At 38.0% G+C, this 288,358-nt stretch overlaps 11 protein-coding genes across 27 annotated transcripts in view; 6 read left to right on the top strand and 5 right to left on the bottom strand.

The window, feature by feature from the left end:
* The first annotated feature begins 11,869 nt into the window (after window positions 1–11,869).
* LOC128602653 (high choriolytic enzyme 1) lies at window positions 11,870–16,929 on the top strand. The gene is made up of 8 exons (XM_053616574.1): window positions 11,870–12,057; window positions 12,231–12,261; window positions 12,388–12,453; window positions 13,192–13,344; window positions 13,429–13,546; window positions 13,659–13,837; window positions 15,895–15,976; window positions 16,085–16,929. The coding sequence occupies exons 1-8, from the start codon at window positions 11,989–11,991 to the stop codon at window positions 16,209–16,211; spliced, it is 825 nt and encodes a 274-aa protein (XP_053472549.1). The 5' UTR covers window positions 11,870–11,988; the 3' UTR covers window positions 16,212–16,929.
* Window positions 16,930–19,161: 2,232 nt separating this feature from the next.
* LOC128602613 (low choriolytic enzyme) lies at window positions 19,162–24,976 on the bottom strand. Its single transcript, XM_053616503.1, has 10 exons — window positions 24,882–24,976; window positions 24,514–24,631; window positions 22,608–22,611; window positions 22,472–22,516; window positions 22,198–22,350; window positions 21,768–21,885; window positions 21,395–21,573; window positions 21,176–21,257; window positions 19,544–19,668; window positions 19,162–19,337 (listed from the first exon to the last, which is right to left on the bottom strand). Coding segments are annotated over exons 1-10 (906 nt in total). The 5' UTR covers window positions 24,962–24,976; the 3' UTR covers window positions 19,162–19,335.
* Window positions 24,977–29,818: 4,842 nt separating this feature from the next.
* Window positions 29,819–37,760, top strand: LOC128602656 (low choriolytic enzyme). The gene is made up of 10 exons (XM_053616578.1): window positions 29,819–29,877; window positions 31,954–32,038; window positions 32,190–32,193; window positions 32,321–32,386; window positions 32,934–33,089; window positions 33,390–33,507; window positions 34,070–34,248; window positions 35,801–35,882; window positions 36,141–36,265; window positions 37,385–37,760. Coding segments are annotated over exons 2-10 (804 nt in total). The 5' UTR covers window positions 29,819–29,877; window positions 31,954–31,966; the 3' UTR covers window positions 37,387–37,760.
* Window positions 37,761–61,073: 23,313 nt separating this feature from the next.
* Window positions 61,074–76,953, top strand: c1qtnf4 (C1q and TNF related 4). Its single transcript, XM_053616572.1, has 2 exons — window positions 61,074–61,248; window positions 75,121–76,953. Exon 2 carries the CDS (start codon window positions 75,126–75,128, stop codon window positions 76,239–76,241), a length of 1,116 nt encoding a protein of 371 aa, XP_053472547.1. The 5' UTR covers window positions 61,074–61,248; window positions 75,121–75,125; the 3' UTR covers window positions 76,242–76,953.
* Window positions 76,954–85,446: 8,493 nt separating this feature from the next.
* On the bottom strand, window positions 85,447–94,842 carry ndufs3 (NADH:ubiquinone oxidoreductase core subunit S3). The gene is made up of 7 exons (XM_053616575.1): window positions 94,744–94,842; window positions 89,711–89,773; window positions 89,374–89,471; window positions 89,024–89,173; window positions 87,653–87,778; window positions 87,409–87,528; window positions 85,447–85,759 (listed from the first exon to the last, which is right to left on the bottom strand). Exons 1-7 carry the CDS (start codon window positions 94,796–94,798, stop codon window positions 85,598–85,600), a joined length of 774 nt encoding a protein of 257 aa, XP_053472550.1. The 5' UTR covers window positions 94,799–94,842; the 3' UTR covers window positions 85,447–85,597.
* Window positions 94,843–95,100: 258 nt separating this feature from the next.
* ptpmt1 (protein tyrosine phosphatase mitochondrial 1) lies at window positions 95,101–104,855 on the bottom strand. 2 transcript variants are annotated; one of them, XM_053616577.1, is made up of 5 exons: window positions 104,754–104,855; window positions 102,934–103,220; window positions 102,639–102,719; window positions 99,722–99,913; window positions 95,101–95,444 (listed from the first exon to the last, which is right to left on the bottom strand). In XM_053616577.1, exons 2-5 carry the CDS (start codon window positions 103,078–103,080, stop codon window positions 95,307–95,309), a joined length of 558 nt encoding a protein of 185 aa, XP_053472552.1. In that variant the 5' UTR covers window positions 103,081–103,220; window positions 104,754–104,855; the 3' UTR covers window positions 95,101–95,306. The 2 variants fall into 2 exon arrangements, with proteins under 2 accessions (XP_053472552.1, XP_053472551.1); XM_053616576.1 differs by lacking the exons at window positions 102,639–102,719; window positions 102,934–103,220; window positions 104,754–104,855 and adding an exon at window positions 100,993–101,487.
* Window positions 104,374–145,413, top strand: celf1 (cugbp, Elav-like family member 1). Of its 7 annotated transcripts, XM_053616558.1 has the most exons (16): window positions 104,374–104,545; window positions 105,031–105,217; window positions 111,982–112,022; window positions 126,783–126,970; window positions 127,246–127,328; window positions 127,432–127,480; window positions 129,314–129,448; window positions 129,919–129,998; window positions 130,135–130,296; window positions 134,105–134,174; window positions 135,795–135,965; window positions 136,628–136,744; window positions 137,130–137,318; window positions 138,643–138,786; window positions 139,769–139,940; window positions 143,380–145,413. In XM_053616558.1, the coding sequence occupies exons 4-15, from the start codon at window positions 126,793–126,795 to the stop codon at window positions 139,894–139,896; spliced, it is 1,506 nt and encodes a 501-aa protein (XP_053472533.1). In that variant the 5' UTR covers window positions 104,374–104,545; window positions 105,031–105,217; window positions 111,982–112,022; window positions 126,783–126,792; the 3' UTR covers window positions 139,897–139,940; window positions 143,380–145,413. The 7 variants fall into 7 exon arrangements, with proteins under 7 accessions (XP_053472533.1, XP_053472532.1, XP_053472536.1 ...); XM_053616557.1 differs by lacking the exon at window positions 105,031–105,217; XM_053616561.1 differs by lacking the exon at window positions 105,031–105,217 and having other exon boundaries at window positions 135,795–135,917.
* Window positions 144,098–153,681, bottom strand: nudt19 (nudix (nucleoside diphosphate linked moiety X)-type motif 19). The gene is made up of 4 exons (XM_053616571.1): window positions 152,416–153,681; window positions 149,433–149,640; window positions 147,768–148,017; window positions 144,098–144,138 (listed from the first exon to the last, which is right to left on the bottom strand). The coding sequence occupies exons 1-3, from the start codon at window positions 153,181–153,183 to the stop codon at window positions 147,815–147,817; spliced, it is 1,179 nt and encodes a 392-aa protein (XP_053472546.1). The 5' UTR covers window positions 153,184–153,681; the 3' UTR covers window positions 144,098–144,138; window positions 147,768–147,814.
* Window positions 153,682–155,297: 1,616 nt separating this feature from the next.
* slc7a9 (solute carrier family 7 member 9) lies at window positions 155,298–170,952 on the top strand. Of its 6 annotated transcripts, XM_053616565.1 has the most exons (14): window positions 155,298–160,175; window positions 160,448–160,527; window positions 161,268–161,368; window positions 161,733–161,880; window positions 163,049–163,291; window positions 163,772–163,897; window positions 164,082–164,181; window positions 164,717–164,761; window positions 165,117–165,240; window positions 165,475–165,578; window positions 166,892–166,988; window positions 167,365–167,514; window positions 168,101–168,275; window positions 169,885–170,952. In XM_053616565.1, the coding sequence occupies exons 3-14, from the start codon at window positions 161,276–161,278 to the stop codon at window positions 169,944–169,946; spliced, it is 1,467 nt and encodes a 488-aa protein (XP_053472540.1). In that variant the 5' UTR covers window positions 155,298–160,175; window positions 160,448–160,527; window positions 161,268–161,275; the 3' UTR covers window positions 169,947–170,952. The 6 variants fall into 6 exon arrangements, with proteins under 6 accessions (XP_053472540.1, XP_053472541.1, XP_053472542.1 ...); XM_053616566.1 differs by lacking the exon at window positions 160,448–160,527 and having other exon boundaries at window positions 160,147–160,175; window positions 161,271–161,368; XM_053616567.1 differs by lacking the exon at window positions 155,298–160,175 and having other exon boundaries at window positions 160,516–160,527; window positions 161,271–161,368.
* A 10,741-nt stretch (window positions 170,953–181,693) lies between these two features.
* cep89 (centrosomal protein 89) overlaps window positions 181,694–288,358 on the bottom strand; it is a 111,254-nt gene continuing 4,589 nt past the window's right edge. For 2 of the 5 annotated variants that reach the window (XM_053616554.1, XM_053616553.1), the window contains 18 exons: window positions 287,419–287,574; window positions 286,420–286,606; window positions 285,930–286,005; window positions 285,731–285,765; window positions 283,485–283,542; window positions 278,430–278,537; window positions 273,276–273,473; window positions 271,644–271,786; window positions 263,595–263,645; window positions 261,691–261,774; window positions 257,522–257,625; window positions 253,274–253,389; window positions 251,358–251,538; window positions 250,245–250,412; window positions 249,802–249,943; window positions 246,530–246,619; window positions 209,823–209,992; window positions 181,694–182,324 (listed from right to left, as the gene is read on the bottom strand). In XM_053616554.1, the coding sequence (XP_053472529.1) occupies window positions 182,027–182,324; window positions 209,823–209,992; window positions 246,530–246,619; window positions 249,802–249,943; window positions 250,245–250,412; window positions 251,358–251,538; window positions 253,274–253,389; window positions 257,522–257,625; window positions 261,691–261,774; window positions 263,595–263,645; window positions 271,644–271,786; window positions 273,276–273,473; window positions 278,430–278,537; window positions 283,485–283,542; window positions 285,731–285,765; window positions 285,930–286,005; window positions 286,420–286,587 (2,190 nt within the window). In that variant the 5' untranslated portion in view covers window positions 286,588–286,606; window positions 287,419–287,574 and the 3' untranslated portion in view covers window positions 181,694–182,026. Of the gene's footprint in view, window positions 182,325–209,822; window positions 209,993–238,243; window positions 241,170–246,529; window positions 246,620–249,801; window positions 249,944–250,244; window positions 250,413–251,357; window positions 251,539–253,273; window positions 253,390–257,521; window positions 257,626–261,690; window positions 261,775–263,594; window positions 263,646–271,643; window positions 271,787–273,275; window positions 273,474–278,429; window positions 278,538–283,484; window positions 283,543–285,730; window positions 285,766–285,929; window positions 286,006–286,419; window positions 286,607–287,418; window positions 287,575–288,358 lie in introns of those variants that run through there. The other 3 variants (XR_008384864.1, XR_008384863.1, XM_053616555.1) reach the window with 3 other exon arrangements.
* On the top strand, window positions 233,167–234,366 carry zgc:165481 (uncharacterized protein LOC100073327 homolog). Its single transcript, XM_053616573.1, has one exon. It carries the CDS (start codon window positions 233,241–233,243, stop codon window positions 234,111–234,113), a length of 873 nt encoding a protein of 290 aa, XP_053472548.1. The 5' UTR covers window positions 233,167–233,240; the 3' UTR covers window positions 234,114–234,366.

The raw sequence follows: 288,358 nt of genomic DNA on the forward strand, positions 1-288,358 counted from the left end.
TCTTATGTAGATGTGCTTTGTGGAACTGTGCATAGGAATCGGCATCTTATTCCTATGGATGGAGCAGAGAATAGTGGTGACACTCATGGTGAGCCTCATCTGCCTGTGAGAACACACACGTCACTGACACCTCAGACACCCTGTGTTGGCACACAAGAAAAGGTGTTCAGAACCAGATCTGGGAGGCCAGATTTTATAGTTATCTCTATACCCATCATTTCGTCTTACCTAATGCACCTTCAACTCTAAGTTGAAGGCAGGTTAAGCCATAAGCCATCTTTTACTATTAACATATGCTCCAGATATCTTTTTTATAGGCTAAATAAAATCACAAAACATTTGATTTAGAATATAATCAGATCCAGCAGAAGTTCCTGACTATAGATTTTGGTAGGGCAGGCCAACATTAATAATAATATAGCCTCAAACAAAATTATGTCCAGAGGCTATCACATTTGGATATCACATAGGAACCTCGTAATAGTCATCCAGCGTACAGTCTAGCAGCTCACTTTGAAAGGTTTTAGTCGTACTTTCAGCTGTGTTCGAAGTAATATTGTTAACCAGGGTTGACCAGTTTCAGCAAAATTTGCAAAACTACATCTCAAAAAACAGACAAAATGCATGAAACTAGACCAAAAAAATGTGACCTTTGGAAAATCAAGGAATGTTTATTCTTTTCCTCAGACTTTGGATCAAGTATGTCACATTTGTCAAGTATGACATTATTCACTCCATACATTTACATTTATGGCATTTGACCGATGCCCTTATCCAGTGTGCATTACCGAAGTGCTTTGATTTCTCAATCAATAAATACACTTGATAATGGTTCACTAGGTCACGGGCTAAGAGTCTATGAAAGCGGGGGCGTGTTCGAGCAGAGAAAATCTGAGTGGTAGAATTAAATCGCTGAAAAGTGAAGAGAACAGTGAAACAAAATAAAGAGCCCCTTTTGAGTTGTCCCAAGCCTGCCTACTGTCTCCTCATTTCTGGTCCAACCGGTAAGGGTGTCACCTGGGGGAACTCGCAATTACAACTCTTGAAACATATGTAGAAGTAATTTATTTTGTAACATTATTGGTGTTCTGAATCGATTGATAGTTTATAATAATAAATTAGATTAAAATACTAAAAGCCCCTCTCCTTTGTGCAAGTTTGTATCGCCCTAACTTGAACAGAATGCTTGATTACTGCCGTTTGACTGGGAAAGCACAGGTAGCTTTGAAGGTGAAGAGAAGTGCTGCCCTGCAGATTATTTTGCATTGCTGGTCAGAGAGGGACAGTAAAAAATATAAAAGGTACTCAGAAGGAGGTAGGACTAGACATGGCAACATGAAAACAAAAGCTGCAAATACAACACCATAACAATACAACATAATACTCAGCAACTAAGGAGGGAAAAAAAAACACAGAACTTAAATAGAGTAAATAATTAAGGGAACAAAAAACAGGTTTGCATGAACAGTTAGGCAAAGAGCAAAGGAAGAAAAAAATATGAGCAATGGTGCCCTCTGGTGGTCTGGGAGGAATTGAGCATGGTGAAGGTGACAGGTACACTTGAGTCTCATAACTTTATTTCTTTTTTTTTTATTTCTATATTTCTTTTTTTCTTATTTTTTTAAAGCCCAAGCAGGAATATAAATCAAACAGAGACAGTTCTGCTGTCGCTCAAATCCAGTCCAAATCACAAATAATGCTAGCTAGCAGCATTAGCGAGCCATGTTAATTGTTTCTGAAAACCACCCCATCTTGTCAGCATAGCAGTACTGCCAAGCAGTGTCATAGCCACCAAGTGATATTACTATTATATCTATAAGTGGGACATGCTTGTCTATTTTGGGTGGAAGCCATACAGCAGTAGGAGCAGTAATGGCATAAATTTGTTATTTTAATCATTTAAGGCATGATCTTAATACCAACCAATCACAAACAAATTATATATATATAATGTTACTATTAAATAACTTTTGAAAGTGCTACTGAAAATAATTAAAATATGATGCTATTAATAGGGGAACATGACATCTCATAAAATAAATAAATAAATAAATACATTTTAAAAACAGATGTACACTATATTTTCTCCTCCAGCAGTAAACCTTTGGTTCTTCATCACCCATCATCAATATCCCTGAGCTCAGAGTGTAGTGAGCTGGCTTTCAAACAGAAAATGTGGGAAATGCTTGATTCTGATTGGTTAATCATGTTTCTAACCAGCTGGTGGCAATGTAGTTGTATACAAAAGTTTGGGCACCCCTCACCAAATTACCAGAGGTGGTAGAGTAGCCAAAAAATTTTACTCAAGTACAAGCAAAGCTACTTATAACAATAATTACTCAAATAACAGTAAAAGTAATAATGTTAATAATTACTTGAGTACAAGTAATAAACTATCCAATGAGAAGACTATTCAAGTAGCAAGTTACTAGTTACTTCTGAAATTTTTTTTAATGAATGGAAAATCATGAATGTTAGGGCGTTTTTAAACCTGTTCAGTTTGCCAAGATTAACTAGTTTGTTTAATGCAGATGCATGCTTCAGTGAACCACTGTGCTATATCTTTATAACAGCGCATAAACACAACACTTTAAATGCTATAATTCGTACACTGCTGTTCAGCTTTATGTGACTTAAAAAAGTAATATGTACTTTCTGAACTACTCCTCAACTTACTTGTATGTCAAAATTATATTGTAGTGATTCCTAACCACTTCACCGCTGAATGGATGATCATAAGAGAAAGCACGCGCACACGTAGCTTACTGTTACTATAGTAAAAGACGTAACTTCCATGCACGAGACTTATGTGGTCTAATTTACATTTTTGAGGTTGTAAATTATTTGTTCAAATTCAGAGTCGTACACTATTTTAATTAACATTATTTTATCAGCTCGCTTCATTCACACTCAAGACTTAAAGTGACCTCGAGATAATAGGTAAACTTCATTGTAATCATTTCACCATAAGCATTTCATTTTGATGAACTGTGCAGGAAATTTATGCTTGAGATACAACTACATTTAGATTATGACATTTCTTTTCCAAGAAAAAGTGTCTTTTGAACATTTTGTACATATCTCCATTACATTCGGTGACTGAGTGTACGACTGCGTGGTATTTCATACATTCAGTCTACAGTGTGTGCTCATGCATTGAAAATAGTATGACCCATTTTAGGGGTTGTCAAATTTATGTTGACATTTTCTTTTCAGATAGACTGAACCCCCCACCCAATCCCCATAAATGCGAATCCTGACAGTAACGGTGATTGAAAATGAACTTGAGTAAGAGTATAAATGTGAGCAGTTAAACCTGCTCTTAAAAGTTTTTTTTTTCTTCAAAAAGTTACTCAAGTAAATGTATTGAAGTAAATGTAGTGCGTTACTGTCCACCTCTGAAATTCAGACAAAATTAGTTTTACAAGGGTGGGGGGGGGGGGGGGGGCGTGGTTAATGTACTAATGTAATGTACAGGGATAAATAATTTAATATCCATCGGCTTGGAGGAATTTTAGCCTATTACAGAACAGTACAGAACAGCTTCAACTCTGGGATGTTGGTGGGTGAACTGCTTGCTTCAGGTCCTTCCACAAAATTTTTATTTTGACTTTCCATTCCAAAAACATTACCTTTATTCTTCTTTAACCATTCTTGTTTAATCAAATTAGTCGACTGTAAATAACTGTTAAAACAAACTGTATAATACAAAATTCAATTATTGTGATGTGGTCACAGGTGTGTGAGGATTTTAAAATAGCTTTACACAGGGCTCAGTCAATCAGATTTTAGAGCTCATGTCCTTTAACATCCTGTGTTCTTTTTCCTTTCAATGAATTCATATTTCCATCGGGCAAATTTTATTTCTGTTTAGTTTGACCACTGATTTTGACAGCTAAAAGAAGTGGTGCACTTGTTAAGGGCACAGGGACAGGGGGACCCAAAAGCAGAACACACACACACAGGGATCCAAGATGAAACGGGTTTTATTAACGAGCGGAAGGGGGTGAGAGTGTGAGGGAAAGGTGAGTTGAATGGAGTTGTCGACAAATATCAAAAAGCTAAAAGGTGTGCATCATACCTGACACCTACATAAACACTTTATATTTGCTTTTGTGACTGTATTTTCTTAAAATGCTATTGAGCTTTAAATTATGGTATATTTTGTGTATGAGCCCATTCAGTAGTGAAATATATGGCAATATTTACATATGATTTCATAGTTTATTTGATTAAATATCAAGAATCTGAAAGGTGTGCATCATACCTGACACCTACATGAACACTGTACAGTTGGTTTTGTGACTGTATTTTCTTCGAATGCTATTGAGCTTTGCCATGTTCTAAATTATGGTATATTTTAAAAATCACAATGTTTAGATATGATTTGACAGTTTATTTTAATAAATATAAAAAATAGTAAAAGGTGTGCATCATAGCTGACACCTTCATGAACACTTTACAGTTGCTTTTGTGACTTCAAATGCTATTAAAGTTAGAAACGTGTATAGCAATGTTGTATGTAACTTTAGACACAGTCCCTTAATTTGCAAAGATCGAACATCCAACGGCATGCGAACTTTATGCCAGTTCCAACAGAAGTGGAGCGCCACGCCACACACACACACACACACACACACACACAGAAACACAAGGGAGAGAAAACATGGGTAAGGGGAAAACAGGGAAACACAGGAAAATGTTATGTTATTTGTCATTTGTTAAATATGGTATCTAATAATACTTTCTTATTCTTCTTTTTAGGATTGTGAATGTGGCAGTGTAAAGAATGCAAATTGCAACTAACCAGCAGGAATTTGTTGCGGCAGCATTTTAGGCAGTGTTTTTAGGGGCAGTTATTGCTATCCATGGCCATACAGAGATTGCCTATGCACATTTAATACATGGAGTAAGTCTGTTTCGAGTTAGACAAGTAATTAGGCCATACATGTACAGTGTTGCTCGAATTTTCTACAATTTTGCATAAATATGACCTAAAACATAAAAAAAACCCATCATGTTGAAAAAGATAATTGATGTAGCAGTTATATGATTTAATTTTGTCGTAAGGTGAAAGAAGTATAATTTTCTGATAAATATTTTTTTTGAATGTACACTGATGCTTGATAGTTTGTGAAACTTTCAGATTTTTGTATATTTCTGCATAAATATGACCTGAAAAAGATCAGATATTGACACAAGTCCTAAAAGTAGATAAAGAGAACCCAATTTAAACAAATGAGACGAAAATTTTATACTTGTCTATTTATTTATTGAGGAAACTGATCCAATAATACATATCTGTGAGTGGCAAAAGTATGTGAACCTTTTCTTTCAGTATCTGGTGTGACCCCCTTGTGCAGAGACAAAAATATTATACTTGGTAAGTTATTTATTGAGGAAAATGATCGAATATTATATTCAGGAATAATTCAGAATTCATTGTTCCATCAATGATGGCGAGTCCTCCAGGCCCAGATGCAGCAAAACAGGCCCAAACCATGATACTACAACCACCATGTTTCACATGTTTCACTTGAAATACAACAGAGCGCTCACTCGCACCTTATTGTCATTGCATTGATTGAAATCACCTGACTCTACTTTCACCCTAAAATTAGCTGCTAATCCTAGAGGTTCACATACCTTTGCCACTCAGATATCTAATACTGGATCATTCAGCACATCACAGCACATCAAAAATTAGCACAGTTTCACCTCTTTGAAGCCTCTTTCCTCACCAGACGAACTGTTTGGACCCCTGCTATACATGCAGTTCTCATGTCTGTGCATACTGCTTTGGATATTATCCTGCAGCACAGCAGACACATCACCTGAGGCCAATAGTTTTCATAAAAAATTCCTCAAGTAGAACACTGTGCTTGTTCTGATGGCTGAAAACATAATGGGGGAGTTGGAGTGTGAAAACAAAAACCTGCAGCTTCAACAACAGTGTTGGGATGTTGGATGCTGTGGCTCATACTGTATGAAAAAAAGAATGGAAGAGAAGACAATAAATGAATACTTCTAACACTTGTTTACCAAAGCCTCTGATATGGCACCAAAGATAGACCTGCTGTAAGTTAGGATGCTTGTGTGCAAGCTTTAAAACCGTTAGGATTAGTCAACAATTACCTACCACACAGGAAAATACACACACATTACTGTAGCATTACAAAATGTGACCAGAGATTGCAGCATTTGCAGGAATTGCAGAAAAAAACAAACTGTTAAAATGAGTTTCAAAACTGTACAACTAAAGGGAATTGAGCAGCCTCAAAATTTAAATGGTTCATTTTTTGTAGATGTTTACAGACAATAATTATATCCAAGACAAGGTGTTTTAGAATAATCTTCTTCACCCAATTTGTAGGCGAGCAAAAATACTGATCAGATAGCTGTTTATGGGAGAAAAGCAAGCTGTTGTAAAGCTGAGAAAAGAGGGAAAATCAATCAGAGGCATTAGACAAGTATGAGGCATAGCCAATACAACAGTTTGCCTGTCACATGCTTGCAAAAATGTTTGCATGCCTAAAAAATTGGGTGGTCTGATACAAAAGGTGCCATGTTCTAAGTTGTTTAACACATATAAATATGATGAACTTAAAGCTGAAATTCTGAAATACTGTCTCATATTCATCTTTTGATCTCAAACCCAAATGTCTGCAATGTATAGCAAAAACAATAGAATTGGCCTTGCTGTTCCAGTACTTTTGGAGGGGATTGTAAGCGCTTTTTTCTTGTCCGATATTAGCTTGAATGAAGAGCAGTATTAAGTTCAGCAATGCCGAACTCAGCGGTGTGGACTGCAGGCTGGGGATGTACACTTGTAAACTTTTTGATTAATTAATGATTAGCTAAATCTTGTGCATTTTATTAGCAATGCCTGGCTACTAATTACTCTCTTAATGATTGTGGAAATAAGAAGGGTGTACTTATTTTTCTTCATGTGGTTTCTAAATGTTGGTTAACTTTTGGAGGGAAAAGAAAACTACGTATTAAAATCTGTTTTTTTGTTGTTGTTGTCACCTGCGGTTATTTGCTTGTTTATAAAAGTTGGTGAGAGCCACACAATTGTTCTTTAGGCCCTGATAAATAAAACATAGAATTGAAGGAGGGTGTACTTTCTTTTTCCCATGACTGTATGTATTGGTCAACAACAAAAAATAATTTTCAAAATTGTAAAAGGCAATATTATTTAAAAGATGCTACAGAGATTGATATGGACTTTTATTGTGACTTCTCTTTAAATTAAACTCTAAGTCAGTGGTAAAATTGCAATGCAAAGGATAAATGACAATGTAAATGACAATATTACACATTTAATCTATAAAGGTAGATGGAGATGCACAACATTTGACATAATGTCATTGTCAAATTTATTATCTTCTACTATAATAGGTTTCCATGAGGAAAATCAGGTGTGGATTTTCCATGACCTAAAACTTATAGGCATATTTTGTACATCTTTGTATGATTTAAATGTATATGCACTGGCATAGCAAGCAAAGCATATAATTGTACTTAATATTGTAATAACCTTATCCTGTTATCACCAAAAATATTATAAAATTAACTACAATACAAAAGAATCTTGAAGAGCACTGCATGTTTAGAGACAGATAAATAATGTGTACCAAAAACCTCATTCTCGAATGGAAAGCATGGTGGATAGAATACAGCATGTGCTTTACTGAGCTAATTATCTGTGAATTAATGATCCAGAACAGAAAGATCTTTTAATAGCAAGAAATGATAAACCCCTACATCATTTCTATTGAAATGACTGTATATCATTTTATCTAGTTTTTGATACATAATTTCCTTTGGGGACCGTTTCTACTGAAATGCCCAGTTCAGCCATGAAACTCTGTCTGAGCACTGATTGGCTCCCTCGACGCTGCGCAACAGCCTATCAGCCACACTTCTCCAACCACATAACCCTTTATAATCCCGACCAACTTGCCAGCTATGGCCTGCGCATGCTATTAAATATTGTATCCTATGTATTGTTTACGGCTTGTAAATTCCCATAAATGCTGATTTAAAAAACTGATCACAGCTGGCAAATTCTTATATGGCTTACAATGCTAATAATGCCAGATAAATGCTGGCAATTGTCCATAAAAGCTAATACACATGATACTGGGCAGTAAAATGTATACAGTATAATGGATTATACTGGTAAACACTGTCTAAGGCCAATTGTTAAAGATCCCTACTGATATACGCTGATAATCGGTGATAACTTTGATCTTTGCTGGTAAGTGCTGATGGATGTCTATAATGGCTGATGAACACTGATCACAGCTGGCGAATAATGATAATGGCTGACAATAGCTGATAAACATTATGGCCTATAAATGCAAATGAATGCTGGTAAAGGCTGATAAATGCAGACCAAGCCTGGTAAATGCTTATAAATGCTCACGTTGGCTGATGAATGCTGATAAAGGCTATAAACACTGATCTTGGCTGGTGCATCCCGATACTTTCTTATCAAGGTTGATAACGGCGACATTCAATGTGTATATTCAGTCAGAAAACATGCCCTATAAATGCTGATAATGGTTGACAAATACTGATCACAACTGGTAAATGCGATAATAGCCGATAAATGACAATAAATGCTGATAATGGTGATAAAAGCTGATCATAGCTGACAATTGCTCATAATCACCGATAAACGCAGATGGATTCTGATGACTGCCGATAATTGCCAATAACTGCTAATAAATGCTGATAACTGCTGATAAAGTCTGAGTGCTGATAAATGTTGGTAACTCCTTCCTCCTTCCATACCCTTTACAGCAGCAGCGTGCCTCTATTCTTTTCTATATCTGTCTATGTCCATCAGAATAAGTATTCGTATTTGCTCAGCAGCAGCAGCGTAGCACATCTAGTCTGCCAAGACCAAACCCATTTACACTCCATCCCCATCAATAAAAGCTCACCATTTACTCTGAAAGTTGTCATGGCTGAAATGATGTGGTGTTATTTGCAGAAGGCCTTTTATTAAAACATCCCTAAAATGCACATCAACTAAAACAGTTTTATACACTGGTTAAAAATACTACCATCTACCCAAATCGGTCCTGTGGAAAATATATTCACATACAAATTATTTGCATCACCCTATCTATATACAATGGGTAACATTTTACAATACTGTACAACAACTCATAGATAACCATGAAGGAACTAAGCAAGAATGACTGAGCAGTTCTTTTTTTAACACCTATCTTATTAAATACTAAGATCTACTAGTTAATTACTCAGTAAATATGTTAGTAGGAGTTCACTATTAACTATGAAATAATTAACTGTGTCTCAAGCAGTAATTACTGATACATTTCTTCTGCAGAACTACTAGTTAATGATGGCTTTTTAAAAAAAATAAATAAATAAATAAAATGACTACTGATTAATTGATCATATCAAAATTATTCCCCAATAGCTAAGTCTTATATTCCTTCTGGAGTTCTAAAATCTAATATACCTCAACCTATTCCAACACCTCTGTGTCTAAAATGTAAGTTATTATAGGTCTTATTATAGTGTTGTTTTTATTTAGCCACTCAAGGTCTAAAGAGAGACTGGGCAAAAATAACCTACAAAAGTACAAAGCTGTAATGTAGCAATGAACAACAACAAAAAAAACTAAATGAACATACTTTCAATTTTTTTGTAAATAATTTTATTTTAAATAACAAAAATTAGTAATGGATTACCATTTGTAATAATATTTCACAGTATCATTAACTACTGAAGAACAACACAGTAACACTTCACTAATTACTAATGAGTTTCCATTACACTAATGTTCCACATCTTCATTTAGTCATTAGTCAACAACAACAACAACAACAACAACAACAACAACGAGCAATTTCATCACTTAAAAAATGTATATATTATTGTTTAGTGTAGTGTTTTCAATTCTCCTTATGTACCTATAGTAATGTTTTAGCCCAGTTACCATTTCCTTCTAGATTCTACCAACTACTACATTTAGATTAGATTATTATTATCCCTATTAAAAATTTGAAATAAAGATTGATTTACATGTAATATCTGCACTTGGGGTTGAGAAAAAGCACCAAGTTTGATAGCACCATTTATCTAAAGTGTTGCCTTTTTAGTAGACAGAACACAAGGTACACTACATGGCCAAAAGTATGTGGACACCCAAACATCCCATTACATAAGTGCTTGCGATCAGTGTTACAGTGCAGATACAGCTATACTATAACAAAATTGATCAGCACAAGTCAATATATACAAACTGCACATTTAAAAAAAACAAGGATACTGAGTATATGTGTATATGGCAGGGCTGTCCAAATTATAGCCCGCTACCATTTTTTAAATGCCCTGTGAGGACATTTAAGCAATAACACATGCGCGACTGCAATTGTGATATTGCTTTTATACAACAGTTCTATAAACAAGAAATTAATATTTGGTAACAGATTTCTTGCACAATATGGTTACATATTTTGTTTATTTTTGCTCTATCAACAAAAATAGTTCCCAAAGAAGCGGCAGTTGGACAGAGCATTGCATGTTGCCATGCCAACACACAGACTGACTGACAGACTATAGTAAGTATAGTAATGGTTTCACTGTAACAAACTATTGCTATCAGCACTCTTGGAACACTGCTTGTACAATTGGACTATTGGACCAGAACTAACAGTTGTATATTATGAAATTAAACGTTTTCAAGTCATGCACTGGTGCTGAATAAGGACAGAATGATCTTTGACCTTTGACCTTTACAATGAGCTTTGAATCTCCACAAGAAAATTTACACCCAACTTGATAGTAATTCTTCAGTCATCAGTGTTCTCATTAGATTTATTATCTGATATATTGTATCTATTTATACAATTGTCAACCTCTCATCAGAAAGTATTCAAAAACCTACTGAATTAATTACTTAAACAAAAAAAGGCAGTGTTAGTGGTGGTAGTTAATGATTTCCTTATTTTTATTATTATAGTCTAAAAGTTTGGACCTGGCGAATGGCCTTGGTCTAAACTTTGCTGCTCCACTATTCTGGGAAAACTTTCCAGATTACTGATGTTGGGCAGTAAGGCCTAGCTCAGAGATGCTTTCACTTCATCCTAAAGGTGTTGGAAGAAGTTGAGGTCAGGACTTTTTCCAGGACCAGTCAACAATTTTTTAGGGACCTTGCTTTATGCATGCTGGTAATGTCATGCTGAAACATGAAAGGGCCATCCCTAAAGTCTGAGCCACGTTTCTTTGATTTGTCCTTGTATCATGAATTTAAAGAGGTACCAACAAACCTTTGCCTATGTTGCATAGCTCACTGGCTCTGTTGGTTCACATGAATAAAACTTTCTTAAGAAAAGCAGTTCTCTGTCACTAACCAGACCTTTTTAATTAGACAGTTCTTGACTCAAACTAGACTTCAGAAAAGTCGCTAGCTTAGAGGCTTAATATTTTTTTTTAAACCTAAACTGTGAACTTCTAATCAAATGTGACCATTTGTGTTTTATTCAAGCAGAATGTGTTTGGCTGTTATTATGATTTGGATGAAGATTCACCTGTTATGAATAATTAATGTAGAGCTGCAGGGTGATCCTTGGGCTAGAGTTAGCATTTGCTTAGGTTCAGGGTAGGTAAATGGTTAACACTGAGCTAGAGTTAGGGTTTGCATAGGGTCTGGATTTGCCAGTGGTAGGGTTGGAATATGGTTTGGTTCTAACAGTTGGAAAATTTCAAGGAAGTTTCAAAAGTGTTTTTAAAAAAGTGGTGCATGTGAAATATCAAGAAGACAAAACCCACACTTTTATGTAAGATTTTCTAGTTCCGTTTTTTTTTTTGATTTGCCATAACCATTGAGAAGCAGAAGCTGAGTTCTGTGAGAGAGAAGTGGTAAACTCTTATGAGTGTATTTAAACTGTACTTCTGCATGAGCATTCTTCAGTCTCGGTGCTGCAACTGAATGTGACTCTCATCATGTACCTGATTCAAGGCATCATCCTGCTGCTGCTCAGCATCAGTCTAGTTCAGAGTCATTCCATAAAGGTGAGCTAACAGAAATTAACATAAAATAAATAACAACATAAAATACATTATGACTAAATTTGAGTAAATCTAAAAAAGACCTATTTCAAGTAACATATTGCTTTTTATTTGGCATCTGCATTAGTACTTAGTAAAATATCAGCTCACAGACATTTTAAATATTTCTCAACCAGGCATTGGCTGATGTGACCTCTGAAGAGACTGGTAAGATGCTACTTGCTTCAGATTTTTTATTAATTTATCTTTACAGTTTTGAAATTTTACAGCTATTTTTTGTTGTTTTTGTTTTGTTTTGTTTTGTTTAAACTAATTTCACCAAATTAATTTCAGATAACAGCATTGACCAGGATTATTTCTCTGTATCTGCCAGAATTGAAAGAGCCAACAAAAATGCTGGTAAGAGTGAAAAAAAACTGCACTTAACTTCTGGGCCCTGTTTAAAAAATAAGGCTGATAATTGAGGTATTACTTTATATATTGTAGGTACTTTTGTGACCATCTGTACAAGTGGTAACCAGAGAATGGTGTAGCTGTAACAGTGTAATTGGTTGTGTTAGAAAAAATACATTATGAAGAGGTTAGGTATATAATAAAATCAAATCTGTCCGCTTTCTATTAAAAACTGAGGGCACAGCACAGTACATTCTAAGCTGTAAGATATGACAGTGATAGATTTTTCACTTATAGATTAAGCATCAATATTTTATTTGTAGAAACAATTGTCTGACATACCTTACAACAAATGTCTATTCTGCTTTCCTGTGTGACTTTGTTAGTGTTTACTTACATGTGAAAGGACTATAAGAGATACTGTTTACGAATATCAACTTTTTCCAAATATTTGATTAAACATATGATGTCCACTGATGACTGTCTGATTCCCATCTAATAACTACTAGTTCTTTTTTCTGGAACGTGCATGCTCATTGGAAATAGTTTCATTGGTCATGGGACATGTTTTAAACTGATACATATTGAAAGTATAATTTATCATTGAAGGCAATATAAGAATTGAAGTGTTCAGTCTTCCTTTAGTTTAGTAAAATAGACTGTAGACGTTTTCTTAAAATATTTCTGAAAAAGTAATGCGTGTACTATGAATCCCAGTGTAGACAATTGTGTTTTACTGGACAGGAAAGCCAAAGGGTGAATTCACCATTACACATGGTGACATAGCAGAGTACACTGATCTCCAGAATGCAGATCCATGCACTTCTCGTGGGTGCAAATGGCGCAGGGACAGTGACGGGAAGGTTAAGGTGCCCTTCACCATTTCCAGGCAATATTGTGAGTATCACTTTTCACCTGGCTTCAAAGTAAGATGTGTCAGCGCTCCATTAGCTATCGTTAACAAGCTTCTCTTTCTGACAGCATCCTCTGAAATAAGTGTTATCCAGCGTGGGCTGGCCTCCTTCCAAAATTCAACTTGTATCCAATTCATACCTCGCACCAATGAAGAAGACTTCATTAATATAATCTCAGACTCTGGGTATGTCAACAGTTTTAATATTGGAGACCTTTTTCAGAAACATATCGATTTAACTCCCATCCAGTTCTCATGTAATGAAAGCAAGCTTGAGAATGTATTCTTTCCTGTACAGGTGCTACTCTTTCGTGGGTCGCAGGGGTAGAAGACAAGTTGTGTCCCTACAACGCAATGGCTGTATTTTCCATGAGATCATCCAACATGAGCTTCTCCATGCTCTGGGCTTTCATCATGAGCAGACTCGTAGTGACCGTGACAATCATGTCAGAATCCTCTTGGAAAATGTTATACCTGGTGAGTAGAGCAGAAATTAAACTTGTTATTTCTTAGTAATAAAGTAATAAAGTCAACTGTTTTGTGTGTGTGTGTGTGTGTGTGTGTGTGTGTGTGTGTGTGTGTGAATATATATATACACTGCATGAACAATTATTAGGCAAATGGTATTTCTCAACTTCATCTTATTGGTGAACAAAAGCAATTATTAGGCAACTAATTAAAAAATATAATCACTTACTTGTTTATTCTTCAGTCTTAAAGTATTATCTAACAAATAACTAATATTAAAAAAACATATAACAATTAACAACAAAAAAACGAAACAAATTTTGGCTCTGCAAAACAGTTCAGTAATGAATACAGCCACCTTTCTTTCCAATAACCGCCATGAGCCTTCCATTCACTGAATCTGTCCTTTTCTTGATCTGTTCACGATCAGTTTTAGCTGATGCAGCCACCACAGCCTCCCAAATTCTGTTCAAAGAGGCGAATTGTCTTCCCTTACTGCAAATGCCAAACTTGAGAATACCCAGAAGTTCTCAGTAGGATTTATGCCAGATGAGGAAGGGGGCCAGATCATCATTCTGTCATCTTTGATGCCTTTTTTGGCTAGCCAAGCAGTGGTGTAGCTTGATGTATGCAATGGAGCATAGTCCTGCATAAATATCATGGCCTTTCTCGAATGTTGCTGACTTCTTCCTGTACCACTGCTTAAAGAAAGTGTCTTCTAGAAACTGGCAGTGGGTTTGAGAGTTGACTTTCAGTCCATCTTCAACCTGAAATGGTCCAACTAGCTCATTATTAATGATACCATCCCACAGCAGTACACTCCCAGCACCTTGCTGGTGCTTCTCTCTAACTGGTACTCTGTGCCCATTAGTGAGCCACCCACAGGCCGAGATCTGCTCCATCTAGAGTCACTCTCATTTCATCTGTCCATAAAACATTTGAGAAGTCTTTAGGTATTTCTTGGCCCATTCATGACGCTTTAGTTTGTCTTATTTAGTGGTGGTCATGTTTTAGGCTTCCATACCTTCGCCATATGGTGGCACTGGAGGCTTACTGGTAACGTCACTTTTTTTTTCTTCTTAAGTCTTTAAAGTCAACTTTTGCCTTTTCTTCTCCACATTTCTGTGACCCTGTAGAGTATTCATAACAAAGTGTTTGATTGTCCGGTGGTCACACATTATTAGCTTTGCAATCTCTGATAGGCATGTTACAATTTTTGACTTTTCAGTCACCGTTAAATTTCCCTGTTGGCCCGTTTTCCTGAGTTATAGAAGCTGCCTAACAATTATGCACACTTTATATAGGGTGTTAATCACTTTAAGCCACAGCCTCCTTCATTAAACAATTAAACTTCACCTGAAAATAATCATACTTAGCTTTAATTTCTATATTGTTAAGACTTGGATAAATATGCATATAAATAATAATCAGATCATAATACTGACTTTACTAATGCCTAATAATTGTATATATTCTGTTTGATATTTTATTTTAAAACACTGAAACTCAAATAAATCAATTATTGTTAGGTGACATTGGATTTATGTTGGGAAATATTTTACAGAAATGATTAGAATTAGAAATATTTAATTTTTTACTTGCATTAGTAAAGTATTCAACCCCTGTGCTGTGGAAGGTCCCAGTTTACACCATAAAAAGAAACTGCCCTAACAAGGACACAACACTTGAATACTTCTGTAAGCAAGCAGTTTTTTTTATAAAAAAAAATATATATATATATTTCCCCAACATAAATCCAATGTCACCTTACAATAATTGATTGGGTTTCAGTATGAAATTTCAGTGTACCATTTGTAATTCAGTAGTGTGATAGAATTGGTCAGCGGTCTGAATATTTTCACAAGGCACTGTATACTCTCTCTCTCTCTCTCTCTCTCTCTCTCTCTCTCTCTCTCTCTCCCGCTATATATTCTTGAAATTGGATAGGGAAGAACATTTAAATATATGAATGTAAAAATGTGCTTTAGGTAATCTTAGAGGCCTTTGTCCTGACAGTCAAAGAAGACAAAAGAAACAACATAATTATGTGATAAATATATTCACAGGACAAGAGTCCAATTTTGACATAGTCAACACGAACAATTTGAACACTCCATATGACTACAATTCTGTCATGCACTATTCAAGGTAAAGTATTATTCTCTTAACCCCCCCGCCTCCTTCAGTCCCCCCCCCCTTTTATATAGCTAATTGTTTTGATGCCACATTGTAAGTTAACACACTGTGTTGGTCCAGGTTTGCTTTCTCCAGGAACAGGCGGCCGACCATCATCCCTATACCAGATAATAATGTTCCCATTGGACGTGCCACTGAGATGAGCCCCAATGACATTCTACGTGTCAACAGGCTCTACTGCAGTTAAATGAGTCATTCGTAACATCACCAGTGTATTTCAAACGCTTTTAAAATGCTTTTAAAAAAACTGTTTGCAATAAGATTGAAAAGGCTCTGCTCTTGATGTAGTCTGATACCCCCCCCCCCCCACCCCCCCACCCGTTTAAATTTCAGCATCCATCTCGGCACAATTTGCTTAGAGTTTATAGTAGCATTTGATGGATTCTGCTTTTCTACTTTTCAATTTTTACATGCAGTGCTTACTTTGAGATACATCTCACAACAACAATGATGATTACAAGCTGTTGTTTTTGTTTGGATGAAAATGTATTTGGAATCCCTTAGAAATTATGTCTCTCAAACATCTATGAATAAAGATAATGTGGCTGGTGAGTGTGGTTTTGGTCCAAGTGCATTTGACAGAACCAAGAGAAATTTGTACAATCCTTCTTATTCACTGAGATGTTAGGTGCTTGATTGTAGTCATGGTAAGTTAGCAGGTGAAAATGTAACTCTAAAGAGAAATCCAGGAAGTAGCTGCAATTTCTGCAATGTATCTGGCATTTTTATTTATTTGGGTCTCCTTTCAAGCAATGTTAGCTTCATTCTAGCTAGGTGTTTATTTACTTTTGATGTAATATTTTCCCTAATGCAGTTTTGTATCACCTATATCTAACTAACAAAGTAAGGCAATGACCTTAATAAATAAACAGCCTACTTCATCACTTGAATGTGATGATTTCACGTTTACTAGTCAATTAGTCAATTTACACAAATGACTAATAAGCCTATATGCAGTTATTATGGAACTGCATAATTTGATATGAAGTGCAACACATGAGAGCAGTGATTTGTGCATTTAGCTGTACAGCTCTACATATCCACAGGTCGTCGCTAATTCCCACTTTTTATAAAATATTGCAGATGGCTCTATGTATAGGGGTCTAAAATTCTGTAAATATTCGACCAATTCTCTGCCAAGCATTTCTTTTAAATCCCAGTTTCTGTGTGGGAGATTGCATACTCATATTTCAACATCATTTTTGTGCATTTTTAAATGAGGCCTCTGTAGTGGAGCACTACAGGCCATTCCATTATTATTTTTGGCTGGCCTTTTATATGCATGCATTTGCTGATCCTGCCCACATTGCACAGGATCTGTCAGTCAAACCACAGAGTTATGCTTGTGACTTACCCAGAAACCCTGGTTCCAGCTGTTACTTGGACTAGTGAGGGGAATGGCCTGGCAACTTTCTCACCAAGCCCATACAGGAAGTTGGTCTTTTGCAAATACTCAGCAAGAAGGGTAGAAGAGTTGTAGGCCTTGGCAATAAGGCCTTCCTGCATGCGTAGGTGGCCACATCATTCCAGAGTAACTTTAAGGCTTAACCCTGGGTTCCTACTTAAGGTAATGTAACCCAACTTTATGAACCAGGTGATTTGTACCATTCTATGGAGGCCAACCTATAAAAAAAAGTCCCTTGTGTGTCCAGCAGGCACTTTATTGTATTATTTGTACTACAAGGCAGCTCATCGGACTAGTTATACATCTGTCAAAATGTGACATGCTTGCACACTTTGACAGATGTATAACTAGTCCGATGAGCTGCCTTGACAGGGTGGTCCCCTGTTTAAGCAAAGACTGGGTGACGGAGTCATTATCACGGCCTATAAACGGGATGAGAGGTTCAGCCCCTATGGTGACATCAAGATACATACACAGTGCTCTCCACTAATATTGGCACCCTTGGTAAATATGAGCAAAGGAGGCTATGAAAAATTGTGTTTTGTTGTTTAACCTTTCGATATTTTGTTAAAAAAATTACAAACACAACACAGGTTTATAAAAAAAATCTTTGTTAAATATACGTGTGTCACAATTATTGGCACCCCTATGAAGTCATATGAGAAAAATATATTTGAAGTATATTCCCATTAATATTTTACTTTTTTTTGTACACCTGGGTGACTCCAAGGGCAATGGTAGCTCAATGTTTAAGGCTCTGGGTTACTGATCAAAAGGTTTGGAGTTCAAGCCCCAGCACAGCCAAGCAGCCACTGTTGGGCCCTTGAGCAAGGCCCTTAACCCTATCTGCTCCAGGTGTACAGTATCTTGGCTGACCCTGACCCCAACGTCCTAACAAGCTGGGATATGCCCAAAAAAAAAAAAAAAAAAAAAAAAAGAATTTCACTGTGCTGTAATGTATATGTATATGTATACGTATGTATATCTTCTATAGCTGTGATATAACGGCTTCACAAAATGTGACTTTAAAAAAATAGAAGTGGCTATAAGAATGTAGCAAAAGCAAGAAAATGCCCATTTCCACCATCGGGGCAATAATTAAGAAGTTCCAGTCAAGTGAACAATTTGATTCATTACATTTCATGTAGGATTTATATATATGAAGTAACATAGTTGTCCATGCCTACATTTCCACTAGTCTTTTTGTAATAAGATTCATATATAATAAATAGATTTACTTCATTTTTAAATGTGATGCACCTCTTTTAGAAATGTGGTGTGTAAATGTTTTGTAGGCCAAACCAACAAAAAAAAATCCTGCCAGATTTACAAAAGTTTGGGTAATGTCGATTTTCTTTGTACTCATGTGTGTAGGTTGAGAAATCACTGGTAAATTACCAAGTGTGTTCATGGCACAACTGATTCACATTTAGTGCATCAAAGGCAAGGATAACAGCTGAAAACAGCAATGACAAATAAATACTATTGACTTGCTTTCTTTCAAGTCATTAATATGACAACTGGGTTTCACAAAATGTTCATTAGTTTCATGTGTGCAACTGAAATAAATAAGCTATTTGTTCATTTAGATTCGAAAAAAAATGCATCTGCACTGAAGTGCATGAGATAAAATTATTAATAAAATGATTAAATAATTTAAAATGCAATTGGAGCCCTGTAAACTAGAAATACTGTCTGTATTCACATGTATATCTTTCAGAATGAGAAAGGCTTTAATATTAGTTCATTAGTTTATTTCAGTTGTTTACTTTTTACATTTTTTTTATGATTACATCAGCCATGAAGTAAAACAGAATATCAGACAGAGATCCTTTTGGTTTGAAAGTGACATATGTCCTTGGATATTTGCCACATCACAGACCACAAGTATTTAATGTTCCCATGTTCCTGAGGAATAAAAACAGACTTATGAACGATGTTTTATAGATATTTTATCCTCCATAAGCTAAATATGGGATAACAGTTTTACAGATACAGTATATAATTATTATTATTATTATTATTATTATTATTGAACGGTTCATATAAGTACAACTAATCTTGTGCAACTAACTAACAACTCAAGCAGAGTGTTTGTATACAGTAGTACTCACAGCACTCATAGACTCTGTTGATTCTAACAATGTCATTTTGGCTCATCTCTCTGGCCAGGCCAATTTCTACATTGCTGTTGGGGATGGGCTCCATGGTGGGTTTACCATTCTTAGAGAATCCAGTTCTGAAAAGAAATTAAAAAATAAATAAAATCAGTACATGTAGGATAACAATGAAAACACTAATATGTAGTGTGTCTTGCAGTAGTGTATAATGTGAGTATATAACTATAATTTAACAAGAATTACCTTTATAACCTGGAATATAAGCTAATTATCATTATTCATTGTTAGGGCATAGAGTAGTAGGCCACAGATCATTTTAAATGGACTGGATTATTAATAGTACTTGCTCTTTAAATTAAACAATATAAAGTACAGGCCAAACATTGGGAGGTTTTGTAAGAATATGTGCTGAAATTACATTTTTAAAGAGAATTAATGAACAATAATTAATCAAATATCTGCAAGAAAAGTAAACAATTAATTGATTCTTTTTTTCTCAAATTCTATATCTGGCATCTATATCCTGCAATTCTCGCCTGGTTTCCCACTGAAGTTAAGCAGTGTTGAGCCTGGCTAGTACCTGGATGTGAGACCACCTGGGGAAAACTAAGGTTGCTGCTGGAAGTGGTATTAGTGAGGCCAGCAGCAGGCGCTCACCCTGTGGTCTGTGTGGGGACTAATGCCCCAGTGTAGTGACGGTACTATACTGTAAAAACAGCACCGTCTTTCAGATAAGACGTTAAACCGAGGTCCTGATTCTCCGTGGTCATTAAAAATCCCAGGACACTTATCGTAAAACCCCAGTGTCCTGGCAAAATTCCACCATTGACCCTTCTCTATCATAGCCCCCTAATAATTTCCATCCCTGAATTGGCTACATCACTCTCCTCTCCTCTCCTCTCCTCTCCATTAATAGCTGGTGTGTGGTTGTTCTGGTGCACTATGGCTGCTGTCGCAACATCCAGGTGAATGCTACACATTGGTGGTGGTTGAGGATATCCCCCCCATACAGTGTAAAGTGCTTTGAGTGTCTAGAAAAGCACTGTATAAATCTATATAAATAATAAGGAATTATTATTATTATTATTATTATTATTTAAAATCCTTGCATGCATGTTCAAACATTAGTTGACTGCTGACAAAATGAATTAATAGTAAAATATGTTGGAAATTAAAAAAAATATTAATTGCAGGCTTCCACATATTGTATTTTGCCTGCAGTGTATGTAGCATACCAGTGATTTCGAGAGATACTTTTACTTAATATAATAATTTACATTAATTTACAAGAATTTACAATCTAATGAACTACAATAACTTTAAGAAATGCACTCCATTCAGATGTATGTACCCTGGGACATGGGAGATATATGTACCCAAGATGTACCCCGGGACAATATATACAGTGTGTGTGTGTGTGTGTGTGTGTGTGTGTGTGTATATATATATATATATATATATATATATATATATATATATATATATATATATATATATATATATATATATACCATATGTACTTGAGGGTTAAGTTACTGTAAATTGAAAGAAATTTGAAAGCAGTATGATATAATTGCACTCTTTCAGGGCCAGATTTAAACCTGGGCTAACTGGTTAGTGACTGACCTGTGATACTGCATCACAGAGTTGTAGTCATAGGGAGTTCCCTGGTTCAGAGTAGCAATCTTGTCAAAGTTATACTTCATGTCTGGTGAAGAAAACAAAATATTAACTGATATAATCATATGGCCATCAAAATGGTTTTACATTTTCCAGAAACTGTTTTTCTGACTTAAATTTACATTGCAACCGGCTGAGACAGAAAAAAAAAAATTTTAACTATACTTTCAATAATATTTTCCCAGAGGATACGGATGTGGTTGTCACGGTCACTGCGGGTCTGTTCATGGTTAAATCCCAGAGCATGAAGTAGCTCATGTTGGACAGTGTTGTGGTAGATACAGCCATTGCGGTCCAGAGACACAGTCTGACCATAACCAAGCCGTCCAACATAGGAGTAGCATCTGTAAAGTAGACAGATATTGAGTTAATAATGTATCCTAAATCAAATCACAGTTTTATTTAATGTACTGTATATTTCATGTTGGAATTACAATTTCAGTTCTGATCATAACTAAATTAGAATTTTGTTTATTGATTTAGATTTATTTTCTAATGTCAGCTCTATTCTATTTCTATTTTTGAATGTGATTTATACCCGCTGCGCGACTCAATGCTGAGATAATCCCTCTCATTGTAGCGTGGAACAAAACGAATGCAAGAAACAGATGCAAAAGAATCTAGACCTCGCTGGATGACCTGCAGCTCACGGGAGGCTGAGGAGGCAAATGGCAGATGTTACTCGGTCTACAACATTACAATGGAATCATCACTCACAAGCAGGAACAAGACAGATTTGAAGCTCATATCAGTCACAATAAGTCTAGTAATATAGGTCATTTCATGGCAGCTATTGTGAGGTGGTATAACAGAATTAGCTCTCAAAACAGAAGAAGAACATTTAAAGGGGTTAATTGAGATTCATACTTTAAAAACATACCCAGCTAGTACCAATACTAAGAGCTGAAATTATTTAATACATTTCTTGATATGTATGACAAGTTCAGTTACAGGTGTAAACGACTTACAGAAGTGGTTGGCAATGATGTAGGGTACGTACACCAGTCCATCACTGGACTTGGGCCACTTGCAGCCAGTAGATATGCAGGGATCAGCATTCCTTCCATTATCGTCTTCAACTGCAATGTCCCCAACAACTGTTGGTTCGTCAGCACCACGAACTACCAGATAGAACAGAGTGAATGGACTACGATTGGGCACATGCACAAAGAATTATGTCATACACTGTCAGGGTTATAAAGTAATATGTGTATATCTATGAGTGAAGGGGTTTGGGCATACCAATGTCTCGATTAGCCCTCTCCAGGAGCTCTCCCACAGACAACACTAACAATGAATTAAAGCAAGTTAGATAATGTATTATTTACGAGTTATATTATTATGCATATATTATCATAATTAAATTAAAATCACTTACCATGCTACATGAGAAGCATTTGTACAAGAAAGACAAATATAACAGAGACATAAAAGGCTAGTTAGAAAAGAGTAATGTTTACAGTATGTGTGCTTGCATGTGTAAGAATGTTTCATCGTATAATTGTGTGTGTGTGTGTGTGTGTGTGTGTGTGTGTTTGTGCGTGCTTTAAATGTAGTTTTTAGATTGTGTTATGTTCCACTTTGACATTCAGTTTACTTATAGCAATTTACTGTTGTTTTTTCTATATGCTGAAAAATTTGGGTTTCAGCACAAAACATGAATATGAGATGATCAGAATTTCAGCTTTCATTTCCTGATATTTACATTTACATTTATTCATTTAGCAGACGCTTTTATCAAAAGCGACTTACAGAAAATACAAGCAAACATCTAGATGTGTTAAACAACTAAGAACATAGCACCTTTTGTTTGAACCCATTCATTTTTCAAGTGATCACCAATATCCGAACATGTGACTGACAGGTATTTCTTGTCGCCCAGAAACACCTGTCAGAGCCACTGCACAAGCACTGGACATAACCAATACAACAATTTGGAATGTCCTGAAAAAGAAAGAAACCACTTATGTACTAACAACCAGACATGGAACAGGTCGGCCAAGGAAAATAACAGCAGTTGATGACAGAAACATTGTGAAGAACACAAAAACAACAGTTAGTGACCCCACAGGGCAGGGGTGAAGGTATCACAATCCACCAGTCGAACACTTTGAGAGCAGAAATATATCGGCCATACCACAAGATGCAGAATACTCATCAACAGTAAAAAATCAGATGGCCAGATTATAATTCGCAAAGAAATACAGAGATGAGCCACAAAAGTCCTGGAACCAAGATTAACCTTTACCAAAGTGATGCAAAAGCCAAAGTGTGGAGAAAGAAAGGCTTTGCTGATGATCCAAAAGATTTCAAGAGTTCATCAGTCAAGCATGGTATTAGTGTCATAGCTTGAGTTTGCATGGCTGCTTCTGGAACGGGCTCACTAATCTTTATTGATGAGGGAACTGATGGTAATTTCCAGGGTAATGCATCCAATCAAATTGGTTGGAACTTCATCATGCAGCAAGACAATGACCCAGAACACACTGATAACATAACAAAGGACTTCAGCAGGGAAAAAAGTAGAAGGATTTAGACTGGCCAAGTCAGTCACCATACCTTAACCCAATTGAGCAGCATCTCACCTTGTGAAGAGGAGACTGAAGGGAGAAACCCCCCAAAACAACCTATAATTGAAGAAGCTGCTGTAAAAGCCAGGAAAAGCATCACAATAAAAGAAACCAACAATTCGGTGATGTCTGTGGGTCGCTGACTTGATGCTGTTATTGCAAGCAAAAGATCTGCAACCAAATATTAAGTGTTATTTACTTTAATTTACTTTAAGATTATCTGTTCCAAGGTTTTGCCCATTTAAAAATTGGGTGGTCTCCCACCAAAAGTGCCATGTTCTAAGTTGTTTAACACATTTAGATGTAAATATCAGGAAATAAAAGCTGAAAGTCTGATTTATCATCTCATATTCATCTTTTGATCTCAAACCCAAATGTCTTCAGTTTATAGCTAAGACAAAAGAACTGGCCTTGCCGTTCGAATACTTTTGGTGTATATATATATATATATATATATATATATATATATATATATATATATATATACACACACACACACCAGTAGTCAGCATATCAGTAGTTTATTTGCAATGAGGAAAGAACCAAATGAAAAAACAGTTACACATTAATAGTGATACATAATACATAATACTTATTCACTACGAACACATACATATTTCATATCGTTACAGTTTTAATTACAATTCATATAGATTTTTTATTTGAATTGGTTATTTACACCAGTTTCTTAAAAAACAATTATATTGGTTTATATTTTTCTTTAATAATTTTGATTAACAGCAATAACCCTACCTCAGCTCTCACAGTGCTGACCAGTAGCAGGGCCACAAGACCCGCAGTCACCTTATACATTGTCAGCATGATCAGCAACCTGCATTGGAAATCAGCACACAACACCACTGTTGGCAAATGATTTGCATATTGCTTTTAAGATTCGGTCTCAATTATATTTCATGTCTGAACAGTGAAATTCAGTGATATATTGCAACAATAAAATTAATAATTTTATTGCATTAGAGAATCTACTTACAGCATTCACTTTATATAAACTAATATAGAAACAATATAAAGGCAATTATGATAAAATAATTATCCCCTTGTGCATATGGCATTCACCTTACCTCAAACATCCAGAAAGAAACAACTTTTTAAAGTAAAGGGTGTTTTTATATTCTTCTACATGCAGGGGCGTCCCAAGCATGGGGCGGGGCCCAGTGCGAGTTGGAGGATGCAGGGCCCTACTTAGCGCTCTTTTCTGTAATCTTAATATCAAATCTTGTATATGTTATTTAGTACTACTACAGTGAATCATTGATCAAATACACATAAATTGAATTTCAATGCGCAAAACCAATTCTGACCAGAGGTTAGACATTTTAAAGTAACCCAAAGTGCACAAAAAAAGAAAAACACAATTCACTGCAGATCTGAAAAAACAGAATAATAGAGGAAATTGTAACTAACTTTCAAGCCTGTGGCGTTACAGACGTCCACTAATCCCTTCATAAACCTGTCCAGTTCTCTGCTTGTCACCATTTTTAAACAATTAGGCAGGTGACCATTAGGCACTGTACTGTGCAAAGTAGTGTCACACACTTAAAAAAATTTTTAAAAAACAAAACAAAACAGTATGCCTTATATACAGTGCCTTCCACCAATATTGGCACCCTTGGTAAATATGAGCAAAGAAGGCAGTGAATCTTTATTGTTTAACCTTTTGATCTTTTATTCAAATAATTCACAAAAATACTTTGCTCTCATGGATTGCAGACACAGCACAGGTTTATTAAATACAACTTTATTAAATATAGGTGTGTAACAGTTATTGGCACCCCTATGAGTTCATATGAGAAAAATATATTTGTAGTATATTCCCACTGATATTGTACTTTTTTTTTTTAGCACACCTGGCTGTCTAGGAACAGGAAATTGTTCAACCATGGCTTCCTGTTTCACAGGGGTATAAATATGAGGTAACACATAGGCCAAATTCCCTTAGTCATTCATAACAGTGGGTAAGATCAAGGAATATAGCAATGCGGCAAAAGGTTGTTGAGCTTCACAAAATGGGAAGTGGCGATAAGAAAATAGCACAAGCATTGAAAATGCCAATTTCCACCATCCATCCATTCATTTTCTATACCGCTTATTCTACAGGGTCATGGGGAACCTGGAGCCTATCCCAGGGAGCACAAGGCAGAGCACACCCACCATCAGGGCAATATTTAAGACGTTACAGTCAACTGGAAATGTTATGAATCAACCTGGAATTGGACGTGTGTCTATATTGTTTCAACGCACTGTGAAGAGGATGGTTCAAGTGGCCAAAAAACTTCCAAGGATCACAGCTGGAGAATTGCAGAAGTTAGTTGTGTCTTGGGGTCAGAAAGTCTCCAAAACTACAATCCGAAGTCTCCTACATCACCACAAGTTGTTTGGAAGGGTTTCAAGAAAAAAACCTCCATGGTTAAATAGGGTGGTGGCTCTGTTTTTGGACTGTATTTCTGCCGAACGACCTGGACATCCATCCATCCATTTTCTATACAACTTATAGTACAGGGTTGCGGTGAACCTGGAGCCTATACCAGGGAGCATGGACATTCACACGACAATTCATACACTACAGACACTTTGGACATGCCAGTCAGCCTGGACCTGGACATTTTGTTAGGATACATCGCATCATGGACTCTATCAAATATCAATAAATATTAAATGAAAACTTGACTGCATCTGCCAGAAAGCTTAAAATGGGCCGTGGTTGGATCTTCCAGCAGGACAATGATCCAAAACATGGATCAAAATCAACACAAAAATGGTTTACTGACCACAAAATCAAGGTCCGGCCATGGCCATCCCAGTCCCCTGACTTGAAACCCATAGAAAACCTGTGGGGTGAACTGAAGAGATGAGTCAGCATGGACCTTGAAATGTGAAGTATCTGGAGAAATTCTGTATTGAGGAATGGTCTCAGATCCCTTGCCATGTATTCTCCAACCTCATCAGGCATTATAGGAGAAGACTCAGAACTGTTATCCTGTCAAAGGGAGGTAGCACAAAGTATTGACTAAAAGGGTGGAAAAAATTTTGCACACCGATATTTAACAAAGATTTATTTTTTAATAAACCTGTGTTTTGTTTTCAATTGTTTGATATCCATGAGAGCAGAGTATTTTTGTGAATTTATTTTAACAAAAGATCAAAAGCTTAAACCTTTTCTAATATTTACCAAATGTGCCAATATTAGTGGAGGGCACTGTAGCTCAGATAATGTTTTAGAATTAAGTTTTACTTCATAAAATCATGTACAACATTAAAATCAATCAGGATGTTTCATTTATGAAAACGTTTTTATTTATTTATTTGTTTGTTTGTTTGTATATTTATTTATCTATTATTTTTTATATTTCTGCTGGCCCCCTAAACGATGGCCCTGTCTACCTGTATCAAACTTGATAACCAGTATCAGTTGTTTTTTTAATGTTCTGGTCAAACAGCCAGGCAGTTTATTTTTAAGTTTGTGTCACCTTGTCAGAAAAAAAAACAGGTGCAGCTTTTCCATGGTCAATGTTTTTCCCTGATCCCCAATGCAGGCACAGTGTGCTGACAAAAGGCACATTCAATTTATTGACTCATCTGCATGTAGTGAGGGGCAGCAAAACCACTGTGAAAGCAAATTTATATACATGTCAGTTGTACAAACTGCCTAGAACCAAGTGCATGCCCAAGGGAGGGACCATTGCTTTATATATATATATATATATATATATATATATATATATATATATATATATATATACTCCAAACAACAAACTGTTCATTAGTCTCTGGTAGACACTGTAGACACTGCTGCTACGAATCCATTTAGTTGCTTCAGGACACGTAGATAGATCCACACAGAAATGTTTCTAGCTGACAGTGCAAGATAGTAGGAGGTTTATGCCAAGCATCTCATATCACATATCATTGCTTATAACTGGCACATAGACAGAGTAAAATAAAAATGTGTCTGCCCCTTGAAAACATGCCACATGCAGGGTTCACATCCATGGACCAGACCCATAAATTCAGGGTGTGGAATCTGCTGTGCCACAGTGACCCTTGTCTCTGGGATAGCAGGCCCATTTGATTGGTAGTGGGGATGGAATGGTGATGAGATGCAGCATTTTTAGTTTTATTAATAGGCGTGCTGCTCCCAACATCCTCACTAGATGCAGAAAATTTGCATATGAACCATTTGTGGGCATTTGCAGTTCCATCACTGCAAAACTCATAATGAGTTTAATTAACTTCAGAAATCAAATGACTTTTCTTTGTGATTTATTTTTAACCCTATATCTTCGACAAGTGTGTTGAACCCTGGTGTGGGTTTTCAACAGAAAACTCTCATAGCTATCGATCCGCCCGGTTCAAGTTCATGCTTCTTGGCATGTGTACATGTGTGTGTGCGTGTGTACATGTGTGTGTGTTTCACAAGCTCTGCCAAGCGGTCTCTCTCTTGCCCATGGGTTACAGGAGTCAACTGAAAGCACAAAGAAACACACATAAATCAACTTAGGCTAATAAAATACAGGGGAGAATCATCACACACCTGCTGGTTCGACCCACCTCTTCTCCATCCACAGCTAACCCTGCCTCCGCCACCACAATGTGATATCAGGAGCTCTGTCAGTTTCATTACTAAGGACTCTCACTGGTAATGCTCTATTCCATATGCTTAATTCATGTTTTAACCAAGGAGAGGCCAGCTCCTTTGCCTTGTGAATCTGTGCACCAAAGATCTTACCAAAGTTGTTACAACAAAATTGGTCAGATCCTTTGCATTAGGTGAAGGACCATAAGATGAACCAACAAAGTTTTTTGGAGCCAGTCCTAGTTTCTTACCAATTTAAGAATCGAGTTATTATATAATTCATCTGCAATTTTCCTAATGCATTACATGAAAATAATAATTGTGGAGGATTTGCAAATGTTACCTTTTGTTCTTAGAATATATTTCACAAACCAAAATTAGGGACACCATATTTCTTTAAGGGTGACATTTTATGTGGCCTGTTAATAATTATGATCAAATTATTACCCATTGTAAGCCTGCTGTAACCATAACAGATTATCTGATTGGACAGCATATTAAGCACTTTATCATTCAGCATAGATTTTTTAATGGCTTATTAGTAATAGTGGGTTACTAATAGTGGCTTAGTAGTTAGTACATTTGCCTCACACCTCCAGGGTCGGGGGTTCGATTCCCACCGTGGCCCTGTGTGTGCGGAGTTTGCATGTTCTCCCCGTGCTGCGGGGCTTTCCCCCGGGTCCTCCGGTTTCTTCCCCGAGTCCAAAGACATGCATGGTAGGCTGATTGGCATGTCCAAAGTGTCCGTAGTGTATGAATGGGTGTGTGAACGTGTGTGAGTGTGCCCTGTAATGGATTGGCACCCTGTCCAGGGTGTTCCCTGCCTTGTGCCAGATGCTCCCTGGGATAGACTCCAGGTTTTTCCGTGACCCTGAAAAGGATAAGAGGTATAGAAGATTTGTATGATGGATTTGTAATAGTTTAAAACAACACCTTTAGCATGCTAAATGTTTACAATTATAATCATGATAAATTTTAGATAACTGCAATTATGCGTAGTAATTACTCCTCAAAGCGTATGTTTTGAAATCAAGTCAGTCTATTATAACATTATAACATCATTCATCAGCTTTCACAGTAACTTCAGAATTATCTACAATTTTAGTCAGACACTTCTAAAAAGTCGTATTGTGTGAATAATAACTTGAAGACAGTTAACACTAATCATTTCTTTTTCAAGGAAAGAGAAAAATCTCCCCCTGAATTTATAAAGGATATCTAGCTACCTATCATAGATCAAACGAACTAAATAAATACAACCTAGTGTCCAGTTGAGAAGTAAGGAGTTAATCTTTAATTCAAGGCCATGTTTTTCACAGCTGGGTGTAACCTTGGTTCACATGAGACGACTCTACTGGGAAAATTGCACCTGCTTTCATTCCAGTGTACATTTAAACTTGATAAATTGGAGCATATAAACACAGGATATAAGTCCCACTTCTGTTTCAAGTTGGAGTCAGAGTCATTCCCCTCGGTGCTTTGAGGTATGACAACATTTTTCTGCACATTATGATTCTTTAGCTACTATTCTTTATACTATATTCCACTTGCATCTCTTATTGTATATCTTTTATTGTTAATAAAATTCGATTTGAAAGTATGTATTAGAGATGTAACAGTATGAAAATTTCATATCACAATTATCATTATCAAAGCTATCACAGTTATCAGTAAAAAGTCCTTGGTCCTTTTTAAATTGTTTTGGCACCGCCCCCACTGTCATTTTGCTTTATTATAGTAATAAAAATTATTTAGTTCAGTTAGAAAACATGTCGGAAGGCAGTGACAGCGCTTGGGAAAATTTATAACCTTCCAAGAGGACCAAATCTGAAGTGTGGTCTTTTTGGATTTTATAAATACGCTGAGGGAAACTTAATAGAAGATGTTTGCAGAGCTTTCCAGAAGAAAGTTGCTGTGAAATGGGGCTTTGGCACTTCGTTGGCACTTTTCCCTCTTTTCCCCCTCTCTCTTAAATCGCTTATGAATGCCCGTGCGGTGGCGCGCATTTCACTTCCACTTTCTAATTAGCGGAAATTGCTTGAATGGTGGGTTCATTATTATTCTTAATGAAAAACACAACAACAGCAAAAAAGTACAGTGACAAACTCACATATATTAAACCAAATCTTCCGCCATAGTCTTGTCAGTCAGCTCGCCTCACTCTTCCTGTCAGTCAGCTCGCCTCACTCTTCCTGTCAGTCCGCTCGCCTCACTCTTCCTGTCAGTCAGCTCTCCTCACTCTTCCTGTCAGTCCGCTCGCCTCACTCTTCCTGTCACTCAGCTCGCCTCACTCTTCCTGTCATTGAGCAGACACGTTCAGTTTTTAAGTGTAGGGTCTGTTTTCACGCTCAAAAAACAATGTTGCATGCTACGCCTGTGTCACACTCATGCTGGGAGTGTGTGGACAGCATCTAAAGCGGGTTTTACAAATTGCGATAATCACGCACGGTTTTAATGATAATGAACACGGTAATACTAACGTCAGGGAATTTTATCGTGGTTTATCGTGAAACCGGTAACCGGTATACATATACAAAATGGAAAACCTCAGAATATAAGGTCTTGATAGAGTATATAAAATCCAATTGGTGCTTTGCACCAGGATACCTTTTATAACTATAACTGAGGTAACCCCCATGCACTAAATAAAGCAACAGTTTACATTTGTGTGAACAGAGCATGGCCTTGTTAGATTTTCACATTATTTACACATAAATACACTCACTCTTCACTTTATTAAGAACATCTTTACACCTGCACATTCATGCAGTTACCCAATCAGCCAATCATGGGGCAGCAGCGCAATGCATAAAATCATGCAGATACTGGTCAAAAGCTACAGTTAATGCTCACATCAAACATCAGGGAAAAAGTGTGATCTCTGTGACTTTAACCATGGCATGGCTTCTAGTTTCAGATGGGCTGGTTTGAGTCTCTAGAGTTTACACAGAGTGGTACAAAAAAAAAAAACCTGTGTGCAGAGGGTCTGCAGGCAGAAAGACCGTGCTGATGAAAGAGATCAGAGGAGCATGACCAGACTAGTCTGAGTTAACAGGAAGTCTATAGTAACACAAAAAAGCACTCTTTACAACCATGGTGAGTGGAAAAGCATCTCAGAACGCACAACACGTCAACATGTCAGCCAAGAACATGAATCTGAGGCTAGCATGGGCGCAGACACACTCAAACTGTACAGCTGAAGACAGGAAAAAGACCAGGTTACCAGGTGATGCTTTTCTGCTCACCACTGTTGTAAAGAGAGCCATTTTCCTCTGACCTCTCTTATCTGTAAAGCATTTCCACCCACAGAACTGTCGATCAATCAGTGTTTTTTGGGTTTTTTCCCCCACACCATTTTGTGTAAACTGTAGAGGCTGGTGTGTGTCAAATTCCCAGGAGATCAGCAGTGTAGTGGTATAACATTTATTAAAATTATTAAGACACATCACAGAATAAGTTTAAATCATAAAATATTTTTGAAGGATTAAGTGGAAATTTATACCATGCTCTACCTTGCCACAATAGACAATGTGTAAAAGACAATGTGTCTACTCGCATAGGAGACTGGCCATCATGTTTGTCTGTAAGGTGACTCTGGGTCTGCTGGCCCTGCTGCTGGTTTGCTGTGTTCAAGCTGAGGAGGAGGTAATATACACAGAGAGAGAGAGAGAGAGAGAGAGAGAGAGAATGCGAGAGAGAGCGAGAGAGAGAGAATTCAAACACTGTTCTGTATCTAAAGTTTTTTGTTTTTTCACCTCGGTTTCTACGCCTTGGCCATTGGTAACTTCACTTCCAGCCTGGTAAGTGACATTTTTCACAAGTTAAAATAAATGTACATTTATTTTAGATAATGAATGTGATATCATACAATGTTTATGGGTTGATTCAATGTTCTGAATGAATGTGCTTATCTGTTTTGTGTGACAGCAGCTGGGGACACTTCTGCTGAACTATCTGTTGGGGAGCTGCTGGAGAGAGCTAACAGAAACATTGGTATGCTCTATCTCTCTCTCTCTCTCTCTCTCTCTCTCTCTCTCTCTCTCTCTCTCTATCTATCTTTCTCTCTCACACACACACACACACACACACGTGCAAAAACACATGCTGCGCACCACACCAGGGAAGAAGCTATTTAAGCAGAAATTTGTTTAATTTACTAACAAACATGGAAGGAGTTCAGTTTACTGTAACAATTTTAATGAAAGACTTCCATTATGAGATTCTAGATGTTTATTCATTAACGCTGTACACAAGAAAACAGAAATTTGTGGAAATTGAGTACAGCGATGTGTTGGAGATGGTGTGTTTGGGATCTGCAGGGAAGGAGTGGGGACTGTGCATACATGTACAGTCATGTACATACTATGGTGCTTTGCATCAATGACACTGTGTCTTTGTCTTCTAAATTTTCTTGAAATTATGTCATCATTACCAACACTGTTTTTAATTGTATTTTTTTTATATTGATATGTTTTGGTTTACTCCATTCTGAGTGCAGTATATATTGTTAACTGTGAAATCTGTCTATTGTGTGTGGCAGTTCGTGATGCTGATGAGCCGAAAGTTATAGGAGATATTGCTGTGGATGATGAAAGAGATGAGAGGAATGCTGATCCCTGCACCTCAAGCAGCTGCATGTGGCTAAAGTCCACTGATGGCAAAGTCTATGTGCCCTATGTCATTGCAAACCACTTCAGTATGTGAACCCCAGAAATACTCACTCACAGCACCTAACTAATTTTCAGTACTGGATACTGGATGAAAGATATACATGTAATTATTCTCTCTCACTCTCTCTCTCTCTCTCTTCTCTTGGCTGTTTTATTATGATGGATAAATAATAATCAGCAACAGACATTAATGCTGCTAGATCATCAGTATTTTATCTGCATTATTGGGTATAATGTGTGTTTACAATTCTTAATTCTATTGTTTTGGAACCAAAGATTTCATAAGGAAATCCATTTCTGGTCTGTTTTCTCCTTCGCCCCTTCAGCTTCCAGTGAGCTACAGATCATCCAGCGCGGTCTGGATTCCTTCTCTTCTGTCACATGCATTCGCTTTATTCCACGCTCTAACCAGAGAGATTACCTCAGCATTGAGTCTCGCAGTGGGTAAGAAAAATCATTATAAAAATTTTTAAAAGAATTAGGTAAACACTGATATCTAAATCATAGGTAAACACGAATATCTTAATTTTTCGTAAATATCTAAATTATAACATATAATTATATTACATTTAAGGGTTTGGGTTTGCTGTTGAGCGCTGATTGCTGTCTGTGTGGAGTTTTGTATGTTTTCCACTGTTTCCTCCAGGTTCTCTGGTTTCATCCAAACACATGAAATGTCAATAGGTGGATTTGTTATGTTAAATTGTCCCTAGTTGTGAATGAGTTTGTAAATGTGTGTGCATGTCACTCTGTGATAGACTTGGCATCTCATCCAGGGTGTATTCCTGCTTCATGCCCAGTGTACCCAGTATCCACATCAAGCCTGGCCAGGATAAAGCAGTTGCTTTGAAATTAAAGAATGTAGTGAATGAATTAATGATATTAGTGTTAGGACAGTAAAATATGATCAACAACAGAACAAATTCTAAACTAGAAATATTAAAGTAAAACGAGGAAAACATTGCAAATGCAACAACTGGATTACATAATTCTTTGTTATGCGCAGATGCTATTCCTATGTTGGACGTCGTGGGTATGCCCAAACTGTGTCTCTTGACAGAAATGGTTGTATTTATCATAACACAGTTCAACATGAGCTTCTCCATGCTCTGGGCTTCAACCATGAGCAGTGTCGCAGTGACCGTGACAATCACATACGTGTTGTGTGGGAGAACATCATTGATAGTAAGTCTCTGTATCCATTTAAATTTCAATAACTATTCTACAGTGGTAACAATTAAAGGAGTCATACCGTGATTTTTAACATTTTCCTTTTGTTTGGATGTGTAATGTATTTGTTCGTGCATGTATAAGATCTGCAAAGTCACAAAGCTCATAGTCTCCCCCAAACAGATTTATTTTATCTAACAGAGAAAACTGCTCTAGACATGCCCAAAACGCGTGATTTGAAGTCCAGATATTACTTCCGTAACACGCCTACATCACAGCTGCACTATTAGCATAATCCCTCCCAAAGGCAGGCACGAAGAAAGAAGGCGGGGCTTTTGTGATTTCAGGTGCCATGTCACGGAGACACTGTGTGTTTCGGTACGAAAGCAAAACCCCTTTGGTTAGCCTTCCGAAAAACGGACGAAATTAGGAATCAGTGGTTACTGTTTATTTATAACGCTGCTCCTCACCAGTACAACCTAAACGTTTGCTTGTGCACAGTGCATTTTACGAAGGACAGCTTCCTGAACCTGGGAGAGTACAAGGCAGTCTATACACAAAAGCTACTCCTGAAAAGTGGTCGATTCCCACTTTGCTTGGACAAGCTTATGCTTCTGAATTGGAACCTGTAAGTGTGTTTGATTATTTTATGATGTATCTGCTACTGGCTGTTCAAATGCGGAGTTTTGTGTTGTGGCCCAGAGCTCAGTTGTAGACCTGTGCTAACATGCTAGCTAAGGTTTGCTAAATTGCCTCAGTTTCGTAAATGTTTGTTTGTATGTTGGTGGTCTGGCAGAGATGTTGATTGTAGCTGCTGTTGTGATTGTATCTTTAAACGGTTGACATCAATTGAATCACAAGAATCTTAGCTTTCCAAAGATATATCACATGAGTACCTATGCAGCTGTGTACATAGCATAGTTTTGCACTTAACAACGCGATGCCATTGGGGCGTCGGAATTTACGTTGTATCTGAAAGGTAAGAGAGTTACAAAATAGAAACTTACCACTATGAAACGTTCTGTTCAAGTCGTGTTTGCAAAGTTGGTTCTGCATTTTCTGAATCTGACTCGGGCTCACACTGACGTGGTAAAACCGACGACATGTTGCTTAGGAGCGTAGAATTGCTTTAGAAGCCTTGGAGGCTGAAGCTAACCCAAGGGGCTTTACATTTCTGACACACACTTGAGGGTTTTGGCCAATCACAACGCAACATGGCAGCTCGTCAATCAGAGCACTCTGGGCTTTTCGGAAGGCGGCGCTTTGGAGAAATTGGAGCGTTTCAGGCAGCCTGGGAATAGAGGTACTACAGTAAAGTACAGTATGTGACAAATAATGCGTTTTTTGAATATTAAAACAAGTTAACCTATTCTATTACACCCAATAACCAAAATAAATAACGTTTAAAAATGTTTAAAAATCATGATATGGCCCGTTTAAAGGAAAATATTGTCATGAGTTTTTGGTTAATGTATACAGCTAATATGGTATAAGAGTTTATATGATTAAGCTTTTTGCAAAACTGTATGAGGCCACCACTTATAGTTAAGTTTGCCTTTTTCCCAAGGCTATAAATATGCCTTCGACAAGATAGCCACTCTGAACCAGGGAACTCCTTATGACTACAACTCCGTCATGCAGTACCACAGGTCAGAAAGTTTTCTTAATACATAACAATCCTAGTTAAATATTTTCAAATCATACATTTGTCTTTCACACATTTGTGGGCACTTGTATTTTTTAAATATTGGCTGCATGTACTGTATTAAATTACTTAACGTATAAGACATGTTGAGTAGCTGATGTAAAAGCGGAATCCTTTCCTTTTGTACTCTTTGGTAGTGGACAGTAGCACTGGACTAAAAAAAATTTTTTATTTTTTTTGTTTATTTTATTTGTTATTTCAGAACTGCTTTCTCTAAGAATGGCCAAGCCACCATGGTCCCCATCCCCAATAGCAATGTAGCCTTTGGCCAAAGCACTCAGATGAGCCAAAATGACATCATCCGAGTCAATAATCTCTACAGATGCTGTAGGTATCACACAAACATGGCATTGGAATAAAGCATTATTCTTATATTGCATTAATAAATGTAAATTGCACTAAATTAGATCTAAATGTTTAGCAAATACCTTCAATAAATCCCATCTGTATAAGAATGGATCTGGTGCTATATTTAAAACCATAATAAATTTATATATATATATATATATATATATATATATATATATATATATATATATATATATATATATATATATATATATATATATATTAGAGATGCACCGATGTAAAAGAAGGCAGGAAAACACATTGGTTTTGTGCTGTGTGTAAAGATGTCTCTTGTGTGGAATGATGATAAAACTGCAGTTTTTAATCTCTGCAATCTCTGCACTGCTAAAATGTTACACCGGACACTGCAGCAGTGAAGCGGGAGTTTCAGTGTTGAGTCAATTTTTTTTTGCCGCACTGCTTGCGCTGAATTAAAGCCCCAGTACACCGTTAAAAGATTTATGAGTTGAAAAAAAGGTATATATTGCACAGAAAAATATATTTGTAGAGTAGTATATTTCATATCCAGTTAATGTTAATATATATATAAAAAAAGTTGATATTATATATTACCAATTTGATGTTCAGTGATGAAGTAGAAATGCTTTTGTTTGTGGTGAGTGAATGCAAAGCCTAACAGGAGGTTTTTTAGAATTCAGACAATGTTAATATGAATAAATTAAGAATTCTTACTTTAATCTTCAGAATATAGTTCATGTGTTAATGTTAATTAGAGTAATGTGTTTTCTGTTTATGAGACCAGTTACTGTGAAACAATTTGTTGAAATGGAGAGAATAAAGTTTTTATTTGCATTTCTTTCAGAATTGTGGAATTAATTATTATTAATTTACAAGAAGGCATAAAAGGCAGAACCACCAAACTATCGGTATCGGCCAATATCACTCTGAATAATCGGTTATCGGTATCAGCTCATAAATTTAATATCAGTGCATCTCATATATATATATATATATATATATATATATATATATATATATATATATATATATATATATATATATATATATAATTTTATTTTATTATTTATTTTGTGGTTGTATGGTTTTCAGATTAATTTGAACTTTTTTGTCCCTCAGAAGAACTCCATTCAACCACAAGTCCATCTCCAGAGAGAAAGAAGACAGCAGTGGGATCTGTGTCTATGCCCTATATACAGATTGAGATCTGTTCCTGACACTGTTTTACTCATTTGTCTCCATAATTAACAGAATGTAAATACACAAGGGAATATTAAAAAACCTCACACACATAAACACATACACACACACACACACACACACACACACACACAGCATAATCATCTTTAGAATAATTGGGAACCTTGTTAAAGATGGGTAATGGTTTTTGTGGTTAAATAACTTAACTAAATATATGAGATAAATTATGTCAATTTATTTTAAGAAAATTTTAAATGGTCATATTCTCAAAAAATAAAAAGGCCAAATGTCAAAATTATTGGCACCTCTTGAAATGTTTATGATCGAACTGTAACTGCAGCATGTTTTACTTTTGTAACTTCACCTGTTTAGGAACTCTTAAGGGATCATCCATAACTTATTGTTTTACTGTGGTATAAATACAGTATGAGGTGATACAGAGGCCAAATCAACATGGGGAAGATTAGAGAATACACAGAAATAAGCCTTTCATAAATCAAGCAATGGCTATAAAAATATTTACATGCCTGACAATATCCATATCCACTGTTATGCAATAATTATGAATAATTATGAATTTTAGAACAATTGTGGCTATGAAAGTGAAAGAGGACTCAAGTGTATTTTGCCCCCACAGCAAACATTCTGGGTAGTGATGTCAAATTGTTGCCCCGGTCTTGATTCTCCAGTCATACAGAGATATAAACATGTCTTCAGCCTTTTCAATTTGAACCCAGCATAACATAAGCAAGAAGGCTAATATAGAAGACATTACTGAAAATGTACATCAAAATGAAGATGATCAGAGAGGTGAGCGGGCGAGAGTGGGGCAAAATCCATGGTGTCTGTGTGGCAACTGCACGTCCATGCCAACCAAGAGCGTTTGCTGTTCAAGGTAAGCATATGGATTAAACTATTGTTTTATGGTTAAACGTATTCTAATATAAATAATTTTAGAGATTATCAGCCATATCACCATCGTATACTTTATCCTGTTAACATTCCGTCAGCCAGCCAGCGCACTGTCACCATGTTATGAAAAAATCTATGATATCCACACAGCGTCTGTGTTATGAGCAAATCTATGCTATCTACACAGCTCTGTGTGTACGAGGATACTCATATCTTTGGAAAGCTGATTCTTGTGATTCAATTGATATAAACCGTTTTGAGATACAATCACAACAGCAGCTACATTCAACGTCTCTGTCAGACCTCCGATATACAAACAAACAAAGGTCCAAACAATCCATTCATGTAAAAATATTTAGTCCACCTGTCAAAAGAGACCAAAACCATGCATGTAATCCAAATGGTTCAAGAACAGCTTTACTTTTACTTTGGGTATGCCTTGGCTAGGTGTTTTAGGCTAATTTTACAGGAGCTTTATGTTATGAGAACAAATATACAGAAAAACGCAAGATGCTTACGCATAAATTATATTTACAGATATCCCCTGTATCACAGCATACAAGAACTAGAAAATTACAGCCAAAATCAGCACAGTGAATGTGGCATTCTTTTCCTGTTGTGAGGGCTAGTAGCTAATTCTTCTGAGTGCTCAAGTGTAACCATTTTACATCATTGACTCAAAGTCCATTGCACGTCACGTAATGACAGCCTCCATAGATTAAAATATGTATTCAATATTAAGGATTTTTAAAGTAATTAACATATTTAATGTGTTTCTAACAACGTATTTTATTAGGAGACGGCAATTACTGCATGTTAAGGTCTATAAATCTTCATAGTTGGGGTTCCTTTTAACAAACCAGACTCAGGAAGAAAGTGAGGTTCAGTGTGCAGAGGCAAGTTAATTCAAAATCCAGGTAGGGCTAATTAACTAACTAATTCAGATCTCAATCAGTCAAAGTAATCCAAAAGAACAGGAAAAGAGTATGCAGCATAGAAAGGAATGGCTGAGACATAACTCAAAAGGTAGGACTGTAAGACTTTGCAAAGCTATGCTAAACCACTCCATGCGAGATGTTGCACAAGAACTATGGAGATGGTGATGCAGGGATGTTGGGTAAGGGGGTGATGTGGGTAGGTGATGGGATGTTCTGCATCTGATATTCTGTGAAACATCAATATTTTATGGAAGGCAACAAGGATTTGTTTACTTGAGTGATTGTTCTTTGGATGATTGGGTGACCTAAAAGCTTAGTGATGTATGAGCCCAGCTTATGAGATGGTCCTGCAAAGGGTTGCATCAGTATACCAGTTTCCTGGTATACCAAGGTATGAAAATCGTACCATGTACAATTGCGGATCTACGGTATTGAAAAAAAGCAAGTGGATGGAGAATTTCACCTGCGAATGGGCATCACCTTTAATCCTTCAATGTCTGTCAGCCTTGTTAACTTGCTCCACCCACACAAATACAGAGAAAACGAGAAAATGTCAGAGAGAAGCAAGGCTGATATAACCAATCTCCATCCCCTGCCCAAAAAGAAAGTAAAATCAGCAGCTTGGGATTACTTTGGATAAGCGAACACAAAATAGGGGTTGTCCTCGAGGACAGATATTCAGCAGATCAAGGGATATGTCCCATTTATAATTTTAATCAAAGTGTTATACCCCTACCCTTTTACAAGACGTGTCCTGGGATTATTAATGTCCACAGAGAGTCAGGACCTCGGTTTAACACCTCATCCAAAAGTCTGTGCTGTTTTACAGTATAGTGTCCCTGTCACTATACTGGGGCATAAGGCCAAACAGACCACAGGGTGAGCACCTCCTGCTGGCCTCACTAATACCACTTCCAGCAGCAACCTTAGCTTTCCCCAGGAGGTCTCCCATCCAGGTACTAGCCAGGCTCAACACTACTCAACACTACTTCAGTGGGAAACCAGGCGAGATCTGCAGGGATATGACTCTGACATGTTGCTGTGAATTTCTGTGAATGTGATATGTGCTCAGCACAGTAATGGTCTTTTTCCCACATTACAGGCAGAGTCTCTCTCTTCTCTGGTATGTTTTTTCATGGAATGGGAAGAGGTTTTCAGGATAGGTGCATTCGAGCCACATTTTTCCAACAAGTGTGTGACAACTAAGTTTCAGGAGACAGCACTGCATGAGGAGCACTTAACATTCGCCTGAGGACGACTTTGTATTTCTCAGAAAAGGCTACATGAAGCTGTGGTGTATTTACTTATGGGTTACCGATTGTGATAGGTTTATGTTAAGCCCGTTGTCCTTTACACCAGAATAATGCTTCAGTCAAATGCAGGTAGATAATTTTATCTGCAGATGGAGAAATGTGGGAGTGTAATCAGAGTTCTGTTTTGTCTTTGTCATGCAATTTGTCTCCCATCCTGTTTACCTAAATGTGTGAAAGCCTATCTCATAATATAACAAGTTTTTAGGTGATTTATGCAATAACATCTTCAGAGAGGCTTAGCTCATTGTATGATTATGACACTCCCTTGTCTTCAGCACTAAAGGAGGAAACAGGAGGCAGGCTTGAGACATCTCAATGGTGCTCTTTATTTTATTCTTTTTATTTCTCTTGCTTTTCAGCACCTCCGTTCTCGCAAACGCATGCAAACATAAACAGTATCTGTGCAGCTCAGATCACTCGCTCGCTCTCTCCCATGGCTCTTGTCTCTCCCCCCTTTGTCCTCGCAACCAGTCACCGAAACACAGAACACTCACTAGGGGCTTCACCCACATGTGCAGCCACACTCCATTCACAAACTGCCGCTGCTTCCACAATGATAAAAGGGTCTTCGCATGACAATGTGTACATCTTATCTATCTCCTTGCATACTATCCACTTCTGGCGTGACATATCAAGTCAGAACACCCTGGTACATAAAACACTCACAAATAACAAGAATGAGCATAAAGAGAATAAAACTGACTTTATGCATAACCCACCCAGCAAAAACTCATTGAAAAGACAACTTTGCCAGACATCACGACAATGTTGAGGTTTGGTTGAAAACTAAAAGGTGAAAATCCATCTAGATGATGTTCTTCTAAGTCTAAATTAATCAAGCAGGGAAAAGAACAAACACATGGGTATGGTTACACAGGATTTGAGGGAGACAACAGAAGAAGAAGTTCTACATGGGGAATCAGGGTGCCCTCTAGTGGTCCGGAATGGAACTACCCCTGGGAGGCCATGACAATTACTTAATACTTACCCAGTGTGTCTCCGCTACTCTCGGCTTTGATCTACCGTATGTACTTCTGTCCACCTTTTTTTTTTCAACTGCCTTTCTCCTCCTCCACGCCCACCTGCAACTATTTTGACTCTTGAATTCTGAGTGACCACTCAGTCAAAACAAACCACTTTGGCATTCCGTACTGCTGTCACCCGAAATTCATATCCTGTTGTGTGTGTGTGTGTCACGTGTGTCATGAAGCAGCAGGAAAATACATTCTTATAGACAAATATTATATTAAGAGCAGTAACGTCAAGTTATTTGTATGGCATGTTTTAAACATATTTATATTTATATAAATATATGTATGTTTTTGAACAACAGTGATTATGTTCAAAAATGTTCAGAAAGACTAATTTGGGTGTACACAACACATGTTTTCATCGAGATATAATTCCCCACTTGCAGAAATGCGCTCTTATTTTCATGGCTGTATTAGGGCCGTATGTAGTCCGAAACAAATGTCCATCTTGGGATAAATTTGAACCAAATGAGGTGGACTAAGCAAAGCCCAATCAATAACAACGTCCATGGACGCCTGGTGCTTGTGGGAAGAGAACAGAATGGAAAATCAAATAATTCCACACTTATACAATAAAATGTAAGTTATTTGAGCACAAGCTCCGCATTTAAACTATGTGTTCACATCCATGTCTGGATCTCCCAAAGTTACAGACTACAACGTCTATGTTCTCAACCTGTGACTGCATCACATAACCACCAGTCAAGTGCCTACTGTCATAATAACCTGCTTACTACAATGACTCACCTGTTTGCAATCAGACTGCTTCCATTAAATAATCCAAACTACCATACACAATTTGTACAGTCTCACTCAGGTATTTAGTTTTTCTTTTGCTCAAAAATACCTATTTGATTCTATTAGTTATTTGATTTTATAAGCTCAAGCTTAAGTGCTAATTTTATGTTTTGCAGAGCAACAACTAGCAGCATTTGCATAACTGTAAAAAACATATGGTCATTATAAAATCTAAAAAATATCTTGTGGGCTCATTATTATGCATAACCCTGTTATAAAGAAAGTTCTGTGACCTATTGTATTGGGATGGTTAAGTTTGGACCCAACTGCAGAGTGAAACCCCTGCTTGCCTATAAATAAATGCAGTGTTTATAGCGGTGAAATAAACTTTGTGTAAGCAGCCTCAAATGGGGCTCAAACCAAGGATCACTGGCAGGGAAAAAGACTGGAAAAATCAAACAAAGAAGAAGCCAAATAAAGGGAGTCTTCTTATTTAATAAGGGCAAATAAAATATTGAAAGGGGAATAAGCTCCTTTGACTTAAAACTCTTCAGAGGGTAGTTTTCACTTTATATCAGAGATATTTCTTTATCTTTTAATTTTCTCTTATTTTCAATTCTGGCTTATCTTCAAATTAGACTCTTTCTTTTTCTTGGTCATGCCTTAATTTTCTCTTATCCCTTCTTTATCAGTTTATCCCTTTTCATCATGGATACCATTTACAAACAGATCCTATTTTGATTAACTTGACAGTAATCATGGTTACTGGCTTAAAAATATAGTGACAACCGGCACTGGAAAGAGCATTTTTGTTTTAGTTTGTTTTATTTTTTCCAAGAAGTGCTAAATACTTAAAGTAGCAAAATAATTTTAAAGACAGCTAAACAATTAGAAGTCCAACAGAACCATCTAGTGGAGAAATGTGAATGCCACCAGCTGTCTCTGTTCATCATAGATCTGGTTCCATAAACTCACAAAACAGAACCCAGTGTCCATTCCATTATTCCCAGCTCAGCTATTAAAGAGAAAATGTTCATGGTTGAAACCCAGAGAATGGAGCAGCTTATGCTGGATTGTGCTGAGGTAAATGCACCCATAACAGGCAAGAGAACTGTCTGACTCTCTTCCATCTGTCTTCCACCTTGTTTTCCAAGTGAAGAGTAGCGTCTGAGAAATGTTGATTTTCAACTATTGCTTTTGAAATGTGTGTGTTATTCGAAGCAATTAAATTATAAAGCATACCAATCAAGGGACTCAATGGGACATAGTACTTCTCATTCTAGGATGAGGTGCTCTGGAGGAGGTTTTCTTCAAGGAGGTTCCTGTATTTGGCTGCATTCATCAATCCCTCAATTGTTACCAATCTCCCTGTCCCTGCCACTGCAAAGCACCCCATAGCATGATACCGCCACCACCATGTTTCACCTTTGGAAGGTATTAGCCAGGTGATGTGCAGTGCCTGTTTTTCACCAGATATTGTGCTTATTGTTATGCCCAAAGATTCTCTGGTCATAAGACCACATGTTGCCAGAGACCTTTACATGCCATTTAGCAAACTTTTTTACTCAACAGTGGCTTCCATCTTGCCATTCTGCAATGAAGGCCTGATTTACGGAGTGCTGCAAAGATGGTTGTCTGTCCAACAGGTTCTCCCGTCTCTGCACAGGACTTTTGGAGCTCTTTTAAAGTTACTATTGGGGTCTTTCTTACCTCCCTGAAGCAGGCCCTTCTTTCTCGGATGTCCAACTCAAGGAAGGTTCACGGTTGCGCCTAGCTGCTTTGTTTCAAAATTGTTGAGCTCACTGTGGTCCTAGGAACACTCAAAGCCTTAGAAATTGTGTTAAATCCTTGCCCTGATCAATGCCTAGGCAAAATTTGATCACAGAGGTCTACAGACATTTCTTTGCACTTCATGACTTGATTTTTGTCCTGACAATGCTGTGTAAATTGTGGGCCCTTATAGACCTTGGTGTGTGCCTTTCCAAACTAAGCCCACTCAATTTAAATTGCAACAGATGGACACCAATTGAGTTCTAGATACATCTCAATAGTAATTAAAGCAAACACGATGCACCTGACCACAATTTTTTTGTGAGATTTCAGTTTTTGATTTTTTAATTGAGCTTCGAAAATCACATTTTCACTTCATCATTATGGGTGATTAAGTGTAGATTGATGGGTAAAAATGGCGATTAGATCTGTTCAAAATCAAATCCACAACACAATAAAGTGTGCAAGAAGTAAAGGGGTCTGAATACTTTCTGAATCCACTGTATAGTTCCATCTGGGTGACATGGGTGAAAAATTAATAACAGCCCTCTTCATTCTCTGATGCATGTTGCAGTGAATTTTGAGTAATCAATTTTTAGTAAGCAATTATAGATGAGTAATATTTAGGGTCTTTTTACAACCCCAATTCCAAAAAAGTTGGGCAGATGGGTAAAGTGTAAAAGAGACTTTAATTATGGACTTCAATGTTGTGAATTTTTTATATTCTAGGCTGAGGCTCCAAGCAAATGTGATCTCCCTGAAGATTTTGTTTGGGGAAAACTCTCTGATGGCTCAGGAGACTCTCTGCCAACTCTGTCCCTCTGTTTGATGTTCTGTGCTTCTTCTGTGATGTGATCTGACTGACTCCAGTGTCATAGGATTTTAACCCTTTCTGGCTAGTCCAACCCCAGAATGTTTTTTCCGATTGAACATTGTCTTAGGGCGGGGTGTAAGCCATATTCTCCACCTATGACATTAATCAGTCCATTGTCTTTGCACACGGGTGGTTCCACACATTTTATGATGTATGGATCAAAGTTCCTTCTGAAATATTAACATATACATATAACGACATTCTACCCAAATTTCCTATGAGTGAAGATTTATTGCTTTATGCTTCCTATGGCTAACTGAGTGAAGTTAGTTTGTAACGTTTGGTCCAGAGCTTTCTGTTGGGTTTTCTGGCTGAGAGGGAATTTTATGGTTCTATTTTGTGGGCAGTGAGGTCCTACATTTGGATCATTGCCTTGCTGCATGATAAAATTCTTCCCGATTAATATAGATGAATTCTCTGTAAAAAAAAAAATGTTCCTGTAAACATCTGAATTAATTCGGCTGCTACCATCATGAGTTGCATCATCAATAAAGATTAGTGAGCCTGTTCCAGAAGCAGCCATGCAAGCCCAAGCCATGACACTACCTCCACCATGTTTCACAGATGATGTTTTGGATCCTGAGCAGATTCTTTCTTTCTACACACTTTGGCTTTTCCATCACTTTGGTAGAGGTTAATCTTGGTTTCAGAACTTTTGTGGCTCATCTCTGTATGCCTCTTTTATCAGCTTCAAAATGGCTTACTTTTCTCCCATACACACCTCTCTGATCTTCATGTTGGCTTATCACTTTTAATAACAAATATAGTCTTCACAGGTGAAACCTAGGGCTCAAACCAAGAGTAGACATTCAGAGTTATTTATTATTTAAACAATGAATCTAACAGGACAGACCCGGTAACGAGAAACTCCTGTCAGTCCGTGTTCCAATATTTTTGCTTGCCTACAAATTGGGTGGTCTGATACAAATGTGCTATGTTCTATTTTGTTTAACACATCTACATATAAAGACCAGGAAATAAAAGCTGAAATTCGAAACTCTCTTCTCAAATTCATCTTTTGATCTCAAACCCAAATGTCTTCAATCTACAGCAAAATAAAATTAATTGGCCTTGCCGTTCCAATAGTTTCAGAGGGGACTGTAAATGGCAAGGCATAAACGCTTTCAAGTCAGATTAAGGGGAAGTTATCCCATCCTACCAAATTCTGTTACCTGTTGTGAATGAAGCATAAGGGTACATGTAACTTTCTTGTCACAAACACACATAATTATTCTAATGTAAATGTTTATTATTAGCCACGTTTTGGAATTTAACAGGTAACAGTTTTTAAGTAGGGAATAATTCACGGCCGGCCTTTGAATTATTCGAAAATAATGCTCACCCAGTGGTGGTAAGGCTGTTACACCTCGGGTGCACATTATTTTCTAATAATTCAATGGACCAAAGTCAATTATTTCGTTTATGTCACAGTTACCACATCTCAAGACATTGTTCAGATGTTTTATTTTAAGACATTTGTTAGGTTTTTGTCCTTAAAATGAGTGTGACCTCACTGCAGCCTGTAGTGTGATTAAGTATTGGATTAGATCCACTACGTACTGGATGAGGACCTCTTGCTTAAAACACTGTCGTGTGTGGAACTAATTTATTATGCATCCCATCTCATTGGAATTCCAAAATATAATTTTAGAGCTAATGGCAGAGGCTGGAGCCACTGATATGCAGTTATTGGAGAGAGAGAAAGAGAGAGATTTCATGCCTACTATATCGATAGACCTACATGTTCACAGGGTTTTTTTGTTTTTATTACTACAGAAAATACAACGAATAAATAAATAATTATTGAGACCTGTTCACCGGCTTTTCTGTCTCATTACTGCAGTCAAACATGCTCTCTCTCTCTCTCTCTCTCTCTCTCTCTCTCTCTCTCTCTCTCTCTCTCTCTTGCTCTCTCTCTCTCCAGTAACTGCATATCAATGGCTCAAGCCTCTGCTTCGCTTCCTGGCCGCATTACCACCTTGGGTGTACGTTATTTTTCTAATAATTCAACGGCCCGTCGTCAATTATTACTTACTTATTTCTGGAAAATCAAAATTTTCTGTCCTTTTGTTTGCTGTTAAATATGTGTGCTGTGCTGGACAGTAAGCTAATTTTTCCGTTACTTCAGTTAACTTGGAAAATTGATATGGAATTGTAATGCGGTCAAGACCTGACCGGAACTACTTTAGCCGTGCATTTACTGAAAAATAACACCTGGGGGAAAAAAAACACCTCAGAACGTCTGTCAGCCAATCAGAATCAAAAATTCAACAACACTGTGATATAACATTTAATAACTGTTTTTCTGTTGTTGTTGTTGTTGTTTGTGTGTGTGTGTGGGTGTGTGTGTGTGTGTGTGTGTTTAATCTAATATTATTTTAAAGAGAATACATGTGGGGAGTTTGGTCAGAAGGGAGGATGCAATTAAAGCATATACAGGTGCTTACTGGTTTAATTGCATTCGCTGTTTCTGCAACTACACATAGTTTTTATTAAATCAATTCCAAATCGCTGCTAGTTATCATGATGATGATGATCAGCATTGAGAAATCAGGTATTCAGTGATGTAGCCTAATTATGATGTGTTCTTTTATTTAAGCGATATCACATAAGCAAGAGTGCTTTTGTGGTGAAGACTGCCAAGTGCAGGTAATCACAGCTGTGCTGATATTCAGTGCAACAGCATGATTGCGAGTATGGTATTGCTTTTATATAATAGTTCCATAAACAAGAAATTAATATAGAGTAACTAACAGTTCAAACACAGTATGGCCAAACATTTTGTTTATTTTTGCTCAGTCAATGAAAAAAGTTCCCAAAAGGCCACAGCTGGATAGAGCGTTGTGTGTGTGTGCACTGCACAGACTGACTGACAGATCATAGTAAATGTAGTAATGGTTTCAATGTAACGACCTATTGCAACAATTTTAATTTTACGTAGCGAACACAGACAAGCTGGATGATATAAACTAGCCGAGCCTTTCATCTCAGTGGCTTCACTGTGTGACACACTTATTGCAGACTGCATGTACACATTGTATATTGGTGCCTAAATAATGTGGGCAAATTCTAATTTAATGCAAATTCTGGGTTGATTTTTATTCCCAGTCCAACCCAGTGTCATCCTTTATTTTTGCAATGAATATGAACAGGCCCTCTAGGGGGCAGAAAATGAAAAGCATAGTGAAATTCTTGTGTTTCAATGCAGATTGAATAGAATAGATGTGAAATAGTAGCTGTGATAATGCTGAGGATCTCTAAACTTTGGGGAAAATAGTAAATTGTTGCTTATTAAGGGCTATGCATAAGAATTCATGCTCCGCATTTGTAGTGTTACAACCTGGAATTGAAATGGACTTTATATAGAGTTAATACTTTTTAGCAAAACAGCTGCATGTCTTCTGGGATATGTCTCTCTTAGCTTTGCACATCTGGATCTTGATATTTTGAACCTATGGCCCAGTCTCAAGATCCCTTGCAAACTGGAACAGGTTGTTTTTTTTTTATTCTAGGATTGCCAACCTCCACCCTGATCAGTTTCCCAATCCCTGGTGACAAAAGAATCCACACCATCATGCTTCCCTGTGGAGACGGTGTTGTTAGTTGACTGTTGACTGTCAGATGAGCAGTGCTGTTTTTTTGCCAAATGTAACCCCTGAAAAGTTTTGGCCTCATCAGACCACATGTTTCCACATGTTTGTTGTCCACATAGTCTGCAACATGCATAGTAACTTCAAACAGGATTTCATATGGCTCACCACACTTCCATAAAGCCCAGTTTTGTTCAGTCTGTGTTGTTCCATGTTCCCCATGGCCTCTTGATTACTTCTCTGACTAATGTCCTCCTAACTCGTTCACTGACTTTTGGTGAGTGTCCTGTTCTAGGCATGTTTGTGCCAAATTCTTTCCATTTTTTTTTAAATAATGAATTTAACAGTGTTCTGTGGGATAGTCAATATTTGGTATACTTTTATAACCAATTCCCAGGACTGGTGTATGTAAAGTATCTCACAAAAGTGAGTACACCCCTCACATTTTTGTAAATATTTGATTATATCTTTTCATGTGACAACACTGAAGAAATGACACTTTGCTACAATGTAAAGTAGTGAGTGTACAGCTTGTGTAACAGTGTAAATTTGCTGTCCCCTCAAAATAACTCAACACACAGCCATTAATGTCTAAACCGCTGGCAACAAAAGAGAGTACACCCCTAAGTGAAAATGTCCAAATTGGGCCCATAGTGTCAATTTTTTGTGTGGCCACCATTATTTTCCAGCACTGCTTTAACCCTCTTGAGCATGGAGTTCACCAGAGCTTCACAGGTTGCCACTGGAGACCTCTTCCACTCTTCCATGATGACATCACGGAGCTGGTGGATGTTAGAGACCTTGTGCTCCTTCACCTTCCGTTTGAGGATGCCCCACAGATGCTCAATAGGCTTTAGGTCTGGAGACATGCTTGGACAGTCCATCACCTTCACCCTCAGCTTCTTTAGCAAGGCAGTGGTCATCTTGGAGGTGTGTTTGGGGTCATTATCATGCTGGAATACTGCCCTGCGGCCCAGTCTCTGCTTCAGTATGTCACAGTACATGTTGGCATTCATGGTTCCCTCAATGAACTGTAGCTCCCCAGTGCCGGCAGCACTCATGCAGCCCTAGACCATGACACTCCCACCACCATGCTTGACTGTAGGCAAGACACACTTGTCTTTGTACTCCTCACCTGGTTGTCACCACACACGCTTGACACCATCTGAACCAAATACGTTTATCTTGGTCTCATCAGACCACAGGACATGGTTCCAGTAATCCATGTCCTTAGTCTGCTTGTCTTCAGCAAACTGTTTGCAGGCTTTCTTGTGCATCATCTTTAGAAGAGGCTTCCTTCTCGGACGACAGCCATGCAGACCAATTTGATGCAGTGTGCGGCATATGGTCTGAGCACTGACAGGCTGACCCCCAACCCCTTCAACCTCTGCAGCAATGCTGACAGCACTCATACGTCTATTTCCCAAAGACAACCTCTGGATACGACGCTGAGCACGTGCACTCAACTTCTTTGGTCGACCATGGCGAGGCCTGTTCTGAGTGGAACCTGTCCTGTTAAACCGCTGTATGGTCTTGGCCAGCAACAATTCTTTTTTTCAGTTCCTGAGAGAGTTCTTTGCCATGAGGTGCCATGCTGAACTTCCAATGACCAGTATGAGGACGTGTGAGAGCGATGACACCAAATTTAACACACCTGCTCCCCATTCACGGCTGAGACCTTGTAACGCTAACAAGTCTCATGACTCATGACTAACAAGTGACATTTTCACTTAGGGGTGTACTCACTTTTGTTGCCAGCGGTTTAGACATTAATGGCTGTGTGTTGAGTTATTTTGAGGGGACAGCAAATTTACACTGTTACACAAGCTGTACACTCACTACTTTACATTGTAGCAAAGTGTCATTTCTTCAGTGTTGTAACATGAAAAGATATAATCAAATATTTACAAAAATGTGAGGGGTGTACTCACTTTTGTGAGATACTGTATATGTAATTTTTCTTTCCTTATTTGTAAATAGTTTTACAAAATGTATTGATCCCCAAACACTTTTGTTTTTGATATTTAATATACTTCCACTGCATATATCCTTATATTTACAGCATATCTGGGGATTGCCATGCACTTCTCTAGAGTTCCTTTAAAAAATAGTGGTACAGCAATCTTAAATGAATGCCCTTCCAGTCAGTCTTACAGTAACTTGGTTCCTTGTGACCTACTGTTACAGATTATCCAGGTGTTAAAACCCATGGCAAATAGGAGGGATGAAATAGTTATGTTATATATGTAACCCTGTTCTATGAACTCCTGAACACCAAAATGCAATAAGAAACTATGTATCCTCATTGTGAGGCTTGGAGAAAGAGGTCCATCTTGCTCTTATAGCTACAATTATACAGCTTCAATTGGAGTAGTATGTTTTGTAATTGATTTATTTATGTCTCTCTGTCAGTTTTGTGGTTTTGTTTCTTTTGTTTTGCTTGGTACAATGCATTGTATGCATTGAACGTGCATCTTTCCTTTTTTTCTTTACTATAATTTGTCCCTAGTTACCACTTGCCAAGTTTGATCAACCTCTTCCAGTGTATGAAGCTGAGTGCTTTAGTGCATAGGTTAATCTTTTTATGTACCGCCACTCCCCTGAATTCTCTGTGTTTATTGTGATCATTGTCACTGTCTTGCTGCATGTAAAAGAATGTGGTGTGGTTTGCCGCAAACAACCTGCATCTCAGTGAAAGGCCACACATATGCTAGCTTGGTAGTGTGTCTTGCATTTGGATTGTTCTTTTTTGTTTTGTTCTTTTGTGATTCCTTTCGCTTGGGTATGTGTTACATGTCTTCATTTGTATTCCACTGCTTGTGCTTGATCCTGTCTTAACCTGAGCAGTGTGTGTATATTGTTTCACATCTTTATTTGCCTGGTGGCTTACTTCTTTCTTTCTTTTTTCTTCAATAAATTACCTGCAATAGTGAAATTATTCATAATATTAAAATAACTTGTTTCTATGTTCTTTAGTAATAATATCACATAATGTCACATTTAATACAAATATGATATATATATATATATATATATATATATATATATATATATATATATATATATATATATATATATATAACTTTCTGTACATTTCACCTAACAAAGAAATTAAACACACCAACATGGGCATTTTAAATTCTTCCATGCATTTTTTGTCCCATGGTTTTTGAGGACAGCTTTTAAACCGGTGTGTTCTGTGGATGATCACAGAAGGCACAGTTTGCATGGTTAGACACATCCTTTTTATGTAAATGTGTTATGTGGACCCCTTTCCTACAAAGTGTTACCAATAATTTTCCAAGTTTAACTGTTTAACAGTAAATAACAGTAAATTTAACAGTAAATAATTTGGTAAATAATTTCCCTTCTATAACTGTAGACTACTGTATATAGTCAAAAAGTGCAATTGTGTGACCAGGAACTTGTGTTTTTATGAGTAGCTTGTAAGTATGAGCATCAGAGTTATTTCTGAATATTTTTGAAAGTCTATTTTGTTGTTATCAGCTGTTCTTGAGTGCAAAACTGTTCATAGCTACAGAAGCCCTAAGCAGCCATGCATTATGACTTTTTTTTCTGCTGTTTTCTCTTGATCTTGACTTAAGTTGGGAAGTTTGAGTTGCAAGTAAAAACACAACGAGGCTGTAGTAGATGAGTTTTCCTGTGCAGCGTAATGCCGTTTAATGTCCCCAACAACCTCTGTAGTCCTGTTCAGCCACTTGTTTACAACCGTCTTTTTCAAGACACGTAAAAGCTTTTTAAAAAATCCTGAGTGAGGTATTACTGATGTATTTTATGGCGTAGTATAAAACCTGAACATGTATTGAGCTTGTGTTAATCACAGACCTTATTTCAGGCATTTAACCAAAAAAAACCCATTCAAAAAGCCTATTGACTTCAGGATGATGGATGTCCAGTACACAGGAAAATTAAGTCGAGATCACGAGAAAACAACAGGAAAAAAAGTAATAATGCATGGCCTCTTAGGGCTTCCGTACATACCAATTGCTTTCCTAGGTCATCTGTATGCTTTCTAAGTGGTATCATCCACAGTAATCTCATTGATCTTTAGGCTGTCCATATAGGGCCATCCTTAGCAGCAGTGACTGGTTTTCAATTGATGAAAATTCCAACCAGAAGTAGGGCATCAGTAATGATAAATGATAATGATGAGAACATTAGAGATAGTTATGACACAAAAACACACAGCAATAACGTGTCAGAGATGTCAGAGATGACTGTAGTAGCAATATTCAGAGAGGCGTTTATAATCGATGTGAGAGTGAACAGAAAGCCAGTGTAAGGTATAAAGAATGTGAGTTATGTGTTGTTGTGGGGAGGTGTGCAACAATTTTGGATGCCTTGTAACAGTTGTGATGAATTATTTTTACAGTATTAGGCAGTGACAAATTGGTCTAATTTTAGCAAAATTACAGAGATGAAAAAAAGGAAGTCTTGGTTAGGTTGTGAATATGCAATTGCAATTAGAGCTGACTGTCAAACATGTCACCAAGGTTCCTGACACTGCAGGAGTTATAAATGGTAAATGGTGCACTTATATAGCACTTTTATCCAAAGCGCTTTACACTGTGTCTCATTCACCAATTCACACACACCACACACACACTCACACACCAGTGGTAGCAGAGCTGGCGCTAACTTGCCATTGGTAGCAACATGGGGTTCAGTGTCTTGCCCAAGGACTCTTTGGTATGTGGAGTCCAGGAGTCCAGGAATCGAGGAATCGAACCGCCAACCCTACGGTTAGTGGACAACCCACTCTACCACCTGAGCCACAGCTACCCGAGTTATATTAGAGGGGTCTATGGATAGGTTAAAATTGCATTACAAATGGATGAGACTGTCCCAATAAGAATGCTTTTGAACATAGTTTCAGAAAGTTCAGAAGCAAGCAGAAAAGATTAGGGTGGAGTCATGTTGCATTTGGTGAATATGTAAATCTGCATATCATCATGATTACAGTGAAATGCTCGCTCAAGAGGCAGCATGTAGATGCAAAATAAAAGAAGGCCCAGAACTGAGCCTTATGACATCTGAGCCAATTCAGTGCTGTTCTTGAAATACCCAGAATTTTATTTTGACCATAAAGTAAAAAAAACAAAAACACATCATGTCTTCTGTGTCACTCTCGATATATCAAAAATAAATAAATAAATAAATCTGTCCAGACACAACTCTCCTTATAATAGGGCAGAAAAGAAGCAGTTTCCGTATATCTCATACTGTGGAAAAATGCATCCCACATCATCTTCTGCATGACCTACTTCTACAGTGAGGGGAAAAAAACACAAACACTCTGTACAGCACTGTAAATGTTTTCTTATATACCTAAAAGACACACGCTTTCTGTCTTTTTATATTACTCAGTGTCTTGCCTAATTTTAGTTCTAGTGATTTTTAAAAGTAAAAAGAGACTGAACACATGCTCCAATACACATATTGCTAGAAATAAGGCATGTTGGATGATGTAAAAAATATCTGAGAAGGTGATCTATTTGTATTTAATGTGACCTAACTTATCAAATACCTTACACCAATGCAATGCAGATGACAGCTTTATTTACTATGAATGGTACCACATAGAAACCATAAAGATGGCTGCGGATGTTCTTTCTTGGATGACCTTAGAACTGCAATTGCTAAGAAGAGTTTTTCACTCAAATCTCCATCACTGAACAGCTCATAAGTTCTTGTTTACACTATTTAACTTTTTGCCTACATCATATACAGTTATAGAAGAGAAATTATTTATAATCACACCATCCAGTGTCACCCAGATGAGGATGGGTTCCCGTTCGAGTCTAGCTCCTCTCAAGGTTTCTTCCTCATGTTGTCTCAGAGAATATTATTTTCTTGCCACTGTCACTTCTGGTATGCTAAATTGGTCACTTCTGGTTTGCAAATCAAGGAAGTAGTATTTCTAATATATTTCTAAAAATTTGACTTAGTGTTTAGATATTTATTTGTGATTATTACCATAGCTATATTGCTAAAAGAGAATGTGTAATTCTGCATGTAGTGAGTTATGTAATATTTTAATTAGCTAATATGTAATTTTATGCAATTAATCTTATGCCAATAACATTCTGATAATAGAAAAACAATAAAAGGCACTAACAACTACATATATTGTACACTGAGTAGCTTTTTCTTTTGTTTGTATGAGGTTTGTATTGTGTTCTTCAGGGAGGACATCCTAAGATATAAGGGAATGTGCATATGGGTGTTTTTCTCCAGGAAGAAGGTGTGAAACTGGAGTGCACTGAGAACATGTGAGATTCTATGTGGTAGACAGTCAGTTTCTTAGCAACAGCCCACATACAGCCCACGAGGAAAAATAGGAAATAAGGAAGCAGAGAATCCTCTAGTCTGATTCTATCTTCAGGATGACATCCCCCTGCAAATGATGCACTGATACCATCATGATATATATCTGTAGCAAAAGCTGTAGTAAGGAAAAAAATCTTTTAACAATGACTTATACTCTTGAAATATACTCTGCAGCTATTGTGTGCTGGGACAAAGTCTCACTGCACTAACATTTTGCGCCATATCAAGAATGAAATTTCTTTTTGAACAACTGTGTGTTCAGTAGGACCGTCAAAAATCTCCTTAAAATCATTACTTTAATCTTACATTGTCATTGTGAGGACCAACAAAAAGTCATTTTCTTTTTTTTACGCCACACACACATATACTTCAGTTTGTGTGATGTAACCTATTTACACCTTTCGACTTTATAGCAGATATAGTCAGATCACACAGTCTTTCCTCACTTCTATTCAGCAAATGGTAATTCTGTCTTCCTCTTCACTGCCTCAATGGTCATTGCTTTCTGAACAACCCTGTTTGCCAGATTGTTGGATTCTGCTTCCTTTCCTCTCCCCCATCTGTCTCCATGCTCATCGGGAGGTGAGAATGGATTTGAGATCTCCCTCGGGCTTGGCACCACACCCTCCTTCTCTCAAGCTTGCTCTTTTGCTCCTTCTCTCCCTCCCTCTACATCTCTTTCTCTGTGCCAGATGGCAGTTTATCCAAAAGAGTATCAGAGCAGGACTCAAACAAATGTCCATTCACTTTCAGGCCTTCAAACTTGGTTTTGGTACACTGAGCCTGAAATGATGATTGGTTTTAAGGTCATTCCCTCGTCTTTTAGGAGGACAAATTGTGAAAGCTTATAGCTGGAATAGGTTATTTGTTTCATTTTACATTACATTACATTTATTCATTTAGCAGACGCTTTTATCCAAAGCGACTTACAAATGAGAAAATACAAGCAAAAATTTTTGTATTTTGAATCTGAGAATATTATACAATGCGTATGTCAGTTGGACTTGTAGAGTTCCCTCAGATTTTGAATTTTATTTGGCTTAAAATGTATGCTCTTCTGTACCTGTTTGCTAAGATATTCATTCCCAGTTAATAGAATCGAACAGAGTTGGAATCGAATTGTTCTCTGTATTATGGCACTAAATAAATTTTAGCTCATGTTAGTCCAGGCTCTTGTCATCTCAAAACTGGACTACTGCAATGCACTACTCTCTGGCCTCCCAGCCAGCTCCTTTGCAAACCAGAAGTGACAGTGGCAAGAAAAAAAATTCCTGAGACAACATGAGGAAGAAACCTTGAGAGGATCTAGACTCAAAAGGGAACCCATCCTCATCTGGGTGACACTGGATAGTGGGATTAGAAATAATTTCTCCCAGCTAGCTCCATCAAACCCCTTCAGATGATTCAGAATGCAGCAGCACGCCTCGTCTTCAACCAGCCCAAAAGCACCCATGTCACACCCATCTTCATCTCCCTCCACTGGCTTCCTGTACCTGCCCGTATCAAATTCCAGGCCTTGATGCTCACGTACAAGACCTTGTCTGGAACAGCACCCCTCTACCTCAACACTCTCCTTGAGGCTTACGTTCCCTCAGTCAATCTGCGATCAATTAATGATGCTTACTAGTGCGCACTCAGCGTGGCTCAAGGTCCCTTTCCAGAACCTTCACACTAACTGTTCCTCAGTGGGGGAATGAACTTCCAACTTCAATCCAGACCACATATACAGACAGAATCTGTCACTATCTTCAAAAAACAGCTAAAGACCCACCTCTTCCGTGAGCATGTACCTAACCCCTAAAAAGCCAACCCCACATTATTTATAATTAAAAAAACACTTACTCTGGCTGTTACACCTCTACTCTGTGCACTTTGCTTCTCTAGAACTTAATTATAAATCTTGTATAGTAGCACTACTTGTATTGTTCTCCACTTTGCTTGTATTTCTTCATTTGTAAGTCGCTTTGAATAAAAGCATCTGCTAAAGGAATAAATGTAAATGTAAATGTAAAAGTGACCAATAAAAAAAATCACAATAAACTTTAAATGTTCAGGTTTGAATTTCCTCTGAATTATCATGTTATTAATATTATATTATATATTATACTAAATGTTTATTCATGGGTGATTAACATAACACACATATAGTGCAGATGAATAAATACATGTTAAATAGCACGTTTTTGTGCAGGTATATGGTTGTTCATAATAGATCAGTGAAGTCATCATTACAGTTACATTTTTAACACTAACATCAAGTGCATGCATCCAGTTAGTTTGTTTAATCAGAATTAGTTATTGGCTATCAGCTTCTATGATAAGAAACAGGATTAACCAATCAGAACCATGCATTATTCCCATTTCTGTTGGAAAGCCAGCGAGTTACACTGATCTCAGGAATATCTAGGAGACCACTGGTGAAGTAGATCTGCTGCAAGAGGGGGGAAAACAAATGTAGATCTGATGTTGTAAGATAAAATGAGATTTTCCCGTTTTACTAGCGTCTTATTTTAATCATTTTCAGTAGAACTTTCATAAAGGTATTTTATGATAATGGTATTCACATGGCAAGATGGTAGATCATGCCTTAAATGATAACATGTGAAACTTGTGCAATCATTGCATCTACTATCTACTACAGATCACACAGTGTTATTTAGTATATACTCAAATTCCTGGCTACACCACTGCAGTACAAAGATAAAACATGATCTTGGAAGGGAGGGGTTGTGGGGGTCTTTGTCTGCTTCTCCTCCTCCTAAATCTATTCTCCCTTACTACTGTATACTCTGCTCTTATAGCTGCAACATGCAGGTATGCAGTGGTACACACACACACACACACACACACACACACACACAATGTGTCAATTTATCACAGATGTCTCAAGGTTGCAACTTTGTCACATAATGTCCCACAGCAGCTTGTCAGGATCTGAGCATGAAATTGCATGCACTTCTGATTTCATGTGGTTCAGTTGGCTTCTGGCTAGGCTGTCAGACATATGTCACAGTTATGCTGTCATTACTAAGGAGCTAAACTCTGCTTTAATTCCATGCCAACAGCTAACCAGCAACAGTTTTGCACCTTGCCATAATCCAAAAAAAAATGTCATTTCTTTCTGAGGATTTGTTAAAAAAAAAAAAAAAAAAACAAGGACATTTTTTTAGAGCATGTGGCTGATGATTACTTAGATATATTTTGATGTTTTACTCTTTCTACATGTTTTCTTGTTCTTTTTCTGGTACAATTTTTGCATTTAAACGGACTGGTGTCTGTTTAGGTGGATTTAAAGGAGGGAAGAATTAGGTAGAATGGACTTACTGAATTAGATGGCTTATATAACCTTATTAGGGGTGGGCGGTTGTGGTTTTGTATGTAAGGCTGTGTGTTCCATGCTTGTGTGTGTGTGTGTGTGTGTGTATGATCAGGCAAACAAATGATCTAAAAATAGCCACGCTTATGCCTACCCACTGCCACGCACACAAACACAACACAACAAATAAAATACGTCATGAAAGGCATATGAACATTAGATTTGTGCTTTTTTATTGTCCTTTAAATATAAGATGGTACAAAATGTTTTGCTAGTGATCATCTGTTTATTATCATCCCACTCCTTTTTCCCCATTAAAAAAATAAATCAATACTTCAATTATAATATTTGCTGAGGCACAATGCAAGCACAGCACAATGGAATAATGAAATCTAGGATCTGTTGTTTCTTGCCAAGTTAATTATATTCAATTTTTACATGAGAATAATCTGAGAAGCACAATCCAATCCAATTATTTATTAGCAGTCAGGTTTTTGATACGTAGCTCTTCAGTTCTTCAATCTGGATGCACAAAGTGTTCTCAGTATAGTCAAATGAGATTATTTATGTGTTACAGCTGAATATATTTACATAAACAGCTAAAAATGGAAGATGTTCAAACTGAACTTGGAATCTGTGAAAAAAATGATGAGCTCTGTCAATAGTTGCAGTAACAGGGATATCACCACTGAGACACCTGTCCGTGAATAATGCCTTACCCTTGAGGGGAATTAAGATTAAAGCAGCTCAATAAAAAAAAAGCCTTTTGAATTTCTAAGCACAGAGATTTATTGCAAAAGCATCTCATTTCACTCTGTCACTGAATCTCAGACTGCGGCTGGGGACATTCAGTGTGAGGGAGATTCAAAGGATTAGGTTTCACACAGAACATGCCCGTGTCTTCCCATATTGGAGACTGAAAAACAATGAGATGCAAACAGAGAGCAAGAGCTTTTCACCATGAGATTTGTTGATGAAGGTCATATAAGTTTGGATTAATTCAATTCTCTCTCAGGATGTCAGAACAGCACATGAATGGTCTGCAAGACAGGCTGCTGAGCCATTGATTTCAGCATCATTTTCCAAAATGTTATACATTTTATGCTGACTTCAGGTGCAAAACAGGCAGACTGTCCAAATGTCTGAGAACTAAAGGTGAATATACTAGACCACATGAGAAAGAGAAACAGAGATTTCTATTCAAACAAGAATTTATTGCTACTCAATTTATTGCTACTCAAACAGATATAACATGCTAAAATACACCTGTATAAACCTGCAGAATACAGTTGAGTGAATATGAATGTGAAAACTATAATGCATATGTTTTTAAACTGCCTGTTTCAGTATAATTGAGGAAATTGTCACAAATTGAACTTAGCTACTTTATACTATTTTATGTCAATATATTACTAATTTCTCTCACAATATGTCACTGACATGTACAATGGAATATTGCAGTAAAACCTGGTTTTACTCTTTGGTAACCCTTTAATAAAAACTCAGTTGGTCTTACTCTACATAAGGAATAGTGATTTTATATTCCATAAGTGGAAGAGAGAGAGAGAGAGAGAGAGAGAGAGAGAGAGCAAGAGCAAGAGAGAGATTGATATCATACAGTAATTGATGGAAATTAGTATAATGTTAGGCAGCTGGAACTGTGAATTGAAGTGCACTTATCGAGCTTGCCTCTTTATCATCTTTCTCCTCAGGGGTTGGTAATGACTGAATAGTGTGAAGAGGTGTAAAGCTGTCATATTTCTTGTGATGGAAAAAAAAAAAACAATAGTGCCTGACAGACACTGGTTATATCTGACCATTTCATGCCTCGGTATTATATGCAGATGAAGATTATCAGCATAAAAACGAAATAGTAAATGCACCCAACATGCGTTCGTAACACAGTCTAATCCACTTCAGGGGGTGGTCTGAGATACATTTTGGGCACATTATACAGTTGTGAATACATCTTTCAAACAAAGCCCATAGCCATAGATGACACAGCTCTCATGTGAATGCTGATGTTGGTGCTTTTATAAATGTTACCAAGATTAAAAACAGTAAAAAAAAATAAATAAAAAAAAACATTATTTTTGATGCAGTGACCATATTTTTCATAAAGCAAGCAAAACATAATGGATCACTGGAAGATGGTTTGAATGTAATGCGCTGATTTGCATTTTAATGAGAATACATTGACCCGATTTCTCTCTGGCCAACCGGGGATGCATTTGGCTATACGCGTAACTGCATGTGCAAGATGCATGACATGGCCAGGTAGGAATGAGGTTACAGTTTCATCTATTCCTAGAACAAATACAAATGAGTTTGAGAGTTTGGAAATAAATGAGTGATGTGTAGTTTGTTTGTGAAATGCCATTAGTGTAAACCATATGAATCAGTTTAAATATAAAGTATATACATATAACAATATACCATACACAATGTCAGCATTATATTTTCTGCTAATGCTGACTGTCAGCTTTCAGAATGTAAAATGTGCTCGCAAAAGTGTCCATGCTCATTCTTGCTCATTCTAATCTATAAATACTCTTCAGATGCATATCTGCTTAAGAAAAGATGAACTGATTCTTAACAGGTGCCTCTTTACACATACGCATTCTCCCCCTGATGTCACCCCAGATGGTCATTTCTTTTGTTCGTCCTCTCCAGAGTCCCCCGATCAGCTCGTAGCCCCCGATTTCTCTTAGATCCTCCAATGAATGTATGACTCTCAGTGCTTATGTGTGCGTGTGTGTGTGTGTGTGTGAGAGTGTGTGTGAGTGTGTGTGTGGTGTGTGTGTGTGTGCTATGCCTGCAGTTTGCCAGACATCAGCAGCAGGTTGAGAACAAACACGCAGAGAAGGGAAGAGAGAGAAGGAGAGAAAGAGAAGGACAACACACAATACGACTAACTTTATGTAAACCTCCTTCTACCTACAACTCAGTGGTAAGCAAAAAAAAAAAAAAAAGAATATAATCACTCTATCTATGTATCTGTGAATCCATCTCATCATGTGAATCATATTTGTGAATCTATGTATCTGTATTTCTCTGATCTGATGCGATGTGGATCACAGCATTGTGTGCATCTTTTATGTCTGCATAAACATACCATCAAAGCAGTTACCTGTTCATGTATTCTTGTTAGCATGTTTCATTCAAACTGTGAAGCTGATTAGAATCTCAAACAGCTATACGATGACAGACCTGTTTATATATTTCTGCATGCCACGTGATCTCTGCTTCTTTATCTGAACGTCTCCCTTCCTTGCTCACAGTATCTCTCATGTGCAGTACTTTGTAATCTATATTAAGTACTATATTAAAAACTGGATTGAAGCACGAGGTGAGCCTGGGCTTTGTAATGAAGGGGATTTAAACATACACACAGCATGAATAAGGGTGATATTAACAAAAGCAGTACACTCTGATCTGTTCTATCCCTCAGGCAAGACAATAAAATTGACATAAACACTACAAAGAAGCCTACTTAGCTCACAGGTGTGTGTGTGTGTGTGTGTGTGTGTGTGTGTGTGTGTGTGTGTGTGTGTATGCGCACATAAGTGTGTATGCAGGAAAGATGAGACAGTGTGAGACTGCCAGCTCTCAAAGGACTCGTGCTATTTTTAAATGGCAGATAAATACGAGGAATTTCTATTCACGCGTGCCTTTATATTGTGTTGCATCTTTCACAGAGAAATTGTGTCTTTGGTTTATAATCACATTAGACGTGTGTTTAGTATATATTGATCTAAATGAGGAAACGGAGCTGGAGGCAGAAAAGGATAAGTGTATGTGATCTGTTTCTCATTCTGCGTTTCTACTCTACTCTGCTTTTTGTTTTCTTGTTCTGTAATCCAACCCTCATACAGTTTAGATATAGTCCGTAATCCAATGCAGTATTAACTGCGTTGCCCACTAAAGATGAGGAGCAGTTGTTATGTATTACTTTCCAATATTTGGGTCATTCAAAGTACAAAGTACAAAATAGTTATATACCTAATAAATTATTAGACTAATGTTAAGGGGAAAAAACAGAGAAAAAAGAGGAAATAGAAAAACCATTAGAAAGCATATTGCACTGGAAAATTAATAGCTGAATTGAAAATGTGTGGTTGGGTGGGTCGCTAAGTGAATGTGTGTGAATGACTTTAATGGCTCCATTTGTCCAGCTCAAACTCCCAGAGGACACACTTGTGGCTTGATTATGTTGCCACTTCTTTTTTTTTTTTTCTTTTTCTTTAAATAAGGGCACATACACTGCAGTTAACAAAATTGATTATATCTAAATAGTAGTTCATTAATTTTCTTTCTTTATATATATATATATATATATATATATATATATATATATATATATATATATATATATATATATATAATTGACTGTATTTCTAGTTTATTGAATGGTCTGCTTTGTACAATACACAATGACCAACATGCTGATTTATGTACAGTTATAATAAGTAATAATAAATAATAATTATTTATGAATGGTGCTCAATGGTATTGTGATTAGTGCTGTATTCTTTTATGGTGAGATGCATGAAGTCAATTTTATTTAACTAGTCATTCTAAAAAAAAATTAAAATTTAAAATTTTTTAACTGTTGAGGTGGGCTTTATTGTTTGTCAATTGGTTGACTGTTTATATGACCATCCAGGGCTTCTACTTGGTTATCTTTGTGAACCTGTGCAGTTCATTCTCCCTAAAAAAAAATTCCCTCTGGAATTTTGGTTTATGTTGGTTTACAAAGATCCAGGCTGGGAAGATGTTGTATGGCACCACAATGCGCTGGTTTTAATTTGTTTGCCCCATTGAGTCTATTACTTGTCATACCACAGCAATATCTGTTTTGAATGCAAATTGGCTTGGCTTATCAAGATGCTTGGATGGAGACACTAATAACTATCTCCAGATATCTGACTGCTAAGCTGCGTAGTGACTGGTATGAGCCGAGCCATGCTGTCTGTCTCTCCTAATGAGAGTACAGTCAACTGCAGGAGGTCAAATGTGAGTGCATATTAGATCGTGTAAAAATTTTGATGATATAGTGGGTTATAGTCTTATGCTTTTTTTATGTTAAGCAATACAGCAAAATAAGTTTGCTGTAAACAAGGACTGGCATCCCATCCAGGTTGTGTGAATGAGTGAATTTGAAAACAACTAGGAAATCAACATTCATCTGTACAATAAAATTTCTGAAGGCTTATCTTCAGAGTTATATTTTCAACATCACCTTGACCACCATAACGGTGTAGCAGCAGTGTAGGAGCAGTCGTGTCCCCTCACAATGAGTCATTAAAGCTGTCACAGATGACAAACAGCGCGACATCTACCCTGAATGACGGATAGCCTGAATCTACCACTAGAGCAGCTTGTAAAACCAACAGAAGTACAGCCAATTTCAGAATGCATATTTAACACAGGAATGTACAACCACTTCATCTGCACGTCTTCCAAAATTACATTCATTTGTCACGATTATTCATTCCCATTACTTATATCACGTTATTATACGAGCTCTGAGCTGCTTCTTGTCATGTTCCCCATCATGTTTTGACCCTTGCCTAGCTCTTGACTATTCTTTGGATTTGTCCTGCTGATCTCTGGTTATTGTGGATTTTGTCTATTGCGCTTGGACAGTTCTGGTTCCTGATTAAAAACTTTTTATAATAACAACTCACCAAAATAAAACAAGGTAACATTTGACTTGAACCCTGTGGCATGACACAGAAGCAACCATACACCTGTCATGCTGCACGTTAAATGCTGTCATAAATTAAATAACAGTCGATGCTAGTATGTTATTGCTTATACATTATGACAAATGTCATAACACTGGCGATATAACATCTTATGTCACATCATGAAAATCACTCTATGAAAAAGTATTGTAAAGATTGGCAAATTTTTGTAACAGTTTGTGTATAATACAACACCCTCATGCTAATGTAGATTGCCCTAAAATACTGTACTTTATGAGTATTTTAATGAGACTCAAAGGTATTTATTGTGTAATTTTGTATAGTTGCTAAACTGAGATACCTGATTAATGACTCTAAGTAAACAACCCATTTTTAAATAATAATGATAGACAAATATAAAGCAACCTTTTAAAACTGTACCCATCTTGCCAGTCTACGATATATACATGACACAATAATTACATATTTTCTATAGCTAAAGTAATAATGACAGCCCCTTTTAAAGTACATAAACACTCTGTGACAAGCAAATGACACAATAATGACAACCCGTCTATAGCTAAAGAAAAAGAAAAGCAAATGCCTTTTTAATTGCATAACACTCTATGACAGGCACATGGCACAATAATGACATCTTTTCTATAATAAGTAAGTCTGAGCGACTGGACAATGTAATCAGATGTTGTGAATAACTAATGTAACTGGCACTAATTTTTGTTAGACAATATCATTCTGGTAGGAATTTTGGGAAGGAAAATGAATAGAAAAAGAGAGATGTTTTAGACAGTATGTGAAATAGGATTCTATTACGCAAAAATCATTTACAAAATCAGCTACAAAAATAACGATTACACAGTGATTTCGTAGGATTCAAAAATGCGAGAGGTAGGCTATAAAACTATTAAAATATGCCAAAACAAAAATAATTCAGGCATGTACTTCCATATATTCCTTCATCTTTTCTGCTCTTTGTTCAGGCTGGGTATTTTCACCACAAAGACTTGATGATTTTTAAGCCACGTTTAGACCAAAGTAGCTTATTAATAGTGCTTTATACTCTGAGCAGCTGTCATACTGTAAACAGACAATGTAATACAGCCACTTTTATTAACAAAGGAATATCATACTAATTATATTTAAATATCACCCAGCCCTATTAGTTAGAGCCCAATAATATGTTTAATACCTGTTTAAACATAAAATATGCTATCTTTAAAAAATATGTAGATCTGCTGTCACTGTTCAGTGTTTTTGTGCACGTTCTCACTGTGTCTGTGTGGGTTTCATCTGGGTTCTCTGGTTTCTTCCCACCTCTCAAAAACATGCTGGTAGCTGAACTGGCAACACTAAATTGCCACTAGTTGTGAGTGTGTGGATGGTGCCTTCCTACACTATATAACAATTACACCCATATGTGGTTCTTCCCCAAACTGTTGCCACACAGATCAACACATGCAATTGTATAGGATGTCTTTGTATGCTGTAGCATTATAATTTCCCTTCACTGGAGTAAAGAGGCCTAAACCTGTTCCAGCATGACAACGCACCTGTGACAAAGCAAGCTCCATGAAGTCTTTTGCGCATGAAGGTTTGCGGTGTGGAAGTGGAAGAACTCTAGTGGCCTGCACAGAGCCTTGATCTAAACCCCACTGATCACCTTTGGGATTTAGACAGTTGAATATTGAAGAAAAAGAAAACAGGCAATGATTTTCCAGTTTTCAGTTGTCCCATTTTGATCAGCCTGTGTACACTGTAGCCTCAGATTCTTGCTCTTTTCTGACAGCAGTGTACTTTGATGTTCTCTGCTGTTGTAGCCCATCCACATCAAGGTTCAAGCTTTTCTTCTCTCTAAGGATGTAAAGAGTGCTTATTTTAGTTACAGTAGACTTCCTATCAGTGCAAACCAGTCTAACCAAGATGTTTCTGCCTTCAGATTTGCTGCTCATTGGATAGTTTTTTGTTTTTTGCAAAAAAAATGTTTTATTTTTGACAAATACATTGGATCCAGCAGAGATGAGCCACCATTCAAACAATACTCTTCTGTCCTCAACAGACAGACAGCCAATAGCTAAGAATGTACAACTGTTCCAGATTCTCTGATTGTTCTGACAAAGCACAAACTATCCTTTGCATCTCTCTCAGTGTCAGTCACATGACCAGTTTCCTGCCCAGTGCTCTGTTCCTTCCTCAGAGCCAGGATCATTCACTCACCCTTCCCCATCTCACTTTCAGCCTATGATACTTCCCTAGTGTCCATCATCAATCCTGAGTCTATATATTTACCCTCTCGGAGCAGATAAGTCCTACTCTTACAGAATGAAAGTAAGTTACCAAGTGTCCCAATAAGTGCTTAGAGCTCCACAAACCTTTAGGAGAAGTTAAATACTTAACATAGACACAGGATCAGAGATTTTTTTTTGGACAGTTTAAATGATGACAGGGTTTTTAAGTGGTACTGTATAGTTAGAAAGAGCACAATATTTGTTGCTCATGAGGGACTCCAAAAGTTGTTGTGTTTCTTGGCAACAGGGAAGAGGCAACAGCACAGTAGTGCTGATTTGAAACCATTAGGCATCCATCAGCAGATAAATCAAACAGTGTTAGTAGATATATCACCTTACATCATCTGCAGATTTATTTCCCTACCGCTTGTCAGGAAATAATAAACAAACATGCAGAGGGTGAGCTTGCCAGGGTTCATCGAGTAATTGGTAGAACACATTAAAATTATAGAGCCACAAGAAAATGAAAAAGTGTACATGAATCAGAAAATGTCATAAGCACAGTTATCTCCCTCTCATACCATGGACTGCTCATGCATATTAATAATCTTCCGTAAAATGAAAAGCCTTAGGATGCAAAAAAGACATCTCATATTTATCCTATACTGTATATATATATATATATATATATATATATATATATATATATATATATATATATATATATATATATACACACCATACATCATACAACACTTAATGGTTGGTGGCACTGGATCTGTGTAGAACCTTACATCACATAGTTTCCTTCAGAAACGGTTCCAAGCAGAACCTTTTTAGACATTTAGGACTATTAACCTTCCAAAGGCCATTAAAGAACATACTAAGCGTGTGTGTGTGTGTGTGTGTGTGTGCATCTTTTGCAATGTTTGCATGTCTCAGCAAAATATAGCACGTACGTGAATATGCTAAATACACTAAGTAGGCAGAACTGACTAGAGAAATCCAGCACAAGAGTTACATTATGATATGATGATGTTGAAAAACATGAAAATAAATCATTCATAAACATGAAAATTGAATACAACTGGTAATGTAACTTCAGGAGGCTCACGTGCAATTAGTAGCCAATACATTAGGGGAAAAAAAGATGCTTAATGCCCTTTGAGGGATTTCCCCTTGAAGCAAATGAAAGAGCTGAGGACTGAGTGGTTTGTCAGTAAAATTGAGCTGAAAAACTACATAGTGAATCTCATATTGCTGAGCTCTTCTGGCAAGGCGCACAAACCTTAATATTTAAAACCAGTGACAACTCATCCTGTAGGGCAGTACTAATTACCACTTTGGAGTAAACAACAATTAAAATATTTTTGCTATTTGACTGACATAAACTGCTGTTCCATTTGATTTGGTTGCCTTTATAGATGTTGTGCAATCATGGTGCATCATGCTCACTGCCCGCATTTTGCTCCTTAGACTTAATATTGTATCTAGTGGAGCAACAAGTGCTAATAGGGGTCTATTGGGGAAGGAATCATGCTGCCCCTTGCACAGCAAATTGGATTAGTTTAAAAATACTCTGTGGCCACCAGGATCTTATTTTATAGCAAATGTTCAGAATTAAACGTAATAGATTTCCCCAAACAAAGGCAAAGTGTAAGTGCAGACTGTGTCTATGATGTACAGAGTTAGGGTTAGGGTTATATTATATATTATATTATTATAAGATATATTGCAAAGATTGGGAGATGGAAAGGGGAATATGGCATGGATAATGTCCATACACCAGAAATGCATTTGCACCACATTGACCTTGTTTCCAAAGCATCCATCCATCCATCCATCCATCTTCTACCGCTTACTCCTTTTCAGGGTCACAGGGAACCTGGAGCCTATTGTTTCCAAAGCAAAGGTTGAGTAAAAGAAGAAACATTTGTCTGAATTTTTTTGGGCTGGTTTCAGGTCTTTGTGTGGTTTTTGAGTTGTAGTTGGGCTGGACATTTTGTTGAAACCTGGCAACCCTGGTTAATGATATTAGCTCTTCTGTGCACACACTGGTAACACTCGAACAAAGGTAAAATGCTACAAACAGGCTGAAAGTTGCAGATTATTAAATGCCTATTATAGGGTTACTCCAAAAATTCAAGTGTGATCGTCTCTTGACTTAATTTTGTTCGAGAATATGTCATTACTAATCTTGTTCTGCGACAACAAAATCTATGATCACAAGCTATTGCTGGTTAAAACAGCACAGTGAAACCACAAAGCCTAAAGTCTGTGGGAAAGAGTAACAATAAACTATTTGTGAGTCAAAAGAATGAAGCCGTTGGCCCTTTGTGCTAATGACGAAATGTTGATGAATGGTACACTTTGTTATGCATTTCATGAGCAAATCTGCAGAAGGCTCAGATAACACAGCATTAGCAGAGAGCAGGGAGTAAACAAATTCACAATCTAATTAGCTGTCAAAAATCCCTTTAAAATGCAGTACACATCAATGCATTTGAGCTTTTTTTTCCTCAAATACTACTGTTATGTGTGCAATAATAATATGCCTTAGTAATTCTATGTAATGTATGCCACCTGATTTCATGATGAATGTATAAGCATTTGATTAGAAACAGAATTGGCAGGCAAAGATATGCTGTAGATATAGCTCTTTCAGAATCCTGCGTTGCAGTTTTATTTAAGTCCTGAATCTACTGGCTTTATTTAACTTTATATTGCAGTCTCAAACAAAGGTTGTGTTATCTATGTGGTTGCTTTTTTTCTGAAAGCCTCAGCTGGGCTATACCCTGCACATGTATTTTCCCTACAGTAAGAAATAGCAGAACCGCCCCTACTGGTCACAACCTCTTGCCTCATGCCTAATCTCTGTTTAAGACCCTGATTCTATCCCTGTCTTAGACCGATATCTCCAGTTTCTGTTTCTCTCTATTTACTGACACCTAAAGAATGAAAGGAAAATCCTTAATAAATGAGTGGAGAAACATAAGTAGAGATGCATTTAGGCATTTATACGGCATTAAACAATTACCATCCGTACTCTGTGGCATGTATGAATATGCTGAGAAGGCCCAGTTGACCTTGATTTTGGAACGAGATGGCAAGAGGAAAATATCTAAGTGATGGTAAAAGATGGTTAATTATTGGGGCATAGGTTAAGGCAGGATCTTCAGTCACTGTTCAGCTGGCTGTGGTTGAATTGCAGCTGGAACAATGATCTGTGGAAGGCATCAGTACATAAGGTTGGAAATTGCGGACGAACACACGCATTTAATGCTCATGCATTAGTGTGATATGTAAGGAAAAACAGAACAGCTGTTCTTCACGTGAAAATGTAAATGCAGAATGCAACCAGCCATCAGCAAGAACAGTCCATCATTAACTACATAATGAGGGATGTAATAGTAGTGTTGCAGTGCATAAACACCACATTTACAAAGAGGGTTGCAATTACAAAATTTGAGAGTTCAATGGTACAAAACCACTGGATCAGAGAGATATGAAAAATATTATATGGTCAGATTTGTCCTCCTTTGCCATATTCTTGAACAGTGGGAGAGTGCGTGTGTCGTGGTAGAGTAGTTTGAATGCTTAACCTCTTTGGTGGGTGTGCGGGGGGGTGTTGGGGGGTTCAGTGGCTCTGTTATACTGTCTGACTCATTTTTGTCCGAGGTATGGTTTGGGTCCACTTGTACCCTTAGAGGGAGGAATCACTACAAATCAATTTAATGAGTTAATCTAACTGATCACCTTCATCCGGTGATGAAACATTTTTGTTGGAGATTTTGGAGCAATATTCCCTCGGTTGGTGTCTTGGAGCACTCTCCACCACCCTCATCAAAACACCAACCGAGGGAATATATTTGGAAGAATATCGTTCATCACTCCAGTACAGCTGTAGAGACTTGTAGAATCTGTGCCAATGTGCATCTTTTGGTGGCTCACAGTGACCCAAAACTTTACAAAGACACTTTAAGTTGTTGTTGTTGTTTTTTTTACTTTAATTTGTCACCTGTTTGTATGTACAGCTCTGTGCACCTGTCTTCCCCTGTCCTTCTTTGTCTTTGTATCTCTCTCTCTCTCTCTCTCTCTCTGTCTCTCTGTCTCTCTGTTCTTTTATGTTCGTGGACTTGCACTTATTTCTGTGGATGTGGCAGAACTTGTGGTATTCCCTGGACTTATATATTTCATCTATCGTAGTGGCATATGACTTATCACCAGAAAGTCCCAGACACAGTGAACTGTTGTCATGGGAACTCAATTTTTTCACCTTTCTCTCAACATTAGGCTTGTTAACCTGTGTGTTTGTTCATGTATCTTGCAAATGTTTTTTCAGCAGCAAGTCAGGAGCAAGATTTTGCTAGTGCTATGTAAAAATCTTATATGCCTTTCTCTCCTATAACCTTCTCTTCCAGTCCTGGTGAATTTTTTCAGTTTTTCTCCAAATCGTAAAATAAGATGCTTACTTTCTCCGACATGCACACTTTATTTTCACTAACACGCACTCACCTAATGTTCATGTTAACCCCCCCAACACTTTAGCAATCTAATGAACATAAACAGAGAAAGTATATTAGTTATATCTACAGTGTATACAACTCTACAGAAAGCAAAATATTATGTGTGAGCGTGTATTTTGTGCCCATGCTGAGTCCAACTTCCTCTCTCTCTTATCCTTGCGCATGTTCATTACATTATAGCACTGCATTGCCGTAATGTCAGTTTGCAGCCAGTATAAAGAATTATGCTGAACACTTTTTCTGAGCACATTATTACTGTGGGATCGTGAGAGGTGGCAGACAATTTGTGAAAAGGGGACAGTTTTGAATTCTTCAAAGAGAAATAAAAACTCTGCTCTAGTATTGCTAAAATTGGACGCGTGATTTAATTGTATTCAAATATAATCACACAGGCAAGTAGTGAGGTGACTTTTCCTAAAAACGCAACCAAGACACAGGGATGAATTTTGCAGCACAGAAGCAGGCCTATAAAAGAAAAAAAGTGAAAGAAAAAGCACTACTGAGAAGCTCCATGGCAAAAAAAAGGTGCTGAAAGAATTATAGAGAGATTCAAAGAGGGAGATAAAAAAAATAAAGATAAATGAAAGAAGAGACCAAGAGAGGTAGGAAAAAGAGAGTTAAACAAAGCACATGGGGGGGGGGGGGGGTTACTAAATGTCTCTATATGGTTTAGATGTAAGCCTAGCATTTTTATATCAGTCGACGGTCCTCATAAGGATAACCAGACATGTATGTGATAGACAGTCCATTGTATATACATAACAGAGAAAGAAAGAGAGAAAGAGGAGCCTTGGACAATGGTGCAGTGGTCTCAGTACAGAGACCTTTTGTAAACCTCCATCCCCCCACAAGCCTACACACACACACACACACAATTTTCTTTAGAGAGGTCATTATTAAATTACTGCAGGTGCGTAGACATGTTTGGGAAATTGTTTTATCAGTAATCATACTCTTAACATAATTGATATAACAGTAAAGCAAGGCGTCAGAGCAAAACTGTGTTAACTCTACTCGTAATGCTCAATTGCCTGAAACCAAAAGACAGACTTTAAATTATTTTTTTGAATTAACTGGTTTTAGCCAAGCTATTGAGCTATTTCAGCCTCAATTGATTTTTTTTCTCATCAAAACCCAGCCCAGGTGGAAATGGTTCTCTTTTTTTCCTCTGCCTATATATTCTCTCCACTATCTCATTTAATTCACTACTTTGCGCTTCAGTAGAGCCTGGACATGCCGTTGAATTCACATTTTGAAAAATGAATCCATGTTAGCGTAAAAGGGGGGTGTTTTGTATTCAGCAGACAGAGCAGTCCACGAGTGCCATTGTGAACACCGAGATGTGTTGTTTTTTTGTTTTGTTTTTTTTTGCTGTAAGCAATACTGTTACTCTTACAGTGTAACAATGTTTCTATGGAAACCTCTTTCAGTGTCTGAGCTGTATGTTATCTTGAATGGTGATTCATTTGTTTGACTATAAGCTGTGTGTATGAGGCAGAGTGACTGGAATGGATGAGTGCACTGTTGCTTGTTGATGTATTATGTAGTGTAAGGCTAAGTATCAGTTATCTGGATGAATGAAAATGCTTCTTCCTTTTTTAAAGTACAGACAGAGCAGGCACAATTACATTGTGCTTACTGTATCTGTCAATGCAAATTTGTAGTGCGTTGCTGATTTTACAATTAAATTAACTCATTTTGATTATTTTAAAACATGAAATTTGTTATTGTTATTATTGTTAATGTTATTTTGTTTAGCAGACATTAGAATACGATTTTCATATAATAATCTGAGTTGCATAAAACAATGGCAGCTAGTCTTTGGGAGTTGAAAGAGTCAGCTCTTATGTTGAGCTGAGCCAAATGACTCACTAAAAAGAGCTGGAATCCCCATTACTACAGTCCACACACTGAATGATTCAGTAGTTGACCTTGACTTGAACATACACATAGAGCCAGACAGGTCTGACCAGAAAAATTAAACATCTTGTGGTGGAAAGAGGTATACAATGTATGGCAAAAAGTATGTGGACACCTGACAATCACACCCGTATGTGCTTTTTGAACATCCTATTCCAGATTCGGTCCTGATTTGCTGTTATATTAACCTCCATTCTTCTGGGAAGGCTTTCCAAGAATGTGGCTTTGGGGATTTGCTCATTCAACAAGAGCATTAGTAAGGTCACGCACTGATGTTAGGCGAGGAGGTCTGGGGTGTAGTCAGCGTTCCAATTCATCCCAAAAATGTTCAGCGGGGTTGAGGTCAGGGCTCTGTGCAGGACACTCAAGTTCTTCCATAGCACCCTTGGCAAACCAAGTCTTCATGGAGCTCGCTGTGTGCACAGGGGCATTGTCATGCTGGAACAAGTTTGGACCCCTCAGTTCCAGTGAAGGGGAAATGGTAATTCTACAGCATACAAAGGCATCCTATACAATTGCTTCCAACTTTGTAGCAACAGTTTGGGGAAGGCCAACATACGGGTGTGATGGTCAGGCGTGGATGTACATTTGGCTACATAGATACATACAGAATGTATTCAGAGTCGCACATACATTCAACATCTCATTTAAGTATTTTGTTAATTTAGATTAAAACCCTTAATTTAAAAAACACAGTAACCACATCATTATTGTGACATACTCCAACTCCCCCTTACTTTTCTGGAATCTCAGGAGATCTCATTATGAGAACCTGATTTCCATTATTATTCATAATTATTTGTGCATGCTTTCAGCTGGTGGGAAGCAGTTCTTGGTGTTGTGTCGTGGCTGACTGAAGCTGTGAAAATATTAAATGCTTCTCTGATTACAACAGAGACTCAGGTGACGCTTACATGCACACATTTAAGTGGCAACAAATCCAATGGTAAATTTATATAATTGATTTTGTGCTATTTTAGAAATGACCCTCTGATGGCTAGGCTACTGTGATGTCTTGACATCATGATGGGGAAAAAAAAACACTTTTAAAATATTGTTCTCTTTAAAATGATTACACATCTGAGATAAAACACATTATGCAATGGTGTTGAGACAGCTTCTGTTACCATTTATTACTGTGATCCAGCTAGTATCTCATTAAACTCCCTTCTGCAGGCAAGGGAAGAAGGCTGAGCCTGCTATTAGTATTCTTGTAATACAACAGTCACCAAAGGCAGTAATATACCGTGTTTTGATCTTACCCCCCACTGGCATTTGCTTCTATAATAGTTGTTATTAACAGAATACAAACACATAGGCTAACTGCAAATCCTGGGTATATAACCTAAACTCTTTAGGTTAATTTGTATGTTTAGAGGAAATTCAGTTTATTCTACATAAGGCTGTGCCAATCAAATCAAATCCCAATTAAAATCTGTAATGCTGGAACTCATTTTTAAAAGTCTTTCTTGATATTACTGTGGTTTTGTGATTATTTTCCATCTATTAAAAACAGAAAAAGATTTATAATGTAAGATCCTAATACATTTCTCTCACTTTCTTTCCTCATACATTTGTCTCATCCTTTGCTAGCTAGAGTAATGATCATCTAGAGTCTGACAGTTCTGTGATTTTAAGATATTGAGCCATAAAGAGTTGTTCTTCAAAAGGATCAAGGCAGATTTTTTTTTTTAAAGGCAGAAGGTCTGGTGTGTGTATATCTGCACTGAGAACAGTGTTCCTGGGTAATCTCTGGATCCACTTCAAGCCTGCCAGGATAAAGTGCAATTGCCATGAAGAGCTTTGCACTCAACTCTCCATCAGTGAACAGTTGATAACTTCAACAAAATAGACTTCATGTGAAAAAAATTATGAATTTCCTGGTTACACAATTGCACTATTTGAACATACATAGTTATAGAAGGAAATGATTTATAATCGCACTATCCGTGGTCACCCAGATGAGGATGGGTTCCCTTTTGAGTCTGGTTCCTCTCAAGGTTTCTTCCTCTTATAGTCTCAGGGAGTGTTTCCTCACCACCGTCACATCTGGCTCGCTCATTAGAGAAAAACTTATAAATGTAAAATTTACATCCTAAATTCATATATTTCTGTAAAGCTGTTTTGGGACAATGTAAATTGTTAAAAGCGCTATACAAATAAAACTGAACTGAATTGAATTACTGGTTACTGAAGTTACTGGTTATCTATAATCTCCTGTATACCAGATTAAAATTCATACCAGGAGTTTGTTGCTGATATTCTGAAACAAAGCTGTACACTGTCTTTGTGCCATTGAAGTAAAATTGATGGTTTAAATTTGTGACTCAGGGTGACATTCCAATAAAACAGATAAAATAGAAAACAGAATTACTTGAGATTGAAAAATTTATTTCATATCATTTATGTTTAAAAATCCTGTTTCTGACTTCTTTCCCAACAGGAGTGATGTTGCCAGGTGCCAGGTCATTGCTGTGGTGTGCTTTGTGTCATGGGGTGGCCGTGTGGGCTTTTGCACGCATGCCTGATGCAGTGGAGCTGCGTTCTGCATTTTCTGTCGCTCGTACTACTAGTATGGAGGGTGGGCCAAAGATGCTTGTCACCTTTGACAAGATCTATGTGAATATCGGTGGTGACTTTGAACCAAAAACAGGCTTATTTCGCTGCCGGATCCCTGGAGCGTACTACTTCTCCTTCACTGTGGGGAAGTTCCCACACCGGGACCTGTCAGTGATGCTGATGAAGAACCGGAATGAGGTACAGGCAATCATCTATGATGACAACGGTGGTGAGGAACGCAAAGTCCAGAGTCAGAGCGCCATGCTGCAACTCGACTTCGGTGACACTGTCTGGCTACGTCTCCATGGTGACCCACGTTATGCAATATATAGCAACACAGGGCACTACACTACTTTCAGTGGATACCTGATTTACCCAGATATATATACATTTCAAGAAAACAAAGAACAGACAAGTGAGGACCAAGCAACAATATTCACCCACGATACACCTCAGCAAGTGGACATAGAGGGAACTGTAACTGAAGAAAAGAAAGAGGAAGAGATCAACGAAGGGAGGAGGGATATTGAAGAGGAAGAGGACCAGAGGTCTGCTTTCTCAGTTGGTCGCACCCAGAGCATTCTGGGCATAGATAAAGGCTATCCTGAGCACAAGCCAATAACATTCGATTCTGAATTTGTTAACATTGGCAATGACTTTAACGTGAGTTCCGGTGTATTCATATGTCGTGTGCCCGGGGCCTACTACTTTTCATTCAATGCTGGTAAGCTGCCACACAAGACCCTTTCTGTGAAGCTGATGAAGAATCACTTGGAGGTCCAGGCAATGATATATGATGACAGCGACACTGAGAAGGCCTTACAGAGTCAAAGCCTGATGCTGCAACTGCAAAAAGGAGATACAGTGTGGCTCTACAGTCACCAAAGGGAAGGATTTGGTGCATACAGTAATCATGCAAAATACATCACCTTCACTGGATTTCTGGTGTACCCAGAACTCCCCAGCAACCACCTTCAGCAGCAAAAGCAGGGTAGGGCGGTTTAAGCAGAACCCAGGCACAGGTCTCTGTCTCTGTCTCTGTCTGTGATCAGAGGTCGAAAAGACAACGGGTTTGTCTGCATGTGGACTGCATCCAAATAAATTCTTTCAATCTGTCGGCTCTTGTGAACTCATGCAGGGAAACCTGAAGTTGTGATCTTTTGGTCCTGTTCTGTTCTGTTTGGACTCTGAATGTTTGCAGCTTCTCCTGCTTTATCATTTTCTTGTGGAGAAACTATGTTATGAGCACAAAAGCTTAATGAAAAATATTACGAAAAAGTATTACAGATATTGTGGGCAAAAAGTTGTTACATGTAGTGTCACCAATCCCCAAAGAGATCTATGCACTGAAAATGGCTTGATTTTTCAGTCTTGTCCTCTACAGGTTCATGAGCGAAAAAGTTTCAAACTAGTGGCACTTCATTCAGTGTACATAGCTAATAGCACAATATCAAAACAAATAACACATTTCAAAAGTGTAGAGCCCTGGGGCTGTGCTCACAACAAGCTAAAAAGAGCTCACAGTAGGTGTAAAGCTGGTTAAAAGTGACCAATTTAAGAGATTTTTTTTCCTATTTTAGTCTAAAAGTAATTCACAAATGTGAACCCCTGTTCTATAACACAACCCCAATTCCAAAAAAGTTGGGATTCTGTGTAAAATGTAAATAAAAACAGAATGCACTGATTTGCAAATCTCATAAATCCATATGTTATTCACAATAGAACATAGAAAACATATCAAATGTTTAAACTGAGGAAATAAGGTAATTTTGAATTTGATGGCGGCAATACGTCTCACAAAAGTTGGGACGGGGACAACAAAAGGCTGGAAAAGTAAGTGTTACTTAAAAGAAACAGCTGGAGGAACATTTTGCAACTAATTAGGTCAATTGGCAACATGTCAGTTATATGATTGGGTTTAAAAAGAGTATCTTAGGGAGGCAGAGTCCCTCAGAAGTAAAGATGGGATGGAATCTGGATGTATATACCTTTCAGCATTGATGTTGCCTTTCCAGATGTTCAAGCTGCCCATTCCCTAGGCACTAATGCACCCCTGTACCATCAGAGTTGCAGGCTTTTGAACTGAGTGCTGATAAAAAGCCGGACGGTCCCTCTCCTCTTTAGTCCTCTTTAGTTTAGAAAACGTGGCGCCCATGGTGTCCAAAAAGAATTTCACAATTCGATTCGTCTGACCACAGAACAGTTTTCCACTTTGCCTCGTCCATTTTAAATGAGCTTTGGTCCAGAGAAGATGGCAGTGTTCTGGATTATGTTCACATATGGCCTCTACTTTACATGATAGAGCTTTAACTAGCATTTGTGAATGGCACGACGAACTGTGTTCACAGACAATGAGTTCTGGAGGTGTTTCTGAGCCCATGCAGTGATTTCCATTACAAAATCATGTCCGTTTTTAATGCAGTGCCGCCTGAGGGCCCGAAGATCACAGGCATACAATACTGATTTTCACCCTTGTCCCTTGCACACAGAGATTCCTCAAGATTCTCTGAATCTTTTGATGATATTATGTACTGTAGCTGATGAGATATTCATAGTCTTCACAATTTTACGTTGAGGAACATTATTCTGAAATTGTTCCACAAATTGTAGACACAGTTTTTTGCAGATTGGTGAACCTCTGCCCATCTTACTTCTGAAAGACTCTGTCTCTCTAAGAAACTCTTTTTTTTAATACCCAATCATGTTACTGACCTGTTGCCAATTAACCTCCAGCTGTTTCTTTTACTTTCTTTTACTAACAATTACTTTTCCAGCCTTTTGTTGCCCTATCTCAACTTTTTTGAGACATTTACACAGTTTACATTTACTCAGTTTAAACATTTGATATGTTTTCTATGTTCTATTGTGAATAACATATGGGTTTATGAGATTTGCAAATCAGTGCATTCTGTTTTTATTTACATTTTACACAGTGTCCCAACTTTTTTGGAATTTGGGTTGTAACAAGGTCAGAGCTACGTAAATAGGTTTCAAGAAAAAAGAAAAACTTCAGATAAGATAATTTTTGTGAATACAGCCCCTTGTCCAATTAAGGTTTCAGGTGGAAATACATCCATCAACAAAGCAAAAGTATGGGAGAAGTGGGAAAATTGCATGCAACTTTAGTTCACTCATAAGAAAATATTGCTCACAGTCCTTGTTTTGCATGTAGAATATTGTTGACTTCTCTGACACAGTTGTTTGGAGCCTTGCTGGTATTTCCCTTGCACATAGTGTGTACACATTTTTGGGCAACTTAAAAAGTGACAGTTATAGGTGTTATTGTTGTGATCACCAACTCGCTGTAAACATTGTATACGTTTTGCTAGTAAGACCACAGTAATAATCTGCCCAAGAATACATTCCTTATCACAAGCAGTTATTTTAAAACCATATTTCAGAAGTTTTGCTTGACTTACTAGTGCATGCTATTATTGAGAACTTGTTAATATAATTAAAAAAGAAAAGCACACATGCCACATGTGCACAATTCCACACTGGGATATACTTAATTTGTTTGATTTCTATCCATTTATACCCTCATGAATGTTCACATTTTTATTCTGTAACTGGTGTCATAGTGATTCACACTATAATATGCGATCATAAAAGGAAATGTTGTGAATATACTGAGATCTACCCTAACTCTAGAGTATTGTCTGACTAGCTATTTTTGTTCGTGTGGTCTGAGTTCAGGCTCAGTGAGATTGTATCTCTTTTACAATGTTCTGTGGATGTTTTTGTGACTGACACCAACGTGAATAAAAAACTGGCTGTAAACAATTTCAAGTTTGAGGTCCTGTATATTAGCAGTACATTATTTGGTACTAAAAAATGTTAATCTAATAGATCACCATGTGTACATTATGCATTATAGAGCACATATTCGCTATCAAGAACAAAATGCAAATGGCCATTAAGGAAAACAAATGACACAAATCACATTCACAGGGGACTGCCGTTATTAAATTAGGTTAGGTAAAAACCTGCAATAAGTGACCACTGAGAAAATCTGTCTAAAAAATAAATGTAACTCACAGTAAGTCAAACTGGACAGTGGCTTCGATGGGCGATTCCACATTATCTGCAATTTTCTCATTTAATAGCAAAACAGAGTATCTTCATTCTGTCATTGTAGGACTTGTTTTTTGTATGTTTTTTTATCTCACAAACTCAAATTTTGGTGTGTAGTTTTGTAATACCTGTGAGAGAATTGTAATCAAACGATCAAAAGAAAAACTTATTTTATTTATTAATGGACACATACTACATATACAGTGGTGCTTGAGAGTTTGCGAAACCTTTAGAATTTTCTATATATCTACATAAATATGACTTTCACACACAAAAAAAGGTAGACAAAGGGAACCCAATTAAACAAATGAGAGACAAATATTATACTTATTTATTGAGGAAACTGATCCAATATTACATATCTGTGAGTGGCAAAAGCATGTGAACCTCTAGGATGAGCAGTTCATTTTAAGATGAAATTGGAGGGGATTTCTGAGGACCTAATCAGGCTAGAAAATGTTACAAATCATCTCTAAAGAGTTTGGACTCCAATCACTGTCAGACAGATTGTGTACAAATGGAGTACATTCAAGACCATTGTTACCCTCCCCAAGAGTGGTCGACCAACAAAGATCACTCCAAGAGCAAGACGTATAATAGTCCATGAGGTCAGAAAGGAACCCAGGGTCACTTTTAAGGAACTAAAGACCTCTCACATTGGCTAATGTTAATGTTCATGAGTCCACCATCAGGAGAACACTGAACAATGGTGTGCATGGCAGGGTTGCAAGGAGGAAGCCACTGCTCTCCAAAAAGAACATTGCTGTCCCTCTGCAGTTTGCTAAAGATCACATGGTCAAGCCAGAAGACAACTGGAAAAATGTTTTGTGGCCGGATAAGACCAAAATAGATTTTTTAGGTTTAAATTAGAAGTGTTATGTTTGGAGAAAGGAAAACACTGTATTCCAGCACAAGGACCTTGTCCCATCTGTGAAACAGAGTAGTGGTAGTATCATGGTTTGGGCCTGTTTTGCTGCATTTGGGTCAGGACGACTCGTCATCATTGATGCAACAATTAATTCTGAATTATGCCAACAAATTCTAAAGGAAAATGTCAGGACATCTGTCTGTGAACTGAATCTCAAGAGAAAGTGGGTCATGCAGCAAGACAGTGACCCTAAACACACGAGTCCTTCTACCTAAGAATGGTTAAAGAAGAATAAAGTTGATGTTTTGGAATGGCCAAGTCACAGTCCTGACCTTAATCCAATAGAAATGTTGTGGAAGGACCTGAAGCAAGCAGTTCATGTGAGGAAACCCACCAACATCCCAGAGTTGAAGCTGGTCTGTACTGAGGAACAGGCTGAAATTCCTACAAACTGATGTGCAGGTCTGATCAACAGTTACCGGAAACGTTTAGTCGCAGTTATTGCTGCACAAGGGGGTCACACCAGATACTGAAAGCAAAGGATCGCATACTTTTGCCACTCACAGATATGTAATACTGGATCATTTTCCACAATAAATAATTGAACAAGTACAATATATATATATACACACACACAGTATCTCACAAAAGTGAGTACACCCCTCACATTTTTGTAAATATTTGATTATATCTTTTCATGTGACAACACTGAAGAAATGACACTTTGCTACAATGTAAAGTAGTGAGTGTACAGCTTGTGTAACAGTGTAAATCTGCTGTCCCCTCAAAATAACTCAACACACAGCCATTAATGTCTAAACCGCTGGCAACAAAAGTGAGTACACCCCTAAGTGAAAATGTCCAAACTGGACTCCAAACTGTCAATATTTTGTGTGGCCACCATTATTTTCCAGCACTGCCTTAACCCTCTTGGGCATGAAGTTCACCAGAGCTTCACAGGTTGCCACTGGAGTCCTCTTCCACTCCCCCATGATGACATCACAGAGCTGGTGGATGTTGGAGCAAAGTGTCATTTCTTCAGTGTTGTCACATGAAAAGATATAATCAAATATTTACAAAAATGTGAGGGGTGTACTCACTTTTGTGAGGTACTGCATATATATATATATATATATATATATATATATATATATATATATATATATATATATATATATGATTTAAATACATTATTTTCTCATTTGTTTAATTGGATTCTCTTTTTGTCTACTTTTAGGACTTGTGTGAAAACAATGTTTTAGTTCATATTTATGCGGAAATATAGAAAATTAAAAAATTAAAAAGATGTTAAGTTCACAAACTTAACATCAAAGCAATTCACATCTTACCATAGTCTTTGGAGTGTAGAAAAATGCTGAGCAGACCTGGGTGACCAGGTCAAAGTGACTTTGAAGGGGGGTTTATTATTAGGGCCCAAAGACTGCTCAGCTGGCAGTGTCTCAATAGGAACCGTGCATCTGCATTTAGATTTATGACACATTATGAAACAAGGTTGGAATTGTGTTCCAAAGCATGCATTCACTGAACCTGATGCTCAAGTATTAGTGTGATTGTTGTTCAGGTGACTGAGAATGTTAACACAGGATGTTAATATTAAGGCAGCAAGAATAATCCATCAACTGCTACATAGAACAGGGTATTATAGTAGGGTTGCAGTGAATATACACCTCATTACAAAGATAAACTCACATGTGAGGGTTCAGTAGTGCAAAAACCACAGGCAATGGCCTACAGAGAATAGAGCGATCTGGTCAGATGAGTCATCCTTCACCAAGTGGGAGAGTGTGAGTGTGAGAGTGTGACGCATACCAACAGAAAGGTACAGACTTGAATGCTTAGCCCAGTGAGGAGGTCCAGTTATGCTGAGAGGGCTTTTTGCTGGCATGGTTTGGGTTCACTCTGTAAACCAATACAAATTTCTTCTGACTGATCACCTTTATCCTATGATGAAATATTTCTATATCGATAGGAGTGGTTTCTTCTAGGATGCCCCTACCCCACATCCACAAGGTCTCTCTGAATAATTTGATGAGGATGAAAATGAAAAATCATTTTCTATGGCCTTCATACTCACTAGATCTCAATGTAACTGAACACCGTTGGGAGATTTTAGAATGTGTTACACTGTGCTCTCCACAACCAATAGTGAAAATATATTTTGGAAGAAATCAAACCTTATTAACATGTCATGTTGGGTTTTCCTTTGTGACCCACCGTCTAGTCTGTTGATGTAATTTCACGTAATGGAGCACACGTCCACATGGACCTTTATATATGGACCTACATATACATGGACCTATACATTTGCTCAGTTTAGAAGTTTGCATCCCCTATGAGTTCCCTTAATTTACATAAAATGATTTACAAACAGCCATGTAATTCAGGTGATGAGTTAGCCTTAAACATAAACGTACAAGTATCTGTGTGTGTGTGTGTGTGCGTGTGTGCGCAATAATTTTGCAATTATTGTAGTTAATTCAGCATGTAATTACTGTTGTGTTTGCAGATCTGTTATACAGTGAATGATGAACAGGTTTCCTTTTTATTTAGTAAAAAAAAAACTGTTCTTAATATTACCATGAAATTGAATGCAAAAATAAATTAAGCTCGCATGCAGTTCTTTGCCTTATAAAAAAAGGTAAATTATTTGAACAAGAGTAGTGTTACCTAGAATACCATCTCTTTGAATTTTTAGATGAATATTAGATTTATTTTAGGGAATAAACAGGAGGACAGTTGAAGATGTGTATTTACTATGCAATACAACATAGGAAAATAATTAAAAGGGGTTGTGTGACCCTGAAGTTGACTATTTTCCTATAACAGTTTTATATTTATCTTATTACTAGTTTTAGATCATATGGCGCATCCACTTATGATTTCCTGTGTGTTTTCTGTCAGAGCTGTTGTTATAGAAAATTAATCCACACAATCTTATCTGATTGGAAAAGTCAATTGCACTGTGGTATAAACTAAAATAAAAGCAATTCTTACTAGTGGGTTTAGGCCTCAAGACTATACTTACTAGAGACTACACTTACTACAGCAGTTAAAAGGAACAGTAATATCTTTAACATCTTTATTCAGTCCACTGACTCTAAGCCTTCCCTCATCCTATTCTAGTCTGCCTTTATTGTGTTTCCTGTTTCCCCATTCCCAAAATGCCAGCTTGTAGTATGTTGACTGCTGAAAGAGCCATTAGCTGCTATCCCCTAGGACATTGTACTTGTCTTAAGTAAGGAAAATATTCCAACTCACAAACCAATAAAAAACTTTCATCAGATAAATGGTTCAAATTCCTGACAGCGAACACAGACTGTATTTACATTTCCTTCCCTAAATCGGCTTAGCTTTTCAATAAGTGCCACTAAATCAGTTTGTTTTTCTTTATACCTTCAACATTAGAGCTTGCACATTTGCAAAATGATTAATAACATGCTTCTAGTTCTACTGCTTTCTTTTTTTTTTTTAATTATTATTAATTACCTTTCAAACCATTCTCACGATCCTGTAATAGTAATTCGGAAGGTGTTGGGTTGGACTTGCAGAGACATTTGTACACACCACAACATTAGACAAGAAAGAAGTATCATCAGAGAGTCATCAGCTAATCAAGAAGGTGAGAACGTGAGAGTCCAATATAAACCAATGGGGAGAGGGGGAGAGAGTGAGAGCTGGAGAGACTAATAAAAAACTGTAATACGAGGAAAAAGGATTCAGGACTTTATCTTTTTTTTCTGAATGGGTAAAGCATTTATATGTTCTATAATTTGAGAGAAGTTAGTGAATAATAGATTATAGACACTGGATTTATTTCCACTGTGGAGTATTTATTGGTGCACAGCTGTGAAGTTGTTGAGATGATAGCCAGCTAATGACGAACAGGACGTGTTGGTGTATTTCTATGTATTTTTTAAGGCTGTCGATTTAATGCATTAGTTTAGTTCGCTTAATCTCGGGGGGGGGGGGGGGGGGGGGGGGGCGGGGTGAGAAGAACACATTAAAACGATTAATGCATCTTAGATTGCACGCAGTTGCTTAGTGACGAGCACGAGGCAAGGCGATGACCAAACTCTGCTTAGTCCTCTGAAGGGAAATTTAAAATTCAAAACTCGTCCAGTGACTGACAACTTCCACATTAGTGTCTTGAGACAGATACATCCCTCGCTCTTAATGCTGAGATAAAGTCCATCTCTATAGCAGGTAATTATTACATTTATGACGGCGATGGTGAAGACGCCAATGCACGTACAACACCAGTCCCATTCACAAGGAGCAAGATTTTTAGTTTTTAAGTCGAGAAAATTAAGTCGAGATCACGAGAAAACAACTATTATGTTAGGTTGAGATCACGAGAAAACAAAAGAAAAATAAATAAATTACGCATGGCCACTTAGGGCTTCTGTGGATTGCTGTGGACTGTAGGCCTGTTAATTTGGTGGAAGGGGGCTGATGGAAGTATTTCTTAATTGCGTCTAGTTTATGTAATAAATTCTACATTGAATCAAATAAAAAAATACATTTCCAAAGCTACTTTTTGTGATGCCTATTCAATGCTTTTCTCATCCAACACAATAATGGCTTTAAATGAGCTTTTGGGGATAATTTCTTGATGTGGGATTAATTGCGATTAATTAATTAGCACACCATGTAATTAATTCGATTAAAAATTTTAATCAATTGACAGCCCTAGTATTTTTGTACAATACAACGAAGGACAGTGAGTGAGCTGAGGCATCTACACACCCTTACTGTGTATGATTTTTATGGAACGTTTTGATGGGCTGAAGAACAAAATGCACAGATTACATAACTAAATACAACACAATGAACACAGCTCAGATAATAAAAACATCGGAGGCGAGCAGATGCAATAGTTATTGTCTACACTGTATATTAGCAATATAGTGTTAATAGAATTAAATTCAGATTCATGAATTAAAGATTCTTATTGCTTTCTTTTAAACATGAATGCATGTGTATGTCTGAATGGATGTCTGTATTCTACTTGCTAGTATCCTGCATACATGTCACACTTCCAGGGCACGTATAAATTTCTAATTCTGCATAATTCTTGAATGGTTACTATATGTGTGCGATTTCTAAATGTGTATTTTTCCTACCACACCACTTTCATTTGTGTCATGCAGGGATATGTATGTATAGAGGAGCATCATGGGGGAGAGAGGCGGATGGGGAACATCACAGCTCCCAAGCTGTGAAAATGTCAATGAGAGAGCACAGTGGTTATTTTGGAATTCACTTTATTCAGATACTTGAGAGGTCTCTGAAATAAGGACTGAGATACATAAGTCAACACATGGTCTCATATTTACATAAATACGGTAGCAGAAAGGTGTCAATGTGTGTCAGGCATTTGACTACATCGGAAAGGACGTTACTTTGCAGGTTTGTCACCGGCCTCTAGTTTGGGCGCATCTTTGGGTTCCCTGTATGCAGGAAATGCCTCCCACGGACTGTTCAGGTCAAACTTCCTGAACTCCTGTGCAAGTTCCACAGGCTCTGCTACAACCCGTTTCAGCTCATCATCATAGCGCACCTAAGAGACAAACACATTATTCATGAGATACAGTGCATATAAGAAGTCTACACACACTCATTAAAATTTCAGGGTTTTTGTTATGTAAAGAAATGAAACTAAGAATCTTGTCAGAATCTTCTCCTTTATTATGAAATTGCAACATATAAATATCAAGTGACAAACACCCAAAAATGTTTTGGGAACACAGAAAAAACTTCCAATATCCAGCGTGCATACGCGTGTGTGTGTGCGTGTATGTGCACACACCCTTTTATAATTGGGAATGATTCTGAACACTGCCACAACCAAATCATATTCAAACTCATGTTAAACACTAATTAGTATACACCTGCCATCAATTAAAGTGATACTTACCTACTATATGGTATATAGAAATGCATGTATTTCTCCTACTATATAGTAGGTAAGTATGCGGTTTGGAACGCAGCCGTGCTCTCTTGTTTGCCGTTAAACGGTTGAGCACTGCCGTGTGTGTACGTGTCCTGTCGCAAAATGCGGTGAAAACTCCCACACGACGTTAATAGTGTAATTAAGGTGTGTACGTGTCTGTAATGCACTTCGATAATGCCACTAAAACAGGAATTTGCCAAATGTCTTAATTCCATTTGTGTTTACTTTGAGTGTGACTTTAGTCAGATTAAGGTTATCAATAATCGCTGTTTACATGCTCGTTTCTTAATCCGAGTATTGTCTTAACCAGGTTAATATTGGATTATTGTTGTCCATGTAAACATACTGATTGATATGGTGACGCTTTCAGTAAGGTGATGTTTCTTTAACGCTTCTTTAAGGAAGATGTCGGGTGTCAGTGTGTTGTAACGGTCAGTAAGTTTTTTTTAAGACAGGGGACTGGGTGTAAAAACTTAATACATGAGATGCTGCTTGCCTGGTGGTTACTGTAAAACCGTGTGTATTAATGTGGCTTGTCGTGTCTGATGCTGCGACAGATGCGTGTGCTGTTTAATGTGTAACATACACGTTTTTTCTTCAGTGCAGAGATGACATTTTTAGCTTTATATCCTTACCTGTAAATGTTAGAAATTCACACCAATATTTCCATTTTACATAAAGACTCATCCTGACAGCGAGTGAGTCTCCATTAAACTTCACTGAATGAGCATGAGTCCACGCATGCGCGTCAATCAAACAGCGCGAAATAGAAACGAAGTGCAATAACTCTGACTCAAATATTCATTTTGATCAAATATGTTGTTTGATGCTATATTTAGAAAAAGTAATTGTGTGTGTGTGTGTTTTTTTTAATGAGAGCAGTAACTGTAATGGGGTTAGAACATTTAATTGTATATACATGTAAGAAGTGTCACACATTTACAGAATAAAGTAACATGTTACTGTGTTCAGATGAGTGAATGTGTGTGTTACTGCAGAACATTCAGCCTCTTACCAGTTAACACTTTGTCTCTACTTTTGTTTTTCTTTTTTTTAGCATTTTTAATATATTGATTTAACTTCTGCTTTAAAGCTTGTGGACACTCAGTTGTTAAATAATGTTCATATATATATATATATATATATATATATATATATATATATATATATATATATATATACATACACACACACACACACACACATTATATGACACTACTAATGTCTTTAGTAGTGGAAAGTGCCAATATCTTTACCTCTACATATCCAGACAGTGGGAAATCTTTTCTAAATGGATGGCCTTCAAAACCATAATCTGTTAGGATTCGTCTCAGATCCGGATGATTTGCAAAGAACACTCCAAACATGTCCCACACCTAAAGATAAGAGGAAATGTAGCATGATCCATTATAGAAATGATAAATCTACATATGGCATGTCTTTTGGGTACTTAAAAGTGTATCTAAGTATGGGTGGAAAAGGTGAGAAAGGATCACGTACCTCTCTTTCATACCAGTTGGCCGCTTCATGGACAGGGACAGCCGAGTCAACGGGGGTCAGCTCATCTGTGTAGGTCTTGACTCGAATGCGAGAGTTGAAGCGCAATGACAGCAGATTATATACAATCTGGAAAACAAGATCGTTTTTTTGTTTAATCTGCAGCCACAAACACACATTACCAAGGGTAAAATAATTACAGACACTACACAAAGAACTGACGACGACTTCATAGATATTTCAGACTGCCATATTTGTTTAAGAGCAAAAAAGACACAAGTTGTAATGTATTTTTTATGGTCACCTTTTAAAACTGCTTTCATAATTAAGCAGAAGGATTGGTTTTTACCATCAGTTAATATTTAGGACTCAAGAGAAGTAAATTCCTGATTAATAGCACGAAACAATGTTATTAGTTTTCACTGGATAGACAAAATCCTCCCAATATTAACAACAGGTACATCATTTCTTAACCATTTAAGTTAAACACATTGTTACGTATAGAAGAAAGAAGACGGAGGGCAGAAATTCTCACAAATTACAAATTCACTGTGTTCAAATGTTAAACAGCCTTAAATTCATCACGTCAATTATGGTCGTATTGCTACAATGTAACAATGATTTAAAAAAGGAAAATCACTCAGGAGTAGCTTGACAATTCCTCATTGCAATTGTTCTAATTGTATTTCTTCCATTTAAAATCATTTGGTACAGCCATGTAGATCTGCCAACCTGTCTGTAAATTCATATCATGCAGACGAGAAAGAGCTGGAGCGATATAAAGCTGAAGTCGGAAAGCACTTCACGTATTACTGTTATATAATATGCAATGATATGATATAATAATATTATTCACTTTGGATTCTTGTGAGACCGTAAAATAAATGCAGTTTCGACATATTAAAAATGAGTTTTACTTAGTGAGCTAAGTACTGTTACAGGTTATTTACATCTTTTTAAGAAGTGTCAGGTTACAGGTTATTTACATCTTTTTAATTAACAAAAAGGGACTTCTGCTCTAAGAGAATGCTTTTACTATTCCCAGAATCAGACGTCAAACCTTTAATATCAAGGTTTTCGTATCAGAAAAGAAATTTAAATGTTCAAAAAGGTACTTTAAAAGTGGGAACAATTTTAATCAACACCAATTCAATCAGAAAGCATGTGGATGTAATTTAGGGAATTATTAGGGAAGGTCGGAGGGTTGCGAGTTCAAACCCCAGCACTGCCAAGCTGCCACTGTTGGGCCCTTGCGCAAGACCCCTTAACCCTCAACTGCTCAGCTGTATAAATGAGATAATTGTAAGTCGCTCTAGATAAGGGTGTCTGCCAAATTCTGTAATGTAATTTCCTTCAGGCTGTGTGCGTTCCTACCTCAAAGCGGTTTTGCCTAGTGGGAACATCAACTGCGGTGAGGTCAGTCATGTTGCGGAACTGGGCATTGGAGTGATCCCGAAGGAAAGTCAGTACAGGTACGACTCCCTCTGGGTGGATCATAACTTCCAGCTCGTTGTAGCATGTGACCTAAAGATACACACATCTCGTATTAATTGAGCTAACACTGTGCTCACATGCCAAATAAGAGATGTTTATAGCAGCTTAGGAAATAGCACAAGCTGCTATGAAGGTCAGTTAAAATGTAAGAATTAATGTTGGCATAATGTTCAGCATTGCATTAAATAAGGGGAAACCAGTAGGACAATAAGCTGCTTTGAGCAGAATACCTCAACTTGCTGCACATATTTGGGAAGAATTTCAGCCACATATTCCCCAAACTGAGACAGCTGGTTATGAGTCACCGCATCCTTGGGCCTAACCGTAGCTATAAAACACAGTACAGCCGAGTTAGAAAATGACAACCTAATAAACTGAACCTAAAACCTGTGAAACATTTCTATACACATTAATAGTATAAAAAAAATCTTGCATAAGAACTCTAGATATTCTAGACACAAATGTGCCAAACGCAGGGCTTTGTCTCTAGTTGGCGGAAACGGTTTTTGACAGAGATACAATTTCCTATGTAGAAAATATTTTAGTCCAGAAGTTAGAGCTACTCACGTCTTGTCTCGGTTGCTGTTGCTTCACAACGCGCTGGGATCAGTGCAGCATTCCGACTCACAGCTATAACCGAGTGACAGAGGAAATCATAAATAATCACTGAACAACTAACAGGATATCAATGAAAAAAATTCACCTATAAACCATTAAATTAGTAGACATCTCTCCTTGATGCCTACAGACACACACACACACACACTACATCCAGTGGAATTTTAATTACTTGAAAAGATGCAACATACTTAGAATTATCTGTAAATGAATTAGAATAATCCACATAATAAAACATCCAACTCTGCAGAAGGCAGGACATTTAAAAAAAATAATTTTACAATCAAATCAGTTTATAAATATACTCATTACATTGGCTGGTGTGCTGCTCATTACAAGGTGTGTAGTGCTCCATGTGCCCAATACAGTGCTAGTTTAGATTTACCAACAGAAAAACCAGCAACTCTAATAAGTGCCTGTTGAAAACTGTTAACAACTTACATGTAATACTTTTAGGAAAGACACTTTATATGTTTATACAAGTAATTAATTGTTTTCTGACATCTCTATGTACTTCTATTCAAGTGCTCTTATATATAAACAAGACATAATGCTGATAAGATGTTTCTTTATGATCATTATATGATGATTATGTGAGGATTAGTTGACTTACTCCTGGATTCTAAAGCAAACTTAAACACTGTTTTAAAAGTATTCATTTATTTATTTATTTTAAATGATGATGAAAATGACTATTTCACAGGTATAATGTATAATTTCAAAACACGTTAAATTACAATTTTCCATAAATGACGTACATTACAGTGAGCTCCACTAATATTGGCACCCTTAGTAAATATGAGCAAAGAAAGGTGTGAAAAATTGTCTGTATTGTTTAACCATTTAATCTTTTGAGTTTAAAAAAAAAATTTTATCCAGAAAACAATATCTTTGTTAAATAACAACAATTATTGGCACCCCTATGAATTCATATGAGAAAAATATATTTGAAGTATTCCCACTGATTTTTTTCATTGCTAAAATTTTTTTTTTAGTATACCCAGGTGACTAGGAACAGGAAATTGTTCAATCATTACTTCATGTTTCACAGGGGTATAAATATGAGGTAACACATAGGCCAAATTCTCTTAGTCATTCATAACAATGGGTAAGACCAAGGAATATAGCTGTGATGCGCGGCAAAAGGTTGTTGAGCTTCACAAAATGGGAGAAAATAGCAAAAGCATTGAAAATGCCCATTTCCACCATCAGGGCAATAATTAAGTTCCAGTCAACTGGAAATTATATGAATCAACCTGTAATTGGACGTGTGTCTATATTGTCTCAACGCACTGTTAAGAGGATGGTTCAAGTGGCCAAAAAATCTCCAAGGATCACAGCTGGAGAATTGCAGAAGTTAGTTGCGTCTTGGGGTCAGAAAGTCTCCAAAACTACAATCTGAAGTCACCTACATCACCACAAGTTGTTTGGAAGGGTTTCAAGAAAAAAGCCTCTACTCTCATCCAAAAACAAACTCAAGCATCTTCAGTTTGCCAGACCCTACTGGAACTTCAAATGGGATCGGGTTCTATGGTCAGATGAAACCAAAATAGAGATTTTTGGCAATAGACACCAGAGGTGGTTTTGGCACACAGAGAGGTAGCCATATGGAAAAGTACCTCAAGCCCACGGTTAAATATGGTGGTGGCTCTTTAATGTTTTGGGGCTCTTTTTCTGCCAGAGGACCCGGACATTTTGTTAGGATACATGGCATCATGGATTCTATCAAATATCAACAGATATTAAATGAAAACCTGACTGTCTCTGCCAGAAAGCTTAAAATGGGCCGTGACTGGATCTTCCAGCAGGACGATGATCCAAAACATACATCAAAATCAACACAAAAAAGGTTTACTGACCACAAAATCAAGGTCCTGCCATGACCATCCCAGTACCCTGACTAGAAACCCATAGAAAACCTGTGGAGTGAACTGAAGAGGAGAGTCCACCAGCGTGGACCTCAAAATGTGAAGGAACTGGAGAGATTCTGTATGGAGGAATGGTCTCAGATCCCTTGTCATGTATTCTCCAACCTCATCAGGCATTATAGGAGAAGACTCAGAGCTGTTATCTTGGCAAAAGGAAGTAGCACAAAGTATTGACTGAAAGGATGCCAATAATTGTTGCACACCTATATTTAACAGAGATATTTTTTGGTAAACCTGTGTTGTTTTTGCAATTGTTTGGTATCCATGAGAGCAGTATTTTTGTGAAATTTTTAAACAAAAGATCAAAAGGTTAAACAATAAAGTCAATTTTACTTTGCCTTCTTTGCTCATATTTACCAAGGGTGCCAATATTAGTGGAGGGCCCTGTAAAATAATCACTATGTTAGGCAACGAAGACTTGAGCCTGGGTAATATATATTTTTTTGCTTTTGAATATATAACCCAGTACCTGACAGCCCATAGTTCCACTCTAGCTGTTTATTTTAGTAAGGTGTCGGGCCAACACAAGCCATCAGAACAGCTTTAAAGTTACTTGTCTCTGGAACTGTACAGGAGGGGCGAACATTGTTCTTCCAAAACATATTCCTTGTGCAATAAGCCCTGGGGATGGGGACAAGATCATCCTGGAAAAGACCTGTCCTATCAGAATTGAAATGTTTCCTCATAGGATGAAAATGATTGATCAGTCAGAATAACTTATATTCCCTCTAAGGAGGCAAAGAATGCCAGCCAAATAAATGCCCCAAAAGTAGGGCTGAGCGATATGATGACAAAAATATAATATCACGATACTTGAGGATGTTTTTACGAAACACGATGCGCATCACAATATATAATTTAGCTAACAAATCGTCTGCAAAACAGTAGTAAAATAAATAAAAATGTTAATTAATTTAACAAAAAAAAAAAAAAACAACATAATGCCTACAAACACAAAGAAGATTAAGTTAAAAAAAAACCCCATCAATTTCAAATTCAGTACCATTTCACTCGGAATTATTAAACACCTAAAAAATACATCCACATACCAATGTTATCTCAGCCTACACAAGAGAATAACAGGCACCGATTTCCCTTTCATTTCTCACCCATCTGTAGATTAACCAGTGGAACATCACCCTTGTATACAGACCCATCATCAGTGTTGTAAGGGAAACCCTAACCCTATGTCATCTTTAAGCTTAGATAATTTTTAGCCTGAACACTTGGTAAGCAATGTTTGCAGTAGAGCTGCAACAGCTAATTGATCAAATCGATAATAATCGATTATGAAAATCGTTGTCAACGAATCTCATTATGGATTAGTTGGTCTGCGCGTGGCACGGGATATATTTACTCACAACGTTACTTCTGTTCCAAAAACACACTTCGGAGATTAAATACTAAAGTTGTGTCCCAAATGTTGTACTATACACTTACACTATGTATTATGTACTCTACCGTCTAATGTATGAAGTTTGTCATATACTAGTTAAGTTAGTTGCAGCCCTAATATATATAAGTATTTATGCATTATTTTTATGGATGCACATAAAGCACTGAAGTAAACTACAGTTCTAAATTAATAATATATATTTTTAGGTGTTTGTCCAATTTGCCTATATAAGACTGAAAAGAACCCAATACACAGACAAACAGTTGTGTAAAGTTTAATCTGAAGTTTATATTTGTAACACTCAGTTTGTGGATTTTATTTTAAATATATGAGAAAAAAATGGAACTGACCAACCCCCCCCCCCGATTAATCAAAAAAAATAATCGGTCAACTAATCGATTATGAAAATAATCATTAGTTTCAGCCCTTGTTTGCAGTACTCCAGTGCACTAACACTGCCAGCTATTGTGCTTTAAAGCAGAAGCCCTTGCTTGTCCTACAATTACACTTACACCTGTTTCTGGTCGGTTGGTTGATACTTTAGTTCCGTCAAATCACTAAGTCAAATCATACAGCATTGTACCAGTAGTTAGAAGTTAGAAATTGATTAATGTTGTGTTTACTTATTATGCACTGCGGATAAAGTCTACATCTGTCATCAGATCTTGCCAGCTTATACATCAGAACCAGTGCAGATCGCGACCAATCTGGCGATTCGATTCTTATTTATATGGTTTCAATTCGATTTGATTCAATATCAATTAGTTATCAATATTTCATTTAAAAAGTTAGTTTTGCAGACATGGAACCCATCTTTTAATATAAATGCAGGTAACTGAAACCCTCCTACTTAGCTATATTACTGAAATACATGTTTATATTAACAACAGGGCCCACGCAGTTATGTTTACTTACTTTTTACTTTTACTATGAATAACAAACATTGTAACAAAAAAAATCACAAACATGTGCATACGGTGTACACAAGGTAAGCACAAACTGCACATTACTGTAAAAATAAAAACGTTGTAAATGTGCAACAGTGAAATTCATTTAAAACTTACAACGGTTATGAACGATGGCGACATCGTCAGGACGAGAAGCGAACTACAGATAATATTCACATCCGCGCAAGTAAAGCACGCGCGTTAAGAATCGATTCAGGGATTTCCCGAATCGATATCATTTCTTTAAATTGAAGATCGATAAAAATCAGAGAATCGATTTTTCTTCTACCCAGCCCTAGTTTTTACCACTGCAAATGTCCAGGTCTACAGGTCTACTTTTTATTTACGGACAGCCTCAAGATTTTACGTAACACAAGACCGATAGAACACCGCTTGCGATCTACTAATAATCTGTTTTGCCACTTTAGTCGTGCTAAACCAAGCCAAATCCCAAACGGCTCCCTATTTGGCTAAACTGTGCACTACATGGAGTGCAGACGTCATTTGTAGGGCGCTTATAGAGGTAGCACGGATCGGTTTAGCATTCAGCCCAACCTTACTATGTGCAGTTAGCTTTGGAGCTAGGAGAAAGGTCACTAGCGGTGGACAACACAGTGTTAAGGAGACTGTTTGAGGGAAATTCCACAGACACCTATAACCTCGATAAATAAAATGTTTATCAGGCAAAAGTGTTATATATTCGACACTTACCGTTCAAGGTTCTACCTAAAGTCCCGCGGGTGAGCCTAAGCAGGGAAGCCGCCATCTTGACTCATTCACCCAGAGTCTTCTTCGCGTTTGTTTTTTTTGTTCCGTGTTGCTGAAGCGGCGACGGCGCCATCACCAGGTGAAACGGCGAATAACAACCAACATGTAAAACACAACTGTTTTCCTGTCCTACTGTACACACGGGTTTCTTTTGTTTTAATATGCAAAACAGACATCAATCATGAACTACACCTGCAATTATGCACAGCGACTGTAAACATGAGTCTATGGTTGGACATGTTCTAAAATATTTAATTGCGTTGACATTTAACATACAAGTACAAATAAAACAAGACAGTGTACAGTAATCTTTCTTTAGTTTTTTTGCATTGGTGTATTTTGAAAGTCACAAATACATATACGCATAAATTAACACATTTTCAGGAAAACAACAACAACAACAACAACAACAACAACAACAACAAAAAACTAACTTAGACCAGAACAAAATGCATGCTGATTGCAAATAAGCCAGCAACGAGACCACAGGAACACAGATCCTTGTATCATACACCGCTTGAATCTGGTCCACACACTTGTTGGTGATACTTGTCCAGCATGTCGCGCTGAGCAGAGCGGATCAGTACATGCGGACGGACAGCTGCCAACTGTTTACAGGCCTTGTCTGTACTCCAGCAGTGGAGCTACACAGAGAAAAGACAACATAGAAATGATAGTGACATGTCATATCACATACAGCACTGTGGAAATGTACTTCCAAGAAAATGGAAAAATTATGTGAAAGTGGTCTAGAGTGACACAAAATTAGGACACAAACTTGATTAAGATCAAGTATAGAACAGTTAGTTTTGGTCCACTAGACTGATTGGATGAGCAATGTTCAGAGAGTGCTCCTATATTTCCTATAACTGCACTGGGACGTGTCACTGTGCATCACTCTGCTCGTCTCTGTTCACCACGTACAGTTCCACTGCCTAGTTCGAAGCGGTTACTGCAGGAGTGTTAGCGATATCATCAGCAAACATGGCAACTTTTAAAGTCAAGTATCAAGTCTCTATATACTGTAGCTTGTTTACACTGGAACGAAATGTCATTTCAGGACCATGGTGCAGCACAGAACAGTATGCAGAACTACATAAAGTGCAAATACACAACAGCATGAGACAAGCGCAAGACAATAAATACGTCAGGACAGGACAGGATAATAAATACATAGGAGAGGACAGGACAATAAATACACAGTATAGGACAATATATACGCGGGACAGGTCAATAAATAACGCAGAACAGGACAGGTCAATAAATACGCAGGACAGGACCGGTCAATAAATACGCAGGACAGGACAGGACAATAAATACGCAGGACAGGACAGGACAATAAATACGCAGGACAGGACAGGACAGGATAATAAATACGCAGGACAGGACAGGACAGGATAATAAATACACAGGACAGGACAATAAATATACAGGACAATAAATATGCAGGACAGGACAATATATACGCGGGACAGGACAATAAAGACTCAGGCCAGGACAATAAATATGCAGGACAGGACAATAAATACGCAGGACAGGACAGGACAATAAATACGCAGAACAGGACAATAAATATGCAGGACAGGACAATAAATACGCAGGACAGGACAATAAATACGCAGGACAGGACAGGATAATAAATACGCAGGACAGGACAATAAATACACAGGACAATAAATATGCAGGACAGGACAATATATACGCGGGACAGGACAGGACAATAAATACGCAGAACAGGACAGGACAATAAATACGCAGAACAGGACAATAAATACGCAGGACAGGACAGGACAATAAATACGCAGAACAGGTCAGGACAATAAATACGCAGGACAGGACAGGACAATAAATACGCAGGACAGGACAATAAATATGCAGGACAGGACAATAAATACACAGGTCAGGACAATAAATACGCAGGACAGGACAATAAATACGTAGGACAATAAATATGCAGGACAGGACAATAAATACGCGGGACAGGACAATAAATACGCGGGACAGGACAGGACAATAAATACGCAGGACAATAAATACACAGGACAGGACAATAAATAGGCAGGACAATAAATACGCAGGACAGGACAATAAATAGGCAGGACAATAAATACGCAGGACAGGACAATAAATACGCAGGACAATAAATACGCAGGACAGGACAATAAATACGCAGGACAGGACAATAAATAGGCAGGACAATAAATACGCAGGACAGGACAATAAATAGGCAGGACAATAAATACGCAGGACAGGACAATAAATACGCACAACAGGACCGGACAATAAATACGCAGGACAGGACAATAAATACGCACAACAGGACCGGACAATAAATACGCAGGACCGGACAATAAATACGCAGGACAGGACAATAAATATGCAGAACAGGACAGGACAGGACAATAAATATGCAGAACAGGACAGGACAATAAATGCGCAGAACAGGACAGGACAATAAATGCGCAGAACAGGACAATAAATGCGCAGAACAGGACAGGACAATAATACGCAGGACAGGACAGGACAATAAATACGCAGGACAGGACAGGACAATAAATACGCAGGACAGGACAGGACAATAAATACGCAGGACAGGACAGGACAATAAATACGCAGGACAATAAATATGCGGGACAGGACAGGACAATAAATACGCAGGACAATAAATATGCGGGACAGGACAGGACAATAGATACGCGGGACAGGACAATAGATACGCGGGACAGGACAATAACTACGCAGGACAGGACAATAGATACGCAGGACAGGACAATAAATACGCAGGACGGGACAGGATAATAAATACGCAGGACGGGACAGGATAATAAATACGCAGGACAGGACAATAAATACGCAGGACGGGATAGGATAATAAATACACAGGACATGGGCTGTAAACTAATGTGTAATGTAGCAGCACAAGTATAGCAGCAAAATTGGCAGGAAAAACAAGTTCCATAATATAAACACAAGAATATAACTTTTGACTCATAATATAAAAGCTCATCAGATGAAGATGAAAAAGAAGGGGGAGGGGGCAATTTTACCAGAAGCACCTTTAACAGCAATGTAAAAATCAATGTGCGAGTCAAGCGAGTGTGGCTTCTATAGGATCTATTTCTGCTAGCAATGCAAAAATAAACAGAACTTTTGCCCCTATTTGTCCGAAACGAAGAAAGAAGAGAAAAGAAAAAAACATCATAGACTTACTGAAAGCATAATTTCTTTCAGAATCATCTGTCTGGTACAGTGATTATACTGTAAATAAACATGTGGTGGCTAGACAATCAATAAAAAAAAATTAAATATATAAAAACCTGCCAAAAACAGAATATGGTTATCATAAGGACATTAAAATCTGTATTTAGAACAGTCCAACCACATTCACTGTGACAACCTGAGCCTACCCTAGGAACACTGGTCACAAGACAGGAATACACCCTGAACACAAGTGTGCGCGCACACACGCACGCACACACGCGCGCAGTCATTCACACTTAGGGGCAATAGACTGTAGCATCTACGTACTGAAATGTACTTGTGGAATGGAGGAATCTCATTTAGAGAGCATGGCAAGAACATGAGAAACTCCACACAGATAGTATCCTGAGCTCAGGATCGAACCCAGGGACCCTGAAGCTGTGAGGTAGCAAGGCTACACACACAATTTAACAAATTACTAAATTAGACAAACACTTTTCCCCTGACTATAGGCATAAAAACATACATACTTACATTTATTCATTTAGCAGATGCTTTTATCCAAAAGTGACTTACAAATGAAAAAATACAAGCAAAGCGATATATATCTCAAACAGAGAACAATACAAGTAGTGCTACCATACAAGATTTATAATTAAGTTCTAGAGAAGCAAAGTGCACAGAGTAGAGGTATAAGAGCCAGAGTAAGTTTATTTTTTTATTTTTATAAATAATGTGGGGTTGGCATTTTAGGGGTTAGATATGTGCTCACGTAAGAGGTGGGTCTTTAGCTGTTTTTGGAAGATGGTGAGAGATTCTGCGGTCCGGATTGAGGCTGGAAGTTCATTCCACCACTGAGGCACAGTTAGTATGAAGGTTCTGGAAAGGGACCTTGAGCCACGCTGAGTAGGTACTACTAAGCGTCTGTCGCTAATCGATCACAGATTGCGTGAGGGAACGTAAGCCTCAATGAGAGAGTTGAGGTAGGGGGGGTGCCCAAAAATTCATGACAGTGCCCCTGTGCAAAAAGCAAGGTCCATATAGGAATGGAGTGCTAAGGCTGGTGTGGAAAACCCCCAGTGGCCCGAGCCCTGACCTCAACCCCACTCAACACCTTTTCGGATGAATTGGAAAGCTGACTGCACCCCAGGCATTCTCAACTGACACGAGTCCTAAATCTCACTAATGTTCTTACAAATCTCACAAATCCCTACAGCCACAAACCAAAATATTGTAGAAAGCCTTCCCAGAAGGAAAGCAGCAAAGGGGGGACCAAATCTGTGTTAATAATTATGGATTTGGAATGGGCACATATTGGTGTTATGGTCACATACTTTTGGCCATATATAGTATTTAACATAACATATCATCCACTCCACTGAGATGTTTTATGCCATGGATAAGTGTGTTGGCGGATACAATATTATATATACATATATAAACACAACACATGAACATAGGACAAAAGCAAATTCCCTACAGCATGCCGCCATTTGCCTCATACCTTGGCAACTGAAGCTTGCAGAGAGTCAGTTAGTTTCCTAACCATTTGTATTACACCTTATATAGGTTTGCACCAAAAGCCTGAAAATTTCATACTCCACTGCTGAGACAACTTACCTCATGATATTTGGTTTTCACATTCCAGCCACTGTTCTTTTTCTCACTAATAACCTTTGCTTTCTTTCACTCATCTGCATTCCTGCAATCTGTCACTTACCCTAATGAGGTATGCAGCAGCCAGAGTGGCACTGCGAGAACGTCCTGCTTTGCAGTGGATGTAGACACTGGTGCCCTGATCACGGTGTTTTAGAACAAACTCAACTCCTCTGTGAATGTGTTCCAGACTGGGAACTCCTGTCAGATCCACTGTGCTGAGTCTGATCTGCTCCACACCTTCTGCTTTCCACTCCTATAAAACCACATGTACAACTGCTTAGTTAATACTTCAGTTAAGGTAATATTTATGTCCTGAGATAATATAATGTGATCAGTCTATAAAAAACACACATATACATATTCACACACTACAGGCAATTTTGGAAATGGCAATCAGACTACAACGTTGGACTTTGGACTGGGGGAAGAAACCAGAGTACCCGGAGGAAATCCCCGAGGCATGGGGAGAACTTGCAAACGTCACACACACACACAGGGCCCCATATATAGTATTTAACATAATATACTCATCCACTCCATTGACATATGTCATGAATAAGTGTAATGCATGAATAAGTATATACTCTTTAGAAAAAAAGAAATATATAAAGTTGCTATTTCTAGTCATTTGTTCAACAGAAATATCAATAGATGTGATATTCTTCTGTGGAAAACGTAAGTACACCCTTGGCCTCAGAAGCTAATAGTAGAAATAACTTCTTGGGGGAGTTTTGTATAATTGTCCACTGGTCTTTTTTAATTTTTGACCACTCTTCCACACAATTTGACTAGGCCATTCCATAACCCTCCATTTCTTCTTTTTGAGCCATTCCTTGGTGGATTTGCTAGTGTGCTTAGGATCATTATCCTGTTGAAAGGTTCACTTTTGGTTCAACTTCAACTTTCGGACAGATGGACTCACATTATCTTCAAGCACTCTTTGATATGATGCAGAATTCATAGCTGAATCAATGAATGCAAGCTATCCAGTCCCTGAGGCAGCGAAGAAACCCCAAACCATAACATTTCCACACCGTGCTTCACATTTTGTATAAGGGGCTTCTCCTGAAAAGCTGTCTTAGGTTAGCGCCACACATGTCTGCTGTTACTGTGGCCAAACATCTCTATCTTTGATTCGTCTCTCCAGAGCACTTTATTCCAAAAGGCCTGGGCTTTGCCTATATGCTCATTGGCAAACGGTAGGCTTGCTCTAATGTTCTTTTTAGATAGCAAAGGTTTTTCCCTAGCAAACCTCCCACGCAGGTCAAATTTGTGCAATCTCTTTCGGATTGTAGACGCATGCACTTTGACACCAACTGTTGCAAGACTTACTTGCAGATCCTGTGATGAAATTTTAGGGTTCTTGGAGACTTCTTTTTGCATCAGATGAGCTGCTCTTGGGCTGAATTTACTGGGACGGCCAGTCCTAGACAAATTGGAAGTCGTTTGAAATCTGCACCACTTGTAGATTATTTTCCTTACAGTGGAATGATGTATTTCAAATAATTTGGAGATATTTTTAAATCCCTTGACAGACTCGTAGGCATCCACAACCTTTTTTCTGAAGGCCTTACAGAACTCTTTAGATCTGGGCATGTTGACACCACACACCTCAATAACAAACGGAACACCAGCCACTAGATATGAGAGATATAAATAAGACCGGTTCCACCTGCACTCCCAATCTTCAACACCTGATTCTAATTTTCTGGATTTGAAGGTGTGATAAATGTAGGGGTGTACTTACCTTTCCCATGTGACTGATTTGTTTTTTTTGTTAATTTAAATTGTGAAAATTACTACAAAATGTTAATTTTATGTGTAATTTGATAGAGTGTACTAATGTCATTAATAGGCACTGTTACAAAGAGGATCAAATGTTTACTTGTCCAAATATCTAAATATGTAGGGTTGGTGGTTCAATTCCCGGCCCACATGACGTAGTGTCCTTGGGCAAGACACTGAACCCCAGGTTGCTTCCATTGGTGTGTGAATGGGTGAATGAGAACCAAGAGCTTTGTAGAACCGCTAAGGTGCAGACCATTTATCATTTACATTTATCCTACAGACAGGGCCGACGCTACCTATCGGCAGAGTAGGTAATTGCCTAGGGCAATTTGGAGTGATTGTAAAAATAAACTTGGCCTTGTTCTTTTGATCATTTCAGGATAGATCATCGAGTGCGAGCGCTGTCGACGCGTCAAGACTGTCAGACACTTTGAATTCACGTGTACAATGATATTGAGTCGGGAGCTGACTAGCAAAATACCTAAAGTAAAACTAAAGAAGTTTGTATTCAAAGTCAAAGAGCAAAAACACTAAAACATTAAAAGAAATGTACCTCATAATACTTCATTTTTGTTTTCAAATCATACATACCCTTTACTGCTATATTTATTGAAAAATTAGCAAACAATTTTATGAAGAAATGAACTATACTTTCTGCTTAGTAGTTTGTCTCTTTCACTTCCACTAGCAGTTGATCTGTGTGTGTATATAGTGCATATTTACAGTACTGCACAGCAATACATAATATATCTATATTTATAGTCTATATTGGTTCAATAGGAGGGGGTAATCCTGTCCATATCCAGCTAGGAAAAAAAAACAATAACGCTGTTCATTTACTGAAGTGGTGTGCAGGAAATGTTCATCTGTAATTATTTGTTAGAAATGTAATATTGTCAATGTAAACACCCCCCATTTTCTGTGTATATAGAGTACGCAAAACTGTTTGTTATCCAAATAGTGGGTGGGTGTGTTACTGTAAATAAATTACTGAACCAAAAAGCGGGAATCCTGGCTGCCTTAAAATGTTTAGTCAGTGTGGATTTATGAGTAATTTCTAATTAAATTATAATAAACTGACTTAAAAAAAAAGTTAACATTTTAAAGTAATGGGGGGGAAACATGTCATAGGAGGGGTGCAGGGGGCCTCCAAATGTCCACCCACACACACACACACACACACACCTCACCTCTGCTGAATTACAGAAAAACTCTGTCTCGTATTCCTCGTTCATCGTCACCACCCCCCGAACATTTTCCGCTTGAACCAGCTGCATTAACAGAGAAGATAAGAGTTGATAAAACATTTGATTAGTAGAAGAGCCTGAACATGAGTCTTATTACTTTAGTAAACATGACACCTATCCAAAACCCCGATGCTCGCCTTTTCATTCGTACATTACAGTAATGCTGAAAAGCTCAAGAAACGTATCTACACATGCAGCACTGTGAACTTCACTAAAGTTACTGCCCAAAGACTCGTACCTCCTCGGTCATGGATCTGAAGGGAAGAGCCCCGAGAATGACAGTCTGGTCCACGCGATCAAACCATCGCCGAGAAGAGATTTTCTCCATCATCACATTGTAAGCCAGCGTGGGGTAAAATAAAATCCTCGCTAACAAACCCGACATTGTAGTTTCTTATCCTGCCCCATTAACACGCTTCTGTCGTGGGACGACTTCTTCGTCGAGAAGCGCTACTGTGAAGAGCTGTCGCCACCTGCTGGACGGGAGGGAGTTCTACTCTGATGGCTGTGTCAACACAAGCATAGCTGGATAGATAGATAGATAGATAGATAGATAAGATAGATAGAACACAGACAGTGCAAAAAATAAAGGACACTAAAAATAGAATGAAACAATAATTAATTAAATAAATAAATTGATAAAACTTACCAAACGCAAAGAAATATAATCAAAGGAATATATCTAAGGCAAGAGACTATGACTACAAATAACAATCTTGGTAACCTGTCTTCTCTTAAACTTCCTATATATATATATATATATATATATATATATATATATATATATATATATATATTCCATATAAAACAAAACAAAACAATTCAGTTTCTAGATGACCTGCATTTATGAAATTGTATGTGTTCTTTCCTGTCTTTAATACTACAGATTATCTATATATTTATCTATGATTTCATAGATTTTATTTTAATAATGATATAAGTATTTTTTGTAACAGTGTATGGTATTTCTTGATGAAACAATAAATAAATTATATTCCTACACCTTTTTGTGTAAAAGTCTATTTTTTGTTAAAGTTTATTTAGCATGCAAATGTATTTAATTAGACGAGGCGTCATTTGCATAACTAAATGTAATTATATATTTCATTACAAAAATTCTTGTAAGAACATCAGCAATCGACTGTGAAACACTGTTTGTGATATCTACTGTTTTAAAATTAAAATTGTTCACATGTAGCGTCTTGCCTTAAATAACAACAAACAATCAAACAAATAAACAGGTATACAGACGTGACTTTGTTGGCACGGAGCATTGACTGATGCTTGTATAATACAATTTTATTTCCTGCTGTGTTGTTATATATTTAACAATCTGTAATCGGGTTACTTTATAACAGCTGAGAGCTCATACGTGGTTAACATACCCCATGTGTTTTCCTCGCATGTCACTGACAAGCCTTCTTTGAATTGTATTGATTGTAATAAGCACGTGACCAGAAGGTCCACTGTAGCGTGTGGGGGAGCTCCATATGGCTCAAACGAGTTCCTATAATAATAGTTACTTTTGTTTACAGTAAATTAAATAAAACATACACGACACAGGGATAACGCAGACCCTAATTTGCAACTGTGTTGCTAAATGATAGAATTTAACCATATATATTATCAATGGCTCCACCCCACTCCCCTTTTAGAAGTATTAATGGTAAATGCAGGAAAGACAGCCATTTTACACTGTCCCTGGTAGAAAGTGGGCTGTCGTGGGAAGACGTGGTTAGTAAAAAAAAATAAATAATAATAATTAGCTGAAACAAATCCCACAAGTAAAAAAAACTGGTCCACTGTGTCAGAGCACTTATTTCCAGACATTTAATCAGTTGACTTCAGGGGTAAGTCTACATTTATTTTTCCTCCTTGTTAACCATACCCGCTTTGGGAAAACGCTGACTACCTCCATCACCAAATTAGCTCGTTAGCAAGTTAGCTAGCTCTCCAGATTAGCCGCTAACTTGTTTACTGTAGTCCTCATGTAGCTTGCTAAGTAACGTACGTCACTGTAAAGGCGAGTTGGTTGGAAACGAAGGGGACATTACTTACGGCCAGTTGAACACAGTATGCAGTAGTTTGTCATGTCTCTTTAAGAGGAAGATGTCTGAAATGTTTTCTCTAATTGTGCACGAACCCGCTTATGAGACAAAGCTGACTCGTAAGGAGTCGCGCGCTCGCTGTCTGTCTGTCTGCACCTGAAGCCGTCGTTACCACCTGATTAAATACTCAACGTGTCGGTTTCATCTCAGTGTTATAACGCGCTGTGTCTGGCGCAGCACTAACATGAAAACCCGCATGGTCATTCCTCGATTTTTCTTCTCTCCAGGTAAATATAAACGAGCTGAGACAGTAAATTGTGCAACCGCTAGCCACGAAGCTAAGCGTTAAGGCCCGTGTCTTGTGATGTCGCTACACAGGCGAATGCTGGCGTTTCTGCACTCCGTGTATTTTCACCAAGACTGAACACAAGAAGAAAAACTTAAGACTTGAGACGAGTTTTAATATTTAATCTGGTAGGTAAGGTTTGTAATGTGTTGCGTATGGTGTAAACATGTTTTGTGAGCGGGCAGCGTTAGCGTGCTAGCTAACCCAAAGTGAGCACACACCCCATTCTGGTCTTTAACATTATCCAAGGGATCTGAGCCTTTAAGTCGGACTGGTTTCTTATTTATTCAATTCATATAGTTAACAGAATATAAAGCTTTTAGGAATTATTATAATAATAATTTGTCCAAAGCATTTTTCGGAAAGTGGAGGTTCTTGGCCTGCTTTCTTGAGCCAGGCCTTAAGCACCAGTTATAGACCTGAAGATATGAAGAGGCTCACAGGAGCTATATGTCTTTATAATAGGCTAATTAAAATGACAGTAATCTGGGTCAGGGTTTTATACTGCGGGTATAAAACGTGATTAGATGTTTGAGTTAAGACACTGAGACAGCTGTGAGTTGGTACCAGGTGGATAAATGTATATTGTGTACATTGAACAGAGTGATCTGGCCATGTGGGGTTTGGTCCAACACAGTGGGACAGGACATATTAACCATGTGTGTGTAGAGTTTCTCAGACGTTGTGTAGACAGGTTCTTCAAATGCAAACGAAAGTCCATGGATCCCACCGCACTGACTTATTTCACAAATATTATTTAAATGTGTGTTTATTAGGGGCATACATCTTCAGGTTCAGGTTGGTGATTTCCATAGACCTGCTTGTGTTATAGAGGTTCAATTCAAAAGAACAGGCAAAGAACTAAATAATAAATATACCTTTTTTTATTTAAATGTGCGATTGAATTTTAAAAACAATAAAATAACAAACCACTTGGTTATGCTTTGAAAGCCACTGATATAAAGAAGTGTGTGCTTTTGAGCAGTAGAATTAGAAATGCCTTAAACCACAATCCGTTTGATTGTTAGGATAAGCACATGTCAGGATTCGATACGACTTGACCTCCGCTTTTGGTTTCTCTTCTAGATGAGTCGAGGTGTAAGTAAACCGAAGTACATTTAATTTGAGGCAGATGGCAGAGAGAACATATTACTGCTGAACCTGTGTAACTTGATCAGCTGTTGTCTATATTTACACCTAAAGAGCGCTTGAAGAGTTTGTTTAAACCCTTTAAGTGAGGCATTTCTTCTTGTTTCTGTCCCAGATGAAGAATACGGTGCAGGAATTGGTGAGCAGAGTAACATCTGTGCTAGACATTTTGAAGTACATGGTAGCATTTTCTATTAAAAAGCTATAGAGAAACTCCAATTGATGTTGGCAATTTTCATAATTTTTATTTATTTTTGTCCCCCTCCTTCTCTCTCTCCATAATACGGTGATGGATTATGTTTTAGTGAAGCTACCACTGTGGGATTTTTTTTTTTAATGATGTAATATTAGCTCAATAACCTGTGACTCCACTTTCACCCCCTGGCAGCGTGGACTCTCAGTAAAGTAGATAGTGTGATTGCTTGGTGTGACTGGAAGTCTTAAAGTGCACCTATTATGGTTTTTCAAATATTACCTTTCATGTAGTGTGTTATAGAGCTGTTTGTGAATGTAAAAACATCTGCGAAGTTTCAAAAATCAAAGTGCAAAACGGATTTATTGACTCCCAAAAGAAGGAACCGATTCTGAACAGCTGAAACGAGTCGTTAGTGATTCCAGACTTACTTTCTGTACTAACCTACGTAGGTTTGTAACAAAAACCCTGCCTCTGGTCTTCATAGGCTGCTCACTGACCGCGGTAGACCAAACACAATAGACTGGGACATCTGGCCAATCAGAGCAGAGTATACTTTCTGAAAGGAGGCGTTTAGAACGAATCATTTAACGAGTCGTTTGTGACACTGGGGGGAAAAAGGTAATGCTGCAGTTTAAATTATGAGCATGTTAAAGTGTTTTTTTTGACCTTGGATGAATGTAAATCTATTGTATGAGACCTCAAACAGAATTACGCATGTTTCAAAACCATAAATGCTTTAAGTAAATATACCTTTACGTCATACTCCTGTCACTTAAAATGTAGATATGTTTTTTCCCCTCTCTCAAAGTAATTGTTCTGTAAAACTGCACAAAGCAAATTATCACTTAAAAATGATCAGACACGTACCTCAGTTAACAGCATGGTGACATTTCATGTCTTTGGTATTATAAGGTGCTGGCATTTTGGTAGAAAATGAACTAACCACTGGGGAATACTTTATTCTTCTCTGCTCTTATGTTTTTATTTGACCACGTTTTAAGGTAATTAGAGAACAAATAAGTGGCTTACCTGGAAATGCACTTTTTTATATTTATAAAATATTTCTCAAAAGTTCTAACTAGTCTTGGTATTAGGGTTAACCAATCATCATCCAGCTTGCTGTGGCCAATCAGAATCCATCTTCTATAGATGCACTGATAAAAGAAAGCAGACTCCAAGCTGTTGGATTTAACATCTTCTCACTTGTGAGAGAACAGCGCTGCATCACAGTTCCCCTACATATACATACTTTTCATATATAGTATTCTTTTTATGAAGAAAAAGTACATTCTTTGAGTATGTAGCAGAAGAGTATGCAAGTACATACTAACGTGAGGTAAAGGAAGAGAACTTTGCCCAGCGAAGCACGCTGTAACCGTAAACAAATTCCACGTTACAGTTTAGCTTTTCTTCATTCATTATTCCTTTATATAATTTATACTATTTAATTTAATTCACTATTTCTACATTTCATTTACACCTCTCTAAAATGCATCTCTGAATTTGGTTAAGTAAACGGTCAAAAAATTGTGGGCAATATTAGCTGGAAAAGTGTCCACGGGTCCACCCTTCGAATATCTCCCAGAAATAGTAAACCATCCGGGTACACTTGTGATATTCATTTCAATGTACTACAATTCGGGGGACACTAATTCTAATCTCGGATACTATTTAGGGTGGATAGTAGGCGAATTGGGATGCGGCGCAATTCAGTGCTCTGTCCTTGTCCACTGCACAGAGTAATCATGGCTGTGAACCATAAGGAGGTATGCTATTTGGAAGGCTACCCAAGTGTTCATGACTCTGAGGGTATAATTATCTGCTTACCTCAGTAACTTTTGTGCATGTCAGTGTGACTGTCACAGTTACTTCTTACCAGGTGAAAGAGCAAAAGCTCTGTTGCTTCACTGTGAGCTCAGAGCACACTACTGTGTAGACTCGCATCTGGCTTCAGCGGAGACGGCTATCATGAGTTCTGTAGCTCTATCAACATCCGTGTTACAATGTGAACTGACATTTATCAACTTCCAACAAAATATGGAACAAAAGTGTTTTACCTGAAAATTTTGATATTAAGCACAGTTTTTCTGTATCTGTAGTAGGGATGTTGCAAGAACCGATACTTCGGTAGCAAGTCGGTACTAACATTCATAAAACGTGACGGTACTTGTTTTTTGCAGTAGCATTGGTACCGTTGTTTATGAAGCTACTGAGGTTGCAATTCTTCCGGATCTGAAGGGGGCAGCAAATACGCACAGTTGTTTTAGTCGGTCCACAAGTGGTGAAGAAGAAGAAGAAAAACGCCTACAAGCACACGGGGAAAACTACAGAAAATAGCAACAATTTTAGCTCCGCCCCGACTTGTTGAGAGGCAGAGAGAGGAAAGGTTGCCGGTGTGCAGCCGATGCTATCGTTCATTTCAAACAAAGCGAGGAAACACCTGGAATTTGGCGAAGCACCTGAAAGACGGTCCTATATTATGTTCGTTTGAAGTAGCTGGCATTGTGGCCGTGAAACCAGCTAACGTTATGCTCCGTGTAATATTTGCGATAGCCTGTTATTTGTTAACGACGCTAACACATTGCAATGTTATAAACTCCCTCCGAATGGTCCACCGTGCATCGACATTCAGCCCATGTCCTGTCAGATAAATGTAGCCTAATGTCACTAATAATTATTCAAATATTAATGGTTTTAATAAATCTTTTTGGTCTGCCACCATATCAGTGAATTTAAACTAATGCTTGCATTCAAAGTATGGGGGGGGGTGTGCACATTTAGGAGTGCACCTTAGCACTTATTAGCACTTAGCACTGTTTTAGTAGTCATTGTTAGACAGTGTTTGATAACTAAAATACACCCCCCTTCTCTCTCTTTTTGCCAGTATTAGCCAGAGGAGGATGTCCTCCAGGAGTTTTTAAAATTTTTTATACCACACTGTGGTAATGACTTTTGTATCGAGTATCGTGTACTTTTGGTGGTATCGGTACCGACTACTAGATTTTTGGTATTGTGACGTCCCTAATCTGTAGGTATTTCTGCACCTTTGTGTGTCTAAATGGCTGCCAGTTCTTTCGGTCAGTTTGGGTGTAACTGCCTTCGACATCTCAGCTACCATATGTCATAAGAGTAAAATTTTTTACAGAAATCGTCTAGGCAATGCTTATGACCAAAAACAGTATATACTTTTAAAAAGTGATTGGCTTCATAGAAGTAATTATCTTGCTTTGCTTTTTTGCTCTACCATCTAGTGTATGAATTTTAGAAAGGTAATATCATCTGATGGAACATGAGCGTATTTATTTATTTATTTATTTATTTTAAGCTAGCCGGAAGTATAAGCTGTTTCCCAGTCGATGACGCATGACGTCAAACACACGTAATGCGATGCTGCTAACTTTAGCAGATATCCACACACAGGTCAACGAAAATAAATTTCTTGTTTAATGTTTATCAACATTACCTTTTATACCCAACATGACCTCAGTCACTATCCGATGGAGGCACAAGGCAGGGGAGAATTTTATATTAAATGTCGCGGAGAAGACTGTAACCTGCAAACTTTCCAAAGTGGAGTCTGTGTAGCACAGAAGCATGACTGTGATGCACGAACACAAACTTATGTTTATATCCAAAATACTCCACTGTGTGCAAGGGGTTGGGGAAAGTGGTGGGAGTTGCTTAAAAGATTTAGTTTAATTCAAGTTTGTCATTATATGGTGTATTTGCATGCTTGCAGGGTAAATTCTGTCGTTTCTTGTAATGGAAGTGATTTAGTAGTAACAAGGTCGCATTGCTCCTCATTCGCAGTGGGAGCACAAGTAATATCTGTAATGTCTAATTAAAACACTATGATCAAAGTGAACACAAGTAAAATAATGTCTAAAGGCAGTGAGTAACAGAAACCACAAGGTGCAGTGAAAGTCAGATTTTATTAATAATGTAGGACTGTAATTTAATTCAGTGCTTTAAAAAAAAATGAATGCATCCTGGAAAGGTAATGCATACATATAATATAAACTTGCATATTAAACCAGTTTTTTCTTTATATATAAAATTGGACAAACAGTTGTGTTAATGTAAAGTTGTATGATTGTTTTATTTTAAATGAAATAAATAAAATGGTAGTGAACCCCCCCCCCCCCTTAATTAATCTGGATTAATAATAATAATAATAAATAATCGGTCAATTAATCGTTTAATTAATCGTCTCGTGTGCTGGTGAAAGTGAAACATCTCCATGAAGCCCTAGGCTTATAACCTTGCTGTCTTAAGAAATCCCAAATATACGGCCCTCGTTTTAGCTAATATGTATACTATAGAAATGACTAGTTGTTATAAAAGTTAATTGCTGAAATTATGAGCAAGATATCTGGGGGGTGAGGGGGGCTGTCTGACATTTGATCATGTGTTTGTGCTTAGCCTCACCATCTCCACCACAGAGATGCATAGTTTATAACTGCAAAGCTTATAAATGACACTATGAGGAGAAGGAGAAATGTTGAAACAAATAGGCTGAATAATACAAAAATTGTTACATTTAAGATGTTGTGAAATCACGTGTCTGTGCTGCACTGGAATAATTTAAATAAATGCAAATTCATTCTTGGAAGAACCTTTTTTTTGGGGGTGGGGTTTGTTTGTTCTTAGGAATTCAGTTGTTGCCTTTAACCAGGACCTGTTTCCCCAGTGTATGAGTAATGAGGTTGCACACACGTAAAATCCCTTTGTCATGGGGTAAAAGCAAAGAACATTGAAAACGGACAGATGGTTGTTGACCTGCACAAATCCGGTAACTGATATAAAAATTACATAAGCAGTTAAAAATACAATGGCATGCAGTTAGGATCATAACAAAGTTTGACGTGTCTGAAACAGTTGGGAATTTGCCAGGAATTGGACCCGTGTGCACACGATGAAGGGGGGGGGTGGTCACGGTTTTAGACTTTTCTATTAGAATTTGCACAGTTTAGTTAATTGGTTTGTTTGTAAGTGTTGCAAGAAAGAACCTCTTCCTTAGAGAATGTCACAAAATGCAGCGATTTAACTTCAACAGGTGCCATTAGAACTACAGCAGACATTTAGTGTTGGGGTTAGATGAGACCAAAATCAGTATTATTTTGGTCATGCACACAGTTAGCATGTTCAGTGCTGTAAGTATTAAGAGCTCCTTAAAATATTGTTGTTTAGTTAGTTAGCCTTAACATGGGTTTGTGAATTAGTTAACTCTGCTGGTCAGTTTACTTTTTGATACAAGAGACAGGTTTATTTCTTTATTTATTTTTAAAGTCTTGCAATAGCAAGTAAACAAATGGCCCTTCCATCGCACAATGTGTGTTTATGTATTTTTATGTTGAACAAAAAAGCATATACTCAGATATTTCTGCTATTTGAATGCACTTGAGAAATGGCAGGGTGTCTCCTTATCATAGCTAAACCTGTTATTGGGTGCAGCAGAGAGGTGTAATGTGAACCCTGATAATGTCCAGTGTATGTGGTGATAGCTGCTCTGTTTACTGAGATTCTGTTCTTTTTTTTTTTTTGCAGGAAAAAAGTGAAATTTCTTACAGGAAAACGCTACTTGCAGGGTAAGTGATTATTTTATAATCTAGATCGTTACTGTTAATTGTTTGCATGCACATTATCATAGATTATTGTGGGGATTATTCAAACGAGCACTTGTTATCCTTTGTGTTACCTTTCAGGTAATACAATGTACAAATATTTTAAAGACACTTTCCTAAGTTAAGAAGTCTGGCTCAAACAAGTTCTACATCCTGTTGATTGAGCTCACTAAAGTACCTGTAGTAATGTACTTCAAACTCGCACACTTTTTACACTGCTGAAATATTTTCTGACGGAAACCCAGTGAAGTTGGTAAATGCGCAGTTTTGTCATGAAACGTATAGAATAGAATTTAGGGCCGTGTGGGGGGTGTTTTTTAAATGAAATAGGAAACTTTTTTTTTTAAATTGTTTTTGCTTAGAAATGATATCATGGTTCTCACTTTCATTTTTATAAGGAATGATGTATGTATATTTAAGTTCTTACATTACTTACAGTTGTCTCAAGGGGCGGGGGATGCTTTGATCAGAAGTTTGACACTATTTTTTTTTTGGCTACCAAGCCACATTTTATACTTCGTTGATTATTTCCTGAGACTTACCTTATCGATGGCTTGCAACTTGCTTATCCAAGTCGATGGTTGTAACTACCATCCCGAGGTGACAGTGCAGAGAAATATCCAATCAGCTGTTTGATTAGCTTGGCGATGAGTATCTATCCCAAACCAATCACAAACATTAGTCCAAACATTGATTGTTGATTGGCAGGTCATTCCTGTTGCAAGCTTCCCTTTTGAGATCAAGCCACCTCTCCGTTATTATCCATTGTTTTTACATTCATTCTGATATTTTGCCTAAATGCCATTTTGCATTCATTTAGCTTAGGGTGCCCTGCAAAAACACGTGGCACTGTGCCTAAGTCTTTCTATACTCAGGAAAACACTGTTACTGTAGTAGAGCTTGGTAGCTACATTTCCCTAGTGGATATTTGTGAATAACTGTTTTTCAGCTATTGAATTACTGATACACTTGTAATGCAGAAATGAATAAAAAAATGCTTCAAGTCTAAATCCTGAGCAAAATTAACTGCTACTTAGAATAAGACTTTAATCGTTTTGGAATACCAAGAACACAATGTATCTTGCCACAGTTAACAGGAAACCAGCATAGACCCAACTTACACTGGAGACTTGTCCCCATCACCCGGTTTTGTCCCCACCACCAAGTGTCTCTCTAAATCTTTTATATAATGTTTAGCATTAGAAAATGATCTAGACACTTTCTAAAAATATCAGTTTAGTCGTATAAACCATGATGGCGTCTGTAGGAAAATGCATCCGCTGTGATAAAATGCAGGTATCCCAATGACTACCCGATGGCATCTATAAGCCAAAGCTGTGCTATCAGTAACATATAAAGTTTACCAACCTATTGACAGATTGGTATTTTGCTTAAAAATGTGTCATGACTGAATAAAAGAATTTTTTAAAAAAACATTTAGTTCATAAACAAAAGCCAACCTTTACATGATGTTGCAGTTGTTTAAATTCCACATGGCCAAAACTTGGTGGACACGACCATTTAAAAAAAAAAAACTTCTTTTTTTTTTTTTTACATCCCGTTCCAGATTTAGTTCCCCCTTTGCTGTTATATCCTCCACTCTTACATGAGATTTTGGAGCATGGCTGTGGGGATTTGCTCATTCAGCCTTTGCACTAATGCTGAGTGAGGAGGTCTGGGGTGCATTCGGTGTTCCAGTTCATCTCAAAAGTGTTCAGTCGGGTTGAGGTCACGGCTCTGTGCAGGCCGCTTGAGTTCTTCCACTCAAACCTTCACAAAACAATCTTGATGGAGCTCGCTTTCTGCACAGGGGCATTGTTTGGAACAGGTTTGGGCCTCTTGGATTCAATGAAGGGAAATTGTAATGCTACAGTGTACAAAGACATTTTATACAATTGTGTGCTTTCACATTTGAGGCAACCGTTTGTGGAAGAACCACATATGGGTTTGATAGTCAGGTGTCCACAAATATTTGGCCATATAGTACATGTAAACCAATCGAGACATTCAGCAGTGCCATGTGACACTTTCTAGGCCATTGTATGTGGGTTATAAATTTCAAGATATTATTTCAAGACAGAATTTGCTAGTGTACATTTTTTTTTCTACACATTAATGCTATGAAGTCATTGGTAATTAGCTGAAGAATTAAAACAGGCTTGTTAAGAGGTAGAGGAACTGCTGAACTCTTGTGCTGGAGTCCTGACACTTCTGAGGTAGAGCCTCCTGTTACTGATGCACAGAAGCTGTTTAACAAATTTTGTTGCCTGTAGGTTTTCACTTGTATAGCATGAAATAAACCTGTGTGCGGTGAATCTGTTTAAAAGCTGGAAGGCCTCTAAATTAAAAGATGAGCTGTTTCCCTGGTTACATGCTAACCCTGCACCCACACCTCCACACACACCACTTATGTGTAGCTGCTTGTCTGTGGGTGGATTTTAGTCTTGCATGGCAACACCTCCATTATCTGGCACTGCGGACAGGCTGTGCTCATTGACTTTGAGTCTCTGTTTCAGTAGTGATGAATGTTTGAGATTGTATGTGACTGCCAGTTTTTCTGGTTGTTTGTATGTTTGAGACTGTGTAGTTTGGTAAAGGTGTCTTTGACATGAATCTTTGTGCATCAAGAATATAGATTTTGTCAATTTGTAAGAAAGAGGATACATTTTGTGTGAGGTGTGTTTGTGTCGTCATCCCCCCCCCCCCCATTTTCAAGAATGTATGCCATCAGTCACATGATGCATTACCATGTAGAGACAAAAATAGCTCCAGAAATACTTAAAGACTAAGGATAAACCGGTAAAATTGTTGACGGTTTCGTCTTGGAATGATGTATGTACAAGAGTCCGCTGATGTCATATGGCTATGTGGATCAGGTCTTGTGATTGGTTGTTGATGCAATAGAAGTAATGATTAGTGGGTCATTGATGCAAGTAGGTAATACAGTTGCAATCAAATTATTCAACCCCCATCAGGTTTATTTTCAAGATTGTCAAGACTTTCAGCTGTTTGCAATGAAATCAAAAGCAATTGAAATAGTTAAACACAATGAATGCTTTAAGTGGTTTCCCCAAATTCAACTGAAAATGACTTCTTCAAAACTATAACGACTAATACAGTTTCAGAATTATTCAACCCCCTGAATAGAATCCCTCATAACAGTGCACACATGCAAAACAGGTGTTGCGCCAGCACACCTGATGCAAGTAATCAAGGGCTTCATTAGTTGCACCAGGTGTGCTTGAGCTGGAACACATGAAATACCTGAACTGGCTAGGGTCAGAAAATACATGAAATACTTGGACAGAGCAGACAAAGGAAGCTATCAATGGCTGTAACCAGATTTCTGAGAAGGCAGGTTGTGAAAAATCCTCAGGTGACTGCAAAAGACCTGCAGGCACTGAGTTTTCAGTGAGCACAGTAAGGCTCATATTAAACGCAGAAGGTTTCCATGCCAGAACTCCAAGACGTACACCACTACTGACCCAAAAGCACAAGAAAAGTCGGCTCAAAATCATATAAATAAGACACAGAAATTTTGGGATTCTGTTCTGTGGAGCAATGAGACAAAACTGGAACTTTTCGGCTCGATGGATCAGCGAAAAAGAATGAAGAAGGAACACTGTCCACAGTGAAGCATGTTGGTGGCTCGGTGATGCTCTGGGGATGCTTTGCATCCTCTGGCACTGGAAACCTCCAGCATGTGGCAGGCAAGATGGATTCATTAAAGTATCAGGAAATCCTAGGTGGAAATATCATGCAGTCTGTGAAGAAACTGAAGCTTTGGCATCATTGGACCTTCCAACAGGACAATGATCCCAAGTATACCGCAGATTCCACCAAGGCTTGGTTGCAGAAGAAGTCCTGGAAGATTCAACAGGGCCATCACAGTCACCTGACTTGAACCCCATAGAAAATCTCTTGGCGGGGGGGGGATTTTAAGAAGGTGGTTGCAGCACACGAACCCAAGAATATTGGGTTCCCAAGAATCATGAGGAATGGGCTAATATTCCTCAGGAACGCTGCCAGAAGCTGGTGTCTGGCTATGCATCTCGTTTGCAGGAGGTCATAACAACAAAAAGGTGATCCAAGTACTAAATATGCTTGCCATGAAGGGGTTGAAATAATTGTGATTGCAACTGTATATGGTGTCCGAATGAAGTACAAGTTTTTGACAGAGGCAGATTTTTCTATTGACAGTCAGTTTCTATGTTTTCCAGTGAGTGAGATGGATGTTATTCCTTGAATAGGATTTAAAATTCTGGTTCGTTGATTCAATGAATTTTCAGTAGGCTCATTGGGAAAGACCCTAAAGTTTTGTTGTCACTTTTATGTGGTAAAATCCCATGAAGAATCTGATCTTGCCAAGCTTCACTGGCAAAGCATTAAAATGGTTAAAAGATCAAATTGAAGCCACAACAGGACATAAAGGCTTAAAGACAATGAAAAAGAGTAACAGAATAAATGTTTCAAACAAATCAGTATGAAGGGGTTGGCCTAATTCCAATCTGAAATTTGTTTCCCCTCACCACAGATGTATACCATCATGTTAATACCTTAACAAGCTCACCCTGTTAATGCTTTTGTACCTGCTTTGGCCCCCTGCAAATAAAACATCCTAGAACTTGCCCCATGACAATAGTTGGATTCAAAACGAGGCTACAGTGCATGCTTAGTATGTCAAGTTAACAAACTGCTAATAAAAGTACGATTAACAGGAAATAAGTGGACCAGAATTAAAGTATGATTTATTTATATGCTTGTTTCAGATGGTTGTAGGTCAGAGCAGGTCTCTCTGCAGTCGGGAAGGCATGTTTGTTTGTTTGCTTGCTTGCTTGCTTTTGTGGAAGGCTGCATGCCATATGCTTACATTTCTTTCCTTGTGCTATAACCACCCCCACCCTGGGTGCAAGCAACCTTTCATAGTCAAGCCATGAATAACACACACACACGCACCATGCAGCTGTCTTTAAACCATTAGGCCACTGTGGTGTTTGAGTCAAGAAACACAAATACAAAATGTCATTTTCATTACAGGTTTCTAAATTATTGATGGCAAATTGTCACTGGTAAATGTAACAATAAACCATTTATACAGTCTCGGAGTTCTTGGATTTCTTGTGTAAAGATATTCAACCTTCAAAATCCAGCCTGAATGACTTGCATGTTTATCTTTTATAATCAACATGTGATCTTCTGTGGCATCCACAATATATTTTACAGTTAAATTCGGAGTTCACTTTGGTTATCAGTTTCCTGCAGTACCTACAATGTCTTTTGACTACTTGCTGATAGAGGTGCAAGTGGGATTTCAGCTCTACTTGAAAAGAGTGATGCAGCAGTGCTTTAGTCCTTTTTAGTTCCGGGGTTTTTAATCCTGGTCCTGGGGGCCACTGGACATTTTGTATGTCTCTCATATGACACACTGAGTTCTTGACTCTCTCTCTTAATTAGCTGAATCGGTATGTTGTGTGTTTTAAATAAAGGAGATGTACCAAATGTGCAGAGCGGTGGGTCCCCAGGACCAGTGTTGAAAACCCCTGCTTTAGTCGAACCATAAAGGGTCTCTCTGCAGGACTAAACCCCTGCTTTAGTCTGCCCAGCGCTCACCTCCTCACCTGTACAGTCTGCTCAAAAAGTTGAGCTTCCAAAGCTTCAACATTCAGGCTAATACATCCTTCAATGCTAATGTGCTCGTCTTCTCTCATTAATTTAATAAGAAACTCTCTGACCTAACTCTGTGCAGCTAGCAACGGTCCCCATGACATGAGCCTCGCCAGAAAACCACTGAATCACCGAATAATAACTAAATCACATTACACATATTTCATTATAAACGTACCATATTTAATGTGCTTCAGGTGCACGCTTCTGAAAAGGGAGCACACGTTGCCATATCGAGTTATCAATGAGGCAAAGGACTTTGCAGCTGCATTTCTTTCGGCTTGCACATTTTAGTGCTCTGGAAACTACAATTCTTTGGATTCGGTATTCATTGAGCCCTAGAGTATTTCATGGAGGATTTCGCATGTTAAAATGGATCAGACAGATTTTTTTTTTGGCAATACGCAATGCTTCTGATGTTCCACATTTTGAAATGTTCTGTCTCCTAATATGCTGGCCTGTGCACCTCCAGCAAGCTTCACCCCTTCACCCTTTCTTTGGAATATACATACACAAAACAAAACATTTTCATTTGGTAAGTCAAAAGGAAGTGAAGATTTTTCTTTCTCTGTATTTTTTGACAAGAGAAGAAACAATGCTGGTGACCACCACTACATCAGCAGCATACTGACCCTACTTCTCCACTGGGCAACCCTCATTAAAAAACAAATAGCCCAGACGCATAATCTGCTTGCTTTTTCCCCGCATCCCTGCTCATGATTTACTATTTAAGAAAAAAAAAAATTATGAATGTTTTAATTGTCTTGAACCATTGGCCTAAAAGAAGACAAGAAGATGACCATTTCCATTTTGTGTTTGAGAGTAGAGGTGGGTGTAATATTATCAGCTGTGCAGTGGTGATGTTAACTGCTAGTCACGATCACGATACTTTGCTGAGTGTAGTTTTAGGGGATTCAGTAGTAATGTGTAGTAAACAGAAAAAAAACTTTTTTTTTTTTTTTTTTTTTTTTTTTTCTTTAAGAAATCACTTATCTAATGTCCACATGATATTTAAAATATTTCTCTATTGATCTTCTACTCAAACTGTTTGAATGCATCTGACTACTGACCAGTGCATATTTGACCACTTTCTAATGATCGACACCATTAACGCTATTAGTAAAGTGTTAGATCTGACACTTTGTTGTAGGCCTATTTTATCTTTTTAGGTCGATATTTTCATCCTTTTTTCTCCAAAAATTTACCATTTTCAGACAACCTTGTTTTTTTTTGTTTGTTTGGTTTTTTTTTTTTTAAGTGGCATCTCGAATAAATATAGTTAACTGATGAGAACTACATAGCTGTCAAATGTTAGGCAAGTCAAGCATACACTATTAATTTTTGCAGACTGTATGCAAAAAAAAAAAAAAACGTTAACCTGTTCCACCTTGTAAACAAATACAATAAACATCAGTGTTTAGTCTTTTGAAGTCTGCTCCTCTTAAATTTATTTAAAGCTACATCATTAGCGATTTTTCCAAAGCCAGTAATTCTCGAACTGCTCTGTGTATATTGTGTATATATCTGAATAATCTCATATGGGATGTGATTGGGTGAGTTCATTTATCTGGCAGATGCAAAGTGCTTTAGTTTAATGGTGTTCATTACTGATGCTCCGATCAGGATTTTTACAGCGGATACCGATTTCTTGTCATCTTGATAGACCGATCCTGATCCAGATACCAAACTTTTTTTTGTTTAAACTTTAATCAGGAGGTCTGTCATAAACGGTTAAATGTAAGCTCTCTGCTCATGGTCACTATTAATTTAATTAAAACAATAGCAATGCCAAATACTGTTGGTTAATTGATAAATAAACGGCATAAAATATTTATTTTTAAATATCTTAAACAATAGAGTCCTAATTAAAAGTAGACTAACACAAGCATGATCCATATTAGGAAAAAGGCAAATAGCCTTCTAAGGAAATCGCCTACTAAGCTTAATGTCAAATTGATATTAAATGCAACCCATAGTAATTAAACATCATTTAATTTCTCATTTTATTGATTTTATGAATTTATTATTATATGTATTTTTTTTATATTAAATAATTTGGTTATAATTAAGCGCATTTTCTTTACATTCTATTAGTTGTTTTGTTGTTTATTGGATTTAGATCGGTTCCCCCAGTACAGTGTCCATGTCTGCATATTGCATTTTTGGGGGATTAAATCAAAACATAGAAACTGGAGTTGACTTTTCCAGTGATATCTGGCAACCATGAGTTTAATTGAAGTGAATGCACTGTCAGAGTTAGCGAAGAGAGTGAAGGAGAGCAGCAGTGTACTGTATGTTTGCAGACTGAACAGTTTCTACTCTTGATTATGATTGGTGAGGATTTATTTAATAAAGAAGTTTGAATTGCACCCAATCTTGTAGCTTTAGCATTAGTATTAATTTACTCTGCCCGATACCGCTGTGTCTACACGAGCATGTCGCAGGTTCAGGTCATTTTGGGTGATCGATAAAAGATGGTGGTTTGTGAGATCGGGAAGTTGAGAGAAGCAGATGATGTACAGCGTTACTCTCATCATCATAATGGTTTCTCTGCAGTATTTCCACACTTGTTCGGTTGACTGAGGAGATGAAAAGCAGTGTGAAAGTAACTGTTAGGCGGTGTAGATGCATTTTGGGCTTCCTGTAGTTTTTATCCCGACTGTATTATTCAACTCCGAACAGGTCACTTGCACCCGTGCGCCTAAATATATTTTTCACAGTCGCACAAAAATACTTTCAGTCGCAGATGTGAGTGAAAAGGTCTCACTGTAGAGCCCTGTAACTTCATATTAATGAACACAACATTCTCCATTTACCCTGACAGAAAGTCATCTGACAAATAGTCAACTGTTTGATCATTAACTTTTGTTCAAACAATAGATGGTCTGTGTTTGTTTGACACAAAACTGTTAAGCCTTTTTGTATTTCAAATTTAATACACTTGCAGCTGTGTGGAGGCGTTTTTGTTTTAACTTGACTAACTCATGACAACTTTACCAACTTACACCATGCCTGGTTTGAATCTGTCTGCTGCATGTGTGCTCTTGTCAGAAACAGGGCCGCTGAATCATTGCAGCTTCCACAGAATGGAACAAAAGAGGGAGTCATGGGTATTGTTTGAGGCACTGGCTTCATTTTCTAGTTCAACACACAACTGAAGACTTGACATACGGGACCTAAACAGGTGCCTAGGCTTCCACTGTGCCAAAGACCCTCCCTGGACTCAATATATAATCTTGTGAGTCAGACTTATAGCATTAGGTTTTTTTTTGTTTTTTTTTTTGTTAAACCTATCTAAGAACCACCTACTTCTCACAGTAAGGAGTCATTTGACGGGCGTTGCAAACAGTAATCCCCTTTTACTTGTATTTTCAACTGTTTCATACACGCTCTCCAGTAACTTTCAATTCAGCGACTATATGAAAACCCATTGTGGTGTTCACACATATTTTCTAGTCGGAAACTGGTGTAAGGTTAGGATGCAAATGTAGATGTACAGAAGGATGTGGCTTGTTATGGAGAACACTCCAGCAGACACGATGTTCGTTATCAATGTGCTCAGTGACATGAGTATTTCACTTGTGTCACTGAGTACATTGATAATGAACATCGTGTCTGCTGGAGTGTTCTCCATAACATTACTACCTGCCTTTTGTATTATAACCAGTGCTCTTGGTCAAAAGCTTTAACACGCATTTAGTTTATTTGCAGTAGGCCTGTGAGATTGTAATGTATGCCAGTGTCCTATTGTGCCTATCACCAGTTGATGGTAGTATTAATAGTATTGTTTGTGGCTTTGAGAAGGGAAAAGAATGGCGCGTGACCATATTATACTGTATGTAACATGTGTCATTTACACTTTACATCATTAAAAGGGAGGGAAAAAAATACCGCAAGCTGGCTTTGAATTTGGTTATAGGTGCAATCACTAGCATTAGCATTTAGACACGGGTGTTTTTTTGTTTGTTTTTTTTTGGTGGTGGTGGTTTTTTTTTTTTTTTTTTTTTTGCCTTAATTACTTAAAAATTACATCCAGTGCACCTGCTTGTACTCTGTGTATGGAGATACTTGTATCGTGAAGTTGCCGTGATGAACAACATGTCATGCTCTTAATTTAAGTCTGGTTTCATGTTTTGGGAGTGAAAACATTCGTTTTATCTGTTTGGCAGCATGGACAAGGGAGGCTAAGATGCATCAGAGAACCAAGTCAGACAGCAGGTTTTGGATCGTGTAGCATAGAAAATAGGCTGAAAGGAAACCTGTATTACGAGAGAACACAATTTATTTTTGTGCAGCTGCAGACCCCATGTTTTCTGGCAGACACTTAAATCGTTCAACTTGATTGCGATCTCAGTAGTTGGAATGTATCGGCGATTCCCAAATATGATCGTCAATCACCAAACCTAATTTACAAGGCCATGTTGTTCACATTATGTAATAATGTATAACTTGGCCATGACTACTATAACTAGGATTTGCATAGTCATACTTGAGAGTTTAGATCACGTATCTCATTATTTAGATCTTTTTGTTTTTGAACAGCTGTTGTATTCAAGTTAAATTATTGTATCCTGTACTTTCTGTTAGTTTCTCTAACCATGACCCAATGATTTATAAGACCTAATCATGTGACCACAAGCAGCCTCATCTCATCACTGGAAAAGTGCGTTGGTGGTGGCATAGTGCCGGAACCCCGCTTGTGCATCCACACAGGGATTACCAGCGTGTTACCGGTCTCCATTCATGCTTGCCGATCAGCCGCTTTTATCAGCATCAATCTGACACTCTGTTTACCTGACGCTGCACTCCGTTCTGCTTGGCTAAGAGAAAAGCTCACAAAAAGTCCCCATCCATCAGCACTTTTCATTGTTGGGTCAGGGGAGTGGTTTTTAGTGGTTCGTCCAACCCTGGCCCAATTAGCAGACCCTGCACCGTTAGCTGCTAAAGACTGTGTTAATCAGAGTGCTGTGTCTTTTTACCCCATGTTGATTTGAGTTTGTTGTCTTCAGGTACTGTTTTTTGCGTTTTTGTTTTTCCCCTCAGAGAGTCCTGCTCAGCCTTAATGAAGTCAGCTTATAGTCTTCTCTCCCAGCCCCTTCGAGCTCTCTGTTTACAACCACTGAATCTTGAACACTTTACTTAACAGGCCCTTCCTGTGGCATTGTCGTCATTTGTACATGACATCAAAGCTGCGTTGTGTGGATTTGGTTTTTACTGTTAAGGCTTTGTACGTGAACTCGAAGCTTTCCTGTTGCTTTTCGCCGTGGCTTCGTGGAGAAGCAGCCGTGGATTTGTGTTTGAGAAAATGGCTTCGTTTAAGCTGGACTTTCTGCCAGAGATGATGGTGGACCACTGCAGCCTGAACTCAAGTTCAGTGTGAGTACAGCTACTCTGTACTTGTTAAATATTTGTTTGTAAGTCTGGTAATTTTTATTTTAATTTTTTTTAATACAGGTAAACTACATCCTCCAAATGTTTTTTCCATTCACCATTTTTTAACTGGAAAACAAACCTGTCCACCATTACACAGTGAGCTTTTTGAGCCTTGAAGTTACTGGAGGTGTGTGTGTGTGTGTGTGTGTGTGTGTGTGTGTGTGTCTTTAAGTGTCTGCCATGTTTTGTTTTGGTTTTTTTTCCTCCCCATTAGTAACTTTTACCAAACAGTCCTGCAATGCACAGGGCTTAGTTTGGAAAACTGCCCCCTTGCTTTGACAGGTCAAATGTAGCTTTTGTTGTTGGATGTTCTTCACGCCTGCTTTACAACTACCATGGGAACAGTTTCATCCTAATTGGTAGACTAACTGCAAACTGAGAAGCACAAAATGTCAAACACTACTCAACAGAACTCTTATTGATTTAGATCTAGTCAGCAGTTTTACAGTTTTGAGAGGGTGAACTGTATATTATTGTGACTTTTTGCCTTATTTCAGTGCTTCAGGGACTACTTTAAAAAATGCCAGTGACTGTGTGCAGACTTGCTTGGGACTACTGAGACAAATTTAAAAAACCTGTTCGGAACAGTATTACAGCAGTGTCTCGAGTGCTTGCAGGATCTGGCCGATGAATCACAGATATCCAAATGCGTCCCACAGAGCACCATTAAGAGTGGGAGCGCGAGTGTGTGTGTGTGTGTGTGCGTGCGAGAGAGAGCGAGCGCGAGCGATATCGAGAGATCTGTGGTATTGGAATCAGAAAGTGTCCTGTTGTAGTTTCTGACACCCAATGGGGAACGCATGCACCAGCCTTAAAGCAGTGTTGAAGTGAAACATAATTTTACTGAGGTTTTGCCGTAAATATTATTCAATATATAATTTTGCTGAACAAAGCCAATAGGGGCCACAACAGGCTTATTGATTTTTGTCTAGCATTTACAAAAACAAAAAAAAAACCTTAATTTACTTGATTTCAATTGTGAGAATGTAAAAATTGGTATGTATAAATTAATATAATTAAAGTAATGTAATAATTAATATAATTAAAGAACAATGCTTATGGCTCTTATAATAATAACTTTTTTAAAAAGCATTTGATTTATATTGATATATGTATTTATTTTTTTTTAAATGAATCTGAATCTCATAATTCACTATAGATAAGCACTGGTGTTGATTTTTTTTTTATTTTTTTTTTTTTTTATAAACATCCCTAAAATACAGCAACCTATTGATTTTGGTTACACTGTTGATTTTATTGTATGTGTAATCTCCTTGTTTTGAGCAAGTTTGTCCAAGTTCATCCTGTGTGTAATTGAAAAAGGAAAGGATTTATTAGATCTTTTTCACCAACCAATGAACTTCCTTTACTCTGGCTATTAACTGTCGACTCTTAAGTCATATATTATTTTTGCTGTATTAAAAATGTATCCTATTAATACACCACTGTCTCAATCTTGATACATCTCAATCCTATCAGATTTTACTGATTATAAATAAATAACTGGAGAAAACTGAGGATTTTTACATTGTATTTCTACTACAGGTGACTGATGTATTTATCCTAACTTCTTGAAAAATTGTTGCACATGCAGCACTGTTTTCTGAACTCCTTAAGGCTTTACCCTGCTTTCTTAGAGATTTACTTTACTGTTCTCCTGAATTCTGCTTGCAGAATCTGGAAGTAGTACTAATTTGCTTTTGTACATACTGTTAAGTAAAACCGTCAAGCACTTATTCTGCAACATGATGCGTTTGCCAGTCAGATTCAGCCAGGCCAGCATGTGCAGCTCTGGCTTCTTTTGAGGATGCTGGAGGCTTGCTGGAGCTGCAAGTGGTGTTTAAAAGTGGTGTATCAGCCTGTCACTGTATACCAAATGACACAAACAGAAACTGGTCCTTGTCTGAGCGTGAGGAGGCCAGGCTTTAGCTTGCTGAAGATGAATAAGGGGTCAAGTGTCACCACAGATGTCATACTTTTGAATGGCTTCCTCCACCATGCATGGAATTTCCCCAAATGGGCCTGTCCACTGATGTACAGTGTATGTTCTGTCTATATGGTGTGTATGCCCAGAGGTATCTGCACCTGTAATTGCCAATTAACTGGACTGCAACTCACCAGTCCGGTAAACACTTCTGAATGCAAGAGTCCCTAGATACCCTTAGATGGAGGCTATTCTGCTAATGGTGTGCATCTGCTGGATATGGGTATTTGCCCAAATGTCTGAAACTGCCTTTTTGTTAGCAGTCAATGTACCTTGCAGTGTTCCATGATGACACATCTGCAGAGCCTTCCTTCTTGCCTAGTACATGCCCTGTGGTACTGTTTAGACCAGATGGCAGCCTCAGACTCATTGTTCATCTACAATGGTGAATGGTCAGCCCTTATATAGCACTTTTTTAACCTTAGCAGTTCTACAAAGTGCTTTACACTGGTTCTCATTCACCCATTCACGCACGCACTCGCACACAAATGGTAGCAGAGCTGCCATACAAGGCGCTAAATTGCCATCGGGAGCAACTTGGGGTTTAGTGTCTTGCCCAAGGACACTTCGGCCCACGTGTGGAGTCATGTGGGCCATGAATCGAAATGCCAGCTTTACGATTAGTGGACAACACGCTCTACCACCTGAGCCACGGCCACCCACTACATTAATAACGTTTCTCCTCCCGAGTGTGACGGTCATCTCTGAACACCTCATGTGTAACTGACATTCTGTCACGCTTTCTGCCAATTGCAAGTGCATTCAAACGTATAGGGAACTTGGCTCATCAATATAACTAACTTTTGTGCTGCAAGGTGCCACTTTTATGATGCATATGCTCCTCACCTCTGAGTTGTCTACAATGGTGTTAAATTACTGAAATGTCAGGAATATATTGTTAAACCTTCTTGCAGTTTTTACAGCTGGATCGCCTTCAGAAATACACTTCCAGACCCAAGTATTAGAGTATAGAAACTTTTTAAAACACATTAACATCAGTAAAATCTAATTTGGGTAAGGTATGCTTGAATGCACATTGAGTCCTAGTTCCCGTATTTAAAAAAAAAAGAATAATAATTCTGTTCTGTATACTAGTGTCTGTACCTATAAATGGATATCAGTAGATGATGTTGCCTATGCTTAGTTACTGTATCAGTAAACTGAAATGTTGGAAAAGGATATTCCTGGCACATTACAGCACATTTAATGTGTATATTAAAAGGGCTCCTTTATTTTCCAGTGTTTGCTGCCTTACGAATACGACATCTCATGTACCTCATCTATACTTAACTAATACAAGATTCATTGTGTGTGTGTATGTGTATATATGTATGTGTGTGTGTGTGTGTGTGTGTGTGTGTGTGTATATATATATATATATATATATATATATATATATATATATATATATATATATATATATATATATATATATATATATATATATATATATATATAAATAAAAAAAAGTGTGTGTGTGTGTATATGTATATACACACACTACCTTCAATGTTTTGTTTTTTACACCGTGCTCAGAATTTAAACCAACCTATGTTTATTGCTACATTGCATCTTTGGTAAATAAATGAAGGTTGACGTTGTTGACACATTATTCTGAGTGGGATTTCGTTGTTTCTTTTCAGAACCAAGAAGATGAATGGGACACTAGACCATCCAGACCAGCCTGACATTGATGCTATAAAAATGTTTGTGGGTCAAATCCCTCGTTCCTGGTCAGAAGAGCAGCTGAGGGAGCTCTTTGAACCCTACGGTGCCGTCTATGAAATCAACGTCCTCAGAGACAGGAGTCAGAACCCCCCCCAGAGCAAAGGTGTGAGCTTGATCTTTAATAGGTCACTTAATTGTGGATGTTGAGCCACAAAAATTCTCAGCTTTTTTTCTTTTGTTCTCTGCAGAATAAATTGTGATATTAACTTAATGTAGAATTGGTAGGAGGCTGTATGTTACTAGCGCATAGCTCACACAAGCACCATTTTCAAATATCTGGTTTTAATCTTGATGTTGGTGATCTGAGAACGGCTCTAGTTAATGACCTGATGGTGGTGGTAACATTTTCACTTATTTTTCTTCCCACCTTGTTTGCAGGTTGTTGTTTCATCACATATTACACACGCAAATCAGCATTAGAAGCACAAAATGCCCTTCACAATATGAAAATTCTTCCAGGGGTGAGTAGGCTATAAGTGGACTGCGATTGAATTGAGAAATGGCTGTTGTGTATGTGTGAGTGAATAAAGGTTAGAAAGTCTAATGTGTGCTCTTATGTACCAGATGCATCATCCCATTCAGATGAAGCCAGCAGACAGCGAGAAGAACAACTGTAAGTATTTAATGGGTTTTTTAGTAGTGAGTGGGTTAAGGATGGGATTAACCCATGTGTGTTCTTACGGACTTTTTTATTATTATTATTTTAAATCATTTGTGATAATGGTATAAATTTTGCAAAAAGGTGTGTTTTTATTGGAATTTTAATGTCACCCTCCTTTGCTTTTATAAATCTATTTTAAACTAGATATACAAATTAGTTACACTCAGGACCTTAAGAACAAAAATGTCCCCATTGAAACTGCAATATTTAATCACTATACCGTTGAAGCATAAAATCATGCATTCTGTGTTAATAGGCTTTTTTTATGTTGACAAAGTTTCAAAACATTTAATATTTTAAAAATTTCCTGCAATGTGTACTATTTTTTTCATGTTTAGCCTGTGGGGAAAATACATGCTTTTCCTTTTTTTCTGATTTTGCTGTATTATAGAGTTCTGCAGACCAACTGAATAAATGATGCAGCTATAAGTGTGTGTGTGTCTGTCTGTCTGTCTGTCTGTCTGTCTGTCTGTCTGTCTGTGTGTATGGATACCAAAGTTGTGGTTTGTATGTGTGTACTGAATTTCATCTGTGTGAACAGTTTGAAAGAAAGAAATGATATTCCACCCCATGTATACAAGTCAAAGAAGGTTCCTGAGCTTTGAAGATTTTTGCATTATGTAAAGAACCCGGTGTTTAAAGAGTTAAAATTCTGAAAATGAATTTTTGCTAATTATGATTAGAACTGATGCTGGTAAAAATAATAATAAAAACAAACAGTGAAACTGGGGGGGAAAAATTATGAATATAATATTTTTGACAGTTTTTGGACATGGACATTTTTGTCCTCAATGGACTTGCGTGTAATTTTTTAAAATTATTATTTAAAAAGGGTTAAGACATGAATTCTGACTTTTAAATCTGATTTGTAAGTCACATCCACACCAGTTGTTGACAGTTTCTTTTCCTCAGAACGAGAATGCAGTCAGTACTGAATCTACCAATAGGGCGTGTAAATCTTATTTTGCACCACTGTGAAGTGAGAGAGCCATATATCTAGGTTTCGTTTTTCCTTAACCCCAAACTCTGTGATCTTGGAAACAGGGCTTGTTTTTTTTTTAGCACCAAGTCCCAAAAGTGTTAACTGCAGCATCCTAAAACCTATAAAAGTGTGTTACTTTGAATGCATACCCGACTCTCTCTCTCTATCCCTCAGACCAAGTCAAATCACTTTGCTGGTTTATTTTTCTGATTCCTTGAGAGGATTTTTTTTTTTTTTTTTTAGTGCTGCAGTTTAATTCAGTAGCTACTCAAGTTGTACAGATTGGTAGAAAAAGAAAATCAATATGTACGGTAAAATATTTCATGTTGGGCAGTGTTTTTAAATAAATAAATTTTTAAAAAATCACCTTTTCTACAAAAATATACTGAGAATTTTCATGGTGGAAATTTCTACTGGACCAGTGATGAAACAAATGTTTTGTTTTGTTTTTTTCTTTGTGGCATTACAGATTTTTTTTTTTTATTTTTTTTTTTTTTTTAAATATTTGGGGGGGGGGGGTTAAATATGTGGTTTGCAATGATTAAGTTTCAGGTTGTATATAAACAGTACTACTATGCAGCATGAAGTGACACGAATTCCAAATCGCCACATCACGGCAGGAGATATCTGAATTGTAAAATACAGCATTGTCATTTGGGGGGAAGGGCAGCTTGGTGTGTTTCATTATTCAGCCATGTAGTGGCTGTTGTATGATGGTGAAATACTGACAATGTTGTTAACTGTTTATTTTTGTGGAAATAAAATAATAAATACGAAACGCTGACCATTTCTCTCTGTCTCAGTGGTAGAAGACCGAAAGCTGTTTATTGGGATGATCTCCAAGAAATGCAACGAAAACGACATTCGGCTCATGTTCTCCCCCTACGGTCAGATTGAGGAGTGTCGCATTCTCAGAGGACCTGATGGACTGAGCCGTGGTGAGGCTTGTGAACTTTTTAACCTCACAAGACTGGAATTTATTTGAGCAAGGCTCATAAATGCATAGAGTTGCAATCTGCAGTTCTGTGAAAGTCAAAGTATTAAAGTAACTAGCAAGAGATGAACAGTTTCAGAACATGTGGTGTTGGTTAGGAAAGACTTGTTGATTTTGCTTGCAGTTCGCTTCTCAAAAGATTTTTAGAATTGGACAATTACAAAATACAGTTTAAGTATTTATATTATACTTTAGTAGAATTATTAGTGGTTTTAATTTAATGAAAACGCTTTAAAACTGCTCAAATTCAGAAATTACATTCTGGGCTCTTGTCTGTATTGCCTGTAACATTTTCTGTAGATTGAGTACTTAAACCTGCCCAGCTTTAGCATGGCCTTGCGAAAACAAAAGGATAAGATTGGAGGAAACAGTTTACCTGTACAAACCTGTCTTTATTGCTTTTGCTCCATCTAGGTTGTGCCTTCATCACATTCACAGCCAGACAGATGGCACAGTCTGCCATTAAATCCATGCACCAGTCACAGACCATGGAGGTACTAGAGTTGAACACTGTAACATTCTCTTCTACCCTGTTTCCACTTTCTTTTTTCCCCTCTTTCCACCATAATATCAGTCTTTGCTACCCTGTATATATGGATATATACTTGAAATGAGTATTATGTTGATTAGGGCTGTTCATCCCCAATCGTGGTGAAGTTTGCAGACACACAGAAGGATAAGGAACAGAAGCGCATGACCCAGCAGCTGCAACAGCAGATGCAGCAGCTCAATGCTGCCTCCATGTGGGGAAATTTAACTGGCCTTAACTCGCTAGGCCCACAGTACCTCGCAGTGAGTATAGCTAAGCATTGCACACATTCACTTGTTTAAGACCTAGTTTATACTTCTGTCTCCATATATTTGTGAACACATAAAGGCATTGTGCGTATACAATTGGATTGGTGGCTGCTGTAATACTTGAAAGAAACATGAACGTGTCCACTAGGGGGCAGAGAAGTTAAATGAAAGTCTCACATTTCACTTCAGAATGAATGGAGAACTGAAATAGTGGTTACGATAACGCTGGTCACTACTTCCTACTACTACTACTTAGTAGATGATGTTTTGCTGATGTTCTCCAAAGAAAAATACTGGCCAAAGACAATTGTGGATGTCGCTGATTACAAAAGAGAACTTACACAGAATGGTGTAATAAAGAAAAAAACATCCAGCGAGCGGCAGTTCTGCGGACAGAAAAGCCTTGTTATTGAGAGAGGTAAACGGAGAATGGCCAGACTGGGTCGAGCTGACAAAGGTTACAGTAACTCAGATAACCACTCTGTTGTGAGCAGAAAAGCATCTCAGACTGCACATGTCCAACCTTAAGGTGGATGGGCTACAACAGCAGAAGAACGGTTCTTCACCTGTCTGTGGAGACAATCACCAAGTTTACATGGACAGCAATAATCCAATATTAACTCGATTAAGACAATGCTTGGATCGTGTAAACAGCAATTTTTAATTACCTTAATCCGATTAAGGTCATACTCGAAGTAAACACAAATCGAATTAAGACGTGGAGTATTCCTGTTTAAGTCGCATTATTGACGTGTATTACAGACATGTACACACCTTAATCACATAATTAACGTCGTGTGAGTTTTCACCGCATTTTGCCACAGGACACGTACACACACTGCAGTGCTCAACCGTTTGATGGCAAATGAGAGCACGGCTGCGTCCCAAACCGCATACTTGCCTACTATAGGCCTGTAGTAGGAGAAATCCATGTATCTCGGCTACTATATAGTAGGTAAGTACGCGATTTGGGACGCAGCCCACGGCTTCAAGCAGTCGTCTATTAGCACGTACAGCATGACAAATAATTAACTGCACTTAAAGCATTCGTAAAAAATTTTTGAATAAAAATACCCAGAACTGTACAAAGTACCATAACGAAGACCAACTGTACGTAGATACGTGAAATTCTGGAAGGACGTCGGACGGCGTGGCGCGGTGACGTAATGACGTGTGCTGTTAATCGATCTATGTTCTATAACGTAAAACGGGAACATGAAAGGAGTATTCTAAAAGCGACTCATGCAAACACCTTAATCACAATATTGTGTTATTCAGAATAAGGTCAATAATTAGATTACTGCTGTCCATGTAAACAGTCACTGGGTATAGGATCACCTATACTGGACGGTTGAAGATTGGAAAAAACATTGTCTGGTTTTTAGCCCATCCATCTCAAGGTTCGACATGTTTTGCATTCTGAGAGATCATGAGACATCGTGTCACAGCATTTACAGGTACACAACTAGACATGTCTGCCTCAACCAGTCAACAAAGATATGCATCATGTGCTGTTAGGATTTTTGAGGGGAGCATGCCTCTGTGTGACGCCACAAATGAGCAAATGTACTTCAACACAGAAGTATAAACTAGTCTTAACATGCCGTTTGGAGTGTTTTGGTTTGTTGCTTTGACCTGCATAGCACATATAACAAATTTGCTGGATATCCGATCTGTGTAATTTTTTTTTGCCACGGTGAAAAGCAGCCTGTATTATTTTTGACATTAGAGACACTGTAGCATTGCATGGGGCACACAGCTTGGTTTAAATGTTTCTAGATTTTAGGAACACCTGCAACATACAGCATACTGCTATATTCTCTGAGTAGAGCATGCAATTATTTCTGAAATACTTACATGATGTGCCTACCTATGTTTTGAAAAAGTTGCTAAATTACCGTGGAATAGTTATAATATTAGGGATACACAACATTTCTTTGTGCTGTACTTGATAATTTTTGCACCTGGGCAACAGATCTATGTTTGGCTATTCAAACCCCACTTAGACCAATTTGACCATGAAAATACCTACTGATTGTTTCTCATTGGCTTATTCAAAGTTCCTGGAGCCTTTTGATGGTGTTCTCCATCCTTCTAGACCAACATAGATGTGGAGCCCTTTTGTGAATGTGTTAGTGCTGCTCCATGGGTGTGCTGTGAAAAATTCTTTTCTTTCCCTTATTTTTAATCTCTCTCATTACTCTCATTTTCTCATTTTCTATTATTTATTTACTTATTTATCCATTTAATTTACTTCCCCCATACTGCTGCTGAGCCTTTCTGAAGGGATACAGTATACCTCAGTGTGTGGACGAATATTTTGACCCAACATGTCCATGCAAATTACAACAGAAGAACCCTCTGGATGCATAGTAACAGCTACGTCTGGTATTACAACAGCGTTTGACAGCAGCATCATGCTTCAAATAGAAACAGTAGAACAGTACAATAAGAGACAATACAACAGTAGAACAATGCGTCCTGAACAAATGCGGGTGTGTGGTACATTTTAAAATGGAAAGGAACAGCTTTATTTCTGTTATTTCTTTTTTTCTGTAAATGTCAAAAGCATCACAACGATAACCATTATAATGTTCTTTTAATAAATGATTTAGTCTGGTTTATACTTGTGCACCTGCATATCTGTGATTATGTGAGGGTGTTGTGCAGTGTATGGGAGTCTGCCATCATACGTGCCTTTACTGTGAACTTGTGTGTATTCTTGTCTCACTGCAGGGAACAAAATGAGAGTAAAAGCAAATAGTGGTTGTGGTGATCACTATTTCTTTCTTCCAGGCTGTAAATCACTGATACTGTGATATTAGGGGAGGGCAGTAAGGATAGATTACGCTTAAAAATTATACAAAGATAGGTGTGGCTATTGTGTTTTAAAAGAGAGCGATATCTATCTTAAGCTCTTTCAGACTTTGCATTGCTAGTAATATGAATTATTATTATGCTGTAATATCCAGATGGATGTATCAAGTAATATCCATTTTTATATGGTTGGATAGGTTGATAGTAATATAATTGTGAGCACACATTTTATTAACCCCACTGAGGAGCGGCTACAACTAAACCTTTCTCCTTTATCTTTCTTTGTTTTTGCAGCATTGCATGCTGGGTTTACAGTCAGGTTAAAGAATTATAGTGGACAAAAAAAAGCAGGGTTTACTGTCTGTGAGCACATTATTGGTCTGCATGGGCATAATAGGCGGTGTTTAATTTGTGAGAAGCACAATAAAGGAATATATAAAAAAAAACAAAAAACATTAAGTATCTTTAAAATGGGGGTACATTTTAAATTTTATTCAAATAAACATATAGACAGTGAAGTGACTACCTAAAATACACACAGCAAACAACACTAGAAGACAAATGTGTTTGCCTGATGTGCTGGCCTTAATAAACGCACAGCACACTGTTAGAGTTTAGGTGGTGTGCAAATCAGTCATGTCTGCTTTTTCATGTGCTAGCCACAGACACGGATGTATGAACATGCTTCAGTGTACAAGTATAAACCAGCCTTAATAGCCTAGCAGAAGTGTTCGAGTTTTGCAACAGTATATTTATACACTGGCATTTGGGTCTAGCGTTTCAACTTCAGCCCCAATCATTGGACTACATTATGGACCATTTTCATCTTTTTTTTTCCTTCCATTACTTGAACTTTCTTTCTCTCACTCTCCCCAATCCACCACAATCCACCCCCCCCCCCTCTCTCTCTCTCTCGATCCTCTTCTCACAGTCCTGGAAGCAGTCCTGACTCTCTCTGTGTTCTCTGTTTTGGTGTAATGTCTAGCTTTATTTGCAGCTCCTGCAGCAATCCGCATCCTCGGGGAGTGCTCTCAACAATCTCCACCCCATGTCAGGTGAGAACAGTGCTTTGAGTTGTATTGCAGAGTAGGAATCTTTACAGATAACTATGGCTTTTAAGAAATTGGAATGGCTAGCAGCTTGGTGCATCCATATAAGTATTGGTTTACATGTCATTATGGGTAGGTGATTTTACTTGCCCCAAAACACAAAAGATACAAGAAACCCACAGTAATAGCCTGGTTTGATTTGAAGACCATAATAAGCCTATATAATTTTGGAGCTAAAATACCCTTTCAATTTCTTCATGCTTTCAGTGAAGTAATAAGTAAACCAGTCTAATGTTGTGAAAGTAAGCCGATAGAAATCAGTTGTTTCAGGTTCCATGGCAACGTTACTTATTTGTCAGTTTTTCTATATTACTTATTTGGCTGTTGACTGGTCAGTTGTATGCAAGCTTTAAAGAGTTTAATTTAACTAACTAAAATTGGGCCACTGAACTGAAACATGTACATGATTAATTTTTATTTTAATGAAATAAGGATTTATCAGAATGGAAATAGAATGGCCTTGGCTTTACCTACAGGTGCATCTCGAATGTGATTATCGTGGAAAAGTAAATTTTTCTATAATTCAAAAAGTGACAGTTTAATATATTCTAGATTCATTACAAACAAATATTTCAAGCCTTTTTTTTGTTTTCATCTTGATTACAGCTCATGGAAATCAAATTCAGTATCTCAAAATATTAGAATAAAGAATATATAATACAGAAATTTCGACCCTCTGAAAAGTATGTTAATTTATGCACTCAATACTTGGTGAGGGCTCCTTTATATAAAAATATAAACTTTTCTACAATATTCAATTTTTTTTTAGATGCACCTGTATATTTAGAAATTAATCTTTAATTAAATCTTACTAAGTCTGACCTATTGGATTACTAACATTTTAATAAAAATCTGTCAATAGAATTCACAAAGCTACCCACAGGTGAGGTTGGAAAACGGTTCAGTATGCTACTGAACTTAAACAGCTTTGTATTAGAAAATGAAAACTTCCATCACTGTGTATACACAGTTAATTTCAGTGAAACCCCAGGATTTCAACAGACTTTTATATGTAATATTTGAGCAAATAAATAGCCTTATTCTTACAAGTCGTATAGGACTATAATCTGCTGAACATGTTTATTTTATTGGGTCATTATTGTAACACCTGTTTAAATTAGAAATGAATGAGGGTAAATTGGGGTTTCATGTGCATCCAAAATGTAAATAAGGAATTATCAAGTGGATCCTTGTTTCTCACACAGCTGAAGCTGATTCATCAGTTGTGCTCTAGTCATCACTTGGTTTGAAGTTGAAAGTCCCAATGCTTTTTTTTCGTAGGAAATAAGACAACTCTGTGCATATAAGATTATACTGTTGTTGCAGAAATACTTCAAATCCAGTGAACCTTTAACTTATGCCAATATTGCCTAGATTAAGGTCTTAATATTATGCACTTGTTTCTGTTGCAGAACTTTTGAATTATAACATTAGCTTTTATATAATCACAATCAAAATATTAACAATTAACACATACAATTATTTATAAAAATTATTGAAAAATAATTTTACAAATATATAAAAATATTTTTTTCAATGTATTTATATCTGTGCATATATGTGCAGGTCTGAATGCCATGCAGAATCTGGCTGCATTGGCAGCAGCGGCGAGTGCCACTCAGGCAACTCCAAGCGGCAGCAGTGCACTGACCACGTCCAGCTCACCACTCAGTGCGCTTACTAGCTCAGGTACGGCCACCGGACAACAGACTCTCTCTGCCTGGGATGGCTGCAAGGGTTCGTTCTGCTTTTTTTAACCTCTCTTACCCCGTAATGCCAGTACTGTAATGTAACATTTACATTAACATTTATGTTTTTAGTTATTTCTGTGCTGACCATACTGCTCTTGATCCCTCCACCATAAGCATCCCAGTGGAGTCAGCAAGCTCTTTTTATGTGGAGAAATGCAGTATATTTCTTTTTTTTTTCCCTTTTTATTTCAGCTTGAGATATTGGCAACCTCCTAATTTCTAAAACCCATTTTTTTTTTATTTTTGGAAATTGAATCTACTTATTTGCAAAACTACCACATACAATTTCACTCTACACACATTTCCACAAAACTTTGTTTCTGCATCATCACAATTACTTAGATCTTGGACAGATTTTTCCACACTTGCTGAAATTAATAGGTCACTAGTGTTCTGTCTGTTGATAGGTAGCCTTGGGCATGGTAGTAATGCCTTTTCCTTAGCCTAAATGCCCATGTTTGCTATAATAATTGAATGCATGCTTATGAAGGAAAGTCCTTGTTGCCTTAAAATCTCAGATCTATGGTTTGTTTCTTTCTCTTTTGTCATGGTTTTTTATTTTTTTCATTTATCAAATTAGTGGTGGGTTTTTTTGTAATCCTTTGGTACTTATCCACCTGGCCTTTCTGTTCTGTTTTCTCTCCACAGCCGGTTCCTCTCCCACCTCGAGTACTAATACATCTGTGAATACCATGGCTTCTCTGGGTGCGCTGCAGTCTCTGGCTGCAGGTGCTGGTGCTGGCCTCAACATGAGTTCACTAGCAGGTGAGAAACGACCAATACACACGTGCTTTACATAAGCATGCAGACACAAATGCGTGCCATGCGCACAGCAAGTTCGTGGCCCATATTGTGGAATTTGTACTGTTGTACTTATTGCCCAGGAGACGGAGATCTTTTAATTAATAAATAGTCAATATAACTTATTGGGAAATGACGATCTTAAGTATTTTTCAAATTGCTGTTCCTTCTCAATGACGAGTCAATAAATCAGCTGGACACTCCTCAAACTTCAGCCATACCTTGTTTTTAGGCTCCTTGCTTCGAGTAGCAGGACACGGTAACCAACATGTGCTGTGAGGAAACTGTCTGGCACTTCAATTATTTGAGATTTGGTAACACAGGTAATCACAGTTCTGTGTTTCTGTAGGTATGGCTGCGTTGAATGGTGGCTTGGGCAGTGGAGGCCTTTCTAATGGCTCCGGCAGCACTATGGAGGCATTGACACAGGCAGCTTACTCGGGGATCCAGCAGTATGCAGCTGCCGCCCTACCCAGTCTTTATAACCAGAGCCTACTTTCTCAGCAGAGCATCAGTGCTGCTGGCAGCCAGAAAGAAGGTCAGTGTTGGGAGTAGCACAGCTATCCCAGAATAAACATCTCACTATCTTTTATGAATTAGTATTACTGTGGTGGTGTTTATCCTATTGCAATGGATCCTGGTTTGATAATTTAATACTAAGATGGCTAAGCTGTAATGGCCATTTTGGTTCAGCACTGATGCAGAACTTTTTTCCCTTTTCTCCCTTTAATAACTGATGCTGAAAAGCGTCCAGTTTTAGATCTGACCAGGGGTGTGCTAATGCATCCTGGCCCAGAGCCTCCCCAATTTTATGGGGAAGGCTATCGCACGCTTCCTCCAAGGCACACAAAGTCAGCCGTGTGCGTATCTTCCGACTGCTGCTTATGCAATGCCAGGGGCAGCACTATCCACCCCCTCCTGCATGCATGAGCTCACATATGCTCATGATTGGCTAGTGGGGAAGATGGAGTGTGCCGCCATGCAGCTGGGAGATTACAGAGCAACCCTATTTCCTTAAACCAGAGTTTATATTTTATCTAGCTAGCTAATGTTAGATGATTTCTGTAAGTTACAAGCTGTTTCTGGTATAGCAGAATGGGCACAGTTGGACCGCAGCAGGTTGGCAATGCACATGCACTGCTGCTAGATCAGGCAGCCTCAGTGAGTGTTAACTGGCTGACATTGGCTGAAAGACAAGCTCTTGTTGCGAGGTTTTGCTCTTTCATCTCATACTGAGTGCATGTGACTGTCATACTGATGTGCAAATTAATATTGTGTTCTTGTAACACTTCTGTAATACTGAGCAGTTTTCTTGAATACTTAGATTGACTCCCAAATTGCATACTACTGTACTAGGTAGTATGCCCCTATACCATTGGTGTCACTATTTAGGTGTATTACTTGGCTTGTTGTTTGGGATGCATCTTTGAATTCTCACTGAACGTATATTATTTGGTACTCTCCTCAATCAGCAAGCTAACATAAATTTTTCTTCTGCAATAAGCTCACAATGGCATTTTTTCAGAGAGGGTGACTTTTCAAATGTTTTTAAAACCTGCAGCTTAAACATTTAAAGAGATGCTTCCATGAATTGATAATATCTCACTCTGAAAAGCACACATTGTGGTGTTCTGAGCCAGTATATGGAATTACATGGAACTGCAGAGAGCCCGTTAGATTGGAGGGTCTGATGCTGACACTACCATTATGGTAATGCAGTCCTTTTGAATATATCTATACCATATGTACCAATCTCTTATGAGGTCAGCAGGACCTGCGTTTAGGATTATATATTCATCAGTTTCTTTTCTTTTTTCCACTACCCACTCTTCTCTCTTACATGCTCTGTATTTTCTCCATAGGTCCAGAGGGTGCAAATCTCTTCATTTATCACCTGCCACAGGAGTTTGGTGACCAGGACTTGCTTCAGATGTTCATGCCTTTTGGCAGTGTTATCTCTGCCAAGGTTTTCATAGACAAACAGACTAACCTCAGCAAATGTTTTGGTAAGCTGTTACTGATTGGGCTGTGTAATTCAGACTTTTTAATGCAAATTATTTTGGGCCATTGATTTGACATTTTTGGTAATGCTTTATTCAGACTACACTGTCCAAATACTATTTACACTGTAGATAGTAGAACTTGCATGTAATTAAGCATTTACAAACTATCATCATGACTATAAGCACAACAATAACATCCTGAATATTTCCTGCATATTAATTTCAAGCTTCATGTTCGGATACAGGGTACATACTCTCTTGTTCCACTGTCTTTGTTTTTGCGTATTAAACCAAAACTATTTTATATGCTCACTATATTTGGGTTAATGATACAATCCATGACTTTGCCAGGATGTCAAGGATATTGTATTATTTGACAAAACAAAAACAAGCATTTCTTATCTGTGACTAGAGAATGAAATATTTTGCTCCTATGTGGCGCCTCAGAAAAGCATTTACAGCATCATTGGGGTATTGCAATTTTGAGTCCCGACTATGCCACAGCCATACATCGCTGGGAGACGAGAGCAAAATTGGCTGTACTCTCTGGGTGTGAGGATAGCATACTGTATCTTCCAGGTCAATCACAGACATCTGTGAGCTCATGTATGCAGAAGTGGGTAGATAGCACTTTTGTTGTGTTTTACACTGGCCTGTGTCGCGGCATGAGCAGCAGTTTAAAAAGATGCAGAGGTTGGGTTCAGATGCCTTAAAGGAAGCATGTTTGCCCCACCCTCCCTGGCTGGTTAGTTGTGTGATAATGGAGCGTTAGCTAGTGGGTGGATCCTGGCAGGTGACCAAATTGAGATGATGAAGGGGAAAATTGCAGACTTTTCAGGATTTCTGGACACAAATACAACTTTAGGAAAAGGATTAGTGTTAGTGTTATTTTGAGCTAATTATTGATACTGATGTTCTTTTTATGCTCAACAATGATCTGTCACCATGCATAAATAAATGTATTTGTTAATTTATTTATTTACAGGCTTTGTGAGTTACGACAATCCCGTTTCGTCCCAGGCGGCCATTCAGTCAATGAACGGTTTTCAGATCGGAATGAAACGACTGAAGGTTCAACTGAAACGATCCAAAAATGACAGCAAGCCATATTGAGTGCTTTTACTCTGAAATGGACTTGGTTTGAAAATGTGTTTCTGGTAAGTTGAGTGTGACACTGGAAAAGTTCGAACGCCTGCCCCACCCTTAACCCTCTCTTACTGTTCCTTCACTCCTGTTTACCTATCCTACATATCTTCTTTCTTAAAAACATCACAAAGAAAAGGAAAAGCAACATGCAAAATTGAGGTTGTTCGGCTAAGAAATTCTTTCAAATTGTTAGGCTTCATGTTCTGGATATTTATTTCTTTTCTTAACATTTTGGTGCCATATTAATCTTTTGCTGTGTACAAATCGTTCATCAATGGATGTTGCACAATGAAAGCCAGTCTCTGACTGCTCTCAGTTCCACAGTCATTATCTCATCCCAGTCATGTTCCTGCAGATTTACCTGTTGTGTTTACACTATTGACTCGAATCGTATACGTGGATAGTCAAACTGATGCCTCCTTGTAAGCTGCCTTTTAAATAGAATTTGGAGGTCTGCTGCATACATGCAAACGATAATCGTTCTTTCACCATGATTTGGAGCATCTTGAATGTCAGATTGCTCTTCATCAGACTCTGTTTCCATAGATGCCTTTTTATTGTTTTGTCTATTTATTTCAGTTATTTATTTATTTATTTGAAATACTGCTAATTTATCTAAAATAGGTTGATGTGAAAGTTTGTTTTTGGCTGACAAAAGTGTCTTTGTTAGTGGCTTTCATTAAATGTTTCTTTTTCACCTACCAAAAAAAAAAAAAACAACAATCATAATATCTTGTATTTGGTATACTTTCGATAATTTTTTCCTATATTGTTTGTTAGCACATACAAATATGTTGCTTAGCACAAGCTGGTCAGTTGACAGGGATATAGGGATGTAATTTTTACTCTCAGGATTGCCTCATTTTTGATCAGTCAAATTAACTTAAATTTAACCTAAAGCGTAATAATCGATTAGTACCGAATGCCGAAAGCATCCCTAATATAGTTTACTTTGGGTTGGAAAGATTAGATCTATTTGTATGCATTTCACATACAGTCATTCCCTTATTCGTCACCTCAAGGACACAAGCCACTTTAATTTTGCCCAAGGCATTTTAATTAATTACTATCCACTGCTGAAGTCACTTCGTGCCACGGAAATGACCTTCAAAGTATTATGTAGAACTTTTGGAGAGATGACATTCAAGTTGCCTGACTTATTTATTTTTTGGCTGGGGATATAACGATTATTTAGAATTATTTTTTTTTCACCTCAGTCCAAGTGGTTGTTGTATGCGTTCAGCAATAATTTCATCCTGAGTGTGATGTCTGTCTAAAATTACAGATAGTGCTTAAAAAAAAAAAAGACTTAAGTTATTTTATTTCTTCCACTCCAACATATTCTTGTGAAATAACCAAGTAATTACTTGTCTCATTTTGACCCCATTTGTTTTCTTCCTTCCCACTTATAGTTTCGCATGTTTAAGTTACTCTGTACACTTCAAATTGTATTCATGATCAATTATGATTAGTAAATATTTATCAGAACAAGGAAAGATTAATCATTTCATTAATACTTGAGGCCTACAGGGTCTTGGTGTTTTTATGGACATGGAAGAGAAACCTTTGACCAGATTGTGTATATTACTTAACTATTATGCCTTTTTCTATTTTTATAGAGGTTTTATAATATTGCGTAAATTATTTCTCTGAATTAAAATGTTTAATAATCACTCAGAAAATTCAGCAGTATTTTGTAGAATCCTGATGTAAAGTTTTGTGAATACATTCACAAATTGTTGAAGCAACAGGCGTGTGGCCCTTTTTAGCTAAGTGTATTGTCTTTGTCCAACACTCAAAATTGTATCAAGAGTTCATGCATAGTTCTTGGGGTGCTGAAGTCTCTCTGATGCTCTTCCAGGGTTCAGCTAAAGTTGTTGTACAAGTGGAAACTGGTCCCAGTATATACATGTGAATGCTTTTGAAATATATCTCTTGCATAATCACAAAAACAGCAGCTTTTATTTCTTGGTGTATCAAATATAGACTGTTTCATGGAGTTCTGTAGCTATGATGTGCTGCCAGGTGTACGATTTTAAATCTAAATGCTCACTTATATAATATGTAATATAAATAAGCAACATACTGTAGTTTCCTTCGATTTGTCCTTTGAATAACAGCTGGTATTGCCAAATTATTACGTGTGGTATGATCCCCTGTATGATGTCAGTCAGAACGTACAAGACAATAGTTTTATAGCTGTTTTTTTTTTTTTGTACTACAATAATGAGTATTAATCAAAGATTAAAATAATCATTCTAATAAAAGAACTCTTAGCATGAAAGGTTGCAACTTCTGAGTATTCGTATAACCGTATTAATGTATTCATGAGCTACAGTAGCTTTAGTCTGAACCCTGGAACACTTTCAATGTTTCGATTCTGGTCCTGTGAATGCTCAATCCATGGTCTGTGCCTCTGTAAAAACAATTCACCTAAACCATAATTGTATACACTAGGTTAGCCCTAAGAGGGGTTCTAGTGAAATGTCCATTTCTGAATCCAAAGATTATTTTACATGTGGACTCTGCCCATACCTTATTACTACTATATACTTGTTGGGGTAATCATTTTTGTTGTAATGCTGATTTACAGTACAAGGAGAAGTCATTGTGTAGAAGTGCTGGGTTAGGCACGGTACAGGAAGCAGCTGCACACTGACAGTATGGTTGCGTAGTTTCACTGATGTGCCAAACAGTCCTATACAAGCTGCTTGTGGGTACATTTTGTCTTAATTTGTGCAACTTGAATATACATAATATGGCTGTTTGCCATTCGTTATTAACGTTCCGTTTTAGATTGTAAATCTATCGAATAATTTCGACCACTTTTGCCCGTTATAGGACCTATATGCACAACTAGTAAGCTGCCTTCACGTTGTCTATTGTATTACCCAAAATGATTAAGAGATCAAGCACAAACTGAACTCATGTACAAAGAGGTCTAGAAAATCTTTAAAGCACAAAGATTTTTTTTTTTTTTTTTTTTTTTTGAGTCTGAAAATACAGCTATTTGAGTTGACGCTTAAAAAATGTGAAGTCCTGAGCTGAAACGATGTCAGCTTAAGGTTGAATGTTGCTGATGGCAATTGCTTTTTCATTTTCTTATTTTCAGAAGTATATTGAAAACCCTAGCTACCTACTAAAATAAACCCTGGTTCCTTTTGTTTTAACTGTGGTAGACACTGTTTGTTGTCTCTTGGTGGTGTTTGATGTAAATTTTCCCCTTAACTCCTTTTGGCATGTTGCTTGTCTCTCCTTTCCACTTTCCTTCCTCTTATCCCCTGTGTTGCATTCAATGTTCTATCCAAAGTAAGTAATGTGTACCTGTGTCCCCCAACCTTCTCCATGCAGAGATAATCATTTACATGATTTTCTGTTTCTTCTCCTCTCCTTTTTTCTGTTGTGGCTTTAACCTAGTTTTGTTGTTCGTTATTTTTTGTTTTGTTCTAGATATCTTCGTGCCCGTTTGTTCATCGTTTCCCTAGCATGTCGATGTGACGTCAAAAGTTCATCGTCCAGTCCGTTGTCCTCTTCGCTTCTCTGACGCTTGAAATTTTTCACCCTTGACCTTTTTTTGTTAACTTTTGACGCTTAGTGGTTACTTATTTTGTTTGTTTTGTGTGGTGTTCATTTCTGTTTGTGCTGCCAATAGGGGGCACTAGAAAGACTGCTGTTATTAACTAAAATGTAAAAAGTTTCTTGAATATTGTTCCGAACAGAGTCTATTTTTCTAGAACTTGCAAACATAACCACTAGATTGTGCAAAGGCTTTTAATTTTCATTGTTTCATTACCCAGTTTAAAAAAAAATTTTGTTTAGCCAATTTTATTTTTTGTTGTTTTAGAGCAGTCTTTCTAGTGCACTCAGTTTTACTCATTTGTTTTCCTCTAAAAGCAGCCAATCCATTTATAGAATCACTGTGTGTGTGTGTGTGTGTGTGTGGGTGTGTTTTTCCTCTTTCTCTCACTTGTTGTACACCTTTTTAGGGTTTTCTGCAGTCACATTTTGCTGAAACTGAGGATAACCTTGTAATATTGTGGTAGGTTAGTTGGCATGATTTTTGATGGCATAATTTTGGGAGTTCCTTAACAGTGTGACATTACAATAGACACTTGAATTGCTTTTCTTCCTTTTTCCATTTAGTGTGTCAAGATACCATAGGCACATGTTTTTCTTTTTTTTTTCTTTTTTGTGTGAATCAGGATTAGTCTGAAATAAATAAAAAAAAAATGCATAAAATTAGCAAAATTGAGTTTCTTGTCACAGTTAGTATATATATATATGAGTATGCATGTTTTTTTGTAACTGCACTGACATCCTCAGCAAAATGTGATTTAGTTCTGTTAAAAAAAAAAAAAGACAAAATTATAAAAATGAATAAAATGGTGCCAAAAGTTTTGCATGTTGCTGTTGGTCACATTTTATGTATTTTTCATGTCTGTCTACTCTTCCAATGTGGTCCCATTTTAATAATTGATTTTAAATCTAGTCATAAACACGTGTTGAAACCATGTTTGAAAGTGAAGTTTGTAGATGGACTTTATAATGATCGACCCAGTCCTTGCAAATTTCAGCTGTTCTGTTCAGAAATTTTGTCTCATGTTGAATGGTTGGCAGAAAGCATCTCAAGTTTCCCACAATCTGGCAAATCTGTTAAAGTTTCAGGTCTTTGTCATGGTCTAGCCACACCCCTCTTTTGTAGTACTGCCTTTACCGTGTCTTCTATTTGAAGAGTAAAACCTTCTTTCCATAATAAGGCTTCCCCCACCCTTTCCTAATTACAAACTATATTTGGGTTGTTGTTGTTGTTGTTTTTTTTAATATATATCAAATTGCCCTCTTTTGAAAATTTGGCACCCTGTTTTCAGTAGCTTTTATTTCAACAGTAGATTGCTAGCAAAAAAAAAGACCTATTGTTGGCGAATTGGGATTAACGTTGCAAATTTTGGCATTTTATATCTAGATTTTAAGCTGCTGTTTGTTTAAATGTACTCTGAAAAACTTACCTGTGGGATGTTTGTCATTATTGGTACAGAGTGATTGTATTTAATAGTAAGAAATTGTACAGTTTTTGCCTTTTTCTACTTCCAAGTTCTGTTTCGCAATGTGAAATTTGAAATCCTAATAAGTGGAGCCATGTAGAACTTGCCACCATGACCAAACATAAGTCTAAAAACAAATTAATTAAGTAATTCTATGAAGCAGCCTTCAGTTGAATTAAAAGCTGATTATTATTTTTTTTTTTTTTCTTTGTCATTTAAGTTATGGTTTTCACTGGAATTGTAGAGTGAGGATTTCATTAGATGTCTAGAGGAGTGTTATTTCTGAATGTTTTCTGTTGAGGTTTATTTAAATTGTGATGGAAGTTAAAATTTTCATGCTACTGTCTCCACAGAAGTATAGCAACGTGCATACAACGCGAAGTCATTTTGTAGTTTCTTTGGTCGGGTTGTTTGTCTGATTAAACTGAAAAGATTCACACCCTTTGTGTCTGATCTTTTACTGATGTTTTTGTTTATTATTATACAGTTTTTCTAGTTTAAATTAATGTTTCCTTATTGCTTAAATTTTTTGCTATTCTTACCACAACTTCTATAGCTTCAGCTCAAAAGGACCTGAGCTATGACTGCTTATAAGTGCAACACAACCTCTTGAATTATGCAGTCTGTACAGGATTAAAAAAAAAGTTTCTTGTGATTGTTGTGGCCAAAAATGCTTAATTTTGCTGCAACTTGCAGAGTTTTTGGGGGGTTATTTTTGTGGAAAACTACTTGAATTGGAGAAATTGCACAAAATAGCTTTGCACTGTCTTTTGCGGGGGTTTTGGTTGAATGCGTGTTGTGATGTCACATGGTCCATCTTGGCCCAAATCTGTGGTTATTTTTGAAAAATTGCAAGCTCCTCCAAACAAAATTCCAGAGGGACTGATTATGAAAACAAACTGCAACAGGACATTTACTATATATCTATACTACCTCAATTGAGCAATTAAATGTGACATTCTAGAACTCAAATACCCACACAGAGAGATGCCCACACTGTGGTCCGTTCATAGACAACCAGGTACGCATTGGGAGAAATTCTAACAGTTTCATGAATTTTCGTTACTGCATGATATGAGAAATAGTAAAGATTTTGTATGTAATGTATGTACAGTTAGTAATTCTCATGCAACAACTATAGTATAGTCAACTGTTCAGGTTACTTATATGCAGCATTTTGTTATTTATAATGAGATTCCTACATTCATCAGCTGTAACTGCTTTATCCTGGTCAGGGAACACACCTCGGATGGAATAACCAATTAGCCTACTGGCATGGTTCTTGGGGGGGTGGGAAGAAACCCATGCAGGCAAAGGGAGAACATGCGAAATGCCACACAGTAACTTGAGCTTAGGACCAAACCAGGAATCCTGGGGCTGTGAAGCAGCAATGGGACATGCTGCACCTATCTGCCACCCTATAGTGATCTAATTTTTGAGATGGACCTGTATATACTTGACTTGATGAAATGTGTCACTAGATGACAATCATTATAAATGAGAATATTGTGGAAAAGTTTGGGGTTTTTTTCTGTAATTTATTATTTATTTTTTTTATGGAACTTTCATATATTCTAGATTCATTACACAAATTTAAATATTTCAAGCCTTTTTTTTTTGTTTTTGTTTTAATCTTGATTATGGCTTACAGCCCATGGAAATTAAAAATCCAGTATCCCAAATTATTAGAATAAAGAATTAATAATACAGAAATGTTGACCTGAGAAGCTCTCTAATCAGCTAATTAACTCAAAACACCTGCAAAGGTTTTCTGAGCCTTTAATCTCTGTCTGGTTCAGTATACACAACCACAATCATGGGGAAGATTAAAGTAAATTTTTCCATTTCATTTGGAAATCAAGGTCCCAGAGTCTGGAGGAAGAGTGGAGAGGATCAGAATCCAAGTTGCTTGAAGTCCAGTGTGAAGTTTCCACAGTCGGTGATGATTTGAGGTGCCATGTCATCTACTGGTGTTGGTCCACTGTGTTTTCTCAAGTCAAGTGTCGATGCAGCGTCTAACAGGAGATTTTAGAGAACTTCATGCTTCCATCTGCTGACGAGCTTTATGGAGATGCTGATTTCCTTTTCCAGCAGGACTTGGCACCTGTCCACATTGCCAAAACTACTAGTAACTGGTTTGCTGACCATGGTGTTACTGTGCTTGATTGGCCAGCGATCTCGCCTGACCTGAACCCCATAGAGAATCTGAGAGACAACAGACCCAACAATACAGACGAGCTGAAGGCCGCTATCAAAGCAACCTGGGCTTTCATAACACCTCAGCAGTGCCACAGGCTGATCGCCTCCATGCCATGCCGCATTGATGCAGTAATTCATGCAAAAGGAGCTCTGACCAAGTATTGAGTGCATAAATTAACATACTTTTCAGAAGGTCGACATTTCTGTATTATAAATTCTTTATTCTAATATTTTGAGATACTGAATTTTTGATTTCCATGAGCTGTAAGTATCAAGATTAAAGCAAAAAAGGCTTGAAATATTTCACTTTGTGTAACGAATCTAGAAAATATGAAAGTTTGACTTTTTGAATTAAATTACAGGGGGGAAAAAAAACTTTTCCACGATATTACAATTTTTTTAGATGCACCTGTTAACTGTACTACAATGATAAAATCTACTACAAAGGATAAATATAGCACGTTGGTTTGCTTTATTCAACCATATTCAGCCTCAACGACTGAATTCAACATCACATCCAGAAGCAGTAACTTTTACATCAAACTCATACTTTACAATATTAAACTATGTTATTAAATCTGTAAAGCTTTTACCTACCTACATTAGGTTAATTGTACCCTTAGAACACTGCCATAAATTCAGTGTTAGAGCTTGCTGTCATGCTTGGACTCGGAGGTGGTTTGAGGAGGTAGATGCTTGTATTTAGGTGTGATGTTCATATAGACAGAGTTTTTGTAAGGATTGTGTATCACAATGCGATGCAGATTTGGACTGTCCTTCTGCAGCTCCTCCAAACACTTCTCTGTAGACACACTGCTATCAGTTTTCTCTGGGTATAAACTGTCACCTGTGGATTCGTAAGCAATGCAAAAAAGACATTTGTTAAACAATGTTGGTTATACATAATAGAACATCTGGACTCTCTTTAATCTAAACACGTCTGGAGACGTACTCCACAACCACTGTTCAAAACCGGGCAGTGGTTTGTAAACCATTACATTATTTTTAGTCAATCTCATGTAAGCGAACCTTCAACAGACATGATGTACAGTAGTTGTCGTTTCTTGTCTTTTGCTACTTATTACTGCTAGCTATGAACAAATATAGCTTGCAATTTCAGTATTAAGAGTGTATGACAGCCAGATTTTTTTGCATTTTTGGTCAATCTTGTTATGCTTAAGTACTGATTGGTGTCATGTGGTTTTATTTCAAGAAATGGAAACTCAAATGCTTTTCTCTTCTGCCTTGCGATGTATTTCCAAGGGTAAGGGCATATTTAGGGAGGCAGAACTTTGAAATTTGATCTAAAAGTGCATTTGGAATGTGATCTACATGCTAACCTGCAGGTGTAGATGGAGGAAAAGGATGAAAATATTGTGCCATGAGTGAGGCCATAATTAGGAGTGTAGCCAGGATCTGACAAACACCAAAACTCATGCATTTACACCATTTATAGAAGGCCTTATCCAGAGAGACTGACATTTAAATAATTTTATACAACTGAGCAGTTGAGGGTTAAGGGCCTTGCTCAAGGGCACAGCAATAGCAGCTCGGTGGTGCTGCGATTTGAACTTTTTGATCAGTAGTCTTAACCACTGAGCTCTGCGAGCACCTCAACGTTTTACAAATGTGTTACAAAATTTAACCTTAAATTTTTAAGGGTTAAATAATTGTAGGTTTTTTTTTTTTATTGATGATGTTTTTGTTTTGTTTTTATCCTGCCGGTTTTTTTCCCACCTCCAAAAACCGCTCTGACCCTCACAACCTCGATTGGGGAAAAGCGTTTGATGAATGAAGATGATAAACTGGGATAAAGCAGAAGATGGACGGATGCGCTAATAAGATTTTAAAAGTTAGTTTAGATTTTAGATCTTTATTGTTTTAAAAATAGCTTTATTAGCCATCAAACATTGTATCTAATTATCTAGCTACTACTTGTTTGACTTTACATAAACTAATCATAGTTTTTCTGTTTCACTCTAATAAGCAGTTGCTGCCTTCTGCAGCAAGCCACTAATGTTAATAAATGAATAAATAAATAAATCCGGTACAGTAAAAACTTGCTTCCCAAAGTCTGAAAATTCTTCATAGTTACAGCCAGTTCTGCTCTGCTTTGTAAACCCACAATACAAATTATGCCTAGTCCTAGATCACGTTACATTACATCTAATATAGCAATGCACTGATGCCATTATTAAATATCATATTAATTAAATTCTGCCAAGCAAAAGTGATTTCTTTTGATTAACTTCGAATCCAAACCTGGTAAGAGTGAAATGCTGCAGTCAGTAGCCTTCAAGATAACAGGTAGGCACCGCTCACAGCCTTCTATCGATCTCTGTTTGGCAAAGTCGTGAAGGTCACTTAGTAATGGAAGCTTGCACATTCGTCCAATATCATATAACTGAGGATGTGCGATCCAAACTTTCCTTTCCCGGTAGCTGTGAAGTATTTCAGGTGGCGTAGACCACTGTAGGAGAGGGAGATAAGAGGGTACATGGTCACTTCCAAGTAACAAAACAGTTATTGGATTCAATCCCAGAAGGTGGTTAAAAACCTTCTACACATAGGGAGCTATACGTATTGCGGTGCGTAAGTCATTGTAGGATTTATCATGAGCTAAGTTAATCTAATTGGCGCTTGCGCTTTCGCCACAGATAGATGGCCGGAAAGGCGAAAAGCTCACGCTGCTTCTCCATCATCTCATAGGATATGACGCACATTTTTTTTAAATATATATATTTAAACGTGGGTGAATTTTATATACACACTCTCTCCCTCCAGAATGTTTGATATTAGAGGGAAGAAAACCGGTTTGTTGTTGAAAGTGGATTGTTGGTTGCGCCACACACTGATAAATGTTACTATGGCAACCAGTAGTAGTAATGCCGACTGGCGACTTGCAGCAATGAAATCTTAAAGATACGTTCACACACACAGCGGCTCGCAGCGACAAAGCGTCCGGAGACAGTTCGTTTTCAATGAGCGCTGGTGACTTCTGGAAGCATGAGGCACAGTGACCTTTGTCGACTAGATGTGTGCGTGTCCTGTGGAGTGACAAAGTTGAGAAAAGTTTAACTTTATGCAGATTTGGAGCAACTTGGTGCAATGGGAGTGAAGACAGTAGAGCGCATGTGATCCGTTATCCTTCATGCTGCCTGCGAGTCCGAATTCTTTCGTGAACCCAGACAGTCAGGCACTTGCTCTTTCACTGCAGGCAGATGGCTGCAGTGGCGAAGAGCTCACGCTGCTTCTCCTTCATCTCGTACAATATGATGCATTTATACATATATTGTTGTAAAATGTGAAATGCCAGCTGCATCACCCACTGATAAATGTTACTGTGGCAACCAGGAATAGGAACGCCTACTGGTGACTTCACAGTACAGCGACTTGCAGCGATAAAATCGCTGTATATGTGAACGTAGCCTGAGAGCTCCTGGTGTCGCCCAGTGCCGTGTACCGTACGTCCAGCTCCAAGGAGAAACCTCCGTGGCCAAAATGTAGCCTACTGTAGGGCTGCTCGATTATGGCAAAAATCATAATCACAATTATTTTGGTCAACAGTGAGATCACAATTACTCACTGACTTTGGAAACATCAAGCATTTATTTAACTTTTTTTTTTAAACACTTTATTGTATTTTTAAAGTGGATTTCCTTGAATATAATTCAATTGAAAAAAAATGTAAAACAAAAATTAAATACATTTGTTTAATTAAATAAATGAAACAAAGCTAGTGGGGCACATCACATGACACATTTCGGCAAATCGCATCGCCGGAAATGAACTTTAAACTTCCTCAGCTGAAACTCTGTCTCCTGGTTTAAAGATGGGGTGTAGTTTCTACTTGAGCTCTAGAAAGTAAATGAGCGTATTTAGACCAGTGGTCATGACGCTAGAGGAAGCGAGCTTTCCAGTGATACCAAACGTCATTTCTTTTTGTTCCCATCAGGCTCCTTGAATCCAAATTGTTTCAAAACGACTGAAACGGCTTTATCTTTCTTGTCGACCAACGGCTCTCTCTTTCCATCGTCTTGGCTCGAGCTGAACTAAAAACGCTGGCAGACTAGCGGGGAGCGACCTTGGCCTTTTAGGGAGGAGCGAAAGCGTGCCACTGTAAAGAAAAATGGCGTGCGCTTTTTAAAAAAGACGAAACAAGAACATTGTGAAACTGAACACGGCGCGATAATTGTTTTATCTCGATTATTTCGTTTTCATCATCATAAGCCATAATTGAGATTGAAATCGAAAACTCGATTGATCACACAGCCCTGGCCTACTGTACGGCACATGATTTACTACCGTACACGTTTTCTTTCAAATGTACCACTGAAACAAAGAACTGTAATATTTTAACTCGGTGAAAAATATCCAGCAGTAGACAGGAACTAAAAGCAGGTAGGAAGTATCTCATCGCTCATGCAGTGCGTTTACATGGACAACAATAATCCACTCTTAACCCGATTAAGACCATACTTTGATTAAGAAACTACCATGTAAACAGCAATTTTTAATTACCTTTATCCGATTAAGGTCATACTCGAAGTAAGCAATAATCGAATTAAGACGTGGAGTATTCCTGTTTTAGTCGCATTATCGACGTGTATTACAGACATGTACACACCTTAATCACACTATTAACGTCGTGAGAGTTTTCACCGCATTTTGCGACAGGACACGATCACACACGCAGTACTCAACATTTTACGGCGAGCAAGAGAGTACGGCTGTGTCCCAAACCGCATACTTGCCTACTATAGGCCTGTAGTGGGGGAAAATACATGTATCTCGGCTACTATATAGACGGTAAGTACGCGGTTTGGGCGCAGCCCACGGCTTCAAGCAGTTGTCTATTTGCACGTACAGCATGACAAATAATTAACTGCACTTAAAGCGTTCGTAAATTTTTTTAATAAAAACGCCCAAAACTGTATACGGTACCATAACGAAGACCAACTGTATGTTGATACGTGAAATTCTGCAGGGACGTCGGACGGCGTGGCGTGGCGACGTAATGACGTGTGCCGTGAATCTTATTATGTTCTATAACATGTAAAACGGGTACATGACAGGAGTATTCTAAAAGCAACTCGTAAACTCCTTAATCACATTATTATTCAGAGTAAGGTCAATAATTAGATTACTGCTGTCCGTGTGTAACAAGGTCAAATGAACAAGGGCATGTTGAGAAATGGATTGAAACACAAACACACACACACACACACACTAAGACATATAACACCTTATAAAGTTCTATCTCCCTCTGGTCCTGCAGTGTGTCCGGGATGTCCTTTAAGCAGCACATGTAGAAGGCAGTGTCGTATCTCCTCTGCTGCCGGGACGCACCGGTGGGAGTGAGCCAGTTCCCCCACTCGTACAGAGCCCATATGTTGGGTAAACACTCGAGTTCTCTGCACATCCGGATAAAATTCCACGAGTTCTCCAGGACCAGCGATCTCCACTTAGCGATCAGACTTTTGTCCCAGCGATCGGACAATTCTGTAAGCCCCGACCGAGTGACGCAGTTATCCGACTTGTCATTTCCGGAGTAATGGTCAGTGTTTTGCGGGTTTGCCTCCTGACTGGGCAACACCAGAAGCACCCCTGATTCCTCAAACGTCTCTCTCACTGCACAGATTCTGAACGCGACGTCCCCCGGGATCGGAGAACCGAGCTGTTTCCGGTCAGTCGCGAACATCGGCGGTCTCGTCTCCTGCGGCTGCTTCACCGTCGCTATGCCGAACTTGGGCAAGTGTCTGAACGTTTTAAAAACTTCCAGCCACTCGGCGGAGAAGTCGGACGGTCCCACTAATCCACCTGGAAACACATAAGCGTTGGGCATGAAGCCGCTTTTCCCGCTCCGCTTGAGCAGCAGGACTTCATAATCGAAAGCCGGGTTTGGTACCGGGTTTGTTTCTCTCCACAGAGATTCAACACTTCGCTTGTATTTTGTCCCAGCAGCCAAGATCACAGTGGCCGCCTCTTTCCAATGCTTTAAAGCCGTGTTCATCTTGAGTCTGCTTTAAATCTTCGCATTTCACATAAACAACGCGACAACAACGAGGCTTTGAGTCTACGAGGTTGTGGTTAAAAAAAAAAAAGAGCCGATTCTCAGACCGCAGGCCTAGAGAATCGAGAGTCGTCCACAAGGATTCGATTCTGCACCGTGAAACTGATTCAGCTCAAATTCGTGCACAGACTAGGGTTAGACATATCTTACGATACTGTAGCAGCTGATGTATCACGATACCACACAATATTGTGTTCATTCATATCTTCAAAATGAGTCGAATTTACAGAAATACTTAGATATAAATGAAAACAGACAACCCAATTTTTCCTCTGATTACTTTATTAATGGGAGGAGCGTATCTATTTTCCCAGGGTCCTATGTTCTCCATATATATAGATTTATTTTGGCATTATTTTTTGGTTGGCATTTTAGGGGTTAGTTATGTGCTCACGGAAGAGGTGGGTCTTTAGCTGTTTTTTGAAGATAGTGACAGATTCTGTGGTTCGGATTTAGGTTGGAAGTTCATTCCACCACTGAGGGACAGTTAGTGTGAAGGTTCTGGAAAGGGACCTTGAGCCACGCTGAGCTACTAAGCGTCGGTCATTAATCGATCGCAGATTGCGTGAGGGAACATAAGCCTCAAGGAGAGTGTTGAGGTATGGGGGTTCTGTTCCAGACAAGGTCTTGTATGTGAGCATCAAGGCCTTGAATATGATGCGGGCGGGTACAGGAAGCCAGTGGAGCGAGATGAAGATGGGTGTGACATGGGTTCTGTTGGGCTGGTTGAAGACGAGGCGTGCTGCTGCATTCTGAATCATCTGAGGGGTTTGATGGAGCTGGCTGGGAGGCCAGGAGATTAGTGCATATCAGTAGTCCAGTTTTGAGATAACAAGAGTCTGGACTAGTATCTGTGTAGCCTGTTCGGTGAGATAGGGTCTGATATTCTTCATGATGTACAGAATGAACCTACAGGATAGTGCAGTTGTTGAAATGTGGTCTGTGAATTAGCCCGCTCTCCTCCTTTATATTAATATATCAGTTGTGTAACTTTATGAAATAAAGTGAAAATTAATTTTTTTATATAATTTCTGAGTATTCAATTTTTTTATATCACTTTTTAATTAACAGTTGTTTATCGTCAAAGATCAAATTTAGACTTTCAAATGAAGCTTCCGACATGGATCAAAAATATTAATCATCAATGCCATGCAGCCTAAGTTCAAAATGTGTGGAGTCGAAATCCGGAATCGACTCCACTGGAATCAGAGTCGATTCCAGCCATTTTGGAGTCGGCTCTGATTCCAGTGGAGTCGATTCCGGAATTCGACTCGACACATTTTAATGGCAGCATGGCATTGATGATTAATGTCAGTTGAACAGCCATACTTCACAACAGGAAGTACACAGGAGTTCATTTTGTCCCAAACCACATACCGGTCTACTAATTACGTCACCGTATTCATAGCGTTACATGGCGTAATTTTCACAGCCTACTATTTGTCTATATGTGCGGATTGGGACGCAGCCTTCTTTGTCGCCCTTTTTGCTGTAGTTCTGCTTCTTTAGGCATTATTTCCTCATTCCCGGAATAACAACAGATGCATTATAGCCCCCTACTGTGCGAAGGGTGAAGCTGAAGATGACCGATATACAGGAGTTACAGGTTGATTTAGCCAGCTCTCCCCCTTTATATTAAAAAAAAGATGTGTAACTTTATGAAACATCCATCCATCCATCTTCTATACCGCTTATCCTTTTCAGGGTCACAGGGAACCTGGAGCCTATCCCAGGAAGCATCGGGCACAAGGCGGGGTACACCCTGGACAGGGTGCCAATCCATCGCAGGGCACAATCACATACACATTCACACACCCATTCATGCACTACAGACACTTTGGACACGCCAATCAGCCTACCATGCATGTCTTTGGACTGGGGGAGGAAACCGGAGTACGGTTTCCTCCCCCAGGGAGGCCTGGGGGAGGGCCACGGTGGGAATCAAACCCCCGACCCTGGAGGTGTGAGGCAAACGTGCTAACTACTAAGCCACCGTGCGCCCCACCTTTATGAAACAATAAAGTGAAAATGTAAAATTTGTGTATAATTTCTGGGTATTATATTTTCTATCATCACTTTTTGGCAGAGGCAGGGACAGTTTTTAAAATTTTCCAAATTGTCAAAGATTTCTTGCCTTTATTAAAACATCCACCTCAACACTTGATGCATTTCTGAAATGCACAAGGTGTTGATTGTCTATATGTGAAGGAAAAAGCATGGCTTACACTTGTGTCAAGATTGACCAAAAACCATTTTTAGTGGCGTTTGATAATTTGGTCACATATATCTATCTCAACTTAGACGTTTAGTTTCAGCTTCAGTGGCACGTTTAAAATGTTATTTATTTAGTACATACTTATTCATGGCATAAACAAATCAAATTTCAATAATGAAATTGGAAATTTAAAAAAAGACCTGAATATCTGATATTTGCTGATCTTCCGTGAAGTATTTATACATTTGCTCTGAATTCAATCATTCATTCATTTATCTTCAGTAACCACTTTATCCCAGTCAGAGTCGTGCTGGATCCAGAGCCTATCCCAAAAAACACGGGGTGTGGGTCCTGGGTGTGATGTCCGTCCATCACAGGGCAATATACATTTGTACACTGAATCACTCCGATTTAGAGTCACCAATTCACCTACCGGCATTTTTCTGAGAGGTGGGAACTCTGGAACCTGGAGCTGTGAGGCAGCAACGTTACCTGCTGCACCAGATTTACTCACCTTGGCCAATCAGTAGGCCTTAGGAGAACCCCAGAGACAGGAGAACTAATGTGCATGTCTAATGAAGGAAGCTAGATGGACAAGAAGATATAAATGAAAGAGCAGAACATTGTACAATATTTACAAACAAGTAACATGGCAACAGTGTTCCACAAACTATATTAAGTAATAAAATGTGTAACAAGAATAAGTCTGTGTATTCGGAAACAAAGTATAATTTTTGGTTAAAACAGGAAATCCAGTGTTGATTTGATGGATACACAATAACATTTTAATAACTGTGGTACTTTTCCATTAGATGAGGGGTTCTCAAACTTTTTCAGCACCCTTGTGTAGGGTGCATCCCTACTCTGCTTGATATCGCTTTGCGTTTGTTTGTAGTTACTGCAGCTAAAGGTGGCACAACCAGATTTTAGGTTTAAGGGGGCAATTAGTTTTTCACATGGGGGATAGGTGTTGGATAACTTTTTGTTGTTGTTGCTTTAATAAAAATAAATAAATAAAAACTGTATTGTGTGTTTATTCAGGTTGCCTTTGTTTTATGTTGTATTTCGTTTGAAGATCTAAAACTATTCAGTGTGAAATATACACAAAAACAGAAGAACTCAGCAAATACTTTTTCACAGCACTGTATAGGTTAGTAGCTGCACTCTGGATGATTTTCATCCTCAACAGTGAGCAAAATCACTTTGAACAAATGTTATCTTCAATAAAGAATGGTATCATTGCCTTCCTTAGTTCCAAAGTAAACTATCCTGGCAAACCAGAACATAAGGAAGTAGAATGAAAGATGATGCATGTAAGCATGGTTATATAAATAAGTGGAGGACCACTAGGCCACCTGGGTCACTTGGGTTGACAAGAATGTTTAGAGGACAAGAGGATTTTCTTAGATACCCAGATAGAGTCATGGTTATGAGGTGATGATTTTTATATTTGTAGTTGGCAAGGAGCAAGCGCAGAGAAAGAACCCACTCTTGCGGTCCTCCACGTAGGTGTAGAACCATGGTTACATATCTAACCTTTCATTTGTATTTTTATTACATTAGAATATTAACCTAGAACCAACATAGGCTGGGTTATCCTTTGCTAGTCTGCTAACTGAAAACCTTGCTAGCTTGCTAACAACCAACACGGTGTACTGTAGTTAGCAGCCAGCTTTGTTTATACACATGACTTACACTAATACCCCTAAACTGATTTGGAGAAACTGTTCTTACAAAGTAAATAATTTGCTCCAGGGTTTTCTCTTTTCTTTGAGACTATGATTATCCATCCATCTTCTATACCGCTTTATCCTTTTCAGTGTCACGGGGAACCTGGAGCCTATCCCAGGGAGCATCGGGCACAAGGCAGGGTACACCCTGGACAGGGTGCCAATCCATCACAGGGCACACAATCACATACACATTCACACACACTTTGGACATGCCAATCAGCCCACCATGCATGTCTTTGGACTGGGGGAGGAAACCGGAGTACCCGCAGCACGGGAAAACATGCAAACTCTGCACACACAGGGCCACGGTGAGAATCGAACCTCCTAGAGGTGTGAGGCGAACGTGCTAACCACTAAGCCACCGTGCGCCCACGACTATGATTATACGGGTAAAAGGATAAAGGTGCATTAGGTAAGATGTGTCACAATTTGGCAAGATTAGGTCTCTAACGGTTAAATAGGTGGAGCTAAATCAGATTTTAATTATTTTTAATTATTCATAATTGTTTTTTCTGTTTCCTCAAGTGTACACAAAGCTCCACTCCCAGAAGCAAGATGTTTCAACTAGCGTTAGCATGCTACCCAGAATCAGGACTGTCATGATATAATTTTCAAGCACACTCAAGTTATAACACTATAAACAAGCGAAATATGGTTCATAATAATTTATGAGGTTGTTCACCAGTGTAGTCACTGTACATTTATCTTTGTAAAGGAAATAAAAAGTATTTCCTTGATTCATTATGTAAAGCTGGCCATTCAAACAATTCAAAGATTTATACAGATGCCGTTACATACCTGTCCAGAAGCAACGTCACTAATTCTGCATTTTCCATCATGGAAAAGTCATGCCAATTATTCTGGTTTTACTGCATTTCTTGACATTAAGCTTTTTTCACATGGGAGAATTATCACCAGTTTGAGACGGAGAAGGGGTGGACTGAAATGACATTGGGATATGTCTATAAAATGTCCAAACACAAACCACCATTCCAGATTCTTCAGCTATGTAAAACTCTTGTGCTTATGTGGCCATGGTTTAAACGATATCTTATAGAAATAAGAAATTGGATTGTTCTACCTTTAAATGGACTCCCAAACCTCAGAAGACCAACATAATGACTTATGTCAGGCTTATTTATAAGTGGGTTGTGGCAGAGCTATAAATCTGGCACAGAACTGTATTTTAGATAAACTATCTGATAAGTTAAGATGATATAATCAAGGCCTTCTGTTTAGACGACAATATTGGACTTATTTCTTTAAGCATAGATGTTATTGTTAAACATTGCTGGAATGTTCAATAAAAGTACAGAGATTGTAAGGCAGGTCAAGGGCACAGATTCTGAAGGACTCTAATCTAATCTTTGTCTCTTACAAAGATATTTTTATAGGGTTATTAAAAACTGAAGTCTTGAACGACAATCACATTGTAGTGTCTGTTCAAAAGTACTGAACTGAAAGGACCGACAAATCGTACACTCTGTTCCTGAGATTGCTTGCAATGTTGCAGTGTTATTACACAGACTGAAAAAAAAATTTGCAATAAAATTACAACGAATTAAATAAATGGTTTACATGTATATAAATGTAGGTCAATAAAATTGCCCAAGGTTGCGTCTTGCCCATGTGAAAATGAAACATACTTAAATGCACAAATAGTCTACTTCAATTATGTAAAGAATATTCAAAGTGCATTTTTCATTTCATTTACTTTCTGGAAATACACTTAAAAATATACTTTTCTGTATTTTTCAAAATTTTTTTTTTTTTTTTTTTTGTAGTACCTTTCATATTGGGATTTGAGTATGCAATAAGGAGGTACACTTGTATTTCTTAAATGAAATGTATTTCTAAACGTATTTCTTAGTATACTGAAGCATACTTAAGCTAAAGTATATTTAATTGTCATGTCGACTTAAGTGCATCATTTAAAAGTGTACTTTAACACAATGCCTTTTAAAGTATGCTTTAATATAACTTTCAGTAAATGTACTTTTTATATACTGAAATATGTGTACTTAAACAAAAGTATATTTCATTATCTTGTCGACTTAAGTGTAATATTTAAAAACACTTACACTGTGATTTAGTGCATAAAAGAGGTGCACGTCAATGATGTTATTACGCACTAAAGCAAGAGGTCATCAACTGGTGGACTGCAATCATATTAAGCTTGCTGTGTTAGTAAAGGGTATTTTTTATATCCGAGGGATACTAGTTCATGCTTTAATAAATGTATTCTTTGACATTTCTTTTTGTTTTTTGAGGATTTACCGTATCTGGTATCACTGTATTCACTGACTGATTGACTGAATTTCTTTAAAAAACTTGTTTAGTGGACATCCACAGTTTTTAACTAAATGTGATTGGATGCTATTATTGTGATATACACGAGTAAATATTGATGTACCTCAGTGCATTTTAGTTACGATATATAACTTACCATTGCCTGTCTTGGTTGTTGTTTTTGCCTTACCCTCTGGATTTCATGCTCTTCAATAAAGCTCTCCTCAACCTCATTACATGACAGTCATAAATACTGTTGCATTAAACTGTGTAGAAAATGTCAACTCTTTAAGTGTTACTCTTTATACACTTAAATAAAAATTTTCCTTGGGACTATTTTAATGGTGGTGAATGTGACTGGACATAAACTTTTGAGTACTGGCCTGTCCTCAGCTAGTTCTAAGTGTTCTTTCCATGTCTTCTCTCTCTTTCTCAGTCCACTCATTCAGTCCATGTGGTATCAGGTGTCTCAGTCAAAGAGGTATTGTGTGGATGTGCACTCTTCATCTCCAGCTAGTCGTAGCCACTCTCCTCCCCATTCTTCCTCACATGTTCCAATCACGAACAAGACTCAAAGTGAGCAGTGTAAACTCCACCTTTTTTATGAAAAGGAGGATGGATCAGAACGAAGGACATGACAAACCTGTACATGTTCAGCGCATTAATGTGCAGAATTGAATGGAGTCTGCTCTAAGGTTTGGATTTTATTTTATGCTATAGAAAAAATAGTTTACATTTAAAAAGCATTTGAGTGAGCATGATAGTTTTTTTTGTTTTTTTTTTAGCCTTTAATAGAGCATAGTAGTCTTAATAATCATGTCAGAACCATGAAACCATTCATGAAATCTTTGTTTTTTATATAACTTGAAGCCAAGTAAAAATTGTTACTGAAGGTGAATGAATGAATGATGTGAAGATTAAATGCTTGGTTTCCTTTAGTACATTATTTATGTTTTATTTATTCCAGATTCATCTGCAGTCATTCATAAAAGGCTTATTTCTGGACTTTTAACCATAACATAGACATTTCATCTCTCACAGATTTAAGTATGTATATTAAATTAAATGGTTCAGTAAAGATGCAAAGACATACATTAAAAAGTGCTAGAGTGAAGTTGTGTTAAATGTTGTTGTTGTTGTTTTGTCAGTTTTTCAATCTGACAATTTGTCAAAAAAAAAAAAAAAAAAAAAAGATTTGGTTTGGAATCTGTCTGTTTTCTATAAGTTTAATATATTTTGTGTTCTCTTACTAATTGCACCAAATTATTTTCCTGGAGCTATTTGATTGTATTTTGGGCATGGGCGTGTGGGGGGGGGGGGGGGGATTTTATTTCAATAACACCTGTAACCTGTATGCATCATGCCAACAAAGTCATACTAAGCATTTTATTTTTAGGGTGTTTAGTAGTCATTTAAAGGCACTTTATATGATACTAGATGGGGTGGGAGTGGTTATAAAGTCATAACTGTATGGCAATTAAGATAAGATATATTGACACAAGTGCCAACGCTGACCATTTTGATGCACATTTGCTAACACGCCATTAACATTTTACTTTATGACAGTCAAATGTACCTACAAAATACTGCTTTCCAGCCAAGAGTACTACTTACATAACATCAACAAATTGGTTTCAGTTCAACCATATAAGGACAGATAAAAGAAGACATACTGTCTTTCATATATTCTGTAGTACAGTATACTGTCTGATTCAGTTGGATTTGTATATTTGCTGAATATGTGATTTAAAAAAAAAAAAAAGAAATGTATCTGTATTTCAACATAGCAGACTTGATGGATAAAATGGACAATGGTGGCATCACAGATAAAACAGATTCCAAAAACAAGCTGAACATGGAAATGAAAGCTACTGTTCTACAAAAAGATGTGAGTATGTTGTTGGGTAGGTCTACAGCAGTGAGAGCTAGAATGTGACCTTACACAGTGGAATGTTAAATATTTTCTCATAGCTGTTACTAATTTGCCACACATTTACCTCCTCCTGTTGACTTTAGAATGTTCATTATGCTGATAACAGCACTTCACAAAGATGTCACAGTGACATTTAAAGTCTGTGCTGCAGCATTCATAAACATGTAGAAACTTCTATATTTTGAATATAAAAAACACCTGCTATACTTATATACTCTGAAGGATCTGTGTGTAGTTTATTACATTATCTTCCCTAGTATTTTAAGATCTATTTTATTTAATTTACTTCTTTTGTACCTGTAACTTTAACTGCATTTAGGTGGGTCTAGTAAGTGGGATCTGCTTGATTGTGGGGACAATGATTGGCTCAGGAATCTTCATCTCCCCCAAGGCTGTGCTGGAGGAAACAGGAGCAGTGGGACCATGCCTGTGTTTGTGGGCAGCATGTGGTGTGCTAGCTACTCTTGGTTAGTAAATAGACATGGACACAATCTACTCGTCTTAAAGTTCTTAGCTTTCCTTAAATGCTCTTCGTTGTCTTATTTCCTAAAACCTTTTTCCTCTCTTGCCCCCTACCTTCATTTTTAACATGAGAAAGGTTGTTCGGCTCTGGAGGGGTAACCCAGTGGCAGCTCTGGGGTCTGAACTAAAAGCATTCCAGTCACTATGTCAGAGGTTTCACAGTCATTCTGCTTAATGCATTTATTCTGTTCATGCACGAGAGGATTTTGCTAACACCAGCCATGAAGAGGCCCCCCCCCCCCATAATATTTTTATTGTGAGAAGGTTTAAAAGTAATAACTTTGTCTTTAGTTTTTTTTTTTTTTTTTTTACTAAAGACGATTAAACTAATAGGTAAACAAGTTACTTAATATTAATTGCATACCAATAATATAAATCAATAAATTAATTTATTTTTACCTTCAAGGTGAGAGTTCCAGTTCCAGTGAGGTTAAAAGAACAGTAGAAATCAATCGTTATAGGGATGTAACCGAACACAAATACATTATTCAGATTGCACAGATAATGTGATCAATACAGAGAACTATTGTGGTTGTAACAAATGGTCAGACAGTGATGTTGGACTTACTGGTCCATGCTTGAGCTAATACTGTACAAGAGAAAGAAGCCTAAGTTCAAGGTAAAAATGGCATGTAACTGAGACATGCCTCTGCGTGAACTCCACTCTGTGTGTGTTACTCCTGTGCAACTGTCTGAATATCACTGTAGGTACATCTGAGGCCTTAATACCCGTGTGCACTTTCAGTATTGCTGTATAACTTTGCTTTGCTTAACTCATCTTCTGTTTTACAAAACACTAGCTAGTTTGACACACATTAATTCAACTTCAATTAAGTGCCTGATAAGCTGTAGAGGTGGTGAGAGCTGGTGCAGCTTATAGAGGTAGTGCAGGATTATAGAGTAGAGAACATCAGCTATGTTCAGTTACCCAGAAGCATTCAGGCACTTCACACAAATCGCCAAAGTGCAAAACCCTACTGTAGCCATGAGAAAAATCTTCTTTTATTTAATACATTAATGACTTACCATCGTGTACACTTTGAACTCAATATGCACTCTGAATGGTATACAGTGGATGTATGTGTGTCTGTGCTTATGTGCATGTGTGTACAGGGGCTCTTTGCTATGCAGAGCTTGGCACCATGATAGTAAAGTCAGGTGGTGAGTACCCATACCTGATGGAGGGTTTTGGACCCATTCCTGCCTACCTTTACTCCTGGACAACCATCTTAATACTGAAGCCTTCATCATTGGCCATCCTTGCCCTCAGCTGTGGAGAATATGCCTCTACACCTTTTTACCCAGGGTGCACCCCGCCTGTGATTGTCAGCAAATGCCTGGCTGCTGTTGCCATCTGTATGTGAGAATGCAGAGTGCTACTTTATCCACTGCTAAAATGACATAAATACTACTACTACTACTATTAATAATAATAATAATAATAATAATAATAATAATAACAAAATGCAAAGAATAATATACACATATAATTAGGCTGTTATATTTATTATAATATCCTATATTTTATTTGAACTTGTTATAATAATGTAAAAATTGTAAATTATTTACAACCAAGTAAAAAAAAAAAAAAAACATTAATTTAAAACACTGCCCTGAAATGATGGACCACATGGTTAACAAAATCTACAGCTTGTATTAACACTTGTAACACTTGTATCTATCCGTGTTCCACTGCTTTCTTGTTGAGTAATTAATGTTGTTTCTTTTTTCTTTTTGGATCATATTTAATGAGAATAATATTATTCTAAACAAAACAGTGGATCCACATATTTATGCTCGTGTGACCTCCCCCCCCTCTCTCTTTCAATTTAACAGTGTTGCTTACAGTTGTGAACTGCTTAAGTGTGAAGCTGTCTAACTTTGTGCAGAATTTCTTCACTACAGCGAAACTCCTCATCATTGTCATTATAGTGGTTGCAGGCATCGTTATGATGGCCAAAGGTTTGCACTGTGCTACAAATCACACAAATGAACTAATCAAGAAACACTAGGCATAATATTGCAACAAATTTATTTATTACTTCTTGTTTTTTGTATCTTAAATTAATGGGTCGTTTGAAGTAGATTAAACTTTTGCTGATATAAGTATCTGTCAATGTCTTCTCTTTCATGTTCTTGTTTTCAGGAAACACACAGAATCTGCAAAATGCATTTGAAGGAGGAACAACTTCATTTGGGGCAATCGGACTTGCATTTTACAACGGTCTTTGGGCGTATGATGGATGGTGAGTCAATTTATTACTTTCCAGCAACCATCATGCACCTATCACCACCATACACACCAAATAACAGCCATCAATACACTATATATATATATATATATATATATATATATATATATATATATATATATATATATATATATATATATTCCACAAATACAGTCCATATTTGTGTCTATTTCAAACATCTATTTGAGTTTATTTCTATAGAGCTGTTAATATTTCATTTGATTTCAAGTCAAATTAAATAGGCACACGAACACATCTCACATTCAAAATTCAAGATCACAAGCGTTTAGGAACATTGTGTCACATTTTGAATTTAAAAAAAAACATGACATCATAACAATTTTAAAGCAAATGTTTTGAACTGATTATTCAGATATATTTTATTTTTAATTTGCATAAGAATTTCTACAATTAAAAATGAAATAATGAACTATAGAATAATAAATAGAAACTGGTAATGGACTTATATGTTATAGTCTAACTACTGGGCTTGTAGCAGATTCAATTCTTTACCTTCTTCCTTCTACAGGAATCAACTGAACTTCATTACAGAAGAGCTGAAAGACCCATATAGGTGAAGATCATGTCAGTGCTTTGTTCTGCACTACACAGATTTAAATGCAAATATGTACAACTCATTTTTAATGCAAACATCTGCTATTTGTAGTCATTTTGGTGAGCTAGAGGATGTTGTAGTGCATTCATCTTAATTAGGTGAAACAGTGCACACTGGTGTCTTATCCATAAATTGCAAACATATTGTTTTTTTCTTATTACAACTGTTTGTTTGTTTTTTCTTTTCATTTTAGCATTTAGTAAAGTTGTAGGCTGATCATTCTGCACCGTCTGTGGGATTTTTAAAAATAAAATTATCTCCTTTGTTTTTGTTTGTTTGTTATAATGATAAAATTCCTCTGCCATCTTGATAGGAACCTTCCCTTGGCCATCGTTATCGGGATTCCTTTAGTGTCAGTGTGCTATGTGATGGTCAATATTGCATACTTCAGTGTCATGACACCTACAGAACTACTTCAGTCTTCTGCTGTTGCTGTGGTGAGTATCGTTATTATAGAGATACACAGTTTACAAAGCAGTCTGATTTCAGCAGGAACATAATTACTGAAGAAGCTGGAAAAAGTGCAGTTTAGTACTAAACGTTTCTAGAAAAACAGTTAGACAGAAGTCAGTCATCAGCTTCTAGCCTTCCTGTTTATCAGGAATCTGTGTATAATCCTCCTGAATGTCACTTAAGCCAAATATTTTTTAAAAGCATTGTGTGCTACACAGACTTTTGGGGACAGAGTGCTGTACCCACTGTCATGGGTGGTGCCGTTGTTTGTGGTCTTCTCCACTTTCGGAGCTGCTAATGGAAGCTGCTTTACAGCTGGAAGGTAAATTTGATTATGCATCTATAATTTCTGTTAAAATTAAAAGTAATTTGGACTTAAAGTCTGATAGGCTGCCATTTTGGCCATGAGTGTGTCAGATTCCTGTGCCATTTGTACATTTGAATATTTATATACCCTATTACTATGAGGCCGTCAAAACCATTATTTGAATTATTTGAAATTATTTGAATAATTATTCTACTTTAGGGGTACGGTGGCTTAGTGGTTAGTACGTTTACCTCACACCTGCTGGATCGTGCACAGAATTTGCATGTTCTCCCCATGCTTTGGGGGTTTCCAGGTACTCTGGTTTCCTCCCCAATTAGTTACATTACAGCAGTAGGCAGACACCTTTATCCAGAGCGACTTACAATTATCTAATTTTTATACAACCGAGCAGTTGAGGGTTAAAGGCCTTGCTCTAGGGCTCAACAGTGACAGCTTAGCAGTGCTGGGATTTGAACTCACAACCCTCCGATCAGAAGTCCAACGGCTTAACCAGTGAGCAGTTAACTGCTTAACCATTTCCCTAGTTGTCAGCTCTGCCCTTGCTTTAACTGAGTGGCCAAAATGTATGGCCTCAGGTCTGATGATGCAACCACAAAATCGATCATTGACTTTTGCAAGGTGGTTGGGCACCAACTACAATTATGAGCAATCGTATTTTCAAATAAAGCGTTTGTTACTGACTAATCCGTGACTTGCATGGAAGTCACTTGCATACATTTTACTGCTGTTTCTCCCAGTCATGCCCATCCAAATATCTCCATCACTCCCAACATGAGCATCTGTATAAAAAAAAGTCTTTAGCTTTAAGAGCCCTCTTAAATGGGTGAGTATTTAGGAGTGCCTCAGATGTGTCTCAAACTCTTAAAAGTCATGAAAATTGGCAGCACTGAGAAAGAAAAGTGTGCCTGTGATCTTCCATGCTCAGTTCTGCAATTGATTAATACTACAGAGCTCATAAAGACATTTCTGCTAATCACAAAGTTATACTTTTTTTTTTACATCACAAAACTTAACTACTAATTAAATATTTCCATCTGTAACTGATTGGAGCATAGCCATTTCAGACATGCTACATGTGTTTATCTGGCTGGCTCTGTTCTCTGTTCATTTGCTCTCAAAGGTTAAATATAAATATGATGCACATTTCAGTTACACAGTGCTTCTGTTCTTATCCGATTACCCTGCGTTTACATACACATTAACCACATAACATACAGTAGGCTATCAGTACGTTAATGTTTTACAGTTTCTGGGCCATCATAGCAAATTGATATTTTCTAGTGTGTGTGTGTGTATGTTCTGGTAAGGCTGACATATGTGGCTGGACGTGAAGGACACATGGTGAAGATTCTTTCCTATATCAGTCTGAAATATTATACCCCTGCACCAGCACTCATCTTTAATGTAAGTCACTGATGTAAGGGATGAATTTTATGTTGCCAATTGAATAAATTTTTGGTCTATATACATTTTGTCTAAATTCATTTGCTTCTGCAAAGCTTTATCAGAAGATACATGCATATCCTTCTGAATGTAGGCATTTATACATAATATCTATGGCATTTGGCAGAAACCCTTATCCAGCGCAAATTACATTTATCAATTTGTACAATTGAGCAGTTGAGGGTCAAGGGCCCAGAAGTGCCCTTGGCAGCTTGGCTCACAACCTTCCAATCAGTAGTTCAACATCTTCACCACTGAGCTAGCACTGCCACAAGCCATATATTATAAATATAATTGTGCGTGTTTTTGTGTGTGTCACTCTTATATCCAAATCTAGGCACTTTTGAGTGTCTGCTATGTAATTCCAGCAGATATCAACTCTCTCATTAACTACTTCAGCTTTGCTCAATGGGCTTTCTATGGGCTTACTGCCTTGTCTCTCATCGTCATGCGCTTCACAAAAAAAGAGTTGCACAGACCTGTGAAGGTAAGAGTGATTTTTAATATATATTTTAATTCCTAGACATAAGCTTTCCCCCCAGTGACAGTTTATTGCTTTGTTTAATGCAGGTTCTAAAATGCCAATAATGTTTATTTACTGTCAGTTCCTACATGAGACAACTGGTACAAGCAGAAAGCGGTAAAGCTAAACAACTGAAAGATCTGTGTGTGAATACTGTGTATCATCTATATTACCTTCTCTGTTTTGTGATACACAGCCCTATGAAGTTTAAAATATATACATTTAAAAAAAAATTATAATCTTTAATTCACTGTTAGTTGTGGTCTTTTGTTTTGATATTTGACATGTACATAAATACATTTCATGGCTTTTTCATAAGTAGATGTTACACAGTGTTAATTTTGACATTTAATGACAAATCGATTTTATTTCCTTTTTCTAACTTACTTTAGGAATGCACAGTTTATAGTAATTATAATAAGAAATAATGTTAGTTAAAAATGGTCACATTCGCAGCATAATGATCCATAAGCAAGCTAAAGTGATAACAAAACTGCCTCATCAAAAGTGTCTCATAAACTCAATAGTTCCAGATGTTTGTCCCTCACAGGTGCCCATAGTTATACCTGCTGTGGTGGTGGTTGTATCCTGTTACCTGGTTTTGGCTCCAATCATTGAAAAACCTGAGCTTGAGTACCTGTACTGCACAGTGTTCATCGTGGGTGGACTGATTACTTACTTTCCCTTTGTGTACTACAACTTCAGCTGGACCCGCAGAATCATGAGTGAGTAGAAGTAACACCATTTATATAACACCAAGGATTTTCTTCTTTAAAGGTTAAGATTAGTCAAGATTAGTCAAACTAGATCAGGATTAGGTCTCTAACCATAAAATGGCCCTGCCCATGTTCACAAAGCTGTGTCCCCAGGATCTACACTACAGTGGCCTGTAGAGTAGACATCAACTAGCGTTAGATTTAGCAAGGATTAGCATTAGCATAACATCACTTTTGAGCTAGGCTGTTTATTTATTAAGGGTGTTTAATTACTTCCTTATTTAGGTATAGATGATAAAAGTACCTCATATTTGTTGCACAAAAATATACCTCACGAGATAAATACCTCAGAAGATAAATATCTAGTTAGCATTTTGCTTGATAGGAGACACAAATATATAAAAATGCTGGAGCAGGTGGCAATAATTGATTTTATTTTAGCTTGAGCTAAAAGAACAATTTTACAAATTCATAACAACAGTGAACAGGGAGGCTATAGGCTAGTTTAGATACAGGATGGCCGTACTTGGCTTTCAAAAACCTAGCACTTAGATAAGCATATTCCCTCATCAGCCATTGATTTATTGCATCCGGAGATTAATAACCATTACATTTCACTTACCATCTAAGTAACATAGGTACTGTTTACAGTGCAGAGCATTGGGGTCTCCAGTGTGTGGGCTGGCTGATGTTAGCATTTTAAGCATTTAGCTTAAACCCACTCTACCATTCAACTGCTTGAAAGTTATTACACTATAAACATGTGAAATTCAGGGTCATACTGATTTATGAGGATGGTTAAGAGTCCCTTTGCCGCCCTGATTTTGTTTGTAATGGATTTTCACCGGATTTTCAGTAAGACCTAATGCTGTTAGCATGGTTTACACAGCATCATTTGCATAACTACATGGATCATTTCAAGGTGGATCATCCAAAGCGTTGCCTTTCCTGGCTCTCCAAATGATAAAATTGTATTTACTTGATTCATTATGTAAAGCAGGCCATTTAAACTGTTCAAAGCTTCTTTTTTTTTTTTAGATTGCTCTTACAAACCTGGCAAAGAGCAACATCACTAATTCTGCACCCAGCTTCATTCTCTTTACCAATAATAAATTATTCCATTTGGAAAATCATATGATACACTGTGCTGAGGTCATGGCTTAAACCGTTTTTTTGTTTGTTTGTTTTTTAAATATGCTCTACATATTTTCCAGGTTATTTGTACAAGTAAGAAATAAAAAAATCCACTATTGCATCTTTAATGTAGAAATAAATACATTATTTTTTAAGCAGAATATTATATTTGCTTGGCTTTAAATGTCTACTACACAAATTGTGTGTATGCATCTAAAGCTGTGAGGGCAGAAAAAGTATCAACAGTCACAAAGTCAAATTAATAAGTAATAATAAGCTAGCATATTACTTACACCAATTAATTGTTCACAAATGTAGTGTATTTTGTCAACTCACTTCTCTTTATACAATTAACCCTGGTTACAGTAGCTAATTATTCTGAAGAATTGTATTGCACTGTATGTTGCTGTGTAGGATAAAATGGAAATTGCAAATGTATAGCACAAGTTTTTAATCTTTAAACTTTCATGTGCAATATTCTCAGCTCCCCTCACCATGCATCTTCAGCTGCTAATGGAAGTTGTACCACCAGAGAAGACAGAGTGAAGAATATCATCAATAAACGGACCAGATACAATCATCTGATGATATTTTTTAACTTATGATTATGTTTCAGAATTTTAAAAGGGAACCATTAAAAAAGGTTAAGAGTTAAAAGTTAAAGGGTAACTACCAGGCCATTTTCCTGATTAGACTCATGGGTCTTGTCAATCTTTTAATAAATTTGTGTTTGCATAGGCGAAACTGAATTTAATTTTCCACCAGATTAACAAAAGCCTCAGAGACTGATTTTCTTCGTACTCGGGCATATGTTGATCGACATAATGCGCAAAGTACATTACAGGCACAGCTCATTTGCATGTAGTGATGCTCATAAAACTCCATAAAATGGAGGTTAGGCAGACAGACCGGCCTAACCTCTGCTTATACTGTTGCATTTCTTTTGTCATAATTGAATGACGTTTTATTTGTTTTAATTTATGGGCTTGTGTTTCTTTATTTTCCATATTTAATTAATACCAATAATATAAAACGACTGGTTTTCACATTTTTTTTCTCAATGGTACTCTTCATCCATGTCTTTGTGAACTAGCATGAGGATGTGTTTTTGATAGAGAAGCTCTTCTTTAAGTGGCTCTGGATAAGGACATCTGCTAAATGCTGTAAACACAATAAAAAAATAAGCAATTCCAATAATAAGCAATTGGCAGCGTAGTCAATATATAAAAGTGCTGTAATTGATGCAAATTATACGATTTGAAGTCAAGTTGAGGTTAGTTAGTCTTCCTATGTGAACATTTAAGTAGCATACAAATGTTTTTTGTTTTTTTTTCCAAAATAACAGGATTTTCATTAAATGTGAAATCTCCTGGAGAATTTGAACGTATGTGAATGATTGACAAATAAACTCGTTTGTATCCAGCTTTATAATTGAGGCCAATTGATCTAAAGATCTAAATGTTCGCTACCACCTGCAGGCTATACATGTTATATGTATAAATATTACACAGATTGTTGTAAATACCTTATTAAAACTATACATTTCGAGGTCCTTTTTATTCTGATCCTTTTTTCCCCTCACACTTCTTTCTTTCATATCCTTACTTTTTTTTTTCATTCATTTGATCTGTTAAAAAAGCAACATGTGTCAGATAATACAGTGCATATGTATGCCAACAGATTTTTTATATATATATAAAGTAAAGTTCTGGTTTGTGTGTGCTGATCTTATCTTTTTTTTTTTTTTTTTAAAGTTTTTTTTCATTATTTTTTTATAAGGAATTACTGTTGTTAGTTTTTGCTTTAAAGAAATATTAATATCCTTTAAAAAAAAAAAAAAAAACAGTATGGCTAAGTATCACATTCAAGGGATTTAGGCTGGCCTAGGAAAACATATTTTATTTGATACTTTTATTAATAAAAAAGTTTTTTTAAGGTTTTTAAAAAAAAAAAAATTATAAATGTTTTAAGTCCCAGGCAGCACAATTGGTGAAAACTTTGTGACACTAACGATGTATTTATATAAGTATTTATCTGTGGTTGATTCAAGAAATATACTCTCACCATCCACTTTAATAGGAACACCTGTACACCTATTAATTTATGCAGTTATCCAATCAGCCAATCATGTGGCAGCATCACAATGCATAAAATCATGCAAATACAGGTCAAGCGCTACAGCTAATGTTCACATCAACGATCAGAATGAAGAAAAAGTGTGTGACTTTAACCGTGGCATGGTTGTTAGTACCAGATGGGCTGGTTTGAGTAACTGCTGATCTCCTGGGATTTTCATACACAACACAATCTCTAGAGTTTGCACATAATTGTGTGAAAAACAAAAAACATGAGTGAGTGGCAGGTCTGTGGGTGGAAACGCTTTGTTGGTTCAAGCTGCCAGGAAGGATATAGTAATTCATATAATCCCACTTTACAACCATGGTGAATGGATAATGATTGGATATATGAAATGAATGATTGGATAACTGCATAAATGAGCATTTCCTATAAAAGTGGACGGTGAGTGTATATCCCTAACCACAAAATTTAAAACTAAAAGATACAAAAGTTTTTCAATTGTCAATCACAACTCTCATAATCTGGTACACTAGGTGGCAGTATGCACCTTAAATTGGTATTGCAACCCTCCAAACAATGCAAAGAAGTAAGACACAAAAAATATGTGGGTACGCTGGTCAAGTGATCACATACTTTCGTGGCGAGACTGTAACATTACCAAAACAGAGATCATCTGTACTTGTGAAGTGACCAATGTACGGATGCCTCCTTCAATGAGGTCAAATAATTTTCACTCGAAAATTAAAAGGTATTGCTGTTTTTGTAACCATGTCACTGTTTATATGGATTTACAATTTCAACAACATCTATTATCATAGAATCGTAGAAGAATGATGCTTTGACATTGTATGGATTTTTTTTTTTTAATATAAAAATAATAGGTTGACCCAGTACATAATATATAATAATGAATTCATATTTATGAATTAAAATGTATAGGATAGGCTGACATGGTAATTTATTTAAACTTTTTACATTGTAAACTCATTTATATTTATATTATATCATTTATGAATTATAAAATAAATCTATCTTTTAATGAAGAAAATGTTCACATTCCAAGACGTTAAAGAACCAAACCACAAAAATCCAAATTATCAAAGGAATAGCTTCAGAAAAAGACCAACATTTTGGAATGGCCCAGTCAGAGCCCCGCTCTAACCCCTATCAAAACCTGTGGAATGTCTTGAAGAGGGCTGTGCACAGGAGATCCCATCACAGTTTGATAGATCTGGAGCATTTTTGCATAGATGAGTGGAATAATATGACAAATCAAGACGTGCTAAATTGGACCCATAACCAAAAAGACTGTGTACTGAATTGCAAACAAAATATAATTTAACAAAGTATTAGTTAAAGGTTGTGCACACGTATGCAACCAGGTTATGCACCAATCCCTTTAAATCAGTCTAGGGGCACATTTTCAAACTGAAATTTAATGGGACGATTACAAATACATTTAATTGGTAATATATTAGTTTTTATGACTTTTTTTTCCATTACAGCTTAAACACAGATTAGAAAGTATTTATGATTTGATGTTTGGACACTGACAGTGTCTTGTTCCTCTCTATATCCCTTCCCGTCCATGAGACAAACTTTCCCACTAATTCCAAATCTTTGACCAAGGAAAAAATGTTCTCCTTGTGACGTAAATAGAGAAGAGGATGGACATACGGTGTGGCATTTTCTGAGCTTGTTAGACCAAATGAAGCTGACATCTCTTTGCTTCATCTGATTTCTAGCAATTTAATGTTTAAGCAATGTACAATCAAAGAGTCATACCCATAGTTAAAAACATGCTAATGCATTACACTTGCCCTCTCTGGTGTCACCTCTGCGAGGTTAAAGATGGAGAAACTAGAGGGGAAGAGAAACAACTTGGCTTCTCATGTCAACCACTGTGCACAATATGTAGGGTTGTTGGTTTACACACAAATCTATCTTAATAATGTTTAGTAATGATTCAGATTAACATTCATGAATATGACACCTGACCTCTGATTATAAAGGAACAGATGGAAAATAGTTAACTGGATGCTTGCTAGCAATGAATTTAATTAACTAATAGTAATGCACATTTACTATAGTTGAGCGCAATGCCTCACCTTAACAAGCTTGCAGGGTGGTTCAGCCTTCAAGCAGATGCTCCGTGCTGCTTTTCTTTTCCTCTCAGGTTTCACATGAGAAGGTGTCTGCATTACTGACGAACTTTCATTCAAGTCCTCAGAATCAGGCGACCCTGTATAACAATGCATTAAAAACAAATAAAATATCGAGAATGCTTTGCAGATAACAAAGGGCGTTTTTGGACTTGGCCCAAATACTTGACTCTGCACCCAGGACTGATTCTGGGCATGTCTGAGGGAATGATAACAAGTTTACTTTGACATAAAAGAATTCATTTCAAACACTGGATAAGTTGTTCTATGGAGGTTGAACCATTACACTCTGACCAGCACTGTTTATACACACACACACACACACACACACACACACATACACACACATACATACATACATACATACATACATACATACATACATGGAGTCCAACTACCTGAAGGTGGCCAAAGCCAGAATCAAGGTGAGGACCAGTAGAAAGTGGTGAGCTGAAGAAGTTCTTCTGCAGGTCAAAGCTGCACCAGAGTAATCTGGTGGGAGTGGTGGCATGAGGCAAAGTGGGGCTGGGATCTTTTCCTACTTCCCAATTTGACACCATCAAAGGGAAAGAGAGGTACTACCTGGTTCAGAGGCAGGTGTGGGCAGCAATGGAGGAGGAGAGGACCAGCAGCCTGGTGGCTATGAAACAGCAAGGCACCTGGGTGAGATGGGACAATGTACTGGAGAGAAAGGTGACCTGACCTGAGTTGTGGAAAGCAAAGCCCCCAACCAGTTCCCTGCGCAGGTAAAGTAAAATGAGCTGCCTAACCTCCATACATAGGACAAAGCACATAGCATACCCACTGTGCTACAGATGTGGAAACCTTGAGTATATCCTGAGCTGCTGCTGCAAGGCACTACGGGAGGAAAGATACCACTGGCAGCATGACCAAGTCCTAAAGGTCATTAGAAAAACCAGCAGTGCAGGAGTTGAGTACAGAAAGTGGTCCCCCCCCCTTAAAACAGACCATTGCCATCATTAGAGCTGGGGAACAGTCAGTTTCCACTCCAAGTACATCTACTGGAATCTTGGCCTCCGCAAGGGACAAGCAGCTGTTGGAGGCTCTGGAGAAGCAGCTAAAATTCCCTTGGCATACTGTGACCACCAACTTGAGACCAGGCATCCTCCTTGTGTCTGATTCCACCAGGCAAGTGCTGGAACCCTAGGTCCCCTTGAAAGATCACTTCGAGGAGGCCTTGAAAGGAAAAGGACTTGTTAGATTTCTATACTTCAGGCAGTCATTGACTGCGAATGACTTGTATTCAAGTATTAAAAATAATCCTTATACTTATAATTATGTTAGTTTATCCAATTACTTTTGAGCCTGTGAAAATGGCTATAATTCCTAAATGGTTAGTGCAGTATTTTTGGTAAACTCTTTGAATTAAACACTTCAATCACATATTGATTGCTTGATTTCAAATCCATTTTGGTGGAGTACAAAGGCAAAATTACAAAAAATGTGTCACTGTGCAAATACTAATGGACCTGACTGTATTTGCGGCTGTCCATTCATAAGAAACAGTTATACAGCTATATTAGATGACTAGAGTATCAAGTCTCTGGAGTTTTTTTTTTTACCTCTTCAGTGTCACAGGATACAGCGCTCCATACTCCCTTAACACGTGCTGGAACATTAGGAACAGAAGGCAGATGAGCATGTACCTCATTAACATATTGAATCAATTGATCTTAGCATTGCTCTCTTTACGAACACTGATCGAATGCAATGAGATTCCAAATAATCGTTTAGAAATTCCCTGTAAACTGTAACTACTCCCATTTGAAACACATATTATGCTTCTACTCAGCAGAGATATTATCAGAGTCCATAAAGTCTGGAAACTGAATGGGCCACATGACGTACCCTATGCACAGAAACTGGATCTGGGTTGGGTGATTGTGGGAGATGTGTGCCTTGGAGAATATGGCAGCCCTTTTCTCTTTGAGCCATCTCCTCACCGCTGTACTATAAAAGAAAGATCAAGTTAATAGCTCGTTCAGTTAAGGATATGTAGTTCTTGGATTATATGAACCAATTAGCCTATAAGGTTAAAGATAACAGCTGGGTGACACCTTTTAGAGTGCCTCAGCCATGCCTCCCCAACAACTGATCAGAGGCAGCAGAATGCCTCAACTCAATGTGACAAACCTTCAGGCAGCAGCCCAAAATGAAGGTTCAGTTATTTGAGTTCACAGACAAAATACTCCAGAGCGGTCATGCCAAAAGAGCCCCACAACTGGAACCTGGGGAACAGTGCTGGTATTTACCTTGTTTTTGGAGTGTACCATCTAAAGAAGTCATCTCAGATCCAAGTTGTCATCTCAGATCCAAGGTCTATCACTGAACCAACTCCTCCTAACTGGACCAGATCTTAATAACAGCCTCATTGGGGTCCTTCCTTGGTTCTGAAGAGATATCATTACTTTCAATGTGGACATACAGCAAATGTTCCACTGTTTTATGCTCTGGCCTGAGGAAATAAACTTTCTAAGGTTCCTTTGGTTCCAAGACAATGACCCAGAGAAAGAAGTGGTGGAATATTGCATGAACATGCAAGTTTTGGGGAACAGCCCATCCCCAGCAATAGCCATTTAGTGACTTAGAGAGCAGCTCAGGAAAGGTAAAACATCAGACAGTTTGCTGAGAGAGACTTTTATGTGGATGATGGTCCTTGCCTACAGCAGATATAATGATTGACTTGATTAGGAGAATACAAGAATCAATGGCTTGCTCTAACCTCAGGCTACACAAACTAGCCTCAAACAGAAAAGAGGTCATGAAGGCATTCCCATCTGAATATCATACATGTGACCTTAAATACGTAGACCTATACCTTATTTAATCTCAGAAATATTGCTAAATAAGAAATGCAATGTAACTATATGATGCAGAAAAACCAGTTCATGCTTTAGTTACCTCTAAGTTGAATTAGTGTAATGCCTTTGTGTCTGGATGTTCCAGTAGGTGAATAAACAAGCTACAGTTACTCCAGAATTCAGTATTCAGAATCTTTACTAGAACCAGAAAATATGACCAGATCACCCCTATCATATCCTCACTGCACTGGCTCCCAGTAAAATTTTACATTGATTTTAAAATACTACTATTTACATATAAAGCACTAAATGGTCTCATGCCAGAGTACCTGAGAGAACCTTTGGTTTTTATGATCTGCTATGCCTACTTTGATCAAAAAGTGCAGGCTCTTTGTTGGTACCGTGAATAATGAAGGCAGTCATCATTACAGCAGTGCAGAGCTTGTTTTTACAAAGCCCCCCAGTTATGGAACAGCCTTCCAATTAGTGTTCAGGACTCAGACACAGTCTCAGTCTTTAAGTCTAAGCCTCAAACCTATTTGTTTAGTCAAGACTTTTGTTAATAGCATTTCTCTTAGGTAATAGTGCAGATCTGGAAGGTTCATGGGCATAGAGTGTTTTGGTAAACTGAGATGTTTGGATGCTCTTGCCCCCCACTCACATTTGTTGACGGTGGAGTGGCTGGCTGCCACTCAGGACGCACTCATGTCTGTGTTACTTCTGGCTCTCCCTCTTAGTTATGCTGTCACAGCTAGTCTTGTCGGAGTCCCTGCTTGTACTCTGTGCACAATGTACATCTTTCTAAACCAGACATTACAGGACAAGAGCATGCCTAATAATCTGTGTGTTAAGTTCAGTTTAATATGCAAGACTTAAAGGTAAAACTCTAATACTGCTCATACTCAGGTTCCTCTGAACATGCATAGCACTGCTTGACTTTATAGAAGAGTAATGACTTATAATCCCATCCGGTGTCACCAAAGATCATCTTGTACCAGAATGATGAGAAGAGAAGAGTATGGAGAAGAGAAGGAACTGCTCATGATCCAAAGCATGCCATCTTATCTTATGGCATGGGTATGTATGGCTGCCAATGGGACCGGTTCCCTTGGATTTATTGATGGTGTGATTGCTGACAAAAGCAGCAGGATGAATATTGAAATGTCTTGGTCTATATGATCTTCTTAGATACAGCCAGATGCTTCAAAACTCTTTGGAAGGTGCTTCAAAGTGCAGATGGACAAGGACCTGAAGTATACTTTGAAAACAAACCAAGACTTTTTAAGTTGAGGTATTTGCTCTTGGCCAAGTCATTCACCTGACCTGAATCCAACTGAGCATGCATTTTACTTGCTGAAGCCAAAGAACAAGCAGGAACTGAAGTAAGCTGCAGTAAAGTCCTGGCATAGCATCACCAGGGAAGAAACCCAGTGTCTGGTGGTGTCTGTGGCTTCCAGACTTGAGGCAGACATTGACAGCAAAGGATTTGTAATAAAGTATTAATGACAATTTACTTCATGATTTTTTTTTCAATTACTATTGGTATTTATAAAATATAAATGTACATGTGATAAAAATCCTTCTGTATTTTCATAGGAAATTGTGACTATAAATCTTGTATAAAACTTCAGGTGGAGTGATGATACTTAAAAAATTAAAAGAAATTATTTGATAATACATTAGTGACAAACTACACATCAGTTTACTCATGTTCACAATATTAAAAACGTGTAACTTTGGAGACATTAAAATAAAAGAAGAGGTTTATTTTGGCAAAACTTCAAGGCAATTGCAACCCAAATTTCAAAAGAGTTGGGACACTGTAAAATGTAAATAAAAACAGAATGCAATGATTTGCAAATCTCATAAATCCATATGTTATTCACAATAGAACATAGAAAACATATCAAATGTTTAAACTTAGGAAATGTACCATTTTAAGGGAAAAAAAAGGTAATTTTGAATTTGATGGCTGCAACACATCTCAAAAAAGTTGGGACGGGCAACAAAAGGCTGCGAAAAACTGCATCTACAATTTGTGAACAATTTCAGAATAATGTTCCTCAATCTAAAATTGTGAAAACTATGAATATATAATCATCTACAATACATAATATCATCAAAAGATTCTGAGAATCTGGAGAAATCTCTGTGCGCAAGGGACGAGGGTGAAATCAATATTGCATGCCTGTGATCTTCGGGCCCTCCGGCGGCACTGCATTAAAAACAGGCATGATTCTGTAATGGAAATCACTGCATGGGCTCAGAAACACATCCAGAACTCATTGTCTGTGAACACAGTTCACCGTGCCATCCACAAATTCTGGTTAAAGCTCTATCATGCAAAGTAGAGGCCATATGTGAACATGATCCAGAAACGCCACCGTCTTCTCTGGACCAAAGCTCATTTAAAATGGACGAGGCAAAGTGGAAAACTGTTCTGTGGTCAGACGAATCGAAATGTGAAATTCTTTTTGGAAACCATGGATGCCGCGTCCTCTAAACTAAAGAGGACTAAAGGGGAGAGGGACCGTACGGCTTTTTTTATTTTTATTTTTATCAGCGCTCAGTTCAAAAGCATCTCTGCATCTCTGATGGTATGGGGGTGCATTAGTGCCTATGGAATGGGCAGCTTGCACATCTGGAAAGGCACCATCAATGCTGAAAGGTATATACAGGTTTTAGAGCAACATATGCTTCCATCCAGATTCCATCCCATATTTACTTCTGAGAGACTCTGCCTCTCTAAGATGCTCTTTTTATACTCACTCATGTTACTGACCTGCTGTCAATTAACCTAATTAGTTGCAAAATGCTCCTCCAGCTGTTTCTTTTAAGTAACACTTACTTTTCCAGCCTTTTGTTGTCTCTGTCCCAACTTTTTTGAGATGTGTTGCGGCCATCAAATTCAAAATTACCTTATTTTTTTCCTTAAAATGGTACATTTCCTCAGTTTAAACATTTGATATGTTTTGTATGTTCTATTTTGAATAACATACAGGTTTATGAAATTTGCAAATCATTGCATTCTGTTTTTATTTGACATTTTACACAGCGTCCTAACTTTTTTGGAATTGGGGTTGTAATTTATCACTCAGTTCAATCCCTTGTACTTAAAAAAAATATATCACCATGTTTTTCAGAAATGATCAGTTATAAAGATTACACATTAATGCAATAATCTGGACCTCTGTACTTATCTGAGAAGAATCTTCTAATCAGTTACTGTCTTAGTCTTTCTCAAGGACACCACGATGTATTATCTCAGTCTATTAATTCCAACCACAGTGTGATCACAAGTATAATCCCCTGTAAGTCTCAGGAAATTGAGCGGCTATGGACTTTTTTCCATAGCTAATTTTTATTCATATTTCGATGCATTTTGTTAAGTTATATATAAAACCAGATAATTAGATAATTAGCACATGAAGGGCATTTGAATTACAATACAAGCATGAATCAGGGCATAACAGCATAATAAACATTAAAGACTGAAGAATGGATGGAAGTAAGTAGATTAACAGAACATTAACAGATGGAAGTGGCAGATGCCATTAGTTAACTGGATTTTGCCTACATAGTCTAAATCATGTCTTATATTTACAGTTGAGAAAGAACTATGAATTTGAAATGCATTTTTGGCAATTAAGGTGCAAAAAAATAATTCTTTAGAGTGATACCACAGGAAAATAAACATTTTTAGTTTTCTAAAAAGTCTTTTGTTGGATGGATAATTTTTGTTGCTGTCAAAGAGATGAAGAAATTATCAACATCTATGGCAGAAAATTATTTTTTAACTTACAATGGTAACTTTACAGAGTAAACCAGGATGAAAGACAATCCATTATTAGACACTTATAAAAAGTCTACACACCCCTGATAAAATGGCAGGTTTTTATGAAGTTAAAGAATGACACCAAGATAAATCATGTCAGATCTTTTCTAATCTTTTATGTGCAATAGCAATATATACAAATAAAATAAAAAAAACTATCAGAAACTTTTATGGGGGAAAAAAATTAGAAAATACATGTTGTATTTTACATAATACATTTTGAAGCATCTTTTGATTTTACTAAACCACTCAGTCTATTTGGGTAAGAGTCTATCAACGTGGGTCATTTTGCAATATTTTGCCACTCTTTATTGCAAAAACATTCTAGATCTGTCAAATTGTGAGGGCATCTCGTGTGCACACAGCATGCTTGAGGTCACCCCACAGATTTTTTTTTTGTTGGATTCAGCTCTGGCTAGGTAATTCAAAAACATTGATCATATTTTGTTTAAGCCATTCCTTTGTTGATTTGAATCTATGCTTTGGGCCACGTTCATACTGAAAGGTGAACTTCCTTTTCATCTTCAGCTTACTAGCAGACACCTGAAAGTTTTGCACTAAAATCGGCTGATATTTGTAGCTATTCATGATACCCTCCAACTTGAAAAAATCCGCAGTCCTGGCTGAAGAAAAGCAGCCCTAAAGCATGATGCCTGATGCATGAAGCCACCATCATGCTTCACCGTGGGTATGGTGTTCTTTTGTTGATGTATTCTTTTGCACCCAACATACTTTTTGGAATGATTTAATTATTGTACCTTTTGGAATTGGTCTCATCAGACTATAACACATTTTGCCACATGGTTTGGGTTGATTTAGTTGAGCTTGGATGTTTTTTGTGACAGAGGGCTCCCATCTAGCCGCCCTACCCCATAGCCCAGACATGTGAAGAACAAGAGAGATTGTTGTCACATGCAGAGAGTAATCAGTGCTTGTCTGATATTCCTGAAGCTCCATTAATTTTGCCGTAGGTCTCTTGGTAGCCTCCCTGGTGAGTTTTTGTCTTTTTTTTTTTTTTTTGTAAATTTTAGAACAACGTCTTGTTCTTGTTTAATGTCACTTTCATGCTCCATTTTCTCCACTTGTTGACAATGGCCTTCACGGTATTCCATGGTATATATAATGTTTTGGAAATGTTTTTGTTCCCCACTACTGAGCGATTCCTTGCTACAATAAGACCTTGTAGAGGCTTTGTCAGCTCCTTGCAGACCATGGCTTCAGCAGTCAGATGAAACCAAGAAGATATGAAGAAAATCCTACAGAAACACCTGGTCTTTATTTGGGTTTAATCAGAATAATTTAATTGATGACAGCTGTATGATAATTACTTTTGAACATGAGATTGAATGTGATTGATTCATTCTGAACACAGCCTCATCCCCAATTATATTATATTATATATTATTATATATTATAGGGTGCGCACACTTATGCAAGCATCTTATTGTAACATCTTCTTTCTCCTATTTTTCCTTCAAATGTTTCTGATTGTTGTTCACTTAATTTTCATACGTTGTAACTTCACACTGAGGTTGGAAACCGTTCTGACATGATTTATCTTGGTTTAAATTTTTTCCATCACAAAAACTTGCCATTTTAACAGGAGTGTTTAGACTTTTTATATCCACTGTAGCATATCTAATCATGCTTAGGTCTTGTGTAGTGCTTACTCGATTTATTTTTTTAATTATCCTATTCTTTATTAGGGACATCACTTTCAGTGTCAAATCAGGAATAGAAGTCTAATCCATTCCTCTCGCTTTCATCACATGACAGATTGGGATGCTGTTGAGAGTCAGGATTGAACATGGCACTGCTCTGTTTTGGCATCATGATAAAAGTAGGAGACATTGTGCTGCTCAGATGGCATGCTTGGTTGAGATTTTCCTGTGGCTTCCAGCCCAGAGACAGGTGTGAGTCATGAGGACTCAACAAGACATCGACCTTGCCCATCAAACTGTCCTGCAAATGCTGGTTTTCTCTTGCAGCAGCTTCCCATACCACCTCCAGTTCATTCTCCACCTCTCTGTCAGTGAGAGAAAGAGAAACAGAGAGAAAGATAAAGAAATGTAAATACAAGTCTCTCTTACATCTAAATCCTCCAGAAGCACAGACCAGTAAAGATTTTTATTTAGCTTTTTAATCACACGTAATTAAGCCTCAATTGACTATGATGAAGAACACTTATGCCAGACACCCAAACACTTTTACTATAAAGACAATCTAAGTACAGAAGATAGCAAACACATACATGTAAACAATGACGTACACACCAAATTCTAAGCCATGGGTTTAAATGTGCAGGGAGAGGTGATGATGCAAAAGACACAAGGAGGACAAAGACAGGTAAAAGAGTAGGAGATGGAAGATGTAAAACCTCTGCAAGCCACAGCTGGGTTACAATACCCATCATTATCTGTAAATGAGGCAAAGCATGGACGTCATCTCAGAGAAACAAGGGGAAGAGTGTGAAATAAACCTTCCAACTACTGACTCTTACATCATAATGACCATATACTCCAGACTTATACACAATCATCAGTGATGATTAAATCCCACAGGAATGAGTTATTGTGAGAAGGTATGATTATTGTGAATGACAGCCATACTGATAGAAAGGAAACATGGAAAGAAAAGAATGGAAGTAAAAGAAGAGGGGAAAAAACCAAGGAAAGGTAAGTTAAAGGTAAAAGGTAAGCAGGTAAATCCACATTCCCAAATTTCAGGGCCAGATGTACATTACTATGCAAAACTCTCAGGCACATGTAAAGAAATACTCTAAAGCAAAGATGCCTTAAAAATAATGAAACAAAAAAATTCCATTAAAAACTTCTATAAAGAGCAGTAAACAGCACTAAACTAAACAGTCAATATCTGTGTGACAAACCTTTGCCATTAAAAATGCATCAGCACAGTTTGTCTGGAGACTTTGTCACAATTGCTTCTGTTTTTGCAGGTAATCCCTGAGATCCAGCATTTTTTGTCTGAAAAGTGGTCCATTATGTATGCACATAATACATTTACTGACATACAAATGTTTTTTGTAACATTTAAATTTTGTTGGAAAAAGTAACATCTGGGAATCCATTTCTTTACTGATGTGATAATGCATAAGTCAAAAATAAACATCTAAGACATAATTAGTAATAATAATAATAAAAAATTAGGGTACATCCGTCTATGGCAAGGAGTCCAAAAGAGCTAAATTGACCGTGCACTCAGGGAGGGCTCTCTCTGCCCTGTTAGTCACAGCAACACTAGCCAGTCATGGGGGTCTGTGAGCTTCTGCATGCAGAAGAGGAGGGTAGCATTTTCCTCTGTGTGTGTTATGCTGCCCTGTGATGCAGCATGAGCAGCAGTTCAAAAAGATGCAGTTGGATACCTTCACATATCTCAGAGGAGGCAAGTGTTAGGGGCGGCTGTGACTCAGGTGGTTGAACGGTGGTTAAACCCTAATCGTAGGGTTGGCGGTTGGATTCCCGGCCCACATGACTCCACATGCCAGAGTGTCCCGTAATTGCTCCCAATGGCAAGCTAGTGCCTTGCATCTGCTACCATTGGTGTGTGAGTGTGTGTGTGTGTGAATGGGTGAATGAGAACCACTGTAAAGCGCTTTGTAGAACCGTTAAGGTTAAAAAAGTGCTATATAAGTACAGATCATTTACCATGTTAGCCTTCACCTGATGCAGACCAAATACAGTCCAACACCCAGGTATCACCATTCCTGTGATCAAGCAGGGTGGTGGTAGCATAATGCTCTAGGGTTGCTTTTTAGCAGGAGGAACTGGAAAGCCTGTTGCCAGCCCAGGCAGCATGGATGGAGCCAAATATAAGCAAATTATTGAGGAAAACCACCTGTTCCAGTCAGCCAGACATCTGCATTTAGGGTGAAAATATATGTTCCACCAGGACAATGACCCAAAGCACAGGAATGGCTTGACAAAAAGACGGTTTGTGTTTTGGAAAGGGCGAGTCAAAGCCCAATTGAAAATATGTGGAATGACCTGAAAATTGCTGTCCACCACTGTTCTCCATCTGATTTGACAGTGTCAAAACCTACTAAATAACACATATACCTCTTACTGAGGTGCATAAGTCACTGTCAAAAGCTTTGGACTAATCAGGAAATGCAAGTTCAGTAACAAAAAATACATTTGTTATTTTTAAATAAATACACTTGTGACACGTAAATTGGTGTCTATGGCATTAATGCCATCATTTCTTTGATGCATGTGCTATATCCAGGTTTGCCAGTTCTCCAAGGTCCTAAAATGGCCTTGTATTACACTTCACCATTAATAGTGGGGTGCAAAAAGATAAGTACATCAGGCTGAAAGTGATGGTTGTTGAATTTTGATGCCTTTTGCTTTGTACACTCTGTGGCTTTGGACCTTCCTGTCCTCTTTTATGAGCCTCTGACTCTTCTAACCAATGTCATTGCTGATCACTAGACTGAAGAATCCTGCATTGATTTTATTTTTGTCACAGAACCAACTTTATTTCAGAAATGAGAACAAAGGAAGACATGCGTGTGAACTCTGTTATTGTCGTGCTTGCTGAATCAACCTATAAGCTGTCATTATGACAGATCAATTAGCCGAGCCATCTGTTGAGCAGAGCAGAGCCCAAAGTGCAATGCAATCACCAAAGCATGCACACACACACACACACAAGAGGTCATTTATGAGTCATTATTGTTCCTGTGTGTGTATGTGTGTGTGTGCGTGTGTGTGGTTATTAATGCTCTGTAGATTGCACTCATAATTTATGACATTCTGTGAAAGCCAAACAGATGGTACTTGAAAGAAATGCAACAGAAGAGCTGGAATCGCTGCACTGTTCACACACACAGAGTTCTTCACCGTTCTTCTGCAACATCACAAACACTGTGCATTAGACATAACATGCAGTGTTCTGCATGAATATTACGATAAGATCCAGACAACTGCAGACGCTCATAAACACACATACGAAGAAGCGTCATGTGTGTGTAAAGTGCAGTAAGCTTTGCGTGTGAGCATAAACGAGCAGTAATTTCAGCTCACTGACCCATGTCTGTTACTGTTCCTGTTGTTTTTACCACAGGTAACCAATATTGAATACATAAATGCACTCAATCAGTTACTCAATCATTAAATAATTGATGACTATCAATTAATCAACACCAACCGGTAAAGTGCTCAAAAAGATTATTTGTTTGTTTGTCTGTCCGTTCATTTGTCTATTCATTCATTCATTCTTTCATTCTTTACATGGAGAAAGAGATCACAAATCAGGCAGCATCATCTTAATCAGTCATTGAATATCTTGGTGATATAATATTTAATGGATTTTATGGATTTATAAACGACACTTAAAGTGAGTTGTAAGCATAGCAGACAAGCGCTCTTCAAACTGTATGTATGTTGCTTTAAAAAAAAAAGTACAAATACGAGGAAGAAAAACAATGGTATTAATTACATGGCATTTGGCATAAATAGCCTACATCATGTACACGTTATGATTTTATGACCTATTTCCATTTGTTGTGGCTCATGCAGATTATTCGATGAACGACTTCTCTTTACCAGTGTTCCATTTCTGTGAGTTTTCCATGAATAAATCCCCCAGTTGCAGCAATGCCCGTGACAGTATTGGGTTTTCCCTGCCTTGAACAGTTGATCATTCATCCAAGGTTAAATTTGGATGGTTGTTTTCTTCTGTGTGATTTAGTGGTATTACTCAGACATGCACGTGCCTGGACCACACCACTCACCAGATTTAGTAACTTATCATACATTAAACAACATTCTGATTTTGCTTTGATCATGTCATTGGTAGTTTACATTTCGTTGGACGCAAATACTGCTTCTGCTATTCTATTAAAGACTTAAATTGGGGTTAAATTGCTAGATGCATATTCCACTACCTTTGTGTCCATAGGATACTTTAAGAAGTTGCAATTAAACTACACTCAAAAGGAGTCAGTTCTGGAATTATTACATATTACTATGGTACCACTTGTGAGCCATATGAGGATTTATAGTCTAAAACATATACTCATCTGCCACTTCAACAGAAATACCTATATACCTGCTCATTCATGGAATTTTCCAATCAGCCATTAATGTGGCAGCAACATAATATAACAACATGCAGATATAAGTCAAGTGCTTGATTTAATGTTCACAATAAACATCAGTGACTTTGACTGTGACATAATTGTTGGTGCCAGATGGGCTGGTTTGAGTGTTTCAGAAACTGCTGATCTCCTTGATTCTCAAAGACAATAGTCTCTAGTGTTTACACTGAATTGTGCAAAAAAACAAAACAAAAAAAACATCCAGTGTAGAAATTCTGTGCGCAAAAATGCCTTGTTGATGAGAAAGGTCAGCGGGAATGACCACATTGGTTAGAGCTCACAGGAAGACTACAGTAACTCACTACAATAACCACTCTGTACCACCGTGATGAGCAAAAAAGCATCTCAGAACACTCCAACACAAATTTGAGACAGATGGGCTACAACAGCAGAAGACCACATCAGGTTCCACTTCTGTCAGGACAGGAATCTGAGGATACAGTGGGCACAGGTTCATGACACTGAACTGCTGAAGAATGGAAGAACATCACCTGGTCTTTTTCCAACCTTCAACTGTCCAGTTGAAGCCACATGACACAATGAGTGTATATCACATATAGTAGAAATACAACTACATGCTTACAAGACCATGGGGGAAATCTAAAACTAGAGATCTAAATTAGTGAACTAGTAAAAATACATATTTCTGTGAAAGTGTGTGTATTTTCTGTAAACATTATTGAATATAACACAAACACTTAGTGCCATGTGAAAAAATAAGTACACCCCATGGAAATTGTTGGCTTTTTTTTTTTACATATTTGGACAAGCAAACATTTGAACATCTTTGAAACAGTGCCTATTAATAAAGTTGATATACTTGAACAAAACTACAAGGAAAGCTAGCTTTTTCAATCATTTATTAAACAGAAATATAAATAGATGTGAATATTATGGACATTCTTCTGTGGAAAAAGTACACCCTTAGCCTCAGAAGCTAGTATTGCACCCTTTAGCAGAAATAACTTCTTGTAGGCGTTTTGCGAAATTGTCCACCAGTCTCTGACATTGGCTTGCTGGAGTTTTTGTCTACTCTTCCATGCAATATTCTTTCAGTTGCAAGGCGTTTGAGGGTTTTCTTGCATGTACTGCCTGTTTCAACCCTAAGCAGGTTCAATCAGTGGCACCCAATCTTGAACACCTGATTCTAATTTTATGGATTTGAAGGTGTGATTAATGTAGGGGTGTACTTACTTTTTCCATGTGACTGATCTGTTTTTTGTTCATTTAAATTGTGAAAATTATTTGATAGTGTATCAACTTTATTAATAGGCACTGTTTCAAAGAGGATCAAACGTTTGCTTGTGCAAATATGTTAAAAAAAAAAAAAAAAAAAAAAAAACATTCCATGGGGTGTAATTATTTTTTCACATTTTACAAAAACAATACATTTGGGGACATTTAGTGAACATGGTGCCATAAATTATCATCACTCATAGTTTGTAAATATCTAATTGGATCATTACGTAACGTAATGTATCATATATTTCAGGACTTTAACTGTAAGTACGATTTAATAAATGAAATGCTTTTACACTTTTATCCTATGAAGGTATCAGGTTGTGATTCAGTGACAGAGTCTGTAATGAAATTCCGAGCTAATTTTAGATTTAGAAGAGGTTAGATAACCTATTCCTTCAACAGGCAAGGTCCATAGGTATTATGTTTTGAGCCAAAGGAAGTAAGAGCTGTAGCGCGAACATCACAGAAAGGCATGTTGAACACATTAAGCCTCATCTAAGGAGACTGTTTAGATGTATCCATGCAGGTGCAGAGTGGGCTAAATCTCAAACAGCTGGAGCCCACAGATTGCCCTAAATCCTAGAGGCTGGTGTCAAGAAGGAAAATAAATAAAAATGGCACTACTCAAAAGGGAAAATTGAAGAAAATTGAAGAAAATTCTCAGTCCTGGCATAGCTGCAACAATATATTCTTTCTGTCATTCCAGATTACCCAGAGGTGAAAACACCACTGGAGCAAACGTCTTCCCTTGCACACTCTAGCTGAGAAAAATACCAAGTTTAGACATCAATGTAAAACCTGTGCATAACCCAGGAAATGTGCTCTCTGCCTAAAGTCCCTCACAGACAATTTGTGGCTAGTTCTCTGAGAAGAGACAGGATAGCCACATCACCTAATCATTAGTAACCAAGCTCACCATTTAGTAATGCTCAGGAGCTTTCCTTAAAAAGTTCAAGTGAATAACCAGGAGTGGGAACAGGATGACTAAACCCGAAACAGTCTTATGACCAAAAGAGTATAAGAATTATGAACCATTTAAAATATAAATTTGGGGGTGCACTGGTATGTCCCCTGCAGCAGCAGTGTCCAATTCGCTTAGTGGTTATAAAACCCCAGCAACTTAACCAGCTGTTTGCAGGTTGTGGAGTGGGTGGTTATGGACTACTTCATATGCATGCTCCTCAACAAAGTGCCCAATCAACTGAGTACACAGAAGCCACTCGAGTGAGAACAAAAAAGCAGATGATGCAGTAATTGTACATGGGGTGCTGGTCATATGGGGATAAAAGTGATCATTTCCATTGGTCTACATTTCACACTAAGGTAATTTAGCCAATAAACCACAACTGATCACACAGGGCAGGATGGCATCATAGGTTGATAAAAGCTGAACTGTTTGAATTTTGAGGACTCATCACAAGGATACAGTGCATCTGGAAAGTATTCACAGCGCTTCACTTTTTCCACATTTTGTTATGTTACAGCCTCATTCCAAAATGGATTAAATTAATTATTTTCCTCAAAATTCTACAAACAATACTCCATAATGACAACATGAAAGAAGTTTGTTTGAAATCTTTGCAAATTTATTAAAAATAAAAAACAAAAAAAGCACATGTACATAAGTATTCACAGCCTTTGCCATGACACTCAAAATTGAGCTCAGGTGCATCCTGTTTCCACTGATCATCCTTGAGATGTTTCTACAACTTGATTGGAGTCCACCTGTGGTAAATTCAGTTGATTGGACATGATTTGGAAAGGCACACACCTGTCTATATAAGGTCCCACAGTTAACAATGCATGTCAGAGCACAAACCAAGCCATGAAGTCCAAGGAATTGTCTGTAGACCTCCGAGACAGGATTGCATTGAGGCACAGATCTGGGGAAGGGTACAGAAAAATTTCTGCAGCATTGAGGGTCCCAATGAGCACAGTGGCCTCCATCATCCGTAAATGGAAGAAGTTTGGAACCAGCAGGACTCTTCCTAGAGCTGACCGCCCGGCCAAACTGAGCGATCGGGGGAGAAGGGCCATAGTCAGGGAGGTGAGGAAAAAAACCCAATGGTCACTCTGACAGAGCTCCGGCGTGTCTCTGTGGAGAGAGGAGAACCTTCCAGAAGAACAACCATCTCTGCAGCACTCCACCAATCAGGCCTGTATGGTAGAGTGGCCAGATGGAAGCCAATCCTCAGTAAAAGGCACATGACAGCCCACCTGGAGTTTGCCAAAAGGCACCTGAAGGACTCTCAGACCAAGACCAAGACAAAGATTGAACTCTTTGGCCTGAATGGCAAGCGTCATGTCTGGAGGAAACCAGGCACCAGTCATCATCTGGCCAATACCATCCCTACAGTGAAGCATGCTGGAGGCAGCATCATGCTGTGGGGATGTTTTTCAGCGGCAGGAACTGGGAGACTAGTCAGGCTCGAGGAAAAGATGAATGCAGCAATGTACAGAGACATCCTTGATGAAAACCTGCTCCAGAGCGCTCTGGACCTCAGACTGGGGCGAAGGTTCATCTTCCAACAGGACAACGACCCTAAGCATACAGCCAAGATAACAAAGGAGTGGCTACAGGACAACTCTGTGAATGTCCTTGAGTGGCCCAGCCAGAGCCCAGACTTGAATCCGATTGAACATCTCTTGAGAGATCTGAAAATGGCTGTGCACCGACACTCCCCATCCAACCTGTTGGAGCTTGAGAGGTCCTGCAAAGAGGAATGGAAGAAACTGCCCAAAAATAGGTGTGCCAAGCTTATAGCATCATACTCAAAAAGACTTGAGGCTGTAATTGGTGCCAAAGGTGCTTCAACAAAGTATTGAGCAAAGCCTGTGAATACTTATGTACATGTGCTTTTTTGTTTTTTTATTTTTAATAAATTTGCAAAAATTTCAAACAAACTTCTTTCACGTTGTCATTATGGGGTGTTGTTTCCAGAATTTTGAGGAAAATAATAAATTTAATCCATTTTGGAACAAACTGTGGAAAAAGTGAAGCGCAGTGAATACTTTCCGGATGCACTGTACATCTCAACAACAACAAAAAGGCTCAGTGTAGTCAATGTAGCTCAGTAGCATGGTGATGTCAATTGTGGGCAATATTTTACAGGCTAAATAGCAAGTGTAACTATGACAGCTGGAAACAAGATGTCCAGCAGTCCGACATATGTCCAGTGGTATCCAGACAGTAAAGTGTGACCCTTTACTCAAGCAATTATGTTTCCACTGCATCAAAATACAAGCTGTTCTATGGCTAGTACACTCATCCACATGCACAGACCAGAGCTTATTTATTACAGAAAAAACCACAGGAGTGCTAAATGAAGTGGAAATCAATGGGATTATAAGAGCTAACACACACACACACACACACACAGAGGGAGAACTCTGAAGGGATGTTGCATCTTTGTTGTTACATCTTACATTACATACCCATTACATCTGCGTTATTGCAATATTAAGATTCAGAGCATCACCAACAACTCATCTATTATTCATTTATTGTTTGTGCACACTTGATTTACTTAATCCTACACGAGATTTAAGAAAACCACAGAAAGGGTCAAACACTCCACACACTACTGTAGACATAATAAAAAAAAAATGCAGCTTTAAGCAGATCTGAAATCAGACAGATTCTGCATGGCTATATTAAGCTTTTAGTGTAGAAGGAGAGGGAGAGAATATGAGAGATAAAGAGATACAGGTGATGGGCTAATATGGTACCTGTGTGTTGATGAATCAATGCTAGCATTCCATTTGTTTCCAACAGGAAAAAAAGTAAGGATAACTGATTTTTTATCCATCATCACAGCTAGCTTTCCTACTTTTAGTGACATATTCTAATCCTGTAACTAATAAAAATATAGTATTTTTCTTTAACGGCATGCATTTTATGCATTTATAAAAAAAATTTTAAAAAAGGTTATACTTAATTATATGGATTCACAACCTGGGCATCAATTTCTATTTGTTTTAAAATCACTGTCAGGTGAAGTGAATAACATTGATTATTTCATTACAGTGGCACCTGTCAAGGGGTGGGATATATTGGTAGCAGGAAATAATGGGCATGCGTAAGGATCTGAGCGTCTTTAACAAGAGACAAATTGTGATGGCTAGACGACTGGGTCAGAGAATATCCAAAACAGGTCTTGTGGGGTGTTCGTACCTACCAAAAGTGGTCCAAGGAATGACAACTGGCAAATTGGTGACAGGGTCATGGGCGCCCAAGGTTCATTGATGCACGTGGGGAATGAAGGCTAGGCAGTCTGGTCCGAGCCCACAGAAGAGCTACTGTAGCACAAATTGCTGAAAAAGTTAATCCTGACTATGATAGAAAGGTGTCAGAATATGCAGTGCATCCTAGCTTGCTGTGTATGGGGCTGTGTAGCTGCAGACCAGTGCCCATGCTGACCCCTGCTGAAAGCGCCTACAATGGGCACGTAAGTATCAGAATTAGACCGTGGAGCAATGGAAGAAGGTGGCCTAGTCTGATGAATCACGTTTTCTTTTTTATCATGTGGATGGCCAGGGGTGTGTGCATCACTTATCTGGGGAAGAGATGGCACCAGGATGCACTGAAAGAAAAAAAGGCTAGCCGGCGGAGGGAGGGAGATGCTCCAAGCAATGTTCTGCTGGGAAACTTTGGGTCCTGGCTTTCATGTAGATGTTACTTTGACACCTACCACCCACGTACACCCCATCATGGCAACAGTATAGTCAAGTCAATCAAATTTATTTATAAAGCTCATTTAAAGACAACAGCAGTTGACCCAAAGTGCAATACAATTGCACAACAATACAATTCATCACATTAAATAACATTATAACACAAAGAAAAAACATTTTTTTAAGAGATGTTTTGAAAATTGCTAAAGATGGGGCGGACCTCACGTGAAAAGGGAGATTGTTCCAAAGTTTGGGACCAACCACAGAAAAGGCTCGATCACCCTTTGTCTTAGTACGACAATGAGGGACAGATAAAAGAAGTTGACTACATGATCTCAATGCTCTAGTAGGAGAGTAAAGGTGAAGAATGTCAGTGATGTACTTTGGAGCAGAACCAGAAAGAGCTTTGTATGCATAAATTAGAATTTTAAAATCAATTCTAAACTTGACAGGAAGCCAGTGAAGAGATGCTAGAATAAGCGAAATATGATCCCTCTTTTTGGTCCCTGTTTAAAAAAATCTAGCTGCCGCATTTTGCACATGTATCGTAAATTGAGCTTTAAAAATGCCAAAGGTCTGAGCTTCCCTGAGTTCAGGAGGAAGAGAGTTCCAAATTGAAGGAGCATAGACAGGAAAAGCCCCGTCACCCATAGATTTTAGGCGGGTTTGTGAAACAGTTAACAGATTACACTGTGAGGAGCGTAGTCTGCGATTTGGGGTGTAAGGGATTAATAGACTAGATAAGTACTGAGGAGCCAAGCCATGTAATGCCTTGTATGTCAACATCATGATCTTAAAATTGACACGGAACCTGAACGGGAGCCAGTGCAAGGACTCCAGAACAGGAGTACTATGTTCATATTTCCTGGTCCCAGTCAGGATCCTGGCGGCAGAGTTTTGAACGTATTGCAATTTGTTAAGTGTGGATTTAGAAACTCCGGCTAAAACGGCGTTACAGTAATCCAGCCGAGTGACAACAAATGACAACAAGTGACAACAAATATCAGCTTTTCAGCCACAGAGAAGTTTAGCATTGGGCGCAGTCTAGCTATATTTCTGAGGTGAAAAGAGGAAGCTTTAACAGTGCTCTGAACAAAAGAATCAAATGTAAGACTGGTATCGAAAATTACTCCAAGGTTCCTCATTTTACTTTGGGTCTCTAGAACAGAGCCATCAACAAACAGGGACAGTGGACCAGCTTTGAGAATTTGATGACGGGAACCTATAAGCATAACTTCGGTTTTCCCGCTGTTCAGGCACAGAAAATTATTGTTCATCCATGTTTTTATCTCAGAAATACAGTCAGAAAGAAAACAAACATCAAGGTTTTCACCAGATTTTGAGTGAATGTAGATTTGGGTATCGTCAGCATAGAAGTGATAATGGAGTCCGAGCGATCGCAGCAAATGCCCAAGTGGAGATAGATAGATATTGAAAAGTAAAGGGCCTAAAACTGAACCCTGAGGAACACCAGTGAGCACAGAGCTAGTGTCAGACCTGTAGCCACCCATAGAAATAAACTGGGAACGTTCAGTAAAATAGGATTTAAACCAGTTTAAAACTGTCCCAGACACACCAAAAACACTTTCAAGGCAGGTAAGTAAAAGACCATGATCCACAGTATCGAAAGCAGCTCTAAGATCAAGAAGAATAAGAATGGATGTAGCGCCAGAATCAGAGGCCATCAACAAGTCATTGGGAACTTTGACCAACATTGTTTCAGTGCTGTGAAGTTTACGAAAACCTGACTGAAGGGGTTCAAGGAGGTTATTAATTGTAAGATGATTACATAGTTGAGAGGCAACAACACGCTCAAGTATTTTTGCCAAAAACGGAAGATTTGAAATGGGACGAAAATTGCTAAAATCATCCACGGAAACATTTTCTTTCTTTGGTACAGGTGTAACAGCAGCAGTCTTTAGTACTGCTGGCATGACCCCAGTCTCCAGTGATTCATTTATAATGCCGAGGATAGTAGGGCACCAAACATCGAAGCACGATTTAAATAGGTTTGTGGGAATTGGATCTAGCAAGCAAGTGGTTGATTTCATGCTGGATACCTCCCTTGTGAGAGCCTCAGAATCAAACAGGGAGAAATGAGTGAAAGAAACAAGAGTGAACCCAGATGGACAAAGGAGTGAAGAGGCAGAGTCAGGTGTGACAGAAATTTCTTTGCGAACATTATCAATCTTAGAATTAAAAAACTGAAGAAAAGAACTACATAGCTGCTGAGAAACAGGCAAAGTGTTAACAGTATTAGCTTGAAGCAATCTGTTTATGGTTTGGAACAAGTGTCTGGGATTATTTTGATTGTTTACAATAGCCTGAGAGAAGTAAGATGATCTTTCAGTCTCCATTAGTGCTCGGTAATCACCCAGAAGATCCTTCCACGCTTGATAGTAGACATTCAGTCCAGTAAGGTGCCATTTGTGCTCCATTTTCAGACAACAGCATTTCTAGAGCGCAGATTGTCATTATACCAAGGAGCAGAGCGGGCGAATGTGACCTTACGCGACCTTAGGGGAGCAAAAGAATCTAGGTTAGTAGCAAGAGCAGAATTTAACTGCCGAACTTTCTCCTCCAGCGATGAGGGATGCAGATCGCTTAAGATGGAAACAACAGAATTGGAGCAAGCTGTTTGATCAGTAGACTTCCACTTCCGGAAGGTTACTGTTTGGATGGTATAAGGCAGATTGAGGAAGGCCAACATACAAAGAATTACAGTAGTCCAACCGTGATGTAACAAGTGCATGAATCACAGTTTCTAGGTCTTTTCTATATAAAAACTGTTTTAACTTGGCAGTAGATCTTAAATGAAAGAAGCTTTCCTTAACAACAGCACTGACATATTTGTTAACAGACAAAGGACCTAACTGGGCCTCAAGAGCAGAAGAAACAGTAGGGGAGCCCAAAATAATGGCTTCAGTTTTTGTTTCATTGAACTGCAGACAACTGTTAACCATCCAACATTTAATGTCCTCAAAACATTTAAAAAGGGACCCAAAAGGACTGATGTCATTTGCCCTAACTGGAAAATATAACTGGGTATCATCAGCATAGCAGTGAAAGGAAATATCATATTTCTGAAAAATAGAACTCAGGGGAAGCAGATAAAGGGAAAACAACAAAGGATGGAGCCCTGAGGAACACCACACGATAACGGGGCTGATGAAGAAGACAAATTCCCTATGTTTACTGCGAAAGTCCTATCTCTCAGATAAAACCACTGCAAAGCCAGGACCTTGATACCAACCACAGATTCTGAGTGATTTAAAAGAATACTATAATCAATAGTATCAAAGGCAGCACTAAGATCCAATAAGACCAACACAGCACAAGTGCCAGAGTCGAGTGACATTAAAATATCATTAGTAACCTTTAACAGGGCAGATTCAGTGCTGTGTAAAGATCTAAAACCTGACTGGAACTTGTCTAAAATATCTGAAAAATACAAATGAGAATTGGGCGGCTGTGGCTCAGGTGGTAGAAAAACATAGGTGCTAGAGCAGGTTGTCCACTAACTGTAGGGTTGGCGGTTCGATTCCCGGCCCAAATGACTCCACATGCCAAAGTGTCCTTTGAACCCCATGTTGCTCCCGATGGCAAACTAACGCCTTGCATGGCAGCTCTGCTACCGTGTGTGTGTGAATGGGTGAATGAGACACAGTGTAAAACGCTTTGTAGAACCGCTCAGGTTAAAAAAGCGCTATACAAGTGCAGACCATTTACCATTTAATTTAACTGTGCATAAACAACTTTTTTCAGCAACTTCGAGATAACAGGCAATTCGGAAATAGGCATATAGTTGTTGTGTAAAGTTTTTTTTTAAGCAAAGGCTGCACAATTGCATGTTTAAGGCTGGCTGGTACAACTCCGGTAGTTAAAGAGCTATTAATAATGGTTGCCACAACTGGACTGACAGTTTCAAAAACCTCTTTCAAAAGACGTGCAGGACAAACATCCATCATACAGCTTTAACACTTAATCTGTGAGATTAAATCAGAAAGCTGGGCTGAGGAGACTGATCGACTGTTAGTTAAATACCTGAGCCGTGGTGAATCCTCAAAATAGAGAATCAAATCTTGAAGGCACAGTAGAAGAATAGATCACTTCAATTTTGTTGACTAAAAAAATTAAGAAATTCATCACAGGACTCAGGAGAGGGGTCAGGACCAACAACCTGAGAAGGATTTAGCACAATAATCAATAGTATTAAAGGGTCATGAAACACTAAAGTACATTCTCTGAGATTTTATGTGTTTGTGTCACACATCATAAAAGACAATGTTAGCATCTGTTAATTTTAATTGTAGGAGAAAACTGGTTAATTTAGATATTTTCCCCCCCTATTTTCGTCTTCCGGGTTTAAAATCTATGTACTTTAGCAGAGGTTCTCAACCTTTTGCAACTAAAGCCCCCCCAAGCCTTCCCTATCATGTGGCACCCCCCTATATTGGAGGAGACCAGGTATAATGATTATCCACTCTATATAAAATCTATCTATCTATCTATCTATCTATCTATCTATCTATCTCTATATATCTCTATATATCTATCTATCTATATATATATATATATATATATATATATATATATATATACATACACACACACACACACACACACACATATCCTTATTGTGAGTGTTCTGAAGGAACGTAGATCTATGTACGGAACCTTTTTTTGCACATAATTACAAATTTATTTTCAAATATGTGCATTTATAGTGTGTACATAAACATACAGTATCTCACAAAAGTGAGTATACCCCTCACATTTTTGTAAATATTTGATTATATCTTTTCATGTGACAACACTGAAGAAATGACACTTTGCTACAATGTAAAGTAGTGAGTGTACAGCTTGTGTAACAGTGTAAATTTGCTGTCCCCTCAAAATAACTCAACACACAGCCATTAATGTCTAAACCGCTGGCAACAAAAGTGAGTACACCCCTAAGTGAAAATGTCCAAATTGAGCCCAATTAGCCATTTTCCCTCCCCGGGGTCATGTGACTTGTCTCAGGTGTGAATGGGGAGCAGGTGTGTTAAATTTGATGTCATCACTCTCACACTCCCTCATACTGGTCACTGGAAGTTCAACATGGCACCTCATGGCAAAGAACTCTCTGAGGATCTGAAAAAAAGAATTGTTGCTCTACATAAAGATGGCCTAGGCTATAAGAAGATTGCCAAGACCCTAACATTGAGCTGCAGCACGGTGGCCAAGACCATACAGCGGTTTAACAGGACAGGTTCCACTCAGAACAGGCCTCGCCATGGTCGACCAAAGAAGTTGAGTGCACGTGCTCAGCGTCATATCCGGAGGTTATCTTTGGGACATAGACGTATGAGTGCTGCCAGCATTGCTGCAGAGGTTGAAGGGGTGGGGGGTCAGCCTGTCAGTGCTCAGACCATATGCCGCACACTGCATCAAATTGGTCTGCATGGCTGTCGTCACAGAAGGAAGCCTCTTCTAAAGATGATGCACAAGAAAGCCCGCAAACAGTTTGCTGAAGACAAGTAGACTAAGGACATGGATTACTGGAACCATGTCCTGTGGTCTGATGAGACCAAGATAAACTTATTTGGTTCAGATGGTGTTAAGCGTGTGTGGCAGCAACCAGGTGAGGAGTACAAAGACAAGTGTGTCTTGCCTACAGTCAAGCATGGTGGTGGGAGTGTCATGGTCTGGGGCTGCATGAGTGCTGCCGGCACTGGGGAGCTACAGTTCATTGAGGGAACCATGAATGCCAACATGTACTGTGACATACTGAAGCAGAGCATGATCCCAGCATGTATTCCAGCATGATAACGACCCCAAACACACCTCCAAGACGACCACTGCCTTGCTAAAGAAGCTGAGAGTGAAGGTGATGGACTGGTCAAGCATGTCTCCAGACCTAAACCCTATTGAGCATCTGTGGGGCATCCTCAAACGGAAGGTGGAGGAGCACAAGGTCTCTAACATCCACCAGCTCCGTGATGTCGTCATGGAGGAGTGGAAGAGGACTGCAGTGGCAACCTGTGAAGCTCTGGTGAACTCCATGCCCAAGAGGGTTAAGGCAGTGCTGGAAAATAATGGTGGCCACACAAAATATTGACACTTTGGGCCCAATTTGGACATTTTCACTTAGTGGTGTACTCACTTTTGTTGCCAGCGGTTTAGACATTAATGGCTGTGTGTTGAGTTATTTTGAGGGGACAGCAAATTTACACTGTTACACAAGCTATACACTCACTACTTTACATTGTAGCAAAGTGTCTTTTCTTCAGTGTTGTCACATGAAAAGATATCATCAAATATTTACAAAAATGTGAGGGGTGTACTCACTTTTGTGAGATACTATATATTTATACATAATAATAATAATAACAATAACAACAATCGTATGTACATATACATGTATACAATTATACAAAATTACGATTGATCTATTATGTAAAAGGGCATCAGTTATAATATTATTATTCATTAATAAAGGGAAAAATACAGATGGTAGTCAATGTATTATATTGGACTTGTGAGGGAAATGATTAATTTCTTACTTTGTAATAGCTCTGTTCATGTTCATCAGTGAATAATGGCGTTTGCGGACATGTCATGGAGATTAGTACAGAACGCTCTTTCCTCTTACATTGACACAATCATGTTATTGTCGTCAGGAATGTCTGCATATCTGCCAAGACCTTGAAACCACCAAACTGGCTCAAACCTCCTAGAACTCCCTTTTCGAGACTCGCAGATGTCCAGCTCTCCTTATCTTAAAACTTAAATATGGCATGTGAGAGAGGAGTGCTTCAGAGCGCACTCATCTTCTATCCTGTATTCATCTCTCTCTGTAATAAAACTTCTACACCTGAGAGGATGAGTCTACTGGTGTTTGTCTAAATTTCTACCACAGACTTTAACTTTGCCAGCTATAAAAAAATATCATACAATTTCTCACACTTTACCCCTGATTTTTAGTGCGAGTTGGCATGGGCCACTGATAGGTGACAATTGATCGCCCCCCTCTTCCTCCCCTGATTTGCCCTGCCACGCCCACGCCCCTCCCTTTTCTCACAGCCATCCATGCCCATTTAAGTTGCATTTTTCAAAAAAGATTGTGAGGTAGAATTGAGCTGAAAGAGGGGGGTTTCATGAACCTTTAAACAATACTTTAAGCCTATATACACTCACATCTATTAATTTGGAGATATAATTTGATTTTGCCTCGTTCACTGACCTCTGATAATTTATTAATCACACTATATAAAATTATAAAACCCACTACCAAGACAACAAAGGGCTTCATCGGGGAAAAAAGTGGAATGTTTTAGACTGGCCAAGTCAATCACCAGTCCATAACCCAACTGAGTGTGCATTTCACCATCTGAAGAGGAGACTGAAGGGAGAAACCCCCAAAATGTTCTAAACTGTTTCACACATCTAGATGTAAATATGAAAGCTAAAATTAAATGAAAGCTGAAATTCATATTTCAATCTCAAACCCAAATGTCTTCAAACAAAAGAATTGTGCATGTGTACATGTGTATATATATGCATATATAGATACACAGATGCTTTTCGGGTCACCACAGTTGTAAAGAGTGGTTATTTGAGTTCTCGTAGCATGGTTTAATGCATTGCACTGCTGCCATGTTTGGCTAACCGGATAACTGCATGAATGTGTAAGTGCATATATGTTCCTAAAGTGGATGGTAGGTGTATGTGTTAAAAGTTACAGTACAGTAAAAGATAGAGGCTTTTATGTGAAAGGGGTAAAGAAGCTACGTTTTCAGTTGATTTGCTGGTTACAGGATAATTTCACATAAATCCTACAAACAACCACTTGTTCTTGAGATATCATACTAATGAGAATCTCGGATGCATGGACGGATATAATGGCGCATAAAAATGTGCAAATGTGTATCAACAGGATATTCTGATAGATTTTAACAATACATTTTTTTTTATAAAAGATATTTGAATAATTAACAATATTGGTAACTGTTACGGAATGAGACTGAGTGGAAGCAAGCGCAGATCAAAGTCTTTATTTTCAAACGGAAGTCAATAAACATGAAACACGGTCTAGACTGGAAGAGATAAAATAGGTGTAACCATGAAACTAGATTCGAGACATGAAACAAGAACAGGACACGAAAACACGACCGCTTAGCATACTTAAACGTATTCACCTATACATTCAGTTATTCAGTTAATACGGCGCGAAGTGCACTGCAACACGAGGGCTTTAAATAACAAACATAATCATGCTTGAACACAGACAGCTGGGACCAATAATGACACACCCTTGAACATCAACCAATACCTGAACAGGAAGAGAACAAAACCAAAACAAAGGCACGTGTCCACAGGAAACAGTCCTCATTACGTAATCTCGTGCACGCGCGCGCTCTCCAGCTGTCCGTGCACGTCGACGCCGCAGCACCATCTGCCAGCGAGATCGTGACAGTAACACTTTACATTAAAGTCACATACATGTCCAAAAATTAAAGCATGGATCATCTACAATATAAGGGAAGAATATGAGAACAAAAAATAAAACAACTATAAGCTGATAATGTTTCCACCATAAGGAAACTAGTAAAGAAAGGACAAAATGAAGCATCTAAATAACTAAAGCACACGCATGTCCTCTCATAAATGTGCCAGTGTATCTACTGAACATTCCACCAGTCTGTGGTATAAGCATTGCTTGGACATCTAGGATCACAGAGAGCAAGACTGATCAGCTGTGCTAGGAGTATATAATTAAATTCTTAATTGTGTGTGCGTGTGTGTACGTGTGTGTGTGTCGTGTATGACTGTTGTGTTTCTGATTATACCCTTCTCTGACAGATTGTCGTATTCACAAGAGAGATTCACAATAATTACATACTGGGCACAAATTAAAGGTTGTGTCTCATTGCGTTGTGGCAGAGATCATCACCCTTTTGTGCCCAGTCACTTGGACAAACCATTGGCTCTGGAATTTCTAATTATATGCAGCTACAGCTACACTCTTATCATCTACACAGGTAGCAGTAAAAGTGCAAAGTCACACACTGCAAAGTTATGATGTTAGACACAGGTTCAGTGAACCACCGCACAAAGTAAAAACATAAAGATCGGTGACAAATTGAAGGAATGACATGAAGTCTTAGTAAGCCTTTGGACCACTTCAGTGTGTCTTGGCATAAATTCTACAAGTACAGTACTGGAGAGAGTGGTTTTTAATGTTGCTCCAGAATCTCCAGTGGTATCCAGCTGGGTTGAGAAATAGTAACCATTAAGCCCATAGCATATATATATATATATATATATATATATATATATATATATATATATATATATATATATATATATATATATTTATAAGCCCATAGCATATTTATATATATATGCTCATCAATTTTAATCCTACTGTATATCCTACTGAATATCATCACGGTTGCGGTTACCTACAGCCGAACAATACTCTTGTGTTATTGCTTAATTAATTAAATCATGAACCTTTTCTTCACAGTATCAGTTTCTGGATTTGCTATGCTGATCTGACAGTGATACACATACACAAAACATATACAATGACTCCACATGTAAAAACTTGAAGACTGAGTACATGGTGAGGCATCTATTTAATGCATTATTAAACAATCTGTTTACCCATTGATTGAATATAAATTTGATTTGGATTGGCCTCAAGGGGTATAGTCTATTCTGATTTAGTATGTATATGTGAAGGTTTTATATTTTGATGTTTCTAGAACCTTCACAGATATGTGTATGTAAATGTAACTATAAAGATTATTTTTTCTTTTTTGTAAAAGAAAAGTGTTGGAAATTCCAGTAAAATGAGAAAATATGTACTCCACTCACACCTTTGCTCCTATTTCACCTAACGCTCTTACCCACACAATTTTTAGCTATTTATTTATCCCTCATAGGATCAGATTGCAGGGTCAGCCATTATGCCCAACAGTGGGAGTCTGGCAGTGAAGGAGTTAAATGAACAGATTTCAGCTTTCGGAATTTTTAACACTGACGTGACAAGGCCCCAAAGTTTTGATTAGTTTGGTCAGCGTCATTATCAAATTGTTGTTATGCTTACTATTTCCTGGGTGTTGTTAAAGCTCATACAGAAATGTGTCTGCAGGATACAGTAGCATTATTAATGCTTGTTACTTGTGTACCATCATCCCTAATTACAGGGATATATTGTATGACTTCTGAAACATCCAGTGATTCTTTGATTTTCTCTTCAATGAAGATGTTACATATTATATGTAAGTAGTAGATTTTGTAAAGTAAACCAAGCGAAATAAATTTCTCCATCTGTTATCCTGTATGCAGTTCTAATTAACTGCATTAAAAAGACCAAATGGAGCCATAATCTTTCATTATTGTGTAGGTTATACTTTTCAGTCACTCATTTATTTCACATGTAATGTGTTCACTCACTTTATACTACCTAGAATATAATTAATTTATTGTAGGCCAGAGCTTGATTTCCATGCTTTCTCACTACAAGCAAATATATTATTCAATTTGTCTACATTGGACCATCCAATTATTAAAAACATATGTTACCACTGTATACAATTGAATCAATTATATAATGAAATAAGCTTAGTGTGAGATAAGTTGCTTTCCACACATCAGGTTTAAAATTAATGAATGCAGCAGTGTTTATAAACACTTCAATAAGCTTTTAAGGTTTAATTTCTTTTCAGCGCTCCACTGCCTTGCAGTTAAATACATGCAGAAGGAAAGAAGAAAAAAAACATCAGTTTGTTACAAGGCAGCTAAAGATGTTCAGCCTTTACGTTTTGTTGAGCTTATAAAGTCTTGATCAGCTCCTGGGAATGAACAGACTTGCCCATTTTGTCTTTCGAGTATTGAGTTGTGAAAATGACCAAACTACACATCTGTATATAGCTTCTAGCGGCAATTAAATATTATGTTATGTTATATTATCTGTGGGTGACGCATCTCCCCAGTGATGTCACACAGATGGTGTGACAACATGAAAAAAGGCCTTTGCAGCTGCTCTTTAAAGTGGATGGTCATAAATAAACAGGGGTTTAAAAGAACACTCAAAGGTTTGCCATTTAAAATGTTTTTCATATATATCTGTTAAATACTGATGCAGTAATGCTATGGGTCATCCAGGCAGTATTTGGCAAACTTGAGATGACACTTCTTTTGAGACTGTTTGTTTCCACTGTTGTAACGCTAATTACTCGCCAGTAAGTAAAATAGATGAATAAGATGCAATCAATAAGATGGAAACTTGACAGACTCATTTTAAAAAGTCATCCCATACACCAACTCCAACCCCAAAACCCCCCTGCATGCAAGCGCTCTCTTTACTCTCTACTATATATTTCCAATGATGTGTGAAATCACAATACATTAAAAATGAATAAAGACTGATGGAAAACAAACAATAAACCATGAAGAACAGAAATGACTTTCATTTGAACCCAGCTCTTTAATGCCAAACATGGAACTATCAAACTATATGATATTTTTTTCTAATTATTTTAATTTATCAAAAGCACAGTTTCAAATGGCTGCTTCGTCTGAGGAGCAATATATATATATATATATATATATATATATATATATATATATATACACACACACATATACAGTATCTCACAAAAGTGAGTACACCCCTCACATTTGACCCCTCACATAAATATTTGATTAGAACTTTTCATGTGACAACACTGAAGAAATGACACTTTGCTACAATGTAAAGTAGTGAGTGTACAGCTTGTGTAACAGTGTAAATTTGCTGTCCCCTCAAAATAACACAACACACAGCCATTAATGTCTAAACCACTGGCAACAAAAATGAGTACACCCCTAAGTGAAAATGTACAAATTGGGCCCAAAGTGTCAATATTTTGTGTGGCCACCATTATTTTCCAGCACTGCTTTAAGCCTCTTGAGCATGGAGTTCACCAGAGCTTCACAGGTTGCCACTGCAGTCCTCTTCCACTCCTCCATGAAGACATCACGGAGCTGGTGGATGTTCGAGATCTTATTCTCCTCCACCTTCCGTCTGAGGATGCCCCACAGATGCGCAATAGGGTTTAGGTCTGGAGACATGCTTGGACAGTCCATCACCTTCACCCTCAGCTTCTTTAGCAAGGCAGTGGTCGTCTTGGAGGTGTGTTTGGGGTCGTTATCATGCTGGAATACTGCCCTGCGGCCCAGTCTCCGAAGGGAGGGGATCATGCTCTGCTTCAGTATGTCACAGTACATGTTGGCATTCATGGTTCCCTCAATGAACTGTAGCTCCCCAGTGCTGGCAGCACTCATGCAGCCCCAGACCATGACACTCCCACCACCATGCTTGACTGTAGGCAAGACACACTTGTCTTTGTACTCCTCACCTGGTTGCTGCCACACACGCTTGACACCATCTGAACCAAATAAGTTTATCTTGGTCTCATCAGACCACAGGACATGGTTCCAGTAATCCATGTCCTTAGTCTGCTTGTCTTCTGTTTGCAGGCTTTCTTGTGCATCATCTTTAGAAGAGGCTTCCTTCTGGGACGACAGCCATGCAGACCAATTTGATGCAGTGTGTGGCATATGGTCTGAGCACTGACAGGCTGACCCCCACCCCTTCAACCTCTGCAGCAATGCTGGCAGCAATCATACGTCTATGTCCCAAAGATAACCTCTGGATATGACGCTGAGCACGTGCACTCAACTTCTTTGGTCGACCATGGCGAGGCCTGTTCTGAGTGGAACCTGTCCTGTTAAACCGCTGTATGGTCTTGGCCACCGTGCTGCAGCTCAGTGTCAGAGTCTTGGCAATCTTCTTAGGCCACCGTGCTGCAGCTCAGTGTCAGGGTCTTGGCAATCTTCTTATAGCCTAGGCCATCTTTAAGTAGAGCAACAATTCTTTTTTTCAGATCCACAGAGAGTTCTTTGCCATGACTTGCCATGTTGAACTTCCAGTGACCAGTATGAGGGAGTGTGAGAGCGATGACACCAAATTTAACACACCTGCTCCCCATTCACACCTGAGACCTTGTAACACTAACAAGTCACATGACACCAGGGAGGGAAAATGGCTAATTGGGACAATTTGGACATTTTCACTTAGGGTGTACTCACATTTAGACACGGTTTAGACATTAATGGCTATGTGTTGAGTTATTTTGAGGGGACAGCAAATTTACACTGTTACACAAGCTGTACACTCACTACTTTACATTGTAGCAAAGTGTCATTTCTTCAGTGTTGTCACATGAAAAGATATAATCAAATATTTACAAAAATGTGAGGGATGTACTCACTTTTGTGATATACTGTATATACCTAATCTATAATCTGGTTTTGATGGATAGATAGATAGACAGATAGATCGCTTGTTTTTTTTTTTTTTTTTTTGCTTTTGTGTTTTTGTACTTATTAATTACTTTTCATAACTTTTATGATTTTAAAAAATAACTTTCATGACTTTTATAAATCTATATAACGGACAGGTATGGAACATGAATGATCAAAAATGTTTCTGAACAGTATAACTGCTTTGAACAAGAGAACTAGGCTGTACTGACGTGTACTATTTTACATGTTGCATTACATTCGTCTTGCGTTCTCAAAACATTCACGTATGAATGATGTAAATTGGGATGAAAGGCGCGTCTCGTTATCCATGACATTGTTACATCTCAGGCTCTCAGCCACTCACTGACAGGGCAGACGCAGAGAGAGGTGTGAGTGCAGCAGGAAAGCAAGACCTCGCGCTTGCAGGACAGTACTAGCACCATTTGGAAATTTGCTAAGATTTGTCTAAAAAGTCGCTAGATTTGTCGCTAGGCGCTTTTCTTTCTTTTTTTTTTTGCAAAATAAAGTCGTTAAGTTGGCAACACTGGTCTGCACTGACAGCAGGATAAAAGGCAGGCTAAGTTCCACCTCTCCCCAGCAAAAAGAAAATACAGAGGGAGAGGGAATGCGGGGTTTTTCGTTTATGCACATTCTATTTGAAAAGCAATAAAATACAGAGTACCCAAATGATGCCCTGTCTGTGTTTTTTTTTCTTGAAAACAATTTGCGAGCCCCTTCAGATCTCTCCCTGGTTTAGAACCACTTGGTTAAAACATCCCCAAAACACTGTTTCCTGATACAGTAAAAATACATTTAAAAATACACAGATCAGCCATAACATTAAAAGCGTCTGCCTAATATTGTGTAGGCCCTCTTGTGAAGCCAAAACAGCTCTGACCCATAGAGGCATGGACTCCTCAAGACCTCTGAAGATGTGCTGTGGTATCTGACACCAAGATCTTAGCAGCAGATCCTTTAAGTTCTGTAAGTTGCGAGGTGAGACCTCTGGATCGCCTTGTTTGTCCAGTCCATGCCATAGATGCTTGATCAGATTGAGATCTGGGGAATTTGGAGGCTGAGTCAACACCTGGAACTCTTTGTCATGTTCCTCAAACCGTTCCTGAACAATTTTTGCAGCGTGGCAGGGTGCATTATCCTGCTGAAAGAGGCCACTGCCATTAGTAAATACTGTTGCCATGAAGGGGTTTACTTGGTATGCATCAATGTTTAGTTAGGTGGTAGGTAACATCCACATGAATGCCAGGAGCCAAGGTTTCCCAACAGAGCACTGGCCAGAGCATCACACTGTCTCTGCCGGCTTGCCTTCTTCCCATAGTGCATCCTAGCACCATCTCCTCTCCAGGTAAATGGCAAACAGACACACGGCCATCCACATAATGTAAAAGAAAACGTGATTCATCAGACCAGGCCACCTTCTTCCATTGCTCCATAGTCCACTTCTGATGCTCACGTGCCCATTGTGGGTGCTTTCTGCTGTGAATAGGGGTCAGAATGGGCAATCTGCAGTTACGGAGCCCCATATGCAGCAAGCTGTGATGTACTGAGTGTACTGACACCTTTCTATCATAGCCAGCAATAACCTTTTTCAGCAATTTGTGCTACAGTAGCTTTTCTGTGGGACCGTACCAGACGGGCTAGTCTTCGCTCCCAACATACATCAATTAACCTTGGGTGCCAAAGACCCTGTTACTGGTTCACCTGCTATCCTTCCTTGGACAACTTTTGGTAGGTACTAACCACTACATACCGGGAACACCCCACAAGACCTGCTGTTTTGGAGATGCTCTGACCCAGTCATCTAGCCATCACAATTTGGCCCATGTCAAAGTCGCTCAGATCCTTACACTTGCCCATTTTTCCTGCTTCCAACACATTAACTTTGAGAACTGAATGTTTCCTTGCTGTTGAATATATCCCACCCCTTGACAGGTGTCATTGTAATGAGATAATCAACGTTATTCACCTCATCACATATCATCAACTCTCCCATTCAAAGATAAGTACAGTAGAGTACCTTCAAATACAAATATGATTATGTTCCCATTCTTTTTCCTTCAAATTCTGGGTGTTTGTTGGCATGACAAATAATGATACAAGAACACCAACACAATTGTGTTGCCAAAAACTGGTTTAGATAGTATAAGAAAATTTGTGAAGAAAATATAGGAAGTGTAACATAAACTCCAAAACTATTAATACTGTATATTACAAGTCTCTCTAAACCACCCCCACCCCCCCACACACACCTTGTGAGGACCTTCCATGACATAATTACTAACACAGCTGATTAATGCTACACCTAAACCCAACCATGACCTTCGTAACAATTTTGACCCATAGTTTTATTTGATTGTTTTGTAATATATATAAGCCTTTCTGTGGAAAAAAGAAGCAGTTTTTCTCTTAACACTTTCGAGATCTCCAACAAGATATAAAACGTGAACTCTCACAATCCAGCCCTGCTTCCAGGATGATTGATTTTGCACATGCCACACATTGCCACTGCTTTTTACCTTTTAACGCACAAAAAAGGTTCAATTTTAGACTAGTGACCTTTATTGTCTGCCTGTCTGGTATGCACTGGTGTGTTCATTATTTACCCCCGTGACCCAGAATACAGTGTTTCAAGACTATTTACAGTACTATGGCACATTTAGGACCATATTTACTAAGAGAGACACTAACCACAGCCATTTTAGTGAACATTTAAACTTGTCAATTAAGCAGGGGTTCTAATAAGAATGTTGATGAACACAGGCACATCTTGCCTAATTAACATGTGACTAGCGAGATATTACTCTATTTTATGCATGCATCGTGTCAGAAAACTGGTGGATAGTCCACTGTGTTTATTAATTGGGCTTTTGAGTTGCATAAAAACTGAAATTTTACTGCGTGTGGAATCTGTTCGGTTGCTTTTGTAGACCTGTGTCTACTTGTGCCTGTGTCTCTCATAAGCTCTCACTCTGAAATTTGGACACATTTGCTGGTATGTTTAATATATATATATGCAACCCTCTGATGTATTATCATTGACTAATTTCACCATCACTTATGTGGTGGCTCTAGAGACTGGGAACAGCTTGGAGTCCAAAGGTGCCAACATTGCTAGCAATAAAATACTAGCAGGGAGAGAACGAAAATTTACCTCAAAAACCCTCGTGTATGTCAGTGGACAAAACAGCAAGTTTTTTTTTCAAGGAAACAATGAAGTAGAAGTCCCATGTTACTACTACTATTTTTTTTTTTTTTTTTTTGCAGAGCAAAGAAACCACAATTCCGCCCACTTGGTTTCTGCTGGCTCACACACTCAAGGTTCATGAATTCAGTGGCCAAAGTAACCGCTACTGGGCAAATGCACGTCTTTCACGTCCCACGTCCCTTCCCCTTAAGTGAACTGGAAGGTGAATTTTATTTGTTTCATTTGGTCTGACTACTAATTTAGCTGAAAAGCAGATAATTGTACATTTCAGGTGTCTCCTATATCATTATAGCAAAAAAAAAGAGTTAATCTTACGACTAAAACATACATTCCAGCAGCTCTGGGGATCTGTACTGCATATTTAGATGTGTGTGATATAGCAAAGGATTGTGATTCTCTGAAAAATCAATATTGTAGAGAAAAGTAATTCAACCAAATAAAACTGAGAGCAACAACAACAAGAACAACAACAATAAAACAACAGCAGAAATAATAGAAAATGTGGTTGTTGTTTAAAAAAAAACAAAAAAAAAACAAAAAACAAACAAATAAAAAGGACAGGAGTGCTGAGATGCCAACAGAAAATAATTAAAATGGGTGGGGGGTAAACAAGTAGGAGAGGGAGAGAGACAGACAGACAAACAGACAGACAGACAGACAGACAAATCCTACTGAGAAATTCAGGGACTGCCTGCAGGTGTGCCACTTTACCCTTCTTCTTACCCCCTCATCTCTCTTTCTCTTTCTCTCCACCCCTCTCCACATCCCTCTTTCTCAGCTGATCTGTTATTTGCTCTACGATGACTGCTGCTCCTCTGCGTCCCCTCTCTCATCTCATCCTTGCGGCATCGCACCATTCAGAGAAAGAGAGAGAAAGAGAGAGAGAGAGAGAGAGAGAGAGAGAGAGAGCGCACGGTCACCTCTTTTGCTGCAGAGCTCCACTGAGTTGTTCTTGTCGGTCGCGGAGCTGAGCCTGCAGGTGTTGGATCTCCCGCTGGAAACTTGCCGCTTTGCCTGCAAAGTCCTTCTCCTGTTCATGCAAACGCTGGCCCAGCGCACACACGCTGGCTGACGCCTGCTGCTTGAACACCTGACACACACACACAGACACAGGCAAGTAGTGAGCAGCTGTGGATAGAAAGGCGCGCAAATGAGGCGATGGGAGAGAATGCAACAGTGATGTGAACATCAGTGGATGTGGATTTTTTTTCAAACACTCATCAAGGCGAACACACACACGGCCTCCAGTGGAGACACACACCAGGACTAAGACCAGGACTAAGGTAACATTAAAAAATCTTTTTAAACGCTCAGTGTGTGTGTGTGTGTGTGTGTGTGTGTGTGTGTGTGTGTGTGTGTGTGTCAGGTAGGCTGGATGATACAAGTTTGTCAGCAAGATAAATCATATGGCAGAGTTTAAACCTTTGCTTGATTGAAAGGAAAGGAGACAGGAGAGGAGAGGAGAAGAGAGGAGAGAGGAGAGGAGAGGGGATAGGGAAAACATGGATAAGAAGACAAAAAATGGATATTAGAAGACAAAAGAAGGACAGGAAAGAGAAGATAGGAGAGGAAATAGGAGGATTGGAAAGGGGAGAGGTGGGAAGAAGAAAGGAAAAGTGAAGAGAAAAGATTTTTTTTTTCTGGAAGACAGAGGAAAGGAGGAAAGAAAAAGAGAAACAACCAGGAGAAGAAAGATGGGAAAGGAGATGTAATATGTGAACAGAACAGAGTGAGATAAATATGAATGAGTGAGAGAGAAGAAGATGCAGAGAGAAGAAGAGAGAGGAGGAAAGAAACAGCAAGTGGAAGAAGAAGAGGAGAGGGAAAAGGAAGAGAGGACAGGGCAAAATGTGAAAGGAAAGGAAAGAAAGTGTGAGAGTTTGAGAGAGAGGAAGGAGGGGAGAGAAGAAATGGAATGGAGTTAAGCAGATAAGAGGAGAAAACTGGAAAGAGAAGTAGAGGAGGAAAAGGCAGGAGAAGAAACAAAAAGGGGGAAAGAGAACAGCAGAGAAGAGATTGAGAGAAGTGAGGAAAAGAAGAAGAAGCAAGATATTAATTCATTTGGACAAACTGAAACAGATCGAGAAGGACCTGCAGAGACACACATACATAGACAATATTGCTGTTCTCTCTTCACACACACACACACACACACACACACACACACACACACACACACACACACACACCTGCTGCTTCTATGTAATTCTGTGACACCAGAAACATGATCATATACTCCATTTATCAGACAGACAGACAGACAGGCAAGCCCATATACACACTCACAGAGCTCATAAATACATTTACAGACCCATTGAGCTTTGGTTTACAACATAGCATCCTGCATGTGTTGATTGACCCTCTAAATAATGATTATGAGAATATACAGCATATGGCTATAAGTATGTGGAGACCTGACCAACACACCAATATGTGGGTCTTTCCCAAAATGTTGCCACAAATTATGAAGCACACAATTGTCTAGACTTTATTTCTTTGCTGTAGCATTAAGATTTCTCTTTATTGGAACTAAGAGGTGCAAATATTTTCCAGCATGACAATGCACCTGTGCATAAAGCAAGGTCCATAAAGACATGGTTTGCCAAAGTTGAGGTGAAAGAAACTTGAGTGACCTGCACAGAGGACTTTGTCATGGCCTCAACCACACTGAACACCTTTGGGATGAATTGGAATGTAGACTGAACCCCAGGCCTTCTTGATGAACATCATTGCCTGACCTCGCCAATACCCACAGCCACATCCCAAATTTTAGTGGAAAGCCTTCCCAGAAGAGTGGAGGCTGTTATGGCAGCAAAAGGGAACAAACTCCATATTAATGATCATGGTTCTGGAATAGGATGTTCAACACGAACATATGGGTGTGATGATCAGGTGCCCACATACTCACTGGCCATGTTAATAGGAACACCTGTACACCCGCTCATTCATGCAATTACCCAATCAGCCAATCATGTGGCAACAGTGCAAGTCACGCAGATACAGTGAGCAGAAAATAATCTCAGAGAGCACAACACGTTGAACCTTTCAGCAGAAGACCACATCGGCTTTCTCTAGAACTGTAATCTGAGGTTAACTGATTAATTATTAATTAGTAACATAAGTGGAGGCCTCATTCAGTGAGTATTAGTGAACTAGCGGTGCAGGATTTAGACACTTTTGGCTTTTTCCAGTCTTCAACTGTCCAGGTTTGCTGAGCCTGTGCCCACTATAGCCCCAGATTCCTGCTCTTGGCTGACAGGAGTGGAACCTAATGTGGTCTTCTGCTTTTGTATGACATTTTGTTGTGTATTCTGAGATGCTTTTCTGCTCACCACGGTTGTAAAGAGTGGTTATTTGAATCACCACTGATTTCCTGTCAGAACAAACCAATATGACTATTCTCCTCTGACCTCTCACATCAACAAGGCATGTCTGCCCACAGAACTGGCATACACAGAATGTTTGTTTTGTTTTGTTTTTGCAAAATTCTGTGTAAACTCTAGAGACCTAGACCTAGAAATCTGCAGTTGAAACACTTAAATCAGTCCATTTGGCACCAACATCCATGCCACAGTCAAAGTCACCGAGATCACATTTTTTCAGCATTCCACTGTTTGACGTGAACATTAAGTGAAGCTCTTGACCTGTATCTGTATGATTTAAAGCAAATTGCACTGCTGTCACATGATAGGGTGATTATCATGGGGGGGGGGGTCTCCTCAACCACCACTAGTGTGTAGCATCCACCTGGATGATGTGACGGCAGCCATAGTGTACCAGAACACACACCAGTACACACCAGCTATTAGTGGAGAAGTGAGGAGAGTGATGTAGCCAATTCAGGGATGGAGATTATTATGGGGCCATGATAGAGAAGGGCCAATGGGGGAATTTCGCCAGGACACCAGTGGGTTATACCCCTAATCGATAAGTGTTCTGGGATTTTTAATGACCACAGAGAGTCAGGACCTCGGTTTAACGTCTCATCTGAAACACGGTGCTGTTTTTACAGTATAGTGTCCCCATCACTATACTGAGGCATTAGAACCCACACAGACCACAGGGTGAGTGCCCCCTGCTGGCCTCACTAATATCACTACCAGCAGCAACCTTAGTTTTCCCCTAGAGGTCTCTCATCCAGGTACTGGCCAGATACAGGCCAGGCTCAACCCTGCTTAGCTTCAGTGGGAAACCAGGCAAGAACTGCAGGGAGATATGGCTCTGGCAAGGAGGTGAAAAGGATAGATATTTAAAATATCTAAAATGATAAGATGATTGAACAGTCGCTGTTAAAACATTACATTCATTCAACAGGATTCCAAAGTTCTGAGAGTGTAAACGAACTCTTTCTACTTAAGCTTCCTCACTTCATTGGTCCCAAAAAAACAACCAGCAGTAAAGAACAGCGATGTCATTAATGCTATGTCTATTGCTGGTGATGTTTCTCACCACTGGAGAGGAGAAATCCTTTATTGTGATAGTATAATGCTCAGCCAGTCTCTTCATGCTTTCACTGATGAACAGCTGATTGCATCTCTTGCAAGAGAGACAATAAACAACTCCTGTGGTGATTCATGAGGACTGATGAGTGATAAAACCTCATCCTTTAGGGCCTGGGATATTAGTGGCTGTGTTAATAAATTTGCATGTGAAACATTTAGAATGACTGCGTGCAGGATTGCCACAGATTCTGTCAGGCACATAATTTAATTCACTCATGACAAGCATGCCTGTTTGTCCATTCTGCAAAAGATGAGTGGCGTCGTGGTCTCAGGGTCATCCTGAAGATTTCTATTCACAGCTTTGTGTTTGGCCATATCACACCAACCAATCATGGAGCACTTTTTCTATAACAGCACCCCCACATGTTATTCATGACTTAATACACATTTCGTACCTGATAAGTAATACCATGTCAGTGTGTGATCGAGCCTCCACAGCTGGCACATTCTACTCAATGAACAAGATATAATTAGTCCTTAAATTACTAAGAATTATAAGTCATTTATCATAACCGAAATCGGTAGCTAGGGACTATAAATAAAATAAGTGCATATTTATGTGAAATATACCTATGGCAATACGAGCGTTAAACGCATAGGTAATCAGCTATTGTGATGCCATCTTATGCTCTGGCATTTGTTGTATGATCCTGATGTTTTCTTTTTGTTTCCTTCTCCCCTCTATGCCTGTGATTGTTTATGATGGTTTATATGTATGGTGTTGTTGTGTTTATGTTTTCTACGAACCCACAGTGGAAACAAATTTCCTATTTTAGGACAAAAACCAAAAATGATCTATTTATACTTTTTTATGATTGATAGTTATGTTTGCAAGCTTTTTTGTATAGTGCTGTGAAAACCGATTTCTTCTGTTTTGGTGTATATCGCATACTAAATTGTTTCAGAAATTAAAACAAGTTCTAAGATAAAACAAAGGCAACCTGAGCAAACCCAAAACACAGTTTTTAAATTATAATGTTATTTATTGAAGTAAAAAATGTTATCCAATACCAACTGGGTCTGTGTGAAAATCTATTTGCCCCATAGTTACTAATTCCCCAAATCTGTGAAACTGCATTCATAATGGGGTTCAGCTGGACTAGATGCAACCAGGCCTGATTACTGCAAACCCTGTTCAATCAAATCAACACTTAAATAGAACTTTTTCAACAGCTCGAACTTGGCTAAAAGGTCTTACTGAGTAATACACTGATGCATAGCTTACAACATTCGGCTATACACTCCTCTGTAATACTCATTTTAATGTGTTGTTTTTGGCGGCGCGATTTAAGATAAAATGGCATTTTTACCCTTTCACTTTCAGCACTACAGTAGACAGGAGAGTGTAAAAGGGTGTTATAAAGTAGGGGATCTATTTTTAATGGACTATATTTACATAGTCCATTAGCAGGGCTCGACTGTGATATTTTCCATAGTAGCAAGTGCTCTGATTAAAAAAATAATTAATTAATTAAAACCACAGAATATATGGTAACAGAAAGACAGAAAGACAGAAATACAGAGGCACAGTTAAAATTAAAAGAGGTAAAAACTTTGCAGCCTTAGATGTTGCAGGAAGTTACCCTCTCACCGTGTCCATGAGAGGGTACCAGGGACTGGTCAGACATTTCCATACAAAGTTTACTGTTGCCTAACAGTTTAGCTATGTAACATTTATAAGACAAATATATAGTTGGTTAAAAGGTCTTACCCAGTAACACTCTATGCCAACATTGACAGAAATTTCAGAAATTATGAGAAGGAGGTGATTGAAATGCATCAGTCTGTGACTCCACTATCAGAAAGACACTGGGATCCATTGAAGAGTGGTGAGGCGAAAACCACTGCTAACCCAGAAGAGCATTAAGGTTTGTCTGAACACAGATCCTCAAACCTTTTGGGAGAATGTTCTGTGGGTTGAAAGTGGAACTGTTTGGAAGAAAGGGGTCTCGTTACATCTGGCATAAACCGAACACAGAATTCCACGAAAAGATCATCATACCTACAGTGAAGCATGGTGGTGGCAGTGTGATGGCGTGAGGATGCTTTGCTGCTTCAGGACATGGGAAACTCACAATTGAGGGAAACATGAATTCTGCTCTCTAATAGAAAATCCTAAAGGAGAATGTCCAGTCTTCGGTCCATAAGTTGAAACTCAAGCACAACTGGATTACAATTACAGGAAGACAATGATCCAAAGCATAGGAGTAAATCCTTTTCCTAGAAGTAAGTGAATGTTTGCAGTTATTGCTGCTAAAGGCGGCACAACCAGATTTTAAGTTTAAGGGGCAATTAGTCTTTTACATCGGTGATAGGTGTTGGACAGCTTTTTTTGCTTCAATAAAAAAAAAAACTAAATAAAAACTGTATTATGTGTTTACTCAGGTTGCCTTTGTTTAATGTAATATTTCATTTGAAGATCTAAAAGAGATATACACAAAAACCGAAGAAATCAGGAAATACTTTTTCACACCATGTATAATATCTGAAGAGTGAAATCACAGATCTCTTTGGACATAATTCATTAAATAAAACAAAACACAAGCACAAAATTGTGTTTGATAAGGTGCTGCAAGGAAACTGACAGATTAGATAAGTGGAAATGAGTCATCGTAAAATTCAGCTGAGCAAGCATGAACAGCGATTAATTACTATACTCCTGTATACAGTACATACATATTGTTTGTGGTAAACAGCATTGCCACTAATAAGCATACAAGGCCACATCTGAATGACATCAACTGCAAGCAAACCACAAAAAACCTTCAAGATGGCTCGACATGCCCTGCTTACACGACACTCAAGTTTTTAAGGATGGCCTTCTCAGGTAGATTTACAGCAGTGGCATATTCTTTAAAAAAAATGAAATTCAAACATTGACTTCATTGTACTCTAAGGGATATTCAGTGAAGCTCCACTGGCATCCATCCACTGGCTGGTACTTTTCAATAACCTTGTTGCGGAGTTGTTCAGAGCATTTCTTTGTCTTCATGGTGTAGTTTTTGCCAGTAAACTGTCCCATTAGCAGTCGGAACTTCCAGATGCAGGGGTATTTATACAACCACCACTTCAAACTCCTTGACCAGTCTATATAGGATTTCGCTGAGGTTTTTTGTGACTGTTGTGGCCAAAAATGCTTTATTTTGCTGCGGCTTTTTTCAAAATTTGTGAGGCAATTTTGCCATGCGAGTTTTTTGTGCATGCACGTGAATCGAACTGGGCTTTGGCTGAATGCGTGTTGATGTTAAATGACGTGTCTTGGCACCAAATCTGTGGAAAATCTGTGGCTAATTTAGAAAAATTGTAAGCTTGTTCAAATATTGTGGAGTTGCGTTAAATTCTATTGCAAAATCACTAAATCCTGGAGGGACTGCTTGACGGCACAAAAATGTAAATTTTAATATGTACCAATATCACCTACATGAATAGGCATAGGGTGTTCTGAAATATGGCTGCTGCTCCTCGATTGTATTTATAGTTCCACACAGATACACTTAAAAATTTCACAAAACCAATTTATGCGAATTTCACAAAACCATCACAATATGTGGTATCACCCAGAAGAGGACGGGTTCCCTTTCGAGTCCGTTTCCTCTCTCATGTCGCCTCAGTGAGTTTTTCCTCGTCACTGTCACCTCTGGCCTGCTCATTAGAGATCTAAATCAACATAGAGAGCTGCTCTGTGAGAAATGCCTATTGTCAAAAGTATTATACAAATAAAACTGAACTACATATTTAAACCTGATGTACAATATGAGGAAGAAGAGAAGTGAACGGTGTTTCAGGAGTTTAACAAGAAAATAGCTCACCTAATTATAGAATTCAAGAGATAACATTATCTTACTCGGGTAAGACTCTTTCGAAACCTAGTTTCCATTGGAAACATTCATTTCACAGTTATTCTGTCCTGTTTCCACTGCTGTGTTGAGAGAAATGTGCTGGGCTCTGAGTATAATGAGTTGGGAAGGATAGCTGAAATTGAACTCTACTCAGTAGTTATGGAGAGTTTTGTCAACAAATGAAGAGATTTATTTGCCACTCTGCAGGGCATTTCCCATTGCTCTTTTCACTTGCCACTTTGAGTTAGTATAAGCCCACTAGCTAGTGGTGGGTAATCACAAACCTGTCTGATACTTCATTCAAGTTGTATTAGTTTACACTGAATGTAGACTGCAGCCTTTGGCCAGTACAAATGTACGTCTTGTGTGACTTAGACAAAGACTGTGATTTTGAACATTGTGTACGAACAGGAATGATCTAAGTACAGATTTGATATTTTCCTCAGAGTCCAGCCAATTTTCTAAATATAATAATAGTACTCCAGCTGTGCGCTCATTTACATTTATTCATTTAGCAGATGCTTTTATCCAAAGCGACTTACAAATGAGGACTTACAAATTTGTATACAATTATTTATTATTTCTAGATACCATGCCTACACACTGCATATACTGTACATCCTATAACATTTGGCCACATGTTCCAGATATTTTAAAACAAAAATACAGAGCCTCTACAAACTATCTTGTATTTGATAGTTACAAGAATTTTCACAGACAGTGGAGATCTTTCACAAATACTAATATGGCATTTAAGAGGCTGCAGCTATGCAAGAATGCTATTATTGTGTTAGGCAGGTGCAGTAGGGGCATTATAATTAAGATACCGAAGTGAGTCCAATTTTAATCCTGTAATGACAGGAAATTCCTTATATTAAGACAAGACAGAAAAAATGGATGAAAAGGAAAACGAGAGCAGGGTGTATAAATAAACTGGAATTGTCCTCTTTGTCTTCCTTGAAAACATTTCGCTGTTTGACAATCATGGGGGAAAAAAACACAAATGCAAATTGAATTGTTTAGAATTTGGAACATGCATAAACATATATACGTGAATTAGCAGTGTTCGACCAAATTCTACAACCCCTGGCAATAATGATGAAATCACCACACTTAGAGGATGCTCACCTGGATTGTTTACTTCAAAGCAAATAAACAAATCACAGATATCACACAAAACATTTTTTTTTTTGTTTAATAGCAGAAAATTCTGGCTTCTTGAAACATACCTCGAACAAATTCAATTAAATTGTTTTAATCAATGGCCTATTTTTCACCAGATCAAGTAGAGGAAAAATTTATGGAATCATCACAAAAAAAAAAAAAATCTACAATTAGTACTTTGTTGCTCCTCCTCAGGCTTTTATGATGGCTTGAATTCTATGAGGCGTGGATTTCACCAATGAAAAACAATATTCTCCATCAAGCTGGTTCCAACTTTCTTGAATAGCAGTTGACAGATCAGCTTTGCAGGATGGCGCCTTGTCATGGACCAATTTATTTCATTTCCATCATAAATTTAAATCTTATTGAGATCCGGAGTGTTTGCTGGCCCTGTCACGGAGTTGATCTGCCTTTCCTGAAGAAAAGCTTTAACACTCTTTGTTCTGTGGCGAGATGCATTACCCTGAAAAATGACTTCATCATCACCAAACCTATTTGGTGGTCTTGCCTGGTGTTTTACCTGACATGAAACCCCATATCATAAATGAGTGCGGAAATTTGATTGTTTTCTTCAGCCAGTCATATTTATGTTTCATTAGAACGGCGCAGACAAAACTTCCAGCATTATCTCTCTGACCAGTGCAGATCCATGATTCATCACTGAATATCCCTTTCATCAAATCATCCGCACTCCATGATTGCTTCTCTTTAGCCCACTGTAACCATGATTTCCTCTGTTTAGGTGTTAGTGCTGGTTTTCATTTGGCTTTTCTATACGTAAATCCCATTTCATTCAGCTTATCTCTGTCACTAACATTGATTCCTGTTTCTGTCCATTTGTTTTTCATTTGTTTTGTTGTGCATTTTCTGTTTTCAAGGCATTTTATATTTTTCTATCCTGATGCTTTGACGTCTTCCTTGGTCGAACCGTATGTTTTCCTTTTATAACCTTCCCATTTTGTTTATACTTGCACCAAATTTTGGACACAGCTGACTGGGAACAACCAACATCTCTTGCCACACTCCATGTCGGATTTCCTCCTTGAAGGAGTTTTATAATCCTTTCCATTGTTTCAGTTGACAACTGTAATTTTATTTAATTTGTTTGAAATATGTTTCATGAAACCAGAATGTTCAGAATTGTTCAAATTTGTTTTGTGTCATGTCTGTGATTAGTTTATTTGCTGCGAATTAAAAAAGCCGGGTGAACATCCTCTACGTGTGGTGATTCCATCATTTTTGCCTGGGGTTATAGGTAGCCTAACTAACTACACAAACAAATTTGAAATCTTATAAAACTACAAATCCACTACAAACATAAAAGCTATAATAATTAAAAATACATACAAACATGCTCGCGCATAATGCCTCTAAATTTATTAATATAGTCTTAATATAGAGTTCCGTCAGTATATTCGCTGGACAAACAGGCAGAAAAGGTTGCCAAACTCAACACAGTCAGTCATCCAAAGCAATCCGTTCTGACAGCAGCTGCCATGCAGGGAAAAATCACTGCTGTCACACAAAAAAGAAAGAAAAAAGCAGCCTTCATTTGTAATCATTTTATTTATTATTCAAAATAACTGGAAGGTGATTTTCCCCTTTATGCCATGGTGACCTATTGACATTTCTGGGAAATAAATCAGCTTGATGTTGGATGAGTGTTGAGTGAGAGAGGAGTTAAGATGAGCTGCAAATAATGGAGAGATGTTTGTGAGAAGCTGACATTTTCAGCACCGGCTGCAGTGTCCTTTATAAAACATGACCTAAGTCTCCTGAGTAAAGCTTGCTGCACCTCCCTCCCCCTCTCTCATTCTCTATCTCAACCCCCTCTCACTCCCTCCATCCCTCTCTCTCAACCCCCTCCCTCTCTCTCTCTCTCTCTAACACACACACACACACACACACACACACACACACACACACACACACACATAACTCTGTTACACCATCTTTCATTTACACTTATGACAAGCGCTTCGAACAGAGGAAAGGAGAGAAGAGAATGCCGACTTGGTTCTAGTACACAAACACAAATAGTTCAGCTGCAGGAGGTCAAGCATGAGGAGTGATTATCCTCATCTATCGCATTTCTCCCACAAAGCCTGCGGAACTGAGCAATACTTCCACAATCCCAGCACAAATTCACAACTCGGTTAATGTTGGCACATGGTATTGCCTATATAAATCAAGAAAATACACTGTAATACACTGTACTGACACACTGAGGCCCTGATTTACTAAAAATTTACCAAATCCCAAATGACCAGCACTAATTTGTATGCAAAGTTTGTCTGCAGTTATTCTTGTGGGCGATTTACAAAGAATCATTGCAAAGTCACACAGTGAATGTTCCTATGGTATGATTTCTCAGAAACATGAACTGAAATCCAAGATGCAGGATTATACACTCACCGGCCACTTCAGTGGGAACACCTGTCTGTTCATTCGTGCAAATAGCCAATCAACCAATCATGTAGCAGCAGAACAATTCATGAACAGGTTGAGAACAACTAGACACTTGAAGGTTGGAAATTTTTTTTCCTAATCTTTAACTGTCCAGTTTCGGTGAGCCTGTGTCTATTGCTGCCTCAGATTCCTGTTCTTGGCTGACAGGAGTGGAACCTGATGTGGTCTTCTTCTGTTGTAGCTCATCTGCCAGAAGGTTTTACATCTTGTGCATTTTGAGATGCTTTTCTGCTCACCATGGCTGTAAAGAGTGGTTATCTAAATTACTGTAGGTCAAACCAGTCTGGCTGTTCGCCTGACCTTTCGCATCAGTAAGGCAACAGCCACTCACCGGATGTTTTTTTTTTTGTTTGTTTTCCCCTCCACCTTTCTGTTTAAACTCTAGGGATGGTTGTGCATGAAAATCAGCAGGTTTTTGAAGATCAGCAGTTTTTGAAATACTCAAGTCAGCCTGTCTGGCACCACAGTCAAAGTCACTGAGATCACATCTTTCCCCTGTATTGATGTTTGATGTGAACATGAACTGAAGCTTTTGACCTGTATGTGCATGATTTTATACATCGTGACTGCTGCCACAGGCTAATTTTATAATTGCATGAACGAGCAAGTGTACACGTGGTTCTATTAATGTGGCCACTGAGTGCATGTTAGTTAAAAAATAAAAGAAACTATATGAATAAACTACAGCATAAGTTAAAAAAAAAGACAAAGAATTGCAATATGGACAACATTTGAGAAAATACTGTGGATAAAATTTAAAAGGTACTCAGTCTAGTCACTTGTGCAGCCTTGATAAAACCTACATTATGATGATCATAATTTAAATATCATGGTCAGAATTAAGACAACATCTCAATATTACTTTCTTTCTTTTTTTGTTGCTGAATGGCAGAATTAACCTTCAGATTTACATGCACTTCATATTAATTTACACACAAAAAAGTTGTCCTTGAAGTGACTTCCAGGCTGTGGTACATCACATCATGGGTGCTTATTTAATCCAATTGCATGGACTTCATCCTGTATGTGCTTTTATGTAGAAACAGCTCAAACGGCGTATTGGTTAAGGTAAACATGAAAAAAAAAAAAGAACAAAACAGGCTATTGTGCTCTTATGCAAGAAGTATTTGACTATAAACCTTGTTAATAAGCTTGTACTTTTTTCCAAGTGTCATTAAGTGTGCATTTACGTTTACACACGCAGCCTTACAGAACAACTGCATTTCAGCCTGTGTTTAATCTGCAAACAACCTTCCTTTCACTATATGCATTGATACAACTCCCATCATGTAAACCTAAACCAACATAAGAGGTATAATCATAAAGTGCTCATCAAGGCCTTAATTTGCTGGATGAATCCAATTATTTCAGCTAGCAATGCACAAATAGTTCCCCGTGTTCCGACAGGGAAACCAGGGGGAAGAGAGCAACCATGGCAACAGCACTACACACTTATTATTATTATTATATAGTTCATTCAAACAAACCAACATCTGGAGCATAGACCTAAGGAAAAGCCAATTGTTTAGTGTTCTCAAGACAGCAGTTGAGTTTATGAATGTTTAGAAAGCTAACAGAAAAGCTTGTAATGAATTTGTGATGAATTTGTAATATGATGTGGATAACAATGACTGCCATTATTATTTATTCACTTACACCTGTTACACCGTGGAAATTCACCCAAATTTGTATGTTCATCAGCACAGAAATAAATATATCGCATGAAGATATCAAAACTGTCTTCCTGACAGAATCCACCCCCTGACACTGTCCATTATCACCTAGAGAGCACTTACCTAGAAAGCAATTTCACAAGATGTTCACAGTTAATCAAAATTCAATTGTTAGATTTATATTTATGGCATTTGGCAGACGCCCTTATCCAGAGCAACTTTTATCTCATTTATACAACTGAGCAGTTGAGGGTTAAGGGCCTTGGTCAAGGGCTTCGATGTGAACTTACGACCTTCTGATCAGTAGTCCAATGTCTTAACCACTGAGCTACCACTACCCTACTGATTGCCTTTGATACACGCAAAGTGGGCTTGAGTACTGCACACTATGGTGTAGTCGCTTATGTCATAACAGTTATAAATGTTCAATCTTGCTCCAACATTTTCCTCTGTTAATATTTCTCTCCCTTTATGAATATCCCTGTCCCAGAAAATATAAAGGAACACCTATACATTTGAGTGTTACAGACCGCTGACCCTAGAGTTTACTTCATTAAAATGTTAAATATGTTGGATGTACCATTTTGTAATTGTGTCCCTTCTGGTAGAAATATGCTATTGCAAGCTACTTGGGGAAGAACATTTCAAAATGCGGGGGTTCAATGTCCTCTTCGCCACCACACAAATTAATCTCATGTCTGTAAATACACATGTACAGAGGGTATTCAAGCCTGTGTTCCAAACAGCATATTGCACCATAAGTAACATGCCACCAAAAGTAGCATGCCTAATTAGTAATGGCACAAATTACTATTTGTGCTGACAAACTATTTAGTATGGCACTATGTATTTTGGAAAGGTGCCCAAGTATGCGCAACTCTGAAACCCTGAGCAATAAATAAACCCAGCAGTCACCCCAGATGGCTTACTCTCACCTGATACAACTGAGATTGTCATAGTATAACTGAGCAACCATGCAAATTCCACAGTTTCCCACCATACTAGAAATCAAATAAATACATTACCAGTTCAGCAAGAAGGAAGCCAAACTCCAACATGAATCTACAATATATATGTCCCAGAATATGTGGACATCTGACCATCACACCCATGTGAGGGTCTTCCCCAAATTGTTGCCACAATGTTGGAAACACACAATTGTTTGGAATGTATTTATGTGTTGTAGCTTTTTTCCTTTCATTGGAACTAAGGGGCCCAATCCTGTTCTGCAATGACCCTTGTGCACAAAGTGAGGTCCATTAAGACATTGCTTACCAAGGTTGGTGTGGAAAAAATTCAAGTGGCCTGAACAGAGCCCTGACCTTAACCCCACTGAACACCTTTAGGATTAACTGGATCACCAACTTCTTGCCATACGTCAGTGCCCGACCTCATGTGCTCTTGTGGCTGAATGAGCACAAATCCCCACAGCCACGCTCCAAAGTCCATTAGAATGCCTTCCCAGGAAAGTGGAGCATAGCAGGAGTTACAGCAGTAAAGAGAGGATCAACTCCATATTCATGCTCATGGTTTTGGATTGGGATGTTCAGTGGTCTAGTGTCCACAAACCTTTGGCAATATGAAGTATTTTCCTTTTTCAAGTATTAAATTGACTTGGACTCTGACTTTATGCTCTCTCACTCTTGCTCTCCCCTGACTGGCTGCTAACTCTCACCTATCTTTCTGTAGTTTGAGATCTTTTGTGCCTATTGCTGGGGTATGACATTTGACGTATCTAGCCTGACACCCCTGACAGAGGGTTGATTGGGAATTATAATTTCACATTGACTCACAGTTATTTATTTTAACAAAAACAAATAATGCTCTCTTAACAAACATCTTAACCGTAGCAACCTCTGAAAGATAATATATTTTTCTTAGTTAAAGAAAATAAGTTTACTGTTGGACTACATTGAATATAGCAGCGACAGCTGAGTGTCTGGCTAACAAAGTAATTTGATTGTTACTATAAAATGATAAGTGCATAAATATGTAATTTACTATTGTGGCCTGGACCACTTTTCAGAGTCATGATGTAATTGAAAATGATTCAACACCTTTTGAGAAATAAGCGGTGAGAACTCACCAGTGCTGTGATATAATCTGTAATACTGCATAAGACTACAAGTGCTCTGTTTCACAGAACACACAGTCTATCTTTTGTACAGGCTTTAACACAGGGGTTTATTTATAATGTTGTTGGGTTTTTTTGGGTTTTTTAATGAATGATGGTAGTACTGATGAGATAAGAAATTCCACTAAAGATGTAAACATCTGAGGAATAAAAAAAAAAAAAAAAATACAGAGAAACCTACAACTTAAAACACTAGACTTATGCATAAATATAATATTACAGTGTGGAAAAATACAGAACGGCAGATATAAGATTTTGCATGCTTATTACTCAGACAAAGTATAAGAAATGCAGACTATTAGGAGCTAGATTTTAGTCTGACTCACTCATCAACATATTAAACAGCTTATGTAGGCAGCTATATTTAACCACAGGAATGACTTCTAAAAATTTACAACCCTAAACTCAGTGTTTAACTAGAGTTTAACACAGTGCTCTAGACCAGATACTGCCTGATGGTAGATATTCAGTTTCAGGTGTGAAGTTCCTTTTCCAGTTCCTTTAAATAATAAACAAAAATAAAATGAACAAACATATTGGATTAGTTGAGGAAATTCAGTCTCTGAATGGGGGAGGTTACATAAAAGGAAACACAACAGACTACATACACTGTGGTGTCACTATCTCTCTCACTATCTCTCTCTCTCTCTCACTATCTCTCTCTCTCTCTCACTATCTCTCTCTCTCTCTCACTATCTCTCTCTCTCTCTCACACACACACACACACACACACACACACAAAGCCAGATCACTGAAACATCAACCAGTTTAATGCTAATTTAATATTAGTTTAGATATCATTAAATATCAATTTGCAACATAAGCGAAGGCCTCACTTCATGGGTGTTCGTGAACTAAAGTACAGATTTTAGTAGACATTTTAACATCACAAGGTTTTTTGCAATCTTCAACTATCCAGTTTTGATTAACTTGGTTGTAAACCCATCTGCCTCAAGGTTTGACATTATGAGATGCTTTTCTGCCCACCACGGTTGTAAAGTGTAGTTATTCAAGTTACTGTAGGCTTCCTGTCAGCTCAAACCAGTCTGGCGATTTTTCTCTGACCTTTTCCATCAACAAGCTGTTTCTGCATGCAGAACTGTGTGAACTCTAGACACTCTAGAGTAAAAATCCCAGGCTTCATCAGCCTTTTGTAAAATACTCAAACCTGTCTATCAAGCACCAACAACTATGCAATGCTCAAAGTCACAGAGATCAAAATTCTGAGAGCAACATGATTGTATAATTGCATGAAGGAGCAGGGGTACAGGTGTTGAAATTAAAGTGGCCAGTGAATGCAAGTACTGCTGAAAAAAGCACTGATAATTAAACTACAGTCTTAAATTAATAATAAAATCTCACTTTCACTGCACCTTGTGGTTTCTGTTGCTCACTGCCTTTAGGCATATTGCTTTACTTGTGTTTACTTTGATCATACTGTTTTTATTAGACATTACAGATCTTACATGCACTCCTGCTGTTTAGCACTGCATCTACACTGCGAGTGAGTAGCAACGCGGCCTCGTTACTATAGCTTACATTATAATAAATGACAGAAATTACACTGCACGCACACCAATACACCATATAATGACAATAAACTTAAATTAAACTAAACCATTTAAACAACTCGCACGACTTTCCCCAAGTCCTTGCACACAGTAGAGCACAAGTTTGTGTTCGTACATCACTGTCATGCTTCCATGCTACACAAGCTCCGTTTTGTAAAGTTTGCAGGTTACAGTGGCATTGAATATACAATGATCCCCTGCCTTAGAGGACATGGGTCACACAATTTTTCTGCTGTCATTTGATGATTATGCCTCCATCTGATAGTGACTGAGGTCATGTTGGGAATAAAAAGTAGCGCTGACAAAGAGTAAACTGAAGAAAGTCACTGTCGGTGATTCTGGGTATCTGCTAAAGCTAGTGGCAGTGCATTACATGCGTATGACGTTATGTGCCATCGACTGGGAAGCGGCTCATGCTTCCAGTTAGTAAAAAAATGTCTCGTGTTCCATTTGAGACAATATTACCTTTCTAAAATGCATACACTAGACGGTAGAGTATATAATGCATAGTATAAGTGCATAGTACGTCATTTGGGAAACAATAACTGGTCTGTACTCCCCGGTACGTGTTTGCAGAAGAGAAGCAACGCAAATGAGTAAACGTACCCCGTGCCACATGCAGACCAACTAATCGATAATGAGATTCATTAACAACAATTTTCATAATCGATTAGTTGTTGTAGGTCTACATTTTTTATATAATTTTTTTATACTTTTAACAAATACAATAATTAGACAGTTAAGCTCTGGAGTTATATGTTTTATTTAAAAAATATATATATATATATATATATATATATATATATATATATATATATATATATATATATATATATATATATATATATAATGTTTGTTAGAGTCTTTTTTTTTTTTTTTTTTTACTCAATTAGACCTTTTGGGTATGTTTAGACAGACATATAGACAGACATGTGCAGTGTCTGTCACTTTCAGCCAAGTTGGAAAAGGAGGAACAGTACTTAATATGGAAAAAAAAAATCAGTATAATAACAATGGAGCGGCTTGGGGATGAGTTACTGTACATCCAATATTTTTCTTTTAAAAAAAAAAAAAAAAAGGCGCAAATTAACAGTCAACAAGTGAGGACACCATACATCACCATACATTCAAGTAAATGTGCCACGATCCCTGATATCTTCATTTAGCTCAATGCTACTTTAAATGCAGACAAGCCTCTATTTCTTTACCTCATCTCTTACAGGGAATTAACAAATGATATTATTATTTGAATGAACTGGGTTTTATATGGCATGCATTGTTCATTTTAATAATTAAACCAGGCTGGCTCTTTCTGCTACACAGACTAAAACACACATTACTGATCGTTATGGAGTACGAGATAAATAAGATGGCTTGGTTTAAGAGAGAACAGTGTTTAGCACTTAATGCAGCTTAATGGACAATGTGTCTAGGAGCATTTCCCTCTTATACACACCAGGAACAAGCAAAGGTTTTTCTTGCATTTTTCCTGCAGTAATTGGCAGCTTAGCCTCATATACTGTATAGTAAGTCATCTGTTTAGTGTAAGGAGCCATACCATCTGTTACAGCTTTAATCAGAATCACTTTATTTTGTTCCACAGCATAAAGACAACACGTTATTGGCACATTTCGTGTGGAAACACTGGCTATTGATTAATCGTGCTTTCACACCTCTAGGGTGGTCAAGGGTGTAGGTACCACTGTTGAAACCTGCTTCTATTAGTAGTAATAATTGAGTAATGATCCAATAATCAGTGAGAATGCTGTCTTATTATTAGTAGACAGTATGTCAAAATCTTTTAATAGACATATTTGTGACATTCTGCCTATTTAATGCACATATTTAACTGAAGCCGAAGGATTAGCTAACCAAATGATTCTGCCAAGCGATACCTGGAAAATGTTAAAAACAATACGGAAAAACAAGCATAAGCAGAGCATTTCCTAACACTGGAATGGGATATAGTCTGAAGTCACTAGTGGATTACTAATTTGAAATTCTGCTGCTGCCAGAATTTACTGATTGCAACACTGAGTGAGTGAAGTCACAGCATTTGTTTGAAGACTAAAATTATAGTATATTAAAGCCAAGATAAGTGAGACTGTAGTGCCTCATACTGAAGATTCAGCCAGGTGAAAAAGTTCCTCATAGGCAATTACTAAACTCTCTGTTTGATGGCGATAAATAATTTGAATTACAGTACCAGCTGTGAGAAACCTTATAATCATGCAAATGAAAGCTCCAGTACAACTGCCCTGTCCTATGATTTGGTTTCCCTAAAACCAACTAGCCTATGACATGGTAGCTAACGTTATGTAAAAATCTAAGGTGTACAGATAGCTAGTTAAGTGCATTAATACAGACAATGGGGAAACTAACGAGTATATTACAGCCATAAACCTTATCCTCGAAAATATAGCACATAGTGTTTGCACCCTCAACAAAGAGTCAGCAAGTTTTTGGCCAACATTTATACATAAGCTGTAGAGTTCTTTCCTCACATCACACGCAAATGATATTATTTGACTTGGGCTAATGTCTTTATTTTCCCCTTAATATATTTTAACTGCAAGAGTATTGAGTTAGCAGGAGAGTAATACGACAGCTCTGCGCTGCACTTGATTTTGCTAGGTTTCATCAGTGTTTCCATATACCAGCATGTCAAGGGTGAAACTGTGAGAGTTTTGTTAAGCAACACAGTGCTGAGCCAAGGCAACACTAATATCACTTACAGGGTTTGCTTTGTTTTTTGCAAGAGTGGATAGTGGAGATAATTCAAATTCCACACATTTTTATGGGATCTGGGGATGTGCTTTACGATGAAGCCTTTCCTCTAGTTTTATGCATACAGTCATGTGAAAAGTGTTGGCTTTTTTTTTACATATTTGGACAAGCAAACATTTGATCCTCTTTGAAACAGTGCCTATTAATAAAGGTGATACACTCTCATGTGGCACATAAAATTAATAATTTTGTAGTAATTTTCACAATTACAATTTAACAACAAACAGATCAGTCAGATGGAAAAAGTAAGTACACCCCTACATTTATAACACGTTCAAGTCCATATAACTAGAATCAGGTGTGCAAGATTGGTTGCCAGTTATTAGAACCTGCTTAGGGAGTGCAGGTGGAACCGGTCTTATTTGTATGGCTGGTGTTCCCTATGTTATTGACGTGTGCGGTGTCATCATGCCAAGATCTAAAGAGTTCTATAAGGGCTTCAGAAAAAAGGTTGTGGAAGCCTATGGCAAGTGATATAAAAATTATTTTAGATACATAATTCCGCTGTAAGGAAAATCATCTACAAATGGTGTAATCTACAAATGATTGCCAAGTTGTCCATGACTGGCTGTCTCAGCAAATTCAGCCCAAGAGCAGAACGTCTGATGCAAAAAGAAGTCTAACAAAACCCCAAAATTTAATCACAGGATCTGCTAGTAAGTCTTGCAACTGTTGGTGTCAAAGTGCATACATGTACAATCAGAAAGTAACTGCACAAATTAGACCTGCATGGGAGGCGTGCCAGGAAAAAACCTTTGCAGGCCTTTTGGAATAATGTGCTCTGGACAGACAAATGAACGATAGAGCTGTTTGGCCACAGTAACAGCAGACATATTTGGCACTGACCAAAGACAGCTTTTCAGGAGAAGCAACTCATACCAGCTGTGAAGCACGGTGGTGGAAATGTTATGGTTTGGGGTTGCATCGCTTCCTCAGGGACTGGACAGCTCATATTCATTGATTCAACTATGAATTCTGTATCATATCAAAGAGTGCTTGAAGATAATGTGAGGCAATCTGTCCAAAAGTTGAAGTTGAACGGTAAGTGGACCTTTCAACAGGATAATGATCCTAAGCACACTAGCAAATCAACCAAGGAATGGCTCAAAATGAAGAAATGGTGGGTTATGGAATGGCCTAGTCAAAGCCCGGATGTGAATCCCATTGAAATGTTGTGGGGGGATTTGAAACGTGCAGTACATGCAAGAAAATCCTCAAACATCTTGCAGCTGAAAGAATATTGCATGGAAGAGTGGTCAATAATTCCACCAAGCCTGGTGGATAATTATACAAAACGCCTACAAGAAGTTATTTCTACTAAAGGGGGCAAAACTAGCTTCTGAGGCCAAGGGTATACTTAGTTTTTCCACAGACGGATATCACATCTATTGCTATTTCCGTTGAATAAATGATTTAAAAAGCTATATCAACTTAATTAATAGGCACTGTTTCAAAGATTATTAAATGTTTGCTTGTCCAAATATGTATTTAAAAAAAAAAAAAAAAAAAAAGCCAACAATTTCCAAATTTTTTTGAGAGCATTTCTGGCAATATGTTTGATATGCAGATTTTTTGATTTCTGCAAGTAGTCTGTGTGTGTGTGAGAGAGAGAGAGAGAGAGAGGGAGAGAGAGGGAGAGAGAGAGAGAGAGAGAGAGAGAGAGAAATGTGAGTATCTGTATTGAATGAGAGAAATATAGATAGGTCTGTGTGTATATATACAGTTTTACACTGATCATCTTGTTCAAAAGTTTACACCCCCCTGGATTTTAATGTATCGTGTTATCTTCTTGAGCATCAGTGAATATTTGCACCTTTTGTAATAGTTGTGTACGAGTCCCTCAGTCGTCCTCAGTGTGAAAAGATGGATCTCAACATCATATAGTCATTGTTGGAAAGAGGTCAAATATGCAGAAGATGCTGAAAAACCAAAGTGCAGGACCTGGAGGATTTTTCTGAAGAACAGTGGGCAGTTTAACTGCTCAGGACAAACAAGGGACTCATGAACAACTCTCACAAAACATAAACACAGTCGCTGATCATCCAGGTAACAAACACACAGTATTAAAAATCAAGGGTATGTAAACTTTTGAATAGGGTCATTTTTTATAAATTCAGCTATAACCTTGTCTTGTGGACTATATGTAAACATCTGTTACATGAAATAGTTTATTCAGGACAGTACTAAATAAAAAAACAGCATGGGATTTTTATGATCCCTCTTATTTTGTTAACAGTATTAAGATTTAGCAGATTCTGCCAGGGGTATGCAAACTTTTGGGCACAACTGTATATTACATATGTGCTGATCAAAATTAATTGTTATTCATTCTTACCCCAATAATTGCCAATAAACCCTTATTATGGTTTACGATATTGCCACATTACTGAATAAAAACAATGACTATATGTTTACCTCTATCTGCCTGATTGAGTTTTGCATTGAAAAGTGAATAATACTTCCTGTCTGCTCAAACGAAAAGCAATAGACAACCACTGATTTGCCAGGTTAGTTTATGACATGGAGCCATAATTCTGGCGACAGCAACATGCCACACAGCATATAACAGGGTGACAATTTAAGCAATTTCATTATATTAAAAAGTGATAAATTCCTCTGACCAATCCTAAGGTGTGATGTCGAACATCACAGGCAAAAAGAGAAGATTCCATTTAATTCCATGATTATGGAGTTTAGCTTTTAAATGAACAATAAACGTAATATGGTAATATGTATAAATTATACAGTCTCTGGTACGTAATTTATGGGAACATAAAAAGCTGCACACCCACAACTGATAATGGTATCAGAAGCTACATGTTAAAAAGAGACAGACAATGCAATAAGAGCTTGCATTGGCATTCTGGCATTCTACATACACAAATATAACTGCTCATTAAAACAGTGGAAAATGTGTTAACTATAAGAAAAATAGTCACCTTATTCATAGTCAAAACAATCAGAGATGATTCTTTTTTTCCATGGCAGCCTTCTCTGGTCTTGTGTCCAATCAGAACTAAGTGTTTTTTGCCAAGAAATGTACATGTAGTGCTACCTTGAAATCATGATTCTGGTTCAGGATGCTGCAGTGTTTCTGCATGTCAACTCAGGAAGCCTCTTGCTACTTATCAGATTAGCTGAATCATGTTTTCTTAGAGCAGGGAACACTATAAAATATGCAGAGCATGGCTATTTCAGGACTAGGATTGGCAAACACTTTAAAAAAAAAAAAAAAAAAAAAAAAAAAAAAAAAAAAAAAACCCAGCTCCTTCTGAATGTTATATTGCTGTGACACATAGGACATGTTTATGGATATGTATATTATCCCAGGATAACAATATCATGCATGTTGAAAACAAGCTTTCTGGCATTTGAATGCCACCTTTGACATTGTTTGTATATTATACAATCGGTTAAATGTGAAATTAAATGATTTAATACTGAAAACAAGCTTGCAGTTCCACCATCTTGTGACAATCATACCAAAAAAGCTGTGTTTTCTCTTATTCACACTACAGTATGAAAACAAAATTTCAGATTTATCCACTTTAGAGAGAGAGAGAGAGAGAGAGAGAGAGAGAGATTTATATACAGGGTTCTAACACAGGTTCATGGGCAAGCATTACTGAACAAGCTCCCTATCACATCCTAATTCAAGTGACTGACAGCATCAGCCTTGGCTTAATCACACAGTCAATCTGTACAAATAGGCCTAAACTCCAGCATCGCTCAACGCCATCACTCTGCTATAATTCAATCAGCAATATTTGCACGCCATGTTACTACACTCTGAAAAACCAAAACAAATCAGTTTTAGAAATGCCTGTACCCAGGTTATCACCAATAGGGAAATGTTTGTGGAGAAGGCTGGAACATTTGCCCAGAGCCTGTTCCATTTTATTCTTTCACTTACAATTAATCTTCCTTCTTGGGTTTTCTCATACACTATAGAAAAGCCAGCAAGTGGCAGCAAATAATGAAGAAAAATCCCGTCTACATTTAATGACCCAATATGACCAAATTAGGTGAAAAAAATAATAATTTCAGTCATATTTTTATAAGCAATATAAATGAATAAAAGTAAAAAGTGAAAGTGAACGATTATCGTTTTGAAAAACACAAATAAATAATAGCCAAAGAGCTTTTTTTACACAATAAAACTCTTCCCTCTCTTTTTTCCTGCAGAGTATGATGCCAAGATGAGCTGTGCTCAGGCTGAACCAGAGCAGAGGCCTGCTAATTCCAGTGACAACACTAGTGCCAGTACAAACGCCCATCCCAATGCTCTCACTAAGCCTAGCGTCTCTGGAAGCCCTATACACAATGCCAATGCACCCACAAATCCAAGCAATACTTTTAACCCCAATGCCTCAAACACCAGCGATGAGATGGAGTGCAAGATCTGCTACCAGCGCTACAACATTCATAGCCGTAAGCCCAAGATACTGGACTGCTTGCACCGCGTTTGTGCCCGCTGCCTTAACAAGATCCTGGACATTGGAGACAGCTCGGGCTGTATCTGCTGTCCCTTCTGCCGGCACGAGACAAGAGTTAATGACTATGAAGTGGCAGCACTACCAGACGACTCAAACATAATGTCATTCCTGGCGGTTCGGGACAAGTGCTGGAATTCAGACCACAGCAAAGAGGTGGTACTGACACCCAAGAGCCTATCGTCTAGTGATAGTCCATACCACGATTCGTCTAACTGCCTGGTCATCACTATTATGGAGGTCCAGAGAGATGCACAGCATTCATCCAGTCGTAATGGTAGCTCCGATGACTATGGGGAACACAGCCTGGACTCTATATCAGTGGCATCAAATGGTGGCACCATGGACCAGGATGCATTCACTAAGTTTTGTAATCACGTACCGCGGATTCTTGTGTGGCTTCTGGGCTTTTTTTACTTTGGGTCCTTGCCACTTGGCATATACTTACTGGTGATCCAAAGAGTTACTCTGGGCATTGTATGTGTTAGCCTTGTCCCCACTAGCCTTACTGTGTGTCTCATGTACGGATTCTGCCAGTGCCTTTGTCAAGGCATGTGTGACTGCTCCAGCAGAAGCTGACTGGACACGACAAAAGTGTGTCTCATAACGATGAGTGTGAACAAACTAATAACACAAGGACACTTTCATATATGTGTTGAGGGCTGTTAAACTTAATATATCGCAATATCGCATGAGCAAGAGCGCTGTTGTACTGAATATCAGGTAATTCCAACTGTGCTGATATACAACAGTACAACAGCAGGATTGTGAGTGTAATATTGCTTTCATATATCAGTTCTATAAACAAGAAATTAATATATAGTAACTGACATTTCAGACACAATATGCCCAAATATATTGTTTATTTTTGCTCCATCAATGAAAATAGTTCCCAAAGAAGCCACAGCTGGATAGAGAATTGTGTGTTGCCAAGCAACACATAGGCTGACTGACAGCCCATAGTAAGTGTAGTAGCATTTTCTATTAAAAAACTATTGCTAGAATTGGAATTTTATGTGATGAACACAAACAAGTAGAGTGATACAAACAGTTATGTTCCAGTGCTTTTATATTTAATATCAGCAACCTTGGAGCACCGCTTTTCCTATCAAATAACTGGACCAGAGCTAACTGTTGTATAATAATCTAAAAATTTAAACCAGTCTCTTCCTTAACAACAAAAACAACAACAACAAAAAGTCACATCTGGTGTCTGGGGCTTTAAAGTGTATGTGCATCATGACACAGAGAGGGACATTTATGTCCAAGAGGTGCAATAATGGTCTCTCCTTCTGTCCTCCCAAAAGCTAACATTGAATCATGAGTATCTAGGGTGCTGTGAGTCAACTAGCCTTCAGGCAAATGCTGATTGGTTGAGGCGGGGAAGTGTATCCGGATGTGTACTCGGAAACATTGTGATGAGACCCTGAAACCCAACTTGTGCCAGTTCCATTAAAGGTTGCAGACTGCCCTGAATACACATGACATCCAGTACTTTCTGTCTTCTATAGGCTGGGGACGTGCTTCCCCAACCCCTTTCTGTAAGTGTAGCCCGTTAGACATCATATACATAACATCCTGTAACAGTAACAGATGAAATATTATTTCTAGCAATATCAGTTTGGCTGTATTCATGCTTTTGGTCTCTAATAAAAATATCTCCTGTCTGACGATACTCTTGCATCCGTACAGCTATAATGTATCTATCTTTTTTTTCTGTCTTTGCATCACACACACTTGTATGATCACATTACAGAATCATTGATTTATTTACAGGAAACGATGATCATGATATTATGGCGTATGAGGATATAGTGCGAGACTTTATACTGACTGGAGCGGTCATTATAATGGCCACTTTAATCAACCTGCAGGATCACGAAATTTACTTGCTTTTTTCTTCTAAAAGACTCACAATAAAGTGGCGACAAGGTGATGTAAACCGTAGCAAATTTTTATTTTTTTTTTAAAAAAAACAAACAAAATTATAAAGCATCCAACTGTGTATTTGGACACTAATTAATTTGGAGTGATGAAATATATGAATTACTTCATCTTTTGTGAATTTACTTGGTGAATAAGTGCTAATAACTAAATCATGCAAGGTTTCTTTTTATTCCCCCTCAACACTTTTCAAAATAATGTTACACCCCTGCTGTCTTATATTTATTATTCCTACAATTAATCACTGTTCTGTTTTGCTTTCCCTATTTCATTCATTCTGGCACATTTTGACATTGTTCCCTAGTGTACACACTCATGTTACATTGAACTATGAAGGCAGGCACCCATGTGAGTGGCCACGCAAGATGCCATCACATGCTTGCAAACATGTGTTCGCAGAAGTATAAATCATTCCTAACATTAAGGCTGTAGGATGTATGTTGCGTCACCAGTCCACACTGTCAAAGAGGAATGCTTCCCAGTGTAGATTCCTGTTAGTATATTTACATTTATTCAATTAGCAGAACCTTTTATCCAAAGCAACTTACAAATGAGGAAATACAAGCCAAGCGATATATCAAGCAGAGAACAATACAAGAAGTGCTACCATACAAGATTTATAATTAAGTTCTAGAGAAGCAAAGTGCACAGAGTAGAGGTGTAAGAGCCAGAGTCAGTGTCATTTTTTTTATTTTTATAATGTCAGGTTGGCATTTTAGCTGTTAGTTACGTGCTCACGGCAGAGGTGGGTCTTTAACTGTTTTGTGAAAATATGACAGATTCTGCGGTCCGGATTTATGTTTGAAGTTCATTCCACCACTGAGGGATGGTTAGTTTGAAGGTTCTGGAAAGTGACCTTTAGCCATGCTGAGTAGGCGCTACTAAGCGTCGGTCATTAATCGATAATAGTAAATTAAAGCCCATATTAATTTAATAGTACCATATTAATTTAATAGTACCATATTAAAGCCCCAAAGCCTGGCACACAATCCCCAACATGGCCTCCATAATGCCCAGGCAAGCCAGTGGAAACAGGTTCCGGTATGGAAGCTGCTGCAAATGCTTTTAATATGAAACATGTATTGAAGTTTGAGCTTTGTGTTTGCAGCCATAATGAGCTAATTAATTTTATTCTGGGTACTGCTGTAGCAATCAATGAAATGTTAAGACTTGTTGAATAGTGAGGTCAAAGAAGTGATTCATACTATAGATGTTAAGAGCACATACTAAGCTGGAGCCATCTATGGGGAAAACCATGGGTTTTCTAAAATAAAATGGATTTTCTTTAAGTTCTTTAACCTAATAATAAGGCAACATTTTAAACTGCTGACAGGGACACTGCCAGTTTTCAGTTTACTGTATCCTTGCCAAGTCCTTCACACTTTCATTAAATTACACGGGTGTCTGTAGTCTGTAAATAGGGCCATGGGTTAGATGAAGTACATGAATAGAACGGTTGAGACAACATGATGTGGTGGCTTTTGAAAGGAAGTCAATACATAGTTGTGGTGGGCTTTTGTTCTTTTTTTCCCATCTTCTCTCTCACTGGCTTTGGCTCCGTCTTCCCCCCCCTTCATTGACAGCCAAATGTAATAGAATGACAGGAATTGCTGCTCCATCTCTCCTACACAATAACCACACTTGAGGAATTCTCAAAAGAATAGTGAAAGGCAAATATGAAAAACAAACATTGCAAAGATAATACAACAATGCGCTCAGGATTGATAAGGGGGAACATTAAGAAGAGAACTGGCTGAGAAATATTTGAGAGATGCTTCAACTGATTAAAGAAGAGGAAATTATCAACACTCATATCAATCTTTTGTCTTTTAATTGCCTGACTGGACCTGCCTACCACAATCTGAGATTTACAAATATTTCACTTGCTCTAATAATAATAATAATAATAAAACTCCAGCTGACAATTCTATGAATTTCAGATACTGGCTCATAATAAGTAAAATGCAGATAGAAATGTCTAACATTACATAAACCTTATGTATCAGTGCGATATTTATGGAAAACAGAAGAGATGCGATATTGATTTGAGTGTGGATCAGTATTAAATCCAGTGCCACTGTCTGACAGTTTGATTAACTACAATAAGTCGCCGTGAAATTCATATTTTGGGCTTAAATACACCCAAAGTCATTGGAATGCCAATAGTAAATATATAAATAAGACATTATTAATCAATTAATTAATTGCATCAAACCTGTAAAGTCCATAGAAGGATTTTTTTTTGCACAGAGGACATTAGAAGAGACACCCTCTTAAACCAGATACATTGATTATCTCAAGGACTGAGCTTCTTTGATTAATAAAATAATGAACAACATTGGCTGCAACTCTCAGCTAGTGGCTGCTTTCGGCCACTGTACTTCTAGATCAGAGGTCACCAACCCTGTTCCTGGAGATTTTAGCACCAACCATAATTGTGTCCACCCTACCATCTAATCATTGCCTTAAGAAGTTCTTGATCAGAAAACAGGTGTGTTGGAATTTGGTTGGACATGAAACCTGCAGGAAGGTAGATCTTAAGGAAGAGGGTAGGTGACCACTATTCTAGATCATCATACAAAATATAATGTATAATGTGCTATTTTATAAGCTGCCAAATAATTAGAGATGCACCGATACTAACTTTCTCAGCCGATACCGATAACCGAGTGATATCGGCTGATACCAATGACCGATACCGACAGTTCTGCCTTTAATGCCTTCTTATAAATTAATAATAATTAATTCCACAATTCCGAAAGAAATGCAAATAAAAACTTTATTCTCTCCATTTCAACAAGTTGTAACTCACAGTAACTGGTCTCATAAACAGAAAACACATTACTCTAATTAACATTAACACATGAACTAAATTCTGAAGATTAAAGTAAGAATTCTTAATTTATTGAATGTTATTCAATCATATTAACAGAATTGATTGACTGAATTCTAAAAAACCTCCTGTTAGTCTCACATTCACTCACCACAAACAAAAGCATTTCTACTTCATCATTGGAATTAGACTCGACGCCGAAACTCCCGCTTCACTCTGCTCACTTCCGGTGTAAAATTTTTATCAGTACAGAGATTACAGAGATTACAAACTGCAGTTTTGTCGTCATTCCACACAAGACACATCATGTTTACACACAGCACGAAATCGATGTTTTCCCGCCCTCTTTTGATTGACAGGATATAATCGTCCATGATCATGATGTTTTCAAACTATTGGTCAATAGCGTGAAAAATTGCCTTTATCAGCCGATACCAATTATTGGCACCGGTGCATCTCTACAAGTAATGAGTGTGGAAGTCATATTGTTAAATTAAGAGTAAACTGGAGTGATCCATGTGATAATTACAATAAATAGGAAATAAACTAATAGACTGCTAATAGACTCCCAATACATTCTTTTGTCAATGCTTGCCATCTTCTCATACATATAACATTGTATTCGTCTTTTTGTATTTTTGATTTCTTGCCCAGTCTTCAGCCCAGTGCTGGCTCTGAATCCAGATCAGGATAAAGCCGTTTCTTAAAATGAATGACTGAATGAATGAATGTATGAATGAATGCCAGCGACATTAAAAATGGTTGCACGCTCCTTCATCTAAATGCAACCTTGAAAATGTCTGCACAAAATTCCATTGAAGGCCATATTTATATACACAATCAAATATTTAACGTTTTCCTTTCCATTGTTTTAGGCCAAGGTGCTGCATAAATTTGAATAGATCCTGAATAATTTAGAAACAATAATCTTCAAGGTGAGCCTTTTCGGTCTCTCTTGTCCGCTTTGCTTCTTCTCTGGCCTACAATCTACAATCTTTCTTGCCTCTTTTTTTCTTTCATTGCTATAAAGTCTCTGACAAGTGATATATCTAATCCTTGGATAAATACAGTACACACACAGATGGCAGAAGCTGGCAGTCGCAAAATCAACACAGGCCTGATGCGGTAGTGTGCGTAATCTTTTTGGTGTGTGCGGCCAAGTCGCTGTGCTTAAGAGCATGATTAGTAAAAGTTGAGTTGTTGATCTTAACAAGTGTGCTCTAAGGACTTTTGAGAAGTCGAGAGATGACAGTGCTAGAGCTCTGAGAAATGCTGATGCTGACGACTATTATTATTATCATCATCTATATTATAACGTTGTTTATTTTACTCACCACTGGCATCATTGATCTACTGTACAGAAACACCTTTCACCATTCTCATGCATGAAACCCTTATTTTCTTCAAAGGTCATTGCAATCCATCACATGCAATTTGTCATATCACTTCTGCCCCTTCGAGCACAGGAGGGAGAAAGAGACTGCGAGAGAGACTCAAAAAGACAGAAAAGAAAAAGAATAAAATGTGCACAATGTCAAAACATAGCGTGTAATTACAGAGCACAGAAAGATGTCTCGGAGTGCACTTGATCGCCGAACTGCATATGTTGAATATTTGATACAACGAATTTACTAATGATAGCTTCAGGCTTTGACCAAGAACAAATTTTAATCATTGGGCAGCTCGAAAGGATAATATAAAAATAACCATTATGCTTATAAGTTTTTACACACACACACACACACTAGACACAGCCTTGCCTACAGTCTACATCCTAACAGAAGTCTCAGCAGTCATGCCAACCAATTCCCACTACTCCTGCTGTTGCCATAGAGACGCCTTGCTTCAGGACCACACAGAGGATGTACATCAGCTTTGCTGGGCTTAGAGAAACAGTATAGAATTTACCACATACTGTGGTAACACATACACATTTGTTTTACTGACATTGTGTTCAGCCTCCTGTTGAAATCATTCTCAGTGTAAATATTTTCATATTTGGAAACTATAACACATTTTCCACTGTCGAGGACTTTTGATATGCTATCATTAGGAAAACATCTTGACCTTCTGGTTTCTCCCAAAAAATGTCCCACATACGCAGTCACACACACACACACACACACACACACACACACACACAAGATTAATTTTCAATTTACTAAGGTTCATCAGTCTGTCTAAAACATGCACTCTGCATGAAGTGAAAATTGTGGTTTATAAGTCATCATGTGGTGGTAACGGTCAAGCACAGAGCTGTCAAAAAGCTCGAGAATAAAGAGGAAATGCACGTTCTTTAGGAAACATAAATTGTAACTAAATAAAATGACATTTGATTATTAATTGGCTGCATGCAGAATATGCAACTTGGTATAAAAGTGGGCAATTAAATTTTTTGAATTTCATGTTTCATGTATTTCATGTTTCTTGTGGTCAACTGTGGCTTCTATAATATTTGGATAATTGGAAATATCATAAAAAGTCCTGTGTTGTTAGACATGAGAAAACTGCTGTATGAGGTATGTGCAATGAAAAGCTGCACAACTGACGAGCAATATTAAAAGACGTAGTTTCCCGAAATAGTAGCTTCCCTAATTTCTCCAATCAAATGTCCATGTTCCCACTGCCTGTTTATAGATGTTTCCAAAGGTATGTGTTCCAATGACAGACACACCTTTTTTGCTATTTCCCTAGACCATGGATCTTTTCAAGATGAATACAGTCAATATTGTCTCCTCTAATGGCCACTGGCATCAGGATAATGCTGTATTTGGACATCTGGCTCCATACGGCCAGTAGAAATATGGCCAGTAGATCATATATTTCTCCTGAAACATGGACAGTCTTGAGGTATGTCACTGGTGACAGAAAAAAGTTTTGTTACAAAGTGTTAATTCTAAGCATGTTATATATATCATTTTATATATATACATATATATATATAATTTTATATATATACACACATATATATATATATATATATATATATATATATATATATATACATATATATATATATATATACATATATATGTATATATGTATATATATATACACATGTAGGGTACAAAAAGTGGACCAAAGCCAAAAGATCTCCTAGGTTCTAAAAATATGAATGATCAAATGTCAAAAGCTTTTATTTCCTTGATCTAAAAAGAGACAGCTGATGGACACTTCTCCTGAGCTCATCTTGGTCATTCAGAAAATGCCAGAGGTTTTTCTAGCTCCAGTTGGTCTGTCTCTGGAAGCTTTGGTAGGTCACAAAGAATCACGCCAGTAGCCACAAAGTGTTTCACAGAAGGGAATTGCAAAAGACCGGATTAATTTATTTTTTTTTTAATTTTCCTTTGGCTTGTCTGTCTGAAGAAAGAAAAAAAACAAAACAATAGGTACATCCATATCAATCAGTTACGAGAGACAGGTTCTTACGTGCTTGCTTGCTTTGTTATTTCAATAAAACCCTTAATGGATGTTTATTCCTCTTAATGTTAACACTGCCATTTTAGGTATCAATAATGTTTGTAGAACAAGAAATTCTTAATGCAGCTCAGTTTTCATCTTCTTTTTCAGAGTTCAGGTGCTGTGTGCAATTGTGCAGCTCATATCCCACCAGTGACTTACCAAGGGGCGTTAACTGGACTGTTAATCATCTGAGGCTGAGCCCAGATTCTTGTCCATGAAAAAACTTTCAAAAACATACTTCTACATAGACTGTTTGCATTTTTTCTTGTATGCAAGGGCTAATTGCTTTAAAAATGTGAAAATTGGACAAAAAGTTGTATTTGTCATAAAACTTGCCTCGGTTGTTATCACTGTTTGCAGGACTACCAGATAGATAAAATCTAAAACTTTTTGACCATCTAACACGAGACTAGTTTGGTAGTTTGGTGTCACTAGTCAAGCGGAGGCACAACTAAGCTATCAGTGTATGGGTTTAGCTGCTACAGTGCCATGTAAAGTACGTTATCTGTCCTTATGCTCTGCTCATGTCATGTTCACATAACTTGGAACTCGTATAGATATTTACACACCTTGTTTTCCAGACGATATTAGTGTTTCAGTTTCAACCCCTTTACTGATGATTTTTTTTTTAAATCGGTGAATATCCATTTTCCCCTCACACTAATTGACTGTGTGTGCTAGCAAGTGAGAACTGTCAGCCAATAAGACACGAATATTTCCATGTATTTTCCTGTAAATCCTGTCCGATTGGTCTCGCCTCCGTTCATTGAAGATATAAAATACAACACTCCATTCACTGGAGATACAAAATCACAACCCTGCCATCTTATTTGACTGATGTTCAGTGGTGTAGTGACAAACTGCTCCAAGCGGAGAATTATTCGGGGATAAAGAAAAAAATGAATACCCAGGCCAGGTTACGCCCCTGGACTTTACTGTGGGGAACTAAATCTCATCCAGAAAAGATGAAACGAGTGAATAAAAAAAAGTGATCCTGCAGTAATCTATTATTAAAGTGCCAGTATGAGTTATGAGACCCAGCTGACAAGACCAAGAGAATTTGTTGACTTGGAAATGCCAAAATATCTAAAAGCGGTTAAGCCTTGCCTTAGGAACATGATTAGAATTCATTTTCAACCATGTCTAACACCTGAGAAAGCATTGATTGCTATCAATATTGTGATCTAAGATGCAGTTAAATCTCCATCCAGCACAATGATCTTATTATCTGATTTTTTTTAAACTATGCAATTCTGACATACATTTGGTGCATGAAAAAGGAAAAACTGGTATTCCCCAAGGTTGAATGTACAAAATATATACAAAAATTGGCCAGCTATTATTTCTAAATCATTGGTTTAGGTATTTAAATATGATCAATATGATATGATACGATGATATGATGATATGAAGTGTACTGTAATACATGCTCACATTTGTTCAGCTCATTCCTATTCCATTTACTCAGCTTCAGTATACAACTCAGTGTACGTTTTATGCAGTACAATCACATGCTTTTTCAATCTGAAATTAAGGTTGGTTAAAAAGGACAGAGCTACCCAGTATACACTTTGTAACTCATATTCACATTTCAGTGAAGGCTTTTGAACCTGTTTTTAGAAACAGAATTCATGGCAAACATCATTGTGATCCTTTAGAAAGAAAAAGTCTCGATTTTGTGAAGACTTTCTCAAGGTTTGGCATTCACTGGTTTGTGGTGGTTTCCCCTGAGATTAAAATCATTAGCAGCATAGCTATCCTGCAAGTTCAGAACTGTAATGTCATCAGTCGGGCCTACTCAGCGTCAGATTCACACTTCCTCAACTCAGCGTCATGCTCCTTTAAAGTTCATTTGTGTCACAAAGAGACACATTAGTGCCTAGTCAAGTTTAAACAACAGCGCGATGTCTGTCCCCTCACACTACCCTCCTGAGGGTAAGTACGGTCACCTGCAACAGCGACCCCAGTGCTGCTCACACTTTCTACATGGTCATCGATGCTACTTTGACCTGTTTCAGTACCATCTGATGCAGCAGTGGTATCAAGGCTTCAAGGGGTTACAGTAAAACGTTTCTGGTGTCAGATTCAGTAACGGTCTCAGCCAGGTGATTACTTGCTTTACCACCAGTTGGGGTGCATTTGGTACCTGCCCCATCCCCTGATGGAGAAGCCTGTCTAGTATGACAGTGCAACAGAAGGTATAACAAAACAGGAACAAGAATGGAAGCACACTTGAACGGTTGCAGAATGAGACAGTCTTGGAGAAAAAGGATTTAGGAGCAACAGAATTAAAAGATTCTCCGGAAGTTCCTCATTACAGAAAACATCCTGTACAAATATTATGAACCGAAGACACACTGCAATTTGAAGTTAAATAAGAAATTTGCTACAACGCAATGTATTACTATTACATTCAACAACTGCTGCATCTGCAAAGCCACCAGTATTGCAGACAACCCCTCTCGTTGGACTCGGCAATCTGTCAGAAGGTACAGGAACATCCGTGCCACCACCAGCAGACTCCACAACAGTTTCTTCCCAGAGGCAGTCAGATTACTCAACAAACTGATGCCTCCCAAGCTCACCTGGGCTAGCCAAACACCTAACCCCATATGACTCAACACTACTGCAACACCACACATAAAGCTGCATCAGTCACTTTTATATTATGGAACCTGTTTTTGCTGCCAATACTGTTGCTAAACTTGTGATGCTACATTACACAATAGTGTACAGTTTAGAGCCCATGTTCTGTGTATTTCATTTCCTGTTCAGTGTATTTACTGTACTGTTAAGTATATTTATTGTCTTGCTCTCGTCTCACACTGTTGTGTACTTGCACTTTATGTTGTCCTGTGTACTATTCTATGTTGCACCATGGTCCTGAAGAAATGACACTTCGTTCCGTTCTATACAAGCTAGAGGAATTACAATAAAATCTCACCTGACTTGACTTACACACCTTAGACCTTTTAAAACCTTCTAAAGGGGTTCTATTTGGAAACTTTTGTGATGGAAAACTGTTCTTAAACTAAATCAACTTTTCTAATATCATACCCTAGGTCAGCTTCAGTCCGGCACAAGTGATCAAACTCCTATTAGACGTTTAAATCAGAGAGAGAGAGAGAGGGAGATCACTTTCCTAGGTTCTGCTCTTATATTATCGAACGGCGGTATTATGAAACTGATCATGTCTTAACACATGAATATGGAATTTCATAGACTAGATCCAATAACATAGGCTCTTTAAATGTCAATAGCACACCAAATTCTCCCAAGTGATCAGAAATTAAAGGAGCAGTTCCAGAACGGACTCAAAGCATTTCTGTTTAAAATAATGTTGGAGCACCAGGCTCCATAAATCCCAACCATAAACACTTCTGTATATAAATCCTGCTTGTTTATTATTAACCAAAATAGCAAGCATAACTTATATGAATAGAAATAATAGCATATTCATGTCATCCATTCTCTACCATTCATTACAGTATATCTCTGTAATGAAAGTAAAAGTACACACCAAAGGGTCAACCTGCAAGAGTATTGATTTATTTACACATCAGCTTTAGCAAGATATGGAATTTCAAACAGCAGAAGAGCCTCTGCAGAATTACTACATTACCTGCCATAACACACTACTCAAAATGGGTGTTTGTGTGTGTATTGAGGTCTCATGAGCATCTAAGGCTGAGTGTGAGTGTGTGTGTGTGTGTGTGTGTGTGTGTGTGTGCGTGTGTGTGTGTGTGTGTGGTGACCATTCACAGGGCACATGGATGATGGAAGGCTATTTACTGTAACTAAGCGTTATGTGTGTCCCTGTGAGGATTTTGTCCATTGTGTGTCTGTTTTATTAGGCTGCTCAAACACAGGGATCAGGACATTGAACTCATACGTCATACTGTACTATAGCTGCACTAAACCTTTTAAATGTTGAGAATATTTAATTAATTTAATTAAATTAAATATCTACATCTGAATGATCCCAATTCCTATTTGTAGTCTTTGTCTAATGCAACAAAAAGCTAGTTTCTAAAACCGACTGTGTAAACAACTCATGTAGGATAATAGATCAACATAAACATACATGATTTGTGTATATTTATTTTCATTTAATTATTTTTAAAGGTGGAGCTTATTGGAGTCTTTTTTCTCTGGCTGAATCAGAATTTTGAATTTTGGGCCTGTAATTCACCACGTAGGTTGTACAAAGCCAACCGTGTTAGAGCCTATTAGCTGTGCATACAATATCGCAAATATTTGGGACTCAGTGTAACTACGTGTAAGAGACTCAAATAAAAATAGTTCTGTCTGAAGCTGAAAATGACAGATTTTTATGTAGTGAATGAATGAATAACTCAGGAAATTCAAGTTAAATATCAGGAATGTGTAGCATTATTGCATTACGTTCAATGGCTGTAGGTGTATAAAATTCGGACCCAATAATAATGAAATGCAGGAAAATATGAAAATCTTATTTCAGTGCAATAGTATAGGAATTTGACATGTTTGTACTGTAATACACATACTTTAGTATGACCTGAGGCTGTGCCAAGCTGTTGAGTGAGAGTGTGTATGTGTGTGTGTGTGAGAGAGAGAGAGTGAGTGTGAGTGTGTGTGTGAGTGTGAAAGAGTGAGTGAGAGAGTGTGAGTCTGTGTGAGAGAGTGTGTGAGTGTGTGTGAGAGTGTGACAGTGAGTGAGTGCGAGTGTGTGTGTGTGTGTGTGTGTGTGTGTGTGTGTGTGTGGTCCTGCTCTTACCTTGACCTTTTCCTGAAGTTTTCCGAGGCGGACGGTGCCCTCCAGGATGCGGGTAAGGGTGCCCTGCTTGTCTTTCTCCAGACATGAAGCCTGAGGATGGAAACAGGAAATAGGATGGATTACATAGCTAGAGAGAGAGAGAGAGAGAGAGAGAGAGAGAGAGAGAGAGAGAGAGGGCGAGAGAGAGAGAGAGAGAGAGAGAGAGAGAGAGAGCGAGAGAGAGGGCGATAGAGAGAGAGTGAGAGAGAGAGAGAGCAAGAGAGAGAGAGAGCAAGAGAGAGAGAGCAAGAGAGAGAGAGCGAGAGAGAGAGAGAGAGAGAGCAAGAGAGCGGGAGAGAAAGAGCAAGAGAGAGAGAGAGCGAGCGATAGAGAGAGAGTGAGAGAGAGAGAGAGCGATAGAGAGAGAGTGAGAGAGAGAGAGAGCGAGAGAGAGAGAGCGAGAGAGAGAGCAAGAGAGCGGGAGAGAGAGAGAGAGAGGGGTATTGAGGAGAGAGTATAGAATGAGAAGAGTTAGCAAGAACAAAAGACAGTCATAAAGAGAAATAATGAAAATGAGACAGAAACCGATCAAGAGAAAGCTCAATTAGAGGCGCAGGGAAAAAAAACAAGCATGGGCAAATGTTGCAGTTCAACAGGGAGGGAAAGAAAAAGAAATAAATGGAGCTTTCAATAAAGACAAATAACACAAATAAGGCAGCTCCAGTTAAAGCTTTAGGACACTGAATCAGATATATTGCTGTCTAATGGCATACTGAGTTACATAATGAGCAAAAACAAACGAGAACAATCAATAGATAGCCTGCATTGTTCCTGTGCACACAGTGTTCTGTGGTAAATTCAAGATGGTTTAATTGCATTAACCAGGATGTCAATACCAATGATCAAGTATAATCTAACATATTAAGCATAATATAATCTCATTAACTGTTCAAATTAGGTGTGTGCTGCCACTGCAGGAGTGTGATTTTCAATAAGGTCTGTCTGCAGATCACGTCTTTGAGTGCATAACGTGAGTGCGTCATTGAGTTTATGCATAAAAATCTTAAAGACCATGTCTTTGAAATCATATACATTGTGTGGCCAAATGTTTGTGGACACCTGATCATCCCACCTATATGTGGATCTTCACCAAAATGTTGTACACATTTTTATAGAATGCCTTCGTATGCTGTAGCATTGAGATTTCCCTTCACTGGAACTAAGAGGACCAAACCTGTTCCAGCATGACAATGCCCCTGTGCACAAAGTATGGTCCATGAAGACATGGTTTGCCAAGGCTGGTAAACATCTGGAATGGGCTGTTCTAAAAGCACATACTTTTGGCCTATACAGTGTATAAAGGTCTATGAATATAAAGAAGGTAGGCATCGGCATTCGTAAAAGCACATACATCTTCACAGATTTTATATTATATATATATATATATATGTTATAAATGTTTATATTCTTCACTGCTAATGCTATCTAGATGACAAACACTGATGAGGTGATATACTGTAGAGGCTACTGTAAGTAACAGAAATCAGCACAGATATGAAGAAATACATGTATCTCTTTTATTATCTCCTTATCGTTATAGTAATTAAAATTATCTAACCATACATACCAGACCACATGATGGGCCAGAACATGAAGCAGAGTTACTGTTACCACCCTGAAGTTGATTGTTTTCCTATAACAGCACGTCTGAAATGTTCCAGTCCTCTTATACCACAGCAATTGCCAATCCCAAACTATTTTAATTTACTCAAGAATCATACTGTTCATCCTTTTATTGTTTAACATTTAATTATGTTACTTCCCTGCTCCTAAATTTGTGTGCATTTAGTCATGGCCAGAATAAACATTCCCCGATGCTTAAATAGTTTAACAAATATTTAAGCAAAAGTCAAATAATACATGTCTTAAATTGTCTTACTTAGTTCCAGTGTTAACATTACTGTGTTAATATAACATTATGTATATCAATGTATATTAATGCTATAATTTTTGTTCTTTTGATGCTACCTAATCCTGTACATAACATTAATTAAATGAACGTTAACCAAACATTTTATATCAGAACATGCCTAGTAGCAGATGAATAGTGATAGAGTGATGGAATGCTGGAGTGACTGATGACTGGTAGTATGCTGTTTGTTATGTGCCTGCTCATGTAGACATCGCCATTAGACAGCAGATACAGTTCAGAGAACTGAGTGAGACATGATATATTACAGAGCTCTGCGAGTTACATTTCCAGGACTGCCAGTAACTCAAGCGTAGTAGGGGAAACCAAGCAGAACTCAGCAGAGTCTGATGTTTTCATTTCAGTTCGTTTTCTTATAAGTTTGATGTACAAAGGTAACAGAATTGTTTTTTTGTTTTGTTTTTTCAAAAGACTGTCAGCTGATTAGTTTTTGAACCATCCTTTTACCTTCAGACCTCTAGATTGGACTTTTCCCCTCAAATTCCATTTCATTTTATTTATATAATGATATTTAATAACAGACATTGTCAGAAAGCAGCTTTACAGATATCCAAATATTGAGGTGACCAAGCCAGAGGTGACAGTGGCAAGGAAAAACTCTCTGAAAACCTTGAGAGGACCCAGACTCAAATGGGAATCCATCCTCTTCTAGGTGACACCTGATAGTGGGGTTATAAATCATTACAGTATACAGTTATAGATAGGAAGATAAGGCAAACAGTAGTAAGTGTGAGTCCTGGGATGGTGATTACAGCAGTAATTCTTAGGTTAGATTATCCACTAAACCAAAAGTGAGACTTCGGCATAAAGTGTTTTTATGAAGTGCAATATTTAGCATATCCATGTTGGACCAAGCAGAAGCAGAAATCAGAATGATTCAACCAGGTCCGAGGACGAGAGGAGCCACAGCGGTAGAAGGTGCCGGGATCTGGCACTAGCATCATATCAGGAAACACATACATGTACATGATCTGACCGTAATACCTTTTGCTATTACTATTCTCTCATATTTAAACATTGTGGGTTAGAAATGGAAAGGCATTTCAGGTTGTTCTGTATCCCTGAACCAGAAACAAGTTATTTCAAGTCTTTTCTAAGCCCAGTCACATAACCTACTTTAAAAACTTGGCTCAAGAGTGAAAATAAACCCTTTCTGGCCAGTGAAAGAGTCTGGTGATGCCTACTAATATTAGCACTTGACATCCAGTATGTGACAGGTTGGGCACAAGTGTATTTTTCTTCCTTACACGTTGTGCTTGTTTGTGTGTGTATGTGTGTGGGGGGGTATGTTTGTGTTTGCTACCATGTGTATGAGTTGGTCTCTCTCGTACGTGGTTTTCTCTGCAAGCATCACAATGCTGGTGAGGTACTTGTGGGCTACGAGCTCCTTCTCTAACGAATCTTCAATCTGCTGCTTCAGAAGATCGATACGCCTCTGAGCCTTTCTACAGAGAGAAAGAAAGTTAGAAAAGAAGACAAAGGAGAGTGCGGCAATGAATATTAACGCATATGATAATGGCTCCGATCTTTTTATTAGTCATTCCATGCTCTGCACATCTTGGGCTTTCTCCAACACTGCTGATTTAACTCTTTAGAAGCCACATCCAAGTCTAAAACAAAACAATGTACAAAGAGCATGTGGAACAAGAAACCTCTCATGAGCAGGATCAGATAATATTGCAAAACAAGGTACGTCTGTTGAAAAAACATCTCTAAAATTGTATGTTGAATCAGAGGCATGTGCACCTGTGTGCCTGGCGTGCCAGCTGGAGCTCGCTCTCCAGGTGTTTGATGTGTGCATTGAGGTCATTTTTCTCTAAAAGAAGAGTCTTTTTCTCAGCCTGCAGAGTGGCCACACGATCTCGCAGTGCCTCCACTTCGGTACACTTCATCTTCTCCTCTTCTTCCAACTTCCTACACACAATGCATAAACATACAGACAGGTGACCTTTTTTTTAAATGGTCAATTTTTGACCAAGCTTAATATCCACGTATCCCCTTAGAGTGAGGCATCACTGCAAATTAAGCCAAACGTCTTCTGACTGATAACTTTATCCCATTCAGGATAACCCCGCCCCCATCCACAGGGCATGAGGGTTCTCTGAATAGTTAGATTAGTATGAAAATGATGTGAAATCATGTGCTATGGCCTACAGAGTCGCAACATCTCAGCCCAGTTGAACACCTATTTTAGAGTGATGTGTTAAACAACGTTCTCAACCACCATCATCAAAAATACCATTGGAGGGAATTGTTTCGTAGACTGATGTTCATATCTCCAGGACAGTTCCAAAGACTTGGAGAATCTATGCCAAGGTGCACTGAAGTTGTTCTGGCAACTTGTGGTGGCCAAAAACCACATTAAGATACAGTCAGGAAAATCAGGAGCACTGATGTTATGTTCCTGCAGCCATTTGTGGGTTGATTTCCGAGTCTTAGCCTCAAAACTAGTTTTTGGACTAAAATATCCTGATATTTAGTAGAATTCAAGATGCCACCAATCTTCACAAGACTTGCTGCAAAACAGTTCCAAGGTGTTTTTCTTCCTGTTCTAGAGGTAACAATATAGTTTCTGTAGACAAGAGAAGAAGATTTGAATCATTGTGTGTAATGTTTGTTGTTTGAGCCCATTCTCTTATTCTCTCTGCAGATCATAAAACCACCACAGTGTCCCTCCAAACAGTAAACTCCCGGACTTGGACAAGATGGTAGATAAGTAGCTGGTAGAAAGGATGTATGCATCATTTTAAAAGAATCATCTTTACTGGCCAGATAATTCCTGAACTTACAAAATATCTATTTGAATTTTGTACATTATTGATCCTAATATGTATGTGTTTTTGTTTTTTTTTAACGTACCATTTGAGTTTGTCTATGGTGGTGGTGTGCTCAACACGGCTGACCGAGTTCTCCAGGGCTGAACTAGCTTTCTGAAGCTTCATCTTCAGCACAGAGAGCTCTTTATGTGTTACCTCTAACTCAGTCTCCAGGTTCTGCTTCTCAGCCTCCAACAACATGACTTGTTTTGACACCCTACACACTGTAAAGAGAGATGTAAAGAGTTCAAATCATAGAATGGCTCCAAGGAATGGCTCCTGAAACAGCTACAAGAAAAAGGCAAATAATAATTTTTAAGAATAAAACTTAAAGCATTAAACCACTTGAGAGACTCTCGTTCGCTAATACAATATGAAAGATAACCGTGGATTTTCTGGTATTTTGTTCAGCGTACCAAATACACTTGCAATCAAAATTATTCAGCCCCCATTGCAAATCAGGTTTATTGTCAAAATTTACAGACTTTCAGCTGTTTGCAATGAACAAATCAAACAAAAGCAACTGAAATAGTTCAACACAATGAATGTTTCAAAGGCTTCTCAAAATTAAACTGAAAATGCAAATTATATATAATATAATTACATTATATATATAAATATATATAATGACTTCTCCAGTTTCAAAATTATTTAACCCCTTCACGGTAAGCATCTTTAGTACTTAGTAGATCACCTTTTTGCTGTTATGACCTGCTGCAAATGAGATGCATAGCCAGACACCAGCTTCTGGCAGCATTCCTGAGGAATATTAGCCAATTCCTCATAAGCATTGGTCTCAGTTCAGTAATATTCTTGGGTTTGCATGCTGCAACTGCCTTCTTTAAATCCCACCAGAGATTCGAGTCATGTGGGGTTCATGGGGTTCGAGTCATCTGACTGTGATGGCCCTGTAGAATCTTCCAGGACTTCTTCTGCAACTAAGCCTTGGTGGAATTTGAGGTATGCTTGGGATCATTGTTCTGTTGGAAGGTCCCAAGCTTCAGCTTCCTCACAGACAGGATGGCGTTTTCTCTAGGAATTACTGATACTTCAATGAATCCATCTTGCCTTCTACATGCTGCAGGTTTCCAGTGCCAGAGGATACAAAGCAGCCCCAGAGCATCACCGAGCCACCACCATGCTTCACTGTGGACAGAGTGTTCTTTCTTCATTCTTCTTCCTCCAGACATACTGCTGATCCATCATGCCAAAAAGTTCTAGTTTTGTTTCATCCCTCCACAGAACAGAATCCCCAAACTTCTGTGGCTTATTTATATGATTTTGAGCCGACTTTTATTGTGCTTTTGGGTCAGTAGTGGTGTACATCTTGGAGTTCTGGCATGGAAACCTTCTGTGTTTAGTACGCACCTTACTGTGCTCACTGAAACCTCAGTGTCTGTTGCCACCAAGTCTTGCTGCAGGTCTTTTGCAGTCACTCGAGGGATTTTCACAACCTGCCTTCTCAGAAATCTGGTTGCAGCCATTGATAGCTTCCTTTTTCTGCCCCGTCCAGGTAGTGTACACTCAACAAACCCCTAGCCAGTTCAGGTATTTCATATATTTTTTGCCCCTAGCAAGTTCAGGTATTTCATGTGTTCCAGCTCAAGCACACCTGGTGCAACTAATGAAGCCCTTGATTAGTTGGATCAGGTGTGCTTAAGACAACACCTGTTTTGCATATCTTTGCTGCTATTCAGGGGGTTGAATAATTTTGAAACTGGAGAAGTCATGAATTTAGGGAAACCACTTGAAGCACTTGTGTTGAACTATTTCAGTTGTTTTTGTTTGATCTGTTCATTGCAAACAGCTGAAAGTCTGTAAATTATGACCATAAACCTGATTTGCAACGGGGGTTGAATACTTTTGATTAAAACTGTACTTACTCCTGAAACACAAACAGATCTCTCTCTCTCTCTCTCTCTCTCTCTCTCTCTCTGTCTGCATGTGTGTGTACTTTACCTTCTTGTGTGTGTTTGGTATGTGTCTCCTTGGCTTTATCATGCTGCAGTTCAAGCTGCTCTATGAGCACCTGATTCTCCTCCAACACCAACCTTGCCTGATCCTGCAACTGCTTCCTACACACACACACAGACATACACACACACACACACACACACACACACACTGAGTGAGTTTAATGAGGAGCGCACCTGTGGTTGTATTTAAGGGTCTACCTGTCCAGTTCCTCTTTAGGAGCTATATTATATATATATATATATATATATATATATATATATATATATATATATATATATATATATTTTTTTTTTTTTACCTGTAGATATGACCAGTTTCTGTACAAACAATTGCATGCAAATATAAAACAAACTGGAACCACACAGACACTGCAGCATTCAGGATATTTTTAAACTGTCAGATGAAACAAAAATGTAACTGTTTTCCCATAATGATCAGCACTAAGTACAGAAGACCATCCCAACAATGAAGCATAGATGTGGCAGCGTCACATTGTGGGGGTGCTTGCTGGAAAAGAGACTGCTGCACACATTGGAAAAATAGATGGCATTGTGAAGAAGGAGGATAATCTAGAAATACTGAAGCAATACCTCAAGACATCAGCCAGAAAGTTAAAAGTGGCTCATAACAGTGTCTTCCAGTAGGATAATGATCCTAAGCATACCTCCAAAGTTGACAACAAAGACAACGAAGTGAAAATATTGGAGCGGCCATCACAAAGCCCTGATCTGAATCCACAAAATTTGTGGATTGAACTGAAAAAGTGTGTCCCAAATCTGACTGAGTTACACCAGTTCTGTCAGGAAGAATGGGCAAAAATCCCAGCACTATTGTGAGAAGTCTACGGAAGGCTACCCCAAGCAAGTTAAACGGCAATGCCCACTGAAAATCTGATAACAAATCTGCCTCTTAGCTATTATTTTGAAATGACCTCTTATAGAAATAAAGCAGATACCCAATTTGATTTAACACAGGAAATGTATGGTAACTGAAATGTGTTATGGCTTCAACTGTATATTCATGTTTTCATACAGCATGTACAAATTCATAGAGGATTTATATAATGTACATAAAGAAAAAAGATAATTACATGTTATAGCTTTCTAAATAAGTTCTTATTGTGATGGTTTCAATGAGAACCGCTTTCAGAAACCCTATGCATTTTCCTGTACCTTAACAAGACCATAATAAACATCAAGTTTGCAAATATTTGTATGAATAGAACTGCTAGAATAACCAGCATACTCTGAATAATCTAAGCTCAGGGTCAAACCAAGGACCCTGGACCTATCTGGTAGAATCAATCCACGACTGTCTCTAGAGACTACAGCTTCAGAGGGAGAGATGCAATTTGCTATGCATGAAAATCTAATTCCATCTTATTTAGTATGGAACAATTGTGAAGCATTACTGTGTTTTAAAATATATGTATGCTCCAATAAGAAAATATCATCTTTTAGGGTGACTGGTTTACCAGGGGTGAGTGCATGCATGCTTGAGAGCTTTCAAATCAGAAGATTCACAGCTGAGTGGGGGAACGCCCGGGCGGTTTACTTCTCAAGTAGTGAACTATTCCTGTGTCATCGCCCTGTGACCACGACCTCATGTGGATAGCCTAGAACACTTGCCTTCCCATGCATATTGAATGGGTTTTTTCCTGTTTTTCATCATACATACACGCAGACCTCTTGTTCATTACCTGGAATGTGTATATATATATGCAACAGACTTGTTTTTGCTTAGCTTGAAAAGTCTGTCATGTTTCTGTTGATTTTTATTTTTTTGCTGTATTATCTTCATGGTTTTGCAATTCTACCTTGTTTTGCTTGCCTGTTTTTGACCGTTCTTTCCCTGCCTTCCAGTGCTTTATCACAGACAAAATTAACCACTTAACACATCCTGTATTTTTTAAGGTGACGGTACAAAATACTTAATTCTTTCTCAAAATAAATTATTGCATTCCTTTTCTTGATCTTCACACACACACACACACACACACACACACACACACAATAACATACTATCTCTAAATGCCTCTCATCAAAATAAATAAGTACTGATGTGCTACTTTCCCAACTTTAATCGACCAGGAAAGTGCATGTAATTAAACTTACAGTAGATGTGGTTTTGAAAACACATTTTTTGAGGGTTAATTTTAAGATTTGAACACTATGAGCTCTGAATTCCAGAGCAATCTGCTCAGTATTTACCAATGAATTTATGCAATGGTCTAAAAGAAATGCAATCCTTTCTGAGGGGATATTAATGAAAGTATCTACTGCTAATGTTCTGGTTCGTTAGCATGTTATCTCCTAAGCTTTGCTCTTACCTGCAATAACCTTCCACTCTAACACCTGAGCTGAAGATTCTCTGTTGGCTTGAAACACCAACACTGAGGTTTGTGAAAATTGAATGGCAGCATGGCTGCATCTATGGTTAAATAATAACCCAGAATTACATTATTAAAATGTTAAAATACCCTCTAACAGTATGAAGGGCCCTGGATTGAATGTGTGTGTGTTCGAATATCTGTGTTAATGTGAATATTTTCCCCCTCAATCCTTACTATCCCTACTATTTTCTGTAGCTCTAGAGTATGAATATAATTTTACACTTCATCCATTACCATGGGGGAAAAAAACAGAGTTGTTATTCTTTATTTCTCTTTTCGATTTCTTCTTTTCTAAGACTTCATTTTGCCTATATATTGTAAGATACACTAGACAAGAGTATCGTGGGACAAGAGCTTCAGGTAATGTTCACATGAAACATCAGAATGAGGGAAAAATGTGATCTCCATGACTTTGACTGTGGCATGGTTATTAGTGCCAGACAGGCTGGTTTGAGTATTTTAGAAACAGCTGATCCCCTGGGATTTTCATATATAACATTTGCTACAGTTTGCTACAGTTCCACAAATTAGTGGAAAGAGGAAATACTTGTTAACGAGAGAGGTCAGAGGTGAAGGACCTGACTGGGTTGAGCTCACAGACTCAGTAAGGCTACGGTAACTGAAATAACCACACTTTAAACTGTGATGAGCAGAAAAGCATCTCAAAACACACCTTGATGAGAATAGGTTCCGAATAAGGCTCCACTTTTGTCAGTCAAGAACAGGAATCTGAGGCTACAGTGGACACAGTTACATCAAACTGCACCACTAGATTGGGGGAAAAAATCCAGGTGACATTTTTCCAGTCTTCCACTGTGATGGACTTTTAGCTCATATGTGGAAAAGGGCAGTTAGCACTCCGAGTGTGTTTAGTCACTATGTGATGTAACATGAGCACCAGTTTGAAAAAGATGCAGTGACTTTAAATGGATGTGTTGGTTCTAGCAACTCCCAAACATCTGTAGGTGTGAAGTTTTTCATGCATATCCATTTGAGGGTTTTGAAAAGCAAGATAAAAAAAACACAGGTCAAAGAATACATGGGTAAATCGGATCTGAAGTCAACATCAGTGTGCAAAATGACATAAGAAGACACCACTTATTGGTTTTGAATGGGCTACAGTTAGATTAAACCAAGTTCGACGCCAATGAATTCTGTACAAGAAAGCGGTTCTTGAGTGTGCACTGGAGCATTGAAACTGCACTGTTGAGGTTGTAGAAATCCTTTGGCATCATGCTGATGGAAGGATCAGAATTTGGCAAAAACAGCACGAGTCCATTGAAATTCCAGTTTGGTGTGAACAGTGCAATGGATGTCAACTGTGTGATGGTGTAGGGAATGTTTTCTAGGTACATGCTCCGGATACCCATTAAACAACATTTAAACGACAGGGCAAATTAAAGTGTTTTTGTAGACCAAGGTCATCTCTTCACAGCTACAGTTTATCCACCCTTGAATGCATACTTTCAGCATGACAATGCACCGTGTGTCAGGAGACACATATCACCAACATATTTCATCATGTTTTGCTTCATTGGCCTGCACATTGCCTATTGTTCTCAAATCCATCAACTAGCTTTGCAATGAGGTGGAAAGGGCTGTTCATAGCAAACCTGCAGCTGTTTAAATTGCAGCGACATACACATCATTTCCACATGGTAAAGCATTTTTGCACAAATTATCCATGCCTAGCAAATTCATGCTGTTCTGAAATCCAAAGAAATTGCTTAATATACACCTAGATAAGTATGTCTACTAAACTGTCCTCTTAGTTTGTGTGTGTGTGTGTGTGTGTGTGCGTGTGTGTGTGTGTATGAGAGAGAGGCAGAGAGACTTACCACTCTTTATTACTGACACTGCTCGTCTTGCTGAGCTCTGTGTGAAGCTTCTCATTCTCCTGAATCACCTCTTCTGTGCGCATTCTCAACTTCTTTAAATCCTCCTACAAGGACACAAAACAAATTGGAGCAGGTTTATTCCAAATGCTAATGTTCGATAGGCTTACTAGTATGCATCATGGTTTATAAGAAAATTATCATGGGCTTTTGGGGAATCATGTGCAACAACAACACCAACAGCACGAGGCTGGGGCTGATTTTTTCTCTAGCGCAGGCTGAAGATTCATGCAGCCTATGAGTGGCAGTCGTGGCGGTGTTGATTACACTGTGTGTAATCAATGTGTGTAACTAAAAAGTTTACTAATGTTTGGATATGTTAATAAAATCTAATCTAGTATGTATAACCAACATTTAGAATTATATAGAAGCATAATCTAAATCCATAGTGCACTTGTTGATCCAGTTATATTCTAAGTGTGTATTGAGTTAGATGAATTCTGTATCTGCCTGAACAGTTTTTCTATATCTGCCTGTACCTTTCTGCACAGCAGGCATAATCTAAAACTATAAAACATTTTCTAACAAGTGACATTCTAAGTGTGTAAATTTGGAACCTTGCGTTTTGTCTAAAGCAGCTTTACTCTAAGACAATAAATCAGCAATTAGACACTCACCAGAACTAGGTTTCCAACCAAAGCCCTTAAAGCTTGCAAATCAGTGTCAAAATAAAAGATAAGACTTCCAGGAGGAAGGGTACCAGGCTAGGGCTATAGGGTGAATTATGGGACAAAGTAAAAACACTGTTCTGGTAAAACATTTAAGAAAACGCATGCGCCACATATGTAAGGTATCATATGGATATGAATTAATTAAGGCAATGGAGATTGCTTTGTTTCTAGTTAGAAAAGGTGAATGCCCCGCCTAGGAATAATTTTACTGCTTCAGAAAAGTATATACAAACAGGTTTATGTTTGTATAATTCAGACTTTCTGCAGACTGTCTCACTTTATTGTTTCAATAAAGTTTATTTACTTTTTGACATCTACTATCCCGCTGTCTCTGAAGTTTTTTGTTAGGCTGAAAAGATTGTTTGCCACGACAATATATATATATATATATATATATATATATATATATATATATATATATATATATATATATATATATATATGTGTGTGTGTGTGTGTGTGTGTGTGTGTGTGTGTGTGTGTATATAGATAGATAGATAGATAGATAGATAGGTATTCTTATTCATCTGTACATACAGTGGGGGGAAATAAGTATTGAACGCATCAACATTTTTTTCAGTATTCACAGGAAGTTTTCACCAGACATCCGGAAATATAAAGAATTCACAACATTCAAGTCCATAAATAAAGTTATGTGTAATAAAGTGGAATGACACAGGAAAAAAGTATTGAACATGCTAAGAAAAAGCAGCTCTCCAAGACAAGGTAAGGCAAGGAACCAGCTGAAATCCGTAATACCCCCTATCTGTGCAAATTAGTATCAGCTGGGTTAGTAAATTGATGGTCTATAAAAAGGCTTTTTGTTACCAAGGTGTCACACAAGAAACATCTCATGATGGGTAAAAGCAAAGAGCTCTCCCAAGACCTTCGCAACCTTATTGTTGCAAAACATATTGATGGAATCGAATACTGACACATTTCAATACTTCTGAATCCCCCAGTATGCACCATTGGGGCCATTATTCCCAAGTGGAAGCAACATCACTCCGTCATCAACCGGCCACGCACAGGAGCTCCTTGCAAGATTTCTGACCAGGGAGTCAGAAGAATAGTTAAAAGAGTAGCCCAAGAGCCAAGGACCACTCGGAAAGAGCTCCAGAAACACTTGTAGGCAGCAGGTATCATTGTCACAGAGAAAACAATAGGCAATGCACTCCACTGCTCACGCTCACCCCACAAGACTCCATTAGTAAAAAAAAAAAGGCATGTCAAAGATCATCGAAGCAACAATTCATTTGGACAAGCCTATAAAATACTGGGAGAGTGTAGTCTGGTCAGACGAGAGCAAACTTGAACTTTTTGGCTGTCATACTACACACCATGTTTGGAGAAGAAATGGCACTGGACATCACCCTTAAAACACTATACCAACAGTGAAGTGTGGAGGTGGAAGCATCATGGTGTGGGGCTGATTTTCATCGCATGGTACTGGCAGACTTCATATAACTGAAGGAACGATGAATGGAGCCCTTTACTGGGAGATTCTTGAGAAGAATCTGCTGCCATCTACCAGGATGATGAAGATGAGACATGGGTGGACTTCCAGCAGGACAATGATCCAAAACATACAGCAAAGGAAACTCTCAATTGGTTTCAGGAAAAAAAAAAAAAAAAAATCAAGGCATTAGAATGGCCCAGTCAATCACCTGACTTGAATCCAATTGAAAAAGATTTAAAGACAATGTGTTTAGAAGAATGGGCCAAAATCACACCTGAATACTGCAGCCAATTAATTTCTTCATACAGGAAGCATCTTGAAGCTGTCATTACAAACAAAGGCTTCTCCACTAAGTATAAAATAAATTTCAGTTAGCATGTACAATACTTTTTTCCCGTGTCATTCCACTTATTACACATAACTTTATTTATGGACTTTAGTGTTGTGAATTCTTTCTATTTCCGGATTTCTTGAGTTAATACCAAAGTCTGGTGAAAATTTCATGTGAATCGCCTCATTGGAAATATATTTACTGAAATAAATGTTGACGCATTCAATACTGCTTTCCCCCACTGTACATTGAGATGTTCAAAGTGTACATATTACCATTATTATTATTATTATTATTATTATTATTACTATTACTATTACTACACTTATTCTTATTTTTCTAATTCCTATTATTATTTTTTAAAGACATTTTCCTATACTATTCCCATTTAATGTGCATTCTTTCTTATCTGTTGTGTGTAATCGAGCTGCTGTAATGAGGGAATTCCCCCAGTGTGGGATCAATAAAGTTTATCTTATCTTAAATACCCCCACCCCACTTCCTTTTAGATGAATTAATATGAAATAAGCAAAGCACTTTGTAACAGTTTGTCCCAAATGAGCCTGAACAATATCATCTGAAAGCAGTTTCAATCAACTAATGAGGCATGGGCTAACTGATTCCCTTTTTTTAATATCGTCTAAGATAACTTATCTTGCTTTGCTTCACTTTAATTAATAACTAATGAAACTACAGGGACATGCATACTACAGTCTAATGCTCAGGCTTTGGTTTTTCTCCATCATAAATAAAGTTAATCAAATATTTAGTTAAAATGAAATTGCCAAATACTGTATGCTGTTACTGAATAATATGCTGCTTCAATACATTTTTATTATGAAATACACACACTCTGCTAATATATGGATATTACATAACTACTGTAGCTGTACACACAGACCAGCGTTTAGCTGAAGCGCTGGAGAAGGATGGATTGCATGAATAAAACGAGTAGAATACCAGTGTTGTTCTATTTTACGTAAATCATGCACATTTTACAATAGGGGAAAAGAAAGAAACTGCATGAAAGCTTCATACAGACCAGGCTGTAAACAGTTACAGCTAGATATTTATGAAAATAAAAATTCATAAATATTGTGAATAAATATAAATAAATATTGTGCATGACAAACAGAAATTCTAAGTGTATACCAAAACCTGATCATACATTTTACCACAAGATGAAAACAGAAGTATTTAGATATTGTATTAGATATTGGAATTAATCCTAAATGCATGGACTACAACATCAGATGCTCCTCAGTGATTCTCATTATCCTGTTACTGCGGAGAAAACAATCAGCTTACTTAATACACCACACTCGTGGACAGGCCTTAATTAGAGTATAATAGTGTTGTTTGGAGTTGTTGGAGTTAGATGATTCGGTCACTGCTTTTGGTTGTACTCTAAATATTAAAAGTTTATGTGTTTTGTTACATAATAAAATACATTTTGTAGCAAAATAGTTCATAGATATTACTCTGCTAGTGGTCTCATGAGCCAGTTTTCCAGTGTTGTATAGAGAGTTTGGTATTTTCGTTCACTAAAAACTGCAAACTGTCAGTCAACGTTCACTTGTCTCTTCCTCTGTTTATTTATTCATGTGAACTTCAATAAAAGAGGTTTGACTACACGTGTACACGGACTCACCTCAGAGGACTTGAGGAGCTGGTCTCTCTCGGTCAGTTGGTCCTCATAAGCCAATAAGAGTGGAGATAAATATTTTATATCCAGCTGCAGGCATTTAAGAGGACAACAAGTGCTTTAGTAAAAGAGTAGAACAGATCAACATCCATAGACACTTTACACTCTATCAGTATCACACACAGCTCATCACCACATGCATTAAATTATTAGTCTTTGTTAGTTTCATAACCCATTAGCTATGAGACTTAAATGGCAAACATTTACAGTGCTAGCTAAGTGATTCCAAAGACAAAGGTTGAAGAATTACAATTAGTGAGTGCTTAATGAGAAGAAAATTTTATAATATAATAACAAGAGATTAAAAGCGGGAACATTATGGAGTCAAAAACTCAAAGCAAAAGAACAAATATTCAGTAGGTGCATGATATAAGATACAATCATGGGAAAAAGAAATTACACCCTCCTTCAATTCTATGTTTTTATTTATCAGGGCCTAAATAAAAATTGTGTGGTCCTCACCAACCTCTAAAAACAAATAACCTCAGGTGATAACAAAAAAAAACACAACAGATTTCAATATGCAGTAACTTTTTCCAAAAAGTAAACCAACAATCAGAAACCAAGAGGGAAAAAATATATAATTCAGTAACACGGAGAACCACCTTTAGCAGCAATAACTTTTTTGCAGGAGTTTATCAGTCTCTCACATCATTTTGGAGAAATTTTGGCCCAGTCTTCTACAACATTGCTTCAGTTTAGTGACGTTTAAGGGCATTCGTTTATGCTCCTTAAGATCCCTCTACAGCATCTCAATGGGTTTGAGGTCTGGACTTTGACTTGGCATTCCAATACCTTGATTTGTCCTGTTGCATGACCCGATTTCAGCCCAGCTTAAGCTGCTGGACAGATGGCCTCACATTTGTTTCAAAAATATGTGTGGAGTTCATTGTTGTGTCAATGACTGCATGATTCCCAGGTCCTGAGGCTACAAAACAAGCCCAAATCATCACCTCTAATGCTTGCCAGTTGGTGTTTGTGGTGATATGCTCTGTTTGGTTTGACATGGCGCTGTGCATGAGGACCAAATATCTCCACCTTTGTCTCATCAGTCATAAGAATATTGTTCTAGAACTTTTAGGTATTGTTCAGATGCAATTTTGCAAACCTAAGTCATGCTGCCAAATTCTTTTTGGAGAGAAGGGGATTTTTCTTAGCCACCCTTCCCTTCCAGTTCTTTGTGACTGTGCTGTCATAAACATAAACATTTAATGTGCTTACAGATACCTGTAGGTCACATGATATAGCTCTTGGGTTTTTCTTTACCTCTGAGCATTAAATGGTCTGACCATGGACTGAATTAGCTGGGACGCCCATTCCTGGGAAGATTGGCAACTGTCTTGAAGGCACTCCATTTGTAAACAATCTTTTTCACTGTAGAAGGGTGAATTTCAAATTGTTGGCGATGGCCTTATAACCCTTCCAAGGTTGATGAGCAGCAACATCTGCTTCTCTGAGGTCATGGTTGATGTCCTTCCTTCTTGCCATGATGTAGACACATACCCGAATGCTCTAGAACACCAAACTGCCAAAAGTTCTGCTTTTATAGAGGTCACCAGAGGTTATTAGTTTGTATACAGAAGTTGGTGAGGACCACATAATTGTTATGTAGGCCCCTGATAAATAAAAACAGAATTAAAAGAGGGTGTACTTTCTTTTTCCTTTGATTGTATATGTGCAATTTTGGCATAAACTGCTCACTATGCATGATTAACTCTGAATACTGTATAACTCATTATTAGCAACTTATTTCAATGTCTTTTATTCCCTCTCTCCTGAATATCTTCTGTTTTTGCATTTGAGCTGCATTAGACCAAATTTTGAGCTGAATGTAGATAAGTCTCACTCACCAGCCACGGAGGAGCAGGTCCTTTCCCTGGTAGGCCACTGTTGAGAGGACACTGCAAAACATAGAGAAAAGATCCCTAATGACAAAGCAATTTTATATTCTTACTAACAATGATTACTTTTAAAAAGTGCCAGTCACTGAGAAAACATTATCTGGGCCACTAAATAAACCAACACTACAGCCAAAATCTCTCTGCTGCACTTATATCTCTTTCATTCTTGCAACTGATGCTCTTTATTGGTTCACATTTTGACAAGGTTGCCATATGTATTTTAAAGGCAGGCCAATACGCCAAATACTCAAAATATACCCCTTTCCAACCCTGTACTCTGCCTTCAAAGTCTAACAACATACATTATATGACCAAAAGTTAGTGGACACCTGACCACCATACCCATATGTGCTTTTCCAAGATCCCATTCCAGATTTAGTCCCCCCTTGCTGTTATAATAGCTTCCAATCTTCTGGGAAGACTTTCCACTAGATTTTAGAATATGGCTGTGACGATTTGCACAATCAGCCACAAGGGCATTAGTGAGGTCAAGCAATGATGTTGGGCGATGATTCCTAGGGCACAGTCTGATACAGTCAGTCCATCTGCTTTATATGCCCTTTCTTATTACACCTTGTTTTCTTCTGCGTTATTTCTTATTCCATTCTTCATAGTTTCAAATTCCTTTCCTCACTGGTGCACAAATTTTATCTAGTTATTCACTTCCTAACTGCTCTTTATTCCCTGGTTTCTTCTTCACTATTATCTTTCCTGCCTCATATTGCCCAGGAGTTTATGATCTAACTATATCCAAAGCATAACAGAATTCTGACGGTCTGTGAGTGGGCCTTTTGAGACAGTTTTGCAATCAACGGTTTCACACAAAAAAGATAGGAAGTCATGATTCAGTGGCACAGCAAGGAACTGTCTGCTTAAGCTTAAAGACCCATGAGTCACGATGTGAGAAGATGAAGCAATTTCCATTAACTTCAAATCAGTTCCCTGCTGGGACTGAGAGGAAAAAAATAAAGGAGGCAAAGAGCAAAAAAAAGGGAAAGAGACAGAATCCTGAGGGAAGAAGAAAGAAAGTAGGTATATCTGAACTGTGAAATAAAAGCATGCTGTGTCAGGTTCCCTGTTAGCTAGGGATCTGAATGTATTTCTTGTGCGACACCACATCCACTGGGTTAGAAACACCCAGACACTGTGCACCACTATTTCACACAGATTAAGCAATTAATTACATGCACTACTTAACTAGGATTTACTATTGCAAAGCCGTTTTGTCCTGGATCTGGATTTAACCTGTGTTCTGGACAGGCTTTACTAAAGTTTTTCCATCATGCAATAGATGTAAAAGAAGTTGAAGGTATTGGAGAAACATCCTAAGATTAGCAAAATAAATAAAGAAATCCAAGATCAAGTATATAATAGCATAATTCTTAAGAATTCCTTCTGTTGTCAGATGGATTTCTCTATTCACATACAGTATATACACAGGAATCTCTGTTCAGTTATAGATTTTGTTGTGTTCCAACACAAAAACACAAATCACACACTTGTGCAAATTTGTTCCACTCAAGTAGGGAAAGTGGTTTCTTCCTAAATTATTATGTTTTTAAATTAATACATTTTTCATTTTATGAATCCTACCTTATCTGATTACATGTACATGACTGTTTACTTGGCTTCTTTAACTTCACTATTATAAAGCTTCCCAGATATTTTAATATGAATGCACTAAAAAAAACACACCTTCCAGACTCCTGAGTGGAGCAACAGAATACCCTATTATACAGAGAACAGCAATGCCACAGACATCTGTGACTGGGAGTCCAAGAGAGCAAAACTGATCGTGCTCTCAGGGTGTGACGGTAGGCTTAAGCTCTCTACCCTGACAAACACAGCGACAATAACCAGTAATGGGCATCTGTGAGCTGAGGTATGCGGAAGAAGGCAGATAGTGAGTGTGTTATGCCGCCCTATGATGCTGCATGAGCAGAAGTTCAAAAAGATATGGTTGGCTGCTTTGCATGTCTCAGAGGAAGAACGTGTTGGCCTTCACCCAACATGATATTTTAGATTTTAGAATGATTTTTTTCATACTTTGTGAGACTTCATCTACTTATTGGTAGATAGTAGCACACAAAAGGACATATGAATAATACAAAGTTGTCAACACTACGCAGAGATGTCCACAAGTCACTTTTGTCCACATACCTCACAAACATTAGTCATGAACTGCAGTCAACATTCAAATCAAGAGCTGTAGATATTTACTCACATAAGTAACTTATTTTTGTTAACTTCACCCTAGTCGGCCCCAAGAATGCACTGAGAAAAGAGGAGGGTTAGATGTGGGACTAGCTCCCCTACCACATTAAAAAAAAAAAAAAAAATAAAAAAAAAAATAAACGCAAGCCACAGAAATGCAGTCAAGAGAAAAAAAAAAACCAGGACACCTAGGTCCTGGAGGAAGATAGATCTTTTTCAAGAACACAGCACAGCGAGTACTCATCTGATGGGCCAAGAATCATCACAGCATCCTTCTGACCCAAGAACAAAAACAAAACAAAACAGGACAATCAGTATGAATGCTGCCCAGTGCTACATTCTAACGAGCTGTACATATCTGGGCAACAAAAAAGGAAAATATTGAAAAATTTTACAGGTCTTAACAACAAATCATTGGTCAGAAAATTAACAAATTAACAAGAATTAAATAAATGCACTGAGACCTCGAGTGCAACCATTTGCTCATTTACTTTTGCTGCAGTGGACTGTTTGGGGGAAAGCTAGAAACAGGGAAATTCACTTGTATTGTCTTCTTGTACACAAAGGTCAAATCATGATTATGATTAAAATGAGTGGGTGTACAAAATAAAAATAAAATTAAAAAAATAAAATAAAGTGGTGGCTTAGCAGTTAAGGCTCTGGGTTACTGATCGGAAGGTCGGGGGTTCAAGCCCCAGCACTGCCAAACTGCCACTGTTGGGCCCTTGAGCAAGGCCCTTAACCCTCTCTGCTCCAGGGGCGCTGTATCATGGTTGACCCTGCACTCTGACCCCGCACTCTGACCCCAACTTCCTGGCATGCTGGGGTATGCGAAGAAAAGTATTTCACTGTGCTATAATGTATATGTGACCAATAAAGACTCATTATCATTATCATAAAATAAAAGGCTCTCTACAAGTTTACCCACAAGGCTTAAACATGTGAAGAAATCAAAGGGAAAAGTTATCCCCTACTAAGTTACTTTATCTACTTGTTTAATTCTTGCTAATTTCCTGACCAATGATTTGCTGTTAAGACCATTAAAAGCTTAATATTCTGCCAGTTTGGGTTTGGCCCAATTTTTTTCTTTTGCCCAAGAGTGTAGGTATTTACTGCAATTAATTTGGGGTTTTCTGTAATTAACACAGGACCAAAATCATACATATACATTAATTTAGCAGATGCTTTTATCCGATGTGACTTTCAAATGAGGAAATACAAGTAAAGCGATATATCAAGCGGAGAACAATACAAGTAGTGCATATTTGTAATACAAGATCTTTAATTGAGTTCTAGAAAAGCAACGTGCGCATGGTAGATGTGTAAGTGCCAGAGTAGGGTTTGTTTTTGTTTTTGTTTAGGATAATGTGGGGTTGGTGTTTTAGGGGTTAGTTAGGTGTTCACGGAAGAGGTGGGTCTTTAGCTGTTTTTTGAAGATAGTCACAGATTCTGCTGTCCAGATTGAGGTTGGAAGTTCATTCCACCACTGAGGTACATATAGGGTCAACAATACACATACAAACACTTAGACTATTAATTAAATGGTTCCAAAATGTCCTTTAATTTGCCAAGACCAAGGCCTCTTAATTTCCTGTGAGTGGCAGCTTCTCTGTGCCAACATAAAAAGGGTTTTTTTTTTGACAACACTCATTGGATTGACCAACACACAATACTACAGGAAAGTCCAATTAGCACAGTGCAGATCTGAAAAAGAGGACGGTGGATTTACACAAGTCAGAAATGTCACTGGGAACGATTTCTAAACAATTGCAGATTCCAAGATCTACAGTGCAAACAACTGTACATACATACACGTTATTGGGAGGTGTAGCCACTTTGCCAAGGTCTGGAAGAAGCCCCAAACTGTCACCCTCAGCTGAGAGGAAATTGGTTCGGATGGTCGGGAAAAACCCAGGAACCACCAAAGCACAGGCCTGCCATGAACTGGAAGCTGCTGGAACATCAGTGTCATGATCTTCAATTAAGCGAGTTTTACATCGCCATGGACTGAAATGCTGCCATCCAAAAAAGAAGCCCCTGCTCCAAAATCGACGCCTTCGAGCCGGTCTAAAGTTTGCAGTTGACCATATGAACAAAGAAAAAGCCCTCTGGAGGAAAGTTTTATGGTCAGATTAGACAAACATTGAGTTGTTTGGCCACACAACATTATTAAATGTGTTATAGGTTTAAATAGCCTAGATAGATAAAGTTGGATGCAGACCAGTATTTGATACTGACAACCTCTGTTGCTCCTCAGGTGTGGATGTGACATCAAAATGCTTGGAAACATATTTGCTCAATTTGGTTCAAAATAACTATACTGCATTTACGTCATCCATGCCAAAAAATGTGACCAACCCTACCTCTCACTTGTGGTTATGCTGTTTTGAAATTATAATACAGGCAAATCATCATTTATAATGTAATAATCAGGCTGACAGAGATGAAAGGCAGAGCTGCATATCATTACTGTAATATCAGCTCTCGTTCCAATCCCCCTCGTCTCAGAAGAAAAAATAAATAAATAAATAAAAATCAGCCTGTATTAGACAAATAGCTCTGAGCCAGAGAGACATTTTCCCCTTTAAATGGCTGCAGCATGACACAGCAGCTAGCAGAAATGTGCTCTTGTTATCCCAGACTGCTCCAGGAAGGAAAATAAAGAGAGAAAGATATTGTACACTAATGTGTTTTGTTGCTTATTACGTCCATATGTCTGCATCATATCAAATCATTCTGTGTGCAAGCACATTATAGATTGATTGTGCCTCACCAAAACCATTTTGTTAATGATTTATTTCATAAACTACAAAAAACTTATAAATATCTTTCTTTCATCTTTCTGTCTTAAATGAATGTCTTAATGAACAGAAAATCATTGTCAAAATGTGCAATATGGCGATTAAACATAACAGCCATATACATGACATATGGCGTTACACTTCATTACATCTGAGCTATTTTTACTGCATGCATCTTGTCAGGCTTTTATTAATGACTGGAATCAAACTGTGATTTATGTGCATCATATGTGCGCACCCCAGTGGGTAGTGAATGGATGGTTGGATAGACAAATGGCAAAATGCCTGGTGGTTAGATCCAAAGCCAAATTTCTGCACAGAATCTCTGTGTTTTCTGATATTTCATAGGATACAAGTCTAAGACTACCTTATAGAAGAGCCCTATAAACATCTAGGTTATACGGTCCCTTCCAAAAGTATTGGAACAGCAGGGCCAAGTCTATTCTATATTTTTTGCTATACACTGAAGGCATTTGGGTTTGAGATGAATATGACATTTTCAGCCTTCATTTCCTGATCTACATGTGTTAAACAACTTAGAACATGGCACCTTTGGTGGCAGATAACCCAATTTTTAGGTGAGCAAAAGTATTGGAACAGATAGTCTCGGAGTGAATAACACCTAATATTTGGTTGCATATCCCTTGCCTGCAAAAACTGCATCAAGCTGGTGACCCACTGACATCACCAAACTGTTGCATTCTTCCTTTGTGATGTTTTCCCAGGCTTGTACCATGTCTTCTTTCAGTTGTGGTTTGTTTTGAGGGGTTTCTCCTTTCAATCTCCTCTTCAGCAGGTGAATCACATGCTCAATTGGGTTAAGATCTTGTGGCCAGACTAAAACCTTCTACTTTTTCCTCCTGATGAAGTCCTTTGTCGAGTTGTCGGTGTGTTTTGGGTCATTGTCTTGCTGCATGATAAAAGTTCCTCCAAATTAGATTGGATGCATTTCTCTCTAAATTGGCAGACAGAATGTTTAGACGTCTGAATTCCTTCTGCAGTTACCATCATGACTTACATCATCATTAAAATTAGTGAGCCCATTCCTGAAGCAGCCATGCAAACCCAAGCCATGACACTATCTCCACAGTGCTTGACCGATGAGCTTGTATGTTTTGGATCATGAACTGATCCTTTGTAACTATAAATGTATACACTCACTGGACATATGCAATTATTCAATCAGCCAATCATGTGGCAGTAGCACAATGTATAAAATAATGCAGATACGGGTCATCACCTGATCTTTTTCCAGTCATCAACTATCCAGTTTCAGTGAACTTCTGCTCACTGTAGCCTCAGATACCCGTTTTCAGCTGACAGGTGTGGAAACGGATGTGGGTTGCAGTCCATCCACCTCAAGGTCTGACATACTGTGCATTCTGAGATGGTTGTAAAAAGTAGTTATCTGAGTTCCCATAGTTTCCTGTCAGCTCAAAACAATCTGGTCATTCTCCTCTGACCTCTCTCATTAGGAATGCCTGCAGAATTGCTGCTCACTGGATGTTTGTTGTTTTTCACACCATTCTGTGTACACTCTAGAGGCTATGTGAAAATCCCAACAGTTTTTAAAATACCCAGATCAGCCCATCTAGCACCAACAACCATACCACAGTCAAAGTCAATGAGATCACATTTTCTCCCCATTCTGATGTTTGAAGTTACATTAACTGAAGCTCTTGATCTGTGTCTGTATGATTTTATGCATTGCACTGCTTCCACATAAGTGGCTGTTTATATAATGACATGAATGAGCAGTAGGGATGTGACGGTGAGGATACGTTCCTAATTCGGGGGCGACAATTGCTTAAATGGTGGGTTCGTTATTATTCTTAATGAAAAACACAACTACAAAACAGTACAATGACAAACTCGCTTATACTAAACACAGAACATTTGAAACCAAATGTCCCACCGTCGTCTTGTCAGTCAGCTCGCCTCACTCTCACTTGTGCTAAATGAAATCTGACTCCTGCTGATCTGTGCTGGGACTCTGACTCATTCGGCTCATGCTGAACTGAGCAGGTGCGTTCAGTTTTAAAATTGTAGCGTCCATTCTCTAACTGAACTAAATGATTTTTATTACAATAAAAAGGCAAAAACGACGGTGGGGGCGGTGCCACGGTGGGCAAGTGATGTATTCAGTGTGCAGTCCCAACACCGGGAACACCGGGAACACCGGGAACACAGTCTATCGCAGCAAGCCTAATGAGCAGGTGTACAGGTGTTCGTACTAAAGTGTGAAATACTGCAATTAGCACAACTTTTGTAAGATAAATTCAGTTTGAAATAGAGATACCGCTGCTCTCTTCTCCTCTTTCATGTTTAATGGTAGGGTTTAGTGATAACAGTTAGGTTTTTAAACATGATTTATGTACAGTCCATATAGTTATATATGCAGGAAAAAAAATGTTACAACAAATGTCATTTAAGACCTAATTGCAATATATCTATAACAAATGTAAAATACTTTATGAATGTATGAAATGTATGTGCTTAATACAGCTATATCACACCATTACAGTATGTTTAAAAAAAAAAAAAGGTTTTGCAGCATAGTCTGCAGTGTGCAATGTAGTCGCTGGTGGATGGATTTTTAAAAGAAAGCTGTTTTCTAGCCTTTTTTGCTGATATTTCCCTATATCAGCATGTCTCTGTGTACGTTAGCTCACTTGTGGAGAGCAAGAACTAGACTGATTAACAGGCACATAAATGGCGCCTTATCATCAAGTGTGTGAGAAATGTTTTCAAAGGCAGACTCAATTGGATAGACTACCTCAAAATGAGAGCATAAAATTCTTAAATCTAAGATTATGTAAATAAAAATTTAAGACCAACTGACCAGTGTGAAAAATGTAATTCCTACAGACTGAAGGCGTTTGTGTTGTGCTATTGTGTAATACAATAATGATGTATTGCATAGGTATCATGTTGTTATTTTATCATACTCTTCCATACGTTGTTGTTGTTGTTGCTGTTGTACCTCATCTCTGGTGAGTGGTCTATAACGGGCTTGATATCGGCTCAGCTCCACGTTTAGCCGATGCACTGTCATCTTCAATCCATCATTCTCATCCACCAGCTCCTGTGCCTGCTGCCTCAAACTCAACAATTCAAAGCTCTTGCCTAAATAGACATGCACAGAAAATATAATAATCATATTCCCAGAAACACACGGGTGCTGTTTTTGGTTACCAATGCTAATTTTTTTTAAACTTTCATGCAGAGCAACATTAAACCACCATTATACACTCATTAGGAACACCTGTACACATCATACAGAAGGTAGTCTTACAACAATCGTTTGTAGACAGACTTTAATTCACAATATCAGAATCCCAGTGGGTCAGAAGTTTTCATGCACCATGTTGAGTGTCTCTTTAAACAGTTGGAAGAAAATTCAAGAAATTGATGTAATGACTTTTACAAGCGTCTGACTGGTCAATTCATAATTAGTAGTTAATTGGGAGTGCACCTGCGGCTGTAAAAATGCTTACCTCTAGAGCCAGTGCTTTCGTTTGCCTGAATATCCAAACAACCCCGCAAAGAGCTGAAAAAAAATTGTGGACCTGCACAAGTTTGCTTCCTCCTTAGGGGCACTTTTCAAACAATTAACAGGACAACAATCATCTATACAAACAACTATATGCAAATATTGACATTTTGGGACCATACAGACACTGCATCATTCAGAAATGAGGCACAAATGATTTCCCAGAGATGAATGAACCTTTGTCTAAAAGGTTCAACTGAACCCCAAGACAACAACAAAGGAACTGGTGAAAGAATTGGAGGCATCAGGTACCAAAGTATGTACATCCACCATTAAGAGAGTTCTATATCACAATGGCCTGAAAGGCTGTTGTGCAAGGGAGAAGTCCCTTCGAAGACTGTCGAGACTGAAGTTTGCAGCTGATCACCAGCCTTTTGGAGTGTTCTCTGGTCAGATATAGAGGAAAGCATAGAGGAAAAAGGTTGAGGCTTTTAATCCAAAAGAACACCATCTGAACTGTGAAGCATGGTAGCGGCAGCATCATGTTGTGGGAGTGTTGGACACTCATAGAAAATGGACTAGTGCACATCAGAAAATAGATGGCATCATGAAAAAGGAGGATAATCTAGAAATACTGAAGCAAAATCTTAAGACATCAGCTAGAAAGTTAAAAGTTGCTCATAACTGGGTCTTCCAGCAGGAAAATGATGCTAAGCATACCTCCAAAGTTGACAAAATGACTTAAAGACAACAAAGTGGTAATATTGGAGTGGCGATGAAAAAGCCCTGACCTAATTTTCCGATAGAAAATTTGTGGACTGAACTGAAAAAGTGTGCCTGACAAGGAGGCCCACAAACCTGAGAGTTACACCAGTTCTGTCGGGAGAAAACGGCAAAAATTCCAGCAGTATTGTGAGAAGTCTGTGGAAGGCTACCCCAAGCATTTGATTCAAGTTCAAGGAATAAAAAAGCCAACACAGCTAACAAATACTAACAAAGCGTACGTAAACCTATGACTCACTGAAAATCTGATATAGTTAATAAAAGATGAAATAAAGAAAGCCTAGGTGTATGTAAACTTTTGGCTCCAATTGTATGACCATGTGCCTGTATAGTGCCCACCTATGGAGTGCCTTCCCTCTCGGGGCGAGTGTGATTGTTGCTGGTGTAGCTGCTGCATTTGCTGGTTCTGTTCTGAGCACGTCCTCTCCAGCGCCTCCTTCTGTGCAGTCAGAGTGTGATTTTGTTCTCTAAGCTCTCTCAGCTCCTTCACCAGCTCCTGCTGAAACTCCACAGCACGGTGATATGCCTCATTCACCTCTGCACAACATAAAGCAACACAACACAGCATGGATGTGAGCAGTTAATCTCATGAATGCCATGTTCAAAACCGTAAACCAGAAAACAACTTCAGGTCAGCGCTCAACACGAATGGACAGGAGAGACACTGCCAGAATTTCTTGCTTTTTTTGAGCATTTAGAGCATGAATTAAAGCTAAAAACTCAGATTTGCTTTGGTTCCCTGCAGACATAATGATCCAGAAAGAAAAGTATTGTGGCTTCAGGCCATTCAGAGGGAGGACAAAAACAGAAAGCTGCAGCACAGAGCAAAACACATGAGATTATTATACAGTGAAGCAAAATCACAATCAGAACAATTTCAGCTCAACAAGCCATGCAAAACAAATAGACAAAAACGCAGCTATAAGTCACAGTGAGAGAACAGAGAAATGAAGTGAACAGAAAGTAGATGACACGATTTCTGTGAAATACAACAGTTTAGCTAGCACATCTTACAACATTCACACTTCAATAGCCTCTGGATTGGACTACTGCAGTATGTTGGAGGCCATTAAATAAATCAACAGATCAACAGCGTCCTTACCAGAAGTTAGAGCACTTTACCTCAGTCTTATACAAGCTACAACACTGGCTACCTATTAAGCACAACATTGACTACAACGTCCAGCTAATCATATTTAAAACTTTAAATGATCTTGGTGCTCTCCTGAAACAGTATAACCCATCCTGAGCGTTTTGTTCAACTGAGGTAGGCCTAACATTATTCGTAATGATCAGTCACATCTCAGCCGGTGGAAAACGCTCTTCGTACATCACCCCTAAACCAGGCATTCCAGAGAACATTAGGTATGCTAGCGCAATAACTGTATTTATATTCAGATTAAATCATACTTGTTTAGACTGGCCTATTCTTAGTATAGGGTCTTACCTGTACAATGTCTTGTTTTTATGATATGTAGTTGTTTTTGTTTTTTAAAATAAATGATATGTTGTCATTTTTATTTATTACACTGCTTTTTCATATACAGCTTGTTTTGGACATATCTTGCTCATGCAAAGTACTTCGAGATTTTGAAGTTAATATGAAAAGTGCAATATAAATAAAGAGTATTATTATTATTATTATTATTATTATTACTTCCATAGTTTTGCATGACAAGATGACTGAAAGCTTTCTAACTTTCCTAAAGCTAAACAATGACTTTAAAATAGGCAAGTGTCAATAACCATGTTTGTGTGTATGCTTGTGTGTGTGTTGCAGAGTGCAAATCTTTCTTTACAGGAGGTCAGTCATTCTGTTTATGCCCCATAGTAGTTTTTCCTACTGTTTCCATGATTCATTAATAAAAAAAAAAAAACTGATATTTGTGTTGTGTTACATAAAGATTATATTAGACAAACATCACATATAACCTACTGTTTATAATTAGTTAGCTAGATAACTATGCTAGTGAATTTCTTTCTTCATTCTTCAATATAAAATAATTTTTTTTTTTTTTTTTTTTTTTTTTTTAAAAGCCTAGTTTTGGTTTGATCTGTGTATTCCTATGACTACCAGTCTTTGTGTTAAGGTGAATGTGAGTACAATAAGTGACAACAGCATGTCAGAAGAGCCACTGTGAGTCATTCTTTAATGTCAAAGTTGCCCATGAAGTTCACACTGTGTGTTATATCAGCTTGCCAAAGGAGCGGAACTATTCACAAGCCGTATGTGTTCCAGCCAGTAGCACATTAACCGAGCTTAAATGTCAGAACTGCATAATATTGGCATTAATTTAGCCACACACATACATAATCAGGTCCATAAATATTTGGTCATTGACAAAAGGCATCATTATTTTAGCTGTCTACCACAGTATGTTTGGAGGATAAAAAGTGCTGTAATTCCTACACTGTTCACCTGATTTGGAAGTAAATACTCTCAAATTAAATGGCAAACTAAATTAAATGGACAAACTAACAATTATAAATATAAGGATTATTTTTATACTTGGATACAAATCCTTTGCAGTCAGTGAGTGCCTAAAGTGTGGAAACCATGGACATCATCAAATGTTGCGCTTCCTCCTCTGAGATGCTTTGCTGGGCCTTTACTGCAGTCACCTTCCGTTGCTGCTTGTTTGTGGGTCTTTCTGCATGTTGTTTTGTCTTTGGTAAATGAAAAGCATGTTCAACTGTGTTGAGGTCAGGTGACTGACTCGGCCATTTAAGAACATTCCATTTCTTTGCTTTAATAAGCTCTTGGGTTGCTTTTGTGGCATGTTTGGCTCAATATCCATCTTTACTGTGAAGCACCATCCTACCAGTTTTGTAGCATTTGAGAGAATCTGAGCAGAAAGTATAGCGCTATACACTTCAGTATTCATCCTGCTACGTCTATCAGAAGTCACATCAATAAACACCAGTGAGCCAGTTCCATTGGCAGCCATACATGCCCATTCCCTAACACTGCCTCAACAAGTTAATCTTGGTTTCATCTGTCCAAAGAATCTTGTTCCAGAACTGGGCAGGCATCTTTTTAGATGTTTTCTAGCAAAGTCTAATCTGGCCTTTCTGAACTTGTGTGTTACCAGTGGTTTGCACCTTGAGGTAAACCCTCTGTATTTATATTCGTGAAGGTGTCTCTTGATTGGAGACTTTGACAATGATATGTCTACCTCCTCAAGAGTGTTCTTGACTAGGCTAGATGTTGTGAAAGGGTTTTTCTTCATCAAGAAAAGAATTCTGTGATCATCCACTTTAGATATCTTCGATGGTCTTCCTGGCCTTTTGGTGTTGCTGATCTTTTGGTACATTCTTAAATGTAGCTTTTGGTACATTCTTAAAAAGAAGTAATGCACTGGTCATTCCTTCTTTTTAAGAATGTACCAAATTGTTGTTTTGTCCACTCCTAAAGTTTCTACTATCTGTCTGATAAGTCTGTTTTGCTTTTTCAGCCTAGTGATGGCCTTCTTTACTTGCATGGACATCTCTTTGGATCACATACTGAGAGTCCCCATGAACAGCTACCAAACGCACATTCAACACCTGGAATTAATCCAGACCTTTCATCTCATTAATTTGTCATGAAATAGCAAGGAAACAGGTCACACCTGGCCATGAAACTGCTCAATTGTCCAGTGATTTTTGAGCCTGTGAAAATGGAGGGACTATATAAGTATTTGCCCCATCCTAATTACAACATAAAACAAAGGCAACCTGAGTAAACACATAATATAGTTTTTATTGCATTTTATTTTTATTGAAGCAAAAAAATTCATCTGGTTTTTTAACCTATGCTTTGGATCATTGTCTTGCTGCATAATCCAGTTGTACTTGAGTTTCAGCTTACGGTCTGAAGACCGGACATTCTCCTTTAGGATTTTCTGGTAGAGAACAGAATTCTTGTTTCCCTCAATTACTGCAAGTTGCCCAGACCCTGAAGCAGCAAAGCATCCCCACACCATCACACTACCACCACCATGCTTGACCGTAGGTATGATGTTCTTTTTGTGGAAATCTAGGTTTGGTTTACGCCAGATGTAACGGGACCCCTGTCTTCCAAACAGTTGCACTTTCGACTCATCAATCCACAGAACATTCTCCCAAAAGGTTTGAGGTTTGAGTGTGTTTTGGCAAAATTCAGATGAGCCTTAATGTTCTTCTGGGTTAGGAGTGGTTTTCACCTTGCCACTCTTCCACGGATGCCATTTTTGCCCAGTGTCTTTCTGATAGTGGAGTCATGAATAGTGACCTTTATTGATGCAAGAGAGGCCTGTAGGTCCTTTGGTGTTGTCCTTGGCTCTTTTGTGACTGGCTGGATGAGTCGCTGCTGTGCTCTTGGAGGAATTTCAGAAAGTCGGCCACTTCTGGGAAGGTTCATTACTGTGCCGAGTTTTTTCATTTGGAAATAATGGCTCTCACTGTGGTCCTTTGGAATTCCAGAGCCTTTGAAATAGCTTTGTAACTCTTCCCAGACTGCTGTATTTCAATCACCTTCTTCCTCATCATTTCTGGAATTTCTTTCAATTTTAGCATAGTATGTTACTGGGTAAGACCTTTTAACCAGCTTCATGCTGTTGAAAAAGTTCTATTTAAGTGTTGATTTGATTGACCAGGGTTTGCAGTAATCAGGCCTGGTTGCATCAAGTCCAGCATGTTGCTTCCACTTGCGTATAATGGCCCCAATGGTGCTTAATGGAGGATTCAGAAGTTTTGAAATACGTCTGTATCCGATTCCATCAATGTGTTTTGCAACAAAAAGGTTGCGAAGGACTTGGGAGAGCTCTTTGCTTTTACCCATCATGAGACGTTTTTTGTGTGACACCTTGGTAACGAAAAGTCTTTTTATAGACCATCAATTTACTAACCCAGCTGATATTAATTTGCACAGATAGGGGGTATAATTACTTATGGATTTCAGCTGGTTCCTTGCCTTACCTTGCCTTGGAGAACTGCTTTTTATTAGCCAGTTCAATACTTTTTTACTGTGTCATTCCACTTTATTACACGACTTTATTTATGGACTTGAATGTTGTGAATTCTTTATATTTTCAGATTTCTTGAGTTAATACTGATGTCTGGTGAAAATTTCATGTGAATAGCCTCATTGGAAATATATTTACTGAAACAAATGTTGACCCGTTCAATACTTATTTCCCCCCCGCTGTATTACAGTATATTAATGTGTGGTCAACAAAGGTTTCCTGTACATGAGTAATCAATGTTAAAATATATAATGTAATATAAAAAGGATTTACATAGGTGGATACTAAGCTCTTCCCTACTTGTGATGTCCTTAACTCTACCATAAGTAAACGTCAGGCCACAAAAACTAAAGCAAGTCCATTATGACAGGTTCTTCTTAAACGACAGGTAATTATGACAGGTAATTCCTAAAATACAGACACTTTGACCCTGACTCTGGCAGCGACAATAACAAAGCAGATGAGCTGTTCTGCTGGAGATGCCTGATGACCCCGTACATGTTCTCACCTAATTTTTCTCTCTCACTCTCTCTTGCTGGACTCTTATTCTTCCTCGAGGTCTTTATCTTCGGAGTGCTGCTGGGCTGAGACTGCGTGCACAGGTCTTCATTCACATCTGAGAGAGAATGAAGAGTTATGGTAGTAATGAAAGTAGCACAAATTATGACATTCATACAGATTATAATTGTGTAGTAGCTTGGCAAAACCCTTCACATGGTCAAATCTTCTACTAAATAGACCTATATGTAGTTTTTTGCACAAAACATACCACAAGTAATGTTACAGCTTTTAGAAATCTGGTAACCCCTAAAAGCAAAAAAAGAACATTTTAACAGCCGATATCTGATTACAAACTGAATTGGCTTAGGTCTGGCACAGCACATATCTATCCAACAACTTGACTGACAGTTTTTAACCGCTGTGTTTGTTACACTGGCTCTTTGCCCAACATAATCTTCGCCTAAACAAGATTACAAGTAAAACATAAAAACAAATAATAGCTTCTGTCCATCCATCTTCTACCACTTATCCTCTTCAGGGTCACGGGGAAACCTGGAGCCTATCCCAGGGAGCATCGGGCACAAGGCGGGGTACACCCCGGACAGGGTGCCATTCCATCGCAGGTAATAGCTTCTGTGCAAGTCTAATTTTTTTTCTCGACAGCTTAAGATAATGAATGGCCCTGGTACCTTTTTATCTACTCTAAGACTCAACCTATTTCTTGTACAATCTCTAACAAGCACTCCAGGGTAGTCCCAGTGAACTGAATTCATATCCAAACACATTTTTAGGCAATTCTGATTTTTATATAATAATCAGGATAATGAAGATAACACTTTCCTTCATACTCTTTTGGCATTTTGGTGATATGCAAATATGCTGAAAAAAAATAGATAAAATGCCCAAAAACAAAAGATGATGTTTAAATTGGGAAGATACAAATTATTATGTGCACGTCTGGCAATGCAATAAATGATGCAGGTTATGTAAGATACCAGTCGTTCCCACAGCTGTAGCTTTTAACAAGCCCAAGCATGATCATTTCCTCTTTCCCATTAGCTACTTTAAGGCCCTTATAATGTTACCTAAAAATGGATGCTCAGGGAGGGAAAGGGGGGGGGTCTATTTGCAATGAAATGAAATGGCTATGATGACTCCTACTTTCCTCTCCTCTGATTTCCTAGTCATTTCGTTTTCTCCGTTAAAAACTATCAAAATGTAGCAGGCCATCTTTATGTCAGTGTGACTGTTGGGAAAGTTGCACTGACAAACTTGGAAGAAAAAGAAAATTTAAAAAAACTCACACTATTATATAGTGTCATGGACTCTGGTGCTCATTTCTCTAGACTAGGCTAAATGAAGAACTTGACCCCTATTAGGTTTTTCACATGCACTTCATCAAAAGGCTGTTAATTTTTTTTTTGCCCATCAGTCATAAAAAATAGCTACTGAACCTAACTACTGCAAAGCAGAACTATTCCCTAGCACATGTACTGCTACCAGTTTTGCAAATTAACACTCCACATAATACTTTCTCTACATTCCATTTTGAATATTTACCCATTTTTACAGCTTTAGCCTTATTCTTAATTCTTTCCAATTACTGTCCAAGTCTATCTATCTTTCTTGCATATGTACACATTTTATTTTATATTATTCATGAAAGACATGACTAGGTTCTTTCCAAAGACACTGTATTTCTCATTTCTCATCTCCTTTCTTCTTTTCCCCATTCTCTTCTTCTCCTTCTGACATAAATTAAGCAGGTTCTGTTGGTAAATTGAGCTGGTGTGGACTTTCTGAATTCCTTTTCATAAAAAAAAACTGATCAGAAGATACTCTAAATACTTCTCCTGAATCATCTTAGTGAATTTCTAAGTTATTGCATGAGGGCTAGCATGTACTTAACATGTAATTACTCCACTGCACAGCCAGTTTTTTGTAATGCTGAGCACAAACTGGAATGTACATGCATCTGTCAGTGAGCAGATGTATGTGCTTTGAGGCCCATGCATACAGTGGTGCTTGAAAGTTTGTGAACCCTTTAGAATTTTCTATATTTGTGCATAAATATGACCTAAAGCATCATCATATTTTCACACGTCATAAATGCAAATAAAGAGAACCCAATTTCATAAATGAGAAAACAATGCTATACTTGGTCATGCATTTATTGAGGAAAATGATCCAATACTACATATCTGTGAGTGGGAAAAGTATGTGAACCTTTTCTTTCAGTATCTGGTGTGACTCCCTTGTGCAGCAATAACTGCAACTAATCTATTCCGGTAACTGTTGATCAGTCCTGCACATCGGCTTTCAGGAATTTCAGCCCATTCCTCAGTACAGAACAGCTTCAACTCTGGGATGTTGGTGGGTTCCCTCACATGAACTGCTTGCTTCAGGTCCTTCCACAACATTTCTATTGGATTAAGGTCAGGACTTGGCCATTCCAAAACATAAACTTTATTCTTCTTTAACCATTCTTTGGTAGAATGACTCGTGTGCTTAGGGTCGTCTTGCTGCATGACCCACTTTCTCTTGACATTCAGTTCATGGACAGAATTTTTCATTAGAATTTGTTGGTATAATTCAGAAAAAGAGACATTCTGGCCCAGATGCAGCAAAACAGGCCCAAACCATGACACTACCACCACCATGTTTCACAGATGGGATAAAGTTCTTATGCTGGAATGCGGTGTTTTCCTTTCTCCAAACATAATGCTTCTCATTTAAACCAAATATTCTATTTTGGTCTTATCCATCCACAAACCATTTTTCCAACAGCATTTTGGCTTGTCCATGTGATCTTTAGCAAACTGCAGAAGGGCAGTAATGTTCTTTTTGGAGAGCAGTGGCTTCCTCCTTGCAATCCTGCCATGCACACCATTGTTCAGTGTTCTCCTGATGGTGAACTCATGAACATTAACATTAGCCAATGTGAGAGGTCTTTAGTTGCTTAGAAGTTACCCTGGGTTCCTTTGTGACCTCATGGACTATTATACGTCTCTCTTAGAGTGATCTTTGTTGGTCCCCACTTCTGGAGAGGGTAACAATGACCTTGAATGTACTCCATTTGTTCAAAATCTGTCTGACTGTGGATTGGTGGAGTCCAAAGTCTTAAAAGACCTTTTCCAGCCTGGTGAGCATCAACAACTCTTTCTCTGACGTCCTCAGAAATCTCTTTTGTTCATGCCATGATACACTTCCACAAACAGGTGTTGTGAAGCTCAGACTTTGACAGATCCCTTTTCTTTAAATAAAACAGGGTGCTCACTCACACCTGATTGTCATCCCATTGATTAAAAACACCTGACTCTAACTTCACCTTCAAATTAACTGCTAATCCTAGAAGTTCAATACTTTTCCCACTCACAGATATGTAATAGTGACTCAATTTAATTAATAAATAAATGACCAATTATAATATTTTTTGTCTCATTTGTTTAATTGGGTTCTCTTTGTCTACTTTTAGGACTTGTGTGAAAAACTGATGTTTTATATGCAGATATATAGAACATTCTAAAGTGTTCACAAACTTTCAAGCACCACTGTATATACAGTACTATATAGCGGAAAGTTTCTCAAAACCTGATCATCACACCCATAAATGCTTTTTGAACATCGCAATCCATATTTAGTACTTCTTTGCTGTTATAATAACCTCCACTTTTCTAGGAAGGCTAACCACTAGATTTTGTAGTGTGGCTGTGGGGATTTCAGCCATAAGAGCATCAGTGAAGTAAGGCACTGATGTCAGGTGAGGAGGAATGGGGTGCTGTCGGCATTCCAGTTCATTCCAAAGCGTTTAGTGGGGTTGAGGTCACTAGAGATCTTCCACTCCAACTTTTGCAAACCATGTCTTCACGGAGCTTGCTTTGTGCACAGGGCATTGTCATGATGGAACAGGTTTGGACCTCTTAGTTCCAGTGAAGGGAAATTGTAATGCTACAGTATATACAGAAATCCTTTACAATTGTGTGCTTCCAACTTTATGGCAACAGACTGGGGAAGAACCACATATGGGTGTCATGGTCAGGTGTCCACAAACTTTTGGGCATATAGTGTATAAACTGTAGGTGTGTACATATACACAAAATTCTAATTACATACAATACGATACAGTGATGTATTGATAGGATACACTATTGATACAGCAAATATAAGTGGTGTCTGCCTAAGGTTTCAGTTTTAATTGATTAGCGCAATAATTGAAAAGGAATAACAACACAGCGATTGTGTGAGCCATTCAGACTCTTAGCAGTATATTATATAACGAAAGAAAATGTCACATCCGTCCAGGCCAATTCACCACCACACAACTAGAGGGCCCCTTCCCCGAATTTGAAGAACTTTTCCTCAGTTGTCACAGTTACTTCCTATCCAAGCACTATATAAAGCACATGGTCACATACACTCACTGTGAAGCCTTGCCGATTGTTGTCTCTCGTGTAAATTCTGAGCCGTGGATTACATTCTACCTATTCTGTGTATGAGGCTTGTTTTCCTTCCTGTTCACCTGCCCTTTTTTGTGTTTGACCCCTGCTTGGCTTTCTGATTATTCTCTGATATCACTGTGAACTCTGTGTATGACCCTGGCTTTTTTATTGTTATTGAGGCTTGGATTTCAGAATTATACTGTTAATAAACCTCCAAGAAATGTCTGAAGATCATTCGTTACACAAAAGTTGTACAATAGAATGTAAATTCAACATGGCTATGCTTTCAGTGGTGTGACTCACAAGGTGGGCGTGTCTGAAGCACAGAGCTTTTCTCATTCTGCTGTTGGTTGGTTGTGCTGTCAGAGTCACGTAGCTCTCTGTAGCCCTTTTCAGCTCTGAGCTAGCCAGTAGTAGTGCAGTAGGGCATAGACATTTTGCTTAGTAACACTATGTAGCAACTATTATGTTACACGTTTTCATGTCACACACAGCTAAGACTGCCTGAAAGTAATTTGGTTGGTGCAATGGAAGTGAAAATTGGGCTTGAGACCTGTTTAGTAGTTAAACAGTTAGACTCTAATACTAAAGTATGGAAGAAATGAATTGTGGAGTTTTAGTACCTGGAGATGCCATGCTTCTGTGAGATGGAGACCTTGTCTGTAGTGCCAATGGGGGCTTCTGTATAAACAGGAAAACAAAACAATCTGCAATGTCCCACCAGTGGAAATAAACACATAAATGTATAATAAAGGTTCTGACGTGGTAATGGATACAGTATCTAATCTCTAAATGGAATATTTATAACCATGGGCTTTATCATTAAAGTTAATTTAACTCATGTTCCCCAAAATACTAATGTTCATTATGTCAGAGGGTAGAAACAAGGGTCATTAATGGCTTTCAACATCCATTTAAATTGGACTGCTCTGGGTGGTCAAGTGTGGAGTAATGTGTCCAGGCAGCAGGGAACACTAAGTGGAACTCTAATGCCATTGGAGTTCTAATGGAAGTCTAATTGGTGAGTCAGAGGAACTGTCAGTGCCTCTTGTTTCAGGCCACCACTCAGTCAGTCTCAGCAAAGATGACAGCGATATTAATAACCTACGGTTCCCACTGCAGAGAGCAGAGAAGGGACGGAAGCATTCTCCATTCCCTTCCTGTCTCTTTTTCTCTTCTGTCCCTCTCTACTTAAAAGCATTCTCATTTTCACTGATCCTCCTCACATACATCATTCTCTTCAATCTGTGTTTCTTTCTGGTGTCTAGATCTCCCATTCTCTCTCTGTACGTCTAGTAGAGTTATTTCTTCAGCCCTTAGGCTCAACAGTCCTACATTTGTACAGTTTCGAGTGTTCCGAAAAAACACTTGCAGTCAAGGCTACAATTACTGGCAGCCTTCATGAAAATGAGTAGAAATGAATATATAAAAGGAGTTGCACACAAGTGATTGCTTTGAGTGAAAACATATGGAGATACTTTGGGGGTTCATAGTTTAATAATATCTTTTCAAAGATAAAAGGTTTTCTTTAGTAGTGCATTTTTTTCCTTATGAATACTAAGCCCCTTCATGTAAACTCTGGATCTGGACCAATCCTATCTACAGAACATTTCAAGTTCCTTCATATTCTTAGGTCTGTGTATTTGGATTCTCTCAGCAATTCAATTCAATATTTATAACAGATTTAAAAGTGGAAACTGAGCTAGCTATTACAATACACTGATATAATTTTCCTGTATCCAGTTCTGTGTTGAACGTATGTTTGGGGTCATTATCGTTTTGAAAGATCTATCTATGGCCAAGTCTTAACCTCCCAACAGAGGTAATCAGGCTTGTGGCCATCATCATCATCATCATCAAGAGATCTTGAATTTGTATACCAACAATTAAACAGTCAAAATAGGCAAAATTGGCCATACTCTCTCTCCCCTGTCAATCACAGCAACATTAGCCAATCGTGGACATTTGTGTGCTCATGTATACAGAAGAGGGCAGACAGCGCTTTCCTTTGCTTTAACTACCCAGCTGGTAGCAGCTGATAGTAGAGATCTGTCTATTACTGGAGAGAAAATGGGGAAATAAAAAGGGTACTTGGTGGAAATCATGATGCCATCAATCTTGTCACAAGCCCCAAAACAGACATAATACATCAATGATCCACCACCATATTTTGCAGCTGGTGTGGAGGCTGGCCTTATATGCCCTCCCCATTTCCCTCCACTAAACCTGCCAATGGTGTACATGGCAAAAAGCTTGAACTTAGGTCTCATCTTACCATAGCACATTTGATCTGACACTTGAATTTCATTTTATAGGTCACTCTCAGGATGAGCTATTTTTGTGCAACCCTTTCAAACAGCTTGCTGTCATAAAGGTGGAATCTAATACTTTTTAAATGATTTTCAACTTCACAACCTAGAGAACTGGCTAAAATGTGTAATTCTGTCATCTTTAGGCTCTTCTTCGTCTCCTTCACAATTTTTCTTGGACCCATATATTCCTGGCAAATTCTCAACTATTCCAGACTACTGAAATGTTTTTTTTATATGGCCCAGATTGAGCTTATTTTTAACTGCTTATGTATTTTTTACTGCCTGCATTGTGTGGTGATGGAAGACCAAGGGATTTTACAAGTGAGCAACCTTATATTTGGTCTAAGACAACACAGTTTTTGAAGACTGACTGCAGCTTCAAGGATACCAATTTTCTTGAAATTATTTAAAATCTTCTTTGGGGTATCAAGAATTTTCCAAAATATATTTTTGTGATAAAATAATGTTAGTTAACAAAATTACTATGGGAATGCTTTTTGTCATAGATAACATCTGTTTCGTAAGTGGATGGACGATGTGGTGAAGGCCTCTTTTACCTTTACACTCGTCTGTTCATCCACCTCGGTTTCATCTGAAATGCATTTTTATTTTTATAATTATATATCTTTTCCAAGTTAAACACTGTATACATGCTTTCAAATATATTGATGTCCGAAATACATTGTCATTAAGATGTACGCATATTATGAAATATTAAATGAACAATTTAATATAAAACACAGTCATAGGGCACACCTTCAGTGTTTAAAGGAGAGACGACCTCAAACGTAGAGTTGTCAGTGTCTTCATCCAGTTTTAACGGAAAGGAGTCCTAGAAAAGGCGAAATATACATATAATTATACATAGAAACATAATCTGATTAGTAACACAGACTACTTTAGCAACTGTTATTGTTACACATTTTTCATGTGAACAACGACAGTTAAGACCGGTCATAATTGTGTCTAAAATTAACTTGGCTGATGCAACAATATTTAAACATATATAGAGCTATACATAGCTTCACAACTAAATATGTACAAAAGAATATTTTTTATTTTTGAATGTGTGTAACAGGACAAACCACAGCAATGAAATTGTGTGTGTGTGTGTGTGTGTACATTTGTGAACACAAATCCAATGGATAAATTGTACCATCTGTATGACGCTTATTGGTAATGCCAATTTAAAACCCCATTGCAAAATCAGATGAGAAAACCACAGAACACAGAAACGTGGCACAACCTTCTTCAGTGGCATTGGAGCTCTGCCCTGTCTCTTTACAGACTGGTACACAGGACTTTCCTCTCTCTGCACGACTGCTTCTATCTCTTCCTCCTCATCTTCGTCATCATCATCATTGTCGTCATCATCACCGGGTCGTGGAGAAGGCAGACGAGGTCGGCCTGCCATCGAATCTGGCCATCGATCCCTGAAGCAATAAAGAACAACGAAGCGTGATTTATAACCAAGCTGTCACAGTGATACTTGATACTATCAAGTCATGTTTCTATGTTGCTCTGAATATGAAAATATATCAAACTTTACAGTAATTTGAGATAGGGAGAAATATTATAATAAGGACATGCCTGGGTGCAAAGCCACCAACACTGTTCTGGGAATGTTTCCTTAATAAACTGACCCTTCCTGTGTAACTGTGACTGAAGGTCAGCTAGCACACCGTGGGGCAGTTTGTAACGTGTGGTTGCAGACACACATGTACAATGTGTTCCAAATCTGATTATACTCCTAAATAGTTCAAAATATTTTAAAGTGAAACACCTTGTTTAGGAACAACAGATTTTTCTGAAGTGAAAGAACTTTTTTACCTTTACATCACAGAGCATACAATCAGAAAAATAAAACACTGAAAAGCATATAAACATAGATGATTGCAGTGTGATCCGTCTTAGTAATTCTGTTAATTAGTTATTTTCAGATTCATGGATTGCTTAATGAGAAACAGTCTGAGAGAACCTTTTTAAACCCAAACACCTCAGCTTGCAGAATAATAAGGTTTTAATGCATAGGTTCTCATCCTTGGTTAGTAACACCACATGTGGCTGTCTGAGATGCAGATGTTGGATAGTTAACCAACTTGCTTCATGTAATATTTAAATGAAAACTGGCAGACTATTATTCTTATTAAAATTTCATTAGCCTCCAGCACAAATCAATGTGTAATTGCTTGGGCAATAAACTCAGCCTGGAGAAAGGGAGAATGAAATGATTCGTCAGGTTTACCTGGTGTAAAGTGCTGTGCTGGCATAAGGCTCAAAGCCAGTGTGGCTGTCTGTGTGTGAGCAGTCGCTCTCAGAATAGGACCTGGTGCGAGGTGGAGGGATGGCAAAGGTGCGTCCTGTTAAGGAGGACGTCAATATGGCAGCCGCAAGAGCAGACCTGAAGTGAAGAACGAAAGAAGAGACACAGAGAAAATACACAGTAGTATTGAGAGCGCAGTATGTAGTATATATGTTGCACCATGTGTCAACAACAACTAGATAGATAGATAGATTTTGTAAAAACATGTTTTGATACTTCTTTATTAAATATTCTGTTTAATTAAGAGTAATTTCCCAGGTCCCCAAGAGTGCAGTGAAGAACCAGTGGCTTAATGTATTTGTGTGACAGCCTGGGAAACACTTCATATCATCAAATTTGTTACATTGCCTAGTATATATTTTGTTCTGAAAATCATTAGAATCTGTTTTTAAATGAAAATCGTCTTTTTAAAGAATTTTAAAAAGAGCCCGTCTATGTTACTCCTGTAAGGGGCAATATAGAGCAATAAGTGCCAAAAATATGTACTTTTTTCGTTTCCAAGCTTAAACATTTACGCTGTAAATATTAGTTCTTTCCTAAAAAGAACTAAATTAGGGGTGACACAGTAACGAGTATAAAACATATGCATTGAACTTTTTTTAATTTGACAATTATTTTGCAAACTATATAGATTCTCCCCCTCCCACTACAGTAATGTACCTTTCAGATAAATGCCAATAAACAAACGCATTTAAGAGGAGTTGCTGATGTGTTATTGGTCTGCTTAAGTGATTTTTTGGTCTGGCATAATGTGACTCGTTTTCTTAAATGAGTTCGGCATTTAAAAGAAAAATTCAATAAAAGAATGTATTAACACACCGTCTAAAGGCAACTGCTATTTACTATTTTTAATTTGCATTTA

The sequence above is a fragment of the Ictalurus furcatus genome, chromosome 27 (genome assembly GCF_023375685.1).
Source record: "Ictalurus furcatus strain D&B chromosome 27, Billie_1.0, whole genome shotgun sequence".
In the NCBI taxonomy this organism is placed as follows: Eukaryota; Metazoa; Chordata; class Actinopteri; order Siluriformes; family Ictaluridae; genus Ictalurus; species Ictalurus furcatus.

Coding starts and splice junctions, on each gene's coding strand:
- LOC128602653 (XM_053616574.1), top strand. CDS start 11,989: ATGTACCTGATTCAAGGCATCATCCTGCTGCTGCTCAGCATCAGTCTA. Junction 13,345..13,428: donor CACCATTTCCAGGCAATATT/GTGAGTATCACT, acceptor TCTTTCTGACAG/CATCCTCTGAAATAAGTGTT. Junction 15,977..16,084: donor TCTGTCATGCACTATTCAAG/GTAAAGTATTAT, acceptor GTGTTGGTCCAG/GTTTGCTTTCTCCAGGAACA.
- LOC128602613 (XM_053616503.1), bottom strand. CDS start 24,961: ATGCTTGGGACGCCCCTGCATGTAGAAGAATATAAAAACACCCTTTAC. Junction 22,351..22,471: donor GAGGGCTAATCGAGACATTG/GTATGCCCAAAC, acceptor TCTATCTGGTAG/TTCGTGGTGCTGACGAACCA. Junction 21,574..21,767: donor AGCATTGAGTCGCGCAGCGG/GTATAAATCACA, acceptor TCTACTTTACAG/ATGCTACTCCTATGTTGGAC.
- LOC128602656 (XM_053616578.1), top strand. CDS start 31,967: ATGTTTGTCTGTAAGGTGACTCTGGGTCTGCTGGCCCTGCTGCTGGTT. Junction 32,387..32,933: donor GAGAGCTAACAGAAACATTG/GTATGCTCTATC, acceptor TGTGTGTGGCAG/TTCGTGATGCTGATGAGCCG. Junction 34,249..35,800: donor GTGGGAGAACATCATTGATA/GTAAGTCTCTGT, acceptor CTTTTTCCCAAG/GCTATAAATATGCCTTCGAC.
- c1qtnf4 (XM_053616572.1), top strand. CDS start 75,126: ATGTTGCCAGGTGCCAGGTCATTGCTGTGGTGTGCTTTGTGTCATGGG.
- ndufs3 (XM_053616575.1), bottom strand. CDS start 94,798: ATGGCGGCTTCCCTGCTTAGGCTCACCCGCGGGACTTTAGGTAGAACC. Junction 87,779..89,023: donor CTAGGCAAAACCGCTTTGAG/GTAGGAACGCAC, acceptor CTTGTTTTCCAG/ATTGTATATAATCTGCTGTC. Junction 87,529..87,652: donor CCAACTGGTATGAAAGAGAG/GTACGTGATCCT, acceptor TCTTATCTTTAG/GTGTGGGACATGTTTGGAGT.
- ptpmt1 (XM_053616576.1), bottom strand. CDS start 101,256: ATGCCCAGATCTAAAGAGTTCTGTAAGGCCTTCAGAAAAAAGGTTGTG. Junction 99,914..100,992: donor TTTCATCACAGGATCTGCAA/GTAAGTCTTGCA, acceptor GTGGTTTTATAG/GAGTGGAAAGCAGAAGGTGT. Junction 95,445..99,721: donor CTGCTGCATACCTCATTAGG/GTAAGTGACAGA, acceptor TTCTCTGTGTAG/CTCCACTGCTGGAGTACAGA.
- celf1 (XM_053616563.1), top strand. CDS start 123,028: ATGGCTTCGTTTAAGCTGGACTTTCTGCCAGAGATGATGGTGGACCAC. Junction 136,745..137,129: donor CAACATGAGTTCACTAGCAG/GTGAGAAACGAC, acceptor GTGTTTCTGTAG/GTATGGCTGCGTTGAATGGT. Junction 137,319..138,642: donor TGCTGGCAGCCAGAAAGAAG/GTCAGTGTTGGG, acceptor TTTTCTCCATAG/GTCCAGAGGGTGCAAATCTC.
- nudt19 (XM_053616571.1), bottom strand. CDS start 153,183: ATGAACACGGCTTTAAAGCATTGGAAAGAGGCGGCCACTGTGATCTTG. Junction 149,641..152,415: donor GGGAGATAGAACTTTATAAG/GTGTTATATGTC, acceptor CCTCTCCTACAG/TGGTCTACGCCACCTGAAAT. Junction 148,018..149,432: donor CAGCATTTCACTCTTACCAG/GTTTGGATTCGA, acceptor ACGAATCCACAG/GTGACAGTTTATACCCAGAG.
- slc7a9 (XM_053616564.1), top strand. CDS start 161,246: ATGTATCTGTATTTCAACATAGCAGACTTGATGGATAAAATGGACAAT. Junction 161,369..161,732: donor CTACTGTTCTACAAAAAGAT/GTGAGTATGTTG, acceptor AACTGCATTTAG/GTGGGTCTAGTAAGTGGGAT. Junction 164,182..164,716: donor CTTTGGGCGTATGATGGATG/GTGAGTCAATTT, acceptor TTCCTTCTACAG/GAATCAACTGAACTTCATTA.
- zgc:165481 (XM_053616573.1), top strand. CDS start 233,241: ATGAGCTGTGCTCAGGCTGAACCAGAGCAGAGGCCTGCTAATTCCAGT.